General features: G+C 35.9%; 1 long non-coding RNA gene across 1 annotated transcript; it reads left to right on the top strand.

Annotated features, from left to right (window-relative positions):
* The first annotated feature begins 71463 nt into the window (after positions 1-71463).
* LOC140697677 (uncharacterized) lies at positions 71464-273278 on the top strand. Its single transcript, XR_012074883.1, has 5 exons — positions 71464-71704; positions 221425-221497; positions 249204-249338; positions 267693-267793; positions 272280-273278. It is a non-coding gene; the product is annotated as an uncharacterized lncRNA (long non-coding RNA).
* Positions 273279-288358: the final 15080 nt, after the last annotated feature.

Here is a 288358-nt window from a genome sequence, read left to right as displayed (position 1 = left end):
GTAGAAAAGTGCTAGTTAACTAAAATTGTGTTTCCTTTCTTAGACCATAAAACTTTCATTTATTTCATCTGTTAAACCCTTTTGTAAATACAGTGATTTTGAAGCCTTTCAGTATCGTGTGATACATATTTTGGCATTGTAGCTATTCGGGATTTCTTCCATGGTACTTTAATTTTGTGGTTCAGTGAGCAAAACTAAGAGTTCTCCAGGAGGAGTTGTACTTAAAACAGTCAGGGGTGTACTGCCTGATGAGACATTCAATCTTTTCCCTTGATGAGAGTGTCCGGTCAGAAAAGCCCTTTTATTTTTGAACTCAGAAAAGGTTTTAAAGAAAACTACCACCCAAACAGTAAAAGGCAACCAGCGTTTCCTCAGTGCTATACACGGTGCAGCATCACAGTCTAATACATGTTCAGTAAATGTTTTTAGAGGCTGTTGCTTGTGATAATGAAATATACCTCTCTGTTTTCTTCATTTAACCTCATCACCTCAAACAGAATAATGGTAGGGCATTCCATGTCAGACAGTAAGTCAATAATGACAAATTTTAAATGATTACATCTTTGAAACAATTGAATGAGGTAGGTCTTAGTAAATTTCATCTACAGAGGAGAAAATAGAGTCTTAGGAAAGTTAGCTAATATCCTTGGTGCCAAATCAGATGGTAAGTAGTGCATCTGGGATTCAAACTCATGCCTTTCTGATCCCCAAGCCTAAAATCAGCCAAATAGTCTCATAAAATAAGTCAAAATTTATAATTCAATTAATCAAAAATATTTATTGAGTGACTAATATTTTATATTGTCATCTATCCTGCAGTTTCTGGTCAATGACTTTACCAAACCTCACCTCCCTTCTGGTTTTATAGCATAGATTTTTACTTATTTCCTAGAAAGCCTGAAGTCAGGTTCCTGTGGGGCGTGGAGCACCCCACCTTCTCTTCCTAACTCTGGTCCGCTTAAGTACTGACTTCTCTTCTTGTTCCTCTCAGTTCCATTCAATTAAGAAGCTTCTTCTCAAATCCTTTAGTTCCTCCTGAAAGATTCTTCCCTTCCTAAGTATCTAGGAAACCTTCATGCTGAGGATTGCTGCCATCTAAGAGACAGTGTTGTGTGCCAGCCCTACATTTTGCCTTATATTTCCCCAGCATTGGGAGGAAGAAATTTTCCTTTGCCCTTCTTGGTCCTTCTGGATGGTTGAAGAATTAAATTAGCATGAGACAGATTAACAGGAGAAAATCACACAAACGTGCAATAACATGTATTCATGGGAAAGACCCAGGAAAATTGAGTAACTCACCAACATGGCTGAAACCTTCACCTTAATTACCATCTTCATCTAAAAACAGAAGAGGATGTTAGGGATAGTGGTTTGGGACTTCAAAGGGGAGGAAGGTAGTTGACATGGAGATGGAAAAGCAGGTGTTTTGTAAACAAGTGTTTGCTAGGCCAGGTAGGGTCAGTGGGACACAGAGTGGACCCTGATCTTTAGACTCTGCCTAGAACTTCCCCCACCACGCCTGGCCCTTATTCTCCAGATGTCTCTGGAGGTTTCTCTATTCTGGAAATAGGCTCTCTATATAGTTTCTTTTTAGGAAGTTAAGGGAAAGGTTAAAGCTTCTTTCTGAATCTTTTGGGCCTTAATTGTTTTCAGCTTGAAATAATCTGCATGCCAAGGAGATTTGGGAGTGGCAACTTTTGCTTCCCTAGATCACGAAAGTCCTGGCCTGGTTACAATTCATTTATGAACATTTCTAGGGAAGTACATATTTATTATCAGTTAAAATGTTAATGTGTAGATCAAAGAATCATTTCAAGAAAAAAAAAACTATAATATTCCTGAAACAATATGCTGATATAGCTGAAGGGAAGCAAGGACTTTGTGATTTGTCCTATCTACTTAATGAACCCCCAAATCTCCTGATTGGCTATGAGAAAAGCAGGAAGAAAACCAAGGAGGGAAATGTTTGTTTAGTGATAGCTAAAAAGCAAAGAGGAAACAACTTCCTGTTCATCTACCAGATTAGAGAGGAACATTCTAATTTGAGGAGCAAGCCTTAATTACCTAACTAACAGGTCCTCTCCTAAAAGGGTTTAGGCACAGAACAAATAGAAATACTTAACCGAGCAAAAATATATAGAAGCAGACTGGGAAGTCCTTTAATACTTCTGCACATCTGTTTCTTCATCTACAAAATGAATGGATTGGATAGTATCATCTGTAAAATATCTTTCCGCTTAAGTAATTTATAATCTCTACCCTGATCAGGGGAGTCTCTGACAGCTGGGCTTTCGGAGGCAGATCATTGTGAGGCCTTATATTTAAGAGAATGTGTTTATAAAGGTTAATAGTAGTTAACTGGCTAATTTGTATCTGTCTTTATGCCTGTGTCTATATTGTGGACAGAAAGAAAAACGCACAATATGAGAGCTGTGAGTTTCAGTTTTACTTGAGGACCTTCCTGAGGACTGTCGCCTGGGAGACATCTTCTTAGATAGCGCTGAGGAACTTCTCTCAAGAGGTAGAGGTAGAGTCCAATATACATAAAATTTTGCCTAAGAAATATGTGCAGTTAAGCACAGATCTATGTAGAAGGTTATTGCTAGTCATGAGGAACAGATATCTCAACTATGATTTTAGTGCTTTTCTAAGTATGGAAAGATGGAAAAAGCTGGGTTTATAAAATTTTTTCCTGAAATATATCTATCTAAGGGACTGTTTCATCTGTTTTTCCAAAGCACAGAGTGCCTCATCCTGTTTTTCATCATGAATTCCTTTCAGGGTGCACTGTAGGTCCCTGACTGCGGTGGCTAATGATTTGGTCATTATACTCCCACTGAGCAGTAGATTTTGTGTTATTTCAACATTTATCTGTTAGAAAATGTTTACTCTCTACTCCAAAAGACACTAAGTAAATAGAATTAACCCTTCATCTAATCCTTTCATGGGTACGTGTGTTGTGGGTGGAGGGGTGGGTATATTTACTCTATTGGTATTGTCTGAGAAGGTAGGCCACCAAAGGGATAAAATGCAGTATCAGTGTGTTCAGAAAAGAAAAAGATGTTTCCAGCTGCAGAAAAGAAGATGTTAAAATCAGAACATGGTTGTGTTTCCAAAGTTGGGCAGATGAGAAAAAATTCCAGAGGGACGTAAGGGCTGGAGCAAAGACCCAGAGGCTAGAAAGCAAGGGGTATATCCAGAGGAGGGTAAATAGATCAGTTTGACTGGAGTGAAAAATTAACAGCAGAATATGAGCCTGAATGCTGGATCATAGTGAAGGAACGATTAATTTTAGTTTGTTTTGGTTGTCATTGGGAAGAACTTGAAGGATTTTGAGGAAAGGATTTTTGTAGTTCACAAAAAAATGACTTAGATGAACTGGAGGAGCTGATTAGAAGAGTGAAAAGAAACTTCTAGAAACTATTGTTATCATTTAAGCAAGAGTCAAATCAGGTCTGAAAAGGGAAAGGGGGCATCACTGAGACCTAGTGACTAGTTGCAGAACAGAGCATAGAGAAAAGAAAACATGATTCCGAAATGGCTGTAAAAATAGTGAATCTTTGAATGAACTAGAGGAAACAGGAAATTCTGCAGTTTGACAAGCAGATTTGTTTTTCTTTTTTATTGAAGTGTAGTCAGTTTACACTGTTGTGCCAATTTCTACAGCATAACGTTTCAGTCATACAGATACATACATATATTCTTTTTCGTGTTCTTCTTCATTGTAAGTTACTACAAGATATTGAATATAGTTCCCTGTGGTATACAGTAGAACTTGTTATTTATTTTATATATAGTCATTAATATCTGCAAATCTCAAGACCAGCAGATTATTGAACATACAAAACTAAAGAGATTTTACTTAGGAATATTTTAGTTTCATTTGCAAAAACACAAATACTGAATAGGGTATTCCTTTTTTTTTTTAGTTTGCAACATTCTGTGAGGTAAGAATAATTTCATTTTGAATGAGGAAACTGAAACTCTGGTTACATGGTTCAAAGTCACACAGCCAGTCAGCAACCGTGCTGAGATAAATACCCTGTTTCAAAAAATAAGTATAACATCCGTTGTTTTCTGAGACTTCTGGTGAGAAAGATAAGGAAATTGAGAGAGTAGTGCTTTAATGATTTTGCTGGTTTGCATGTTTGTTTTGATATAGAAGTAGGAGAACGTGATGCTAAATGAGAGTAGTTTCGTCGATTGATGACACCAGGTTTGGGAAGAGACCAATGAGAAATGGAACCAAAGTACAAGCTAACTTAGGGAAGGAGAGAAACTATTTTTCCTTTAAGACAGGGGGTTGGAAATCAGACAGATGGAGTCATGGGGGTATGAGCCAAGAGACTGGGGTGCTTTGGAGATGAATGGAAAAATGTAAAATGCTTATGGAGTAATGAACTGAACATAGAGATTTCTAAGAAAAATTAGAAAACCAGATGAGAATAAATACTATTATTATATAGTGATATCAACCAATCAATTTCCATGACTTATTAAAACAATGATTAAAATCCAGGAGGCCCTATTTACTCAATGAGTATCCCATCAGTCAGGTAGTGTTTTGTTACCTATATATTAAAACTGGTTTATCCAGGTCAAACTTAGTTTTACTTTGTAGAGTAGTGGATTGTTTTCAGATGGCGAGTTAAAGCTGTCATTTCTCTGCAGCTTCTGTAAGAAGCTCTCTGCTTACAGCCTGTCAGCTCTGAAGCTTACCAGATGGAAGTGTTTTCCAAAGTGACCTCTCTGAATGAGCCAAGCATGTCTTACTTCTCTTTGTTAACAATATAACAGTAGAATAAGTAGACAAACAATGACCAATTTAAACACCTAAATGAACTATATTTTCCATAAAACGTGAGCTTTATTCATCACAACGTAGTAATTACATATACTGAACTGCTCAAGAACAAAGTATGGGCTAGAAGACTGACTGAATTATAAATCACAGAAAGGATAAATCATCTGAAGTTATGGTGGCCAGGGGAGGTTTAGAGGAGGATGTCAGATGACTGGACCTTTGAATTATCTGTTGAATTTAGAAATATAAAGCATTTGGAATAAGGAATTATGAACAAATTAGGAGTGGAGAGTTTTATTTCTGGAACAAAGAATAAACAAATTTGAAAATTATAAAACAAAATGGATATTGCTGGAAAAATAGGTTGGTGTTAGATTATCGAGGATGATATTATTTATACAATGAAGAAAATATATTATAAGCAACATTTAGTGTATTCCAAGTAGGTCTTTGGAAGATTACTTTGGAATGGGAAGAAAACAGAGAAAAAGAGAACAGGTGGAAAATGTGACAATCCAGATATACATTAAGTGCCAGTGACCTGACCAGGCCAAATGGAGATTTTTAAAATAGCAAAAAAAGGTAATCATGTAAAAGAGGTTTCAAAGAGGAAAAGATGTTCTATTCACAAAAAATATAATAAGCAATGGCATGGGAGATCCAATGGGATTGCTATATTCGTACAAGGATTCTGATCTAAATAGAGTACAGGGGAAGTGAGTGGAAATAAAGTTGGAAAAGGTAATCAGAGCTGAGATGCAAAAGGCCATCTTTTTGAACAATTGGAAGTTTATCTTGCATAAAATGGGGACTCAGCACAGTTGTTTTGAACAGGAGAAAAGACAGAGCTAAAATTACAGGAAAATTCTGTTTGGTGGTGGTTCTGTTGCTTGATGTTAAGGGGGCGATGGGTAAAACGTGACTTGAGCTTGTTTGGATGAAGAAGGAGTAGCAGGCAGTAGAGCAGAAAATGAAGGGCACAAAGCTCAGTCACTGTTTGGGAGAGCATTCTGGAGGGTGAAATCAAGAGCACAGCAGGATAAAGAGGTTGTGAGATAAAAGGATATAATAAGAGAGTGAAATATAAATGTTAAATTATTAGAGGGAGAATCAAGATCCAGATTATGGGATCTGAACAGTTACAAAAATGAATAGAATTGAAAGCCCCCGGTGCAGAATAAGTTAAAGAATTATGAAATCCAGCTGGTAAATAGCTCATCATTGTACCTAACTTTTGTCACCTACTATTATGGTGTGGATGACTGGGTATCCATAGATTGTGAACTAAATGGTTGAAAAAAAGGTAGCATAGACAACTGGATTTCACAGACCAAAAGATAAATTATTGAAGGAGTTTTGCAGTAGAATCAGCTGGAGCTGGCACCAGGGATCCAGAAAAATGTTGGACTTGATACCTGGAAGATGAGGGTCTTCCTTTATAGACGGCTTAGGAAAGTGATACTACTAGAAATACATTAGGAAGCAGAAGAGAATTCTAGCAGATGACTATACATGTAGAGGGATTTCTTGACAACACAACATACAAAAATACCGAAAGCTATGACTCCTTTACTGATTAAAAAAACATTAAAAAACAATTTCAGGGTGCTCATGGATCCTCTGAATGCCATCTACAGACTATAGAAGGAAGATTGGCAGGTGCAGGGCTGGGCTAATTCAGGGTGGTAGTACAGGAAAAGTAAGGCGACTGGAGGGTGTAAGGATAAAAGCCAGTTAAAAAGAAGAGGCTTAGTTCTCTCTGTGAAAATTAGGAGATTTCCTTCCCCTGCTTTTTCTCAGAATATTTCCTTTAGAAAATTTACAAATACTTTCTCCTCCTTTGGAATGTGTGTAAATCCTTTTGAAAACTTGGTAGGCCTTTTGTCAGGGAGTCTGGAATGTCTTTTCAGCAGGAATATCTTTCTCTGGGAGGTGGGAACCAACCAGCTCTTTGAAATGTGGACATCAAAGCGACAGCCCCTGACGTCTCCTCGTTTCTGTGGGAGGTGGGACACTTTGCTTACCTCACAAAATGATCTCCTGTCATAAAGATATGAGAAGTTTGTTTTCCCCTGGACAATACTGGTTAGCTAACACAGATGGTCACCCCAACTGCCAAGTGAAGTTAGGAAAAACTATGCATGACTAATGGTGTTGTCAAGTCCTGTTACTTGAGGCTCATTATTATCTTGAAATCTTGTATATAATGGGTTTGTAAAGGAGGAAAAATAATTTTCCCTCTATCCTTCTAGATTCGTAGTTGAGACCCCCCACCTTAATCAAAGACAGATTAATAGGAGAAAAACAAACAGAAGTTTAATAACATGTCTACCTCCTGTTTACATGGGAGATACCCAGGAAAATTAAGAAACTCCCTAAAATGGCCCAAGCCCACCTTAAATATCATCTCTAGCTAAAGAGAAAAGAAGATGTTGGGGGAAAGGGGAGGCCAGTTGTGGGATGTTACCAGGTAGAATATAGTAATCAAGGGTATGATTGTTAATGCAGATTTAATTCCATGCTTTCTCCATTGATGAGTTTCTAGAGGTTTACACATCCTTCTCTTCCTGGTACAGAGAGGGAGAGACACTTACAAACAAAGATTTCTCTTATAAATGTAGACATCTCTTGTAAAAGGCTAACTTCTACTTGGGTTTCAGAGCTTTTTCTATGTCTGCTCTTTCTTAAAAATAATCAGCCTAAAATAATCCTTATGCCAAAGAGACATGTTTTGGGGGCACATTCTGCCCCCCTTCAAGTTGAATCTGCTTGGCTGTATTAAAGGTCGAGGTTTCTTTCTGTCTTTGCAATCTCTTAGCAAATTGCCTGTGATGCACGTCACATTCTGGTTTCATGCTTATTCAATAATAAAAGTGTTTTTTCTCTCAACTACCTCTGTGGAGAGGGTTTCTGGGCTAGGAAAAGATTTTATTTTTAATTACATTTCCCCTTTAAGGATTGGGTAGGGATTGCATATTAAGGAATCTTAATCTAACTGACAAAAGTCAACTTTCTAATTACAATTTTGGGTAAATCTTCTACAGAAATTCTATCATTCTTCTCTTTAATGTCTTGTCAGCAATCGGCGATTTAAGCACAGGGAGCTGAACAAAGTGACTCAAATTCCTTCTAGCCCAGAGTCTATTTTCTTGGGAGTAGCCAAGAAAGCTACTCTAGCCCAGAGTAGCTTTCCTACTCCATGGTAGGAGAGCTTGACTCAGTCAGCTCTCAATTCATTCATTAATGTGCTGTATGAAAGTGTATTGATTCATTATTACCTTTATGTCAATACTTACTACCTTCCTGTAGTAGCAATTTTTGTCCCTGATATAAATTAGGTGATACATAGGTGATTTCTTTCTATATGTGTGCCAGACATTAAGAAATAGGAGGGATAGTTTTGAATTTTGAAATTTGGTTATGATTAAATCCTCTCCCAAATATTCCTCATTGCCTGTTTGTTACTGGAGAGTAGGTTCTTGTCTTGCACAGGAAAGATTTTGATGGCAAGCCATAGTAAAGTGAAATCAAGTTTACTTAGAGAGATACACGTTCCACAGATAGTGTGAACTGTCTCAGAAGAGAGATCAGCCCCAGGGTTTGGGGGTGGTTAGTTTTTATGGGCCAGGTAATTTCATATGCTAAATAGTGGGAAGATTATTCCAACAGTTTTGGGGAAAGAGTGAGGATTTCCAGGAATTGGGTTCCCATGTACTTTTTGGCCTTTTATGGTCAGCCTCTAACTGTCATGGTACCTGTGGGTGTGTCATGTAACAACTACTACATTATGAGAGTATAATGAGGCTCAAGATCTACTGGAAGTCAGATCTTCCACCATCTTGGTCCTAGTTAGTTCTAATCAGTTTACATCATATCCTCAACTGGCTGTCATTCTTTTTAATGGTTGTGCCCCTTTCCCTCCTGTCTCGTGTTGACTTAAAGAAAAACATGCAACATAAGAGTTGTGAGTTTAAATTTTATCTGGGGGTCTTACCGAGGGCTATAGCCTGAGAGAGAACCTCTCAGTAGCTCTGAGAAGACTGTTCTGTAGGGGAAGGGGAGAAGCCAGTGTATACATGATTTTTTGCTAAAGAGTATGTGCAGTCAAGTGTACATCTTGGTAAAAAAATCACTGCTTGTCACAAAGAACAGATATCTCAAGTTAATGTAAAATTTTAGTGCTTTCTATGGGAAAATGCACAAAGCTGGGTTTGTAACATCCTTCCTGAGATGTGCATCTAACTATGTAAGGAGCCTATTTTTCCAAAGCACAGGGTGCCTCATGCTGTTTTTCATCATCCCTCTTGGGGTCAATGTCAGTCCCTGACTGCAGTGTCTAATGACTTAACCCTTGTAGAACTGGTTGGTGAGCAACATTCTTCGTTTTTTACCTATTTTATCTTTCTTTGCAGTATTTCCTTCCTTTCCCCTTTTTCTTTTCTCTTGGAGTCTTCCATCCCCCACTCATTTGTTACCTATCAGAAGACTGCTTGCTTGCACATTTCTTATGTTCACATTTCCTTGGAAATTCGCACTGATGTTTTCATTTCCTTTTGGTTAGGGTTTCAGTTTCTGTCTAACCTCCATAGCCTCTTTGGCTGCATGCACTTTTCTTAGGAGCCCCTCAGTACACATGCCAAAGTAATGGCAAACACTGTCTTGACCTGCCATTTGTGTGTTTAAAATGTATTAACTCTTCTCCTTTTGCCCAAAAGTATAGTTTCTGTTTATCAGGGCTTCTTGGGTTCCCGTAGCTTCTGCAGCAATTCTTGACAAGCTGGGCACCAGGTTTCCCCAGCATCCTGCCCAGATGAACCAGTATTTAAACTTCATTTGTTATTGGGCTGACATCACTAAACAAAGGGCTCCTGCTTGATGAAGTAGCTTTTAAAAAATCATCTTAATTGACTCCTTTTCATTCTGCACAGTAGCTACATCCTCCACACAAACTACTGCAGGTTCAATGATTACAATGAGAACAGAACAAGAAATGTTTGCCACCAGAACAGCGAACATAATGAATGAGGTATGGGAGGGACCCTGAAAGGCTTTTAGGTCAGCACTTTCCTCTCTCAGAAAGATTTCTTGTTCATTTTCAACCTCCGCTTTAAGAAGGTAAAGAAACAATTGCCTCTTAACAGTATTTGTGAGATGACCTTTTCTGTCTTCAGTGTCTGAATAGAAAACTGTAACTCCCTGGAGCTAGAATTAAAGAAACCTTGTGGAAAAAAGCAGCAAACCCTTCAGGCAGATCAGGCCTTGGACCATTATTTCCAGAAAGAATATATATAAACAGAAGTTTCAGAAATAACATAAAGTCAGACTTCATGAACTGTTCATCATATCTGATTTAATGGGATCATTATAACTGGCATTCGGCATGTGTTAATAGCATCTGACACACAGATGTCTTCTTTTTTCTTTTTTCTTTTGACTGTTGAATGAATAATGATCCATGGTTTAGGTTTTCTTAATGACTCCTTAATATCAGCTCTTTGGGCAAGAAAAACTGGTAAAATGTATGACATTTATTTTCTATTAGCAGCATGGAAAATGCGGCTATTTGTACTCAAGGTAGATTTTTACACTGCAGCTCTAATGATTTCTCAGGAAAAGTGGATGGTTACAAAGAGTGCATCTGCAGCATGAGTATCAAATGGCAGCATGTTAGCCAGAAATGGGAGAAAAAGTACAGACATAGGGACACTACTGCTGATTTATAAAGCAAGCAACATCTTATACTTTTCAAAGAATTTATCACTTAATGGAAGCTTTCACAAGCTACAAATTGATGGGCTAGGATTTTCCTTCTGTATGTTAGAAATCATTTTCTGCAAAAAGAGCAGAGAGAAGACATTCTTTTTTCCCACTCTCACCTATGACTCTCACTAAAGGTACGTTCTCTGTACATTCTGGTGTGATGTAGGAAGAAGGCATTATTTCCTTTGGCACCTAGCCTTAAGGACATTTCTAGAAGAGCAATAATGTTGTTGTGTCCCAAGCCCTAAAGTTTTTTTTCTGAGCCTCTTAATCTTGGACCATATTAATTAGAAAACTAGATTTGTTGCTGACGTCAGAAGGAACTTCATGTGCAGGAAAGCTCAGAGTGTAATGACAAACTACCAACCAAATCCAATAGGAGGGCTGGCACTTTTGCTGACACAGTGTATAGTGCTGAAATAGGTTGGAGTTAGTGTGACAATGCAGAACACAGAAATCTATGTAATTGAGAAAGGACCTAATTTATACATCATGTTCCAATCCCCAGCTCAGATTTTAAAATATGGTAAACCTGGTTTTGAAGTCCTTTCAATGCCTTGGCCCCCCCGTTGCCTCTAGTAAGGATATTTTTTCCCATCATTCCTCTTATGACAATCTTTAGGGTGTTCACAACTGCCTTTGGATTCATTATGCAAATTTGCATACTCTTGCTCCCTAATACTTGTGATTCCATGTTTCAGTAGCTTCTTTCAGAGAAAAGACTAGTGCATCCAAGTTTCCATATTGGAAGGAACCAGCTCCTTTCCTCCATGTCTCTTTCCTCTCAAAATCTTCCACATGTTTCCTGCTGGCTCCTTTTTCCAGCTCTCATTTTTACTAACAGTAACCAGGGGACATATGTGCTTTTTAAAATGAAATCTCTTTCCCAGCCCTACAGTAAAACTAATTCCTTGATCACCAGGCCTTTCACATCCTGCCCACCTGCAATGACCGTGCTAATGTGCATGTAAGGAGCTGGGCTTTTGGTCAGCATTGCAGTTATGATCATTAACATTATTTTTAATCTCCCTTGATTTATTTCTATTATCTCTGAGGAAATATTAATGATCATTCACTTGAGCACTTTACAGATGAGCAAATAGAGGGAAGAAATGTTGAAATGTGCTCAATGGTGCTCAAAATTAGGAGAGCATTACAATTACCTGGGAGCTTTTTAAAAAGTACCGTGGGACACGTTTTAACAGAGGTGGCTCAGGAATTTGTGTTTTCAGCAAATGCTTTGGGGCGGTTCAGGTGCGCTGGTTACCAAACCTACGTTTGGGCACCTCTGTTACACAATACAGTTGGTTATAATCATGGAATCTCTGTTGCCCAGATTTGTTTTCTTTTTAATTCACTTTAGTGATTACTCTATTATAATTAAAATTAGCTTTAAATCATGAGCAACAGTTTTATTTTCTGAGCTGTTAAAATGAGAACTTTTTTTCCTTAAAGCAATTTTCTTTCATCTGAAGAATGAGTCTATCAGTACCCTTGTAGTTATGGTGGGGTTTTGGGTGGAAGGTTTGTTTTCTCATGCCAGGTTTCTTTTCATTTTTCAATTTTTGATACCATAGGCCAGGTGTCATATAATGCATGATTCTTTCCATGACTGAATTAAATTGCTGTTTTGACTTCAGGAGAATCAGTCAATGTTATCTCCGAACCTCAGCAGTAACACCAGTTCTCATCCAAATGGACATGTGGTTCAATATTAGGGTGAGAAGGGTTAATTATATTTTATACACTTATTTGAATATTTATTAATACTTAAAGAACAAATTTTAATCTGATTGAAAGCAATATTTTCTCCTTAAGAACCTGTGTGAAAGCTTGTTAATAAGAATATTAATTCATTTGAACAATCACATCACTCTATATACTTCTTTGAATTGGAAGTATACATATGTAGTCTGTGAAGCAAACACAGAAGAGTATTTTTACTATATGAATTATTTCTGAGACTTCGACAGTAAGCATGTTATCTGAAGGAGATTACTCAACGTTCTTCCTGTTTTCTTTTGTATCAAGTTGCTTCCCAAGGAGTAAAGCAAAAAACATCCCAGTGTTTCCTCAGCAGTTTTATTACCTGGATAAGCTATTAAAGAAAATTGGATGAGTTCTAAGAGCATTTGTTTACAAAGTTGAGTACAGTCTTCTGAAGAGATTAAATATACAGCAATATGGAGAGCAGCATAAATAGAACTGTTTTCTCTATACAAATTTTTGAAATGCTGAGTTTTGGCCTAATTCTTTTCATAGGTAATAGAACTGTGACATTCACAGATAGTGGTATTGTAGGTATTACCAGATTGAAATCAGATTGTCAGGGTCTGAATTCACTTATTTCTAGTTGTTTAACTTTGGGCAAATGACTTAACTTCCCTAAGCCCCACTTTTCGCATCTATAAAATAAGACTATTAATTGTATCTTCTTTATAGGAGTGTTTGTAAAGAGCTTGACAAAATACTAGGCCCAGAGGAAGTGTTCAATACATCATAGCTACTAGTATCATTTAAGGTGAATTATTTTACAAATGATGAATTTCATTTATTACATATTCACCTCCCCTAATTTAATCAAATTTTCAATGAATAAGCTTAACTTCAAATTTTCTGGATAATTTTCATCCCTACTCCAACTGCTACAAAGAACCACCTACAAGAAGCAAACTGAAAACCAACTAACTTGTTTGGAAATATTGGTCAAAATGAATTGGTTGTAAACCTTCAACAAAAGCTATCTAAAATCAAGACAGGCTAGTATTAAATGGTAAAATGCCTAGATGTAATTCATCTTAACAAACACTTACTAATAACCAACCAGATGCTGACTGGTGTGCTAGAAAAAGAAGGAAATAATTACATTTATTGATTGCCTACTCTAAGCCCCCTTGTGCTGGGTTCAACATACATCATCTTATTTACGTCTTCACAATTATGCTGTGGAGTAGGTATTCTTACATAAGTAACAGTCCCAGATCACTCTATGCTTTTTCCAAAGATAAACCTCATCGGTAGGCACTGTGGAGAAGATTTAATGAATGAAGGGAAGGGAGGGCTTTAAACAAAACTGTCTAATATGCACAGAATGTGCACCAGACTAGTTGTTTCCAAACATTTAACTCTAGCAGAGGGATGCTCCAGTGAAATGAAGTCCAGTATAGAAAAAGACGACAGTGAGCGCTGCTTTGGTTGATGCAGGGTTGGTGGACTTCAGGACCCCCTGATGCGTACTTCTCCTTCTCCTTCACTGTGTGAAGCCCCTAATTTCCCTCTGCACAAACTCCTGGGGATTTAGGCACTGGTTCCAAGATAATCCTCCCCAATTTACAGATTCAGACTAAGCTGAGCCCGAGAGATATTAAGTAAGTGGTTGCTCTGTTTCCTGATTAGTTATACTTTCCTAGGTAATTAGATGTCATGGTCAAGGAATTTTAATTCCATTCTGTGTCTAAGGTATGTTTCATAGCAGAAAGTAATGATGTTGGCCAAGTTTTTTGGATGAGGCATGTATAACATTTATATACTGAGCACGTCTTATTTGGATAAAAGAATGCACTGGAAAATTTTAGCTCATGAAGCCTATTAACTATTATATCATGATCAGTATCAATATATCACTTGGAATCGGGGCAGGGCTTACATGGCCTTTACAACCTCATTGAGATGACAGAATCAGGCAGATGTCAGTCAGAGAGGACTTGTCTGCATAGACAAATTCTGCAGAAAGTTTGAGACAGAGGTGTTGGCCAATCTGGTAAGGATATTGGTTATATACAGAGTACTGAGCAAATGTTTTAAACTATATTTACAAATTTTCATATCTAATCTATTTTTAAATATATTGACTAAGAATAAAACACTCTTTGTAAGTTTAATAAGATTTATTCATTTATTTATTTTTAAATGATCCAATATAACATATCTACTTGTTATAATTTCTACTTAAAATCACAAATCTGTATGTTAGTCAATTTCACATTTTATTTTCTTAATTACACATTGTAATTGGAACAAAGATAACTTAATTAGCTGAAAGCCCTTAAACATTAATAAAAGTTAAAATCTACACAAAATGCAGAATTATAAATACTATGGTTTGATTATCTTAGTAATTTTGCACTTAATTCCAGTCTTCCTAGGTCAAAAATGAGTACCTACAGAGAAAATAATATATGCCATCAGAAGCAATTTGGGGAAGTGACTTTTCTGTGGTAAATTGGTCTCTAAGATTTATAATTTTCCACATTGAACAGGATTGATCTGTTGTGATCAATAGATTACAGAAGAAGTGATGATTGTGTCACCCTCCAGATTAGGTTATAAAAGATACAGCAGGCTCCCCTAGATTGTTCTTCCCTTCTTGGATTGCTCACTGTGGGGAAGCTGGCTGTTCTGTGAAGAGGAAATTTAGTCAGCCCTGTGGTTCACATGGTGGAGGACTGAGACCTTCAGCTGTTAGCCAGCAAGGAACTGAGTTCTGCCTGAAACCATAGGAGTGAGCATAAAAGCTGATTTCCAGCACCAGGTAGGCTTCCAGATGACTGAATCCCAGCCAACAGCTTGGCAACACCTCATAAAAGTCTCTCAGCCACAACCATCCAGCTAAGCTATTCCTAGTTTCCTGTGCCTCACAAACTGGGTGAAATAATAGAAGTTATCTTTAGCTGCAAAATTTTGGAATAATTTTTTATGCAGCAATAGATAACTGATGTACTTTTCATGCAAATTTCCTGAGTTTGCCTTCTCATTTCCTGTGGTTTAATAAATGACCAAAACTTTTATTTGCCGCTTTGGGATTGAATTTTTATATTCAGTGCTGATGGAATACATTGAGCCCTATACACATTTGCTGTATCAGTGACTCCATAATTAAAGAATCTTGCATTTTCTTTTTCACTTTCTGCCTCATGGCACCATACAGCTATTGCATGCTTTAAATTATATTCAGTGGAATTTTGAATATCTCTCATTGACTTCCTCCACTTAGGCACAACATCTAGCATTACTGTGGTTATACTTTCCTGTACAATCTCTGTTGTCTTATCTCCATACCTTTATTAACGCTGTTCCTTCTGTCCAAAATGGTTTTCCCCTCTAGTTCTATCAGGTGATATCTTGCCTATCTTTCAAGACCTGCTTATATAGAACTTTCTTGTCAACCATCCTTTCTCAAGAGAAGACCTACCCATCTGTGTTTTTGTAATCTATTGCTTATAAATGAGAAAAAAGAGCACAGTATTTTGAAATTTCTTATTCTTATTGGCTTGTGTTCCAACATCAATGCATGCTTTAAGAGCAGAGTTCATATGAGTTCACGTTTGTCCTCCATAGCATCTAACGCTGTTTAGATACAAAGGAAATAATCCCATTGAGCCAGTTTAATGTGGTTAGAATTTGTTGGAGAATGACTATTTTCTGTAAAATCATGATTGCTATTAAGCCCCAAAGAAACATTACGTAATTCTGTACCAGAAATACTTAGGGCCCAGACAATGTGAGAATGAAGCTGTTCCACATGCTAGTTTTTGTTCAGTTATTTCTTAACACATTCTTTGCTAGATATTCTGTGGATAGCACTAAGTTGATTTGAGCACCCAGAATGTATAACATATAGTAAATGTGTGGTGAAAATATGTTGAATATATGACTTAATTAACAGTAGCTTAGAGAAGTGTGAAATGCTAAGACACACACACACATGGAAATAGTCACAAGACCAAAACTGCTCTGTATTAAGAGATTTAACATGCATTGCTTCATGAGGCTGCTGAGGAAGTGTCAATTAATTAGTTCTCTAGAGTAAAGCTAAGAATCCCGAATTGAAGAACTAATTTTTCTCTTTTCTTTAGCTGTAGATTTTCAGAATTGAAAATAGTAATACTGGGGGAAAAAATGTTCTTATCAGCCAGCCTGTAATAAGTCAACATAGTCTATTTTCATTTTAATATGAACATGCAAAACACTTTTTTTTGTTAAGAATTGAAACATTTCCTGAAATAGCTTAAAAGTAAAACAGCAAACGGACTTCATTCATTTCACCTTATTCCATGATTTGTATCTTTATTTTCAAAAAGAGAGAATTAAAATTTAACTGCATTTTAACTTCATCTTTGCCTTCAACAAAATTTTGCCATTTACTCAGATTTTTCTATTACATAAATGAAACCTTAGTGTATGATGTTGGAGTTATATTAGAAAAGAATTCATTTCAGTTGGGATATAGTGCCAAACAGAAAAAGAAAAGAAAAATTTCCAGGTCATTGTGTGCAACACAATAGTAAAACATTTGATTTACTGCATAACTCTCTCTGGGTTATTTTACACAATGGAAAACACAGTATAGTGTCTGTTTAGCTCTCTTGACTATATCATGTAATAAAAGGAGTATTTTTCTTTCGATACAGAAGTTAGAAGCTATGGGTTAAACCTCAGCAGACAAAATAAGGTGTTGTGTCTATTTACTCTGCTGAGGACAGTACTGAAAAATACTTTGTTTTTGTAGTGGAGGTGCTGTGACAGCCTAGGTCTTAGTGACTACTTACAGTGTCTTTGTGGTGTTCAATAAAGGAGAAATGAAGAAATAAAATTGTCATTTTCTTGGAATTCTATCTACGCTTTCATTCCCACAGCCAATATAAAGCATGTTTGTTGGGAACAGTCTTTGGAATGAGATTCTTGGTCTGGTCATAGAAAGATGGATGACCTAAAGAATTCTTGCTTTGCCAGCTTTCAGAAAGACACCAGTAGCATGTGTACCTGTTTGTCCTTTGTTGAAACTTCAAGAGATTTTCTTCTGGCAAAGTATGCTACTTTATGTTGAAAGGTTTTAACACAACCACAGTCCAGTAAATACACATCAGGACTTCCACCTGTTGTCTTTGAGCCTTGTATTCTTTTTCCAGTTATGGAAAATAGCTGTCACTGCAGGATATCTGGATGATCTGACAATCATTGTAACACAAAAAGAGGAGATACTGGCTAATCAACATTTAATTCATTGCTATGGCTGGGGTTTTGACATACATCTCAGTTTCCCTTCCAGTGGCCGACAAGGTGAGAACACATTCTCACCATATGTATCTTCCATCATCCTATTTCTTATGGCTCTACCAAATTATTAATTTTACTTTTTCTCCTTATCTTTTATTCTCCTAAAATTGGCGCTCTGTTTGTAAAGCCTTCAGAAGTTTCCTGTCTCTCATCGGATAAAGACCAAGTGACCATCCTTTCTGTCCTATGGCCCTTTGTGTCTCATGCATGGCACTCTATGATTTGGTTTCTATCTCTATTTTACCCTCACCTCTAATCACAGGTGATAAAGTCAAGCCATTGCCAGCTGCTCAGAATTGCCAGAACAGTTCCTACTTTTTGACATCTCTGACCCTTTATATATGCTGATCTCTCTCCCTGGATTGTCTGAATTTAGCTTTATATACTCAGGAAACTCCTATTCATCCTTGAACACACAGTTCTGGTACCATCCTCAGTGTTACCTTCTCTTCTCTGTCCAAAACTGATTTCTTATGCATACGTTTATTATTGTAGTTACTGAATTATTAGTCTTTCTGTCCATCTCTCTCCTCTTGTGTATTCGCTGTGAACAGGGATATTTTGCATCCTATGCACAGTACCTAAGCACAGCTCCTGGCATATACTAGGTGCTAATAAATGTGATCAAATTGAAAAGTATTAAGCATTTCACCACATCTCCTTAGTGGCCATGTCACTACCAGCTAGCAAGCTATGCTAAGAATCCACCTATAGAATTTTATTTTCTTTTATTTCCAATCTTTTAATGCATCACCATTTTATTTCCTTTTCTCCTAAATTATAAGAACTACATTACTTGCATAGCAATTTCTCCCTAGCATAAACTCAGATATTTTTCAAGATGCCCCACTGAAATGAATCTGAAGACCAGGAATGAATTTTAAAAATCCTTCAGCAAATGCCACCCCAACGCCCACTGCCACCCACATAAATGTTGGTTGTGAAATAGTTAAGGAGCAAAATATCTGAGCTATTGTGGACAGTATGTTGTCTCACTAAGAAAGTAGTATAGTGTCCATTTTTATATGTATTATTTTTAGCATTAATACAATTTCAAAGTGTCTTTTATTCTGTCTAGAAAGTAATAAAAAGTATGCTTCCCATTGGCACAATGTGATCAGAACACTGAGGCAATTTACTGGAAAACATATAGGATACAGAATAGAAAGGAAAAGAAACCCATAGGCCACCAAAATATAATGAGAACAAATTTCTTAGTGATAGGTAACCAGTAGCTTTGAGTATATAGCAGATTATAAAAAGCTACTTCTCTTGAGTGCAACTGATTAACAAAATGTATTTAAAATACACTTCATTCAAACTCAGGAGCCAAGATTCAGTATTTTCTCAAAAAATAATAAATAAGACCCACATGTAAGTAATTAATATTCTAGCAAAGAAAAAACATAGTATACAAAACATAGAAAAAGATAATCAAGACAAAACAAAAAGAAGATAAAATCAGAATTGCAGACAATATATTTGGCTGAAGGCTTTCAATCAGTCTTAAATTATGAACTGGAAATTTCTCTCAGAATTACCTTAGGCAGACTGCACAGTCTGCTATATGTATTTACACCCATGTTAACTATAGAGTATGAGTTTGAAGCACGCTCAAGCTTGTATGTCTGTTTTACTGATAGCAGTGTTCCACGAGTAACTCTTGTTAGTGTTCCACCAAGTTTTGTTCTTGGTTTACATGCTCACTAAATGGCATAGAATAAGTCCTAAAGTGAAATGCAGAAAAAATAAAAAGCAGACCCCAAAATCAATTTTTAAAAACCCCAACAACAAACAAATCAAAACATGCAGTTTACATAGACTTTGAGGGTGGGGGCAAGCATGTTGACATACCTGCACGTGTTCTGAAAGTACCACTGCATACCACGTGGGGTTTTCATTCACATGCCTCTCACTGAACCTGAGACACCAGGAAAGGGTTGATGTAGTTCAGCAAACAACAAAAGTAGTAATTTCAAAACAGGAAATATTATAACATTTATAAACAAGGAGATTAAAAGAAGACTGTTTTGGTGCTTAAATTATTAAGCCACAGGAATCTTTGAAAAATAATGTTTCTAAAAACATTTTCTGTAGAACATTATCCCGTTAGAATAGACTGACTGAAAAATTTAAAAATCCAATGGCTAAATATTACTGGAATTGTTTGCAAATTGTTCTAGTTTTGCTGGTGTTATCTAAAATACTAAACTTCATCCCTCATTCAAAAAGCGCTCCATGAAGAAAGTCAGGTTTCCTCCAAGCGATTTTTATTTCTGATAAAAACAGTTCTGCTTTTTTAAACAAGTTCTACTTTCTTGAATTCTCTCTTGCTATGGTTTGAGAGTTTTTGGTTTTAACAAACCGTCTGAAAACTTCAGTTAGTCATTTTTCCTCTTAGGTATGTTGATTATATTCACTGGCGTTAAGTATTATCATTTTTGTGCAAATGGCTACAAAATTAAAATTTTAGAAGCATCTTCTAGAATTTTAATGATATCAGTTTATTTCAGAAATAAATGGAGCACCAGCCAAGCTCTAATTTAACATCCCTGTCTATGCCCTAATTCACTCGTACTGTTTTCTTAGCCCCTGCATTGCTTGTGTGGTTTTACAGTCTGAGCAGAGATACACTTGGAGGAGCATTTGGACGAAACGTGGTAAGAAATAATTTGAAATATATTGAGGAGCCTCATCCCAGGACACTCATATGAAACTCTGGAATGTAACCTTTGGAAAACTCTGATGACCTTGTGAACTGATCAGAAACATCAGAATAAGATGTTATTTTGTGTACATTCAGAATCCAAAAGACAGAGCCATCTTATGTTGTGAAACAATGGCCTTTGTTCATCAATGTCTGTGTTATGGCGGATTCTTGAGTTTGATGAGGAGAGACTCTTTAATTTAATTCTGAGTACAGCACATTGGATCCTAATGAGCCGGGTTTTCCCTATTGTCTAATCCACTTTGTCTATCGTTAGATGCTTAGAGAGGCTACTAAAAGTCCATTAGATTGGAATGCAAAAAAATGGGCCCCAGATGACCTAAAAGAGAGAATCTGCTTCACTTGTGGAGTTATAACTAAGTTCTTGGCTTACTGAAAGTTAAAGTGATAAAGAAGCAATAAGTATTTAGTAGTTTTTAAAATTTAACTTCAGCTGTTTTTTTTTAAAACAATGAATATGGATAAAATGATAGTTCTGTCCATTTGCCTATCACTGCATCAAGCATGTATATTTAAATGGTTTTACCAAATTCAGAGGTTAGTTTTAGAGTGGCCTAATTTAAAATACATGCGGCCTGGTGTACTTAACACATGCACAAAGATGACAGAATAGCGCATCTTGCACAGGGCCTGGCGTAGAGTAGGTGCCCAGTTTCTGCTCAGTAAGTGCCAGCTATTTCATCATGTCCTTCATTGCTGTTACACACACTGTACTTACAGTTTACAAAGTCAAACTGGATTCTTACTCTTTCACTAATCACACATTGTCCCACACAATCTTTTTTTCTTTAGGTTATTATAAGATATTGAATGTAGTTCCCTGTGTGATAGAGTAGGACATTGTTGTTTATCTTTGGATATAGTAGTTAATGTCTACTAATCCCAAACTCCTAATTTGTCCCTCCCCTTCTTTCCCCTTTGGTAACCATAAGTTTGTTTTTTATGTCTGTTTCTGTTTTGTAAATAAGTTTGTGTCATTTTTTTAGATTCCACATATAAGTGGTATGATATTCATCTTTCTCTTTCTGACTTACTTCAATTAGTATAATCATCTCTAGGTCTATCCATGTTGCTGCAAATGGCATTATTTCATTCTTTTTTATGGCTGAGTAGTATTCCATGGTTTATAGATACCACAACTTCCTTATTCATTCGTCAATGGACATTTAGGTTGCTTCCCAATCTTTTTTTTTTTGAAGTTTTTCTAATGGGGAAAATGTCTGAGAAAAATCTTACTTAAATTTTATGAAATAACTGTCACTGTCATTTATATTTTCTGGATAAGAAGGGGGTCTCAGGGCAGCTTTAGTTTGAAAGGAAGAGGAGAAACCGGTAATCTTTCAAGTCTTACTGCCCACATCCTCATAGCCCTATGTGCATGCATCGTGCACCTTATTTTTCAGAAAAAGTAATTCTGATTTTGGTTTATTTCTTCTCACCATGTTTTAAAACAAATCTATTGTCCAGATTTGCAGTACACTTATTGTATAATTTTTACTTATATATGTTAACTTCGATCTCATAACGCACTCATGACACAGAGACATGAGACAATATGACTGTGGCTGATGAGAAAATTCATAACCTTTATCAGCATTTTAATTGTTTAACCATAGAATCAAAAGTTCCTCCTATGCCTTCAGGCTTTTCCAGGACTTCTCAGTCAGTACGCAGGTTATAACATTTGCTTATCCTGTGTTGGAACGTACAGTTTTCTCTAACCTGGACTTTTCAACCCCTCTTTAGATTTCTGAAATGTTCCCTGTTATCTTGTTGTGGTTTTATCTTTCCTTCTGCCATAATTTTCCCAATGCTTACAGTATTTATAAAAACTCTGATTTTATAACTATGTAAAATGACAGATTCTGCTTTCTGATGGCCGTGCTCCTTTCTGATGTTTAAATATACATAGTGAGAAGACATCCTTTCCACCTTCGCCTTGACTTTAGAATTAAGCCACGTATAATATACCTTACAAATTTACTGGAATTTTTCTTGTTGTAGTAATAATTTTTTATAGTAATTTCACAATATTTAAAGTTTCAGTGATGTTTGTAATACTAGTAGTTTATCACCCAGAAAATCCAACGCCTCCAATTCTAAAAACATGAAAAAATCATAACCACTCAGTCTCGTTCAAATTATCGTTAAGTTAATAAAGTCTACAGAACATAAATAGGGAGCAATGGAGAAAAGGGAGTCTGATGGAATGAAATTTACATGCCTGAAACAGTTCCAATTAAGAGCTACTTAAAAAACAGCTGATTAGGTAAGAGACCTTTCCATCTGAGAGTAGAAGCCAAAGCGTTTATAAACTTTATCATCAACTAAAAGTGGAAAGGCCATAATAGCAATAAGGAAGAAACACATTCGTGGAAGTGATTAAGGATTAGTATGTAGAAGACAGAAATGGTTAAGGTTTATTGCATTAATAATATCAAGAAATGGATCCAGAGATTTTTTTTTAACCCTTGTAGTAAATGCTACCTTTGAATTGCTTATAGTTCCAGTAACTCATAAATGAATTTGATGAATTCTGTCTTTTTCTTTTTCCCTCCCTTCCTCCCTCCCTCCTTCTTTCTTTCTTTCTCTTTTCTTTTGCTTGTTTGACAATAAACAAGCCCATTGGTATCCATTTACTGTTTGAGCACTTGGTATTTTATTTCTGCAATTTCATTTTAGATATAACTTTCAGGCATACCTATAAGAAAACACAGCGTGCTAAATTTGGCATCTAAGAGCTATTCGTATCCATCTGTTTGCTTTAAAGTTGTAGTCGTTTAAGAAACTGCAACTAATTTCTAACATTTTGAAAATGCAATCTTTTAGCTGTACTACTAGTTATGTTCGTATACCGCATATGCTTGTAGGGTGTTTTAGGAAAGTTTTCAAATTCATTGCCTCACTTGATCTTCACAGGATCCTGATGGGTAAGCAGAACAGGTGTTGTTATCACAGAAATAAGGTACAGAGAGGGAAAGTGTTTTGCGTGAGAATTCATAACAAATTATTTATTGGGAAGGCTATAATCAGAATCTCCATCTTCTCTGTTTTATTCAGTATCTTTAACATACCATTATTCTGTCATTTTTGCATGTTTTCTTATTAGTCTCGACCATTTATTTTATTCAGAATAACTTACAAAAAATTAAGCATGTGGACACATACTCTACTATCAAAGATTCACAATAAACTTTTGCAAATCACTTTACTACTGAAATGCATTTCCTTAAAACATTCTAGAAACTCAGCACGTGTGTGTTTTGGGCATGGTGCTATGCTTATTTTTATCGAGCTATCTTCCTAATGTATGAACTTCAAAAGAGCAAGGCCTCTGAGTTTTATGTCCTTTTACAGTATCTTGTATAGATATTTGTGACTTCTAACCCATGGAAGACTATGTTCTACTATAGTTTATTTTGTGTTTATTTTACTTTGAACTCATAAAATGCTTGAAGAACCTACAGTAAAGGACACATCAAATAGAGCAATAAAACCCAAGTCCAAAAAAGAAACATAAGTTCTAGGAATAAAAAAAGAAAATGTTAACAACACTTACTTAGCATTTACCGTGAGTCAGGCACTGTTTTAAAAGTCACTTGTGTAAGAGACTGCATAGTTGCTGTGTTAAGCACTGAATTTTCTTATATCCAAATGAAGAAAGAAGAGGGAAGGGGAGGAGTAAAGGAAGGGAGAGGGACAGAGAAGGAAAGAGAGAAGGAGAATGAAATGATACTATCATTTTTCAGAGCTTGCCAGGTGCCAGGCTTACCATGGATGAGCTCACCATATATCAAGATTCACAGGCAAGAATATTTGTATCGTCCCAATAGCCCTGCTGGCTGAGTTCTTTGATAACCTTATGTTAAGTAGGTGAAACAGAAAGAATGGGGAAGTAACTCACTCTAGAATACATAATCACTTATCACTGGGATTCTGATTCATGAATCCAGCTCCAGAAATGACAGGACTGACTATTTATTTAGGCAAGTTGTCTCTGCATGAAAAATTCTCCTTATCAGAAGGCAGAAAACCAACTAATTCCTCAGGGGACAATTTTTCCTGGCACTAAGTACTCACACATTTATTTAGTGGGTTGAACAAGAAAGTTCTCAGTAACAGTTTATATTAGTGCAGAAAGAATATTTCAGGACCGTTCATGAAAGTCATTAAAAGCCTTGAAAATCAAAATCCGAAAAAGTAAAATTTTTTAAAGGTTCTCTATGGTTAATCATAAAAAATAACAGGAATAATAACTTGGCTTCTAATGTCCCTGCTTTGAGCAGAGAGTTAGAACAAAACAAAATGTGTATTGATGGTTGGTGTGAGACAAGAACCGTCACACAGTCTTGATTTCCTGCCTCTGAGCAGTGTTATCCTCCATTATTGGTATTTTGTATAGACTGAGGTTAAATGTGACCCCCAATTTTTCTTCCTAGCAAATGTAGACAAGACTTCTGAAGGAGTTAAGCATCAGTGTACCACCCAGTACACATCACCTCTGCACTAGGTTGCCTGCCTTCTACTGGATAATTTCTCCCCCTCAATAAATTGGTCAGCTGAGCTTCTATTCTTTTGTTGTCTCTGGACAAATATAGGCAATAGAAGACAGTATCCCACAAGGGGGAGCAAGATGGTGTTAGTGCAGGAATAATTAGAAAGAGAGAATGGGGAGGACAGGTTATTGGGAAACAGAAAAAAAGGAGACATTCCCTAATGCCCCCAGCACCTCCTGATGGTCTAGTATCATCACATTTTCTTTCACCGATTTTATGGGCTACACAGACTTCCACTATAAAGGTAGTCCATCATTTATCCAAACTTTAGATTATTGTTGGCCTTTTAGACTTTTCCAATGTCTTATGTTTAAACATGGTATGGATGGAATCACTGTTAATAAATCTTAAGCTTTTCCTTAAAATATATAAAATATGGAATAAATGAGACCAACTGTTCACTATACCTGAGACTATTATTTTCATGCTTCCTAGAGAAATTTTGACCAACCTCTCACATGATTGTAATAGAATCAACTGTGTGAAATTCGTAATAGTCAGAAATATATTTGACCCTTAAAAATTGCAATTTTGTATGGTTCAATCTAAAGTGTATCACTATACACAAAATAACAGCAGGGAGTATGATGTCCATTTTTGTTTGGTGGTTTATACTTTTCTTATTTATTTGTAAAAGCTCTTTAGAAAGTCCATTCACACACCAAGTTAGATAAATATTTGACTATTTTTTAAATTAGTGATTCATATTTGTAAATTAAATTCTTTAGATTTTTTAAAAAAATGTATTCTGGACTATAGTGTGTGGTATTAGGAGGAGGAGGAGGAAGAGGATTAATAGTGAGTTACTCCAGCAAGGTTTATGTATCACTTATTCCCTTCCTCACTAATTTAAATGCCAGGTTTACTTTACATAAAGCCATTCAGTGTATTAGGGGTTTTCTACTGAATACAGCAACTTGAAGGATTCTGGGAAAAGGGTGAGGCCTCTCAACCTTAATTTCAAATTTTTGCTGAAAGTAAGAATCCCTGTGGCCAAAACAAGACACACAAGTCAGTTAAGTCTCTCTTTAAGTTGATTAATTTCTATCCAGGAAGTACCCTTCAAGTCCCTAAGGAATCTGAAAAAGAAGGAAAAGGACAAATAAAACCACTAGCAGTAGCAAGAGACAGCTGGACACATTTTTCTCTCTGCTTCTCTTTATTTAAGTCTTTGTGTTTTTCCGTATCTTTCTGATTCACTTTTCTTTTATACACTCTGTCTTCTAACACCAGTTAAGCTGCCTTGTTATTGTCCTGAAGTAGAAAACTGATAGGAATATTTTGCGGAAAAAAGTTAAAATATTTTCAAAAGTACTTTTATGAAAAATTTAGAGGTGGAGTGAGGCTCCCCTATTCCACGAGTTGTTTTATATTTTACTGACGTTTGAGGGAGAAAGTGAAAAGCATCCCATGGTGTTCAGGCAGGAAGGTTGGTCCAGAAAGTTCCTCTTCTCAACTGGGATGTTTGCACAACTGGACTTACGCTCTTTTTTACAGTTTGCAACCATGCAGTTCACCTGGCCAGTCCACTGAAAATTCTTTAATATTTAAATCAGTTATGACTTAATGTCCTAAAATACTTGACAGACTGCTATTGGGAAGATCAGTCAGCTAGAAATAGGCCCGATATTTGGTGGGATAGAAACTGGCCACTGAAAAGCGAGTGATGTTTGCTGAGAAAATTGTTCAGAAATTTTTTAAATGCTGAGATGCAAAAGTAGGAGAGTCATTGTGATTACAGCAGTGTAACCTGCCTTCTAATCTTGCTGGACACACCCCAAAATACATCAATTTGGAAAAAAAAAAAGCAAGTACTAAAGAGGGATCAAGAATGTCGTCAGAAAGAAAGCAGAGACAAATGTTCTGCACCGGGAGAGGGTAAATCTTTTCTGTAAAAGGCTTAATAGTCAAGAGTCCAGGCTTCATCAGCCATGTGGGCTCTGCAGAAACCATTCACCTCTTGTCACGGTTGTGTGAAGGCAGCTACAGACAGCACGTGAACAAATGAGTGACTCTGCGTTCCTGCCGAACTTTATTAATGGACACAAAAATCTGAATTTTCCATGATTTTCACTTGTCACGACCTTTGATTTTTTTTTCAACTATTTGAAAATGTGAAAAACAGTCTTAGTGTGTGAGCCACACAAAAATAGCTGCAGCCAGATTCGGCTGTGGACGGTACTGGATGACTCTTACTCTACATGATAAAATCAAATGAGAGTTTGATTCAATAGAAAGGAGTTCTCCAAATCAGAACCTTTGCAGCAGTTTCAGCCCACTATTTAACTCTAGAGAACAATCTCGAGTATTTAAATTTAGAATTTTTAACATCAAGTATCTGAAATAAATGGAAATTGCATTGAAAAGCAAAATAGGTGGAAAACACCCAATCGTATGAGTGATTTGTTGTAATTAAGAAATGACAAGAACAATTGTATCCTTTATCAAGCAAAACAGGAATCAATACACATGTCCCTAAATCTAAACTTATCCACTTACCTAAAGTCATGTGGTTAAATAAGTTAATTAGTTGGTTTATTCATGTAAATCTCACTTTATTGCCTTGATCTGGAGAATTTGGGCTGTGGGGTTTTTACCATTACTCCCTCTTTTCACTTTGCACATATTAAAAATTAATTACTTCTTTTGCCTCTATACCTAAAAAATGAAGCAGTGTCAGAGTTTCATTATAACTAGCCTTTAAAAAAAAGAAGGGAAGAAAAAGGTTGCAAAAAATTGATTCAACATATATTTATTGCCTGCTTTGTGCTGTGTGCCGTTCTAAGCAGTGGGATGAGAATGATAAACAACACCAGTGACAAGAATTTTTATTTGAATTGTGTCAAGACAGGCATTAACAGAAGCGATAATAACATCATTGTTTTGAACTTCAGAAAAGACTCACATTAATTAAAAGTCCGCTTGGACATCATTGTGTTGTTAGACTAGCTAATATGATGGACTTATGCAGATACACAACATGCATTTCACAGTACTTATATGACATTGATAAAATGACGAATTAAACTGAAAAATGCAAATAATTCTACATACTTGGAGCATGGGAACAATTTGCTTCCTGAGTTATAAATAGGAGGATGCTCCCCTAACATCCTTCTGGACAAATAAATGTTGTGTTGAAGGGCCTGAGACCGATTCCCATAAAAATGCATTAAAATTTTAGTGCCTGCTTGGGACATGTTTGAATCTGCCCTGCAATATTTCAGGAGGTCATAAAAAGAAACTTTTGAAATATGATATAGAAGGCAACAGACATAATCAAAAATAGGCTTAGGGCATTGGTCATCAAAATAAAAATGAGCAAGGAAGAGGATCAAAATTGAGAACTATCTTAAGGGCTTCTCTAGGAGGAAATGTGTTACATTTATGTTTTAAATCCATATTTAATTTTGAGATAATTTTCAAGGGGGAGAGAAAAGTCCTAGGATCTTAATTTTTAGTAAGTGTTCCAGGTAAAATTTAACATTAAAGAACGTTAGCTTATTTTTGCCCACTTGGTCTTTGTATGAAGGTCTTTAAGAGATGCTGGGGGGAAGAAAATCCAGATAGGAATTTTTGGAATAGACATAAATATGGTTATATGCCATACATCTCTTAGGTCCATTTGGAAAGCTTTTCTTTTAAGTAAAATTTCTGCATTTTTCAAAATTCACATCATTTAAAAATTACCCTAAGGGCTAAACTAGATAATAGGAAGAGAGATTAAATAAAAGCATGTAGAAAACATTTGGCTTTATACTGCACTTTAAAATTTCATTTTTTGTTTTTACGATTGCATCTAAGTTCACTTACTCAGAGTATCTCAATGACTCAAAAAGAGCATCTGGAAAAAATAACTCATACATGCACACGGCATAAATGCTGCTCACTCCTTTTTGCCTTATTGTATTCAATTTAACAGCACTTGTGAAATGATACTCTTGGAATTGATTATATGCCATATTTATTTTGAATTTGCAAATGGTCTTGCTATGAAAACATCAGTAGTCATTAAAGAATTTCATGCTCTAAGTAAATTCCCAGATAGAAGGGTATAGTGAGATTGAAAATATTTACCTATTCAAAAAAAATCATCTAAAATGCAAATTTGACAAATTCTACCTTTGCCTCCTCTCCCTACCTTTATTCACTGTGTAAGAGAAATGAAGAAGTGTGTATTTTCAAAAAATACTTTCGTTGAAATTTTCAGTTCAGGTGCAACCCCTGAATAAGTATCTCTTTTGAACGTTATATGTTTTTACGTTAATTAAGGATTATCCTGCCAAACAATGAAAATTATGGACTTTCTTTTTCAGAGATGAACTGCAGTAACTCTGTAACTTTTAGTTGATAAATCAACTGACTCAGGTGATTTTAAATAAAGAATATTATGTGCAAAGTAAAACTCACTCCTCCCTCCCCACAAAAAAAAAAAAACCCCTCAAATTACCGTACAAGTGAAGTAAGTGAAAGACAAATATCACATGATATTGCTTAGATGTGGAACCTAAAAGAATGAGACAAATGAACTTATTTACAAAACAGAAATAGAAAAAGACATAGAAAACAAACTTATGGAGAAGGGAGGTTGGGGGAGGAATAAATTGGGAGTTTGGCATTAGCAGATACAAACTACTCTATATAAAATAGATAAACAACAAAGTCCTACTGTAGGGCACAGGGAACTATATTCAGTATCTTGTAATAAATTAGAATGAAAAAGAATATGTGTGTGTGTGTATGACTGAATCACTATGTTGTACACCAGAAACTAACACATTGTAAATTGATGATACTTCAATTTAAAAAAAAAATCCGTAAACTGAAACCCCATTTCCTATCGGCTCCACGTGTTCACTCTCCCCTTCTTCACCCACTGCCTCCATACACAGCAGTAAACTGGGAACAAAAAGAGACATTTAAAATAGCAGAAAATTAATTGTATATGATTTAGGATTGAATAGGATGTTGAAGATTATCTTTTCAGGGTCTTACAAATTTGACCAATTATCAGAAACAGCTGTTGAGTTTGAAAGATATGTATTTTTCAGTCCTAGCTTGAATCTACTGAATCAAAGTATACACGCTTAAGAATTAAACTTTGTATTTTCTAGCCCAATTCCCTGGCTGTTATGAGGATTAACAAGGTTTGGAAATCACTGCTATGACAAAGCTGTATATAAAGTGTTGCTGACTGGTATAGATTGAACTGATTAGCTCAGACCTAGAGGGAAACGGTGAAAGCAGCTCTAAAGAAAAGCTGTCCTTTGATGGGACTTGAGTCCTAATGTTGCCGGGAACTAGGTTTTTGACCCATAGCAGAAAGAATTCAGAGAGGAGACGCAGAGGTTAAGAAAGTAAAGTGAGGGTTTATCAAGGAATGGATGGTACACTCCCAAGGGGAGAGCTGGCAGGCTCAGGTGAGCAGCTGCCCTGAGTTTATTTGACAAGTTGGTTACATAGGGTGTAAAAAATGAATGGGCAGAATATTCATTGAGGGGGACAGAGTTTGGGGTCATATTTCATCCCAACTCCACTTTCCCAAAGGAAGGAGGGATTTTTGCCCTTATTTAGTCTGGATCAGAAGTGTCATGGCGTCGGTGCATTATGGGTACTTCTAACCTGCAAGGCTAATTTTACTGAAATGAGGGCATAATGAGCAAAATGTTATATTTGGACACTGAAGATTCTTGCCTTCTCCCACCTTTCTTTGTCGGCCTCTGGGACACTTGTCACCCCAAGATGTATGACCACTTATCAGCCCAGGGTTCCCGCTTTTCTTTCTCTGTCCAAGGACCTCTGTTGTTTACATGATGTAGGATTACCTGCATTTGGCCCATGCCCCTCCTTTTTGCCCAATTCTTGCTATTTGGCCTGCATCTCCCTTTCTCTGCTCATATCTAGCCATCTGCCTGCTCTAATAGCAATTTGGATTTCAGTAGGTAGATGTGAGCACTGTAACTATCATTGGGACTGACTGAGCATCTGGAGTGTGCCAGGCATCCTGCAGAGCTTATGCAAATTCTAATTATGCAAGCTTCACCAAGAAATATTGAGATAATCACTATTGTTATGCATGTTGTTCCAATGGAATCTAGATGACAGAGCTTGTTGCTGTTAGTAATACAACCCAGGACTGGTTTGGCCAAGCAGTAAACTAGTTTGCTGATGGCAGACTCTAGACTTTAAGGGCAACCTAAGGCTTCCTTCACTTGTTCAGTCTCTCATTCTCCCAGGGGGAAGGGGACAAGGGCACAGAAGCCAATCCCAGGGACTGAGGGTAGCAGGAACAAATTGTGAAGTTCTTATTCTCCTGATCATCCTTGTCCCCACCCTTGTCCCACCCTTGTCTCCGATGAATATGCTGCCATGTGGATTTTACCTCTCTCTCATTGGAAGCAGCACACGACCAATAGAGCCAAGGGTGCCCCACAGCTGTGCTCATGTGAACAGACTTCCCCACCTTTAGGGCAGTTCTCTCCCTCTGTCCCAAGTTTACCCTTGAGAAGCCAGGCAAGACCATTGTGGATTCCACACAAAAAGTCACATAGGAAAGCAGTCAATTATGGTGGAATAAGCATGTGTGGTGTCACATGAAAACTTTCCAGGGGGTGACTGGGCTCAGATGGATTCAAGGATATCAGTTTCCAGATCCTCAGTGTCCACATGTTTTCTCTCCTAAAAGCCAACTACCTGATAAAATACCTGGGGTGGAGACATCATGCTAACTGCTTCCCTACCTCCCCTTTCTTCCGTTTTGTAAAAGAATAGTATACCTTTCTTCCAACCTGAAATACTGTGGATGCTAAACAAAGAAAAAATTAAAATATTGGTTCCAGAGAAGACTCCTTTAGTAAAGCACCATAAAGTTGCCCTTATCCATCTCCTTAAGGGACATACATATCTATGTATCCATGTCTATATTTGTATCTTTATCTATATATTTTGGCAAAACTTCTTAAGAGAAGTAGAATAATAGCATCATTTTAAAAAGAAAAAGGAGCAATGAAACATTTCTTTTAGGAGAGATTGTTCATATATTTTTTTAAAAATGAATGACTATATTACCACATATTTTGTTGGATATATTTAAAAGAGTTACATTAACAATTTGGTATAAAACGTTTTATAAATATAAAAAGTATTTTAAGGATGCTAGAAAGTACAACTTTTTAATTTAATGAGACAAGAAATTAGACGTCACCTTAAAAATTTGGGAGACAGGTTGTTTTTTAGCTTCTTTAACAGAGTCCTCACTACAGTTGGAGACCATCACTACAGTCTAGGCAAAGACGACTTTCCTGATTTACAGAGCAACCAACATGGAAGAAACTTGCATGGGGTTTGGAGGAAACCTAAATAATAAAAAGGGAGCAGTTGGCTTGAAAATCCCATCTACGTGCATTCCTTGGAGGTCTGTGACTGCAATAGACCCAAAATAAATAGCAAAAGTTGTGTTTAGTCTCAAGACTTCCACATTTATATTTAAACCTAAAAACAGAATGATAAAATGATATCAATAGTATAAGATAAATTGTAGGTAAATATAAAAAATAAAGCTAATCATTTTAAGAACGAGAGGTCAGTCACAATCCGTTACTTTATGGAAGTAGCAAGAAAAAGAGATGTCTAAAAAGACAACTCTCTTTACGATTGGTTTCCTAGAGTTAGGTTTTCCTATTTGGAAAGGGGCTTTCTTTTTCAGTAATAAAGCTTGATTAGCGTGTTTGTGAGGGAGGAACTTTGAGGGCATTTTTTTCTTGAGGAAAGAACTCTAATTTAATGTTGTTTTCTGCTCCCTTTGTTCATTTGTATTTGATGTTCAAAACTAATTTCTTCCTCAACAGGCAATCTGCAGTTGGAAATATCCCTGTTGACCTCTGTCTTCGGTTCTGTGTTAAAATGTTTGTGTGCCAATTTTTTTTTTAAGTTCACAAGTCTAATTTTCTCCCCAGAGGGTGTTCACAGTTTCTTCAAAGACTTCAGTGCTTATCTGTTGTTTGAGGTTTTCGTTAACAGAGCGCACACATTTTTCCTTCAAGATCTCCCCTGGTCAGCTCACTGAGGAAAAGGAGGTCCTGAATGAGGTTGCTCTGAGCTGCCCGCTGTTAATTAGGGAGTTTGGAACACAGGCCATCTCACTCTGCTGTTTTCACTTCCGATAGTTTACCCCAAATCTAAATTGGAAGCAGTAGGTGTCTGCTCTGAAAATAAATATTTTTCCTCTTTTTGATCTCAACCTTTTTCACAGAGCAATGATAGCACTAAAAATACAATTTATTTTTTAATGCAGATTCTTGAATGTTTATAGGCTGGGATAGGACTCTGCTGAATGAGATCACAGAAGCCCAGATCCTCATTAATAGGAGGCTTAATTTTGCAGATTTCCAATCCTGGAACAATTTTGGCTAAATTCTGTAGAGCTCAGATTCCAGTAATATTCTTTATAGTGTATGGATGATTAAAAGGTCAGTTTGAAAAAAGAAAAAAAAAATGACCAGGAGTTCCAATACTCTGCACACATGCGAGGCACGAACTCCCCAGCACACGCACCCTCACAGCTCAGACCTGCTCTGCCTTAGGATTTTCAGGACCGGCCTTCCTATGCCCATTATTCTTACTTGTGTTAAGCTACCGTATTATCTCTCATCCAGCAGACTCTACTCCCTGCAGAGCTCCCTGCAATCTCTTGAAACACTCTCACTGTGCCTGTGGAAGTCACTCTCCATATAATCTTTCTCTTCTGTGAAATTTCCCTTTACTTTCTTGCTCAGCTCTCTTGAAACCCATATCTCCTCGGAGGACCCTGCTTTCCTGCATCACTCTTAAGTGGTGGATATTTTTCTCTACCTTTCTTGTACCTCTGATTTTGGAAATGGAAAGGTTTTTTCTTGTTCCACTGCAGCTTCCCAAGATTATCCCTCCTTTAAAAGTCATTGGTATGAAGCTCACGTCATCAAACTGTACCACTATCTTGTCTTTTTACAAATCATCTACTTAACAATTTCCTGAGTCCCTCCCCATTTGTAGTCACTTTATTTTCATTTCTTAATGATTTTGGCTCATGACTCAGCATTACTCTTGCTAACACTACCCATACCATCACTCTTGAATATATCAAAATCAATGTGGATGGTCCTTCCAACGCCCTAGACCCCTGTTCCTTGATCTTCTCTGCCTCTATGACCCTGTCGTTGCCCCTTCCTTAGCCTCTCACTTTCTCACCTTATTCTAGATGTTTTCCTTAACAGCAACTGAACCCCTTCTATAATCCCATTATCAAGTTTCTCATTCTCTGACCACCATGTTCTATCTTTCCAGTTCATTATGTCTCATAGCCTCTGATGTAGGCACTCCTCTTTTTCTTGTTTATTCAGCATAAACTTCATGACTTAAACTTACTTCAGTTCCCTCCTTGCCAGCATCCTCAACAACCTTACTTCATGCTCTTTCCTTAACTAAACCACCAACCTTAGCTGATGTAAAATCTTCTCCTACCCTGTACGTGTATCCCTGCAACTGAACATGGCTGGAAAAAAGCAAAAATGAAAACTGAAAAAGAAACAAGGCAGACACACAAATACATATTCATTTTAGATTCACGGTCGATGCTGTTATGCTGTATTTCCCTAGTACAATTAATCTCTCTCTTTTTTTTGTTTATTTTTTTTAATTGAAGTGCAGTCAGTTACAATGTGTCAATTTCTGGTATACAGCACAATGTCCCAGGCATGCATATACATACATATATTCATTTTTATATGATCTCTCACTCTTAAGCGAGGTGATTTCTAACTTCCTTCTCTTGCAAGGACTTCTAAAGCCATTCCATCCATCCTTACCTTCACCTGATGAGCTTGGTCTCTATGTTATGCAAAAAATAGATGGTTAGAAGATAACTTTCATCCATCCTCACCACACTTACCCACCTATGCCCACCGACTCTGCCTTCCCTCCTATCACTATGGGAGAACCCTTCATGTGTGTCCCCCAGGTCCGCCCCCTACTTGTGCATGATGACACTCCACACCTCCAGTAACTCAAGGATGTTGCTCTAGCACTTTCTTTTTTTTTCTATCCTACAGCTTTCTTTTCTTTTCCTTTGTATGGGGCGTCTCCCACTGCCGTGCAAATGCCATTTTGTTCTTCAGTCTACAGCAACAACTCAACAAAGTAAAATACAAATCTTGCTTGAATGTTCTTTCCCCCCCATTTTTCTTTTTCTTTTAAGATACCAATTCCTTCAAAGAGTCTCCTGGAAATCTTCTCTAATTCTTCTTCTAGCACTGCTTCTTAAAGTACTCTAACCAGAATTTCTTCTCACATCTTCACTGAAACTAGCCTAACCAAGTTCACCAGGACCCTCTAACATCTAATTATGAATTCCAGTATCTAATTATGAATTCTCAGATCTCATCTTACTTGAAATATCTGAATATCTGCAACATTTGACCTGGTTGATCACTCTACCCCCTCTTGACTTCACTACATAATTCTTCTCATTTTCTTATGCTGATTCTAGTTCCTCTTCCTGATCATTTAACATGTCCAAGGGCTCAGTCATTGGACCACTTCTCTTTTCTATTTCCATTTACTCCCTTGATGATTCCATCCAATGTCAAAATTTTAAATACCACGTAGACATTGATCACTCCAAAATTTGTATCTCCAATTCAGGCCAAACCCTAAGTTAAGAATCATATATTTAGCTACCTTCTTGACATCTCAACTTATATCCTCAATTCTCTTATATATAATCGATATATCAAATTTATATCCTAAACTAAAATTTTGACACCACCAACTCTATCACCATTATCTAATTTTAGATTGTTTTTATCACCCAAAAAGGAACCCTTCAGCAGTAGAAACCCTGGAAACCACTAATCTACTTGTCTCTGTGGATTTCCCTTGGTTCTCAATTCCTACAATTCTCCTTTTCTCCCTCTATTCTAGGCACACTGGACATGACACAGAAATAACACAATATAAGTTTGATATCATTTGCATGACTTCATAGTGCACTTTATTTGATTTTTTTCTAAAGGAAATTTGCCTAAAATAGACCCAGCAGTCCCCTATTCTACCTGAGGAGCAGGTAGGTTTTAAGTAACTCTCATCATCCAACAAACATTTACTTAAATCTTCAGTTCTTGTATACATGTGTAATAGTATCAAAATTGTTAACCTGTACCCTGGTGGGAAGCAACTTTATCAACTAGACTACAGTTCTTATGTACATCCTCTTTTGTCATTAATTTTACAAACACCACTCATTCCCAGTTATGTAAGTCAGTAGCTCCCTACCATCTTCCGCCCCAATTCATTGAAGGGGTTCAGTGAAGTTCTGTCATATGGCTGCAATACACTCAGATTGTTTTGTCACATTCTGCAGCCCATCCTGGGATTCCTCCATCATCCTAGATGATTGTTTTTGATGTACATTGAGATTTATACTTTATGCTGTATAGTACAGTGGCTATTGAAAATTTTATAATGTCATGTATCCTCAAATACAGTGTTATATCAAATAATTTCACCACTTTAAAACAATCATCTGTGCCTCAGATATTGAAACCTTCCTCCACTCCCCTCTGTTCCCTGGCAACCACTGAATGTTTTTACTGTCTATAGTTTTACCTTTTCTATAACTAGTAATTGGAATGCTATTGCTATTTCAGACCAATTCTTTCATGTAATAATATGCATTCTTTGATACATCTATGTACTTTGGGGGCTTGATAGTTCATTTATTTTTGTCTTAAATTTTTCCATTAAAATGTGTAAAATTCACTGCTTAAACCGTTTGGGTCTAATAGTTTCTTTTCTGGAAGTTTATTGTTGATTCAGATTCTTCACTCAATATAGGGCTATTCAGGTTATCTATTTCTCCTTAAATGAGTTTCAGTGCTTTCTGTCTTTCAAGGAATTGGTCCATTTAATTAAATTATTAAACTCTTAGGAACAGAGTTGTTTATAGTAGTTTACTATTGTCCTTTTAATGGTTATGGGACCTCTCTCTCATTTCTGATATTGGAGATTTGTGTCTTCTTTATTTTTTTTTTCTTGTTTAGCCTGACTAGAGGTTTATCCATTTTATTGCTCTTTAAAAAAAAAGTTGTTTTTTTAAAATTTTTTCTAATGTTTTCTTGTTTATAATTTCATTGATTTTTGCTCTAATTTTTATTATATTGTCTTTCTGATTCCTTTAGCTTAAATTGTTTTTCTTGATATCTAATAATCTAAAGTAAAAGATTAGGTTATTGATTTTAGATCTTCTTTTCTAATATATGCATTCCTGCTATAAATTTGTCTTTAAGCACTGTTTAAAAGAGAAGCATCCCACATATTCTGAAGAGTTATATTTTCTTCTTATTTATTTCAAATATATTTTAATTTCTTGAGATTTTTCTTTGGCCAAGGTGATATTTAGAAGTGTGTTTTATTTTATTTCTAATTTTGTAAAAGCTGTTGTTCCATTAGTTTCTAGTTTACCTTAATTGGTTTTTAGTTTAATTCTATATAGTCTTAGAACATGCTTTGATCTACATTCTTTTAAATTTGTTAAAGGAATGACTTCTGAATTAGACTGTGGGTTATCATGGTGAAAGATCAATAGCAAGTTTGAGAGAAATGCATATTCTGTTGCTGATGGATGTAATAGTCTATGAAGGTCAGTTAGATCAAGTTGATTGATAGTGCTCTTTTGATGAACTATATCCTTATTGATTTTCTTCCTGTCTGCTCTTCACTTACTGTAAGAGAGGTGTTGAATGCTTCCATTTTAATAGTGTATTTGTCTATTTCTCCTTTCTGTTCTGTCTTTGCCTCGTATATTTTGATACTCTGCTTTTTGGTGCATACATGTTTAGGATTGTTTTATCTTATTAGAACATTGACCCATTCATCATTACATGGTGCCTGTCTTTATGTCTGATAATTTTGTTTTGAAGTCTTCTTGTCTAAAATTAATATAGCAACTCCATATTTCTTTGATTGGCATTATATGGTATAACTAAACATACTTTTGGCCTAGCTGAGCCCTTATGTTTAAAGTGAATTTCTTATAGCTAACTTCTTACAGTGGGGTCTTTCTTGGTTTGTTTTATTCACTCTGACAATCTCTGTCTTTTAATTGCATGTTTAGACCATTCACATTTAAAAGGATTCTTGATATATTTGGATTAATATCTACCATGTTTGTAACTGTTTCATATTTTTATCAGTGCTTCTTTTTCTGTTTCCTTTGGTTTTAGTTAAGAATTTCATATGACTCCATTTTTATCGCTTCTCTTATGGTATTAATTTCATTTCTTTAAGTAATTATTTTAGTTGTTTCTTTAGATTTCTTCTAGTCTGTTCTTTCTTCTCCTTCTGATATTCCAATTACCAAAAGATACACCTTGAAATTTTCTCACAGATGCTGGATCGTTTTCCCACTTTTTTCTCTTTGACTTTCAGTTTGGAAAGTTTCTGTTAACTCAACTTCAAGCTCACTGATTCTTTCCCAGCTTTGCTGAGGCTACTAATGACCCAATCAAAGACATTCCTTCCATTACAGTGTTTTTTATTTGTAGCATTTGATTTGATTCTTTCCTAGAATTTCCGTCTCTTTGCTTACATAGCCATCTGTCTTTGAGGGTTGTCCAAGTTTTCCATTAGAGCCTTTAGCACAATAGTCTTAGTTATTTTAAATTCCCTGTCTGTTAATCCTGACACCTGCATCTATCTTAGTCAGGTTCTGATGATTACTTTGTCTCTCCAGAATGTTTTTCTCACCTTTAATGTGTTTTGTGATTTTTTGTTAAAATCTGGACAAGATAGGATACGCTACAGATGTAGGCCTCTTCTGTGAGGATATATGTTGATCTGTCTGGAAGCTGAGCTTTGTTTAATATTTTCTGTAACTATAGGTGCATAGACTTCCTGTGCCTCTTAATTTCCTTGTTTTTGTTTCCCATCCTCACTTTGGGCTCTCTTCCTCAGAGACAGTTGCATTTTGTACATGTTTCAACTGTGATCCACTGTTGTTATATTAGATCCCTATTAGTGTAGTTAGAGGGTGGAGAGCTGTGAGCGGGGACCTTCACTGTGTAACTTCCCTCATTCCTACTGGCCTTAAGTGAGATAGAAAGACTGAAAGGGGTTGGAGAGGGAGGATTCCCTTCCCCTAGGTTGGATAAACCCCTGGCAAAGTGCTTTTTCTAGGGGAAGGTTGACCTTTATTATACAGAGAGTTCTGGGAATATTTCACAAGGATTACTCATTGCATCTTTTAGTCAGAGTCACATGGTCATCCATCTAGGATCTTCACTGTACGAACCTGGTAATGTTTCAGAAGGTAAAGCCTATGAAAGTGTGAGGCCCCACCTAGAACTATAGCCCTTAGATGTTTCTCATTCTCACACCAGCCCAACCCCCAGAAACTCATCAAAGTTACCATTTAAGCTTTTCTATCATTTTATGGCTTAGCCTCTGCTCCAGGTAAGCATATTTCTGCTACGACTCTCAGGATTTGCCTGTCTCTTCAGATTTTGGCTTAATAGTTAGCCCTGACAGACAATTCTCTGACAGGTCCAAGAAAATTTATTGATTGGGGTTTTCCAGCTTTTTCTTGTGGTAATGATGAGAGTGAAGACTTCCAAGCTATATACAGGAAGTCTGCTTGCACTACTATAGTTTTTACCATCTTGGGTGATAAATTTTATTTATTTTTTCTTGTCCCATGACTTTGCAGACAGGAATTTGTTAGAGGCCAAGCACATCATAAAATGGTGTGGTTCACAACCTCAGGAGCTTCCCAGGTGAAATCTGAAATTAGTCACTACACATGCAGGGCAAGGAGAGAACCAAGGAAGAGGCAGACCACTCCAGATCGGCAGGTGGCTGGTTTAATAAACAAAGGAACTTATCTTTGAAGCTTGTCTTATTTGGCCACAAGATGAGTAGGTTTCTGCACCAGAATCTTAAAAATTTATATAGAGACTTTAATTGGGTTGAGCCACAACACCACATTTTTATCTCAAAACCGTACCCTTGGAGCAGCTTCTGGAGCAGGGAGGGCAAGTAGAACACATACTCCAAGGAGCAGGGAGGGAATGAGGAAGCTTCCAGTTGCCCAGGTCCCGCTAGCAGGTCAGCTGGCTGTCACATCTTCTTGAAGATCTCCTGCAACAGCTGAATCCTGAACTCCTTTAGAAAATAAATTTTAATACTACCTCAGTGTTGAGGTCAATAGGAATTTTTATGATAACTTCATGAATTTCAAGTAATATTTCACAGTATGCTTTAGGCTCTTTTATTTTACATTGGATTTTAATATTTACAATATAAATAACGAATGTTTCTTGAATAAGCTACTGTGTGATTTGTACTATGCACAAAAAGTTTAGCTTAATCTGTCTAATTCATTTTACATAAAATTTCCATGAGATATATTTTTCCATCATCCCTACTTTACCCATAAAGGAGGAGTTGAAGAAAGATTATGTAACCCACTGAAGGTCACAAAGCTAATAAGAGGTAGCAGGATTTGCATTTGAACAGTCTGATTTCAGTCTTCATTCTACATACAGTCTTCAGTCTGCATAATATTAGCCCCCAAAGAGTCCTATAGGAGTAGCCATATGGATTATTCTCTCCAAAGGCAAAATGCCTTTGATAAAAGATTAAAAGTATCTAAAAAGATAGAAGATATAAATATCTTTTTCACATGCTGTGGATGTAAAGTAAACAGATGTTTAGTCCTGGTACCTAAAACCAAACCACCTCTTTCTCCCCAGGATGACAGATATTCCTCATATTAAAATCAAGACATATTTTCTAACCCTAAATAGCAGATTAATTCTGTTTCTTTATTCATATAGAAGAATATATTAACATCTAATTTATATTAAATGTGTCTTCAAGCCCTTTTAATTTAGATTTTTCTTAGGGGGGTTAACTCAAATTTTCCCATGGACATTGTAGAAAATTTAATTTTTTTTAATTTAATAATACAGCACATTACAAAAAGGGCAAGACTTTTCCACTTTGTGTCCCCATGCCTTTTGCAAGGTGACTTTGAAGCTCCTCCCATTAAGAGATGTGGTTTATTTCTTTACTCTTTGAACGTGGTTGCCCATCAAATGGGTATGAGTGGCATTGTACCCTTTTATTTCAAGCTTAGAATTTAAGAAGGCTTGTGTGTTTCTGTTCTTCCTTTTAAAAACTTTCTGGGCCACATATGAAAAAGTTAATCATTTGGATGGCAGGCTACTTATGGCTCAGTCAACAGCTAGGCAAGACACAGACATGTGGGTAAGGCTGTCTTAGATAAGCCAGCCTCAGCTGACTTACTACTGATCTCAGATACATGAGCAAATTCAGCCCAAGTCAGCCAAGCCTGGCCCAGATTGGAAGGACTACCTGACCAACTTGAAGACTAGTGGCAATATCAGTGGCTGTAGTTTGAAAGCACTAAAGTTGGAATGATTTAGTGTGCAGAAAAATTTCTTGATACAAATCATCTTCTACACCAACTATATATCAAGTGTACCATCTGATGTAGAATTACTTTATTCACTTGTTGCAGGTAAATAAGCTATTTTAAAGGGAATATCTCAGACTCCCCTACAGCTATTCAGTTTTTCCACATTGATGCTGACCTCATAATAGTAACAGTAGAAATAATAATAGCAATAATAATGATAAACACATTTATAGCACTTTATATAGAATAGCTATTTAGTTCTCGAAACAACCATAAGATAGGTGTATTACTTTCCCCATTAAACTGTATTCTCAGGCACAAATTAAGGACGTGGGTCTACCTCAACACTTTAAGATTTAGTTCTCTGAGTTTTCCGAACTATCTTGCTATTCAATCTCCTACTCAGGTTTTTTTTTTTTTCCCTTCAGAAGGTTTTAAAATTCTAAAATTATTCATATAATTAGCAATACAAACCTGTACTCCAGGCTCCTGCCAATCTATCTATCTATCTATCTATCTATCTATCTATCTATCTATCTATCTATCTATCTAGATATACATAACACTAGCCACTAATTTGCTGCCCCAAATACATCATAACCTGAGCTTAAATAAGTTAAAAAGTTGAGGGGGTCAACTGTGTGGTGATGGGCGGTAATTTAACTTGTGCTAGTGATCATTCTGTGGGGTATCCAGATGTCAAATTATAAAGCCATACACCTGAAACTTATACAATAAATAAATAAGTAAAAACAAAAAAAAAGTTTGAAAAATAATCCCAGTGAAATATTAACTGCAAGATAAATAGTTCACCAACTTTCTTTTCTACTTCAGAAGCAACTGAACTTTGGGGGTCGAGGAGACTTGAAAATATAATGGAAGTTATGAATTCTCCCTTCAAAAAATCTGCAAACACACACAAATTTACATTCAATTTTAGAATTCCTCTCCCATCCTCTGAAGCCCATCTTGGGACCTCAAAATAAGAAGTCCTAGATAGATAGAAAAATTTATTTTTGCATAAAACTAAAACAATCACAGAGCTTTTGAACTCTGTATTCCGAGGACAGCATTTATGTACCACCGTCACCTCCCATCGGAGCCTTTACACTGTCCCATTGCAGGGCTTGCAATAATTTTCGAAAGTGAGGTCTGCTATTATGACCTATAGGAAACTATCACAAAGTACTAGATATTGTGTATTGTCTAAGAACTTCTTGACATCAATCAATGCATAGACGTGATGTGAAACCAGGGAAAACATTTTCAACTCTCAATGTTAGATAAGGTTGTGTTTCTCCTAAGCAAATATTATACGTTTATACTGTGGAAGAAGTAATATTGTCATTGTTCATGGTTTCTTTTGTGCTTTATCAACACAAAGGGGGCACTGTAACCTACATTACCATGTACTAACTTTCTTCTATTTTATTTTACTATTTAACTACCATTTATCTTTCAATTTATTTGTGCTTTCCTCTCTTCCCACTCCTTTTTAGTATATGATTTTAGTTCTGTATGATATCTCAAATCCTTCTTGGAAAGAAGTGGCATATAAATTCACATGTAAAAAAATTAAGAGATAAATATCTCTTTTGAAATATTTAAGTCATCAATGTTCTTATAATTTCCAAAGAATGTGGGTTTCACAAAGGAGTCTGTCAACATTTTCTAGGTTTTAAGTTTCTCAGAAATAAATATCTTCACTATGGGACTTTACACTCAGATTGACATTTCTTTGTGCAACTTTATTTTAGAATCATACAATCTCTGTAATAGAATTTGGATTTTTTTTTATTCCTGACTCTGATGCTGGCCTGTTTTTGACAGGTCCCCAAATCCCTCTGTACCTGTGTAGCTCTGTGTCTGAAAGTGGAGTAATAAAATATGCTAACTCCCTTCCTCTTGAGGAGAGTCCCTTTATATATAAAAGATTTAAGAATCTTGAAACAAAATCTTTTGTGTCTAAAAGAACGGCATGGGTCGTTAATCCCACTTCACTGTCTGCCTCCTCAGTTTACTGACTTGAGTGTCCCTGAGTGGCATCCATGAACATTGTGCGGATGCACCAGGAAAAACGTTTAGATATTCATAATTCAATCAGTGGAAATGGTGTGGTTGTGATTTCTACAACCATAGCTCTTTAAAGTTACTAGGGCATCTGTGTGAACAGCGACATGTGGATCTGAGTCTGGTTAGGCCAGTTAATTAGAGTGTGGCACTGGTGAAGACTGCAGTCCCTCCAGGCTTACTCTGAGCCATGTTTTTAGATTGCTCTTAACATTGGCCAGCTGCCTCTTGGATCCTCATCTTTGTGTTCCAGAAGAGACCGTTTTCAACACCCCCAATAGCCTAAAAATCCCAAAGAGCAGTTGACGGATAGTCACAATTTACCTGGTGAAAATAAGGGGTGGATGGGGACCCTCAGAATAAACAGTCCAGAGCAGAGATTTAACCATGTGTGTGAAGCACAAGTACATATAACAGAACTTTATGTTACATAAGAAGGGGAAGAAAACTCACAGATCATTAGAATTTACCTTCCTCTCATAAACAAGAAATCTAATGCGCAATGATTCTTCTTGGATCATAAAGAAATAGTGGAAAACCAAGAAATAGAACTCAGGTCTCCTCATACCCAAATAAGTGCTATTTCTGTGTCTTAGAATTACCTGTTTCTCTTAAAAAAGCATCATTACATTCCAAGGTTTCATTGTCTGGCGTGTCCATTCCAACACCCTTTTCAATTCTTAGATTCTAGGAAGATGCAATTTTGCCCAGTGATAATACTTTGCTCGTGGAATCTAGTCGGAGAAGAAATGTTACTGATTTCTTTAAAAAAAAGAAAAAGCTTTTATTTTTGATTTCTGTTATATTGCTACTTTAATATATAATGTATTCATATTTAAATCAACACAATCAGCTCTGTGAGAACATTTTGAATACAATATATTGTGTCTTGCACAATATAGAGCTTTGCATATCATAAACAGTCAGTAATTATGTTTTTGAGTGAGTGGATGGCTGAATGAAGAAAATAAGATTAAATTATAAATTAGATGACTACTTTTATTGGCAGTTTGATAATAATAGTTTATATTGAGAATAAACTTAAGAATATTACAAAGGGTGATATTTGGAACATTTGATAGCTTTTGTGATTCACAGTGGCTTTGTATAATTTTAGATAGTGCTTATTTGCACAGACTGAAATTATTTTAGAGTTATTTATTACTTCAGAGAACCAACTTTTTAATGGAATTTGTATGCTGCCAAACTACATATTTGGATATGTTTAGTCACTTCTCTTAACTATTTGTGTGCTTTATAGATGCATCATTTTTCTGTATCTAATCATGACATTGATTATAGTATTTCAATTTTGGTTTAGAATGTGTAAAACTCTGAAAAGTAACCATTTCCATAACCTAATTATGCATACTAAAGAGCCAGTATATTTCTGCTATGTAATTTATTTCTGATCTTTCTCTGAATGTTGCTTAGAAATCAAACTTTTGCTGTTAAATATTTTAATATTACCTAGTTAGCCTAGATTTTATTGAAACTTAAAAATATTTTCTCATGATTGATAATATGTCCTGCCATTCTTTTGTTATTTCCTGATTATTATCTGTGAGAGGTGATACTAATTGTGTTAGTTTGATATTCAGAAACCATAAAGTAATTCAACTTTCACACTAAAGTTTTATTAGTTGGGTTCTTATATTCAGTAGAATACACATATTTGGCCACTGTAACACCACCACAAATAACAGTATCTCAAAAATATATATTTGTATATGTCAGGCAATAGGCCAAGTATAATCACTCCAGGGATGAGATGAAAAGTCCCTGGTGCCAAGGACCCAGGTTTTTATAAATTGTTGGTTTATAATCCTTAGTGGGATGCCTCTATTCAGACAGTAAGTATGGTAAAGGAAAGAGAAGAGTTTTCCCCTTTGTTTGAGAGCATGACCTAAAAATCACACACACAACCTCTTCTCAGATCCCACTGACCCTCATGTGGCTGCGTGGTTACTCTAGGTTCAGAGTAGGCTGGTAATTCAGACTTTATCCAAGTATCCATATGTCTCACTATAATTTCCACAATCATGTCAGAAGAGAAGAAGAGATACTCAAGGAAAACTAGCTATCTCTTTCTGGGTTTTAGATCCTTTGATATTGTACCACTTCTTAGATACAAAACTTCTGTTTTGTTTTTGTTTCCACTCATTTTTTTCCTCTATTTATTTCAATTTGTAAATTTTCTATTGACCTATTAAGTTGACCAGTTCCGACTTCTGCTGTGTCCTATGGACTGGTAAAGAATTATTCATCTCTGATAGGTTTTCAGTTTTGCCACCTTTTATAGTCTCCGTCTTTCTTCTGAAATTCTGTGATGACTCTTCAAGCACATTGCCCTTCTTTTCCACTAGATCCTTTAACATGTTAATAACTGTTAAAGTCTTTGATAGCTCCCTTATCTAAGTCATCTCAGTGTCTGGATTGTTGTCTGCTTTATCACTTGGCAAATACTCATTTTATTCCCCTGCTGTATTTGTGTATGTCTGTGTGTGATCATTTTTTTTTTAACTGAGCTCTGGAATGTGCAGAAGAACAGCAGATACTGAGGCAAACAGTACCTATGGCTGGAAAGCTGCATGCCTCTTCTTTTGTCAAGCTATTACTGGGAAGAGTTGAGTCAAATTAGATAGTAGTTGAGCTGAGTTTGATTTTACTATACATTTAGTGCATCATAGGTTTCAAATTCCCCAACAGTGGGCTGTTGCTACCTTTGGTTGAGCGTGGAGCCCAGGGTGTTGGGAAAATACTCTTGCATTCCTGTTCCATGCTGAGCTTTCAGCAGACCATGCACAACTGCGCTGTGGAGGGAATCTTTTCTGTGCTGTTCCCCTCCTCTGATGGTATATTGCTGTTGCTTGTTACCAGGTGTGAGGCATGCGGTGAAAACAAGGGATATTGCTAAGATTTTTATGATCCAGTCTTAGCCTGCTCAACCTGGGTCATAATAATGGATCTTTCTCCCCCATGACAGTCACAGTCTGTCTTGTATCCATGAGAGTCTTGATTAGGAGAGATTTTCTTGTTCCTCCAGCAACAGAAGCTGACCTCTTCCACTGGAGGGCAAATTTGCCCCTGTACCACCATCACTGTACTAGCAGTGAGCCTTGGCCTGGGACTGGGGGCAGAGGTGTTTCTCCGTTTATTTCAGTAGACTTCTGGTGCTCGTTCTTTGTGGCAAGGCTGGCTGTAGGGGGAGGAGAAGTCTCCTGACTCTTTCCCAGGGTCAGATGTGCTTCTACCATTTACATTTGCTGGAAGTAGAAGCTAGAGTTTTCCTATCCCTTATTCATTGGCTTACAGCTTTTGATTTATATAAGGAAAAGTTCTAGAAGTGAGTGTGGATTCGTGCCTGTACATCATGAAGGGAGAATTCCAGAGCTGGGTCTCCGGCTCTGCCCCAGGTCTTTCTCATGAGCACCTGATGGAGGCTCATGGTGAAGAACGCTAGGGTGATTACAGAGTCACCTTGTCCCAGTGTTCTAGACTTTCACCCTGGTCATCTCTTCATCTTTAAGAATACATTAATGTTTCAGTTGTTTTCTTTTACTTTATTCTTATGCTGGTCACTTCTTACTCTTGTGCTCTGTGAAGGTAAAACAGTTCATGTGTCCCCTCTGTCCTCAAAAGGCTTTTTCATCCTTTAGAACCTACTTCACCCTTCACCTCAGTTCTCAGATGGGCTTGAAATGTTATGATTTCAGAGTTTTTCAACTTTTTGTTGTTGTTGTTGTTGTTAAGGTAGAAGTGATATTCTCTTACAGATTTATACAACCTAAGTTGAATCAGAACCTGTCCTGGGGTTTAAATAGCTTCTGTTCAATATCATCTTTTACTAAAATAGTTTCTCGACATTCATAGACTTAGAATTTACAGTACCAGCTGTATGCAATCTGTTGCAAAACACATTCAGTAATTTTCAGTTGGAATCTTAGTGTTACAACTGTCTGACTTATGTAGTGAACCTAGCCCAATCTTAGCATGTGAACCTACATGAATCCCTCAATATTGGCATCTCAGCCAGTTCTTCACTGTCTTTCACAGATATAATTTACTGCAATTATGGGGGTGGAGTGGATTTTTCTGTAAAATTGAAAATTGTATACTCCAGTGTCATGCATAAATTTAGGTATTTGCAAGGATCATGGGTAATATTAACAAATGTCAAATGTCTATTCTGTTCTATATAGAATATGCTGTAGAATTATGAAAACAGACATATTAGTATAGGCAAATGGTTTCTTTTAAATCATATCTGGGATGAGAATCATGTATTTCATATAGATATCAAATGCAAGTTAACCTGTTGCCTAGGTAACCTAAGAAAGTTCTTTTTATCACTACAATAGAATTATTGTGTGTACAACACTAGATGGAAATGTGTGGGGAGTCGGTGCATGTCCTCATTAAGTGACATCCTTAAAGAGTCAGCTTTAAAGCTCACGTGATTCAAATTTACACTTAAAAAATAATAGATTAATCTGTGTCATGGATAATCACAATCAATAGCATATCATTGAAATAGTAAATATTAAATTTGTAGAGAACTGAGAGCTACTATACCGTTAGCAATTGCAATGCATAATCATTGTTGGCTTTTAGGCTAGAATTAATCAATGTTTTCATATGGGCCCAAGCTTAAGCTATTAACATCTTACAAGACAAATGCCAGTTTTTCTTTTTTCACTTTCCATTCTGAAAATTACTAAAATGCATACTTTACTTGAAGCCTAATAAATACATTCAGTTGTAGCTTAATAAATATCTTGCAGAAGAGATAAAATCAAGTTAATGATGTGTGTCCAGCAGAAACAGTCTTCTCATCATACTGTTAGAGCCGTCTCTTCTCTACAAGGAACCAATCTTCATAAGCTATAAGAACTACCCATTTGACACACTCTATTAATTGTAATTAAAACATGAACATTACTTTGCTATGTTGTCATGTAATAGATTTTGATCAGTTTTCATATTTATTTCCAGAGTGGTGGTTTATGTATTGTAATTAAGACTCAATTTGAGCCCCAATACTGTGTATCATTGGTTGTGACAATATAAACTATGAGAACAGTCATTTATACTGTTTTTCCTTATGCAATTAAAAAAAACTGTCAATATAATGGCATTCAAGTACTGAGATATATTTGGAAATCAATGCTCAGTTACTCTAGGCATTTCATGTTCACTGACATAATGTTAATCATAATGGGCTTTAGTGTTATTTAGATCTAATTTCATTGAAAGAGCCTACAAAATCCTCTATTTCTCGTCTGGATTTAGTCAAGTGTATCTTCCTTAGTGCATTTGTTTGGCAGCATTCCAGTTCCTGTGGTACTTTTGGTGGAGGGATATTTGAAAGGTGGACACCAGTGTGCAAGGAGGGACAAACCTGCCCATTCAGCACTTTATTTCAATGCCCTTGGTCTGGTTCAGGTTCAGTGGTTTGATTCTGAGACCGGGTTTTCCTCTAACTCTTCAACACTCCTTCTCCCGGAACTTGTGTAAGGTCAACTAGACCCAGAGAGGAAACTTTCACACGGAATGTGAACATGCAGATGATTGGCTTGTCGTTCTTGTGAAAATGCCAGAAAGTGCATGTGTTAGCATTATTTTATATTGTAGAAAAAGCCAGTTTGTTAATTACGAGCTCTTTTCTGCAGCTTTGAATTACCACCCTTTCCAACCAATAGAAAACAGCAGGGGACCCAACGGTGACCATTCTTTTGAAAATTCTATTTACAAATGTATCCATTAACAAACTACTCCACAGCTTCCTGGAAATTTAAAAATAATCAGTCTTCATAAAGAAACAGTGCTTCTAAATGCACCTTGTTCACATAGGGTCTCTTGTATTCAGGTCCCAGCAGAGCAGAATTGGTTGGTTTTCTTGGCAGTTTTATAATTTTTTTTCTATTTATATAGGTAAACAGTCTAGCCAGTATAATCACCGGAAGCCAAAAGTCTAAGTGGGTTTTATAAGAAATGTTTAAATAATACTACACCTTAAGGAAATACCTGTAATTTGTTTCCAAATTTTTCATGGGCTTATTCCAGTTCACTTGAAAGTTATTTTTATTGCCTTGTATTAGTTGTTTTTTCCATAATCATTTATTCTCCCCCTCAAATTATAAGCTTTTTGAGGGCAGAAATAATGCATTTTTTAACCCCATAGGCCTTACTACTCAGTGGGCTTGTCATAGATATGGGTTAATAGGTTGAATATACAAATATACCAACGTGAGAAAAAAATTGCTGAGATGTATTTGCACAAACCTAGCATTTAAAATCAAGTCCTTATTTCTCCTTTTGATAGAAATTTCACTCATTCAAGTTTGTGAATGTGAAGTCCACCAATAAAATATACTATGTATTTATGTTGTATTGTGTCCCCTAAAAACAAATTCAGACTTGGAGAGAGAGTTTTGGGAATACCAGAAAAGAGCAGTTTTACTGCTTTGCCAGGCAAAGTGAGTCACAAGAGGGTAATGCCTTAGAGACTGTGAATCTTTTACCTTGGAAGACAAGTTTGCATTCAGGAGATGGTGCATTGTGTAGCGAAAGTTTTAAAAGATTTATTTAGAAAAAAGGAAAAATATACCCTCAAGAAGGAGAGGCAGGCTGATCCAAGGGAGGAAAAAGCAGCGGCTTTTTGTCTCCCCTTTCTCTTATACCCTCACTTAGAGGTGGTCTCTTGATTGCTTGACAGCTCTTGTCCCTGGAATGCTTAGTCATGTTTGGCCCCTTTGCATATGTCCTTACTCATGGTGTAAGAAAAACCCATGGTGGTGGGGAAGCCTAAACTGCATATAATACAGTGAACACTGGTCATGTCCGGTTAAGTCCTTTCTGCTGCCTCGCAGTCATGGCTGTCAGGTTTTAACTAGTTTCTTGCTGGCACTCATTCAGAAGAAGTGAAGGCCCTTTATACTGGAGGCGAGCATAACACCGTCTTCCAAACCATCCTCGCTCTCCTCCACCTGTCTGCCTGGTGCCCCTACTTATCTAACTACCTAACAAATCCATCTTGGGGTTGGAGTCCTGAGGTTTTATAGGAAAACTGAGTGGAACAGAAGAGTGACAACAATCAGGGACAGTTTGTGGCACTGTATTCTTAATCTTGATAAGTCTATCTGATGTCAGGGACAACTCCTTAGGGTCTGTCCATTTTTCTGAGACTATCAACCCGTGACAGTCATACTGAAACACAGCCTCTGGGTAAAAAATGTATAGAGAAGGTTGGGGGCTAATTTAGCAAAGCACCTGAGCAAATAGACAAAGAGAAATACAAGATGTATCAGAGTGAATCAGCCAACAGGAGCAAACGGCCTTAGCATCAGGGAAGCCATTTTGTTAGTTATTCTAGTTTGGTTTCTACTCTTTCAGTATCATTCATTTTCCTTGATAAAATTAATAAAACATCAAACATATATCAAACTCTCTGTAAAAATTAGCCAAGTTGTATATCTTTTTTTTTTTAAATTCTTGTTTTTCTGAAATAAAGGTCAGCATTATGAGGCATTTAGAAAAGCTGTTAAAGAGTCTGGCTCCTTGGAATGACCCCAGCAAAAGTGCAACTAAATAATCTGATAGTTTTTCTTGAGGACTCCTAGTAACAGGGGGTATATTTTCTCTCTTTATAGCCTCTTTTAGTTCAGTGAGACTGAAATATACTTAAGAATTTTTTTCTTTTTTTTTAACTTTTTTATTGATTTATAATCATTTTACAATGTTGTGTCAAATTCCAGCGTTCAGCACAATTTTTCAGTCATACATGGACAAATACACACTCCTTGTCACATTTTTTTCTCTGTGAGCTACCATAACATTTTGTGTATAAGAATTTTGATGGAGTTTATTTTACCAGTTCAGGATGTGTGGGCCCTATTTCACAGTCAAAATCATTCCACAGATATCCAAAATTGCCCCATGTGTATAGATTCATCTCACATCCTATGCAATACAGTAGATAGAGAAAATTAAGCAGAAGAAACAGCAGAAGTACACATCGTCTTTAAGAAGGTGTTCCTGTCCACAGAAACAGAAAAAACTTAAATCTAGGTATCATCTGTGAACAACTGTTTTGAGTTTATTTCCCATCTCTTCAACATACAAAATATATACAAATAGTCAAAGCAACACCAAATTATGGGTATCCCTGGAGAAAAATAAAACAGAAGTACCAAAAATGAGTATTTTCAACAACACAAAATATATATTGACAGTGATTTTTTAAAAAATAGCAGACTAGTACTAGGTTTCTGGAAATAGTCCTTGTTGTAATACTTTGTTAAATTAACATTTGTCAAGTAGAGCCCTGGGGTGTCCGATGATGAGTCACAACACAACAAAGACTAAATGTTAAGGAAAAGTGAAATAGAGAAGTTTATTATTCACAGGTCCTGCAGTAGGTACATGGCCAGCCTTGAGTGGCCACCCTGGAAGGTCAAGGCAGAACGCAGGCAGAGAGCAGCAGGACCTGGGACACATGTCTTTATTATGGTTCATGGCGGGGTGCTTTGGAATTCTTGGACTAGGACTGGACTGGCGATTTCAAGCCAAAATAAGCAGGTTCTGGTAAGCTTCACAGGGGTCTTACTTAAGGGGCACAAAAGGGGAAGGCCCTGGGAGACGGGAGAAAATGTTTATCATACAGGTTGCTGGGAGAGTCATATCAGGAACTTACATTTCCTTGTGAGTCTACAGATTGTTGTCTAGAGTGTGTGCTCATGGGAGGGGCTGTAGTCTGTTCGAGGCCCCTGCAGGGCCACACAACATGTATGCTGGCGCAGCAACATTGTGGAGTAATTAAGCTACTTGTCCACAGGCCTTTACTGCAGCTAGCAATGCATGACCGCTTCCTAAGGAAAGTCTAGTCACTGGTAGGGCCTGTCTTTACTGAGTAAAGACCACCATCCTAGAAGATGAGGCAGCGTCATTTCTTGAAGCCATTTTTAGGTTAGACATTATCACCTGCTGTGATTTTCCTGGCATTTAATCCTGGAGAAGAATATTGTAGTAACTCAAACATTTGAAAGACAAAATTGGTCTAAATATCTATCCAGAAGGAAATTCCATTTCGCAGAAGAGATTCTCTAGGGAGCTTGAGAGGAAGAAGGTGTGTCAGGAAATTTAATTCATATGGTCCCAGATGAAAATGAGCTTTATTTAAGAGCCTTGTGTAATGGTGCTACTTCAACCTGGGGAAATGAATTGTCCAGTCTCTCAAGGTATCTAAAAATAACTCAGGAATTTATGAAACAGGGAACCTTGGTTAAGAGTCACTGAAAAGCTTTGAAATAAAAACTGTTATTTTTGTGATTTATTATTATGACGTGATGATGTACCCTTGGCATAGGTAGAAATCTCCATTCTTTTTTACCTAAAGCACAGAATAGGGTTTAAACCTCATCAGAACTTGCGCTTAGTAGACCTCAAAGGTCAATTGCTCCGTTCTGGCCTGGAATGTCTTCTTGTGCTTTATTCATTCGCACTTGTGGGTTCTGTATGGTCCCTGTTTCATACTGAACTCCCAGAACTGTGTTCTCCTTCAGTGATTAGTTCCCTAGTTAGTAGTTGCAGAATATGCGCAATATCTGCAGCTACGACTTTTCAAAGTTGACATCCGGGATTGAGTATCTGAATTTACTTTTCCTTGCCTTTGCTCTCCAAAATACAAATAGCTTTTAGGTAAAGTCATTTGACTCTAATATTTACCATATGTATTCTCTTCCTTTGTGTTGCATTACCCTCTCCTCCTCTCTTTGTGGTCAAGGAAGAAAACTTAAAAAAAAAAAGCCTTAAGGGTAAGAGTTTCTGATTGCATTGTATTACATCACTTCCTGTGCGATACCACTAAACAGCCCCATGACTTTGGTAGCTCAGAGTCATTATTTACAAATTACATTTCATTCTTCATAAGATGTGGATTATATTGGCACATGATTATATGGGATCCTTGTATTCCTTTTTTTTTTCTTTTCATGCATCACTCATTTTCCCACCCAATAGACAGATTATAAATGGGTAGAAATCATTTATGTATTGTTTTTCTGTTATGTATTCCACAGCTGAGGGCATTGTAAGCTATCAAAATGTACCTTATTGTTTAGCTGAAATAACTATGGGTCTATTTGAAAAAAGTTCTATTTCATCTGAGGAAATTACTAAAGGAAAAAGCAAATGGTGAATGATGTGGAAAATGTCCTATCAACCTGCATAATCCATTTATATAATGATGGCAGATTTCTCTCTTGAGGTCCCTTCTGCTTCTATCATTCCATAATTATGGATATTCAAATTGGAACAGTGCAATAATGATTGCTTTGAGCACTCTGAGATATTTGTGTCTTAATAGCAGGGCACCTTCCTCTCCAACTGCATTTCATGCTAATCTTTCCCTAGATCAGGAATTAGCAAACTTTTCTGTAAAATGCCAGATAGCTAATATTTTAGGTTTTTCAGGTCATATAGTCTCTGTTGCAAATATTCCAATAGTCTTTTTTAATGGCATCTGACATTTATTGAAAATAAGAATTAGAATTTGTCCAGGTAGCATTGAGGAGCTGGGCAAATGGTAGGAGTCGTTTTGTTGACCAACGGGTGCATGACTGAGAAAATGCTGCAAATTCAGAAGAGATCTGGAATCTGGATAAAACTAACTGATTCAAGGTGAGATGACTTGATTCGGCTGCTAGGCATCCTGGGAACTGGCAGCCTTCAGTCAAGGGTAGGAAAGACCTCCAGGAGTAGGGAGGGACTGGGCTTCACAGAAGGTGAAAGGCTGGCTCCTTCAGAGTGGTGGCGAGCTGTCTGAATCATTGTCCAGAGGCTTTGGCCAGTTCAGGTACTTCCTAGGTGAGTCTAGGTCACTGAGGTGACTGTCTCTTGGTGGGATGTGGTGGATGATGATGGCACTGACAGCTAATGACAGCGGACAGATGCAGGTCTGGTTGTCTCTTCTACCTGTGTTTTCACTCTTCTTTGCAACAACAAAGAGCCATAGATAGTAGTAAACAAACAAGTGTGACTGTGTTCTATTAAAGCTATCTAAAAAGCATAAATGAAATTTGGCCTGAGGACCATCGATTGCCAACCTTGCTGTAAGTTGTGATGCACTGGGCACACTGGCCATTTTTCATTTTTCAGTTCCTTGAACAGAGAAGGTTGCTCCCCACTTCAGCTATTGTTCCACCACTTAGAATATTCTTGTCCCTGCTCTTCTGCATTCTTGGCTTCTTTTCTTCCTTTTGATTTCAGGTTGAATGACATCAGTCTCAAAGATAGGGTGACATTCTGGTTTATCTGGAACAAACCTGATTTACATCTGTGTTCTTGGTATAGTTACTAATGTGTTTGTTACCTGTCACTTTTATATGTGACAAGGGTGGGACGATAAATTACTGGCCACCCTATTCAAAAAAGACTTCTCTGACCACCAGATCATCCATTATTTATATGAGAAACACTAGAATTAGCATTTATTTTGTGCATTTATATTGTTTACTGTATGTCTCTCCCTGGTGGAATGTAAACTGACTGGGAACAGAGTCAAGTCTGCTCTGGCCACGTTGCATTTCCACTTCAAGTACACAACATGCAAGATATACAGTATACTCAAAAAAGTAGGACAAATGAATATATAAGTGTTTGTTAAATGGTTTCGCATCTGGGCGTACTGAAATTCTCATTATTACATATTACCCACATTAACAAAGATTTTTTTCTTATATTTGTTGCCTAATATTAGAGATTTTCTTTCAGCCATATCAGAGAGGTGGAGGTGGGCTTCTGAACTGATTGACCTGACAAGAGTAGGGTCCAGATTTTTTTTAATGGCTCCTCCTCTACCTCTTTCAGTGGATTTCTGGCCAAAGGTGGTCTGGACATCTCTATACCAAGACCTACTTGGATAGTCAGAAGATGGCAGTGTTCTTTAAATGATCCTCATTTATTCACAGCAATCTTCCCTTTCTCCAAGAAAATGCTACCCATCATCCTGATGAGAATCTTTAAAAACTCCCCAATATCTGACCACCTTTTCCCTGGTATTTACTACTTCTTCAATAAAAACATTTTCTTAATATAAAGGGATATGATATTTTACTCTTTCAGGAATGGTTGATGGAAATCCCATCTGATCGATCTTATTAAACAGATGTAGTGATATTCATTGTGAATAAAGGAGTTTTGTGTAAGTATGCAAAATATAAAATATAAAAATTTTATACAGCCTCAAACTGTGGGAATGCATTTGTGTCTGTAGCTGAAAACGCAGTAATATCTTCCTGCTCATTAAAATGAATTTTTGTTACTGTTAGGCTGGCTGCAGCAAAAAAGTAAAAAAATGTTTTACTTTGGTGGGGGCCTAAGCAACTTGAAACAAAATTTAGTAGCAATCAAGATCTTTTATTTACTTCTAAATATGTGAATATATTAATATTTTATCTCAGCATCCTCATTTTATGCCTTGAGTATGTTAATTTTTGTTTAAAAATCTGTCTCCAAAGAAGCAAATACTGCCTCCATCTTCAAGTTTGGGAATTAATCAAGTTGCTGTGCCTTTTTTTATATAAGTTTTCCTTTTTGTTAAGAGAAGTGTTAAAGAAGGACTTTGTTAAATAGTAATTGATTTTATTAAACATTAATATAATTTGTTAAAATATAAATAGGATATGTCTATTTTGATAATACAGAATTCAATTTTGAATCATTGAAAGAAGTGAATGGGTTATTTTCAGTTATACACAAAACATTATGCAGAAACGAAGAGTGAGCATGTTTTCCTCAGTATTGTGACAAAGTAAAACTAACAACAACAAAAAGAAATTAGATAGTGTTAGGGGCTGAGTTGTGTTCTAAACTCGTATGTTGAAGTCTTAACCCCCAGTACCTCAGAATTTGACTGTATTTAAAAAAAATAGTCACTATTTAAAAATAGTGTCTTTAGAGATAATTAAGTTAAAATGAGGTCATTAGGGTGGGTCCTAATCCATTACTACTGATGTCTTTATAAGAAGAGGAGGTTAGGACACAGCAGAGGACCAGGAGAAGACAGAGGGAAGACAGCCATTTACAAGCCAACAAGAAAAGCCTTGAAAGAAACCAGTACTTCTGACTTCTAGGCTCCAGAAATGTAAAAAATATTAAAGTTTCTGGTGTTAAAGCTTCCTAGTCTGTGGAACTTCATTATGGCAGCCCTAACAGACTATTAGACATGGGACATTTTTACTGCATCTCCTGAGAACAGCACGGCCTCAGGCTTCTGTTCCAGACATCTACACTCTCATGTGTTTTCACTTAAGGAACCAACCTTTTCCCCTGGTCGCTGCAGATTATCTTCTTTACTAGAAAGATAAACTGAAAAATTTCTGTAAAAACACCCATGAGTCTCTAAAAACTTAGTATTGTGATCTGGTTTATTCCTAGCTATTTTAAACATTCAAATAAATTGGACTTTTTGTTACACACCAATTTACAAAATGCTTCCACATCCATGATCACTGTTTATTTTTGTAAGTGTCATATTCAGTGGGAGAGACAAAATTTTGTTTTGTTCTTATAGACGTGAAACTAAGGCTCTGAAGTTGATTAACTTAGAGTCCCTCATAAAGTCAATACTGTAGAAGTGCAATGTTAAGCAAGATCTTTGACTTGAAATTCAGTTATATTTCTTGTATACACCGTTGCCCAGTTCTTTATCTGACAATTTTTAGGTCCTTGATAAATTTCTCAGTACCGTATTCTTCAAATATCAGATTATGACCCATCGACGACTCATGTTATCAATTTAATGTTTGACGATTGTACCAAAAATGACATCAAGTCGAACAGATCTGAGTATATTACTAGAGCTAAAGATAAATACCTTTTCTTGACACTTTATTTCTTGACATTTTATTCGAGCAATATGTGTGTCTGTGTATGCATACCTGGTTGTAAAATAAAATATATTTCTTACAGTAGGTTATAGTAAGAAAATATTTGAAAACCATTGCCAGGGTATATTTCTCTAAGAGGCTATTTAAAAAATTTCTTAATAATGCTTTGGGGTTTTGTGCAAATGCTCATTTAGCTTTATCTCCTTAATTAGGAACAAAGCCCTTGAGCAGAAGGACCACTGCTTATTACCTCTTGGTCAGATAATGTTGCACTGATGGTAGACATATGACAAGTGAATGAATGACTTGGGTATAGGATTCTTAGCTCTGAAGGTCATGAAAATTATTCTGATGTGTTACCACTCTAGTTTTATTTATTGACATCCTTAAAGCTAGATGAACTTTTACAACAACATTCTCAGGTGGTACTTTGTATGTTGCTTTGAGAACTAGATCCTTTTTCCTTAGGCCATGTTTTCCCAGGTATATTTTCATATCTATCTAAAAATTCTATTAAATGATTAAGGCAAAGGATCTGAAGATTTGCCCTAATTATATCTTCAGAGAAGTATATTCTCATAAGCTGGTATGGACTTTGTGGCTTTTCTCAGATTTGAAATAAAATTTTCAAAGCCTACTGATGGCCTAAGAAACCTAGACCAACCCAAAAGTGGATTTTAAGAACAAACAAAAAAATCTTTCTGATTTTTAACCTGCACTTCTTTTAAATTTGTTAATATTATTTATAAATATTCTTATTGTATTTATATTGATAGCTGATTATTCCATATTTAAAACTGTAATATGTTTTAAACACAATCTTGCTTTTACACATACCGCACTCCATTCAGGACTCAGATTTAATCTGGGAGGCTAAATCCCTAAGGAGACACATGGAGAAAACTTGTCATTAGGAGAATGCCAACCCAGAACGATGAGCTTTAGATCATGATCCAAATATCAAATAAAGCATAGCTGTATTACAGAAGGAGAGGGAGCTTTTGCAATCAGTATCTGCCATTGGAGGAGCTAACTTAGGTATTTGATGATTCAAATATTAAAGAAGTTAACTCCCTTTCTGATTAATATTAAAAGCATATTGCACAGAGACAGGGTGAACTATACACACACACATATATACATACATGTAAGTATGTATGCACATGTACACACACACACACACATATGGGACCTAAATAATTTTGAGATGAGTAGAATCAATATTTTGAATTTATTTGAAAATATTAGGAAAACTAGAGGAAATTGCAGAACACCAGCCAAATATACATCCAAAGTTCTTCAAACAATGTCCTGCTAACATTTGTGTGTATTTTCTTTGTAATCCATTTGAATTCAATAATATAAAATTCAACTGATAAGGGCCTGAAACAGGAGCCAGCAAATTGTTTTATTTGTCGAGTGTCCAATAGTAAATTTTAGGCTTTGTAGGCCACAAGGTGTCCGTCACAACTACTCAGCTCCACAGTTGTAGGGTAAAAGCAGCCATAGACAATGCAGAGTGAAGAGCCTGGCTGTGTTGCAAAAAATATCATTTACGCAAATGAAAAGTGGACCATATTTGGCCTGTGGGCTATAATCTACCCATTCTGTTCCCAGTCATTTCTGTTTTTTGCTTTCAGTACAGTAGGCAATAAATTACATGAGATATTCAATAATATATTATAAAACAAGCTTTGTGTTAGATGATTTTGCCCCACTAGGCTAACGGAAGCATTCTGAACACATTTAAGGTAGGCTAGGCTAAGCTATGGTGGGTTAGGTATAGTAAATGAATTTTTTTTCCTTTTTATAAGTATTTTATATTTTTAAAAACTTACAGAGTAGAGTTGATGTGTGTGTGTACAGTTCTAGGAATTTTAACACATATATAGATCTGAGTAACCACCACCGACCAAAGTGCAAAACAATGTCACCATCCCTTTATCATGTAATAAATTATATATATGCACATATATACTTATATTCCAGTGTGTACAACTTGTAATGATGTTAATAAACTTTGTATGTGAGCATTTTGTCTTTAGTTCTTAAAATAAGATTTGTAAAGATTAAAATGAATTTGATAGGAAAACTTCTTTTAATTAACATAATAAATAATTTACACATGCAGATTAACTTACACACAGGGGCTAAATAAAGGTTTTTAGATTAAGCCTAACAGTTATATATTGGTAACATCTAATTTGATTACTGTATACTCATATGTGCATATTAATGTGCAAAATTAATTTAGGGATTTGTTTATTATGTTCAAAATCGAACTATATTTTTCTACCCACCTAAGTCATTTCATCAGAGATAAGACAAAACTAACATTTTCCTTCATGGAAAATGTACAAGTACATTTTTTTACCCTGAATATCAAAGATGAGAACATTATTTGCTCAGCTACTTTATTTATACTTTCCCATTAACTTAGCTGTGAAAGTCTCCTATTAAATATTTCTAGAAGGTTATGAGAGTGGTAGGTCTAAACCCTACACTATCTTGTGAAGTTACTACACACTAGGAGTTGGGCCCAGAGTATTTTCTTACTAATCACTTTATTCTTCATGGAAAAATGTGTCAAAACAAAAACACTTAATAGGGTAAAATTAAATATCTGATAATTATTCAGATATTCCTGGATGAAGAAGGACTGTATCTAATTAAGTGTATTAATGAATTACTTTCCCCATAAAATTTTCTTTCCTTCCTCCCTCCCTTCTTTCCAATTTTCCTTCCTTCCTTCCTTTCTTTTATCTCTCTCTCTTTTTTTTCCCTATAGTCACACTCAACCTTTCTATTATTAACTTCCAATGTCATGCTATATTCTTATCTCTTTAATTCTACTAGCATCTTTGGGTTACAAAAAAAAATAATTGTTTTACTCTGTGGAATTTTCCAATATCAGCTACAGATTTAGCTAGGTTCCTGGATGTTGAGGAGAGGCACTGGGAAGTGAAGGTGCAGAGGGCTGGCTTTGTTTTTCTCCGGTTTGGCTGATGGCAGGCTCTTAGTATGGCAGAGTCAGAACCTAATGTCTCAAGTCTGCAACCATGATTCTGGGGCTGAATAGTAGAAATGAAAAATTTAAATATTAGGTAGGTACCCTTGGTTCCTTTTTATTAGGGTATAACATGAATCATAACAAGGTGTAGTAAGAGCACAGGTTTGAAGTCCAGGTCCTGATGGAGTTTCATATTAGATGTGCAAAATTGGACATCGATTTTCAAGTTCCTTATCAGCAAAATGGGGCCAATGATAGCATCTACTTCATATTGTTACTGTAGCACCAATGGCTAGAGTTTTTAAATGACTGTTAAGTGAATTTCAGTTTCCTGTGTAAGATTCCTAGGAGTTGCTTTTGTATATAATTTTGGAATTTTGTATACTGACATTATAAATGAGAATTTAATTTAGACTATAACTGGAAGCTTAAAATTTTAAAAATTCATCCAAACAGTTTTAAAAATTTTTAAACTTTAAAAAATTATTTCAAATTTTTTAGTTTTAAAAATTAAAAGACAATATATGCATATACTAGTGTACATGCATAATTGTGGTATTAAGATTATATATTTACATTTATGTGCCTAGTTTAAAATATCACGTGCCATAATAGTGTTTCCTAAAAATATTTGCTAACATAAGGCCTGACTGAAAGTCTGTATTATATGGACTAAAATATGCTTGTCTTTCATGGTTAGCAAAGAATAGATTTTGCTCATGTATCTAACAGTTGAATAGACCCCTTTCCCTCAATGGCCTATTTGCTGGAAATAAGGTTTACCCTAATTAGAAAGTTCCTGGCTTTCTAATGATACTGCCCCAGATGTATTTTAGGGCAAAAATCTTATGTCCTTCAGAGTGGTTATCTCATCTTGCTCTGCTTCGTCTATTGTTGGAGAGCTCCACTGCTGGCCAGTGGTCTTCTGCCTTCTGCTAATGACCCATTAGGGGTCCTTGGGGGAAGCTGCCATCCTAAGGATTAGTCCTAGCTCTGCTCACGGGAGGGATAAGAAGGCAGATGTATTCCAGGGTGGGGACTGGAGGGTTGCTGAGCTTGATAACCATAGCCCATGACCACAGCCTAAGACTAATGACATAGCCCTGAAGTTGAGAGGCTGGAGTTTAAATCCTAGCTTAACCACTTACAGGGTTCTTTGACTTTGGGGAGATTACTTAAGCTTCTTAAAACAGAGATGTTAATCACATGTTTTCCCAGAGTTGTAATGAGGATTAAATGAATTCATATAAAATGCTCAGCATATGGTAATTGTTCAATGAATGATGATGACAATGATGATGATGATAATGATGATGGTAGCCTTCTACCTGCACTGCTGTTGCTCCTGGTTTTCCAGTACACGGCTACCAACATTACTTTCAGTTTTCTCCAGGGGAGTCCGAAGACCACCCAATTTTCTGCCTCTGATTAATCTCTTCCTTAAATTAGAGGTAGGAATGTTCATAATCTTCAGTCCAAAACCCCTATTCCTATCCACTGATACCTAGAGTCACTATAAAACTAGATGATGTTCTTAACTTTCTCAGGGTCTGAATTATTCAGTTGTTCTTCATCAATTTTTATAATATAATGGAAGATATTAACGTTAAATTTTACTCTTCTGTGATGCTATTGGTTCTTAAAAAATTAAGATGTACAGCTAAATGGTACAAAAATATCAAGAGACAGGTTTGAGGCCATGTTTTCCAAGTCCCAAATGTTTCCATTTTAGAAAGGAATAAGATTATTTCTGCCCAAATTATTCAGAGTTTCTCTATTTCCCAGCTTTTGTGCATACCTTAAGGTAATTTTTAAAATTAGACATGATTCTCCTGCGATTTTAGTACCTAGTTACATATATAAAGCCTTCTGTTTAGTGGAACAGGTATTTATTTAGACAAGTTTTTCAGTCTAAATTATCTTATCACATTTAAATTACCAGAAACCAAATTATTTTTTAAAGTGTAAGAATGTTAGAAAAAGGAGATGAGAGTGATAAAATGTAATTAGCCAAATATTCTTCCTTGAGTATTTGATTTTTAGCCTCCATCTTTTCCCTGTCATAACAGATCCAGAATCCAGCTCACACTCAGCAACTACATCAAAACGGAACTCCAGCTGCCTTCTGACCCTGTAGAGGGGCCATCTCTGAACATGCACAACAAGAGTAGGCAGGAAATAATCGACCCAGAAAGATACGCTTGTTTGAAATACACTTTTTATGATGTTGCTCATAAACCTTTAAAACACAGCTTCTGTGCTTATAACATGGATGCATGCTTTTTGAGGATTGTATTTATTTTGTGGACGAAATTGCTTATAGTCTTTTAAGTTCTTTTTGCTTATTCCCCACCTGTCTATAAGTTCCAAGTTACCTCATCACCACCACCATCGTTGTCATCACCATCCCAATCACATCATCATTAGTCATTCCCATTATCATAAAAAAGAGGAGAAAGACCATTTATTAAATGCTTATTATATGACAGGTACTGCATTAAATGTAATCAATATCTCATTTATTCCTTACAGTAACCCCAGTGGGGTGCAGGAGCCAGCTGGTACATTTGGAGGGTAGATTATGTACATCTTTCCCAACACCATATTTGGCAGTAACAAGGTTGAAGCTTGGATTTGGGCGTGGTGGGAATATTTATACCATGGAAATTGGTAGTGCTATAAACTGAGGCTTTTCCCTCCTGGAACTCCAGTTAAATATACACCAGCATGCTACATAGCACATGTCACTTTGTGATAAAGCATTATAATCCCTGTTATATGTTAAGATATATATGATATATAGATATATAAAATAGATACAGATAATATATGATAGATATAAATATGATGCATATATGCTTATTGTGTGTTTACCATTGCCCTAGCCAACACAATAATACTAAGGCATGCCTAGCACACAGTATGTTTGAAGGGGACAGACTTTAAAGTTACTTCTATGATCCTCACCATCCCGTTGGATCCCCTGCCCTTGGGTATGGGTAGGAACTGTAACTTCTGACCACCAGAGTATGGCAGTGGTGATGGGATATCACTCCTTTGATTATATTACATTATGTAGGACTCTACACTGCTAGTAAATTTAACTTGCTTTAAAGACTTTCTCCTTTGCTGGCTTTAAACAAGGAAACTGCCATGTTACCAGACCCACGAGGCAAGAAGCTCTGGGAAGTCTCTAGCCAACAGCCAGCAAGAAGCCGTGGTCCTTCATTTTACAGCCACAAGGAAAGCAATCTTGCCAACACCACCAGTGAGCTTGGAAGTGGGCCTTTCCCTAAATGAGTCTCTATATGAGAATGCAGCCTGGCAGGTACCCTGATGGAAGCCTTGCGGAGGGCCCAACTGAACTGTGCCCAGAAACTATGGGATAATACATGTATATATTGTTTTAAGCCACTAAATCCATGGGAATTTGTATGCAGAATAATATACTAATATAATATGTTAGGTAATTTTTAGGTTTTGTTTATTTTGTTTATTTTGTGCTCATCACTCAAGGTAGTTGCCAGGGCCCTAGTCAAAACCTTTGCTTAAGACAACAAGCACCAGTGAATTTTCTGCTGGAACAGGAATGAGCAGAAATACTCAGAGGAAGTATTCTTTCTCACCTCTTGGAAGGAATTCAAGCCTACAATCAGGCTGTATCTTTTCCCCTGCGGACCTCCTTAGACCTCACTCTTCTTTGCTAGAATGAGGAGTTGCAGGCTTTGAAAAATGCGAAGGAGTGAACAAGCTTTCGCAGAGAAACATTTAGCCCTGGGTCTCCTTTGACTTTTTCATGCTATTGAGAATGACCTTGACTTGGCCTTTGGCTGTGTTCTGTTTCACTTACTTCTGCAGGATCCCAAGGTCAAGCAAGTCTGAACAGATGTCTAAGTAAGAGAGTAAACAAGAATATATATCTTTTTTTTTTGTATCGAAGTATAGTCAGTTTACAATGCTGTGTCGATGTCTGGTGTACAGCATAATGTTTCAGTCATACATATACATACATATTTTTTTATATTCTTTTTCACCATAACTTACTACAAGATATTGAATATAATTCCCTGTGCTATACAGAAGAAATTTGTTGTTAATCTATTTTATACATAGTACTTAGTATCTCAAATCTCAAGCTCCCATTTTATCCCTTTCCACCCCCTTACCCCCTGGTAACCATAAGTTTGTTTTCTATGTCTGTGAGTCTGTTTCTGTTTTGAAAATAAGTTTATTTGTCTTGTTTTTTTAGATTACACATATGAGTGATATCATATAGTAATATATATCTTTTGATATCACTTGGTTTTCTTGGAATTTTTTTTTGAAATCCCAGTCTCATCTCAGAGAACTAGCAACAATAAGTGACCAAGGGTATTTCCTTAGTTTAGTTATAAGAGGCAAGGGTTTCAGCAGCTGTTCTAAATTATATATGGAAACCAAGAAGAAATAATTCTAGCCTATAAATCTTGGCTAAACTCTAGACCCTTCTGTGGATAAGCAGCAGAACATGCCAAAACATTTCAGGAAAAATGCTTTGATATTTCCAGGATATTCTCTTCCATAACTTTATGGCATTTGATTGACTTTATGTTTTGCTATTTGTTTTATAAAATCAATGTTATTAAAGGATAATTCATATACAATAAAACGTGCCCATTTAACGAGTACAGTTCTATTAGTTTAGCAAACATGTATACCGGGGTATCCACCATATCAACCAAGTTACAGAATATTCATTATCCCCCTAAGTTCTCTCATTTCTCTTTGCAGTAAGACCACCCACAATCAGCCAAATGCAAACGTATCTTCTTTCCGTGACTTCACACTACTTTTGCCTGTTTCTGTATTTCATAAATATAAAATCATTCAGTACATTATCTTTTGCATCTGGCTTCTTTTGCACAGAAAAATGTTCTTGAGGTTTATCTATGATGCACTTTTTTATTGTTAAATAAAATTCTTTTGTGGTGTTCTATCACATTGTTTAGTGATTTACTTGCTGAGGTATCTTGCTGTTTCCAGTAGTTTTAAGCTGTAATAATAAACTTGCTGTGAGTGATCATGTACAAGTCTTTTGTGGATGTATGTTTTCATTTCTATTTGGAAATACTTGGAGTGGAATTCCTAGGTCAAAGGCAAGTATATGGTTAATATTATAAGAAACTGCCTGTTTCACTAAAAATCTAAGAGAGTTCTAGTTGTTCTTCATATTTGTCACTGCTTAGTATTTGCCAGTTGTAATTTTAGCCATGCTAGTGACTAAGTAGTGACATCTTATTGTAGTTTTAATTTGCATTTTATTAATAACTAAAGATGCTAATATTTATATGCCTATTGGTCATACATGTATTTTTATCATAAGGCATCCATTGAAATATTTTATCCATTTTTAAATTGAATTACTTATCTTCTGATTATTAAAATTTTTTAAAAAATGTCTTGCATACAACTCCTCTGGCAGATTATGGCATTGAGAGCATTGTCTCCTTGCTTTTTCTCAATGACATCTCTCGAAGAGCAGATGTTCTTATTTTTAATAAAGTCCATTTTATCAATTAAAAAAATCTTTAGATATCCAAAGTTACATTTCCTTATATGATTTATTCTAGAAACTTTGATTGATCTTATATTCTTTGTTCTTTTTAATAGTTAAAGTATTCAAGGTCCTGTTTGTAAGCATTTACCATAGTTTATTCCTTCACAGTCAAAGAATGGTGATTTGACCAGATGATTAATCTTATTTATTGATAAATTCAATACTTTCCATTTCATTTTATAAAACTCATTTTATAAAACTCCTGTACAGATTTCTAATAATTCATGTTTTTTTCTTAAATGATACATGTGGTAAATATAAAAAATGATAAATGATGGTTTCTGTTGTAATTTATACTCCACCTCCAGACATACAACTTGTATCACCATGAGACATAAGAAAACAGTCCCTCAAATTGAAGCTGTATAATTACTCACTTCACTTATTGGTGAATAAAACTAAGCCTGATGAAAATTCTGTACCAAAACGTAACTTAACTTTCTAGAAATCTCTTTTAATGCTATATATGACATATAATGTTTCAAATCTACAGTACCATATAGAACAGAACACAATCATGTTCCAGTAATGAGTTATAAAATTATTCATTAATTTATTATTTTAGTATACTTTTGTTGACAACAATTGCAGGCCACATTTTATTAAGCATGAGGAGGTGGGTAGAAGAATTAAGAAGCTGCAAAAGATACAGTTTATTTTCAATCTATCTGAAAATACAGAGCATGTATAATCCTAATGCTCAAGAGGATATCTCGAAACTTTTGCCCAAGCACGTAGCAGAGGTCTGGGAAGTGAGGACTTAACCACTATTATTCAGAATGTATATCGTGTTTATCTGACATTTTCATAGGTATTTTCTCTCTTGATCCTGGTTAACAACCCTGTGAGATGATCAGTGCTCAAGACAAATTTTGTGAAATGAAGTAATTCTAGTGAATAATTTCAAGGCAATATTATGTAAATAGCTACTATTTTGATACTTGTGTTTAATGACAGAGAACACAAAGCAAAAAGAAGGTCTCTACAGAATGACATTAATCAGACTGAATACCTAGCATAATACACTTCCTTATTTAAACCTCTAGGTAATTCTGCTGTCATCTTGAGGAAAGTCATATTTTTAAACAAGCATATAATGATTAAATTCACTGTTTAATTAGTCACAATTACCTTTCATCTTGTCTACATGGAAAAAGACAAAGATTTTTTAAATCATTACAAATTTTCTTTGAAATATATTTACAATAATTTCTACTTGTAAATAAATAATAGCAGTTCATCTCAAAATAGGTTTTAATATCACAAGTTTCCATTTATTGTTACATAAAGTCATGGGATCTTTAATGTTTATATTTGAGGAATATACAATTATAAAACTCTGCTAAATACAGCTGTTTTGTGAGTAACTCTGGCCCCTGGGTCTCATAACCTTTCTGATCATCATTTTTATTTCATTCCACTGAATCCAGAACTGTGTACTAAGTCTCAAGGTGGTCTTATTAGGAAGGTAAATGAGTTAATATTATTTTTCCCACATTACACATGAAAAAGAAGTTTAGCAAAACGAAACGACTTATTCAAAGGCATAGACCTCGGTCCATATGAGAATTAGTGTTTAGGATTCTTTCTGTACTAGCTAATCTCCATCTCTTCTCTCATTCTCCTTGGTCAAATAAAATGATCATAGTGTTAATGGCAGTTTCCTGACATATATGACAGGTTATATTTTAGCTAAATGAGCACTTTTTAGCTCTAGTTATGTTTTCTACTCCACGTCCTTCTATGTTCATCTTCAGGAATGAGCACCAGCTAGAAATCTTATATGTACATTGTCTTAGTCACTGCTGTCCCTGCAGCACTACAACAGAGCTGAGTGCATAGTAACTAGTCAGTAAATATTTGTTGAGTAAATGCATTATTTACTAAATAAAAAGACATTTATGTCTTATCTTCTACCAGAGTCTCAACACTGCCCCCCCCCGTTGGCTGTTCTGTGTCTATTTCTCTGATGATTATATACTTTTCTCAACACGTATCAGAGCCTATTTCCCTAAAGATGTTGGGATGGAACTATAGGGCACAATTAGATGTTCAAGAAATTCATCAAATCAAACAAAACATTTAGATTTGTTAATAAAGTAAATTCACCACATTTATAGATAATTTGCAATTGAAGGTAAAACACCTTATTAAAATATAATAGAGTGGGAAACTTCAGCACAATTCCTAGAATTCAGTAGGTGCTTAATAAATTTTAGTTAACTTCTTATTTTTCCTATCCTCAATTTAGGATAATATCACCATATACAATATTATCCATTTATAATCTTTATGTACATTAGCCTAATCTTTACAGAAGTTCTGTTACATTTCAATATTCAAAGTGTGGCACCCCTGAAATTTTTTTCTTTAATGTAAAATAGTGTATATTGGATGGCAGTTTCCTCTATTTTAATTATCTTCATAACATAATTATTCATTCAAGCATAAAAGAATATTGATTCTGTAAATTAAATAGCAAACAAACAATAAACTATTAAAACCAAAAGCAACTTGAATTGTAAGCTTAGGTCCAGCTCTTCCTTTATTACTTTTTTATAATCTTTGGAGCAATTCAAAGGCCACTAGTATATTGGAAAAAAATCCTACTTTGAAGGTCATGTCAACTTTAATATACATCCTGGGGAGAAAATAGGTTCTCAGTCTTCATAATGTGGAATGAACACATCCACACCCACTCCAGCCTTGGTAGGACTGATATCATGAAAAGCTTTTTAATTTTTTTATGGCATTAGACTAATTTCCCCCATGGCTCTCCTTGTCATGACATGAATAATGCTTAGGACAATATCAGGAAAAAAACTATTTCTACAAGTATCAGCATGATAATTCATGATGACACAACTACAGAAGCAAGGGTTAAGCTCTACCCGTCTAGTTCATTCTTACCTTACAGAAGTCATGGATGGCCACCTCAGAGTCTAAATGTCTGTCGTCAGTGGATCCAATCATTATCCTTTGCCTAAACATGGTAATTCAGGTTGCAAAATTGTGGTCTATAAAGTTTCATGAAGGGAAGTTCTGTTATAATCCATAGCCCTCTATGGTGGCCAGAGACTAGTGTTAGCAGAATTCAATTTGTAGGTAGAAAAGATGGGAATGGGAAATAATGCTTTGTCTGCATCTAAACTTGTCACCTGTCCCCTGCTTTCTTTTTACTAATTTACTCATTGTTATCAACTTACACAGTTTTTTTTTCATGGTCATACTATGCTGTAAATGCCTAAAGGGGGTAAATGGAAACCCAGATGTGAAGAAACTAGGGCAGATCCATGATTTCCTCTAAGACACTAGGTAAATAATCTCTAACAAGATATCAACGTTTATCAGTACTTGGAAAATGAGAATAAAAAATAGTGAAGCTAAATAAATTTTCAAAGTTTCTTATACTCCTGAGATCCTGAAGATAAGAATGCTCTTTTTCCTCATTTTCTAGGGCTCTAATATGTGCAATGAGACACTAATGTATTTTATGTGTCTTTCATGCTGTTATAAATGGGCTCTCTTAAACTTATATTTTCCAGGTATTTGCTGTTTATAAGAATAAATTTTTATATGTATTACATTTGTAATTTATGATGCTTGCTAAATTATTTCTTCTAGTAATTGGTAGGTTCCTCTTATTCTTTTTTAAAATAAATAACTATACTCATGTCACCTAAAAATGGAGATAACTTTACTTTTCTGTCTTCCTTTCTTCTTTTTCTTCCCTTTTTTCTTTTCCTTCCTTCCGTCTTTCCTTCCTTCTTGTAATAATTAGAGCCTCTAGTGTAACATTAATAGAAATAATGAGATTAGATATCCTTCCTTTGTCCTTGATTTTAGGAGGAACATGGTCAGTTTTTCACCAGTAAGTGTAATGTTAGCTATTGGGTTTTTCTAGATGCACTTTATCAGATAGAGGAAGATTCCTTTTATTCCATTATGTGCTAATAGGTTTTAATTGTGTGCAGATTTTGAATTGAGATTGAATTCTCATTTTAATATATTTTAATTGTGAATTGGTGTTGAATTGAAAAGCTTCTCTGCAGCTACTGAAATGGCCAACTTTAGTCTATTAATAAGGTATATTAGATGGCCCCCACAGTTCCTGGCCCTTGGTATGTGCACACCTTCTACCAATTATTCAATTAAACACTAATATAGGTGTTATCATAAAAGGCTTCTGCAGATGTAACTGAGGCCCCAAATCATCTGACTGTAAAACAGGGAGATTATATGGGTGGGCCTGACCTAATCAAATCAGTCCTTTAAATCTGGGTCTTAAAGTCAGAGACAGAGGAAGTCAGAGCAATTCAAAGTGTGAATGGAATTTGATAAGAGAGAAATTCTGAGCGCTGGTGTGGAAGAAAGTGGGGGCCATGCAGTAAGAAACATGATGACCTAGAGCAGCTCATGGCTGCAAGTCAGCAAGCAAAGGGGACCTCAGCCCTGCAACTAAAAAGCATTGAATTCTGCCAACAACCTTAATGAGCTTGGAAGCAGAATCTTCCCCAGAACCTCCAGATGAAAACTCAGTCTGCCAACACCTTGATACCAGATTTTGAAGTTCTGAACCCACCCCCTCCCACCCCCATCTACAATCTAGAAATGGGTGAAGCACGGAACTTTGGTAGGAAATAGCTTCATGCCAACAATTGGCCTCACCTGCCCCACAACCACGTACTCCATTTGATTAAGGCTTGCCGAGACTTGAAGGACTGAACTTTCAGGATCTCAAGAACCAGCTGAAACACATCACTGTAGCATCAATCAAGTAAGCTGTGGATTTTTCTAGCAAGGAGAGATACATTGATTACATTGTGGATGATGATCATTTGAAATCCGCAGAGGCAGAAATGCTGGATCTAACTGGGGACCTGAGATATCTTACTTTTGGACTTATTTCCACAAGTCTCCAGCTGTGCATGTTTGACTAATTGACTTCAGGAAGTAGTTTTCATCCATAAAAGGTCTCAATTAACATCGTTTTGAAACTTAAATACACATATATTTGTAGCTGTGAGGCTTTGTGTGTGCGGGGGGTGGGGAGGGAGGAGTAATTGCTGGTTCTGATGGAGCAGCAGGGAGGAAACGGACTGAGATGCACTTACAGTCAGGTAGTTTAGAAAATGGTTGAATCGAGCCCAACATGCTGCTGCTGCTGCACCCACTTTCCCAGAGGAATCCCAGTCTGCGAGGATCTCAGGAATTCTATAGGAGTTCGCAGGGGAGTTCCGAGACTAGAAACACCTGAGTCCCCTGCGTGCAAGCTGACTCATCCTAGATTCCTCCATAAGGAGTATGGCTCATGCCACTAATCAAGTGGACCTCAATCTTCGTAAATTCCGTACCCCCAATCCACTCAGAGTCACGGTGAGGGAGCACCTTGTACCAAGCTCTGGCCCAATGGTGTGCAGCTGGGACCGCCTGAGGTCAGACGGGAAGTAAACTGCGCGTGCGTGCGCAGCCGCAATTGTCGGCAATTAACAAACAGGAAGCGGAGGCGCCGGAGCAGCAGCTTGGGCTTCAGCTTTGGAACCGTCGGTCTCCAGTCCTACCCGGAAGGTCCGGAACATGCCCGTTTATCCTAGGGGCCAGTTGTCTCTCCTGGCTGCTGTTAGGTGACTAGAATTCATCCCATTGCTGCCTCAAGCCTTGTCCCAGAAGGACCGCTTCAGGCCACTGCTCTCTCTGCTGAGCCAGCCCAGCTGTCGGAACTACAGTGGGAGACCTGGCTGTGTTACTCAAGCCCCTGCATCAGGTAGTGTTTTCCTCTTTTGAACATTCGTCTGTTGGTGGATGCTTTGGTTGGTTTCACGTCTTGGCTTCTGTAAATCATGCTGCAGTGAACATGGGGGTGCACTGGAAACACGCCAACCCCCCTAATACTTGTTAAAACCTCCTTGAGGTGATTTTACGTATAGTACGTTAACAAACAGACTTTCTGCAGTTTTTACCTTAGTTGTGGTACCATCATTTATGCATTTATTCAGTAAATACCTGCTAGGAATTGTGCTAGTGCTGGCCATTTGGTTGTCCAAGTTAAAATCTAGGATTAAAAAGAAAGAAAAAAACGGAAAGAAAACCCAGCTAGGCCTTTCCTGGACTGCTGACACACAGAACTGTGAACTAATAGTGGATACTGTTTTAAGGTGCGAAATTTGTTGTAATTGTTTATGGAGCAATAGGAAACTAATCTGGTCAACTATACTGTTTTTCTGACACTGAGCCAACCTTTCATTCTAGAAAAGCCCCACTCAGTCATAATTTATTGCCATTTTTATATGTTGTTGGATTTGATTTGCTAGATTTTAAGGTTTCTGTGGCTAGTAGTAGTCTATATAGTAAGATTTTTGTGGCTGTGTTAGTATGAAGTTGTCTTGTGATGCCTGTGTTTGAGTTTGAATGAAATATGATACTAAGATACTGGCGTCATAAAATGACCTGGGGAATAATGCCATTTTCTCTGTTTTCTGAAGGGATTTTATGGGTTCAGGTGTTATTTCTCTGTTAATTTTCATAGAATTCACCAGTGAACCGTGTGGGCCTGGATTTTTCTGGTTAGTAGCATTGAGTGTTTTTACTAGAGGTAGTGTTATTTAGGTTTTTGTCTCATCTTGGGTCAATTTTAGTAAATTGTATGTTTCAATAATTATTTTCCACTTCATTTTAGTTGTCAAATTTCTTGGCATAAAATTGTTCATAATATTTTCTTATTATGATTTTGATATCTCTAGGATTTGATATGTTTATTCATGCTCTCAATTTATATCTTGGTTAGTCTAAAGGTTAATTGGTTTTATAAATAATCTTAAGGCACCAGCTCTCATTACTGCTTTGTATTTCATTAATTTCATCTTTTCCATTTCTTAATTCCTGTCCTCTCCCATTCCCCTCTTTATCTTCAACTTCTTGCTATTATTATTATTATTATTATTATTTATTCCTTTTCTATTTTGTTGAGATGAAACCTTAGGTCATTAAGTTTAATACCTAAAGATATAATTTTTTCTTTAAGCACTGTTTTGACCTCCAAATGTCCAAACTGTTGTACTTCTATTATCCTTTAGTTCTAAAAATTTTATAATTTATCTTGAAATTATGTTTTTGTTCTCATGTTGATAATTGAATTCTTTGTTTTCTTTGGCGTTGAATTCTTTTGTTGACATGTTGATAACTGAGACTCTTAAAATTTTCCAATACTGATTAACCCAGTTATCTCATGATTATTGATTTTTAATTTAATTATCTTGTTATTAAAAAATCCTTTAAAATTTATTGTCTTATTTTATTTGTCTTATTTCAACATATTGTCTACCTTGGTGAGTATACCATGTGCTTATGAAAAAATTCTACCTTATTCACTTGTTTGGTGTAGTCTTGCATGGATATAAATTAAGTCAAAATGATTATTTTGTTTAGGTTGTTATATCCTTGCTAATTTTTGTTGTGTTGCTTTTATTCATTATTCTATCATCTAGTAAGAAGGGTATTTTAAAAAATCTCCATTATGGTCTGTTTTTTGTTTTTCCATTCCATTTTTCTTCTGGAATATTTGAATAATTTTTTAAATTCATTTTTAATTTATTGTATTTTACACTATATTCAGTTAATACTTCAATTTCAAAATTAATATTTTACCTCTATAATTAATAATTTACTTTACCTTTTAATATTTACTTCACAAAAGATGTAGAAATCTTCTACTATAAAGGTTAATTTACCACTCCCATCTCGTTGTTGTTTGAATTTACATTTCCCTGATGGCATATGAAGTGGGATACCTGTTCATACGCTTACTGGCCATTTATATATTATCATGTGTGAGATGTCTGTTAGCGTCTTTGGCCCATTGTTTAATCTAGCTCTTTCTATTGTCGAATTTGAGTTTTTTGTGTATTGTGGATAAAAGCCCTTTATTAGATCTTCACATTCTTTTTCTGTTCCATTCTCTTTTTCTCCTCTTCTTCTGGACTTTCCAGTGACACAGATGTTAGGCCATTTGATTTTGTGCCATGGTTACCTAAGGCTCTGTCCACTTACCCCCAGTTTTTTTTCTCTTATTCAGGCGAATGAATTCTACTGATCTGTCATCAAGTTCATTGACTCTTTTCTTTGTCATTGTCATTTCATTATTCTGCTATTATGCCCATCCAGTATTTTGGGTGTTTGATTTTGTTTGTTTTTGAGTGGAGTGCATCTTCAGTTCTAAATATACATTTGATTCTTTTTAATATTTTCTATTTCTTTGCTGGAATTTACTGTCTCATCATTCATTGTTAGTGTTGTTTCCTTTGCCTAATTAGTGTGATTATAATAGCCAGCCTGAAGTTTTTCTCTGAAAACTGCAATATCTACTGTCATCTTGGGATTAGCATCTGTTGATTTGCTTTCTCATGATGATGGGTCAGTTTTTCTAGTTCTTCACAGGCTGAGTAATTTCAGATTTTATCTTGTACATTGTGAATGTTTTGTTATGGAAACCCTGGATTCTGCTATAGTATTGAGGAGAACTGATATTTTTGGTCTAGTTTACAGTTAACACAAATCATAAACTTTTCTTCAATTTATTATTTGTGACAAATTCTCACTTCAGACTCTGTGAAGTCTGACCTTTGAGTGTATGGTTGAAGGGTCAACCAAAGACATGGGTCAAGTTCTGTATGTGGAATGTGGTGTTTCCCTTCATTGGCTTACTCCTTTCTGAGATTCCCCCTGGCCCCACCCCATTCTCTGGCAGCCCTATATGCTACAGGCTTCTTCCGCAGAAAGATGTCAGACTTTCTAAAGATGTTTTAGCTACCGGACTCAACCCTGCAACTGTTGCTGTCCTCAGAGCAAAGGTGCAAAATAGAAAACTTAACACTTTGCTGGCTGCTTCCTCCCAGTTTTGACTTGTTTCCAAAATCTGCCTGCTTTGTTCAAGATTGGTATCTTAGCTAGTGATATTAAAAATACATGATTAATTTTATGTATTTCAAAAAATAATTAAACTGTTTTTTCATATATATTGTATTTGATTTAGTAAAGCAGGAAACTAGAGTAGCAGAATAGTCATATGTACCTTACATGTGCTGTAAAGCATAAATAAGATAATGTATACAGAGGGCTTAATAGAATGTCTGATATAAAATAGGTGATCAATATATGGTAAATCCTTATCTTTGGCCATAAGTTAATGCCAAGAAAGTCACTACTTACTCATTTGGTTTCATAAATCCAAGACAGAAAATATTGTTAGACTACTAACATGGGGATATAAAGGAATGACTCAATATTAGGGAAATTCTCATTAACTTTCTCCTGGAGTGACGGCCTGAATATTGGACTGAATATTGGACTGAAATCATACCACTGAGTAGTCTCAGCAGGCCACTAGTTCTAGCATATTATTTGAACTTTACTAGAACACTAAGTTCAGATAAAGAAAATATTTCATTGACCTTTCATTTTTCTGAGTGTTTAACCTGAATCCCCAGCTTTGATTAATAAACATCATTCACTTGGTTGTATTATTAGCATACCCAAAAGCTTTCTGCCATTTTTCGTTTGTTTTGTTTTAAGTCAATAAAGTAAGATTGATTTGGTTACTTAACAAGAGATTATACTCTATTGCAAAATTCCCTGTATGTAAGCTGTGTTCCACTTAAAGCTTAGCAATATGAATAATTTGTGGACGTAAGTGTGTCTGTGTGTATGTGCGTGCATGCTAGCTAATACCTTTTTAGAGAATATTTGATCTGTGCTTTCCAAGTCCTTAATTTCAGCTCTAAGTCCCAAACTGTAAAGGAAATGTCTAATTACCTTTGGGTAACAAGAAATAACATTACATCATTTTATATTATTCTGAAGCATACTTGATACAAAGTTTTATCTAAGTTAATATATTCCAAAGCTAATGCATTGTAATCAAAGTAGAATTCTACATGGTAAAGATTATAGAAATGTCCTTGTTTCATAAAACCCTGAAATGGTCTTGGGACATGAAGCAGATTTGTTTTAGAAGCTGGCCAGGAAACATAAATTGCTAAGAGAGTGTAAAAGCACATTGGAGTTGAGCCAAATATTACCCCCTGAATTAAAAGAGTATTTTAAAAATCAGGACACTACTTAATTTTTTTAACCAGTAGCTAACACAGGGATTCCAGATAGGGAGAAATATATTTTGATTAATTTTGCCCTTTTCAGAAGGAACTTGGCAGCTTTGTCCTTCACCAGCTGGAGTTTATGTAGGCCTTATGGAGCTAGTCAGGCAACAGGGACTTACAATAATCTAATCTGCATGGCCTGGATACTGCCTTGTGTGAGCAGCTTGCTTAAGTAGTGTTTTTTTTTCCCCCCAATTCCCCACTAGGGGGCTGAAAATACAGACTGGTGTCCCTTGTGTGACCAGACTTCTTGGAGAGTATCAAGATCCTCATTTACTCCTTTCTGCTTGATTTCGTAAATTTTCTGGGTAGGGAGAAAAGTAACAGCAGCTGTTATGATTAATGGCCACTCTCTAGTCATACCATAAACAGCCATGGCCTTCTAATTTAGGAGAGAGTTAAGGTTGGCAATTTTCCGTTGACTTTGAATATTCCTGATTCGTACGATTTTTAGTTGAATGTAGATAACCACTGCTGTATGCCCAGGGTCATGCTGGTGCATAGGTTGGGATTTTGTTGTAATTGTTTTAAATTTTGTGCATCTGCAAGCAGCTTAGCCTCTTTACTTGGCTAAAAACTATTTAGACATGGGTAAGTATTGGTTTTTCTCTAAGATTAACACTCAAACATATTGCTTATTTCCTTTGGATTGCATTTAGAGTTGTGCCAGGGCTAAGTTTACCACCATTCACAACCGTCACCCGTGGCCAGTTTCTAGAATAGTACCTATCACGGTGCTTATTATCCAAAATATTTGTTGATTAGATGAAAATTTCCTTGCAAAGGAGAAATATATGGAACAAAAATATGACCTTATAAGTCCAACACATAGCATAGATCACTTGTTCCCCTGAAGAAATAAAGGTACCATTCTAACACGTATGCTCTTTGTGACCTTCCGTACCAAAGTGCAGTTGCACATCAAGGAGCAAAGCTATAGGGTCATCATTTTGACTAGAGTTTATATACTGCGACCACTTTTGCTCTCTGCCCTTTTATAGCAGAAGTTCCAGTTTTTCTTTAATTTGTAACATTCCCTAATTCACTCAAGACTTACTCTAATTATTATGTTTAATCATTATAAATTTAGATAATCCTGACTTTTATGGTCTTTATACCATTTAGTCAATCCAGTCATTTGTGTTTACCATTTAGAACTTTTTCCCTTGAATAAGAAAGAAGAATAAATCAGGCTTTTTGCTTTGGATTTTAAATATTTCCTTTTCTGTACAGCAATCTGGGATTTACTTGGGCTGAGCCAATGAGAAATTGATCCATTAGCTATATTACACTACCTGCATAAAATACTGAAAAAAAAACAGATGTTAGCAAGATCTCAATTTTAATCCAAGAGAACCTTTCCTCATTCCTAATACCTTCACTCCCTGGGTCCACTGATTGACTGCTCTGATTATCTTAAAAACACTTGATTAGCAAGTATTTGGGTTTTGTCCTTTGCTTAGTGTTGTAGAATAGGAAGCTTTTAAAATAAAATGGTGACGTGAGGGAGGGGACCCAGGAATATCCTGAATCTGCAGGAACATCTATCTCCTCCTTCCACAATTCTCAAGGAGAAGACATAATCTAGGAACAATAACACTTTATGGTTAATAACACTTTATTGTTAACTGGGGTTCTGACCCCAAATTGCCACATAGAACTAATAAGTGGGGTAGAACACAAGAAAAACATTTTGATTAGGGTAAGTGGCTAAGCACTCTTTCCCCTTTATGTGCAGATCTGAATTTGAGAGGCTTGCCATGATAAAGAACTAAAAACCAATCAACCAACAAAAACCAAACCAGAACGCCATATGGGGAAAATAGTCCACAAGAAATGATAACAAGATGCTCCATTAACTGCAGGCAACCTTATTATGATTACCTCAGCTCCTCTTCAAGTACTTGCTCCCATGAGCTACAACCCAGAGCTTCTGCCTGCCTGAACTAACTTCACCAAATTGTAGTTTTCATGGAGTTACTCTCTGTAGACAACTTCCTCTACATTCCACTGTTTCCCTCAGTTTTACTCTGTATACTCTTTACCCCATCAAATACTCCAGCCTTAAGTCTTTCATTTTCTTCCAGTGTTTCCCTTTATGACCTGTCATTTCAACAACCTTTGGAAATCATGTTTAATTTCTCAAATATAATGATGTGACTTTTTTGTTTTAAACAACATTATGAATTCCTCTTGCTTTAGGATTAAATATCAACAACACCTATGTAAGTTTCTTCTTACCTCCTACCTCATCTCTCATTATTCTGTTATCATACACACTGCTCTAGTCAAAATAATGCTTTTTTTCATTTTTGGAGATTAAAAAAAATTTTATTGAGGTAAAATTGGCTTATAACATTATGTAAGTTTCATCTGTACAGTATTGTAATGTGACTTCTGTATACACCACAGCGTGCTCACCACCAAAAGTCAAGTTTCCATCCAACAACATACAGTTGACCTCCTTTACCATTTTGCTCTCCCCATCCCCTTCCCCTCTGGTAACTACCAATCTGTTCTCTGTATCTGTGTTTTTGTTTTGTGTATTTATTTAGTTTTTTTCTAATATTACACATATGAGTGAATTCACAGTATTTGTCTCTCTGACTTACTTCGTTTAGCGTGATACCCCCAAGGTCCATCCATGTTGTTGCAAATAGGAAGATCTTATCTTTGCTGAGTAGTATTTCGTTATATAATATCATGTTGTCTTATCCATTCATCCATCAGTGGACCTTAGGTTATTTCCATATCTTGGCTACTGTAAATAATGCTGCAGTGAACATAGGAGCACATATATCTTTTTGAATCAGTGTTTTCATGTTATTTAGATGAATACCCAGAAGTGGAATAGTTGGGTATATGATATTTTTATTCTTAATTTTTTGAGGAATTTCCATATTGTTTTCCATAGTGGCTGTGCCAATTTACATTCCCACCAACAATGTGTTAGGGTTCCCTTTTTTCCACATCCTCTCCAGAATTTGTCTTTTGATAATAGCCATTCAGACAGGTGTAAGGTGATAAATCTGTGGTTTTGCTTTGCATTTCCTTAGTAATTAGTGATATTGAATATCTTTTCATGTATCTGTTGACCATCTATGTCTTCTTTGGAAAAATATTTATCCAAGTCCTCTGCCCATTTTTAATCAGATCATTTGCTTTTTGTTGCTTGAGTTGTATGAGTATATTTAGATATTAACCTTTTATTGGATACATGGCTGGCAAATACTCCTTCCTTTCCAATGTGGATACCTTTTATTTCTTTTTCTTGCCTAATTGCTCTAGCTAGGACTTTCAATACTAGGTTGAATAAAAGCCCCAAGAGTAAGCATCCTTGTTTTGTTTCTTAAAGGGATAGCTTTCAGATTTTCACTGTTGAGTATGATGTTAACTGTGGATTTGTCATATATGGCATTTATTATGTTGAGGTGCATTTTTATACCCATTTTATTAAGAGTTTTGAAAAAAATTATTGAAGTAAAATTTACAATGTTAGTTTCAGGTGTATAGCAAAGTGACTTACTTATACATATGCCTTCATATATATTTTTTCTGAAAAGAGGAAATATTGAGTTTTTATAATAAATGCATGTTCAATCTTGTCAAATGCTTTTCCTGCATCTATTGAGATGATCATATGATTTTTATCTGACATTTTGTTAATATGGTGCATCATGTTGATTGATTTATAGATCTTGAACAATCCTTATATCCTTAGAATAAAGTCCTCTGGATCATGTGTGACTCTTTAAATGTATTGTATGCAATTTGCTAATATTTTGTTGAGGAATTTTGCATCTATGTTTATCAGAGATATTTGCCTATAATGTTCTTTCTTGTTTGTGTTGTCCTTGTTTGGTTTTGTTATCAGGTTAATGTTAGCCTCATAAAATTAGGTAAGAAGCATTTTCTCCTCTTCAGATTTTTGAAAGAGTTTGCGAAGGTTAGGTATTAAATCTTTGAGAGTTTGGTAGAATTCACCAGTATAGCTGTCTGGTCCTAGACTTTTGATTTTTGAGAGGTTTTTGATTACTGTTTCAATCTTTTAACTAGTGATCAGTCTATACAGATTTTCTGTTTCTTCGTGATTCAGTCTTGGAAGGTTGTATAATTCTAAGAATGTGTCCATTTCTGCTAGGTTGTCTAATTTGTTGGCATATAGCTATTCATAATAGTCCTTCATAAACCTTTGTATTTCTGTGGTGTCCATTGTAACTTGTCCTCTTGTTTTTCATTTTGTTTATTTGAGACTTCTCTCTTTTCTAAGTGAGTCTAGATAAAGTTTTGTCAATTCTGTTAGTCTTTTTAAAAAACAGCTTTTAGTTTCATTGTTTTTTTTTCTATTCTTTTTAGTCTCTGTTTTACTTATTTCCACTCTGATCATTATTATTTCCTTCCTTTTTCTGTTATTGGCCTTTTTCTATTTCTAGTTCTCTAATGTGTAAGATTAGATTGTTTATTTGAGACTTTTCTTGTTTCTTGAGCTAGGCTTATGTTGCTATAAACTTCCCTCTTAATACTCTTTTTGCTGCATCTCATATATTTTGGTCATATTTTATTTTCATTTGTCTTCAAGTATTTTTTGATTTCTTCTTTGATTTTTTTTGTTGTTGTTGTTGACCCAATGATTGTTCAGTAGTATATTGTTTAGTCTTCATATATTGGTGATTTTTTGAGCTTTCTTCTTGTAGTTGATTTCTAGTTTCATACTGTTGTAGTCAAAAAAGATGTTTGTTATAATTTCAATCTTTTAAAATTTATCAGGACTTGTTTTGTGTCCTAACATATGGTCTGTTCTTGAGAATGTTACATGCACACTTGAGAATAATATTTTTTCTGCTCCTTTGGGGTGGAATGTTCAGTGAATATCTATTAAATCTATCTATCCTAATGTTTTTTTAAGCCCGATGTTTGCTTGTTGACCTTCTGTCTGAATGATCTTTTCATTGATATAAGTGGGTTGTTAAAGTCCCCTGCAGTTAACATGTTGCTATAAATTTCTTCCTTTTAATTTCTGTTAATAATTGCTTTATATATTTTGGTATTCCTGTGTTATGTGCATATATATATTAATAAATGTTTTGTCTTTTGATGGATTGTCGACTTTATCATTATATAATGTCCATCTTTGACTCTTGTTATCTTTTTTTGGCTTGAAGAGTACTTTGATATAAGTGTGTTTACAGCTGCTTTTTTTTTTGGCTGTAATGCTTGGACTGTCATCTTCCATCCCTTCACTTTTTGTTTTTTAACAGGAGAAAAGACATAGTTTATTTATATATGTATGACAGTGCACAGTTGAAGCAACTAGCTTAATAATTAGGGATAGAGGGTTATTTACCTAACTTAATAGGGAAAATAGAAGGGGGAGAAAAGACTTCGGTGGGAAATCATATTTCTTTTTCTACCCCCAGTTTTATTAAGATACAGTTATTATACAGTACCTATATAAATATAAAACAGCACTGTATAAGTTAAAGTTGTACAACATAATGATTTGACTTACATATGACAGAAGAAATTTTCATATATTAAGATACAGGGAAGTCATGCTGGCTTATACATGATTTAACTTGAATTTGAGGCTAACCAAAACAGCCTGTTTGTGGCCTGTTAAACATTCATTTAGCATCTGCTTTAACTATTAAAGAAAAAAATACATTTAAAAATCAAAATGGAGTAACTGTGGTTCAAGTATCTAAAATGAAGCTGGGTGGCCCCTGTAGTTTCAGACACATCTTGCATCCCTGAGAACTTGAATTTTCTGGACTGTATCAGGCACAACACACCACCAGCCATTCTCAAAACAGTTTCTGCTAGCAGCTGCCAGCTGCAACTTTATGGTTTCAAGGTCTCCCCTTGTAACTATGCAACCATTTTGGACCCCAACCAATCCTTGCTTAACAGGCAGCCTTACTTCTTGCCAGCTCCAATTGTAATTCTTGACAAACAACTTCTGTAATTTTTCAGTTTTTGCCTTTATAAGCCTTGCCTATTTTGTAGTCCAGCAGAACACAATTCGAATGTTTTTTAAATTTGTGGTTCCTGGGCTATTGTCCTAAATTTGGCTCAGATAAAACTCTTTTCTATTTTAATTATAGACTTGTTTATTGATTATTTCCATTGACATATATATTATGAAATGATTACTCTAATAATTTTAGTGAACACCCATCATCTCCTGTAGATACAAATTTAAAGAAATAAAAAAATTTTTTCCTCATGATCAGACTTCTTAAGATTTACTCTCTTAACAACTTTCATATATAACATACAGCAGTATTAATTATATTTATCATGTTGTACATTTTACATCCCTAGTAGTTATTTATCTTATAACTGGAAGTTATACCTTCTTCCATCCCTCCACTTCGTTCCTGTGTTTGTCTTTAGAGCTGGGTGAGTCTCCTGTAGGCAGTGTATAGTTGGGTTGTTTTTTAATCCACTGTGTCTTTTGATTGATGAATTCAACCCATATACCTTTACGGTGATTATTGATAGATAAGGACTTGGTACTGCCATTTTTTTTCTGTTTTTTGGTTGCTCTGTATCTCCATTGTTTCTTTCCCTTGTGTTTCTACCTGCCATTTTAGTTTGGTTTTTTTCTGTGATGTTTTCTGTTTCCTTTTTTTTTTTTTTTTAATGTTTCTTGTCTCTGCTGTAGATTTTTATTTTTTGGTTACCATGAGGTTTGTATAAAACCTCATAGCTAAAATAGTGTTTTATCTGCTGATAGCATCTTGTATCAGTTTGCCTATAGAGGTTCTGGCCTTATATCCCAGAAAATTTTCAGCTATTTCTTTTTGATTTACTATTATTTTTTATTGAAGTACAGTTAGTTACAATGTGTCAATTTCTGGTGTGCAGCACAATGCCCCAGTCATTCATCTAGTATTTCTTTAAGTAACCTCTCTGCTCCCTTCTCCCTCCCTTCTTCTTCTGGAATACCCATCATCCTTATATTCCCTTTTCTAATAGAGTAAGATAGTTCTTGTAGAGTATCTTAGTTTTTTAAAAAATCTTAATTTTCTCTCTTCTTCGACCTGAGTCATTTCTAGATTACTATACTTGTGCTTGCTAATTCTGTCTTCCATATGATTTGCTCTATTTCTAAGGCTTTCTAGCCCATTCCTCATCTCACTGAATTCTTTAGCTTCAAAATTTCTGTTTGGTTCTTTTTAAAGTTTGATCTCTTTGGTAATGTATTCCTTCTGTTCATTAATTTTATCCCTGAGCACATTGAACTATCTTTCTGAGTTTTCTTGTAGCTCGTTGAGTTTTTCATGACAGCCATTTCAAATTCTCTATCAGACCAACCTCAGTCACCCATGACTTTAAGTTTGGTTTCTGGAGAATTGGTATTTTTGTGTGTTTGATACCATAATACTATGGTTTCTCATGGTGCTTGATGGGTTGTTCCTCTATGCACACACTGGAAGTAGTGAACACCTTTCTTATTTTGATAAAACCTTACTTTAACAATTCAACAGACTTCCTTCTCTTTTTTAGTAGGTTGTACTATAGCACGAGTGTTTTTTTTTAAACCTGTACTGCCTCTCCCTATGTTTGAGATCCTACACTTTCCACCCTCCACCACCTCTGCCACCTCATCCTTGCTGCTTGTGCCTCTGGGGTGGCTGGTGCCTTGCTGCCGCTGGTGTCGCTGCAGTCACTGGCATTGCCTCTGGGTACACCAGGATGATGGGTGCCTTCGCTGCATCCAGGGTTATCGGATCTGTGAGCACTGCTGCCACAGGCAGGGGCCAGAGCCATGGGTGCCACCTCTACTTCTGCCCTGGGTTCTCTGGGGCCGAAGGCAGTGGGGCCAGGATTGCAGGCAGCAATGCTGTTTCCCCAGATTCTGGTTCCTTTTTCTGTTTCAGTCCATCTACCTTCAGATATACAGATGTGTGGTGCTCTCTGGTGTCCTGGTTTGTTGGACAGAGGAATCTTTGTTTTACTAGTTGTAGTTTGAAGGGAAAGACAGGGAGGGTCTCATGCTGCCATGATGCTGATATCACTCCCAAAATGATGCTTTTTTTTTTTTTTTTTCCAATTCCTCTATCATGTCCTCTCTCCCTAACCTCCCGGCTTTTGTAAAAGCTGTTTTCATCTGCCAGTGTCACTGTTCCTTTTGTCTCTTCACCATTTAGCTAATTTCTACACTCTATGTGTTCAGCTCTGGGAAACATTTTCTGACTTTCTCCTCTCCAGCACTGCTTAGGTGTTCTTCCATAGCACCCACTATTTATTTTATACTGTTACTCATTGAGCTGTAATGTAACTGATTCTTCAATTGGTTGTCTAGCTCAGTTGCTGTAAGCTCTGTGATACCTCTCTGTGTCCTCCAGCCCAGCACAATGGCTAGCACATAGCAGGCATTCAGTAAATATTGTTGAATATATCAACAATATTATATCAGGTCCAACATCAGGCATTTATGAAGGTGTGGAGCTCGAGATCTGGACTCAGGTTGACCAACTTCAGTGACTTTGAACATAATGGGCAAACTGTAGTACTTCATTTTGGAGTTAGCTCAGTATTAGGTGAACACTCCCACTTATAAAGCTCTAACTTTCATTATTTTTAAAGATGATGCGTGAACCCTGTATCATGGTAATCTTTGTCCTTTAGATATTCCTCTATACATAGTACCTAAAAATTCTTTAGTTTTATGCCTATAAGAAAATATTTTTCTGTATTCTCACAATTGACATCATGTTTTCCAAACTTGAAGGTTGCATATGCAATTATCACAGGGGCTGACAGTCTCAGGTAGTTAATGCATCCTATGAGACTTGCTCGTTTGCTTTTTTATAAGACCAATGGTCTCTGAATTACAGTACAAAATTTTTTATGGTTTAAGTAGGACTTTCACATGCTTATTTAATCTTCACAGCAACCCCATAGAAATCATTATTATCCCTATTGATGCCCATAGATGTTTGTAACAACCAACTAAGATAGACAGTATTCTATCTTCTGTTCTTTTGAATAATAAAATACAATGTAAGGTTTCATAATACTTTATATTATAACCATATTAGTTACAAATTAGATTTTTTTTATCATTTAGAAATTGTCCAAGAAGATACATTATTTATTATTGGAGATATAAGAATTTTTTGCCTTCCTATCTCTGTACAAAACAAAGATGAAAATGTAGCCTTTCCTTTTCATACTGTAACTTTGTAGTAATCACCTGACACAATTAATCTTGAGCAGCAGAAAAGCATGTGGTCCATTTTTATACTCGTAAGAGACTTACCAAACTTGTTTGGCACATTCAAGTTCAGAAAATATGATTTATTCTGTGTCTGTTTCTCATGCAGAAGAGAGAATTTGCTCCATTAATTTTAATGAAGGGGAAATCAGCATAAATTCTACAGATTAACCGTGGTCAGTAAATTTGCTCTGATGAACAGTGTACTTATTTTACAACATATTTTCCATGTATTTGTCTATATTTTTTATCTTACCTCAAATATATTGAGGAAAGATGTAACTTTTTCATAGAAATTTCATGAAATATCATTTCAGTAATCACGGGTGGCTGAGCCAATGTATGCCTATTAAATTGCTCACTAGAGAAGTCAAAGCTTCCTTCCTTTTATTTTAATAGGATTATTTCTAATAGCTAAGCAATACAAGCTAGTACTTCTATTAGACTGCTGACAAGGTATTTACCATATATATGTATTTTTTTTTCTCGTTTTACCTACCACCTTATTTTATAGGTAAGCTTCCAAGTAGGTACATATAACTCTGGTTATAGGAGTGAATTGCTTAGGTTGAGATAGAAGTTTCTGCATTTGGTGGAAAGTGTTGGTTCCTAAGCCATTTTCAGAAATGTTAGGATTATGCAGTAGCAGACACACCGTATCTTTCTATATCCATATCTGCTTGCATTTCATCCTCTATCTCTCCATCTCCATCTATATCTGACACCTTTCTTGCTGAGAACGGTAGATCTGGTAATGTTATGCCTCCATAGGGAGGAATATGTTCTTGTTTGTTCTGATGAGACCACTGTGTATTTTCAAGTCCTCTTTCTCCAGATACCAATTCCTTTCTGGTCAATGAGTCTTATAATTAAATCTCAAATTCTACCTCCAAAATATTTCTAGATTCCAGCTTCTACCCTCATCCTTCTAAACTTAGGTGAAACTTACTATCTTTCACCCAGGTTACTGCAATAGCCTTTTAAATAAATTCCCTGCTTTGAGTAACAGACCTACATAATCACATTTCTCTTTAAAAACCTTTGAAGTCTCCTCCTTGCCTCATGGATGCTGACCCATCCCATTAGCGGGGACCATAACAAGTTGGCCTAAGTCCAGCTCTTTAGCTGGAAGTGCAGCCTGCATTTCTTTAGTGGCGATGCACATTTTTGTGATTGGCACCTGTATTTGTGCAATTACCCCTCCTTCAAGCCCCAGTTCAGCTCTAACCTCTTATGTGATGTCTTCCTCAAACGCTCAAAGTAAGTTTAGCATTCCCTCTTCTTTGTGATAGCACCTTATTTGAAGTTTATTTATAAGTCATTCTATTGTAACAAGCATCTTAGTTTGCCTACTTTAGTCTACCTGTCTTTACAGCCAGATTGCAATTTCCTTGAGAGCATGAATTTTATGTCTTCCCATTTTCTAGTAAAGTCCACTTGTCATATGGTCCAAATATTGTACATATATAGTATGTGATCATGAGGAGCTGTCTGAATTAAACAGAATAAAACACTGTGTGCTTTTGTCTAAATCCTTAAAAAGGATTATGATGGGAAAAATAAATCCTATAATTAATAAATTAATAAAGCCTTTGTCTCATTTTGAAAGGAGAACCAACCACAGACCAGGAACAAGAAGAAGACATTCACTGAGAGAGCTGTCATAATTACATAATGATATCCAGTGGGCCATGCACACGTGGAGGGGGAACCTTAGGATGGAGTGGAGGGGCAAATAGGAGCAAGTAGGTGCATTAGTTGGGCATCTTACTATTTCAAGTAAATGTAATTTCTCATTTAAGTTAAAACTTGGAAGCGTCTCATGTAAACCAAGGGTAGGGATCCACTGTGGTCTCAGAAAAAATTAGAAAAGATATGGTATGATTTGTGCTTCTGTCACCTCTATCAGCTTTGTATTTGTACTTTATTCTTTTTCTTATTGCAGGTGAGGTTTCTTGGTTGTAATATAGCATCTAGCCTCTCTCATTCAAGATAATAACCAGATTAAGGCTGGCATCATAAAGTTTTAATCTCAGAATTTTATGGCGATCCCTGGGCCAGTGGTGTCCAGGAGTGACCAAAAATTGGTCACTTTTGGTTCAGAGGTGGCTGCTCCCACTTTGACACGTGGAATTGATAGAAGAGACAGACTTCTGCTACAAACTGAGTTTTGGGGAGATATGGATAAAATACTGTCTGTTTATCATTATGATATGTATTATTTTTTAAAAACCTGGATAAAATAAGTCCTATGTCTTCCTTTAGTGTTAAAGCAATAAACAAAACGTATGTCACTAAAATTGAATCAAACCGCTGGGACCTACTGTGGCTCTGGTTTAAAAATGCCCACGTTCCTCCAACTCTGTCTTGGCCCTTGACAAGTGTTAGGACTCTCCTACCCTCTTCTCCCATTTCCGTAAAGGAGCATTCACAGTACTCCATAGAAGAGGAACTACTGGGAAGATAATCTGACACCTTCACTCTGTCTTCTTCCTCATTCTTTCTAATTTGATCGATGATATTAGGAGGGAGGACGGGTCTTCCTTGTGTCTAAACTAAGTGTGCACAGGGCAGTGCCTTCTCTCTTGCTCCTTGACCCTAGGGCAGTGGTCCAGGGGCATCTAAGAGGCAGGGTAGGAATGTGGGGTTTTGTACATTTTTTTTTCCCTCAGCTCTTTGAGCTCAACAGATGTGAAGCAAATTCCCCCTTCAGTAGATTTGGGAAGAAGTATGCGTGTGCTAGAAATCCTATTTTCCTGTAGGTCCAGGTTGCGTTTTCTATTTCAACTTTGTCAGTATTAAAACTATTTTTCCCCTTGATCTTAAATCTTATCTGAATTGTGGTTTGATTTGTTAACATGAATAAACCCCAAAACGAGGTACCTGAGCTAGAAGACTTTTTGAAATGGACTCAGACATTCATTTTTGGAAACAAACTAACAAGCTTAACTTACTAGATTTATGTCAAGTTTTTCAAGTTGCAGAGGTGGAAGCCATCCGTTGTTCACTGGTGACAGATTTATTTTTCAGTCGGCACAGGTCTGAGTGCCAGGAACGAGGCTTTGCTGCTGATTTTGACCTAAGTGGCACAGCTGAGAAAGAAATCAGATCACCATGAAAAGAAAGGCTCTTAGTTTAAAGACATGCCTCCGTAAAGGCACAGCTTCTGTTTAAAAAAAAAAAAAAGTCTCTGTTTTTTGGAGAGTGAAACCAGGTTGACTTCTAATGTTTCTCAGAATGTGGTTCCCAGATATCAGCATCATCCAAGGACTCGTTTGAAATGCAAATTTTCTGGCTTTGTCCTCAGAGATTCTGACTAAGTGAGTCTAGCTAGAGTGGCCTCAAGAATTTAGGGGGAAGTGATTTGGATATTAACATTAGCTCTATAATTCTGGACTACTCTGGTCCTTAGTTTTTGGGGGGAAGGTAAGATAATGTTTGGATTTCACTTTCTCCCTGAAAGTGTAGGGGCATTAAGATTTGGGAATTTTGCTTTGTACTTCTTACTGTTTTCATGGTGTTATCTTTATGATGATATATGGACTAGATAAATTATCTTGGATGAACTTGTGTTTGAAAACTCCCCGGGTATAATTTAAGATGGGAAACAAGCTGGGGAGGAGGCTCTCAAACTCAGGCACAGCTGGATTGACTTAACTCATGTATTTTTCTGTCCATTCTAAAGACATGTTGAGGAAAAAGCCAGTGCTCACCAGCTGTCCCGGGGTACATAAAAGAGCAGTGGTTGTGTTACCGAATGTGGTCCGGCTGCTCACTACTCAAAACAGCAATACTTGCGAGAGGCGGTGTTGATAGAAAGGAAAGATGCTTTTGATCAGAATGCCAGCAATCTGGGGAGACGGTGGCCCAGTGTCCCCCGAAGACCATCTCCAAAGATTCTGCTCAGCCATGAGAGTTTTTAAAGGGAAAATAGGGAAGTAATCTCAGTTGATCATTTAAACAAGGGGTCAGAGACCTCACCATCCCCAACTGCGTTCAGGCTTGTCAATTCCTTGTGAATTTTCCTTAGATGCTATCTTGTTCACATAGTTTGTTCGTGAAATCTCTGAAGGGGAAACTAGGAGAGGTCTGTTCTTTTGATAATTACTCATTATCCATTTCTATTTCTTTGCCTTGCAGGAAAAAACCAACATCAAAAGATTTGAAAGGTGTGCTTAGGCTGGAGATGAGTAGGGCTTGGCTTAAAGTTAATTACAATATCGTTTTGCTAAAGTGACAAGAAAGGGGGTTTTCTGCTGGGACCATTCCCTGCGAAGAGCCGTGTACAGTTGTTGCTGGTATGGCAGCCTCAGGGTGGCAGCAGGACTGTACGTCTCACTGTTGGTCTTTTCGGGGCCTAGAACAGGCCACCCCACAATGTGTCTCCATGGCATAGTGATTATTTTGAATTAAAGTTGCTTAAGAAATAACCAGCACAAGAGGCACTCTCTAACTTGCTGTCTCCGTGAAAGCAGGAAATACACACCCTCATCCCCAAAGACAGGGATTCGGGTCAAGAAGCCTCTATAAAGTCTTACCACTTTGTAAATTTACTTCCCAACCCCAACTCTGTTTAGATTCTTCATTAATTAGGCACCCAAACCCTAAGTTTTTTGTCTTGTCAGTTCCTTACGAATTTATTGTTTCTTTAAAAAATTTTTTTTTAGTTAATTTAGTTTTTAATGGAGATACTGGGGATTGAACCCAGGACCTTGTGCATGTTAAGCAGGCACTCTACCACTGCACTGTACCCTCCCCCCAATTGTTCCTTTGTCTAAAGAGTATAAATGCTGCCTGCTTTGGCCACTTCTTAAGGAATTTCCAGGGGACTTCTATGTGCATGAATTAAAATTTGTTTCTGTATTTCCAGTTAATCTGTCTTGGGTCAGTTTTCTTACTGCAGTCACAAGAACTCAAGAGAGGTAAAGAAGAAAATGTCCCCTCCCTGACAGCGGCCTCCCCTGAGAGACCAGCAACATCTGGATTTTTGGGCCCACAGGCAGAGAGAACCTTGTTTTCCTAGACCTCATGTTTCTCAAACGAAATGGCTATTCTACTCCTCCAGTGGTAGCAGTGCTGGGAAGGTGCCTTCTGCCATCTTCCAAGTCCTCCTGATTTACTCGTCCACAGGACGAAGCACTTATTTGACAGGTGCTACGTTGCTCAGTTTATGTGGCTCTGTCTCGCCCCAGCTCTTTGGCTCTGCCTGCCCACGAACAGTAGAAGGTTTGTGGGGTTCCCGTTGCTGGGGAGGCAGCACCGCTTCTGGAGCCTTCCCGAGTAATTTGTGGTTTGTGGACCAGCAGTATAGCATTGTTACCTGGGAGCTTCTTAGAAGTCACAGTCTTGAGCCTCACCCTAGACCCACTGAATCAGAATCTACTTTTTAACAAAAGCCTCAATTAATATACCATTACTATTTTAGAAGCACTGGCTTATTTTTCTTCAAACTTCTCAGATAATAAGAATGATATGGGGTGATTTTTTAAAACTGTAGATTCCCAAGCTCCATCCTACTGCTTCAGAATCTTCAAAGGAGAGTCCTGGAGCAACATGAGAAACACTGGAAGCCCTTCTCCCAGTGTCTAGAATAGCATCTCATACTTTAACGTGTATTCATATTTCTGAGAAATCTTGCCAACTGACAGGCTTGGCTTTAGCAGGTCTTGGTTGGGGCCTGAATTCTGTTTCCAACAAGCTCCCAGGTGATGCCCGTACTGCTGAACCCCAGGCAGTGCTCAGTAGCACAGTCAGACCGTCAGGGCTGGTAGGTATGAAGCTGTGAATGAACTTGCACATGGGTCTGATGTTCTTTCTTTTGAACTCTCTTGGATATGATGTCCTAAGGTCTAGATTTATAGAGAGCATGTTAGTTAAGTCTGTTTTGGGGTCAGTTTCAGTCTTCTCCAACTCAAATTTATAAATAATAAAGCTGTTATTTTGATCTCCATATGTTTGACTCCTATGTCCATTCCTAATAGGGTTGAATATGTGTGTGTGTGTGTGTGTGTGTGTGTGTGTGTGTGTGTCTGTCTGTCTGTCTGTCTGTGTTTGTTTAAACCCAAGCAAGGTTTAACAGATATAATGACTCGGTCTGAGACTCGTTTCCAAATCCCCAATTCTCTGCAGATAGTGGAACCAGTTCTAAACTTCTACCCCGTCATCTCTTCCCAATACATTGTTTAGTTTTTCCATAAAGGTACCTCCACAGGAGCTCAGATTTTTGCTTGCCGCTTCTGAGGCCAGTTTTAGTGTGGTCAGTGTCTGTCTCTGCTTGAATCTCAAGAGAGAAGTAAACCTCTGATAGCATTTTGCAGTTCCTTTAAGGAGTGAAATACTCCTCCAAGAGAAAAATTCTGAGAGACCTTGCAGGAGGAGGAATGTGAAGTCACTAAGCCTTGAGTCCCCAGGCGGGGTTGGTGGCACAGATTTGTTGAATCTAAAATAGAAGAAAAAGCAGGAGAATTCAAATAAGTATTTGCTGGGCACTGTGTAATAGGCGCCTGAATCCTCGAGGAAAGCAAATGCTTTGGAGAAATATAAACATTTTGTGGAACAAAGGGAAAGTGCTCTCCCGTATTTGCGTGTGTGTGTGTGTGTGTGTGTGTGTGTGTATGCATATACATGTATTTTGGTAGAGAGAAACTTAATTGAAATAAACACTTGGATTTGGGTTGGAGGGGCTTTCTATGATAGGCTTCATCCTTTGAAAAAGCAATGAGGGGAAAGGCTTTAGAGAGAAAATTAGCCATAACCCAGGGTATTGAAATTGTACAATAGAAACTTTATTTATTTTTTTAAGCAGGATCCATGTTTTGTTTTGGAAATTTGTCAAAGATATTCTTCAGTAATTTTCTAAACCAGTTTGTGTTGTTACCGCTATATTTAGGTTTTTTTTTTTTTTTGTATTGAAAATTAGGAGACTTACAGAGACTGAAAGCTCAAAAACAATCAGTGAAGTGTGTCCTTTACTGAAAAAAAATTTCTAAGCGAAATATGGGAAGGAGAAGGCTCAAAATTGACAGGAGGGGTTAAAGAGTAGTAGGCAGCCAGTAGTAGAGTGAGGTAGAGGATAACTGACCAAGAGAGCAGAAATAAGGGAGCCAAGAACTGAGAAACTTTTTGAGCTAGTTCCTTGTATGAAATGAAGTCAGTGTTTACACCTTTGGACTTGTTTGATTTTCATGACAAAGGTTTACATTTTGTACTATTAAAAACAACAACAACAACAACAACAACAACAACAACAAAACCCTTCAGATGGAGTTGGGAGACCAGAAGGTGGAACTCTCACACCCTGGGATGATTGTAGAACCAGACAGGAGAAAGACTTCTCATCTTTTCTGGCAAGGGCTCAGCCGATGAGAGGCCACACTCTTACTACAGCCCTCCCATCTTCCTTTTCCTTCCAATAAAATTGCTCTTCTTTTGTTGCTATGCAGGGACTCACAAATGACTTGAAATGGTTGCAGACCCAAATTGCGATTCTTTGATGATCCCAAATAAACCCATTTTTGCTGGAGAACTGTCTAGTAGTCTTACTTGTTTCAAGTCAACAGTCCCTAGGAGTTTATTTTTATTTTTTATTTCTCTTGAGTGTCATATCATTTACATTAAAATTCAATGTTACTAAAATTATTAAATGATTTCTTGTGAGTTAACAAAAAAAGATATATGGAACATTTTAGGCACTGTCAAGGTAATTTGACATTTTTTTAGTTGCACAGAATTCATTATCCCTTCCTGACTGTATCTTGTTTCCTAACTGGGCAAATCATTCTTCCTGACTGTATGCAGACTTTCTAAGATGGCAGTTCCATAAGCAGTCTTCTATCTTGGAAGATTAATCAGAAACTCTCCCAGGAATTTGAATCTCCAGCGATTGATGCAAGGCTGAGAATGAATGTTTGGAAGTTACTCCCCCCCACCTCCCCGTCTCCTGCCTAGGCTTTGAGGCAGGGAGACTTTTCTGTGATTGTTACTTCCTTCGTGTTTCTTTGCTTTCTGAGCTTCCATTGTTTCTGCTTAGTTTCAAATCTGATCCTTTCAGTCTTCTGTCAATTCAGTATCTCTACCTTGCCACCCCTGTGCCCCAAATATTCTTCCAATAAATTCCCTTTTGCATAAATCAGCCATTGAAAGGGGAGCAAAACTTGTCACCCCAAAATATGCTTCTTTGGCTTAAAGGTTACTTTATGCTGATTGTATTTTAAAAACAGCAGATAGGAGAGAAGCTCTGAAAACCAAGTAGAAGTCATTCTTTTGTAAGAGCAATTTACATTTGTAAGGGAAATCTCTGTAAGGGTGTCTCCCTCCCTGTACCAGGAGCAGGATTTCTAACCCTGTAGCCACTCTTATCACTGGAGAAGGCCTGGACTTAAATCTGCATAACAACCATATCCTTGTTAACTGCGCTTTGCCTGAAAACCTGGATCCCTCCCTGCAAAATTTTCTTTAGTCTTTAATAGAGATGGTGTTTAGGGTGATGGCCTGGGCCATTTCAGGAAGTCACTCAGTTTTCCTGGGTATAAATGTTATTCAACTTCTGTTTGTTTTTCTCCTTTTAACATGTCTTTTATTACTGGGGTGGGAGGAGCCTCAGCAAAAAAATCTAGAAGGATATAGAAAAAATTATTTTTTCTCCCACACCATTTTATACTGCTTGTCAACAACCTTTTTTTGTGCAGCACAGACAAAATAGGCACCTCCATTTATTGTGTCCAATGAAAATTTGGTTTAGAGTCCAAAAGATTAAATTATAATCTATAGAAATTGTATACTGATTCATTTTTGGAACATCTAATGTTGCCGAGTCCAAAGTCATTCTGCTCGCCACGTGGCAGGCCAGTAAATCAGAAGATGAGGTGTTGGGGTGTGGAATAGCGACTTTATTCAGAAAGCTGGCATACTGAGAGGATGGTAGACTCATGTCTTGGAGAACCATCCTGCTCTAGTCAGAATACAGGCTCCTTTTATACAAAAAACAATGGAGGGGGTGTGGTTGATTGTTGCAAACTTCTTGCTGCAGGCATTCTTTGTTCTTGCAGCTGTCCACGTGGGCCAGGTCATGGTGTCCCCATAAACTTCCAACAAAACAAAGATTATTCTCTGTTACACTAGTGTTACATATATTTTGCCATGTGTTCATCACACTTTGCATTGTCTCCTAAAAGGAAAAATCCAGAACACACAATCAATTCCAATTTATAAAATATGGGCAACAAAAAATAATGGTATTTAACTCAGTGGAAATACGAGATATCAGATGAATCATACTTTCTTCCTAACATTTATATATACTATTTGCAATTTAACAATGCTTAGGTATTATTTACATAACCAGAAATATAAGCTATTTTTTTGAAATAATTAGGAAAAAAATCATCAAAAGCCATCTTATTACTAGACATACGAGCTTCTTGACATTTAACTATATATCTAGCAAGATTTATTCTACATTCCTTAAACAAGGAGTGGAATTTTACCTCTATTTTTCTTTAGTTTTTACCTCTATTTCTTGTTCTCTTAGTTTGCTCAGAGCATACTTTAACAAACTACCTGGTAGTTAAGGACTAAACTTAACAGAAAGTAAATGCCAGTAAATTTGTTAGTGATAGGAAGTCAAAAATGTGTATAGCTAGAGATGTTAAAGTAAATTGAATGTTGCTAAGTTTTTAAGGATTTGCTACATTTAGGATGGAATCATGTGTATTCTAAGGGCAAATACAAATTAAAAATAAGAGGCTCAATTCTCCCTAGAAGGGAAGAAGAAAGTTCTACCTTGCCTTGTCTTCAGGTATTTACTTTAGAATACTTGTAAATTCTTTCTATGTCTCTTTGAAATGTATCTAAATCTTTTTAAAAGCTAAATAAACCTCTTGAAAACTTTAAGAGCTGAAAATGTCTTTCTCAAGGACCTGGGAACCGTCTCTTTGATATGTTATCCCCAAGGAGGCTAGAACCCCATGTCCCATTTTCTGTGGGTGGGTAGCAGCTGCCTCACTGAGTGCCTTGTTGGCCTTACCAGGCGACCTCCTATCACAAAGATACGAGTGACTTATTTTTCCTTCTGGAGAACGCTAATTAGCAAACCCAGATGGTCACCTCAACTATCAAGTGAATTTAGAATGGACTATGTATGACAAATGGTGCTTCATGTCCTCTTATGTGAGGACTAGTTATTGTTTATCTTGAAAACATGTATGTTATGGGTTGTATTTGCTTTGCTGTATAAAAGGGTAAGGTTTTTTTTTTTTTCCTGTCTATTTCAGTTCTTTGCAGATAGCCTCTGATGCACATCACATTTTGATTGAATGCTTATTGAATAATAGAATTGTTTTTTTTCCCTTCTCCCATTGTGGAAAGGGAGGTTTTTTGGGTTGGGAGAAGATTTTATTTTTAGTTATGTTTCTCTACAATTATATGAAATAGATAATGATATTTCTAGTGTTTTAGAACTTTGTTAGTCATTGTACGATATTGAGAAAAGAAAAAGAGGCATGTAAAAGATTTCAGAACAACAAATTTTTGTCAATTTTCTAAAATAATTTGGATTAAAAAGATGGTCCTTTAATAAACCCTTTTAAAAATTAAATAATTAAAAATTAAATGTATGTAAATGTAACATACATGTTTTTGGTGTGTCCTAGTAATTATGTGTTCTCGGAGAAGAGGATCTTTGTTTATTCTGCAGTAAATAGCTCAAGTACCGACAAGCTTAGTCATTCCTTTTGAGTACCCTGCTTCTTTCACTTGTGTATTGGATAATTTATTACCTAAAAATTACAAGAAATATTTTTAATTGTCTAATATTCTGATATTTATTGCCTGCTTACTTACCTTGTTTGTATCCTTCTGGGATAAATTTATTTAAAAAAAATCTTTGCAATAAATGCCGTCACTTAACTCCAGGAACTGATATGATTTCTAAATTTGGAATGCGAAGATCATCAGACTCCTCCTAACCTGTGGTCTGGGAGGTTTCAGTAGTAGCAGTCATACTAATTCCTTTGATTCTGATAGTTTTTGTGTTTTTAGATAGTCCCAAATGTGCTTTATATGACCCATCTGACAGATGGTTTATTTTCTTCTTACTGATGTGGAGCTGAAAGGACAACACAAAAAAAATGAAAAAAAAAAATCAACAGGAGCTAATTTTCACAGTAAAGAAGAAAAATTAAAGTAAGTGGGATGTTAATCTACTAAAGTTTTGTATTTATTGTTATTCCGAAAGGACAAAACATTATTTTCTAAAAGAGAAATGAGTAGTCAAAGCACTTTGAGTTAATACTGTTACTTTGTGAAAATGTTGACTAAGATTGGATTAATTTGAAACTGTTGTGAAATTACGTGTAGTAGCCATGTTAAAAAAATTGTGCAAATTCCTGTTTTTATAAAGGATCCAAATTAAATGAAACTGTTCTAAGATTATCATCTAATGTTTAATCCTGATAATAAATAATAGTGAATACTTACAAGTTGAAAGGAAATAAAAGTTAAGAAATTTAAACAACATAAGGTAACACATCTTAATGCAGTAGGGAGGTGAGATCTCTGGTTGTATTCATTTAGATTAATTTCAGAAGTTTTAGTGGCCTGTGTGCTCTGTCTATGGGGAGTGATGTTTGGATTCCTCAGGAAAAATTTCATGAAAACAAAGACATCTCTAAACAGCTGCCTGATTTTGGACTGCAGCTGACCAATAGGAGGAAAGAGCTGTTGTTCCTAACTGGAACAGACATTGGTCTCTTTCTCATGCAAATGATTACTTCTAACAGCACTTTGAGTAATAATTCAGCCAAGAATTGATTCTGATTGTATGGAGTTGCTAGGAAACACCCTTCTCTGAATGTGGGTGAAAAGATATTTCTTTACAGTGCAGAGTTTGTAGAAGGATGGATATTAAATTTTAAGATGATATGTGAATGAAAGATTTTTGTAAAATTGGACATTAAAGATTTTTAGTTCCTTAGAAAGATGTAGATATATAAAAAATTGTTGGCTTCTAATCTAAAATTTCTACATTTCAGTATTGAAATTTCAATATGAAATTTGCTCTGCATGGCAGTGCTTTTCTGTGCATCCACAAACGTGAGAGCATATTAATTAGCATGTTGTTAGAGTGTAAGGGATTTTAATAGCCTAACTGGAAGGGCGCCCACATGTCCCTGGAAAATTATAAGCAGCAATTCATGAGCTATAACTGATAACCAGATGGTTAAGTATGGAGTTAATGTTATTTCTTCTGGGACCAGAATGTCAAAGTGAATATCTGATTAGGCTACTGAACCACTTTTAGGAACGCAAAGCAAAAAATAAATCAAGAAGCAGTTTTAAGAACAATAAAATGGAATAAAGCCATCTTAATATTAAAGTCAAGAGAAGTGAAGCTTTGGAATTACTGAATATAGTACAAATATAAAATGTGACTACTATACCTGTATAAATAGAATGTGTGAAATTTATTTAACTGTCATCAAGTATTTTAAGCTGATTTATAAATTGGTAAAGTAGGTACCATGGCTACAAATTAAAGAATGCAAAAATTATCTTTGTAGCAGCTACAATAATTGGCTAAGCAGTAATTGCTGTTTTTGCTTGAGAAAATATACTCTTGATGTTTCTTTGAATCCTATAAAGGAGAAGCATTTATTTGGAATTTATATTAATAAATATATATTACTTTCTCTGAAGATAGATGTTATTGAAACCTCTGTATGCTCAAAGATAATAAAATTTACTGGAGTTGGTAGTGATCTCCAAGAATGTCCAAGACGAGAAAGAGAATAATATATTTTTTTTGAGACATCCAAAAGAGATGGTCAGAACATTTGGTTGAAAGTTAGTATAGGATTGTGGCTAAAGGCTTGGGCTGTAGGGTCATTCAAACTGGGTTTAAATCTAAGATCTACCAATTAATGTTGTTAAGCCTTCGGGGAAATACCTCTTAAATAATCAGGTTCCTTATCTGCAAATTGGATAAACAGTAGCTTGGCTATGGAGGGTCCATAAAAGTTAAGAGGAAAATGAATGTAAACCACTTAGGAAATTGTTTACCACATGGTGAGCATGCAGTAACTGCTAATTGTTATACATAAGCATCAGCTAAATATGAAAACAGTTGGGAAACTGGAGACGTTGCATGTCTGTCACGGCATGCTTTCTTCAGAGCATCATTATTTTTTCCTTAATCTTCATCTTTTACATCTATGTCGTAGTACTTTTTAGGTCTGTTACTTTTCAAATCATCAGTTCCTTGTTCACATTCTTACATTTTTAGTTGCCCTTACTATGGAAAACAAAAGACTAGCTGCAGAAACTGAGCGTTGCTGCCTTTACATCCGTACTTGAGGCAGGCCAGAGTCTTTGGCAACATCAGCCTCTTCCATATGGGTTGATGGGGTCACAACCTAACCTCTCCCCCTCCTCCTTGCCCCAGCACAGCCCGCTCAATAATACTTTCCTTTAAATCAATAGTACTTCCCTCTTAAATGTCATCAGTGTTGTCCATTTCTGCTTTTGAGAAAACTGTCCACATTAGAAATCAGCTGTTTAAGATATGAATTTCAGTCCTTGGAAACTCATCTTGTAGAGGTTTAGACTAAACACTGGTCAGTTACTAACACTGTAAGCTTTAGAAAACAAACATGGTTAGCTAAACTAAACATCTTGAATTTGTTTAAACTTTCCAGAATTGGTTCAGATTTCTGGTGTTTCTGTGGATACTGTAAGATAGTGTGTAAGAATTAAATGTTGAAATGGGTTTTTTTACATGAAAATGCTTATTCAGATCCAGTGGTGACATAGAATAGATTCTTGGTATTTTTACAGTAATCATGGAGTCACATTAATAATCCACATTTACTACCATTCTTTTGAATGGCATTCGTGGGAACCTAAAAAGAGAGAGAAAGATATAAAAGAGGAAGAGATCCACCACTCTTCAGAGCTTGATGAATGCTCAGGTTCTCCAAGAAGATGCTGAATGGGATGAGACATGCCAGAGATTTATTTGGGGTATATCTTTGCGAAGGAGAATGGAGAAGGAGCAGGAGAAAGCAAGGGATGCCTTCAGACCGTGGTACGAGACTGAGCCCTGTGAAAAGAAAGAGCGGGAACAGCTTCGGACAGCAGTGCCATTCTCGGAAAGATTCAGCCAGGCTGAGGAGAAGTTCCAGCAAAAAAGTACTGGTAGGGGAGGCCCATGTTGGGCAGGAACAGTCTGATTCTAAAAGCTTCTTCATGCTAGGTCATTGGTTGGGAGCAACTCAGAGAAAGTGTGGCCTGGCAAAACATGTGACAGCTGGAGGCTGTCAGCCAGCTATGCTGTCTGCAGCAGGTCGCTTGAAGTGTGATCTGAGCGTTTGGTAAGCCACCATAGTAATGTATATACACACACACACACGTACATGTACATCCCAAAAGTCCACAAGTGTATTTGGTTCATGCCAAGTGGCAAGTGGTTTTGGACAGGACCAGATATCAAGGACCTTTTGACATGAACCAAATGCCTTATGGACATTTTGGATAGAAGCACATGGTCTTGGAAATATCGAGGACCTTTTGATGTGGACCAGGTATCCTATGGAGCAGTGTCTTGTGGACATTTTGTACTGGACCAAATGTCTGCTAACCATATTGCATATCTAAAAGTTGCTTAGAGAGTACATTTTAAAAGTTCTTAATCACATGAAAAAGGGAACAGTAACTGTGTGAAGTGAATGCTAACTAAACTTGTGGTCATTTCACAATATGTACATCTATCAAATCATTTTGTTGTACCCCTTAAACCTGTCAGTGTAATCCATGTCAATGCAGTCTCAATAAAACTGAAAATAATAAACATTAAATTAAAAAATAAAAAAATATAAAATATATACCTTTGAGCTTGCAACCCCCCTTGGTATCTTTTTTTTAAATTGAAGTATAGTCGATTTACAATTTTGTGTTAAGTTCTGGTGTACAGCATAGTGACTGTTTTATATATATATATATATATATATATATATATACACACACACACACACATATATATTTATATATATATGTATATATATATAGTCCTTTTCATATTCGTTTTCATTATAGGCCATTTAAAGGTATTGAATATAGTTCCCTGTGCTATACAGTAGGACCTTGTTGTTTCTTTTATATACAGTAATTAGTATTACTTATATGTGGAATCTAAAAAAAATGGACACAAGTGAACTTATTTATAAAACAGAGACAGACTCACAAATATAGAAAACAAACTTATGGTCACCAGCGGGGAAAGAGGGTAGGAAGGGATAGATTGAGAGTTCAGGATTTGCAGATATTAACCCCTTGATATCTCAAATGATCATTTTGTTTTCTCTTGGTAAACCTAGTTAAATGCTTCTCAATATAGAAATCAATTTGATAACACCAATTACATTTGGTATATGAGAAAAAAATCTATTAGCTGTTGTAACACTAGACACTCTTTAAATATATTCCTTAATTTAAAAGTCAGACAAGCAGAGAACCCTATGTGTGACCCTTACATTTCCTGCCTTATTTATTGATTGATACATGGATGGATGGATAGATAGTAGATTAATTAATTTATTAATTGATTCAAGCTTTTAAGGATATAGTAATTAGTAGGTAAACAAAAACTGCCTTCAGAGAACCTGCAGTCTAGAAGAGAATAAAGACCAGCCAGTTGGCCATGACAGTACAGGCTGAATGCTACAGTACTATGGGAGTACAGGAGAATCCACAAATACATGAAAGAGGCAAGGATCTTAAAGTATGGCACCTGGAAGGAGGTCCAGGAGGCAGTGACATCAGAAATGAATATTAAAGTAAGGTTCAGTCAGGCAGAGGCAGGCAGGGTCAGGCTCATTTTAGGCAGAGGAATCTCCAAGAGTGAGTAGCTCAAAATGAAAATGAATAAGCACACTGCTGCTTGTTTATTGGGAGATTTGTTTTAAAGGCTGCTTATATTCTGCTTACGCAGATAGCATGCATATAACCGAATGATTACCACAAGAAAACCACCATACAGCAACAAGAACAGGAATTTTTTTACTCAAATATTCTAAAATTCATAGGATGACTGATAAAATGTCAGAAATACCACAGTGGGACTGGAGTCCTCTGCAGAACTCCACGGTATGTTAACAGAACCAGAGTTGAAGTGAAACCCTGGATTTGCCTCTCAGCTCTACTGCTTACTGAGTATCAGATCACTTACATCCCCGAGCTTCGGGTCCCTCTGTACCTCAGTTTACTAAGAAAACTGAAAGTTTATGTAAAATGCGTTGTGAGTTCTCAGCCTTTTACACATATGCATTTTCTTTTCATAATCATTTTGATAAGTATTCCTTGCTGCATATTTTCCAGAACATGCAAACTATGGGATGCTCAAAGTAAGGTTGTCATATTTAGCAAATTAATACAGGATGTTGTGCAATATTTAGAAACATACTAATGCTAAAATATCAATCATTGTTTATTTGAAATTCCAATTTAACTAGAAATTTGTTTTATCTGGAAATCTTGGTTAGAATGGAAATAATAGTGGGGAGGGGAAATGATAAGGCAATGGTAAAGATGTGTATTATATATGTAATACATTTATTTATTTCTACATGTTATGTATAAAATACCAATATATAGATAAAATCACTGTGTATTCCAAATGAAGCAGTGATAGAGTGTAGTTATAGAAATTGTTTGAATTTCCCTATCGTCTTGCCAGAATCCCAATGAATTCGTTAATTATCTGAGCTAATTTTTCAAAATACCTAATTTCATAACCAAAATATTACATCAGAGTGTTTTGAAAAGTAGTTACTTGGATACATTTTGTGAAGCTTAACAATTTCAAGAAATAACTTGCATAGAATTGCATCTTCAGAGACTTAGGCTTAGTTAACAAAACGAGAAAATATCGGTAAGAAAATGCATAAAATCCTTTTCATAAATCAGCAAGTATTTGAAATGGAAGCAGACAATATGGAATTACAGTTTTGATGATGAGTATTTCTGAGGGTCACGTGTCATACACGTGACAAATGGTGGTGTACTCACTTCATTAAATGATGTTTTGGATTCTGAAAGGGAGGAAATTAACACATCTTGTTTCCAGCTCCAATTTAAAAAATTCACCCTTTGTCATCAGAACTATAATATTAACCTTATGAATATAATTTTACTGTGTTTGCTTTGAGAACTGGTTAAGCAATTTTATTTCTCCCTCTTTACTTTCTCCTAACATGGCCATTCCTTGAGAGGAAGAAATTTTTTTTCAATAAGTGTTTATTCAGCTGTTGATTAAAAACACAATGAGACTCTGCTTTCAATAGAGGGTATACATCCTCACTTACTGTGATTTTTAAAAATTTATCAACTTCCATGTCAGCCAGCGGTCCTGATTAATCAACTCCAACCTCTATGCTATTATGTTTTATTTCATCTCTTACTTCTTTTGTTCTTTGGTATTTAATTCCAGTTTTTTTTTTTGGTTGGTTTAATTTGGTAATTTTTCCTACTGAGTTTATATGGCTATGAATAAAGGGAGTGGCTGGAGTAGATCTTGGTTCTTCTTTTGACAGCCGATTTTCAGAGATGCTGCCCTCTCTCAGGTCGTTGATTTAGCTGTCACAATTGTACACGCAAACGGACTGCTGGGATATGTGTTTAATCTGTTGTATTTTGCTGCACAGTGATCAATTGCCTGTCCAACTTGACTCTGCACTTATTATTTTCATGGAAATCTCTTTCTTGGCTTTTCCTAGCCATGCTCTACTTCCTCCGGCCTCCACCCATCCAGACTCTGTGCATCTTAGGAGTTTCATAAATTAAACTCCAGCATACACATTAGCTGAGGAAAACATTAATATACTAAGAGTTACCCATCAAAACCATTCCTGGAAACCTGTATTAGGAACTGCTGATTGCAGGGAACTTAATGCAAGTGTCCTGCTTTCTGGAGTCATTTGTTTTGATGAGAGCCTGAGTGTAAATTCTGTGCAAAACATAGACAGCTATTATGCAGTTAATTATGCACAAAGTAAATATGTACAACTGCAAACAGCAAAATGCCACCCAATAATGGATAGCTCCAGATTTATGGTATGCATGCCCAATCTGTAAGGGGCTTCTATTCATGAATCTAAAATGAATGGAACATTACCTAAATGATCCAGAATGAAGGATTTAATACATTGCTCTACCCTATCGCTGCTTATTTCTTGTCAGCAGATTTTTCATTTTGCCTTAATTTATTGGACATAAGCACTATGCAAATGTTTGGGTCATATTTAAAAACATATGGCTTGTGCTTATGATTGCTGGTTAGACATTTTATTACACATTGCTTGTTAAGCAAATCACTTTCTTAATTATACAGGTCAACATGTAATCACCATGCCCACGTGTACTTGTTATACAAAGCTCCTCTCAGTAAACATGATATGCATAATTTACAGAATACATTTGTGTATTGTCCCCAATATGTGTGTCAGTGTTGCCTCCTGATTATTTTCATCCATGCAAATGAAATGTCTTGTGATGAGCATTTCCCATTTTGTATCTTCTGCTAGTTTGGAGATTGTTCTGAAATTTGATAACAAATAAAATGTATCATTTGATAGTTTCATCTCTCCCCCAAATGAAAATGATAATTGAAAAATCACTAAATGAATTTAAATAATATGAAAATAATTTGTTTTTATTCCTCTTTGTTCCAAGAAGTTAATATGGCTTACTAATGCCAAAATTGAAACATTTAAAGAATATCTAAAGGAAAATCTCAGTGTTAAGAGAAAATAAAGGTTGGGGGAAGTAAAATGTAGTAGGATTAAGATTAATTTACAAAACACATGCTGAGAGACTTTTGAGAGTTGGACAAATTGGCATCAACCACTGTATTAGTTAAAACCGATACACAAAAGAAATGGTTAGTGATATGTCAAACCAATCCACTGCTTCAGAGAAATACACTTATTCTTTGTTCTGAAACTACAGAAATGTATCCTGTTCATCCTTTTGGAGAAAACACTCTTTTAAAAGATCCCAAATGTGTCAAAGTAGATTCATCAATTGTAACAAATGCACCAAGCTGATGGGCATGTTGCTAGTGGGGGGAGGTTGTGGGTATGGTTGAGGGGACCTAGGGTAAAGGGGAACTCTACTTTCTACTCAATTTTTCTGTAAACCAAAAGCTGCTCTAAAACGTTTATTAAAGTCCCAAACAACATTCTCGTAATTAATTCTCGTGACAAGTTGTAGGCTGATCCTTTTTCAAACCTTCAGTGTAAAAGGATAGCTTAATTCTAAGCACGGTTGAGTGAAAGCTGCCTCCTGGGGGTGATGGGGAAGTAATGGGTAGGAAGGTCAAAAAATGTAGTTTTATTTTGCAGCATTAGAGAATGCCTCTTTTAAGTTATTTCTGTAAACTGAGATATATTCCAGACTCTAGTGGAGTATTATATGGGTCCTAATTCATTAGGCCACCCACATATAAGAAATGGTTTTGTAATAGAAAAAATGGCTTGATAATCTCTATCCTTGAGGAAAGGTTAGGAAGGCACCTATAGACAAGATAAAAAATAAATAAAGTAGTTGGGAATGGTTGGAGAGGGGTCCTTTTGATAATGGAAAGCAGATGGCTTCACTTGGCTAGCATACATCCTTTTGCACCAGGGTATTTGTGGAATTTCAGTACGCCAAGGACTGAGTGCCTTGTTTACTTTGAGAAAAATGATTTGGTACTTGGATATTTTAGCTATGTCTTAGAATAAATTCTGTAAGTTGTAGCTACATGTCATCTTTTTTTTTTCTTTTTGAAAAGTTTATATGATCATTTGATAAGGAGGAAAAAGGGGTAATAGCAGATCTAAGTTCTTGCTTCAATTACTATTGTTATTTTGTTATTTGATGTTATGGGACGGGAATAGATGAATCCCAGTGCATGGGAGGGGGTCAAAATATGAAATCAGTTACCTTATTTGTACAGTTCCAGATTCTATGCAAAGCATATGGCTTTTCTTTCTTGCTTGGATACAGTCACTCAATTGCTATTTCCCACTGCTATATGATTTTCAGCTTTCTCTTCATGTGATTTCCTCTTATGGAGTGTAGGGGGATATGACATAGTTATGCACTCAAGACAGTCTTCTGGCTTGATTGCACTGTGGGTCTGTTTATTCTAAAAATCAACAGCTGTTTTCAAAAAATGAATGAGATCAGAGTGAAAAACATCAGAAATGTGTCAGAGCCTTAATGCAAAGGTGACTAAACAGACTACATACTATATTCAATTAATTAAAACTCATTATTGGTTAGAATTACGGAATTGGGGTATAGAAGAGAACAAAGGACAAGGGAATTAGTAGTGACTAAAATTAAATTACAAACATTTTTTTTTTACTTTATTTTTTTTTCTTTTATTTTTAATTCCTTATTTTTACAAACCCTTGTGTCGAGGGCTGACTTTCAATAGATCGCAGCGAGGGAGCTGCTCTGCTACGTACGAAACCCCGACCCAGAAGCAGGTCGTCTACGAATGGTTTAGCACCAGGTTCCCCACGAACGTGCGGTGCGTGACGGGCGAGGGGGCGGCCGCCTTTCCGGCCGCGCCCCGTGTCCCAGGACGAAGGGCTCTCCGCACCGGACCCGGTCCCGACGCGCGGTGGGGGCGCGTACAAACATTTTAATAGCTAGAAAATATCAGTAAGTGTGTAAATCAAGATTATCTCTTCAGATTACTTATATTGCAGACAATGATGAACAATTTCATCACTTTAAATTTTCTGTGCTGATTATTTGTGTTTTGGAAAGTCCTACTAAATTTTACCATGAGTGTTACTTAGCAGTTAATACTGCACTATTTAGCTAAAACGCATTTACCTGTGCTTTTCCCCCACATGCTTCATCATGTTGGTCATTGGAAGGACAGATACTCATATTTTTTAGTAATTGTCTTAATAGTGTGAAGGTTATTTGCAGTGTAACTTACACACATGTGCACACACACAAATGATTTTTTTTGTTTTTGTGATCATCTTATCCTTCGGACTAACTTTTCTGAAACCTAGAGGATTTATAAAATGCTGCTGTCAGTGTCTTCTTTGTAGTTGCCTTAAATGTTAATATAAACCTTAGCCTACTCCTTCATAAAGGCACACTGAATGTGACAGTGCTCATCTAAGATCTCTTCTGTGTCTTTATGTAGGAGGTGTTTTACTCTAACCAAGGGGTTGCAAAGAAAACTTGTTTTGTTTTTCTGACAGGAAATAACCACTTTCCGTTCAATATGGTTATTCTCATATTTCCAAATGTATCTTAAGTGCCTTGCGTCTGATTTTTATTTCAAAGAGGAATGACTGAAGTGTTGCAGAAATATGTAGGTAACTTAAAAATTATAGAGATCTATAGGAATATTATTTATAACATCCTCCTCCTGGCCTAGCAATTCTAATGGTAACTAATAAAGGAGCCAAATGTTTATATTTCAGAATCTTTCCTCTCCTTACCACAAATCAATGGGAAGCAGCTTTCAGGAAAAAAACTGAAACTGGTAGGAACAGAAGAAAACAAAACAAATAGTAAACTAGAGTATTAGTGACAGAATCAACTTCCCAAAACCCTAGGAAAAGGAAGAAAGAAGTAAATGGGTGATAAGGGAGGCAAGAAGAATATGAGGGACAGAATTAGAAAGGAAATCTAGATGTTGAATGAAGAGATTTAAATAAGAAAAATTATTTATTTAATTGGAACAAATCTATGATACTTATCCATGTATGTGCCACTTCTCTGCAATATTATGTAGTGCTATGTAAATCCATTTCCAGTTCTCTACATTTCTTTCTCTAGATATGTATTTCCATCTGATATCATTTTTCTTCTGCCTGAAGGAGTTCCTGTATCATTTCTTGTAGTGTGTGTCTGCTGGTGATGAAACCTTTCAGTTCTGAAAGGTTTGAGAATTTCAGTATGTATGAAAATGTGATTTAGCTTTCGGTTTTATGAGATATTTCACTAGGTATAGAATTCTAGGTTGGCAGTTTTTCTTTCCATACTTTATAAAGATTGTATTCCACTCTCGTATTGCTTTCCTGATGAGAAATCCATTATCATTATTACTTCTCTTCTTGTGGATGCAATGTGTCTTTTTCTGTTTGTTTTTCAGATTTTTCTCTTTATCATTGATTTTGATGTGCCTAAGTATAATTTTTTTTTTTCACGATACTTGTGTTTGGGGAACCTCGAATGTTTTGGATCTGTGAGCTTAGAGTTTTCATCATATTTGAAACTTTCAGGTATTATTTCTTCAGTTATATTTTCTGTGTCTCTCTTCTATCACATTAAATGGGAAATTCAATTAAACGTGTATTGGCCAATTGAAGTTGTGTCATAGCTCACTGTTGTTTTCTTAAAATTTTTAAAATTCTCTTTTCCTGTTTAATTTTTTTCTGTTTCTTTTTTCATTGAAGTATAGTCAGTTTACAGTGTGTCAATTTTTGGTATACAGCATAATGTGTCAGTCATACATTTACATACACATACTCATTTTCATCTTCTTTTTCATGATAGGTTACTATGAGATATTGAACATATTTCCCTGTGCTATATGGAAGAAGCTTGTTGTTTATCTATTTTACATATAGTAGTTAGTATCTGCAAATCTTGAACTCCCAGTTTATCCCTTCCCACCCCCTTTCCCCCTGATAACCATTAAGTGTTTTCTGTGTCTGTCAGTCTGTTTCTGTTTTGTAAGTAAATTCATTTGTGTTTTTTATATAAGTGGTACCATATGTATTTTTCTTTATCTTTCTGGCTTACTTCACTTAGAATGATCTCCAGGTCCATCCATCTATGTTTTATTTTATATAGTTTCTATTGCTATAGATTCAAGTTTACTTATCTTTTATTTTTCAATATCTAATGTGCCATTAATCCCACTAAGTACATTTTCTTCTCAGACAATGTAATTTTTATCTCTAGAAATTTCATTTGGTCTTTTCTGTAATGTAAGTGTCTCTACATAACATTTAGAATATATGGATTACATAGCTATGATTACTATTTTAGTGTCCTTGTCTGCTAATTCCAACATCTGTATAAGTTCTTGGTCAGTTTTGGTCAGTTATTTTTCTCCTTATTATGGGTCATATTTTCATGCTTCTTTGCATGCTTGGTAATTTTTATTGAATACCAGGCAATATGATTTTATCTTCTTGGGTGCTTTGTTTTGGGACACAGTTGTGTAACTTAAAAATAGTTTAATTTTTTCCATTTTTCTTTTTTCATTTTTAAGATTTTTTTATGCAAGATCCTTCTGAGAACTATACCCTGTGCCCCATGAATTATGAAGTTGTCCAGTCTTAACTGGATTGAACAGCTCCTGTTCCATGTCCTATATGAATGTTCCCAGTAGTCCTTTTGAATAATTATTTTCCTGGTCTTGGGTATTTTCGTTAATAATTGTGCTGATCAAAAATCTACTGATAATTAAAAAAAAATCTCTGCAGATAATCTGGGCTTCTCTATGTAGCTTCCTTCTCCCAGCCTTGCCCTGCCTTGGTCTCCATGGATACTCAGCTCCGTCCTCTCTATCAGGGTGTGTGACTGGATTCCAGCTCCTTGCACTGTGTCTTGTGCATTTTCTCAAGGCAATAAGCTGTGAAAATAATTGGATTTCTCTTGTTTTCTTCTCTTTTCTCTCAAGGATCACTGCCCTTAATTGTGTTGTGTTCAGTGCTTTGAAAAGGTTGTTTCATAATTTTTTCTGCTAGATTTTTTTTTTTTTACTGTTTATGTGTCTACTGGTGAGAAAAAGAAGTTAAATCCAATCCCTGTTACTCAGTCATTGTCAGAGCAGAAATCAGTATATATAGTTCTATTTTATGTAATAGGTTCTCACAGTGGGTTTACTGGCTTTACAGATAAGTGTATTTTTATTTTTAAAAGATATTTTCATATTTATTTTAAAATGTAACAAGTTACACTTCTGCCAGCAATATATAAAAACACATTTTCCTGCATAACCTCAAAAATTGGTTCCTTTTAAATGTTCTCCATCTGGTAAGAAGTTACTTGATCATTATTAATTTAATAATTTGCATTTCCTATTATTGAATTTAAGCTTGAGTATGATTTCATATGCCTATTGGTCATCTGAATGTGCTCATCTGTGAATTGCTAAGTTGTGTGTCTTGCTCATTTTCCTCTTGTGTGGGTGGCCATTTTCTTACTGGTTTGTAAAAAGCACATTGTGCCTTCTAAAAAATTGTCTGTGTAACTTGCATTGTAAACATTTTTCTCTAACATTATTTACTGATATTTGTCTATTGGTTTTGTCTTAAAACTGATTTTTAATTAAAAAATCATTTTAATTAGTTGATTGAAAATAGCATATTGTTTCTTTTAAATAACATCAAGGTTTTATAGTATCTTGGTTAAGAAAGAAATCCTTTTCCCTAATTGCACAGGTAGTGTTCTAGTATTCCTTACAATGTCTAGGGTTATCTAGGCAGTAAACAGGGAAACTGAAACAAGAATGTGTGTTTCTGTGTCCTTTATATTTTGCCAGAGATATATTACTTGAATAATCTAGACTTTCAATTTCTGGGGAAGGAAGGAATGGAGAGAAGAGAGGGATGGAAAGAAAATAGAGAACTTTAAACCATGACTTTTAAAAAATTTAAAACATTTGTGTCTGTTACATCTAGATTACAACTTACATCGTTAACTGCTGTCAGCAGACCCATCAAACAAGAGTCAACACGTTTCATAAAGTTTTATTTTATCCGTCAAAATTGCTAAAGCAGCTAGTAATAATTTAACTTGAGAGTTGAATTCAAGTAGTTGAATCTACTTGAGAAATTTGAGTGTCTATTTCAGTACATACAATAGTGATGAATGAAAATATAAGAGCATATAGTATTAATGTCATAAACTCTTTTAGTAGCATTCTCTTGAAGACCTCATGGATGATACAAGATGGTGCCAGGCTGACGTGAAACAGGTTCTGAGATCATAATGTCTACTTGCAGGTTAGTTCACTTTCAGCTGAGTGCTAGTATGCCTTTCAGGAATGAATCTTATAATCATAGCTTTCTGGCATCTCTGAGCAGTCATACATCAGTACATAAGAAGACCTTGTCTTTTAGTTTTAATTCCAAAAGACTTTGAAACTTCAAATTGTTCATTTTTTCTATTGTACTTTTGAAGCTGTCCACATTTCACTCAGGGGTATTCTCTCCTTTCCATCATAAATAATCTATTGAAGAAAGTAGGCATCCAATGAACCACTCACCTGACACCACAGCTCCCTCTTCAGAATGATATTGTAGCTTTGAGATATACTGAGGCTTGACTCTCATGACATTTCACTATTGAATAGTCAGGTGGATTGGACTGAGGACATCAGTTTCCTTGCTAGTCTCTCAAAGCAGTGTTTCAGAAATGTCCAATAATACAGCAAGTATTATAAGACCTGAACTCATTTTCATAACTATGAATGTTGTTATTCAGTCTGCTCTAGTGTCTTAACCTACAGCCCTATATAGTAGTGACATTTATACGTGGCATCTCTTTGTAAATTATCACATTATGCCATATTAAGAAAGGGGGAAGAAAGTGCAGTTAGAAGCTATAAGACGCAAGTAGTGTTTTCAGGTTTCACCAAGTAAAATATTTTTTCCAAGATAAACATTATAATGTTCAGTATTTACTTTAAAAAAAAACAATTTTTACAAATATGGTTATTATTCCTTAGACCCCATGCATTGTCTATCCTTATTAGAACTTTACTAATAGTCGTATCAATTTTGTAGGTTGACTCTTATTTCTTCAAGTATACTATCAGTTTTTCAAGCCTTCCTTGTGATTTTTATGACTTTGTATCCCCGATGACTTGGGTACAGCTGCATATGTAGCGGATAGTCAAAAACACTTACTGATTTTTCTTCAACAGTTTAGAAGTATATATTGAATAGCCTACAGGTGACACAAATATTTGTGAAATTAATTAGTATCTATCCTCAAAGAACGTATATTCAAAAGGAGAGTAAGACAGAAGCATACAGCACATCCACACTTACATTGATGCACATGAAAACCAAGCAGAAATAGGAAGAAACCATCTGTAAAGATCTAATAAACAAATTGTTGTGAGAGTTTAGAAAAGGGCTTGGAAACTTGATTGAATAGAATTAAGAAAAACTCCATGAGGAACTATAACTTCATTTGGCTTATGAAGAAGTTTTATAAATGGATGGAGAAGGAGGCCCTTCCATACTGAGAAAACACACATCTGAAAGTTTGAAGGCGTAGGTTGTTTTCTTGGGGGAAAAAAAAAGTACTCAGTTTGATCAAAACACAGGGAATATTCACAGGAATAGAGTAAGGTATAATATCCTTACTGAAGACTGGTTACAAAGATATGACTGTTGGTGAACAAAAGAATTTATGCTTAAAAGTTGTTTTTAAGGAGGTAGATAGAGTGACAAAGTAACAACCATAAAAGGGCCAGAAGACATTTTCAGCAAAATTGGAAGATCAAGAAAATCCCCAGATCTCATATTGTTAATATTTCCAGAGGCAGCAGATCTGGACAAAGAGGGCATACTATTAGAAGATCTCAGACATCTCCAGGAGCTAGTCATTATCTTAAGGAAGAACCTTGAGGGCAACTCTCACACTGAGCCTGCTTGACCAAGGGATGAATGCCTGGTAAGCAAATAGATGATACCCAGAGATCAGAGTGACCCAGAAATGGAAACTGAGAAAGAAAAATCAGAAGTGTCTTTTCTAATCATTAAGTAAATTGCTATGAAGTCCAGGCTGTGTTCCATGCCAGCCAATAGCTTGTGAAGAAACGTGAAACTCACAGATGATGTCAAAACTGCTCTCGAGCCAGGTTTAGGAAAAGTAGTCATGGTTACAATCTCTGGTTGTAGTCACAGAAGAGGGAGTTCACGATCAGGGAAGTCTGAAAATCAACCCTGGCCCACTGATCCCATCCACAGAAAATGCTTATGAAGAGTTGTTTAGAAAAATGCACCAATCCAAATGGGACCAACAAAATGAAAATATACAAGATTCATACAAAAATATTGTGGAACATGTGAGAAAAATAGCAGTACAAGTTTGGTTGGTTGGTTTGTTTTTACAGATTAGCAAAACTCATTAAAAAGATGTTGTCACAAAGTAGAGACATTCCAAAATGAATTTTTATAAACTGAAAGAAGCACTTCTCTGAAGGAAAATCAGAAAACACACATACAAAAATTCTCAAATAGTATGGCCAAACTACGATGGTAGACAGAAACATGCAGAACTCAGGAAATAAAAAGAAGAAAAAGACAAAATCATTTGAGAAATGAAGACTAATTTACAAGGAGCGTAAAGGAGAATAGATCTCATATAAAACCAGTAACAGAAATAAATGACAGAATTGAAAAAAAAAATAAAGGTGTTATTTAAAGAAGTTGATGGGGAAAAACATACAAGACAATCAAGGGGGATTCAATATGTGCACACTTTTCTGATGCCAATAACAGAATAATAAAATGCAACAAAAAAGAGTTTACATGGAAATGAAAACGTAATAGTATATTATATTAAATGCCATTGCATTTAGATTGCCCATTTTAATTTAATCTTTGACCATTAACATCAATTCAGTTGATCAATGTCCAGCTAGGTTTTATATCTATTCTCTTCACATTCATTTCTCAAAATTGTGCTAATCTTGGATACATGAATGCCTAGTCAAATAGTACACTTCTCAGTAATTTCCAGTATCCCTAACAATTGTCTGCTGAATAAGATGTGATCACTTGCTTATTTATTTTCAGAGAACGTTGAGTCTTATGACAGTCCCTATAGCTTCAATTTGCTTTATATTTTATTTTAATCTAACTTAATTTTTGGTTTTCATGTGTTTTATTAACATACAGATTTTATATGATTTTTCTGAAGGGGACATGATAATCAGCGGCATATACTTTTTTCAGTATTCAATACTGGGAATGTGCTGTTGAGTGTTATAAGTGGTCAATTAATATTTGATGATTTAATGAATAATGTACAAGTATTGATGACTAGGTTAAATCATTTTTTTATGGATTCAGTCCAGCTTAAGACTTTTGTCATGTACCCATGAGCTCTGTACACTGTCCTTCTCACTTGCAAGCTTCAGTAACTTGAACCACAGTAAACAAACAAACAAAATATGTGTGTGGTTTTGATAAAACATGTGATTTAGAATGTTCACTCCAATCTGATTTAAGACTTGACCTTTCTAGCATCTCCGTATCAAATGTTGTAGGAATTCAGGCTGTAAATGTTTATGTACTTCAGAGATTTCTCTCCACTGCATACCTGTGTCATTAATGCTTTTTCTTTCCAAAGTTTGTTCATTAACAGATTCTAATTAAAATCTTGCACTTTCTGGCTTTGTCTGTCTTTGATTAGCTAGATTGAATGAAAGAGTTTAGAGATTGTAGTTTTTGTATTAACCAGTAGGGGCTTATTGTTTTCTGCCTCCAGACAGAAAACAATTTACTAATGTTTATTAATAAATTTATTCTGTTTCTCTGTAACTTTTAAATTGCTTTACACTTTACCTATCCAGCAGCGTCTTCTACAACTTCCACACTTTATAAGAAGTCTTGACTGATACTGAAATATATCTAATTCTTTGAATATGCCCTCTCACTCCCCATTGCCCATTCTCATGGTGTCCTTTCTGCTTACAGTATCTTGCACCATCACTCACTCGCAAAGCTGATGTTTAAGCCAGTAGCTCTAAATGTCTTTCCTTCATGGGAAGAGTATATTGGGTCATTTTCTCTCAGCTCCTCTCGTGCTTTTTGTATTCATCCATCAGATTAATTGTCATGTTGAGTTATAATTGTTTCCTTATAGGCTTCTTTCCCACCAAATTTTAAACTCTTCCATAAAGGGAATGTTTATTCATAATGTGAATGTCATAATCTTTATAAGCTCATTATTTTAGACAGTGCTTGCAACCTAGTGCTCAATAAATGGCTGATATTTATTTATTGGTAACTTACTTTACATGAAACTATATTTTCTCACCAATGAAGTCCTGGTAAAGTTGTATTCTTAAAATTTTTTTTACCTTTTTAACAATTTTCAAGTCTTTTGGAGATGTTGCATTATATTCTACTCTCCTCTGAGAACCCTTATCTCAGTGGTCTTTCTGTTACGATGAATCTATGAGTAATGTGCTTTATCTAAATTTCCTCTCTTTATTTCTGGACAGCCTGAGCAAGCTAACTTATCTCTCTGTGCTTCACTTTTGTGCTCTGCAAAACAGGGACAATGATAACATCTGCCATGTAAAGCTGTTGTGAAGATTAAATAACTTTATACTTGTAGAGTACTTAAAACTGTGTGTTCATATATAGACATAAATATATATATTCCTACAATGGTTCCTATCATTATTATTGCTGTTTCTAGCTACTTCTATTTCCTTTGCTCATTTTTGATTTTGTACAGTGCTTACATTGGAAAAGTCCTTGCAATATCTCTTTGAAATGCTCTCCCACCCCGACTGTGGCAGTTCCTGAAACTGCTTCCCAGGTGCTAGGAATTTTTTGGCCTGCCTGCAACAGGCCTGGGGTTTTTTTCAAAGCCTTGGTGCCAAGGATTAGGGCCATTCCTCAGAAACAAAACTGATTCCATAGGTTCCAGAAGCAATTCCTAGGGAACGACAGTTTATACCTAATCGTACTTAATATGAAAAGTTCCATTTAAAAAGGGAAATAAATCAGGAATTATTAAATTATTACCAATATTATTACTTGCTAGTCCACACCTGTGCTCTGGGCATGTCGGTGATCTAGGAACCAAAAATTTTATGTTAAATTACTATTATCATTGCAAGTCCTTCTGAGGAAATAAACAGCTCTGATTCTGCTAAGAAATACATATTTATAGTCAGGCAGGCAAAGTTGAGGTGAAGAGGAGTCATCTGGCTCATCTATGAAATATGTGTGATAATACATGTCTGTCAGCATCAAATATAATTTATAAATACCTAATAGGATGTGTGACACTTAAACCACAGTCTGAAATACATATATAATTAGAAATTTATCTTTAACCAGTGTTTTTGTGACTAAGTTCTATGTGTTAGGCCTATATAGAGAAATGAAATTTGTCTAATGTGGTTCACTTGCATTTGCCCCCTTGATTCATTGCAGGGCTAGTAATTATGTTGTATCTTTTTCTCCTAGTGCTCGTCTTTTCAGTCTTTAATTACAAATAGATCTGAATGATTTTGTGACTTGGAGAGTGAGAACCCTAGGACATTCTTTCAATTTGGTGGTTTATTAGAAATTCAAAAAGAATCACATTTTATCAATAATTATTGAAGTGTTTACTCCCTAAACTTCTACTGGGATGTAAAAATCTCAGACATGAACATTTTATCATTTGATTCAATCAAATGCATCTTTTGATAACAGAGAATATATCTACACTTAGCAATAAGTTGACTAGGTAATTGAATAGTGTGTATTATGGTAATGAATGCTATTAAAAGAAATTAGGAAGAACTGTATTTACATTTAGTATTTATATGAAAATAAGTATTTTGGGAAAAATAACCAATGCACAGTGATTTCTTACTCTACTTAACATATTTATTGATTATTTACAATGTAACAGTCAGCATTTGAAACACTAGAATCCTTGTCAACAAAACGAAGATCACAGAATCTTTGCCCTCACAGAGCTGACATTCTAGTGCAAACATGATTATGTAAAGGACGTATATCATCACTTGACATTAAAATTAGACATGAAAGACTGTTAATTTTATTTTCAAAAGAAGTATTTTGGCAGATAAAGAGAGTCTGTTTGCCTTATACCTACTTCTGCAGATATTTAACAGTTCTCCACCAAACTGTCAACCATTTTGCCAACTAAATTCTTACAATGGGGACTGTCATCCTAAAGGGGCTTTGTATTGTGAGCCTCTGCCTTTGCTTTTGCCTTTGCCTGTAATACTATCCTTAAACATTATAATAGACTAATTTCTCATTTCTGCCAAGTTTTTGTTGAAATTCTCTCTGAGGGAATGTCTGTCACCCTTTCTAACAGAGTACCTCCATACTGTCTGTCTTTACCTGCTTTATTTATTTATCTTCTTTACACTTATCACCACCCAATTTAGTATATACGTTTTTTGCTTACAGTCTCTTTTACCTTGTATAGAAGGAATGCTTCATGATAATGGTGAGTGTATTCAATCACTGCCATATCCCCGTCTCTGTAATAGCGATGGGAACATGGTAAGCTTTCGATGCATGTTTGTTCACAATGCATTTAGTAATGACATATATTGATGAAATCTCAAAATAATTATGTATACAAGGAATTTGGACCAGTTATCTGAAATTGGGAAGATTCTGTTCTGTTTTTTTCTGACATAGCAGTGATTTGTTTACTATGAAAGAAGATTGTGTGGCTTTTCAGTTATAACTTTTATTATAAATGCTAAGTTTAATTGCTTCCAATCATTTCAGTTTGTTTTTTTAACCCTTTTCTAAATTGACATATAGTCAGTTTACAACGTTGTGTCAATTTCTGGTGTATAGCATCATGTTTCAGTCATACATATACATACATATATTCGTTTTCATATTCTTTTTCATTATAGGTTACTACAAAATATTAAATATAATTCCCTGTGCTATACAGTATGAACTTGTTTATCTATTTTATATACATATATATATATATATATTAGTATCTGCAAATCTCGGACTCCCAGTTTATCCCTTCCTACCCTCTTTCTTCCCTGATAAGCGTAAGTTTGTATTCTATGTCTGTGAGTCTATTTCTGTTTTGTAAATAAGTTCATTTGTGTCTTTTTTTTTTTTAGATTGCACATATAAGTGATATCATGCGGTATTTTTCTTTCTCTTTCTGGCTTACTTCACTTAGAATGCAATCTCCAGGTCCATCCATGTTGCTGAAAATGGCACTATTTTATTCTTTTTTATGGCTGAGTAGTATTCCATTGTATAAATATACCACAACTTCTTTATACTTTTAGACATTATACACAAACAGCCTTATCAGAACAAGCAGTCTACTTTTAAGACAAATTTTTATAAAGCATTAATTTTCCTTCACCATGCAGTTTTACCAAGAATTTAATCAATTTGAGAATATAATAGTGTACTTTATGAAAGAGTTTTTACTGTATTATAAAACTAATTACTAGAACAATTTTTAAAAATACAGTCCTTCTTGGGAGCTGAATAATCTCATTATCTTAAGGAAACTTTATTTTACCAGGGAAATTGTGTAAATAATGTAGTTTAATTGAAATGCTGCCTTGCCAATGAATTGTTTTCACAATATGGATCCACTTCAGCATGGCAAAACAAGTGGAAACAACAGCATATATCTGATAAAAACTGAAAGAAAATACATGGAAACTTTCATGTGGAGACTGAGCCCTGCAGGTGGTCTTGGTTAGTATTGTATTGAGGCCAGTGTGTTTCACATAATTATTACTCAATGAATCTTTATTTGATAAATAAAATGTATATCCTAAGTAGTATATTATATGATAGCATTTTAGGTTTAGTTAGGCAATCAAATCTTCAGATAGAAGTTTCTAGAAAAAGATTCTTGCTTTACTTTCTACTGTTAATTTTCTAGTGATAAAATCAGATCATTGTGTATGAGAGACATTATGTGACAGGCTAAGACTGGATAGCTGAACCCTATTATTTTATGGCTGAGAAGCTACATGTAGAGGGAAAATAGTTCAACAGAAATGAATTTTTAAAACCACAAATACATGCATTTGAGTATTGTTTGGTATTTTATAGCCTCCTTAATCAACTGATAGTCTTAGCTGAATTTATATTTCATGAGAAAGGAAAGTGCTAATCTAAATAGTGAAATCGTTTAAGCTAAGTCTCACAAAAACACTGTTTACATTTCAGCATATTTTGTAGAGGTGTAAATATTAAACCACAAAAACTTACTATAAAAAGAACCATCTGAATCACATTGATTCTATGGATATCTAAACTTAATGGCACACTCAAAGTACAATTGTCCCAGATAATTGATGTTTTCTCCTTTGCTGTTCTTTTCCAAACATCTCTTTCTGTTTTTATTTTTCACTTAAGTTTCTGAATTTCTAAACATCAACCTATTGACAATATAAGATTTTTCGTATCTATTGTCAAGCATTATGACAATTTTCCTGTATGTAATTTCCAGTAATAGAGCGTTTTTTTCCCCTCATTTTGAATCCTTCACAGAAGTGATCCTCCAACTAAGTCAAATGCTGATTCAGTGGACTTGAAATGTCAGTCCCAAAGTGACATGTCTGTCACATTAGCACAAGCAATGGCTAATAGGAGGCAGGGAGTGGTTTATAGAAAGAATTGTTTCCAGATTTTTAATTACTCTGTACTGTCAAATTACTACTGCTAGAAGAAAAAATTAACAGAGAGTGCTCTGTTAACTAAAACGTTACAGAGAGATAAAATAAGATGGAGAGGAGGGATATTCAAGTTTTAATTGGTTTCTAGAGCAAGATTTTTTTTCTTTTTAGAAAACTGTCAAATAAAAAAAAATGGCCACACTGACAGATTTTATTATAGTATATAACAGTGCCAATCACATGTAATGGAGAATAACATTATATATCTGCTAAAATAGGATGCGTAGCAGTTTATATCCTTGGAAACTTTAGTAAAATAGAAGTGTCTTTTCCTGCAGATTGATTATTTTATTTAAAATTTTATGTTTGTAGACACACATTAAGTTTCCATTACAAGAATGGGTTTGGAATATTCCAAATGTTTTAAAATACATAATTTTTATTGTCATTTGTAAATACTCAAGGGAAGGAAACCATTCCTTTTGATTTTAGGCATATGGTGAACAAGAATATCCATAAGAGATGCCCAACTGTTTCTAAAGAGTAACACTTTTCACTTAGAGAATAATCATTGAGGTAGAGAGAGAATAATCATTGAGGTAGAGAAACGTGTTGGAAATAATAGTAGATTGGAATCAGAGCAGGTTTCTAATTTATCGTCTGTGTGGTTAAGGACTAATAACTTATATGAGTGTTAAAAAGGGCATTGGACTAGATAAATTGCTAAAATCCTTTATGTCTTTAAAATTCCGTGATTCTCAAAGAATCAAAGCATAAATTGAGGCACCTGTATAACCATTTGTTTCCTCAAATTAATCTGTTCCTGTGGTATCAGATTATTCCTAGAGACTCTCAGTTGGCATAAGTGGTATTGTGAAGTTGCACAAGAACTGCTAAAATTATTATCTTCTGTTTATTGGTAGATGGAAAGTCATATCTCTGCTTCTAATTAGAAAAGCAAGAAATTATTTCCTTCTTTTTGTGATTATTAAAACATAAATTTCCATACGCTGTAGATTTTTGGTTTGATCTCTCTCCATTTCTAACTCCCTCACTTCCTCTCTCACCCTAAGCTAACTTCCTCCCCTCCCTCCCTTCTTCCCTCCTTAATTTCTTCCTTTTTTTCTTATACTTTTCATTTCTCTCTGTGCTCTCTGCCTTCTTTGTCTCCAGTTCACTCCTTTTGTCCTTTATTCCTCTTTTCTTTCCCAAACACTCATTGGATGGGTGATGTCCTAGACACTGTACTGGACATCATGGTACGTGAGGAAGAAGACATGCTGCAGACGTGTATTTGACTTAGATGGGATAACTTTGTTATTTTAAGATACATGTTAATTGTACAACAAAAATCCTTGCTATTTTCAATAAAATAATAGTTTTCTTAAAAATGTGTGACAGTTAAAATTTAGTTTTCAAGTGACTTTTCTGCATCACTAAATGATATTTTTAACTTTCTGAACAATTGCTGAGGCAGATAAGCATAATCTGTTTTTCTAATATTAAACCTTTTCCTTCATGAAATATAATATCTGGTAATAGTATATCACTAGATTTTTTTCTTGGAGTTAACTTGGCAGTTACTCAGAAGATTTTTACATTTTAAAATCATATTCTTTTTTTGGCGTTGTATACTCTGCCAAATTTCAGTAGTGCATCAGTATATTTATTACATTATTATTTTATATTATTGCTTATGTTAATATGATATGTTAATGATATCAGTATTATTTATGCTATTACTTAATTTTATACTATTGTGATTATACTATTATATAATTAATGACTATTATTCATTAACTCACTCTGCAAATAAAAATACATGTATTTAAAAGGGGGATTTTGTTTCACTTTCATAAACATGTAATTACCTGGCATCACTCTTTTACAGAGAATATTAACAATAAAAATAAGTGCAATGGGATTAAAACAGTGATATACATTTGTAAGAATAAAATATCAACAATAAATAACATGAAATTCATACTAAAATTATTTAAGAGAAGGGTAGAACCACTTATAGAAAATACTGGATTCAGGGTTGCGTAGTTGAAGGACAAGGTTCAGCATAAATGTCAATTCTAGTTTAACTTGGTGACTATGTTAAGAATCACTGAGAATTCTCAGTTGAAAAGAATAAAATACATTTAAAAGTTTCTTCGTCAAAGAGGGATGTTAAGTTGATTTTTGTTATAAAAATCATACATACCTGAAGAAAAAAGAGTATATAAAATGCAGGCATCTGAAGGAATCTCCAGAATCTGTTGTTAACAATTTGGCAAGATATTTGGTAATACCTGCGGGGGGATGTTTATCTTTTTGTTGCTTGATCCTATTATCCTTGCCATTTGTTTTGTGAAACTACCTATTAAGACCTTTTATAAAGTCTTTCAATTACTTTTTATGATGTTTAATAGTTTAAAGGATTTTTTTTTCCAGGTTAATACATAATCACTATTTGAACATAAAGAAATTCAATATTTGTTAGTGGTTGAAAAAGTTAATGAGGTCACTGGAATCCTGCCCAGAGCCCTGGGCATACTCTCAGATTTATATCATTTGTTCAGAGTTTATTTTGTTCCAGACTCTGTACTAAGAGCTTTACATCCGTTATTTTTCTCACAATTACTGTGGTTAGTCGGTATTGGTACAAACACATCTTTCACAGTGGAGGATACAGAGTCTCAGAGATGTTGAGAGAGATCACTGCGTGGCACTAATGAGTGGGGAGTCAGACGGCATCCTCATCCGGATCCAGGCTAGCACATGCCCTTCTCCACTGACTGCTTCGTTGGGGGCTCCAGGGGGACCATGAGCTATAAAGACTCTCTGTCTTCTGAGAACCCCGAGCTCCTTGCCCTGTATCGCAGGCTGCCCCCAGGTACCTGTGATTACTTGTCTCAGAGGTGCACCCAGTGCTGCCTGTCATCCTCTGGAAAGCTCTCATATAAGCAGATATTATTTTAGTACATCAGCATTCTTTATTATGAATTGAAGTACTTATCAATCCTGAAAACATTTTGGATTTGTGATGCTTTTTTTCTTTAAAAATAAATGCTTTCCCATTTTCTCTGATATTCCACTTGCTCTTAGCTAAAAGGTCAGGATTCTATGAAGATTGATGCTGATATTGCTGTCCTGGGTGCAGTGTTCTATCTGTGTAGTGGAGAAAATGGATAATAAATACTCTGAAGCCGTAATTATATTGGAGAGTATTTCTGATAGATCAGTAGGTTAAAAAGTATAAAACTGTACACAAAGTATGAATTTCTTTAAAAATACATATTTATGAACATATACATAGAAAATATTCCAAGTCTTTAAAGTGTTAGCCATGGTTATTAAGAAATAGAGGTAAAATTATTGTATTTTCTTACTGTGCAATACATTTTCCCCACCATTAATACTGCCTAATGAGGAAAAAATAAATTTTACCTTCTGATGTGTTTTTTCTTCTTTATTTCTCTGATTCTTTATTATAGTAAGCCATTTAATCTGATTGTGCAGATTTTTCCTTTTTATTTTGAACTATGAAATAGTTTCATATCAGGGTGTAATGTTTCATTTTGATTTTTTCTTGCAGTTAGAAATTTATACTTTTACTTTTTAGAGAGAAGAAATTACATATGACCCTATCTAAATATTTTGAACTGAGATAAAAGAGAAGTTTAAAACTTCAGGGTCACTGTCATTTTATTTATTTTTATTAAAGTATAATTGATATACAATGTATTAGTTTCTAGTGTACAGCATAGTGAGTCGGATATATATACATATATTCTTTTTCAGATTCTTTTCCATTATAGGTTATTACAAAGTATTGAGTAAAGTTCCCTGTAAGTCCTTGTTTATCTATTCTGTAATAATTGTTCGTAGCTACTAATATGAAGTTCCAATTTATCCCTCTCCCCTCTTTCCCCTGTGGTAACCACAAATTTATTTCTGTGTCCACCTATAAGTGGTATGACGTGATACTTGTCTTTCTCTGTCTGACTTAACTTCACATAGTATGATAACCTCTGGGTCCATCCATGTTGCTGCAAATAGCTGTCATTTTATTTTTTAATTCAGAGATGTACCTAAGAAGGAAAAGAAGGAAAGTGTAGCTGGTGGTATTTTTGGAAGAAGCTGGTTCTGCTGGGAAGTATTCCTTCTACTTTACCCCACCACCTCAAAGAACGTGCGCTACCTTTATTGGTCCTATTCTAGGATGTTCGTTGAACTAAGTTCACAGATTAAGGTGTCTTTGTGCATGAAAAGTTCAGCATAATGTGTACTGTGTGTTATTCATGTCTTCCATAGAACAACCACCCTTTGCAAATTCATGAGTAAACATTAGAGGAAAATGTTTTAATCTTGTACAGCTCTATCTGTGGTTCTACTTTTTCTAATGCAGGTAGATGTTGAATCTGCCTTTTCAGCTTAGCGTCCACATGCTGAAACTCAGATATAGGTTAAAAAAAAAAAAGGTAAAAAATACAGAAGGCCTCATTGTGTGCTTTCTCTGAAATTATTTAGTTCTTGGATTAGTTACCAGTTTGGTTCCTCTCAGCTCCAAATTTGTCTTTCATTGCCTTCTCTGTGAAAAGGGAGCAACCCCTCTGTTTCTTCTTTGTCAGCTGGAACAACTTCACTCGTAGTCACTAGGGGATGCTATAGTGAAGAAAGTTGCTTTCATTTTGTTTCTATTTTTATTTTATTGAAGTATGGTGATTTACAATGTTGTATTAGGTTTTGGTGTACAGCATAGTGATTCAGTTTTGAGATATATATATATATATATATATATATATATATATATCTCAATATATATATATATATATATATATATATATATATATATTCTTTTTCATACCATTTTTTATTACAGGTTACTACAGGCCATTGCGTATAGTTCCCTGTGCTCTACAGTAGGACCTTGTTTATCTATTCTTTACATAGTAGTTTGTATCTGCCAATCCCAAACTACCAATTTCCAATAAATTCCAATATCTCCAATAAACTTCCAGTAAATTGAGAGTTTGGAAGGTGCTTACGTTTTGAATTGAGATTGCTCTTCTTGCGGACTCCTGAATCTCTGGCTTCTCTTGCTTCTAGTTCTTGCAGCAAACCTCTGGTGGGTGGCGGCACCCAGGAAATGGAACCCTTCTGGTCGCGCCCTCTGGTGGCCTTATAGCGAATGCTGCCGTGAGGCCCTTCCTGGTGATAACTTCAGTGGCCCTCCTTGGGCAGGTTTATAGTGCATTGTGAGCTGTGGCATCTCCTTGTGAATGGCTTTTCCTGGAACTCCAGAGGACAATTTCCAGCAACCTCTGCTAGCCAAATGCCCCATCCAGAGAGCCACAGCCGTTCACTCCAACAAAGTCTGAATTTCAGCACTAGGAGGAGGGCAATGCTCCCTTCCCCTGGTGCCCTATCCCAGCCCTACGGGTGATAGCTGCTCCCAATATTTGCTCCTTCTGTATTCTTTAAAGTTCTCTTTACTTTTAATAGCCCATACTTTGTTTCTTCAATCTGCTGTTATAGTTAATCACCCTTAATGTTAAACTTTCCTGTTCAAATCACTGTGTGTTTTCTGCCTCCTGAGGGGGATCCAGACTGGTACAGGCCTTATTAGTTTTAGAATGATTAATGTGGCTCAAAATGGATTAACATTCCCTATATTGCTATATATGGCAAAATGCATAGATATTTAAAATGTGTGTATTTTACTCTCACTTATTATTGTTTTGTCTTTCCCCAGATCTCCTGAGAGAGGAGCCTGACAAAGAGACTGTTAGTTGCCTTTGTAGTGGTCATTCTAATTTCTTTCTGCTTAAGAGAATACTTTTCTTAGGTAGGAATATTGCCTGCTAGAAGAAAAAGTTTCTATGTCTACCCTTTTCATTAGCAAGTGACTATGTAAATAAATTCTGGCCATTGCTTGTGTAGGACAGAACATTGCTTAAAGGGAACTAACCTGAGAGGGACTGTTTTTGTACCTGTCTGCTTTTCCTTTGTCTCTTGGTCTGCAACTTGATGTGATGGCTGGAGCTGGAGTAGTCATCTTGAATCATGAGGTCCTTCACTAGGGTCATGGCGCAGAAAGATACAAGCCTGTTCCTTAATGATAATGTAGAACAATTAAACAAGTCCTTACATTCAACTTTTAACTTGTATAAGCCACTATTTTGGGGGTTTTTGTTCATTTTTCTTTTTTTTGTCATATGCATTTGAATCTAAAGTTAAGTAATGCACACCGATTATATTTCATCTTTGTTCAGGCATTTTTCATTTGTCTGGTCTCATACCATACTAGTGAATCAATATTGTGATAAAATCAAATGGAAGAAAATTGTGCACCCACGTCAGATTTCATTTCCCATATTTGTTGTTGTAGTCAGTAATTTTCTGAGGCTTGTTAGGCACTCTGAAAGTCCTGCCAATACAGAAAGAGCTGCTGTGGAGGCATCTCTCAGGATACCTTAGGAAGGAGGCATTGTTACAATTTGTTTGTGTTTCCACCATCTCATAACTCCATTCTTTTACACTCTCATTTTCAGCATTTCTTCTCTGCATGACAGAAAAGTCTTGTATTTATGTTGGGGCTTATTCTGGTTATTTTTCAGGGAGGTGATTTCTTACACTTGAAGAGCTACAAACGCATCTGAAACATCAGAATGACATATCACTCGTTTAAAATCTTGAAGGGACCCCTTAAGGTTTGGGAGATTGTAATGTCACCCTTTCCTAATCCTTACCATCGAGATGTATTTTGTCCCTTTTTTTTTGGTTTTACTAATTTCAAAGAGAAGTGGGAGGGATTTCACTTCAAGTTAGGCTGTAGAAAGAGTATGACAGACTTGTTTCCATGGTAACAGTAGCAAAAGAAAATGGATGAAATAAAAATCATACTTTTCTGTGAATCTGTGAAAGTCCTGAACTTAAGGAAAGTGTGTTGAACTAAATTCCAGAGATAAACAAGTATTTATAGGTGACTTGTGGGAACTTCCACTCTGGAGGCTGTGCCTGATTTGAGCATGTAGGTAGAATGGCAGACCTGCCGTACGTGAAGAGATGTGAGAGCTCATTCAAGAAGAAATACGCAGATTCTTTAGCAACACTGTGGATTGGAAGGATCAGTTAGAGTCTGGAGGACCCCAAATGTAAATATTAATCACTCACTTTGACAATTAACAATCCTCCCTCTTCCAAACCCCATATTTTTGCCAAGAAAATGACCATGGAGGGTGGATTAGAAAACACATAAAATTCATGCAGTCCTAAACAATCTTACAGTGTTTGGAGTTTAAGGCCATGCTGGAATGGAGTTCAAAGGAGAAGCAAATCTATTGCAAACTGTAACCCATCCTTTACTTGGTTCAAATATGGACAGATATTTGATACGCAGCCATATTTGGGTACTTGGCATTGGCAGTATAGGAGACGGTGTGTTTGGTTAACCAGAGGCAAAGTTTACTTAATTAAAACACCAGCCTACCCCAGTTCAATCTGACTCTTGGAGAGATCTGAAGATCAGCCTCATATACTAGCTGCCAGACCTAGGGAAGTCTTGTGCTCTGTGAAGAAAAAAATAAAAAAAGGCAAGAAATACATTCTTAATTTTCCATTGTTCTTTTAAATGTAGCGTCCCAAGTAGAAATAAAATTAACATGAGAAATGCAACGAAGTGGGACAATCTGACTCAAAATCAAAGGAAAAAATTAAGTACCAGGAAGAGACCCCCTAGTGGTCCAGAGGGCTTTATAGCAACTATTATGAATATGTTAAAGAATTTTGTCAAAACAAAAAAAAAATCAAAGTTAAAAGATGGAATATTTTAGGAGAGAAATGGATACATTGAGAGAAATTGGCAGAATAGAAAACATAACATTTGAAGCTAAATATTCATTGAATAATTTTAATTGCATAGGAAATAATTAGTGATTTGAAGACAGTTTAAGAGAAATTAACCAAATTAAGACAAGAAATTTAAAACATTAAACATCAGTGACTTGTGGGGAAATGTCAAGGGATACATAGATATAATTGAGGTCTCAGAAGAAATGATAGAGAAAAAATGGAGTGGAAAAAGTTTCAAGATATAATGCCTTCATATGTTTTAAGTTTAATAAGGAACATAGCCTATAGATTCAGAAATTTCCGTAAGCTCAAGTGGAATAATATGAGGAATGCAAACTGGGGCAGCACAGTCATGTTGCTGAAAACAAAATGAAAGATGAGAGACAGCCTGAAAGAAACCTGGGGAAAAGACACATCTCCTACAATTAAAAAAAAAAATTGACACAAGAATGGTGACAAATTATTTATCAGAATAAATGGGGGTTAGAAGACAATGGAATGAAAGAAAAAAATTCACTCTAGATTCTTTATCCAGCACACAACAACTGGTATTTTGACAGAGAGTAACATGTTGGTCATTAATGGTCAAGAAACTTAATTCTATTTGGATTCCACAGGTAGTTTTAACTTTATTTTTGTATTCATGTAAGTGAGAAGAGAATCTCCCTATGCCTTTAGTTCCCTCTTTTCCCTTGCATTTCTTCCAAGAGAGAGAGAACTAGTCTGGTTGAGCCTGACCCTGTGACATGAATCGGTCCGTGCTGACTGTGGGGCGGGCTGGACACGGTGCATCCTCTCTGTCAGGTTTCTCCATCCATGAGACCAGAATGGTACCCAGCAGGTACCCTGACCGTTTCACTTCCCCTCTCTTTAGCTTCTTTCCTATTTGTATCCATTCAAGCCGGGTTTCATGTTCATGGTGTGTTACAGTCTTTACAAGACTTACTTTCAAAATAATACAGGATTTTAGAGCATTCCACCCAGTAATGAATGTCCCTGGTTAAGTATGTTACCCTGGAAGTATATTCAGAAGATAATAGAATATGAAAGAAAGACTCATGCACGGTGACGAGGCTGAATTATAGCTCAGCGTGTAAAACTACTCTTTCTGTATTTTAATGGCATATGTTAAACCATAATAATCATAGAAGAGATCACAGACGGCCTTTCTTTCTAAGCATTCGAAGGACATGGCTATGGGGAATTTTGAGGTTCATGCGGATGCTATGTTTGTAGAGAGTAAAATAAGTGGAGATCAGGGTGTGTGTGTGTGTTTATGTGTGTGTTTGTGCTCATGTGCTAAACGTTTATAAAATAATTATACAGTAATGATGTACCTCTCTGTACAGACCTATACGTTTAGATTTTCATGTGCTATGTTTGATCAAAGGGAATGTAAAACAGCTTTTGGAAATGGAATTATTAAAATTTTATGCAAAAAATACTTTAAATATTTTGCAGTTAGAAGACCTTTGAGAGAATGAACATGCATTTTGAGATTTATTGAGCTTCCACATTGTATCTTTAGCTTCTGCTTTAGACAGTGTTCTTTCCTCCAGGGTCCCAGGTAACACAGCATTATTTATTGTGTTTTACCTATTCTCGGAGGGTCACAGTTGGGTCAAATAAGAATTCCCAAGTCTAAAGAAAGCGTTATTATTAAAGGTGCTGGTCTTTAAAAGGAGATGGTACTTGGCCCTTTGGAAGGTACAAAATTTTACCCTTTTGTGAATAGCGTGGATGTTAAGAACTGATTCATGTTTTACTTTCTTCTATGTAAACTCTCTCAACAAAGGGTAAGTATAATTTTGTTGTTTTTGTTACTGCCATGTGGTTTATTTGGAGATACTGGCTACACTCACCTGGCCCCCTAGCTTGTGTCCCTAGTGCAGGTGTAAATGGGTGACATAATCCTGACTCAGGCACATGACATACAATGCAGAAGCCCCTGGGGAGGGTATAGCTCAGTGGTAGAGAGCATGTTATCATGCATGAGGTCCTGGGTTCAATCCCCAGCACCTCCTCTAAAAATAAGTAAATAAACCTAATTACCCCACCCCCAAAAAACCCAAAACCAAAATCAGAACACTGCAGAGGCATCTAGAGGCCATAATTCTGTTATAGTCCTGTGTAGGTAATGACCTCCAGTCAACCCCATGTTTTATGTGACTACAACTCTGATTTTCATCATTCCATTGGGAACACTCAGAGAGACTCTGAGACTTTTCCTATTATGGACAAAGACAACTGGAAACTTTTTGTCTCTAAAAGGTCTACCACATTTCTCCTCCCTGGAAACCCATCCCTGAGGGTCTGTCTACCCGACCCTCTGCAGATGGGGTTCCCCACTTGCTAGTAAAATATCTGCACAGAGTGCTCCATTTTTTCGTTTCTAAGTAGAGACAGAGAGAAACAGCTATAAAGACTGCAAGTGGGAAAAGAATTCATCAGCGATTCGCACTGGTGGCTGGAAGTCACCGCCTGGGGACGTGCAGGTGCGGGTGCGCGTCCTCGCAGGCTGGGAGGTGGGAATGCGGCCCACGTTCTCTTTTCCTGAGATGCAGTGTTACCGTGGCTGACGCCTAGAATTGAGATGAGCAGTGACTTCCCAACATAGGAAAATTTGCCTTTTTCAACCATTAGTGTTTACCTTTCTGCAGTTTAAATTTCAGATCATTTGAAAAAATTGAATTGACAGAGGAAAGAAAGACAGGCTTCTGCAGGAAAGAAATGGCTTCACTGCCAAGACTGTGAAGTATCTCAGGAAACCAGGAGCCCCTCCTGACACTTTCCCCTCCACATTATTTAGGGATTTAAGGAAATGTTGAGTGATAGATATACTTACCACAGAAGTAAATAATGCGAAGAATGTTAGAAAATAGGGCACTTTCTCAGAAATCTCAGAGTTCTAAAGTTCAAGTTCAGTGATGTCGCTAACACCGTTACTTTATTTTGGGAGAGCTTCAGTTCATGAGAAATTTGTAACATGTCATTCTTCGCAACGTCGTGTAGCTGTTAGGGTCCCGTCAGGGTGATGCAGGGGAAGGCTTTGCAGAGTTTCTCTGCGTTGTACACCAGTGGTCCTCTCCCCTCGTCTGTCTTCCTCTCAGTGAGGAGGACCCAGATAAGAATCAACTACAAAGGGAATCTGATCATGAATTTTGAGTTGATGACATCCAGGCAACACCGATGCTCTTTATAAAGCATGTGGGTACAATGCATAGCTCATAGTCTCCCTTTGGTTTAAAGCGAGAAGCAATAAATCTATTTAATATCTTTGATTTTTATGGATTTCTCTGGAAGAATTTCTCCTCTACAAATGATGCTCTGAATGTGTGCTATGCTTTCTTACCTCAGACTCATTTAAGCTTTAAATTTCAATAGTGCCTATCTTTTATGACTCAATAATGGATGAAAGCAGTAGTTAGAAATGTGTTTTGTGAAATGTGTATTTTTGTACTGAGAAATGCCTAACAGTTTTCTCTTCCATAACTGAGTCAAGCAGATAGCATTCTGTATTTCTGCTTAGCTGGCGGGAAGATTCAGAGCCCTGTCCACTTTCTCCTTCAAATGCTGATTTGGAAAAACTAAAGGTAGTTCCTCAGGGCTTGCATCCTTTAGAAGTTGTCAGGGACAAATCTGCACCTTGGATACAAACCTATCACCAAAACTGTTACTAAAATTTATATAGGATTTGAATATTCCTCTCTAGTGCCCAGCGACGAATTGGGATGAAATTTGAGTGCCTCTCCAGCTTCTATAAAACACGGTATCCTTTTTGTTAGGAGGGTTCTCTAAGTCACTTCTGGGGAAGTTGGAAGGACATCTGAGGGTGTTTGAAGTTTGTCTTCTGGGGAAAAATAGGTAGTGCTCCTGGCTTTCACTAGTGTAAATGTGCAACTATTTTCCAGGGGGGGGAGGGAGTTAGGATTGGGCAGTCTGTCCGGAAAGCAGCGGTTGAATTTATATGGAAGGAGGCATCTTAAAACTTACGTAAATCTGGCAAAGCACCTAAATGCTAGAGCTCTGGAATCTCCTTGAAAAGTTAAGTTGTTGGCCAGAGCAAGAGGAAAACTCAGACTTTCCTGCGAATATCCAGGAGGTCCAGGGAAATTTGCCTCCTGTGGCTGAAAATAGAGAATGACTGGTGCTCAGCCTTTTAAAGTGTGAAGGACACTTTGTCAGCATGCCAGAAATTTGATCATCTGCGTTAGATTGTTATGGTTAGTATCTGCAGATACAAAAGATGTTGCTATGAAGTCAGTAACACTTTTAAATAAAATTTTTTTATTCATTACAATATTATTTATACACATTCACAAAATAGTGGTGTGACCTTACAATCTAAATCCCCCCAAGTCTCCTCAGTCTGTAGTTACAGTTAAGTTCATATTCACAATATAAAATCGTGCTACTTTGACTTGTTCCCTTTGACCTATGCTGCATACTTCACAATCTTGTTGCCTTCTCTGACTCCATCCGTTTATCTCTAGTACTCTCTGGTACTTCCGAGAATGTCTGATTTTCTCACATGCAGGCACGAAGAGCACCTCCCACACCCTTCGGCTTTAGGGCCCCTCATTAATCATGTCTGTTTTTACTCAAGAAGCCACCTAGTGGTGACTTTGCCTGGTACAATCCCTGCAGTGACTTCCAGGCACAGAGGGATCAGTAGCCTGTCAGTTGAGGGCCAGCAAGAATGATAGATGCACTCTCCCCAGGGCAGCTCAGCTGCCATCAGTGGTCAGCAGAGAGCTGAGCAGAGAGCACTGCCCAGGCTTGCCTCCAGTTCTGAGGGAAACCTGGTCATCGTTGATGGGCCCCTGGCTCTGGTAGCCCTTTCAAGTGAGCAAAGATTATTCTCTCTTGTCTCAGGTATGACATCCTCCTTCATTTCCAGTAGCACCTTCTATAAGGCTAACCAAATAGTTGTCCTCATCTTCAGAAGCTGTGTATATGTGTAAATTATATGGTTTAAACAAATAACCATTGCTGTGTTAGCATAATGAATAAAATTTTTGTCAGTTTTTTGGTTTCTTGTCTACAATAAGTCTGATGATCCAGTTATATAGCTTAGGTTTTAGTTTCAGTATGTGGCTTAATGCTACTTTCTCTTGATTTCCCATATTGTCAAACTTTATATGCTATAAATCATATAGTCCCTGGGAAAATAATGTCATGAGAATTATTTGCAAGATAAGACTGACAGGAAGCCAGAAGGTAAAAACTCAAATGTTCATCAGTGACTGAATAAACTGATGTGGTCTATCTATAAAACGAAGTATTATTCAGCCATAAAAAGGAATGAAGTCCTGATACATGCTACAAGGTAGATAAGCCTTGAAAACATAATACTAAGTGAAAAAAATCAGACTCAAAAAGTAACACGTGTCTGATTCCCTCATTTATATGAAATATCCAGAATAGGTAAATCCATAGAAACTGAAAGCAGATTAATGGTGGCCAGGGGCTGGGGAGAGGAAGGCCTGGAAGGCGACTGCTTCATGGGTGTGGAGTTTGCCTTTGGGGTCATGAACATTTTTTGAAACTTGATAGAGGTGATAGAGGGGCACAAAATTTGACTTTACCGAGAGCTACTGAATGAAATACTATACAATGTTAGTTTTATTGTCTAAGTTTCACCTAAATTTTTTTAAAAAGTATTGATAGGATATTTCCTTTTGTTTTTAAGGTAATTGGTTAATTTTTTAATAATAATTAATCCTTTAATAATTTTTACACTATATTGTTTAGGTCGTAAAAATCTCAGCTACATTGCAGAGAGCAGTGCAGCTGACAGAGAGAAGGTTATGGAGAATTCTCTAGTGAAAGGGAACTGAAATTGATTCTGGGGATTACTCATCATGAAATTTGGAGGCTAGTGTATTTTTGTAAAACAGATTATATATGATTTAGCTCTTGTAGAAAAACATTTATTTTTCTATAAGATTACTTCTTATGATATACTCGGGCTTGGGAGTCAAGTATTGTCATTGGACTTAGTAGTGAGTCCAGCAAAGTCCAGCAGAGAGACTTTTTTTGATCTTAAACCAAGTATAAAAACACTGAAGCAAAACTTATCTTTTGTGCCAATGTCTCTGTTATGACAGAAACACTAGAGCAAGGTCAGTGTAAAGTGAACACTGAAGACCACCAAAAGAACACTGAATTTAGAGTGAGAGGAGCTGGGTTCTGTTATTAGTTTTCCATTTTCCAGCCAAAGACCTTGGGTAATCCTTCAGACTTTCTGAAATTTCTTGATTCTTTTTTTTTTTTTCCTAAAATGGTCATAACGATGAACAGCATCAGTGTACCTCACAAGATGTTACTATCTAGTTGGACAAATTATGTGGAAGTACTATGAATGATACGAGAGATTAAAAGGTTAAATCATGTAAAATTACCTTTAATATTATTGTTACATGAATATAGAAATTTAGAATGCCTCCTGTGTAATCCCATTGACAGTTGAGCTTCCATGGGGCTTGTAGAATCTCATACACAGTTCTAATAAGAAGTTAAGACAAAAATAAGCCCGCTCTGTAATAGATACCAGCAAGGAATCTTTTCTACGCTTGGGTGGGGAAAGTAGACATTGTGAAATGTTGATATGATTTTCCTAATATTGCCTTCAAAAATGGGAAACTGAAAACAATCTGAAATGAAAAAAAGGAGCAAAGTTAAATATCAAACTGAGCAATACCTCATCAAATCATGTTCTTCAATTGGGGGTGTGTGTTTTAAGTGTGAGTATCTGTAATCATAAGCTTTGGCTACAGATCTCTGAGTTACGATACTCATAGGTAATTTAAAAATGTGAGTTTCATAACCTTTAGCATAACTTTATTAGTCTCTTTTCTGTACTCCTGAATATGTCTCACTTTTCAGCTGCTCTTAAGCCTCTTGCTTATCAAAACCTCAAAGTTTTCCCAAAACTCCAGCCAGTAGAACCTTTGGGTTCCTGAGCTCTGTCCCCCTCTCTGCCTGTTAGTAGGTAGATTAGGGTAATAAGTAGATTTAGGCAACGTCTCTCCTTAAGCCCACTACTTTCTTTTGTTTCTGTATAGTTCAATTTCCCATTGCAGATCACTAGATTATTGAGTGACAGAGAAGAATGAGAAAATAAAGAGAAGAAATAAAACGTTTACATGTTAGTTAATTGTGTTGTAGTCAGACTTAACACCATACAAAATATGAAGTGGTAATAATTATCAAGACAATTCAAAAAACTAAAAAGACAGTAACTGTATTGATTAGATCTCTTGGTTAAAGGTACCAGAAATTCAGTACTATGTATACTCGGCAGAATCGGAGCACTATGGAATGAATACTAAGATGCCTCATTTTATACCTGGAAGGGTAAAGTCACGTGGAGAGCCAAGATTTAACAGGATTCCACTACAGAGTTGGTTCCTCATTCATCCTCTGTCACCCTCTTCCTCTCCCTGTGTCCCTGTCTCCTCTCTCTCTCACATTCTCTCCGGCTCCTCACCTATGCTTTTTCCTATCTGTGTGTTGGTTATATTTTCTGGATGCAGGTAGAATGTCTTTCTCTACCTGCCAAAGAATATGACTGTCATCAGCTCCCACGTTTCAAGTTTTGCACATCCTAATACAGAATAGGAGAAACTTAGTTGTGTATATATATGTGTGATATTTCCAGTTTCTGAAATTAAAAAGTAGAGAGCAGAGATGAGCTCAGATTAGCCATACCCCTTGCTGTATCAATATTGGTAAGAGAGGAAGAGAACCGAAAAATCACGGTATTCCTGTGCAAACTCATACATAGGGTAAAGAGAGAAACAGTTCCCAGATGAAGGGAAGATATTTCTGCTATTATCATCCTAACCAAATCAAAATTTAAAAAAAAAAACACACAGCTATTAAAATGCAATTTTTTTAGTTGCTCTTTTATAGTTTCAAAAGTGTCATTTATATGAACGGCATGTTGTATTCTTAGATTGTAATTGATAGCTGGAATTCTCATTCCTCCAAAGTACTGAAAGAAATCAAATCAGATTAAAGAAATGTATCATGGCCAATTATTTGTTTGCTAATTGTACTTTAGGGCATAAATTATAGTAGAGGGTTCAGGACAGTGATTATTCCTCAGACAAATAAAAGCACACTAAGCATAATTTCTTTGGGAAGTTTATCATATTTTAGTTTATACCTTTTTTTTGTTACTTAAATCATGTAATGAAGGATTTTTTTTTTCAATGGAATAATGATCCTGTGCTGGCATATAAAACTATAGCAGATTCTGTTTATTTGATTTAAGAGTCTGTGTTATAATTATTGCTACGTTGGTAGTATAGACATATTTAAACATTCACATAGGATTCATATTACATAAACATAAAAACTTATTTCTCATTAACTTTATTCTAAAATTGGATATATTCCAGTAGGGAAATTTTTGCTAATTATTAAAAATATCCTTGAAGTTAGGACAGAAAAGTAACATTAGAAAGGAAAGATGCCACTGCAATACTTTGAAAATATTTTCTCTAACAACAACAGCTAAGCACGTGGAGTTCTATTTGACCTCCAGTGAGTATCCAATGGTTATTTTTAGCTGATTATGTGCTTTAGATAGAGAATAGGTCGATATGATGCCAGAGAAGACAAAAACACTAACTTGAAAAGATACATGTACCCCCATGTTCATTGCAACATTATTTACAATAGCAAAGAATTTATAATTTTTACTGTCCAAATAATCATTCATAGTGTGCTTCTTCTTTTAAGTTAGTGGGTTTTCACATCTTGGGGGATAACGCTGAGTTAATGAGTCTTTTTGAAGATAAATATTAAAGGATTCCCACTGGCAGTCTGATATCATTATCAATAGGATACGTTTCACAGTGTTAGCCAGTATTTTGAAAAATAGATCAAGTTTAGTGGAGTAAAATCTTGTCTGATTTTAATTTTAACCATTGCATTAGCCAACACTTCTGAACATCTACAGCTCAATAACTGCATTCAAAATCGTGTTACCCAGGGATTCCAGGCGTCTGAGGTGCAATGTGATTAACAATTAAGGCATATTTGGTATAGATGTAGAATAAACTGTTTTACTGATTTTTAACTTTTCTTTTCCCCTCCCCCTTTCCTCTCCTCTGCTTCTCCTCCTCCTCCTTTTTTCTTCTTCCCTCCCTCCTTTCTCCCTCTTCTGTTTATCTCTTTCTCTCTCTTTTCAAGTCAGTCCATGCATGTGTGGGCGGGTAGCCTCTAGTAATGAGAATATGAAATCAGAAGCTCTTTTCTCTGATTCAGCGGGTAAACGGAAGTTTAATAGGGCACCATTCCACGCTTCATTATCTGTAAAAAGAAATCTTGAGTATTCATTGTGGATCTGTGTCACATTTTCTAGGGAAATACAAGGGTTTCTTTATTTAAAACAAATCAGATATAATTTTGACTAGAGAAGGACAGACAACAGAGGGAGAGATATTGATGAGTCTTGGGAATTGCAGAGACCAGTATTTTTTTAACTTTTCTAAAGCTGGAGAGAAGAATCAGGCAAGAACTGTGTTTAATCTGACATAGAGCAGATTTTCAGAAGGATGTAATCACTTCTCAAGACTTCATATATATTTAAGAATTGCTACATTAGCTTTACTAACATCGACATCACAAATTTTCATGCCAAAATCTACTTAATGACGTTTGTTACTTACTTATTTTTAAGTAGACTTTCTGCTTTAGAGCAGTTTTTGGTTCGCAGCAAATTTGAATGGAAAGTACAGAGATTTCCAGTGTACCCCCTGCCCAACACACACTGCCTCCCCCATTATCAACGTTACCCATGTTGGGCGGCACCTCCCAGGCCTGCAAGCCCTGTGATTGCCCAGCTTCAAGACTGAGAAAAAGCCTGGATGGGCGAGAGACGTTAATGGTTAATGGATGGGGGATCTACATGTCTGAAGTAAAGTCCCAAAGCAACACCCCACCGTGTGCAGTGGACAGCCAGCGGGATGTAGTGGCAGTCTTTCCTCCTGGGGGAAGGAGAGGTTGCCAGTTATGGGGGGGTTGACTTCAGGATGGCTCATTAGTTATCAGGGAAACCAGCAGAGGTCACGCCCCTCACTGCCCCTTTACTAACCTATCATGGAGGCTAAAGTTAGACAGGTCATCAGCTGGGGCCTGGGGCAAGCATGTAGGAAGATCTGTTAGGTGAGTAAGAGTGTAGGTGAAGCAGGCACTGGTCAAGCAGAGGGTGTACAGATGGCAAGAGAACAACATCTTGGGTGGCCTGACCATAGACCCCACCAGAGGGGTAGATTCGTTGCAATTCATGATCCTACACTGATGCATCATAATCACCCAAAGTCCATAGTTTGTTAGTGTTCACTCTTGGTGTTTTACATTTTATGAGTTTTTAACAAATATAGAATGACACATACCTATTGCCCTAAAAATACTGTATGCTCCACCTATTCATTCTTCCTTCCTTTCTAACCTTTGGCAACCACTGATTTTTTTTTATTATTTCCAAAATTTTGCCTTTTCCAGAGTGTCACACAGTTGGACTTATCCAGTATATAGCCTTTCCAGATTGGCTTCTTTCACTTAGTAATATGCATTTCAGTTTCTTCCATGTATTTTCATAGCTTGATAGCTCACTTAATTTTCAGTGCTGAATACCATTCCATTGTCTGGATATATCAAAGTTTATTTATCCATCCATCTGCTGAAGGACATCTTGGTTGCTTCCACATTTTGTCAGTTATGAATAAAGCTGCTGTAAACATCTGTGTGCATGTTTTTCTATGGACATATTTTCACCTCTTTTGGGTAAATACTACAGAGTGCAATTACTAGATACATGTTTAGTTTTATAAGAAACCACCGGACTGTCTTCCAAAGTGACTGTACCATTTTGCATCCCCATTGGTAATAAATAAGAGTTTCTGTTGATTCACATTCTTGCCAGAATTTGGTGGTGTTAGTGTTCAGGATTTTGGCAATTCTAAAGGTGTATAGTGGTACCTCTGTAACTTTTCATATTACTGTTACTGAGCCCGAAGAATTAAACAGCTTTCAAGAGTGAATATAAACCAAGACATAGTCAGAACAGAGACCCACAAAATTGAAGGAAAGATATTAAGATAAGCTTAGTTACTTTCTGTATGCATCAACTATTCACAAGGATTTAGGAATAGCCAAAATGAAATGAGCTCTAAAACCAAGGATATAAGTTTGCAAATGAATGCTGAGGGCTGTGGGTACTGGAAGGTGTATGAATTGCTTCAAGGCATTTTAATTCAGTATCTCCCCCAAACATTCTATCAGACAAATAAAACACTTCAACATAATTTCAACAACAACAACAACAACAACAAAACGTAGGCAACCCGTGTTGATGCTATACCTGCCAGGGAAGGAAACTGTGAGAACTTAACAAAAATTAGTGCTTTACACAAAAGGGATGTCTTCATAGGGCTTGCTTTTTTGTTGTTGTTATTGGACATCCTCAAAGGAAACATCACATTTACATGCACCCATGTGTCCTGTATTCTTTTAAAAATCCCTATTTTACACTGTAAGGCTGTATGTGATAAAACCTTTATCTAAATGATAAAATGCTTTCTAAGCATTAATATATGAATTTTAGGTCTTGACAGCCTGGTTTCCCTCCCCCATCTCTATATTGTTGATGTTACTATCTCCATTCATGTTTAATTACTTGTCTATTTTCTCTATGTTGCTTTGGCTTTTTATTATGTATAAACTTATGTTTTAGATAAAGAATTGCCTACGCTCCATTATCAATATCAGAAACCTCATCTTGAGTAAACAGATTCAGATTCTCTGGAGACAGCTCAAATAAATTTTGTGGATAAGTTTCAAAATGATGTCAAGAATAGGGATTATGTAACTTTTAGATTCACATAGTTTATAGGAGATTATATTTAGCCATTTTGACTTGCTATTTCATGGTCACATTCAAAGAACATATGACAAACACTCAGAAATACTTAAACTTATAAATGGTATACTAATACTTAAGCAAGTAAAAAAAAATGATACTAATATCGGTGTACCAAGAATTTATGTGTAATTGCATTAAAATAAGTTAATATTAACAGTAACTTTGTGAAAAAGGCATCAGCATTCCCATTTTTAATAGGAAGGACTTAGCAACAGACAATAAATTGGAAGTTTATATATTCAAGAATTGAGTGACAATCAGCTAACATACAATTACTTAGCAATGATATGCTCAAATGTCTTATTATAAACATTAGTTATAAATTTTACATTTTTGAATTAAAAATAACAGAAGTAATGATTAAGACTTTTCATACAGACGGTATTACTGAGAGTCACTGAATAACCCCAAATTATTTTTATTAAATAAATGTTTCCCTAATGGACACACTTTCTCCTTAAACATAGTTGAGATCTCCCTTCTCTTCCAAAAAGAGAATTTTCAAATTACCTCTCAGTGTCCTCTATTAAAACAGATATCCTTTAAAACAGACAAATCAAGCTTTTCTCAATTTGTCAGCCGTAGGGGAGTTACATTGTTCAGAAGGAAATAAGATGGATATTCTAATAGAATGTTTTTAGATGCCTTTCATGAGACATCAGTGGGTCTTTAAAGAGAGTTTATTGATTCTTCAGGCAGCACCCGAGGCAGCCCAAGATCTATGGCTCTGTCACTTTAAAGGCGGCAGTAGATGTGCCACTTTTCCTCGGAGATCTTTCTCTTAAGACTTGAAAATTTCTACAGACCAGTTGCATCTGTCATCTCCTGCTTGATCCACTGAGTCCCACAGGCCATGTCTGAATGGTTAAAAGCTATATTTTTGCCCAAAATGCTTGTTGGAACAAATACATTTTAGGGCAGAGACTCTGTAAATGAAAACGATGCATTCCAGCCTGTGAGCATGAATGAGAAGAGCTATGTGTAGGAAGGGCACACTCAGTGGGACTCTGTGAAAGACAGCCAGACGTAGGGCCCTTTGTCCCCTGGTATAGCATCTCAGACACATGACTTCCAGGGAGGGAAAGCTGATTATTAAGGAAGTCCATTTCATTTGGGGATCAAACAAACTTCTGAAAAATGATATTTGCATTATTCCAGAATCCAGCTTCTTCCAGCTTTAATTTTATTGTCACTAAGTCACTACTTTGAAGATTGCTGTTAGGATGACATAGACTAAACGTATTTCTTTCATCTTTGTATTTACAACATGGTCAGTCACTCTCCTTGTCCTCTCCTTGGGATGTGCTGGATTTTGTCATGTTCCTTAAAGTGTTCAATTGAAAATATATATAAAAAAAGTATAAAGAGCGAGTAAAAATTTTAAGTAGTTTTGGATCCATGTCCAAATTAACCAGAGCTCGCAGATCCTTCTTCTAGGTTCTGGCTTGAGTTTTTGTTGATCATTGTATTAAGAATTTCTGAAAAATTAGATTTACCTTTCTCAAGAGAAAAGCATGATGAATATATTAGGGGTGTAAATTCTAAATACATTTTGAATTATCATATGCTTTTTAAAGTATATATTAGAGATAAGCTTGTGCTTATTAGCAATGGTAATCTGAAAAATTATTATGTATTACAGTTACTTTACAAGTCAGCTTTACTCACTAATATGGTTTTATTAATTAAATATGAGCTTCTGCTCTTAATGAGTAGGTGTTCATAGACCTATGAGTGCACCAATTTGGAATCAAGTTCCATTCCTGAAGCAGCAGTTTTGGAGAATTACAGTGCAGTGATAAGAGCGAGCTCTAAACGCAAATTATTTCATTTGCTCTTTTCTTTATCGATTCAACTCAAACAGATAAGCTTTTCTCTCCTGGGTCTGATTGTCATGCCTGCTTAATTTGATTTGCTCAAATGCTTGGATTAATGAGGATAGACAAGCAAACTGCCTCCACTGCTGAGGCAGTTGTCCTTCCTGTGTGCCTGCTACCAGGTATGATACCCAGTAATACACTGCGGGGAAAGCAGATAAACAGAGGGGAATGAAATGATACCCAAGAGCCAATATTCCTACATAAGCCATGGTACCTAAATTGGGAGTGTGTCTTAGAAATGTGGCCTGCTCAAAGATACCCCGTGTACCTGCTGTGGTGTGAACGCAGCCTTAGGAGATACATCTCTCCGACTTAATTCAACTTTACGTGTCCTATACTGAGGACTCCATCTTTCAGTCTGCCGGTTAAATGATTACTTAAAGTGCAAAAGACAGTGTGGTATTCCCTCAACCTTCCTGGTACAAAACCGCTTAAAATTAAAATTAATCTTTCAATAGCAAAATAGTAAGGGAATCCATAGAAGAACGCTTAAATATAGAAAAATCAGCAAGGATTGAAGATAGATGTTGCCTTGGAGGCTCTGCCAATTGACTCCTGCCCAAGAGCTTCAGTTTTAAGGGCCGTATGTGAGTGACAAATATTAGGATACAGATAGTGGAGAGGTGAATGAGAGATTCAGAATTAACCCAGAGCCCTCAAAGGGTGGTGCACTCTGTGGCTGAAATAGGAAAAACCTTTGTTTGGGTGTGAAATATTAAGAAATCATTTCCTCTGGGTGACTTCAGAAAAAAGCAAAAGAAAACAACAACAATAAAAAATTTTTATAAATCTCCTGAGAATTCATAACCATCTATCCTGAGTTAGAGAGTAGAAACAACACTAATTGGTCCTGAAACCCACAACCTGAAAATTTATTGTCAGTTAATCCTCAGGTGCCTGGTAGAAGCATATGCCGATCTTTTCTGGAGGAAAAAAAAAACACATTCAACACAAGTTTCAAGATAATCCCACAATAAACTTCTGGGGAGCATGAGTCTCAAAAACAAAAGCAAAAAAAAAAAGTTCATAAGACAGCTGAGAGAAGTAAGACCATTAGAGTCAACAAAAGCACAGACTACAGAATGAGATAGTCATACTCTATGACTATTGAAGTTGTCATCACAGAATGTTAAAATAGTATGCTAAATGTGTTTAGATGAAAAATGTCTCAGATTATGACTAAGACATAAGTCTTTAAAAGTGATTAAGTGGAACTGAAAAAATTAGCATTTCTAAAAAAATATGTGAAACACAAAGTCACGCTAAACCAAAAATTGGATACAGTGAAGAGATTAATGCAATAAAAAAAAAATAAATCAGAAGAGACGTATCCAGAAATCAGCACAGAAAAATAAGAGCTAAAACTCTGGAAGACAGTTTAGGAGACCTGGAAAGTGGTAAGTTCCAACATTTATGCCTTCATCTAATTGAAGTCCAAAACAGAAATTAGAATAAGATTAAGTAGCAGAGGTAATATCCAGAATTTTTCAGAATGAAAATGAATGAAAACCCCAAAGTAGGATAAATGAATCTTAAAAATCCCAGAGCAGGGCAAATTAACAAATAATGCACATCTATATATATGAAACGGGAGAACACAAAGAGCAGTTTGTAAACACTGCTAGGGTAAGAGACAGCTTACCTTTATAAGGAGAGAAACTAAAACTAACAAGTGGCTTAAGGGCAATAATAAAACAAAGAGATAATTAAATAATACTTTCAGGGTACTGAGAATGCTTAGCAACGCAGGATTAAATATACAATGAAATTATCTTTGCAAGTAAGAGTGACAAAAAGATGTTACTTGACTCATTATCATAAGCATTTCTGTTTTCCCCAAATTGATATTTATTCTAACAACATCCCAATAGTTTGTCTTAATATATTGAAGATTACTTGGAAAGTTATGTGGAAGAACAAAAGTTTAAAGAAAGCTGAATAAACTTGCAATTAAAGAAATGGAAAACAGAGAAATGAAGCAAGGTATGATGACTTCATCAGATAACAGAACATATTAAGATATTCACATTTAAAACAGGAAAATGATACCAGGAAAATAAGTTACCTCTATGGGAAAAAATTGATACCTACTGCATAATATACACAAAATAAACTCAAATAAATAAAGGACAAAATTGTATAAGGCAATACTTTTATGGTTTTTGAAAAAAATAAGAAAATGTCTTTAACATCAGAGTAGCTATTAACTTGGTCAGCAAAGCAGAGAAGAGCAGTGATTATGGGAAAGACATAGCCATGATTTTTAAATGGGAAATTAAATACTACAAATGTATGAGTAGCCCACTTCTACGAGAAAGTAGTGTCTCCCTGAACAGAACTTATATCAAGGCAGAATTTAATGGAAAGATCACAAGGGTAAAAACAATCTTGCAAAATGAAATAAAGAGAATTTAGAGATATTTGGAAGACATTGAAGGGAAGGAAGTAAACTCAAGGAATCCCGGGGACAAATTGAAAGTATTTGGATTTGCTGTTTCAGGTGGCACTTCTCAAAGGATGGGGAGGTATTCCACACAGGTAATGAATTTTCACCTCTTACCTTCATCTACAGTATATGGCATTCTTACCATTTACAACTGTAACTCTCTGAAGACAGGGATTTTTGCTATTTTGTTGACTTTTGTGTCTCAAGTAATGCCTGGTATTTAGTAGGCACTCAGGAATCTCTGTTGAATGAAGGATTGAATAGAATACTACCAATTTTTACCAGTTTCCACTCTAGTCCTTGGTAAGTTCAAATAATGCATCTTTAAAATAATGTGGCTTTTTAAAGTAAACTAGTTTTCCAGTGAATTTCCAAAATTGAATTCAAGGTGTTCCTAAATACTGGAAATCTGTATAGAGATAGGTATCAATGACTTTGGTGGAAGGAGAGGGGAGTAGGTGGCAAAAGGCAACCAAATAAATTGAAATTTTAAGCTATTTTTAGTGAGAATGTATGCTTATTGACTTTTTGAGGGACAAACTTAACTCATGAAAATATAGCTTTTTATTAGACTAAAGAAGAGTAAATCCTTTTTTTAGACTACATTGCCATGTGAAACCAAGTCATCCAAATTAGCTTACACTCATTTAAATAGAAGACCAGAAAAAGGAGGCCAAATTTTAATTCAAAAAGATTATTATCATCTTGTTTTTCACCATGTTGGGGCTATAGGTTTTTCAAAATACTTGAGCTTGTATTGATTTTGTGTATCTGAGTCCATGGTTTTAGCCATAGAGAAAAATGACAGAGAGGAAATGCAAATTAAAACAATGAGATACCACTACACACTTATTAAAGTGGCCAAAATCCTGAACATTCACAGCACCAAATGCTGGCGAGGATGTAGAGCAACTGAACTTTTTATTCATTACTGGTAGAAATGCAAAATCGTACAGTCACTTTGGAAGACAATTTGGCAGTTTCTTACAAAACTAAACATACTCTTACCGGAAGATCTATCAGTTGCACTCTTTGATATTTACCTAAAGAAGTTGAAAACTTATGTCCACAGAAAAACCTGCACACAGATGTTTATAGCAGCTTTATTCATAATTGCTAAAACTTGGAAGCCACCAAGATGTCCTTTGGCAGATGAATGGATAAATAAACTTTGGTATGTTTAGGCAATAGAATATTACTCATCACTGAAAATAAGTGATCTATTATGCCATGAAAGAACATGGAAGAAACTTAAATGCATATTACTAAGTGAAAGAAGCCAATCTGAAAAGGCTATAGACTAGGTAAGTCCAACTGTATGACATTCTGGAAAAGGCAGAATTTTGGAGATTATGAAAAGATCAATGGTTTCCAGGGGCTAGAGAGGAGGGAAAGATAAATAGGCAGAGCACTGAGGCTTTTTTAAGGCAGTGAAACTCTTTTTTATGATACTGTAATGATGGATATGTTATTATATATTTGTTAAAACCCATAAAATATAAAACACCAAGAGTGAACCCTAATATAAACTATGGACTTTGAGTGATAATGATGCCTCAGTGTAGAATCATCAGTTGTAATAAATGCATCATTCTGGTGGGGGATGTTGACAATGGGGAAAGCAATGTGTTTGTTGAGGCACAGGTTATATGAAAAGTTTCTGTACTTCCCATTCAATTTTACTGTGAGCCCAAAAACTGCTCTAAAAAGTCTTTTTTAAAAAAGGTAATTCATCAAAAATTTAATCTAGTATTTTCATTTTTTTCTACAAAGTGACAAGGAATGTAAGGGTAGACTGTAGTAGAAGTTCAAAGGGTAAGATGGGCTCACTTAACTGGAAAAACAAAGTAATGATAAAATATCAAACAAGAATCAAAGCTGCTTCTCAGAACAGACCTTGGATAGATCACTGTGATCTACTGAAACAGAATATACTGAAAGTATTTCATTAAAATAATTGTGACATACAACCCAAAATATATTCACAACCAAAGAAACACATCGTCAGTGTATGTAATTAATGGTTATAATTAAAATTACAATCTCAAGTAGCATAACATCTCGGCAGCATATTCTCGGGTGAATCAGCTACCTCTCATGGAGCTCTTGGAGATACTGATGGCAGAGTGAAAAACACGGTGGAACTAATGGAACTGACCCTCTGTGGGCATTGAACCCTGCATGCCAGCTGGGCCTTTTCTAGTAGGAGGCCAACAGATGGAATTTTACCTGTTTGGATTAAATTATATAACACTCCCCCCCCCCCGCCTTTTTAAAGTTAGAAGTATAGAAGTGGAGGGATGAGAGAAGTTGGCACGATCAAACTTTCAGAGATGAGAGGATGTTGGGGGAAACTAAAAAGAATGACAGTAAATATAAGCATAGTTATTTTAAAGTAAAACACAGCTCTACAAGGTAACAGTTCCACAGCCCAGTAAAGTCCTGGGTTTATTACCAACCTGCTGCAGCTTCTCATTTTCTTGAGTCATCTTCCTTAATTATCCAGAACCCCCTGATGGACTTGGCTGTCTTTCCTACCAGTTTTGTGCAGCTAGTGCTTCTTTGAACATTTTTAGAAACAGTCCTCATTGGTTGATATTTTATGCCTGTTATGTGTGTTTTCTTGTTGAAAGTCTCAGCAAACATCATGTGTAACCCACCTACCCTTTTCATGTATTACTGTACTACTGGATCATGTCTCGTTGAAGCAGGAGTTGATTTTGAATTTTAGCGCTTAAGTTCAAATCAAAATCAACGCTTGGCAGGAGCTTAAAAAATTATTTTTACAGAATAACAATGATTCAATAGAATTCCGCTGCATAGATTATCATAATGTTTTTAATGAAACATACATTGTATTCTCAACATTATTCCTACTTGTATACGAACTTCAAACTAATACTATGATTAATTTTAGTGTTTCCCTGAATTATCTTAGAAGATAGTCTAGACTATCTCTTGTCTTTTGGATAACATTTTAGTTAAGTTTGTATGTTTTTACATTACTCCAGCTGTATGCATCCATGTCCTTCTACACCTACTTGGTTTAGTTATTTACTAAAAACAAACAACCTGATCCTCCAAAAAATTATTTGATGACTGTGTAGATAAAATATATTTTGTTGATTACATTTGTGTTTCTTTGAGAACAATGGAGATTGAATTCATTTATCAGATATTTACTTTTTATGATTTATGCATATTCTAATTTCAACATTTGACTCTCTAGTAGGACAACCATTTTTATTGATTTGTAACTTTTAAGAAATTATGATTTGAACCTTTTTCATTTTTTTTTACCATTTTTCTTTTAATATTGTTTACACTTGAAATTAGAAGTATATTTATGAGATTAAATTAAACTTTTTTTAATATCTTTCTGTTTACTTATGTGCCTTTCTACATACAAAATTCTATAAATGTCAATTTTATTTTTATACTAATAGTACTATGATTTCTTTCTTTTTTTCTTTTATTTCTTTTTCCTTGTTTTTAAAGATAGTGATTTACATCAAATCATTGACAACTCTTAGACTCAAATTTCTGACGGGGTATGTTAGACCTGAGGAAATGGCTGGGGAAAGTTGACTTTTCATTCATTTGTAAGAACTAAGGAAGAACTTAGTAGGAACTAAGAGCTGTTTGGGGTTGTTACCAGTTATCTTCAGTTCTTGGGCTGATGGATTCCTGTTTCTAGAATGTTCAGAAAGGAGGGTATTAAAAGTCGTTGTGAATGGCAAAGGGACATGCTCAAGGGATTAGTGGAAACCTCACCTTTGTCTGGGGTATCACTGGGTGTGTTAAACAAGTGGCCACTAGTCAGATATGGAGCAAAAAAATCAGTTGTTGTTTTTGTCTTTCTCCCCAAAACACTCAGATGAATTATTAGCTGAAAGTTATTTAGTCACTACCATTTAACATACTTAAACAGATCTTGGAGGACGTCAATGAGTTCATGGACTATAATTAAAATATTCTCTTATGAATTAAAATATTCTTTTATGAAATACATGCATAATGTGTCTTGATAATATTTATGTTTGTTCTTTTAAAATTAGGAGTATCATGCATGGTTCAGATTCCATTCTTAGATTGCTCTATTTAAGTATTTTCACAGTTCAAAAATTTTAAGAGATACCATTCAATAAGTCCCCAAAGTATATAAAATTTAACCATGACTCTATAAAATATATGAAGATGTAGCAATAAAAAATGTATCAGTAATAATAAATATGCCTAGATCCCAAGAGATATGTGATTTTTGACCTTAAGAACAACTTTCAAATAGTTTTTTATATTTATTGATTTTGGCAGTTTTTCTTTTTCTTTTATACTGTTTTTGATGTGTAACTATTCTGAATTATTGCTTTATAATAGTCTACATTTATAGAGCTACAAAATGAGTTTTCTTTGGTAATAACTTTTTCTACTGTTTTTACTTAGCTAATACTTTAAGAGAATCTATCCAGTTGTTTTTTTCTATGAGAATTTCTTGAATTAAAATTGGTAACCTCATTAGTTTTCTAACTGTACTTTTGACTTAATCTGTTTACATTGTACATTTCATTCATTTGCACAATTTCAGATCTTAATTATGTATTAACTATATGAAGGGAAGGAAGTTCAAATTATAAACAAAGAAAATTGTCATTTTTTTGTAATGCTATTACATGATTTGGTATGAAGAGGTTTGAAACTTTGGATAAATTCTTCCTTTCTTTTTATTCTCCTAGAAGAACTATCTATAGTGGGTTTTATAGCGCCTGGAGTGGATTTATGTAATTAGCTTGGTTGCAAGCCATTCTTCCCATAGGTCAAACCAATTAAAGGATAACAGAGGGGGACATGGCTCCAAACAGTGGCATATGGCGCAGTGGCACTAGTGCTCACCAGAGAGGGAAAACAAAGTCACATGGATTATAACTTTGAAATAAAATGAAATTGGATGTTGAACACTTTGAACTCAAAGTCCCCCTCCCTTTTTTGTTTTCAGTCTGTGTACTTTTCCCACACACTCTTCTTATGTTGAGCGTATCCTGTGAAGGGTGGGAGGGAGGAGTAAGAGGTTCTAACACTGGTTTCAGTCACCTGGTTATTTGCCCTGTTAGATCCAGATCTTCCTAACTCCCTGGGCTTGGTGGTGGTGCTCACAAAGAATTCAGTTTTGAAGGTATTACGTATGCCCAGTGTACTAAGCTGTCAGCTTCCTATCTCACAGATCCAGGAATCGAGCCTCAGGATATAGGCAGACATTCAATTGGGATCATCTGAAAATTAGGCAAAAACTTTGAATAAACTATAAAAATAATACATGAAAAAATCAGTCTGAATGAATGTTAGACTTTATTCCATTATTTTCCAAAATTTCCTCTACAAATTTACGGTAAAGAGGAGAGAACTTTAGCAATAAGAAAAACAAATGGGAATGTGGAATTACTCATAATATAACCGAACCCCTAGACTGTGTCAACTAATGGCTTTCAAATGAGAAGTTTCAGAGTGTACACTGACAGACTCACATCGGTATAGATGTTTGTTGTTTAATTAAAAATCCATCAACTACTACCTCAGGATTAATAGACTGTGGAACAGTTTGCCATCAACTGTGATGAGATTTCCGTCCATTCTGCAAGTTGTTCTCTGGGCTCTGTCCTTGTGCCCAGATGAAGAATTAAGTTGTTGAAACTTAAGCTAAAAAAGGTAGAAAATGGAAATCTTTTAAGACTTTTTTAAAAAAGGCTTTGCATTGCATCAAAAATAGCTAGTTGATAAACTGTGGCTAGAACGCTGGAGGCTTCTTTTACTTCTGGCCCTGCTGCTAACTTGCTGTGCCATGTTAAACATATCCGATTTTTCACGTCTTTGTGTGTCAGTTTCCTCATTTGCTAACTGATGGGGTCTGAGGGTAGGTGAACTGGATGATCTCTGAGGTTCCCTTTCACTTTGAAAATTTTCTGAGTCTCATCCAAATATTTTTATTAATCAGATTTTACTCTGCAAAACAGAAAAGAAAGAGTCAAGGTTGGTATAAAGTGAAATTGCTTAACAAAGAGCAAACAACTGGAAAGTATAAATATGTTTTTTAAACTACAAATAATTGCTGTTCTGATTTTGCATAATCAAAGTAGACTGCTGAGCATCACGCCATGCTGTGTGTTACCTCTTCCTCCTTGAGAGGTAAACTGGAAATCTCCAAATCCTTGTTCATCGTTCCTTCTTTCTCAGAATGACTTTATTTTCTCGTTTGCTTGAATTATTTGCATCATGTGGCCATTGTTCTTTAGGAACCTAGATTCAGAAAACTGTTGTGTGGAATTACATTTGATTTGATTTCACCATGGACATTTATTATTAATGCCTTAAAATATTAGTGTATACACACACATGCACAAATGCTTCATTTAAGTACCCCTCTTCTATGCTGACAAAGTTCCACTTGGAGCATTTTGCACTGAAGGATACATAGAAATGTGAAATAATTTTCATTTTCAAATATGCTGTGGTTGAATTTATAAATATGGCCAGCCCTCCTTACCTGCAGACCGGGGACCCGCGGATAGAGAGGGCCAACTGGACCATACCATTTTGTATCAGGGACTGAGTGTGTGTGGGTTTGGTATCTGAAGGGGTCCTGGAACCAGATGCCCTCAGATATCGAGAGACGACTATACTCGAAGTAACATATATCTTTTACTATCCTAATTTATTGACATCTTGAAGATTTTTAATGGAGAGATAGTCACGAACTGGCTATTTTATTCCCTTCTAAAAATCCATAAGCAAGCATCATATTCTTCCTGAGTCTGCATCTGGCTATGGGCAAAAAGTTTTACCTTGTCTATAAATGCCGTGTACGGAGTCTGAATGATACCCCTACACTTATTTTCTTTAAGATGCTACCAACTAAACTAGAACTGGTAACTGAAATATTGTAATAGAAATTGTCATTTCATTAAAAAAAAAAGGTGGGTGTATGAGGCTTCTGTCACGTCTCTCTATATTTACAGTGAAAAGTCAATTCTAGGCAGTTTGTGTCGAAAATGACAGCATTTCTATCAAGCTCTACATAAGCTGCTGCTAGCTACAGTCAGAATTATCATCTTTCACTGAGCTGTCTTGCTTTATGATATCAATTAGCAAACAATCTGTTTTGTTGGCACATGATACAATTAGATGCAAAACACAGTGACTATAAAGCAAAACATTTAGTAGGGAGAAGGCTGCTTTGCCCAAGCATGGGGTGAGGGGAACGATGTCATTCGCTGTCTGTCAGTCTTTCTTTGCTACTGATGTCAGTTTATAGACATTAATACAATGTCATCATATTACTGGGTTGGCTGTCCTTTGCATTTTTTTTCTTGAGAATATTAATACTTGATTTGTAAGGATTTACAGCTTTTAACTATTTCTTTTGAGTTTTCAGTTGTTCTAGAATTTATATTTAAAACTCTACTTATGATAGTGTAGAAAAAATAAGATTTAAAAAATCGTACTTCACAGAAAATGGGAGAGATGGTGCACTAGAGGGCACTAGTAAGCTATACTTTTGTTTATTTATTTATTTTCATTTACCATTATCATTTGCATGTCTTTAGGGATGCTTTCTCTGCTTAATCTGTTCTCTTTGAGACTACTCATTTTTCTTTCTTTGTTGTTCTTTTTCTTTAAGACCAGTAAGTTCATTTGGTAGTTTTCATTGACCAGGAAAGTTCATTATTTTTATAAGCTTTATACCATATAGATTGTCTGGTTGGCCTTTATACTTTACTGAAGCTCTACTATCTTGTCCTATGACATTTCTGATGTTTTTGAAAGAGGTACTCCACAGCTGCAAGTAATTGCTACTTAAAACCCAATTGTATGGGCTTCAAGATATACACAAATCACTCCTGGGTATTTCTTTTAAGCCACGTTTAAACCCCAATCTCCAGAGGTGAAAGACGAGATATTTAAGTAATCTGCCACCTGGCTCATTCTAATGTGATTGGTAGAGACAGATTTTCATCTTCTGAAGACTATACAGGAACAATTTTTCTTAAAAGGTCAAATGGAATTTATTCTTCATGCTCAAAACTTTGGCATTTCAGTTAACTTTTGAAAGTCACAAACAATACAGTGAGTTCTAAAATATGCTTCAAGAGAAAATACGTTGTATTTATTAAACAAATTTAATAACTTCCTTAATATATGTTGCTCTTGTCTCTTTAACAAGATTTAAAGAAAAAAAAAAGAAGTTCTGTGATACTAGGAACATTCATTAGTCTGTTGTGTTACCAGGGTACTTTTATTCTTTCAGTTGCCTTCTCTTTTCAAACATTATTTTTTAAAATCATGAGTAAAAAGATGAAACAGTTACTTCAAAAGTACACGTTATAAAGAATGTAGGAAATTTATAATGACAGTAATTACAATGTTAATAGAAATAGTAATATTCTTTCCAAGGGATACAATTAAAACCTTGATCATAGTCCCAATCCAATCTATTGAGATCTTATTTTACAGTAAAATATTTCTTAGGATTTCTGCTCTCAAAGACTCAAGTATCATTTCTTAAGTACAAAAATACAAAAATTCCAGTGTATATCTCATGTAGTGTGTTTTTATTGTAATGTACAATGTGCTGTCTTTCTCAAAACATAACACAGATCGGGGCCACCTCAAAGTAGGCCCAAAGAAGTTCATCTTGATTATCATGCCATCCTGAAATGTTATTTGTAAAATATTAAATCGATCTCTCCACCTTATCCCCAACCCCACATGCTAAATACCATTACCGTTGCCATCTTGTCTGTTGTTGAAATTATTTTTGATTGGAAGATTTTCTTCCAGTTTGAGGATGGGAAGGATGCTACAAACTAAAACAACTTTCCAAAGGACGCAAGTTTAGTGAAACATCCTGTTTTAAATAACAGATTGCTTATTTTCCTGTCTGTTGTCTTTCCCGTCTGTTGTCTTTATGGCCATCAGGTTAAAAACTTGTTAAAACCATAGACTCCTCATGGATTCAATCAGGTGAGATCAAAATGAATAACTAATTTGATCAAGGTTATGTTACCGAAAAATCGGCCTCTGTACCCCAAACTTGGAGGCAGAGTTTTGGAAGCACAGAGCAGCGTTACTGCTTTGCCAGGCAAAGGGAGGCACAGCAGGCTCATGCCTTAAAGACTGTGAGCCCGTCTTGGGGTTGCCATCTTGAGGTTTTATAGAAAAACTGAGTGAAACAGAAAGGGTGAGAACAATCAGGGCATTTTACTGGGTGCTACATTCCTCTTAACCTCAATGAATCTTCAGGAGGACTCCAGAGGGTCTGTCCATTCCTCTGAGATTATCAGCCTTTTATCTCCTTCCTGAAGCATAGCCTCTGGGTTAAAGTTATTCTCTGGAAAGAATGAATCACAAACAGTTTTGCATCAGGGAAGTCAGTTTGTTAGTTTGCTTTATACTCCTTCAGTTATGTTGGCAGGCAAACAGAGGAGCCAGTCCAGGACTGAAAAGTAAATCTGTTGAGGCTTCAAATCCAAGTCTCTTTCTGCCACACAAACCTCTTGCTATGGGGAAGTCAAAACCTCCACTCAGATGTAGACCTACAAATGTTTGTTAATTTCTTCTCTCACTTTTGAGTAATTATTGCAGTGATTATTTTAAAGAGTATTAAAGGAAGTCAGTTTTTATTTAATGGAAGATGAGTAAAAATTACTTTCAAATAAAAATATGTAAAGAAGCTTTTAACGTCTGACTAAGAGAACACCTACCCATTTCAACATGTAGATTTCGAGGGAGTATCTCCTTTCCCTGTAGGGCCTTTTGAAAATTAGCAACACAATGGTAAGAGGTGAGTGTTACATTTGCAAATACAAACAAAACACTCTTGATGGCTAGAAGAACAAGATGTCCTGAGCTGTTTTGTTGTCCTAGTAGGAAGGATTTCATTTAAAACATTGCATGGGGTCATATGCTTTGCTTTAAAATTAATTTGTGGCACTTCCAACTGAAGAACAAATACTACACTTAAAAGTAAGGCAAGCATGACTTCCACAAATCTATTTTTTTGTAAGATCAAAAACTAATTGTTTGGCGTTTTGAGTATACTGTCATGATCAATTCTATTTACCTAAGGAAAATCTCATAATTCATATTAAATGCATGCATTTATTAATATCATTTTGATAATTTGTTTTCAGTATTATAGCCATACTTCATGCTGTCTCAATTTTTTTTTTTTGGTAAAATGTTATTTGCAGAAAGATTGTATCGCTATTACACTATAGCAAGTAGAAATACTGAAGAAATAGTTGTAGTCTTCATATAATATAGACCAGAATATTTATAGGGATCCCTGATGATATTTGCACTGCAGGTATACATTTGGAAGCTAAGATCTCATTCAGAAGGCTGTATTAACTCAACCAATGGAAAACCTTGGGTTTATGGCATTTTTAAACTATAAAGTAAAACACATTTCCAAAGGACACAAGTTTGGTCTGCTTATTTCTTTGGGAAACATTCTGTTTCAAATAAACGATTGCTAAATTTTTACAGAAAACATGATCCTGCGAAACATAAATAGACTTCATGTAGATATTTATATATGAGAAGAACAAAGACCTTTCTTTTATTGCAAGGTAAATAATCTCTCTGTCCAATTTGGAGATTGTATGCATCGTCCATTTAACTTGGTTGTAGTTCTACAAGATGATCTAAAACTGCTCTGTAAAGTCATGCTCTGGGAACATGCTGCTGTGACTCGTGACAAGGGTAAGGAGAAGGTGAATTCTGCATTACCTCTTGAATTCTCCAAGAGCATATCACCATGACATTATGACTCCAATTCAACAGATTAAAACTTCAGACACATTTTTAGATTAAACATGGTTTCCAGAGATTATAACAGCAAGAGGTTTGTGAAGCAGAAAGAGTCTTGAAGCCACAACAGATTTGGTTTAGTCCTGGACCTGTATGCTCTATAAGAGGAAATTTCCCCTAGTCCTGGTAGAAAGAAGAGAGGAAGGAAAAAAGGAAGAAAGAATGGGAGGGAAGAAAGGGAGGGAAGAAGACTTAATGAGTATCCCTCTGACAGTCACTTTTACATGTTAGCTCATTTCATATTCAAAGTACTTGAAAGGAGATAATGCAGACATACACACGTCCACCAAAGGAAGAGAAAGAAGTGCTTGCCTAGGAAATGTTCTAATAGAGTAGGTTGTGTGTGGTTGACTAGATTAACTGTCCATTGGGGAAAAGACATAGCAGAGTAGAATAATAGTCTTCCTTTCAAGGCATTATGTGTGTATGTGTGTGTGCTCACACATGCAGTTGTACATAAGTGTGTGTGTAGGAATTGGTAAGGCAGGATTGGAGATAAAATTATTTGATCATGAAATTCTAAAATAATTTAGCAAGTTTGTGAATAGCCAGTTTTATTCATCTGTCAGATCATTTTGCTTTAAGGAAAATCTATGATCTTGTGTTGGAGGACTCAAAAGACCACCCTCAGGTTTGATAATTTGCTGGAAGGACTTCCAGAATTCAGATAAGCTGCTGTACTCGTGATTATCATTTATTATGGCAGAAGGAAACAGATTAAAATTAGCAAGGAAGAGGTTGCATAGGGCAGAGTCCAGGAGAGACTGGGTACCAGCTTCTGGTTGTCCTCTCCCAGTGGAAAACGCAGGGACAGTGTTTAATTCTACCAGCCATAACGTGTGACAACACAGGCCGAGAGCTGCCAGCCAAGGAAGCTCATCTAAGCCTTGATATCCTTGGTTTTTATTGGAGGTCAGTCACATAGACCTGGACCCCCTGCATGACTGATCTTAGCTGCTAACTCTCCAGTGCTCCTTCCCCAGAGGTCAAACCGATGGTCTCAGTGAACAAAAACAGGTATTTATCATAAATCACATCGTTAGCATAAACTATCTGGGGTGATCCAAGGTATACAAAGTTACTCTTACCATGCAGGTTGTTCATAGGTCTTAGAGGTTATCTCCCAGGAGTCGCTCAGGTCCAGCCCTGAAAACCTCTGGAATGTGCAGGTTTTGAGCAGCCTAGCCCTGCTGAGTTAATCCTTTACTGCACAATGTAAAGGCCACAGATATTTCCTGATTTTTGTCACCTGCTGCAGGAAAGTCAATGTTGTACATTATATTTTATATGTTAAAGACAATTCCTTATTTTAAAAACTAAAGAGCATGGCCTTTGGTCAGTTTCTTTAAAAAGGGCGTATGTACATAGAATAAGCTCTGATACAAAACTGAAGTCAAAATTTAGCTTGCTAGGCAAATTTTAGCTTGTCAGACTGATTTTGAGTTTGGGTAAGATTTAGGGTACATATCACCATTTGGAAGGTGCCTAGAGCTGAACACCATATGATTGCACCTCAGAAATTAAGCAGAGAAACTGGTGGTGGTGTGTTTGTTGTAAGCATTGCTGGGGCCAAGGAAAATTCTGATGAGCATATACTTGAGCTTGGAGCTGGACTTTGACAGGACTTGGCCACACCCAGGGGATAAGGTATGTTTGGTAGACACAATGGATTAAGGCCCAGTAAATGGTTAAAATAGGGAGAGAACGGGTCATTAATTTCCTCATACTGCTGTAGCAAATTACACAGACTTAGTGGCTTGAAATAACACAAATGTATTATCTGGTAGTTCTGGAGGTCGTAAGTCCAACATGAGTCTTAGAGGGCTAAAATTAAGGTGGAGGCCAACATACATTTCTTCTGGGGGCTCCAGGGAAAAATTTTTTTCCTTGCCTTTAACTTCTTCCAGAGGCAACCTGCATTCCTTGGCTCACAGCTCTTTCTTCTACATTTCAGTCCATCCTCTGCTTCTGCCATCACATCTTTGCCAGTTTCTGACTCCCATGCCTCCCTCTTTCCCTCTTTAGAACCCTTATAATTACATCGGACCCACCTGGACTACCCAGGATACCCACACCACTCCCTGCATCTCAAGATCTGTAACATAATCACATCTGAGAGGTCCCTTTGCCATGCCAGATTCCAGGGAATAGGATGTGAGCATCTTTGGGGCCCCATTACTCTGTTCACCACAGCAGGAGATTGGGTGATCCACAGGAACAGCTGGAGTTGAAAGAACCTACTAGCAAATGCTACTTTTCAATGCTGAGGGTCCTAGTCAGGTCTAGAAGAAGGTGCCTGCAACCTCATTCACCCAAGGGGTTGACATCAATCAATGAGTGGAGTGTTACTGTCAGAGGCCCAGCTACATTTAACAAGGGTTTGTCCTTAGTTTTGAGGGTCCAGTTGGGGAGGGTCCAGGAAAAATCAATAGTCAGTAATTCAAGAGATATTCCTTATGTTAAGGACTGGCTCAAACTAATAAGGATGAAAAATGATTGATTTAATAACTACCATTTAGTTAGTATCTATTACCTGTTGAGTTTACCAAACCTAGTATGTACGATGTCGCATGCAGCTCTCCCTGCAGCATTTAAAAGTAGGTTTTGTTGGTCCTCACTGCAGGGAATGGATTTGAGTGTTAACCTGCCCAGGGTGGCTTATGAAGCAACTTAGCAGAGACAGAATGTGAATCTGAATGATTTCAAGGCCTACCGTTTCTCTGCTGCAAAATGCCAGTGTGCTGATTTATAGTGTTAGATCCCCTCTTATGTTGACCACATTGTTATATTCACAATTCATGATATCTTCTTTTCCAGTTGCCAGAACAAACATAAAGTTAATAACCAGGATTTCCTAGTTGAGTATGGCATTAGATCATTGGGTGGAAAACAGTGGGATCCTATCAAAGCTAATATGAAGGCTGTTGAAACATTTCTTGCCTACAACAGAAAACATGCCTTAAGTGTCAGAAATCCTTGGTCCTGTGTAGGAATTGCTAATGCCATCTGCACAGGGATGATCTACTTTGATAAACATAACTACCTCATGCCCTTTTTAAATACTGTTTGAGATTTTGAAATGAATTAAATAAAACTACAAATAAATCAAAACAATGGTAATTTTAGAAAGTAAGTCATTTTGATTTGAGACAGCCTTCTCACATGTTGGATTTTTCTGATTATCAGTGTGATTATTGACTCTTCGTATAAGATTTTTTCTGTGTGGTATGAAGACAGAGCACTTTGAATACCAAACTTCTGCACTAGCTTTCATAGTGGAAATCAAGAGGAAAAAGATGAAAACAACAACAAATAAAAAAAGGAATAGTGACTGACTTGTGGGAAAACAGAGAAATATTTCCCCGTCCCTCCAGCTCAGATTTTTCCAAAGAGGTTTCCTCAGTTATTCAGTAATCAGGTTGACCTTGAGTTCCAAATATATGTATATATTTTTGGGGAGGAGCTACCTTGAGGTGATGATGAGATAGATTCTAGGAGGAAACTTTCTCTTCGCAGGTCTCTAAGTGAGATTTTTAGCTATCACATAAGGAATCTATCACATGAATTTGTCCCGTGGAACAAACAAGATGCAATTTTAGATATTTTTTGAAATCATTTCCACAAATCTTTTCTTTGAGAGCATCACCATGTCAGAAATTAAGGAGATATTTTTAGTACCAGTTCACTCTACTCATAACTATATTTTAGCTCTAAGTTCCTGAAGTACAATATAATAAAAATGATGTTGCTCTCTTGGTCCTTGAAGTTTTGGATTCATTGTATTCAAAGTTTTAACTGTATCTGCCAGATATGCCAAGCTCCCCTGAAATTTATCTTTAAAAAACTCTGAAGCAGTTGGTCTTTTCTCTGGTGTTCCAAAAATAGGGCAAAAGTATCTTTCAGGCTCATAAATCTGTGGATACATATTTCTCTCTGTCAAGGAACAAACTGCCATGTGCAAGAGAGGATGTTGTCACCACAAGTTTGGTGATGTAAGTATCTGCACAACAATGAGAGTGATTTGATTTTGACTCAGTTTTTTATGTAATTGACCATCTTATGGTTGGAATTGAAGTATTCTATGAGATCACCAAGCAGGGACTTAGAATCTGGTCCTTAATGATGCAGAGTATCCCAGTGAATGTGTAGTTTTCCTTTGTTTAAATAGTCAAAGTTTTTTATTTTGAACCCAGATTTTTGAGAATATAATCAATGTTTTCTCTAATATATGTATGCATTTATATGTGTATGTGTGTGTACATACGTGGATGTGACACAGCTTTAAATAATCATCAGCATCACTAGTAATCTCCAAATTTGATCAGTATTTCTTCCACATAAGCAGAATATACACATTATTGAATATAATTCCTTTCATGAGTAGTGTATTCAAAACCATACTAAAGAAGACAATGGACCTGTTATTGCTTTGTGACGATGGTTTCATGGTTGTATGCATGTATCATACTCATGAAATTGTGTATGTTAAGTATATATAGTTTTTTGTTTATCAGTTATCTGTGAATAAATCTGCTAAAAAATAAAATTATCACACTAAAAAACAAAATAAAATAAAACGTAATATTAAAAAAGGGCAATCATTTGATTTCTTTTATAAGACCATGATTTTTTTTTTTGCTAAGTCATTAATCCAGTGTTTAATTATAGAATCAGAGAAAAATATACATTCTGGTCATTCTTTGTCATGTTTTGATATTGTCCAGGAGAAATGATTTTATGACAGTTTTTTTCCCAGTGGTATAAAGTTTATTTTTGTTTGGTAATTAAAAAAGCAGTATCACATGAAACTTTAATAGCCTTTAATGTGCTCGATAATATTTTTCAATAATGTCAAGCTGTGTATGCTATACAGTATTATACCAGGCGGAAAAATACTATTCACAAAAATTAACGTGTGCATGTATTTTAACGCAAATGCTGAGGTTGGGAGGGTTCCACTGTGATGACATGGCTCGGCCTTTTTATACAAACCCAGATGATTGGATATCTACAAAGAGAATGATACTGCCTGATCATCAATTTCATTTTTTCTGTCTGGAAATTTACCTAGACTACATTTCCCAGCCTCCTTTGCAGGCCTAGCCTTGAAGTGGACTCCTAGCCCACAGCATGGCTCACTTTGTGGCTTGGCTTATGTAACATCTTCCACAGGTGATCCTTTATGATCTTTTCTTGCCTTTCTGATGAGCAGATAATACACTGCTGCTCAGATTATGTAAGCACTTATTATTACAAACAAGGGCAGGATAGTAAAATTTGTCTTGGAGTTTCAAAAGAGCTACGTAGAATCAGAATTCTATCCTTCTATGCTCTGATTAGGCATCTCTGGGATCACAGTCTGAGGACATTATTTCTACTTTTTGATGGTTAACACTGTAAAGAAAATGTATTTGAAACCATGTAGACCACTGGTTTGCAAATTGATCTACAGATTAGAATCACCTGGGGATCTTTTAAACCTTCCAAAAGCACAGGTCTCAGCCCAGGGGAAATAAATCACTCTCTCTGGGGCTAGGGTACAGCCTTCAGTGTTGGTGGACTCTCTGAGGTGAATCTAATCTGCAGACAAATTTAGGGACCATGCACTATTATTTAAAGTTTTTGCTAATGATTATAGTTACCATGCTAATTTCTCAATAGAGGTTCTCTCCAACTTGGATATATATTAGAGGATGTTCAGTAAAACAAATAGCATGGTTTTAATTCAAAGGTGATAGAGTTGTTGTTATTTAACATAGCAAACACAGAGAACATAAAAAGCACTGAAATTCAGTTCATTACAATCTCAGCAACCACAAATATTCACTGTAAATAGTTAGATTTCCTTTTAGATATTTTCAACCAATCTAAATTCTAGTAAGGGTGTGTGTATATGCATGCATTTGTGTGTATGTGTGTGGGTATAACAGAAACTCATACTATCCATTCTACTTCGTAGCTTTTTCTTTAATAGTATGTGGAATCAGGAAATTTTGCTTTCAAATGTTGCTTTCTGTGATCTTATTCTACTGTCCTTTTCAAAAGCACTCCTGGACCATGACTCCATTTCCTTTTTAGTAATTACTTCTCTTTTATCTGTGCTTAAGTAACTTTGTCTTTGACGGGAAAAAAAAAAAGTGACACCATTTCAGGTGAATCTTCACATGTTTCTATAAGTGAAAACTGGATATTTTCTCCTTAGATCATATCAGAAATTTAGCAAAGATGTGTTTCTAAACTTAGCTGCATTGGAATCACTGAGGGGATAGTTAAAATACCTATCCATGGCCCCATCCCAGAGTTTCTGCATTACTAGGTTTAAGAGACTAGGGATGGGGCCTGAGAATTAGCATTTCAACAAGCTGCCAGGTGATGCTTGTGCTGCTGGTTAGGGAACCTCACTTTGAGAATGGTTTTAGGAACACTCTTCTTTTTCTTCTTCAGGTTTTCTCTGTTCCATCCCATCACGTAAAAGTAGTTTCCACTGGCTGCCAGTTTCATAAATACCCATTTTTGAATCGAAATTTCCAAGCACTTCCTGGAAATATTCAACTTCATCAAAATTGACTAAGACTGGGAGCTCAAGTTCTGAATAATAGTTCAAAGTTGCTGATACTTTATCTAAAAATTGATAAACTAAATCCTTCTCCTCTGTCTAATGGGTAAGTTAGAGTAACTCAATTCTGCTCATCATTGAAAAAAAAATATATATATATTCCTACTATCCAAATCCCGAGGGATGCTTTTTACCATAACTTCGAAATCTCAAGAAAAAAGCAGCTCTTGTAACTGGTATGGCAAAATATTTGTGTTGTCACAGTGTTTTTGTGTACCCCCTGGCTGGGAAAAACAAATTCCTGCCAACTTGCAGACGCAGGATGTGTTGTGTTTGCCTCTGATGCATTTTTTTTTTAAATCTGTTTTTCTTTTCAAGTGTTAATTCTTCCAGTAGAGATAATCTGTTCTCTTTCATGTCTCCTCCTTGGGCAATACATTTCGAAGATTAATATAATTTAGATAACATGCCTGTGCGTCTTGCTTAATTCAGAATGCTGAGGCTATTATTTCTGGTCTAGGGAGTTGGGAGAAATTTGTATCTAGGAGGTTTGGAATGCTCAGTTATCACAGAAGCACTGCTGCATGCCTGACCCTGGCGGTTTGCCCACGTTCCTTAGCAGGTCACGAACAAAGGTACAATTACTCCTGCATCTGGATTTTCTCCTACACTGACTCAGCAGTGGCAGCTGTCATTTTACACTGTCGTGGGTCGTTAAGGAGTTTCTCCTGGCATACTTTTAAAAGATGCTCTATTCCTCTTTAGATGAGAGCTGGTTTTTTACCTTACTCACTCACCTTTCAAAACTGGATTTTTTTCTTTTTAAACGGATATCTGGGGGCAAAAAATGTTTTAATAAACAACTCAGAATATAGTAACTAATGGCTTCAGCTTCAGTTCCTTTGTGACTTAAAAATCAAGTGTTTATTTAGAACATACCTTTAGCGAGAGTACAGTTTGGGATTTATTTCATGTCACAGATTAAATTATTGCTTGCTCACTTCCTCACTTGAAATGCATAATTAATATTTCACAGCAAGTTAAGATCCGTCGTTACATTTTCTTCTTTACTTAATTTTCAAAGTCACTTAAAGCCATCTGAGCCCTAGTATTTTTACGTCACAAACCATAAATCAAGTTAAATGTTGGAGTCAGGGAGCCCTAATGCTACATTTAAATCCAAAGCACTGGTAAAACTACAGTTTATCTAGCTATGTTACAGGCTGTCACCCAATAATAAATAACCTCAGATGTTTCACAGCTTTTTTGTTAGAACAGCCACAGTTCAAGAATTGGTAAGTACTGCAACAAATTAATGATACAATTATAAAGAATATGAAAAATCTCTTGCCACTTCCATTGTGAGATGTTGTGGCTTGGGGTTTTATAGTAGAATTGTCAGACTATAAATTGTTCAAAAAAATCATCTTATAAACATCACCTTGAAGAAAAATTCATTTTAAAGAGTTAAAAAATGCACAAAATATCTCTTTATGAGGAGGGACAGTTACAATGCTTCCATCTGAGACCAGAGAAAGCACATGATCTGAAAAACGTTAATCTGTTTCCTTATGGATGATTGATGTGGGGAAGAGTAAAACCTAATATTGAAACAGAGTCCATTGCAAGATACCCTGAACCATGAGAAAAACAAACAAGGTATAGGTAATAATTATATAATTGCATTTTAAAGAAGTAGTTTTCTCTTTGTTCATTTCATTTAAAAGTAGCAGAGCAAAAATAAGTAAATAAAATAATACAATAAAATAATAAAATTAATATCCAAACCATAACTGGGGAGGTGCTGGGTTTGCATTTTTAAAGAAAGTACAGTCGGACAGATAAGCATTTTCTAGCTCTGGCATCACACAGATGCTCTGACCCTTGACTCAGACACTTAATTGCTGTGTTACAACAGGCAACTTACTTAACCTCCGTAAAGCCTCCATTTCCTCAGCTTTGAACCACAATAATAATGAGGTTAGTAAGACCTAATTCTTATTATTTGTAAGATTTCTCTTTAAGTAATATATGTAAGTAATAATAGGAATTCTGTTGCAATTAAATGAAATGATGTATGTACAGCACCTCCCCTGGCTGTTGATACGTGGTAGGTTTTGGTGTGTTTGATGTGTGTCATGTCAGTGTATGCACAAGGCAAGAAATTTGCCTGTCTTACTTAAGTGAGCACCCCAGCTGCTTAGAACCCCTGAGACCTATATGCATTGCTCCGTAACTTGTAAATGGCGGTGTGTGTGTTCTGTGCCTCGGTGTGTTTGACGGAAGCACTTCTAAGACGTGTTTAGCCAGTGAGTGTCCCAAGCTATTGCTGAGAAGCAGCTAATTGGAAATTCGGAAAAGATTCGCATGTACGGTTGCCAAGGACAAGTACAGGACGAATATAGGTAAAAAGGAACAGACTTCCAGTTGCAAGATAAATACTAGGGATGTACTGTGCAAGATGATTAATGTAATTGACCCTGTTGTCTGCTGTGTGCCATGTGTGCTGTGTGCCGTGTCTGCTGTGTGCTGTGTGCTGTGTGCTGTGTCTGCTGTGTGCCATGTATGCTGTATGCCATGTATGAAAGTTGTTAAAAAAGTAAAATCTCAAGAGTTCTCATCTCAAGGAATTTTTCTTCCTTTTTTCTTATTTTTAATTTTAGTTTGTATCTCTGTGAGATGATGGATGTTCACTAAACTTACGGTGGTAACCATTTCAGGATGTAACGTCAAATCCTTATGCTGTACCACTCCAACTTTCACAGTGCTGTATGTCAATTCTATCTTAATAAAACTGGAAGAACAATACAGGACACTCAGCTAAATTTTAATTTCAGATAAACAGTAAACATTTTTAACTGTGTGTGTCCAAATAACGCATATTCACACTAAAAAATTATTTTTTGTTTCTCTGAAATTAAAATTTAACTGCATGTCCTATATTTTATTTGGCAACCCTAGCATGAAGATAAGGAAGGTAAAAACCCTCGTTGTGAAGGATAAAGTTATTTACAGGTAATCAAATAGTAATTATGACAATAATGAAAATAATACCACACTCAGCATAACTTTCAGGCCTTTCTCTGGCTTTTTGCAGTAGAGCCATGGTGGTCTTGTTTCAGTTTCTGGAAAATACTAGATTTTTTTCTTATGGAAGGGTATTTGTGATTTCATCTTTCTGGAAAGAACCACACCTTCATCTCCACGCATCGTCCTTACACTGTTAGTTCAGACATCTCAAGCTCCGGGACGCTTTCCCTGAGACAGAGCCCCCTTTTCTCCTCCCCACCCTAAGCTATTCTTCTGTTCTCACAAACAGTGGTGCTTGTTTCTTTCAGAGCACCTACCTCATTCTGCAATTTTTGTTGTGGGACACAATGTGGCGATGGGCCAGTGAGGAGTTGTTAGTAAAAGAACTTACCAGAGACCTAGGAAAGTTTAATAGGTACGCTGCTATAGGCAACGGTGGGCCACACAGAGGAGAGGTTCCTGTGTGTGCGCCCAGGGCGGGCGTGCAGGGTCTTTTACTGGGAGCAGAGGGCTGTGCACACCAGGAGTAGGGGCTGCAGGATCAATTCATGCACAGGTCCCTGACTACTTGTAAGATCTGTCAGGGACTTCTCAGGACAACAGGTTTTATGACTTCGATAAGGGCAGGATATGAGACTTATCCATATCTGCCTGGGTGTTATGAGCAGAGGGGTGGGTGGCTATCTCCCAGGGCGATGAGTCCTTCCAGGGTGAACACACATCAAAGAGATGTTTTTATCCTGCCAAAATGCAGGTATGCAGAGTGGTCCTGCAGTGGGGAGTGGGGGTTAAGGTGTCTGGCTCCAGGCGCACAGAGAACCCAGGAGTGGGTTTTTTTTTATGAACTTTAGAGAGTGCCAGCAGACTCCACAATTATGAATTAATTAATGCAACTGTATGATCACTATCTGTCTCCTTTACTAGATTGTAAACTCTGTGACAACTCTGTGTGTCAATTGTAACCTCAGCATTCAGCATATGGGGTCATGTTTTTAATATGAAACTGTATTTCATGTCAAAGGAAGGGTGCTCACCTTTGCGATTCAAGGCACAGTTGTGATTCCAGGGTCTTCTAGGATCTAATCAGCACCCCTGCCCCCTCACATTCTAATTTTGTGTCCTTAGGGCACGCATTTAAATTCTTGAGCCTCTCTTTCTCTTTTTAAATTGGGGCTAACAGCATTTTATCCCAGTATCTTTCTGAGGATTAAGCATTGTTTGCAAAGCATTTTGTGTTGTCCCTTAATCTAGCAAATGTTCAACAAAAGGTGTCAAGAACAATAAAACAAAAATAAGTAAGAGGCAAAGCCAATCAGTAGCCGTTCCAGTTTAAAAGAAAATTACTTTTGTTGCTCATGGAAGGCTTTATACAGGAGGTGAAACTTCAGCTGGGTCTCGAAACAGGTAGGGGTTTTGGAAAACATTGGAGGAGGGTTTGGTGTGGTTATTCCAGGCATTGTCCTGGAAGCTCAAAGGTAATACCTGAGTGTTCAGAGTCTCTTTAACGTCATAAATCTAAATATAGCCTATTTATGTCACCTGGGAGCTTGGTAGAAATGCAAAATCTTGGGCCCCACCCTCAAACTACTGGATCCAAATCTGGACTTCAGCAAGATCCCCAGAAGCCTTCTATTTATATTAAATTTGGGGGCAGTTCTCCATAGAACTCCAAGTTTGGTTGTCAGACCAACAGCATCAGCATCGCTTGGGAACTTGCAAGAAAGGTAAATTTTCAAGCCTCCTGTATCAGTCTTCTTAGACTGCCATGGCAGAGACGGAGTGGCTTAAGAAACAGGGATTTATTTCTCACAGTTCTGAAGGCTGGGAAGTCCAAGATCAAGGTCAGCAAACAGATACCATGCTGAGGCCTCTCCTCTTGGCTTGTAAGGCCCCAGTGCCAACTGCCATCCCGTTATGGGTTAGGGCTTCAATTCCTTGATACGAATTTGGAGGGGGACACACACACTCAGTCTGTAACATCCGCTTAATCAAAACCCTGAAGCTGGCCTCAGAGCACAGCCCAGCAACCTGTGTTTTAACGGTCACCTCCTGGTGATTCTGACCCACTCTAAAGACTGAACCACTGCCTGAAGATAGAAATCACTTTGGTGCTTCCCTGCTGCTAATGCCGGGGTCTGTTTGGAGGCTGGTGACTTTAAAGTACAGCCAAGTTTGAGAGCCATCAATAAGAGGTATTTTCTGCCCAAATGTAAGAAATAGATCCCAACTGTTCCACGGCTTTGTCTTGGGGCAATAATAGAGACTTTCCCAGGTAGCGCCACTCAGTGGCCAGTCATCAGGTGTTGACTGAGGAGGTCGTATGTGTGCTGTACGTGCAGGTAGTGACTGCGACCGCTGCCTCACGTGTCCTCACAGCAGGAGGCACTTCAGATGTTGAGGACACGCTCCATATTTACATTCATGCTGCATGATTAATTTTTTTATGTCTGAGTGAGAAATTCTGTCATCCTTGTATTTGAGAGACTTGTTTTGACCCGTGGTGTAATTGATTCCTTTCAAAAGCTATGCATTTTATAAGCCAGTCCTGCTGAGTTTAAAGAAAAATGCACCTGGGATTACAATTGCCTGAGGTAATTTCCACCTTAGATATAGTTTCATCCAGCATTTTAAGGATATAAAAAGAAAAAGATCAAAAACTGACTTATACTTTTTTAATTGAAAATAAACTTCCAGGGGTGGTCTTTCCTGTACGCTTAGACTGCTTGGAGGCACTCATCTTTCTAATGTCAGCACTTAAAATCATTAACATCACATAGATGTCTTTGAAATAGGCACAGAATAGCAGGAGATGTATTAAAAACTGAGAAGTGGTCTGTAGTCTATATTCATGCTTTCATATGTCTCTCCTTCTCTCTGAATTCTCAGAAAACAGTAGGAAGAAATATCTACACATCCCCCTTTCTTGATAAGAAAGCAAAGCAAAGCTCGGGTAATGTTACAGAAATCTTTTTGTTGTGAAGGTAACCCCTGCTTTAAGAACCAGAGACTCTGTAAGGTTCTGTTTTAGGAGCAAACTTCTCCTCCCTCCTCTTCCATCCCTTCCCTCCGTGTGGGCTTTTGGCACGTGTGATGGATAGCTGGGTTGTACGGTGTTTTGGGGAACTCTGCTTGATGTAGACCAGTGTCATATAACCAGTATGACTCCTGCTGTGAGTGAATTGTCGGTCCGCAAAGACCTCTTACTTTGTGGCGCCCGTTTCATTTCGGATTTCCACTTGTGTTTGTTTAAAGCTCCTGCCACCCCTGTGATCGTGTGTACATGTCATCCAGTCACCTGTAGCCCAGCTAAAAGAAATACAGTGCCATTCCTGTACTTTGGTGACGATCTGTGTTCTTACAAGTAGAACTGAGAATTTTCTAGCTACAAAAAAAGACATGATTGGAAACTATTTGATGATGCAGAAACAACGAGAAAAGGTTAGATGACATCCATTAAATATAAACCCATTAATTTTTATTGATCCCTCACTAGGTACAACTACTATATTGACTTTTATTTTTACCTCTTCTTGATATCAGATTCAAAGTTAGATAAGAAGTTGGCCCAGGAATTGGTCCAGCTGTCGCTGAAGCAAAGCAGGAGAATTAATGTCAAAACCCTGACCCTGGCAGAACAGTAAGGTTGAGCAAGATTAGTTCATCCAAGCTGGCACAGAAGTGAGCCTAGGGCAAGATTCAGAAGCCAGAGCATGGAGAAGGATGAGCAGAGTGGATGGACTGGATTCTATGGCAAGCCGTCAGCCTCTGGGGCTGAAACATGTGTGCACTTTGAGAAGGAGGACTTTGTTCATGATGTCCTCTGGCTGGACTACTTTCTCCTAATTCCTACCCTCAGACTTCTGAAGCTGGAGTCGAGGTCCTATTCTTCATCTTTGTTCTGAGATGCAATTGTTTTATCTGGAAACAGTTTGTTCCTTTTGGATTATGGTTTTATCATTTGTTAGGAGGACTTGGAACAGTGCTCAGTCTGGGGCTAATTATTTCCCTCTACTCAGGCAAGACCTTTCTAAGTACTGTATCTAACACCACATGCAATATGAGTCTTGCCCGTGGGAACACGCACCATTCCTGCCTCTGTGTGTCTGTTGGACACCGTTCTCTCTAATCATTTGAGATGGTTCTTTCTGTGGCCTCAGACTGATTGCTCTCACATACGTGGGATTGGCCCTCGGATGATACTTCAGAGGACACTGTAGACTTCAGGGAGTCTCTTCCTGTGCAGGTCTCACTTTTCTGTACTCTGCTCTCTGAACTCTGATCACCTTGGTCTCCCCAGATTCTCAGAGAGCCTGCCGGGCCCCCCACCCCAGCGCCTCCTCCTAGTGCCGCGCACGCCCTGTAAACTGTCTCACGGCAGCCAGCTGGGACTGCTGTGGTGTGTGCTTCACTTGTACCGTCTGAGGTGGTTCATTTTATGAATCAATTTGACTGGGTCACAGGCTGCCCAGATATCTAGTTTAAACATTATTTCTGTATGTCTGTGAGGTGGTTTTCAGAAAAGATTAGCACTTGAATTGATAAGTAACGCATTTTGCTCTCCCCGGTGTGACTGGGCATCATCCAGTTCCCTGGGGGCGTGGAGAGGCTCACGGGGCGGAGGCAGGATGAATGCGCTCTCTGCCTGACTGCTGAGCTGGGACGTCGGCCTTCTGCCCTTTGTGCTCCTGGTTCTCGGGCCCTTCAGACTCAGACTGCAGTCCACGCTCCACGTTGTTGGCTCTGGAGCTCTGAGCCTTTAGAACTACGACACCAACTTCCCTGGTCTCTGGCTTTCAAACAGCAGATTGTGAGACTTCTCTGTCTCTGTAATCACACGGGCCAATACCTTATAATTAATCTGTTTGTGTATATATGACCACTCTCAGGGCAGAGACTAGCCAGTGTTCTCCAGAGAGAATAGAACTAATAGATATATACAGTGATTTCTCTGTTAATTTTATTACCTGCAGCTGTAATGAATTTGTTGCTTAGTTCCAACATGTTTTGATTGAGTGTAGGATTTTCTATGAATGAGATCAGGTCACCTGCAAATACTGACAACTTTACTTCTTCCTTTTGTGTTTGGATGCCTTTTATTTCCTTGTCCGGCCCACTTGCTCTAGCTAGGACTTCCAGTGCTGTGTTGACTAGGAGTGGTGAGACCTAGGTGGGCACCTGGGTCTTGTTCCTGCTCTCAGAGGAAAGGCTTTCAGTATGTCACCAGTGCATGTGATGTTGCTGTGAGTCTGCTGTATATGTTCTTGAATATGTTGAGGTTTTTGTATATGGCCTGTATTATGTTGAGGTATGTTCCCTCTCTACCCAGTATGTTTAGGATTTTCTCTTGAAATACCTTGCGTGAACTTGGTTCATTTTTAAGGCACTGATAAGCATACAAAATGAAAAGTTAAAAAAAAAATCTTCGCCTCACTCACCTTGATATTTCATTGTATTTGTGTATTTTTTCTGAAACATAATTATACATTTTAATTTTTGTCAAATTCTGACCTTTTACTGCGCATATAGACAGAGCTGTTTATCCACCTACATTTTTATGCAGTGAGGAACTGGGGTAACCTCCGTATAATTTAGCAGTGATTCCAATGACTACACAAATGTCAAACATAAGAAAACCTTGTGAGTAAAGTGCTGAATTTCTTTTAGTGTTTAAAACAAATGGGCTTTATTGCCTGTTGTTTTACTGACCTCATGCTCCTGAAGTAATGCACTGTGTTGAGAAGTATCTAAGAAACTTGTTTACTAAAAAAGAAAATAGTTTCAGGTCATTAATATTGTAGAAGACTCAGGCACAAAAGCATTCATAAAGTAGTGTTTTCTTGTTGGCATTTTTGCATTTTTGAAGTTGGAATGGTGGTTAAGCTGACTTGACATTCTCAAGGTAGATGTATAAGTTCTAATACAGTTGTCATTACTTGTACTTGTGAGAATTAAGCCAAAGCTTTGATTTTACCTTGACATCATACTGTTTTACTGAAGAGTGCTAGGAAGATCCAGCTTGAGAACTTGGGTTATGAAAACAGTATCATTCTGGTGTTGGGAGTAACTGCAGAACCCACAAATCAAGTGGGACTCGGAGTGGGGACAGGGCTTATTTTTTTGTAAGATCATACTTATACTTTCTTACAGGGAACATACGTCCATATAGGGATAAATTATGCCCATTGAACTAGATTTTTTTTTCTTTTTTTAAAAGTATTTTGTGTTAAATGGGATCCTGGATTCAAGAAAATATGCTGCATAATTCACATAATATTTCTAGAACACTTTCTAATGTCAGGCATTGACTGAACTACCACTCCAATAGACTCTGTCTATACGTGCAGTGAGAAGTCAGAATATAACAAATTTGTAATATGTAATTGTGCCCAAGGAAAAAAAAAACATAGATACACTAAAGTATTCAGGTAAGTAAGGCAGAGACTTTCTTCAAAACTGTCTGAGATTTGTGTGTTTATTAATACCTTAAAAATAAATCAAGTTCTTACAAGATACTCAAGAAAAGAATATAATTCTAAAATTCTCACAAATGTGAAATAATGTGAAGTAGGGCTCATATCTTTTCCAGTCAATGCTAGCTCCCACTGGTAGGTTAAGTTTTCTACCATGAGGCCTGCAAGGGTAGAGGGGTGAGGGAGAATTGGAGGAAATAGCAGATCCATAGGTGAAACCAGGACAGAAATGACTATCCTGGTGAGGGGTGGTTAACAAACGAATCATGTCCAAACGGGAGCCTAGAAAGCCAAGGTATTTCTGTGCAGGGTTTTGAGAATGAAAAGGGTCCCATGGGAGGAAAATAGAGCAGGGTCCAGTTTAAAAGCACACTGTGGAAAGAGGGGCTGTGTTGGAGGCCAGGCCGTGGAATCCATCCAAATTTCTATCTAAAATATGACAATGAGAACAGGGCTCAGCCAGGAAGTAAAGCTAGAAGGAACTGGGAGCCCTCATCTGAGATATGTGGGGAGAGTCAGTGCCCTGGGCAGCATGGAGAACCTAACTGCACAGAAAGTCTAAGTTGACATGGACCAGGTAAGCAGATTTGCTGTCTCACAAGAGCATTTGGGGACCTGTCCATGTTGCAAGAGGGTCAGGCACTTTCAGACTTAGTCTTAGAGCAGTAAAGACTATTTCAAACCCTCTTGGTAAATATAATTCCCAAACTATCTCTCAGTGAAGCTCAGCTAAAGGAGGGATTCCAGGAGAGAAAAAAACGAGTAATTCTGATAAGTAGGGGTAGCATTTGAGCAAATATCCATGGGGATAAACTAATCTATTTATCAAGAAGCAGCAGTATTTTAAATAGCAGAACTAAGGTTTTTAGTAATATCTTCATTAGCGTTTTTAAAAGCTCTTCACGTTGTGAATACCAGGTAATAATTATAAGAAGGTAGAAAAGACTGAACAGCACACCCTTTGTCATCTTTACTTCATAATATTTATATTATAGAAAGTGGATTGGATTTAAGAATATTTAGAGGGTGGACCTAGTTCTATACAAGTACTGATATTACAGAATACCTTAAGCATATCAATTATTATATTCCTAGAACATTTTTCCGTAAAAACACACTTCAAAAAGTGTTCAGGAACGTCTTTCACTTTAATCAGGAGACACAGACATCTGTTCTTTGTGGACCTCTCTGCTTCTGGGTGAAAAAGAAAAAGAAATTTTACATACAGTTCAGTTATTGTACATTACGAGTCCCTTACCTTTAAAAAAAGATCTGACCATCTGTCACAAGATCTATTTTAACTTGGGAGCCATATTCTTTTTTTAGTACATTATTGGTGTCATTACAAATGCCAACTCTTTCAGGTTGTTATGGAATAATCAGATATTCCAAAATACAGTTATTCTTTCAAGTTGATTTTGAAAGACTGTTATTGATTCTCATTTTGGATTATAATTTTAAGAAATAAGAAGCTTGATCTTTGTACCAATTCATTAAGAACAATTTTTGCAGGGGAGGAAAATTCTTTTAGTTTATATGTTAAAAAAATAAAAGGCTTGTATAGTTTGGATTCCAGCACAAGAGATGTTACTAATTCTATAAAATTATTTATGGCTTAGTTTTATTCATAGGGTATGAAAACACCAGAATTTTGTAATTTAGTCTTCTTCTTCAGTAATCTCATGTGGAGACAATCTGTCTAAATCAAATTCAATGCAGTTCAACTATTTGATTAATTTAACTCAATAAGCATATTGCAAACTTATTCCGTGCAAAGCACTGTGCTGAAAGTCAAATAACTGATTGCATTCAATCAATGAATTATAGTGATACAAATAATCAGGAGACTTTCAATTTTTGGAAGCCTGTTTGTTAGTGGACAGTAAAATGGTCACCTACCTACCCTTGAAGTAGATGTATTTAAAAATAAAAACAACCAAACTTGTTGAGACTTTTTAAAATGTTCATATGATTTGATTTAGAAATTTGTTTCTTCATTCATATGTTCATTGAGTGCTCCATTCAAAATTCAGCATGGATTCATTGACCGTCTACTGTTGTCTAGAAACCATACCAGGCACTGTGCATTCAAGTTAAAATCTATTCTTTTAAACTGCTCATGACCTAGAAATGGATAAAAACACTGAAAATATCTATGAGAATTATCTTCTTTCATTCTGGGGAGTGTAAATCAAGAACCAGTTATTAGAAAAAATAGACTTCTGAGGGGAGGCTGAATAATAATGCATTTGACAGACTGAGAGTCATTGGCATTGGCGTCTTTTAAGAAGCTTGGATGTGAGTGAAATCTAGGCCCATCATTTCCTTCCAGTGACTCTTTGTGCATAATTTGCCTGCTTGTGCCACATGATCCCATTACTTTGGACACAGATGGTTAGACAGGACATGGATGGCTGAACCAAAATCAGCCCTCTATCAACAGGACTGCCGCCTATCAAGAGCTCTCTGTCCGCAGAGATCATCTGCTGGATTATGCTGTGCCAAACAATTAGATCTGTCTTTTGAGATATTTAATTCATCACTCATTCATTCATGCTTTTACAAATAATAATTTATCATATGTGCTAATTACTGGCATATGGAGATGAATATGGCAGACGGATGAAGTCCCTGCCTTTTAGGAACCTGTGATTTTATCAGGTGACTCAGAAAAACAAACAAGCATGGGGAATGCACAGTGGAGTGAATCAGTTACAGAGTGTATCCCTGGAGCACGTGGGGCTAATGCTTCAGTTCACTAATCTGGATTTAGGTGTCCATGAAGATGGGCAAGGATGCGTTCTGGTGGGACTATTATCTAATCCAAGCTTAAGGAGGTGAGAAGCAGGTAATAAGCAGATATTCCATTCCAGGAATCTTTTGTGGAAGCAGGAGAGGGTGGGGTGGAATAGCGGTGGGAACTTGTGCTATAATCTGAGAAAAGAGACTAGTGTGTCCTTGCTGAGGCATAGCATAGCAATAGAGTGGTAGAGGAAGAGATAAGAAATAATTTTTAAATGTTAGGAGTTTAATGCCATTTAAAGAAGAGCTATGAGTAGTAGTATGGTGTTTGGGTGTTAGCTGGAGGATGATGGGAAGCATTTTAGCATTTTAAGAAAAAAGAGTGATGGAACCAGATTTTCATTTTTGAAATAGTGTTTAGGTTGTGTCTCAGGATCTCGATTGAAGAGAGCCTCAGTTAAGGGTATAGTCACATGCCAGTAATGGAGGGTAGACGTCATGGTGGCCTGAATCAGGAGGTTCAGTACAAAGAAATCATCACAGTGATATTCGGGAAATAGAACCAGTGGTGGCTGATTAGATGGGGGTTAAGAATGAGACAGCAAAGCCAAGGATTATGAGTAAGTTTTGAGACTGAGCAATTTGGTAGTTAGTAGGAATTACAGAAAATGAGATGCAAATGGGAAAGGAGGTGCTCAGTTTTGAACTTACTGTGTTTGGTGTGTTGAAGAATGGCCCAGTGGAGCTGTCTTGAACAAAGTTGGATGTACAGCTAAGGAGCTCTGTAAGGAGATCAGGTCTCAGAATTTCTCTTTGGGAGTCATCAATATATAATTAATCAAAGCTATGGATTTGGATAAAATAACTCTGAGGTTGGAAAAGAAAACTGTAATGTGAGAAGCAGGCATAGAACAAAGATATATTTGAAGGGCATCAAAAATGAACAAAGTCAGAAAGATCTAATAAATACTCAGGAGCATAAAAAAAAAACAAAACAGGAGGACACTAAAATGGAAGAGTGTCTTATCCTACAAATAGAGACTAGACTGAAGAAGAAATGAATGGTCAAAAGTGCTAACAGCTACTAAGAGGTTTAGAATGAAACGGGGACTTCTAATAGCCGTAGAGCCATCCACGCGCAGGAGCCACTTCACATTCAGCAGAGTGGTGTGTACGTTTGTGTTTGGCAGCCCGATGAGGAATACAAGGGAAGTGAGCAAGTGAAGACTGAAAGTATAGATCTATTTTCTGAGTATTTTGAGGTTTTGCTTTGATTTTGAAAAATAAAAATGGGGTCATGAATGGAAATTGGTATATGAAGGTATAGACCCCCCCCACATTTATGGAGCAACTTTGATTAGGTCTTAATAAAGGGGGAAGGTAGAGCAGGAGAAACTGAGGATGCACAGGAAGAAGGACTCATCTCAGGTAGAAGGACCAGTTATTAAATGTAAATGTAAGAAAGGAAACAAGAATGTGTGGGCGTCTCTTTACTCTGCAGTGGAAGCAAGGCCAGACGCTGAACTGTGAAGGAAAATGGTCAGAATCACATTTTTAGGACAAGAAGAAGTTTGGAGAGTAAATGTGAGGGAGTATTAATTAGGAAAACATAGACGAATGTTGAGGCTAGACACAATGAATTAGTGGCATTAGTTTTCATGACAATGTTTTTCTGCTGGCTTGATTCCAGTTTTCAGTGTTTCTGGCTTAGAACAGCAGAAGGAAGTTGGATTTTGGAAAGAGCATTCTGAAGGGCATGTAAGGGTATGCAAGCATTCAAACTGGGTATGTAAGGAAGGGAAGCAGCCAAGTTATTGGTAGATTAGAGAGAAGTAAAAGGAATACTGTCTTGAGTCAGTTGTTTGAAGAACAGATACAGTGGCAAACTGTGTGAGAGTCCCATTATGTGACAGAATAGGGTGCTAGGGTTTAATAATATTAGGGATAAAGGAGTCCTAGATTTTAATCAGGTTTTGCTGTGGCAACGTGTGGGCAGTTGAAGTGAACTAGATATTATGTTCTTTAGAGGTAAGGAAATCAAGAAGGAACTTGGTGAGACTGGCAGTTCCCATGGGCATTGGAGTCATCCAGCATGGTTGCAGGTACAAGCATTATGAGAAGGACAGTTGCTCTGGTCTGTAAATCTTCCTTAGGGAGGGGAGGCAGTATGGTACAGGTGAAAGGCAAGAGCTTCTGGGTATCTGTTGTTTTATAGGAATGTGGAGGAGTAATGGTTAGAGATAGTACTGGAAAAGAAAAGTGAAGCTAATCTCACCTTATCATTCTGAAAATAATGAGCTGCAGGACTTTCTGTTCTGCGACTGGAGGAGCGGGAGTAAGTTAGGGCATGGTGATGAAACAAATATTTGGTGAAGACCGTGGGAACAAGAGAGTTTTATACTGTGACATAAAACTTAAGTGGATTTAGTAGAACATCTGGAGGGTAAAATAAACAAACAAACAAACAAATTTTTCAGAGCAGTGCAGGAAGTAAGCGGGTATATGTGTGTATAATAATGACAGAGAACAGAGAGCATCAGAATTGCTTATCTCTCGGTGCTGACGGGTGATGAGAGCAGTGACGGACAGCATGCCGTGTCATGCTGGTCTGAAGGTTGCCCAGGGAGTCGGTGTGGCTACTGCCAAGGTGGCTTACGTGTTCACTCCATCTACTTAGGAGTTGCCTGTGGCTTTGGTTGATCAGCCTGGTGAGGGATTGCTCCTCTCGGGTGGGTGAGGTAACTGCAGCTCTCTGAAAAGAGTTCTGTGTAATTAGAGTCCCTCATTAGAAGAGAGAGTCGAGGCCTGATGTGTGTGTTCTGAGCCCAGGAGACAGAGCTGATGTTTTCGGGACCCGTGTCTGGGCATTGTGATGGGGTGCTGCCCTGGGACAGATAAAGAGTAGCCACAGGTGTTATTTCTGGTCAGAGATTTTGGTGAACTCTGAAGCTGTGAGCTGCTCAACTGTTTTTTCATTGGCCTCTGGCATATCTATTCTGATGCTCATAAAATCTGGGTGTAATCTGGGTAAAAACAAATTTTCCTATCAGAGCATTCATAGAACTTTCTCTATGATACTTTCATAGAGATTTGAGACATAAAGATTGAGTCAACTTATTAAATCCCCATGTGATGCTTAGCTAGGTATTGGAACCATGGGGTAAAATTTAATGATAAATATTCTAACTGAAGCCTGTTTAGTGACATGCAAGGGAACTAGAACATGTGAATAGTAGGGGTTAGAGGAAAGATAATCTCTATATTTTTTGTGGGGTCCTTACAGAACTCTCTGTCTTGTTTACTCTTGCTCTAGTTACTGGATATTATTTAGGGTTGAGGTTAGGGTTAGGGCTTTCTAATCTTGTGTTTCTAGCCTCACTGGGATTCCTCACTGGGATTCCAAGGCTTTCTCTGCACCATGCAGTAGCCAAAGCCACCATGATTTTTTTTAAACATTTTTTTATTGAGTTATAGTCGTTTTACAATGTTGTGTCAAATTCCAGGGTAGAGCACAATTTTTCAGTTATACATGAGCATACTTATATTCATTGTCACATTCTTTTTCACTGTGAGCTACCACAAGATCTTGTATGTATTTCCCTGTGCTATACCGTATAATCTTCTTTACCTATTCTGCATATGCCTGTCAGTATCTACAAATTTTGAACTCCCAGTCTATCCCTTCCCACCCCCCACCCCCCGGCAACCACAGGTTTGTATTTTGTATCTGTGAGTCTGTTTCTGTTTTGTATCAAAGCCACCATGATTGTTCAAGACTACTTTTATACAACAATTGCTTAACCAAGTAATACCTCTCCAAAATACTAACTCATCTATCGTGGTGTCTATTGTGTGTTCTTTCACGCTTTGCTTTGCATACTTTTTCATGTATTTTGCTTAACAAAATCCCAGTCTGGAACTACCTCTGATTAATTGTGAATTTTGATTCTGCCAGTGTGTCTAAAAAGGTCAAATTCTGACATGTTTGCTCTTACTTCTCACCATTTCCTACTATCTAGAAATACAGTTCGCCTGCTAAGTGATCTGAATTGTATTTGAGTGAATTATTTTAGAAGGCAGATGGGAAGGTTTACTCTTCTTCAGTCTGGGTTGTCTTTGGCCAAGAATTCATAGCACATCCAGCTAGAGGCTATTTTTTGTTTTCATTTGTTTGTTTGATTTTTGTCTTTTGTGGGAGGAAGGCAGAGCCAAATTCCCCCCCTCCCCACCCTTGTCCTTAGTATTCAAAAAGAAGCTTATTCTCATTCTTCTATGTCTTGGAACCACTGGACTGAAATGGTGATTCACTCTTTTGTTTCTTGACTTTGCTGTGCTGTTTTATGGTTTTGTAAACATTCAGCTTTCAATATGACATGTATTATGTACATAAGATTATATATAAGATCTAAATAATATGTAAGAACAGCTTTTTATGAAAACTTATTCAGTTAAATAGCATTCATTTCTCCCAAATTCATTATAAGGTATTTATAAACTTAAGAATTCTTTCATCATCATCAAAGAATAATTTTATCAATTATTGTAAAAGTTAATAACAAGAATCTGTTCCATAAATAACATCCTATTTGGAAAGAACAAGGAATGCATTTTTCTTAACAACACAGCAATTATCTTCTAATTTTTAAAAATTTGTTTCAGCTATAAAGAAAAATATTTTTGGTTATAGCCTTTCTTTGATTTACCAGAATGTGACTTCCCTGAATGTGACTTCCCCCGCAGTGTTACGTTTTGGTGTAATCCAACATTAAATAGTACATTTTGACTAAATGGAAATAGAAAAGAAGACTGGTCGTATCCAAAACAATTATTCAAGTATCATTTCACTGTGGTTGTAGATAGCTATCTGCAGAGCCCATGTTCAAAGTCAGTTTATAATATGCATATTTATATTTGCCTGATTTTTAATTAGATCACTGAAATAGTAATGAAATTAGCCAAATAGGTATTTTCTCAAGCTCCAATAAGAAGTGTAATTTAAAGCCATATTTTTTCTTGACTAGAAGAGGATTAAAACATTTAAAGTGTGAAAATATAAGTACCTCATTTTACTAATATTAATTATTTATAATTCAGTTATAAACAATTTTGTAAAGCATACTTTGTTCAAATTTCTTCATCTTTTTTTCTTCCCTTTCCATCTTTCATTGCTAATATTATATTTCTGGTGCCTGTCTCTGAGCTTTCTATTCATAGCAAGGCTCGGATTATAACATGGTAAAGGAGGAGCCTTCCATACTCAGCCATAATATTTATAATCAAAGTGGTGTAATTCTGACATGTAATATATCTTGTATACATTGAGAAATTACACTCACATTCAGGATGGTTACTACTTAAATTCTGTTTTTTTTAAAAAAACATTGCACTTGAAAAAATACTCAAAAATCTTAAGTAATCCCACTAGTTAATAAATACATAAATAGTACAAAGAAATCATCTTAGTCCCTACCCAGACAATCCCCCTGACACCCACCCATGCTACCAGAGTAAACACAGTTGAAAGTTGGGAGTAGGCATATCCTAGACTAAAATTTTGTTGGAACCAGTTACCTTCTGTGTATGAGAATATATAACTGAGGTCCAAAGAGCCTTGAAAGTAGCAGCTGCTGAAATCACACTGTCACGTTTACATTCCACTGATGAGTGACTAAATAAATTTAGAATCAGGTGTTTTGGAACTTTCTGCACTGAATACATTAAGAAGCCCGTAATATACAGATAAATGAAGTAGGCAGCTGGAGCCCAGTGCTGGGAGAGTCACACCAATTAGCCTTTTCCACCTGTGGTGCTTATTTCTGTCTCTACTTTTTTCCCCTTTTTTTCAGTTGACCTTTGATGTTTTAAATTCCTATCTGTTTTATTCCTCCAGCTCCTTCATTGTGCTGGAGAATAAATGCTGATTTATTGGCTGCTCTGGCTGTCAAGTCCTTTCTATTTTCACCATGTTATCTTTCCTAATTGGACATCTCCCCAGTGTGTACCAGACACAATACCTGCCACTATCCCATGTTCTTTTCCCAACAGTTCCCACCCAGAATCCTCTTTAAAGGATTTCTTCTACATAACTAAGCGCACATTTCTGATTCCTAACTTTTGATTCAGGGATTGGCACTTGCCCCTAGGTAACCCGTCTATTGGACAGAACCATAGACGGTGGTCTTTCAAGGCACTGCCTCCTGTGGAATGATGAGGATTTACTGGACCATCAGACCCTCTCTCCCATAAAGCTGAGCTAGAGAAACAAGGTGGTCGTGTCATAAATGAGAAAGCAGAAAAAAGAAAAGCACACGTTCCAAAATAGCGGAAGTGTATAAAGATAGAGTTCTAGAGTGAAGTTCGTCACACTGCTGTTGCTGAGGGATTACAAGGTGATCTAAATATCAGACGTCTTTGCCTGTCTGTAATCTTACACCAGGCTCCCAGTAAGTACTTGATGTAACCTCGGTGAGTCTTGTCTACTGAAACCAAAAAAGAATATAGTGCTCCTAACTCACCTGGTAATTGGCCTTTTCAGCTATGTGCCTTGTATGGGTAACTTGTATGGGGTAGAAAAAGTGAATAAATTAACTCTGCCATTCAACACTCTGTGATCTGTACCCTCCTACCATCTCTACTTTAGGATCTAATCAAGAAGAAAGTCTTCAGGGCATTGATAGATTATAGTATGCATACACTTACAATGTGTTATATTTGGTTAACAGGTACCTGCCACATTGAATGTCCCCAAGGTGTACAAGAGAAAGGCTGACAATTGCACTTGTGTACAGCATTCAGATTTGTGGTGTGGTATTGCTGCTTCTGAATTTTAGTTTTTTCTTGCAAGTTAAGCTTGGGAATCAAGAGCTTAATGGTGTGTTATAATGATCTTGAACTAATAGAAAATGTGAAGTAAATTTTGGCTGTCAGATGAGTAACCTAAACTCTCTAGCTACGGAGGGATTTCAGATTCTGAGTAATCTGTTTAGACGAGGGTAATTGTAGGAAGTGAATGCTAACTTTTCTAATGTTTAGTTTGAAATTTGATAACTTAAAGTGAATATTATTGAATATACTCCACCAAGAGGCATGGTTTCACACTCATATATCCAACTGCCTGGTAAATATTTTCTTTTTCTTTCTTGTGATGAGAACTTTTAAGATCTACTCTCTTAACGACTTTCAAATATGCAGTGCAGTATTATTAAGTATAGTTGCCATGGACATCACATCCCCATGACTTATTTATTTTATAAATGGAAGTTTGTTCCTTTTGACCCCCTTCACCCATTTCTCTATCCATTCATCTGTCACTTAGATTGACAATTAGATTGTGTATCTATATCTTGTCTATTGTAAATGGTGCTGCCATAAACATGGGGGTGCATATATCTTTTCAAGTTAGTGTTTTTGTTTTATTTGTTTAAAATACCCAGAAGTGGAATTGCTGGGTCATATGGTAGTTCTATTAAATTGCTATATTTTTGAGAAGCCTCCATACTGTATTCCATAGTGTCTGCACCAGTGTACATTCCAAACAGTGCACAATGGTTTCCTTTTCTCCACATCCTTGCCAACACTTGCTATCTTTTGTCATTTTGAGAATAGCTACTCTAACAGGTGTGAAGTGATATCTCATTGTGATTTTTATTTGCATTTCCCTGATGATTAGCGATATTGAGTACTTTTTAATCTACCTATTGACCATGGTATGTTCTCTTTGGAAAAATGTCTATTCAGATTCTTTCCCTGTTTTTAATCAGATTGTTTGTTGTTTTGCTATTGAATTCTGTGAGTTCTTTATATATTTTGGATATTAACCGCTTTCAGATGTATGATTTGTAAATATTTTCTCCCAGTAAGTAGATTGCCTTTTCATTTTGCTGATGATTTCCTTTGCTGTGCTGGAGCTTTTTAGTTTAATATAGTCCCACTTGTTTATTTTTTCTTTTATTGCCTTTGCTTTTGGTGTCAAATCCAAAAAAATCATCTTATGCATATGTTTTTTTCTTGGAGTTTCTTGGAGTTTCAGGTCTTACATTCCAAGCTTTAATCCATTTTGAGTTAATTTTTGTGTATGGTATAAGATAGTTGTCTAGTTTCATCCTTTTGTCTATTTTTGACCAGTGTTCCCAACACCATTTATTGGCTGTTGTATATTCTTGGCTCTCCATTGTATATTCTTGACTCCTTTGTTGTAAATTATTGGGACATATATGCATGGGTTTATTTTTGGCCAACTCTCTGCTTCTGTAATGACTTCCCACCATACAAGCCAGCAGCACTGGCTGTATCTCTCTGGTCTGTGGGTGAGACATTTACTGAAGCTGGCACAATCTTAGCACTTCTTTAGAAGTTGGGGTAAGAGGTTGGCTGGGCTCAGTGGGCAAAGCTATAGAACATGAGATGTAAGATTATAGAAGCCATGTTTCCAGTCCTACGGAAGAAATTAGCCTGGACAATTCAAGCAAACATTCCGAGACTGTGTGAAATAAGTAGAAATTCAGTCCTGTTGGCATTAGAATTCTTGGTCTCTGTTGCTCCTGTGGCTTGGCTAATATCATGCTATAGTTTGGTTTCCTGAGTTGATACATTTGCCTTTTCCTTAAGGTAATTCAAGTTAGATTTTTGTTACCCTTAACTAAAAATCTAATTAATATAGATCAAAATTAAAGGGGTTATTAACCCAAAGCAGGGTTTCACAACATGAGTATTATGACATGAGATTTGAAATAAACGTCTGGCCCACTCACAGAGACTTTGTTCTTCCCCATTCTGGCAGGAATATACTAGATTAAGCTTTTTTAAAAAAATTATGAAATTTTGTTGAGGCTTTTATTTTAAGGCTGATTAAAATAAACAGGACAAGAAAGAAATGATCATCTGTAAACTGAACCAGAGAGTGATTTGCAAGTGTGGGACCATCACAGGGACGCCCCTAAGCCTGAACTACAGCAAGTCAATCTTGTTAAAACATCAGAACCACGTTGAGAATTTGATGGCATTAATACAGTATTAAATCAAGATGACACAAGCATGCTTTCCTTTCATCTCTCAGAATTTCTGTGTGCTTACTGTGGATGTTCTGTCCGAAGAATGGAGATGAATTGTAAGTCAAAATGCCACTCTGTTATTAACTAGGTTGATTCTTAGCTGTTATGAGTCTTTCTGGTAAGCAGAGTCTCTCCAATCCCTGGAACCAAATCCAAATGGTGGTACGTTAGCCCTAGCAGTGCTGCAAGAGTGAGTCACTGGGTTCATGAATAAAGAATGGGTTTGAAATGAATAATGAAAAAAGAATATGAAAATGAATATATGTATGTATATGTATGACTGAAACATTATGCTGTACACTAGAAATTGGCACATTGTGACAGACTATACTTCAGTTAAAGGAAATAAATGAAATAAACGCTATATAGATTACTCATGTATCTTGTAAAGTACCCTGCCTCTGGTCCATCATCTGTATTTCAGCTTGAGGGATTTTTAAGAAATATAAATCTTATTTTTAACACTGCCCTGCTTAAACATAGTCAGTGAATATCATTAGTTCTCAAGAAAAAGTACAAAGCATTAGTAGAAATTGCAGCATTTCTGCTTTCCCCTTGGATATGGCTGTCTTTAGGGGACTTTCCTTAGCTCCCAGTGCTGAACTGGATACTGTCTCCCTTCATTGTGAGCCTATATCTCCAGATGAATACTCTGATTGTCATACTTCCTGTATTCAATTATGACTCCTTAGTAGCTCCATGTAACCCTAGTAAAACAGAGATCTTTGAAACTGGAGACTTAGCTTTTTATTACTGTATTCACCTTTGTGTAGAATAGTACCTGAAACAAATTTAATACATACAAAAAGTATTTCTTTAATAATTGATAGTTTAAAATCACATTTTTAACTTAAATATAAAAAACTTGGTTAGGTTACCAAGTGATATATTCAGGTTTTCCCTTGTTTTCAAGCCTAATGACGTCTAATTAATGTAACTCTCCTATATTGTGTAAGGAATAGATAGTCATCTGGTGAAAATATCAGAAAACTGATTAAGGAAATTAAAATTCTCTGTGGCTCTTGTCTTGAAATTTGAATCTTTTCTGAAGTGATGCAACTATTTTGTTGGCAGTGAATTCAAGAGAAGAGATCATTCTGTAATCTTAAGGTTACTGCCTAATGCGTAGTTTAATTTTTTTACTTCCTTAAGTGAGGGCAAAATGATGTGATTACATTATATCTGAAATTTAAAATTAGCTCAGACCAATGTGTTCTTTTTAAAACAGTAAAAGGAAAATGATGTAATGTTTTGTATGTCGCATTTAATTCTGCCATAGTCTTTATAATGACCTATCTTGTGATTTTGTGTTTGAACTTTTACAAGAGGAAATGGAGCATCAAATGGGCTATATCTAGTTAATTTTGTTAATCAAATGAGTGAAAAGAATTTAAACCTAAGAGAAATTATATATTCTTCATATTTCACTATAAAATGGAATAATGAAACTCTCAAAAATATGCATGATTATTTTTGGTGATTTGAAATGATGTGTGAAATAACCTGATTTTCTGCTTTGATGATGCACCTGAAATAATAAATGCAAAAAAAAAAAGGTGAATAACAAGATAATTCAACTGTTTACACTCAATTTGGGAAATTGATATCTTTTCATGACACTAATATGTCCAAGGATCTGCTAATAACAGGATTTTTTAAAAATTATAATATAGAAGCCAAATCAAGTAAGGTTAGAATTGTCTTTTCCCTTAATTTGACTCATTAAATTCAAGTCAAATTAAGAACTATACAGTTTTTAGTATTATTCTCAACTTGATATAGGAAGCACCATATGTCACATTTATAACTTACTTATTTAGCAATTTTTGATTCTCAAGAATTAATTTATTGATCAATAAAAATGATTTTATGCAATATGAAATCTAGAGAGTGGAATTTCTGAGAAAATTCTGACCTTAGGCAGGTATTATCTTCTATGGGAGCAGTAGGGTTAATTAATGGATTTTCCTGAGCAATTTCTATCAGAAAAAAATTTTAGATGCATTTCACTTTCTTTCGATAGGGCGGTAGGAAGAGGAAGAGGGACTAGGAGGGCTTGAAATACGGTGAAAATGCAGAATACAGAACGATGAGTGAGAGCAGTGCCTTGAGCACCAAAGAGGCCATTTCATTCCAAATTCACCCGTGCGTTATTTTAATTATATTTTTTAACTAGCAAATTTCATTTGTTTAATGGAGATAACTATAGAGTCTCATGTTGTTATAAGAAATAATTACAGAGAGAGTTCCCTAGAACACTTTGCCCAGTTTCCCCCAGTGGTAACATTTTGAACAATTAAAGTACGATGTCACAACCAGAATATTGAAATATATGCAGGTCCTTGAATTTTTATGAAAGCCTGAAATGCAATGATTTTATTTGGCAATTTATTTCCCCTTTCATATAGTTTCTTGCTATGGGACCAGTATTATAACTGAATGTAAATCTTGTTTATAAAAATCAGTATAATTGATAATCATTTTGTTCATTTGAAGACTGTTACTTATAGTCCCAACTATATACCAACCACAAAAAGCAACATTATTTTTCTTCTCTCTCTCTGTGTGTGTGTGTGTGTGTGTGTGTGTGTGTGTGTGTGTAGTTAGTTTCTAATACCACATGATAATTAAACATACAGAGTGGTGACAGCCAGACATGTCATTCATGCTGAAGATGACAAATGGCATACACAGAGCAGTGTCCAAGATACAGAGGAAGGAATATTTGAAAGAGATGATAATCAACTCTACCTGTCTGCCGGCCATCAGTCACAACCTGGGTGTAGATGGACCCAAAATACCTCCTTTGATAATTGTGCCAGCTGGGGTATTTCTTCACATTTATGAGGATCATTTTGGACTTAGAACCCAGCCAGAAGCAGCCCACAGGCACCTTTGTATTTGTTGAGTTGGAGCCTGTTTTATCCTTGTCCAAGTTCTTGCCTCATAGTGCAGTGCCAATCTCTTTTTATTTAAAATATTTTCATTGACTTATTTTGTTTTTCCTTTTTTCTTTTACATTATAAGTTTAAATGTATGTATGTGTATATGATTTACTATCTTCTATTGCAATCATTGTATAACTTTTATGCCGGTGATAATTACATTTTCAATTTTCACAATTGGTCTTCTGTGGATTTTCTTTCAGAATGAATTACTTTGTCAGGACTGTTCTTGACCAGAGTGAAAGGGCCCAAAAAGAAGTGCTCAGGATAGTTCTTGCGACAACTTAGGCAGTGGGTTTGGGTAACTATTCCAGTAGACTTTCCACATAAATCTAATATTTAATGAATAATTTCCTTTACTCTTATCTAGGAAATATTGCTGCCACTCTGGGCTTCATCGTTTCCTCAGTGAGGTAAGGAAGAAGCTGGTGACATGGCACATGGATTTTGAAGGGTTATCAATCCTTAAAATAATATTTACCTTTCAGCAACATTGTCAATATTGAAAATAGAGCAGCTACAGGTCCTAGCATCCTCTCAAAACTTTGCTGCATTTTATTACAAGAAGTAGGGTGAAAGAGCGTGTATAATTATAGGTTTACATTCTCCAAGTACAGAGTTGAACCCATGAAAACTATCAAAACATATTTTATGCATCATTTCTTTTACATAAAATTATGCCAAGTAGCAAACTGTTACACAGACATTTTTGGATAACACTAATTTACAATGTAATGTTAATGTTCTCTAGTTATTTCTAAGAGAGTAGAGAATTAGGATTACTCAGGTCCAGTATTGGAATATTTTATACTATCTAGGATCTAGGACATTCCTGAAAAAATGGAAAGCAGATGGAAATTGGTTAAAAGAGCAAAGCCATAGACCAAAATGTGGACTAGTGCTGTTGCTAACTCTTACTGTACAGACTTCAGCGGAGGAGTCGGATGCTTCCAGGACACCTAACTCCTTCAAACACCGTAACAGGGTGGAGGATGGAATGCCTCAGCAGAATCAGCCAAATGGATGGAAACTTCCACACTGTGCATTCTCCCCACACCCACATCCTGGACCAGCAAGAGGCAACTATATTTTCTTTCTCCAGAAGTGAGTAGTAAGTTTGAGCACGTGGGCACAGAGATAGGGCAGAACCTTTGGTAACTGGAAATATCCTGGAACAACGCTACCCTCAGACCTAACAGGTACAGCAACTATTAACAAATAACAATAAATACAAAGGTGAATACACAACACAAAATCTATAAATATTTGCAGAAATTCAATAACAAAGAAGCATGGAAAAAAGAACATCAGACTACCGAACTTACAACAGAGGGAACCACAGTTGATGGAGAGAAAAAAGTAAAATTTAGAATAAGTATTGTCTGTACATACTGTAATACACATGAGAGTGTACTGTACCCACACAAAAATAAAGCAACATAGGTAATGTAAATGAAACACTTGGACAATGAGATTAAATGAACAAGCAAATGCAAGAGCTCAAAATATGAGCTCAAAATCAAACAGGAATAAGAGGAAGAATGAATTCATGAGGCTGCATGATCAAACCAAAGAATATTTCCACAATGCAGAAAGTGTGTTTCAAAGTACAGAAGGGAGAGAGCTAAAAAATGGATACGAAATTTGTAAGCTCTGTCTACTGGAACAGAAAAAGAACATGAGAATAAAACACAGACATGTGTACACACGTAATGAAATTTCAAGACACTCAAAATACAGAGAAAACCCCAAAACATTCATTAGAAGAAATATCAGATCCTCTACAAAAGAGAAAGAATCACCATAACCTCAAACATTTTTTGACAATACTATCCTGAAAGAGGTAATAGGAAATTACATAAAATTTCTGGCTGTCTGGAATCTAGGACTATATACTTAGCCAAATTATATTCACTTTGTAGGAAAAATAGAAATACTTTCACATATGAAAGTTTATATATCGTTGGACTCTGGAAATTTATTCTGGAAACAACCTCTGGAATAATGTATGGAGGATATGTACACTAAAGGGGGAGACAATATAAATCTAAGAAATAATTGAGAGTCAATAATAAGTATTTTCAAAATATTGACAAACTTATCATGAATCTGGAATATTTAGCAGTATTGAAGTATAGTGGTAAAAACCGTGGATTCTGAGCCAAACTGAATGTTGGAATCCTAGTTATACCACTAATTAGCTGCATTACCTTGGACTTCTTTCTGGTTCAATGTCTTTAATTGTAAAATGGAGAAAATTAATATATATTAACCTCATTAGAGCATCATGAGTATTATATAAATGAGTGCTTGTTAAGTGTTGAAAACAATGCCTGGCAAATGACAAAGCACTTGATAAATGTTAATTATGGTTATTTTTTAGTGTAAAAATTAATAATTTTGAACGAGAATTGCTGGTATTATGGAGTTTATTTGGGACACAGAATAAGTTTAAGTAAAACTTTTTGAATGTTTTTGTCTTGTTATAATGGGTGACATGGATGCCACTTGATGTTCGTCATTTCTAGAAATATATCCACTTAGGAATGTGTGTTCAGAATTTAGTCAGAGTTAGTTTCTGCTTTTTGCAACCAAAGAACCTGTTGTAATTTTCCTCCTTGTCTGTCCCCAGAATTACCCTCTTTATTGTCCATTCCTCAGTCAATTGTAAGTTATTTGAGGAAAATAAGTGCCTTCCTGGGAAGCATATCATATTTGTGTGTGTGTGGGAAAAAAATCATATTCTTTTGGGAAAGTTAATTTAGTATTTTCTTCTTTTATGAGTCACAATATTCAATTTATTAAAATAAATAAAAATATTAAGGGAGATGTGACATTTATTTTTTCATAAGAAAACATGGTTTTAAAAGACTGAAACTACTAGAATTTTACTTTATGTCTTTAAAAATATATTTTCCTGTAAGCTGAAATGCAAATCCTTAGCACAGCACATAAAATCCTTCATTTACCTGATTTCACTTACCTTCATTTTACCTTCGTTACCTGATTTCCTAGCATTCCCTACTGCCACTCTCTTGTAAACTTCAGTAAGAAATTACATTAACTTGCCTACTCCTTTCGAAATAAAAATGAAAAATGTGTGTGTGTGTGCATATTTCTGCATCTGTACATCTATAGACAGTTGTAGGAAGTGAAGCTTGCAGGAATAAAGGAATGAAGCTGCCGTCTTCTTTCAGAAGGCTCACTAGTTTCCCCACTATCAAGAATCAGAAATAAATACACAGACTTTTGTGGTGGGAGGAGGGAAGGGATCAGGATTTATAAACAGAACATTATGTACCTTCTCAAGCTAATTAACTTGTTCCCAGGCACAGTGTATGGGTTTAAGACTTCACTGACCAGATCTGGGGGTGTCCTACATATAGATGGTCTCTTAGAGTCTGGGCAGTGGCCCAAAAGACTATTTTTCTTTCACTTCTCTATTCCAGGTGAGGGGCTTCCCCTAGAAATTGATACTTACCTAGCCTATTCTTAGGACTTAAGGACGTTTATGGACTCAAGCATGGGTTGTGAGTATGGCCATTCTCAAGTTCTGCTTTTCAAGTTCCAGTTTCTGCTTGTTCCCAGGGTCTTAATGATGCATCTAACAATGAAAGAGTTAGGACCATATATGAAATATAGTATTTCCCTACATGTGTGAGATTCAATACTTCAGATTTTTAAAAAGCATCTCACTCGTTTCTGATTTTGAGTTCCCTTATAAATTCTTCTTGCTTAGCTTCCAGTTAAGAAATGCTATCTTTAATCATTTCTCCCTCCCCCCTTTCCAAGCTTCATGCCACATAAGCTTTTGCTTCAGAACTGGACAATGCCTTTTTTTGTGTGTTCTTCTTTAATTATTTTTCTCCATCTGGAGTTATGAATTTCCTTTATTTTCTTCTTTCATTTTTCCTTTAACTTATGCTTATTTTCAATTCAACTTAATTATATTATGTATTAAAGTTCTGGATTTCACAAAAGTACACTGGAGTGACTTGTTAAAAATATGTGTTCAATCTGCTCTATTGGCTTCAAAGCTTGTTTAGTATATTTTTAATGTTTTTATAACAGCTCTTCCTTTCTAACATAATGAAAAGAAAAGAGGAGACCTTAATATCCTCCTTTAATTTAAGAAGGCAAAACAATCTGCCTTCTTGATACTGTGTGCCAACGGTTTCTGTGGCGATTGGGAGGGGAGAACTCCTTACCAACTGTCTCTGGGAATGCGGGCATCCTCAGAGAATCATGAGGATGCTGCCACAGCCGTTCTCCAAGCTGAATGGCGGTTGAGGAAGGATTTCCTATAACTCCAGCTACAGCATAGAAAAATCAGCCCCAGGGTTGAGTGGTGTGAGGGCAGATCAGGTGGAGCACCATGCTACCAGCTCTGTCTCTCTTTGGCTCCTCCTGGCTGAGCTGCATTTCCAGGGGGCAAGGCAGGCAGCAGTGGCCTCATGCTACAGGCAAGCTATGTCCTCTGAAACAGAAACCATGTCAGAGAGGTTTGGATTTATCCGAATGGACATTCAAACTGAAGAACTGACTTAGAACATGATACCTTCTTCACGCAGAAAAAAGTTTTGGTAGATGTTTCTGCTTTAATAAAAAATGAAAAGCAAGCTCAGAAGAGAAGCCCGTAATTGCACATCTATTGCGTCCATTAAAACTGGAAACACTGGCTGACTCATGAAGTGATTATTTTATGCTGGCGGTGGATCTGAAGTTGTCGTATACATTTCAGACATTTGTCATGCTCTTCAGTTATTACCCTGTCAACGTACTCAGCACATTATAAACAAATGAGTGTCAGGAAAGCAATTAGAAATTTTCATGTGTATTACTCTGTACTGTGCTTTGTTTTCATTTTTCTCTTGTTTATACGGTAAAATAAGTGCATAGCCTCTCAAACGCTGATCTACTCATAAATAATGTGAGTGGTTGATTTTTCTTTGAGGCAGTACAACTGTTACTGATGTTTTGATTTTAGCACATGTTTTCTGATCTCTTTGACTTTTACACTGACAGATATGTCTCTGGGCAAGTGCTCACACTCCCTAACTCATCGGCTGGGCAAATGGAGGTGGAGATCTAACATCAGGGTCTTTTTTTTTTTTTAATTGAACTATGGTTGATTTACAGTGCTGTGTTAGTTTCTGATGTACAGCATAGTGATTTATACATATATGTATTTTATATTCCTTTTCATTGTAGGTTAGTACAGATTAGTGAATGTAGTTCTCTGTGCTATGTCTGTGAGTCTCTTTCTGTTTTGGAAATAAGTTTATTTGTGTCATTTTTTAGATTCCACATATAAGTGATAGCATATGATATCTGTCTTCCTCTGACTTACTTCACTTAGAATGATAATCTGTAGGTCCATCCATGTTGCTGCAAATGGCATTATTTCATTCTTTTTTATGGCTGAACAGTATTCCATTTTATATATACACACATACATACATACATACATACACACACACACATATATATATATATACACTACGTCGTCTTTATCCAGTCACATGTTGATGGATATTTTGGATGTTTCCATGTCTTGGCTATTGTAAATAGAGCTGCTATGAACATTGGGGTGCATGTATCTTTTCAAATTAGAGTTTTCTCTGGATATATGCCCAGGAATGGGATTGATGGATCATATGGTAACTCTATTCTTAATTTTTTAAGGAATCTCCATACTGTTCTTCATAGTGGCTGCACCAAATTACATTCCCACCAACAGTGTAGCAGGGTTCCCTTTTCTACACACCCTCTCTAGCATTTATCGTTTGTGGACTTCTTAACTATGGCCATTCTGATTGGTGTGTGATGATACCTCATTGCAGTTTTGATTTGTATTTGTCTGATAATACATTTGCATTTCTTTAGCAATGTTGAGCATCTTTTCACGTGCCTCTTGGCCATCCATTAACATCAGGGTCTTAAATAAAGAAAAGTGTATTTTTTAATGGGAAAGGTAGACAAAGAAAAGACATTCTTTTAAAAAGTGGCAGAACTCTCTCCCCCCATTTCCTTATTTCTTATTGTTGGCTTCAAGACAGGATGTTTTTGGATTGCAATTGCTTTCAAAAGGGACACACTGAAGGATTTTTAAAGTCCATTTAGTGGTCTCCTAGTTCTAGGCCCTGAGGTTGAGCGTGGGTTGGGGGCGCTGCATAGAATGGTCTCCAGGCAGCATCTGACCGAGTCCAGTGTCAGTGCAGCGGCGCAGCCTACACACTGGGAGTGGGCTCTTGGGGTAGTGCTCCTGGCTCCCCGTTCCTGTCACTCTGAGCGGCTCCCAGTCCTCTCCTTCCCCCAGGCTGATGAATCAGAACCAGAGTCTTGTTTCTCTTTGTAGTATTTTTCTTCAAGAAATTTTTAGAGAAGTGAGCTTAACTGTCATATTTTACTTAGGATAGACAGGTTTTAACATCGAAGCCCCAAATAATCTGATAGCCCCGTCTTTATGATCAATTCAGTGTACTTATTCAACAATATATGCTAAATGAACAGAGACCAGATATTAGTCGGTAATGGGGCTGCAGGTGAATTTTTATTCTTTTGATTTTCTCTTATGTGATAGGGTCATATTAAATATATAGAGCAGAGTCACAATTGGAGAAATTAACCAGAATCGTCTACTCCTTCCCTCACCCTGATCAACCACCCTTTCTTGCTATTGTTATTTTTAGGAAGATGCTAAGAAAAGAGCTGGAGAAAATAACACAAAATCTTTTACTTATAAAATGAAGAGCCTAGGTTTTAGGGTACAAGGTCCAAAACTTTCACTGGTAGCCAGAGAACCAGTTGTTTTTGACCATCTGCTTTTCCAACCCCTCCCCACCTCTACACACACGTGGTAACTGTAGTTCTGTGTTACCGGGAGAAATGGGAGAATAAGCCAAGCCAGCGAGATGTGATCAGCTTGCCACCCCACACCTCACAGACCACGTGACCAGCGAGGCTTCTCAGAGTAGGTAACCCACTAAAATTTGCGATCTGAGGGAGAAGAGGCCTCATTCTCTCTCCTGAGGAAACTCATGACCTCCGAGATCAGATCCCTGAGACAGGAATGCATATCGGGTTAGAGCCACAGTTTAAATAGGCTGTTTAAATATACAAAGGCCAGAGGCTGCCTGTGTAGCTGCCGTTTTCTCTGAAGGGAAATGGGAAGCCATTCAGAATTTTATGTGGCTCCTGAGCAGGGTCTGTAGGTTAACTGAGCAAGCAAGCCACAGGTGGTAGGCGTGGCCAGAGACCGTGTCATAGGCTGCAGCCTTCATCAGGTGTGTTTCAGCAGACCCCACAAGTCACTCTCCTTCACTCCCATAACGTAGTTTTTCTACGTCTTTTGGACGACTTCTATACTCTGCCTTTTATTATAGTTTAATTCATTTTGATACCTGAAGTAGATATGCAGGGATCATAGCAGGGGCACAATCAATGTGTTTAGTTCAGTGGCTTGGCTTTATGATTGAGTCTCTTTCTTATAGAGGTTATGAATGGTCATGCAGACAACTACCATATTTTATGTGTCTGTGTCCATCAAAGAGTTTCACACACACATGAAACACTGAAGATAGAGAAAGGCAGAGAGTGGGTTGGGGAGGGAGGGAAGGGAGGAGAGGGAGTGAGAGAGGGGACAGGGAGAGGGAAACTTATGACTCATAGGAGCTTATTTGATTATGATTTTGATAAAACACATAACTGCATTAGAATAGTGTTGGCGATTATAAGCACCAGCTATGGTGTAGACTGTCTGGGAGTAACAAGTTATATAATCGTTGTGCCCCAATTTACTCATTTGTTATGATGTTGAAAATAATAGTATATGGCTCGTGATTGTTTTGAGAATTAAATGAGTTACTATTTGCTACAGAAAGTAGCATGGTATCTAATGTACAGTAAGCACAGAAATATTTGCTGGATAAACAAATTATTGGTAACTTGGATTACCAACTTTCATTTAAAGGACACGGGAGTGTCCTGAGTGGACAGTTACGAGTTGAAGTCCACAGAAAATAATCATATTTCCTGTTTCAGTGGCTAATTCATAGAAAGGGGGAAGGGCTGACAAGCACAGATTATTTATTGCCTCTCTGTTTTGGAACCATTTCACAGAAGAGATGAAATAGAGTTCAATTGGTTTTGATGCTTTAAAAAAGAAGCTAGATTTCTTTTACTTCTTAATACAATACACAGTATTTGAAAGAGAAAACACCTGAGTTTTCAAACTACAATTTTTCCTTGCCTTCTTTTGCCTTCCCTTCTCCTCTTCCTTTTTATTTCTTTTTCTTGTCTTTTTTTTCCCCCCTTCTATGACATACATGCTTATGGATGTCTAATCCTCTGACAGGTGATGGTGTAGAATGATACCAGAGGTACATCTGAAGTCTAGCAGGGAGACAGACATGTACTTTAGCATTCAGTGTGTCTGGTAAGTGATGAGAGAAGGATACAGAAACTCACAGGAGAAGTACTAAACTCAGACTTTGGAACTTATGAGAGATTTCCTAGGGGAAGCAACATTTAAGGTGAGACCTATAGAATAAATGGAGGTTAGCCAGGAAAAGAGACATATTTAGTTAAGATTGTTTTGCTATGAAAACATATGTGAAGCCTGGGCAGTAAGAGAAGGCTGAGAATAACAAATAAGAACAGTTTAAGGTGGCTGGTGCCTAGAGTATGATTAAAAAAAAGAAAAAAGAAAAATCCATCTGGGATAACCTCATGTGAGCTAGTCAACAATGTAGAAAGTTTAGACTTCGTCCAGAAGAGAGGCTAGATGCTTTGATGGGCTCACACATTCAGGACAGCATGGATGTTAAGGATATCCTTGACAAGGACAAAAAGAATGTGGTGCCAATCAGATTTAGAGGATCACTAAGGTTTCAAAGGGGGATTCTCAGCAGTCCCTGGTCCTGGAGGAGTCGTCTGGATAGTTTAGCCATCATTGCTATATAGTTGTATACAAGTCGAACAAATTTGTAAGGAATTTCAAAATAGCCATTTGCTTGTGGATAATGAAGGAAGTCTACTGACCTGAACAAAGAAAGTTATGAAACACCAGTCAAAGCAATTCTTTTTATTGTTCTTTAACTATTTAAAAATTGAATTATGCTCTACTTTTAACTCTTTAGTTAGAAGTCTCTGATAAAGTCCATTCACCTCTTTCAAATTTGAGAGAAATATCTCATGAAATCAAACTGAAAATGATCTATTGTTTACCTGGTATATAAACATACCATTGGGTAAATATTTTAATATTTTATTTCATAAATGAGGTTTTTGACTAATGAATTGCCTAATTAAAAAGAAAAAGTAAATCTATTGTAGGAAAACCACTATGCTTTATACCCTCCATTTCATTTTGATTAAAAATACTGTTAAAATTTTTTAAATGGAAATTTTATCAGTGTCTTGGCATGATAAAGAGTTCTTTAGAAGCATACTTTAAAACTTCTCTGAAAATTTGTACATTCTTATTTTTTATAAATATTAATTTCCTATCTGCTAAACTGCTTTTTAATTACCGCAGAAAAGACTGATTCCTTAGGCATTCAGACCCCATCATGTCTTAGAAAGTACAATTAGAGAACTGGGCTGATTAATAATTTAAATAATAGAAATGAAACCATTTCATATGGTGATCTGACGTGGCTCTTTTCCATTACTGTTTTACTTTTCTGATTGTTTCGTTTATATTCTCATTTTTAACTTCTAAACAAGCATTACATTTGTGCCTTGTGCAAGTTGTTTGTTTTGGCTGTTTCTATATCATGAGGCAAAGCTGGAATAAACCCTTACTGAAACTTGAATAAGTTGATTTTTGGGGGCCCATTTAACCTTACCTTTCTTACAGTTATTGTCAACATCTTGGATGATTTGATGACTCTCATTACTGTTATGCTTCAATCCATTTCTCTTTTGTTGTTATTTATCGTCATTTTTTGGTTTGTGCTTACCATGAGGTTCATATATGAAAAGCTGTGTATGTAGGTATCTGTTTTAAGCTGATGATTTCTTAAGCTCAGACACACTTTTACAGCCCTACATGTTTACCACCCACGCCATGTTTTATGTTTCTGATGTCATGCTTTGCATGCTTTTATTTTGTGTATCCCTGAGCTGCTTTTGTAGATGTAGATGGTTTTATTGCTTTTGTCTTTTAACCTTCCTGCTAGCTTCATAAATGGTTGATCCACTACCTTCAATATATGTTTGCCTTTACTGGTGAGATTTTTTTCCTTTCATAATTTTCATGTTTCTAGCTGTGGCTTTTTCTTTTTCACTTAGGAAAAGTGCCTTTAATATTTCTTGTAAAGCCAGTTTTGTGGTTCGAAACTCTTAGCTTTTGCTTGTCTGTAAAACTCTTTACCTCTCCTTCAGTTCTGAATGATAACCCTGCTGAGCAGAGTAATCCTAGGTGTAGGTTTTTTCCTTTCATCACTTAAATACATCATGCTACTCCCTCTGGCCTTCAGAGTTTCTGCGGAAAAGTCAGCTGACAGTCTCATGGAGTTCCCCTAGGCGTAATTCACTGCTTTTCTCTTGCTGCTGCTTTTAAGAGTCTTTAATTTTTGCCCCCTTACTTACAATGTGTCAAACTCTTTGGGTTGATCTTGTTTTGGCCTCTGGGTTTCCTGTGCCTGTATGTCTGTTTCCTTCCCCAGGTTAGGAAAGTTTTCAGCTAGTATTGCTTCAGTTCTCTGCCCCTTTCCCTTTGCCTTCTCTTTCTGGGACCCCTTATCATGTGACGGTAGTACACTTAATGTTCAAGAGGTCTCTTAAACTGTCTTCATTTTTTAAAATTCTTTTTCTTTTTTCTATTCAGTTTCAGTGATTTCCACTACTTTGTGTTCCAGTTTGATGATACATTCCTCTGTATCATTTCGTCTACTGTTGATTCCTTCCAGTGTATTTTTTGTCTCAGTGATTGTATTCTTCAGCTGTTGGTTCTTCTTTATAACATCTAACTCTGTTAAACATCTCACTGTGTTCTTCCACTCTTCTCCCAAGGTAGTAGAGCATCATTACTTGTTTCTATTGAAGTATAGTTGATTTAAGTAGAGCATCATTATGGTTATTACTTTGAATTCTTTATTGGGCAGATTTCTTATCTCCACTGCACTTAGTTCTTCTTCTGAAGGTTTGTCCTGTTCCTCCATTTGGAACCTACTCCTCTGTCTAATTTTGTGTAATTCTTTATGCTTATTTCTACATATTGTGGTATGTGGGAGATGTCTGAGGAGGCTCAACAGCACACTCCCCTCTGGTCATATGTTCTAGGAGCGCCCCTCTGTGGGTTGCCTGTGACCTTCCTGCACGTAGTGGGGTCAGATACTGTGGTCATGCTAGCAGGCAGGGCTTGCCCCTGGTCTGGTTGGCTGCCAGTGTCTGATCTTATGTGGTGACCTGCTGGTGGGCAGGACTGGATCCCAGTGCAGCTGGTTGAATGGCCCAGGAGGTTCTGGGGCTTGTCCTACTGGTGAGCAGGCTTGGGTTCTGGTATGATATGGCTCATGGTCGAGGGATTCTCAGGACTGTTGCAGCCCCCGTGGTGGGCAGGGTGGGGTTCTGGCATGGCCTGCTGCATGTCCCAGGGAACCCCAGGGCTAGTGCTAGCCCGTTGGTGGGTTGGGCCATGTCCGAGAGTGGCCTGCTGTGGGCCTGGGGGGGTCAGGGCTGGCTTGCTAGTAGGTTGGTAAGCCCCAGGCGCTGATAAACTAGAGGGAGGACTCCATAATTGTACTTGCCAGCACCAGTGTCCTTGTGGTGGAACAAGTTCCCAGAAATGGCTGCTGCCAGTTCTGTTTCCCTGGGGGATTCCCAGTTTCCTCCTCCTGTCTCAGGAGGCGCTTTAAAATTAGCAAATGGTTCTGACCCAGTCTCCATTCAAATTACAGTCTCTGGGCTGGAACTGGAACATGTGAGATTTTGCGTGGACCCTTTGAGAGTGAAATCTGTTTCCTTTAGCCCTTTGACTCCCCCACAAACAAGCTCTGCTGGCCTTCAAAGCCAGACATTCTGGGGGCTCATCTTTTTGGTACAGGACCTCCTCTGCCCCAACGCAAGGCTGGGGAGCCTGATGTAGGACTCAGAACTCTTGCTCCTTTGAGAGAACCCCTGCCATTGTAACTACCCTCCAGTTTTTGGGTCATCTACCCAGAGTATGGGTCTTGACTTAGCTGCATCTCTGTCCATCTTGTTGTGGTTCCTTCTCTGTATCTTTAGTTGTGGAAAATCTTTTCTGCTCGACTTTAGGTCATCCTCACAGATAGTTGCTGCATAAGTAATTGTAATTTTGCTGTGCCCATGGGAGGAGCTGAGCTCAGGGCCTTCCTACTTTGACACTTGGTGACACCTCTTACCAGTTATAGTTTTTAATATTGTATGCTGTTAATTATTATTTTCCTGAAAATTTTCAAGAGAGGTTATAGGCTGCTAGCCAAAAGCTATTGGAAATTCTATGCCTTGTTTTTATGTTTATTTAAAAAAAAATCTGCTTTCTAAAGTATTGTTTTCAGTGCTAAATCTTTCAGTAAAATGTGTTCTTCTGTAGTTTCAACACATTATCTCCCTCTTTTGTTTTTTGGAATTTTTCTGTGGACCCCATGCTGTTTTTCTCTCTTCACTCATCTTCTAATGAGAGGAAGTCAATCCAGGTCTTACACTTCCCCGGGAGCAGTGCTGCTGTGTTCTCCTGCCCCTTGCTCTGCTTCTGCCTCTTTCTGAGTCCTTTTCTCAGATCTTATGCTGACACCCACTGATGTGCACAGAGTGAATCTACAAGGCTTGAGGACAGTGTTTCTGTTCTTGCTGTTTGGTTATACTGAGGTGAGTGGATCTCTGGAATATTTGATGCAAGCTGTGCTGATTCTGTCGACAGAAGGTGTGCACAACCCCTGAGAGTTCACCACACCTGATGCCCTTGCATTCTCTAGCCTTCCCTAATTATTTAGCTCACCTTTCAGTATGCAGCGTGCATGTTTTCTGTCTGATGCAGCTTCTTAATCCATAACATTACTGAGAAATAAAGTCTTTGAGTTGTCATAGATAAAAAGATAACTAATTAGAAAGAGGGTCTTGAAACAGCTCTGATCACCCCACAAAGCAGCTCCTCTTTGCAGTAAACCCTGAGTGAAGCTAAATAGCCCAGGATGGGAGAAATCACTGACAGGTTTTCATCATGTCTGGATTCATGAATCTGCCTCATAATCCATTCGTATGCACTAGTATCCACAGAAGATCTTTGCTACTTCAAGGCATTTTGAACTTATTCATTTGTTTCTATCTTTGTATTAGATTTTTCAACCAGAAAACAGGGATGGGATGAGGAGCAAGTCAGGCAGATTAGATATCACCATCTTGACCCAAAAATCTTGACCCAAATGTCACTGTATCTTCATATTGTTAAGTCACTGTAGAAAAAAATTTTTTTGACTCTTTCAGATTGAATTACTGGTCATTTCAGTCACCCTTATGGTGATGACATTTCCTCGGAAATAACTCCTTAAATATACATACAAGACTATTTGTATGAGGTTTTAGAGTTGGAGGCTGTCTCTGTGATGGCCATGCTGTAGTTAGGGGTGACTCTAGATGTCCCTACCCTCTGTGCAGGTGCTCCCACTGTGGCTGAATGGCGTTATCTCCATCTGCTTAGCCCAGTAACCTTGAGCAACTTCCTTAGACTTGATGTGTTTTGGGTTGTTTGTTGTTTGATGGTTTACTAGTGTTTTCCCATCTGTACTATGGAAATGGTGATGAGACCTTCTGATAAGCTTGTCTTGAGCATTCAGTGCGTTAACTGTTAGGACATGTGTCATACAGAATAAACGTGCAATAAATAGTAGTTTATGTTAGTTAATATGCTTCCTGAACATCTATTCTGTTTGGTCATATATCAGACTTTTTTTCCTAAAAGTGTGCTAAGCATATATTTGACTAATTTTTATTGGTTAAACATATTTGTTAGATGGTTTGATCATGTATACATGGCAGCATTAGGTAAATGCTAACCAAAGTGGGCGGGTACAGCTCAGTGATAGAGTGTGTGCTTAGCATGCATGAGGTACTGGGTTCAATCCCCAGTACCTCCATATAAATATATAAATAAACCTAATTACCCCTTAAACAAATAAAAAATATATATTTAAAACAAAAAAGAGCTAACCACGTAGATCTATTTGAAAATTTATCAGTGTGGTGGGACTAATGAATTTCTTTTCGACTACTCTCTCACTGTCATTGTGCATTTTGCATACATTTTAATATTAAAATGCTTCTTTATTTTACTTGTAAGCTCTCTAAAAGTCAGTATACTTGCATTATGGAAAATTATACAGAAGAATGAGTATTAGAAGTTTACCTGCAACACTACCTAGTCAAGCCAACAGCCCCCTTATACTATTGTCCTTGAGTGACACAAAACTCTGAGTAGAGAAATTTACTTTGTTCGGATTCACAAAAATAATAAGTGATCAAGTCAGGATTTGGATGCATATGAGTTTGTCTGTAAAGCTAGTATCATTTTTATTATGTCATGATATCTTCCCTTTGATTTAAAAGTATAGGTTGAACTTCAGGGCTATATCATACTTAAAACAATTGACAATGAATAAATGAACCTTACATATAACCTAATTTGTGTGCAAATCTTTGTGGGAGTATCTGTCTTCATTCAGCTTGGATACTTACCTAGGAATAAAATTTCTAGGATTGTATGTTAGTTTCATGTTGAACTTTCTGAGAACTCCCAGACTGTTTTCCAAGGTGACTGCACCATTTTACATTCCTACCAACAACTTATGAGTAGTCCATTACACCACATGCTTGTCAGCATTTGGTATTGTCTGTCTTATTTATGGCTTCTAGGAGGCATGAAATGCTATCCTATTTTGGTTTTAATTGGCATTTCCCTGATGATGAATGATGTTGAGCATCTTGTCATGTGCTTGTTAGCCATTTTTATATCTTCTTTTGTAAATGATCATATTTTTGCCAGTTTTCTTTTTTTGTAACTTGTGGGACCTGCTATAGTATATATTGTATACTTGAAGACCTTTTTAAAAAAGCGAACCTTCTATCTGTGTGTACTGAACAATTACTATAGCTGTGGAAGGTTTCACAATACAAATACAAACATTTGTGCATTGGTCTCCTGTCATGCTTACCTATTTTATTTTACTCTAAACATATGTGAGTTCACATATGCAGTTGCAAACTGAGGAGTATTTCATAGGGGAGTGTTTGACATTTAGAGCCTCAAAACTTATTATTTGAATGTGAATAGACTTGTTTGCTTCTTAGTTCGTCAGCATGAGGTGTGCAATTATGGCTTAGAAAATGAAATTTGAAAAGTTGCTTTCTTGTTTCATGTTGTTTAACAGGAATATAGTTTAACGTTCCACCAGATGTTTGCTCCATTGTTCTCTCTTTAAGGGTACCCCTAAACAAGCAGTATGGAGGAGTAAGAAAATCGTTCAGATGTCCATTAAGTGTTTACTGTGACTGCAACTGCTTACCTATTTTTCCTAAAGTATATGCTTGTAATGTGGTAATCTTCCTCTTAATACAAAATGCATCAATTGTTTTTCTTTTTGTGCACTGTATTTGGAATTTTTGTAGTGTTCAATGTGCATGCATTTTAATTTTTATTTTTAAGGTGACAAAAAATATAAAACACCAAATGTGACTTATTTTAAAATTAGCTTTAATGTGTTAAATACAACCTAATTAAAGTTACCCTTAGCATTGAATATCAGATACAGATTATTTGGTATTGAGTAAGATGCCAGAAATAAACTTAGGCTGGTATAATGTTACCTTTAATTTAACATTTTCCCACTCTGTTTAGAAATATATATGCATACTATTAAAGTGAACTACAGTAATATCATAGCCTTTCACAACACCAACAAAAATAATTTCCCATCAAAGTAGAAGATAGCTCTTCTATAAACAGTGTGTTATAACTACAATTCCCAGAACAAGAGTCTATTTATGAAAACAGACAGTTAGTTCTCATTGTTTTTATGGTGACAGAGACTCTCCTTGACAGTCTAGTCAGGCCTCTCCTCTTTAGTGAGCTCTCTTCTCTGCTAGGCCTCAACCTTGGCCTATAAGGATAGCAAACTTGGTATAAGCAATTTCATATACTCCCCCCTATGCTGAGAATTAGAACAAACATTAGCATTGTTTCTTTCAGCTCAAGATCATGTCTCTAGGATGAGAATCCCAGCCCTGTTAAAATGCCTGCCTGAGAAAGCTCAGTGCTGCTGGAAGAATTTACTGTTTGTTCCAGCCAAACCTGACTAAAAGCCTTTGCCGTCCTCTTTCTTAGAAGCATTAATTTAGAAAATGTGCAAATGTAAATCCTTTCTTTGTCCCTTTGAGATGTATCTTCTACAACCTAGGAATGTCTTTCTCATAGACCTGGGTGCCACACATCACGAAGGTCAGGGCCCCTTCTCCCAGTCTCTATGGGAGGGTAGGCATCTAACTTCCATAAGCACCAGTTAGCAAACATGGGTGGTCTAACTCTCCCCACTCCAAATGTCCTTCAGTTCTTTTCCTTTAGAACACTTTAGTATTCAAAAGCTTCCCACGTTTTGTTTCAACAGAGTTGAGCTCAGTTCATACTGAAATTTCTCTCTCACTGCACAAGTTTGAATCATATCTGTCTCACAATTTTTAACAGGAGTCCAGTGAATAATTTCTCTTTGATGATGGCAGCTCCATCCTTGCAGTCACTGGATTAAAACTCTGGAAATCACCCTTGATTCCCCTCTGTGTTCCATTTCAATCCACCAGAAGATCGTGTCAGCTTTACTGCTTTGGATCACCCTTCACTCTGTCTGGCCAAGCCACCAAGAACTGCTCCCTGGATCACTGCAGTAGCCTCTTAGTTGTTTTCCTTGCACAGTGGCCCCTTTGGTGAACTTGGGAAACGTTAGCCAGAGTCATAAGTCACACTGTGTCTCTTTTTGGCTTAAAACCCACCAGCAACTCCCTATCTTATAAGTAAAATCCAAAGTCCTTGAAATTGTGTGTTGATTCATCTCCATATTTTGGGTTTTTTTCCCCCAGTTTTCTTTCTACACTTCAAAAGTATTTAATTCCATTTTGATCTTAGAATGAGTATTATATGATTTCTATTCTTTTTCACTTGTTTTATGACCCAGAGTGTAGTCTGTCTTGGTAAATGTTCCATATAAACTTGAGAAGGATATATATTATGCTGTTGTTAGGTAAGGTAGTCCATAGCTGTCAATAATATCCAGTTGATTGATGGTGTTGTTGAGTTCAGTTATGTCCTTACAGATTTTTTGCCTGCTTGATCTGTTCATTTCAATAGAAGTGTGTTGAATCCTCAAGTATGATAATGGACTCATCAGTTTCTCTTTGTAATTCTATTAGTTTTTGCCACATATAGTTTGCCTCACCTAGAGCTATTGTTAACGTATATATAAGGATTGTTATGTGTTCTTGGAGAACTGACCTCCTTATCACTATGTCCTTCTTTATCCTTGATAACTTTGCTTTATCCCTAATAATTTGCTTTGAGGTCTGGTCTCTCTGATATTAATATAGCTTCTTCAGCTTCTTTTGATTGACGTTAGAAGGCTATAGTTTTCTCTACCCATATACTTTAAATTTATATGTTTCTATATGCTTAGAGTGAGTTTCTTGTAGAAATATAGTTGGATTGTGTTTTTTGATCCATTCTGATGATCTCTGCCTTTTAATTGATGCATGTAGACCATTGATACTCATAGTGTTCATTGGTATAAATGGACTAATATCCACAGTGTTTGCTACTGCTTTCTATTTAGTGCCCTTGCTTATTGTTCTTATTTTTGTCTTCCATTCTTTTTCTACTTTTTATTGTTTTAATTGAGCACTTTTTATTAAAAAATAATTGGTGTATTACATTCTGTTAGTTTCAGCGATCACCAATTTATAGTGTTTTGATGATCGCCAATTTATAATCCCAACAATAGTTCATAAGGGTTCCCTTTTTTCCGCATCCTCACCAATGTGGTGGAAGTCCCCCTGTGACTGGGTCAATTTGGAGTTCTTAACTCTCAGACTTGTCCACACTGAGCCTCCTCTAACTCCTTAGTTACAGTTCAGATTTTCCTATCCTACCCTGCCACAGGCTCCCAAGGTGGTTTTGGCTCTCTAGTGAGTCTCTACTCTATTAAGTCAAGACTTGGATCTTTTCAGCTTTTCACTTGTTGTTAGGATGGGGTGGCCACTTTAAAGTTCCTTACTTGAAGAACTGGAAGTTATCTCGCTGTATAAACACAAAGCACACCAAGCATATTCCTGCCTTAATAGCTTTATGCTTTGAAGCTCTTCCACCTTCTGGAATGTACTTTCTCCAAAAATCTAAATGGTGTTTCAGATCTTTGGGGAAATAACCTCCTAGGTGAGATCTTCCTTGATCATCTAGGTTTAAAATCAATTCCTTCTCACTACCCTGCAAATTTAAAGCAAGAATTGTTACTTGCTTTATTTTTCTCCCAATCACGTATGCCCCTTCTATGCTATTTAGTTACTGTGACACTCACGAGGCTCTACTTGGATCAGTGGTCTTTGGATTGGATTGATAATCAAACTCATAACACAACAGGCTTCTCCAGCACCACGATTATTTAGCTTTTAGAAAGTATCAAGGACAGAGAACAATATAGCACGCACAGCAATAGCCTAGCAAATTTCTCATGATTCTCAGACGCAGCTTTCTGTATCTATTTTCAGAGCACATATAGTCACAGGAGAAGGGACTGAGTGGGCATGGGTCAGGGAAGCCATCAGTTTCTGAATTCTTTTAAATCTAGCTAGTGGCATATGCCCTCAAGGGTAGGTGACTAGTTCCCCTTCTCCACTGTTGCAGCATCTCAATAGTACTGGCAACTCATTTCTCAAATGACATTCTCAACAACAAATTGCAAGTGGTTGTTCTTATGTACAGTCTTTGGTTGTGTTGTCAGTTGTCTTGGATTTGATATCGTGTCCACCTATGCATTATTTGAGTTAATATTGCAAATAAAATTAATTAAATGTCAAATCTTTAAGTATCCCTGAAGCCATAAAAACAGAAGGGCCAAAGAAACAGTACTTAAACCTTTCCTTCCACTTTATTTAGGTTTATTGCTATTTGGTTTATATTCTGTCTCCCCGACATTTCCAGAGTAGCAGTAATGATACCGTATGACATTAGCAGTGTATGACATTTATACAAGTTCTACTGACAAAGAACTTTGAATTTAAAACATGCATTCAAACTTTGAAGTTGAATCTTGAGTTTAATGTTGTAATGATTTAGATGTTGGTTATAATGTAGAAATTAGATTCTAATTTCTGTCTTCTCATTTGCTTAGTTTTTTCAGTATGAGAGCTGAGCCACTTATATTCCTTTTATTTATATTCTGGATATCATAAGGCCCATCATTATACTTGGAAGTCTGTGAAAAACATGGGCTAGGCCTTTTGGTTATCAGATTTTCTTTTTCCTATTGCAATTAAAAACCATATTTTAATGTCTTTCATTTTAAGTGACCTCACACCATTTGTTAATTATCCAGCATGTAAGTATGACATAAAAAATAAAAATAAGCAAGACTTATGGATTTGATTTTTGTTTTTAAAAGTCAGTGTATTGTTAAGCAGGCTTCCACTGAACTAGAAATCTTTAAAACCTCACTTGCAATAAAAGCCTTTGAGTTTGCACATGTGTTTTAAATACATACATAGATATAAATACTCAAAACAATACTGAATAATGTGTGAATAGCTGAAGAGAATCAGTCCTTTTGACAAAATATTAATAGCTAAGGTGGTCTTAGAAAATAGTGGTGATTATAGACTATTTTAAATGAAGGGTGAAATACTGATAAGAGTTTTTTCCCAAAGGTGTATTTACAGTTTAGGGGAAATAAATATTTTATTTGCTATAAGGTAAATATAAATGATAATAATAATATTTATATACATATTTTTTCATTCAAGTGGTAATCTTAACAGAAATGGCTGGATAAGTTGAGATATGATGTATAATGAATATTAAATTGCTTAAAAGTAACAAGAGGGAGTTGTGGCAAATCCAAAACTCTGGCCTACTGTAAAGTCAGTTTCTGTTTCAAAAGATTTGGATGATACATCTTGAGATGATTTTGGTTTCTTTGAGGGTATTTTTCCTGGGCAGTGAAAAATCACAGAGTAGACCTGTGTTAAATAGTTTAGAGAAACTGGCCTGTGATTAAACTTACTGTAGGTTTACAAGGCACATAATTTGTAGACAATCGACAGTCTTTATTATTTAATTCATTATACTCTTGAAATACAGAGCTGAAACAAAAAGTTATTTGTTGTTTCTTCTGAGAAGCTTTAGGGAAATGAGAGTATTCCAAGTACATATGATTAAGAATATTCTAAAACAAAAGAGAGAAAACAGGGCCAATATTTGCCATTTATGATCTTGAAACCTTATTTCCAACCCACTAATATGCACTCATTGAAATAAATAATTACAGTCTTGTAGGAGATGTCCTCAATCAGTTTCATTTATCATAACATAGGTACATTTGTAAAGACTGCCAGAACATGAGCTAAATCCCAACGTTACAGTATTTGTCCTGGAGACTTGAAGAAAAAGTAAAAGACTAACGGGGGAGAGATGTTTTCATCATATTAATTAAACGTAAAAGCCAAGGGTTAGTTACAGAGCCTGATCAGAGGCAATGAGAAAGTCAGAGCCTCTGTCTAACTTCACGTAATTAATATTTGTCAGGAGTTAAAAAGGATTTGAAGTAAAAAAGTTCAGATTTAAGTTAAACAGTTTGGTCTCAGCATCATTAAAAATAAGCTCCCACCTGCTTCTAATTTTCTTGTTGATTACAAAGGTCATTGGCTGTTTGAATAGTGAGGGGAAAAGGAGCTTTTACAAGAGCATGCAAATGAAGGCTCAAGCAAGGAGTTGTGTATGTTAATGAGTGTGGGGCGTTGATCAGTATGCAGTTGCATACTCGGACTATGATAAACATGCTTGAATATCTTTCAGCTCACAAGGGCACTCATTTATGTGTGCAAGTCAGCAGCGTCAATCCATTATTTGAAATTGTACTGAGACCTTCAATTACCTTTGCGAGAATCGGTGGTATTTTTGTAGTTTATAGGATTTGGTCTAATGGCCCTAAAAGTAGAATTGAAAATTCTACCAAAATTAGAGATCTTGTTAAAATATGATACTAAATTATTTCACAGCAATCTCTTATAAATATACCATTTCTTCTTTTTATGTATTTTTTCAACCTTCAATGAACTAGGTTTTGTCTATAGATTATCTCCATTAACCGTCACACCAATCCTGCTTGTGAGGAATCATTATTTTAATTTTACAGAAGAATAATTTTATAGAAGAATCGAGGCTCAGTTTTCTGAGATATTAGAATTATTTCCTTCCAACTATAATGGTCCCTTAATATCCCTATCACATGGTTTTTTAACAAGAAGTTCTCATCAATATCACCTAAGACATTTTTGAACTTTTATAGACTTTGGCCCGATGTTTAACACTTCTATTCAGTTGGGTTTTCATGCTGCTAAGTCTCTGTTTTTTCTTTATGTACAATTTTAAAGAGATCAACAGTGATGCTGATGTGTACCCCTGGTTGAGAATCACTGTTATTTGCCATTATAGAATTTAGTTAGCGAAATACTGCTTTCAGCTATCACTAATGTTTAGGTACAAATTGGTGGTCCTAGACTCTGGGTACTAGAGAAATAGCTTCCATCCTATTATTACTGACTAATATCTATTGATCTCTTATTATGTACTTGATTCTATCCTAAGCGGTTTATATCTAATAGCCATTTAATCCTCACAGTGGCATTACTGGGTGGATACTGTATAAACTCATTTCATAGATAAGGGCCTAAGGCATAGAATGTTAAGGAATTTGCACAAGATGAAAGAATTTGAATGGATGCTATGTGACTATAGAGCTCACATTCTTAAAATATTCCCTGAATGCTTTGTAGGGTCTCTGTGGCAGTCAAAGAATTTCTTTTTTAGATCATGAAACATTTCATGTATCCAAATTAATATGCATATCATCCATGATAGATATATGGAATAATAATAACAAAATACGTATTTCACTGTTAAGACATAAAACATAATGAAAATGATATTTTTACTTTTTATGTGGTTTTATTTTGTTTTTTTATGAGGGGGAGATATTTTTTGTTTGGAGGAGGTACTGGGGATTGAACCCAGGACCTTGTGCATGCTAAGCATGAACTCTACCACTTGAGCTATAACCTCTCCCTACTTATTGTGGTTTTGTAATGTATTTTAAATAAAGTTTGGTTGACTTGTGTCTACTTATATATTAACATTTAAAATTTTCCCCGTCTTTGTTGATTTACTTTAAATTTGTTTTATGATAAATATGTGTGTATATAGATAGGTGTACCCACACATATATGTCATTTCTCTGCTTTTCCTTATGCATAAGTGGAGTTTTTTTTTGTGCTTTGCTTGTATCACTAACAATATATTCTAGAAATCACTTAATATCTATTTAAAATATCCTTTTCATTCCTTTTTTTTTACAGTTTTATAGTCTTCCATTCTGTTAAATACCATAATTTATTCAACCTATCTCCTGTGAATGTGTATTCACATTGTTTCGAATATGTTGTAATTGCAACTAATGCTGCAATTAGTAGACTTTTGCATATGTAGTTTTAATTATTTGAGGTGTAATTTAAGGATAAATTCATAAAAGTAGGATTGCTGTGTCAAAGTGTAAATGAATATGCAGTTTTATAATATATTACCAAATTCTCTTCGACAAGTCTGCACCATTGTGTATTTCTGTGCTCATTATATGAATTCCTATTTCTCCACAGTTTATCAATAGAACTATTTTGACAACTTTGAATTTTTTCCAGTTTGTTAGATGATATATAATATTTTAATATTTCAGTGTAATTTTCATTTGCACATATTTTTTAAGGGAGATTAAACATGTTTTCATATATTTAAGAACTATTTTATACCATAATTTTGGGAATTATATATTCATATTTTTGCCTGTTTTTATTTTGTAGTTTTTAGTCTTTTTTAAATTCATCATTTATTATGGAAATTTGCCCTCCATCTTGAATGTTAGTTTAAAGTATTTTTTCTATTTTATCATTCATCTTGTGACATTTTCCCTATGACATCTTCTTCCAAGTACTTTTTAAAAGTATGTAATTGATTTTTTTAATTGCATATGTGTTTTTGAATCCGTTAGTATCCCGTCTTGCCCAGTGTTAAAACTCTCAAGAGGATAATGCCACATCTCCTCCCACCCCTCCAAGGAAGAGACATACACATGACCTTATTGTTGCCACCGTGGAATGGAAACACTCCTGGCTCTCTCTTTCAATCTGGGTCATCCTTCAGAGGGCACAGCTTTGTGTGTGAGTCTCTGAATTAATCCCCTACCATACAGATTTTAAAACTGAAACTCCGTAACACACAGATTTCTGGATTGTCAATTTCTCCCCAGATTAATTACCTCTTTGTTTTAATACTCGTTTCTTTCCTCCTCCCCTCCTCTCCTGGCACTTTCTTCTCCTCCTGCACTTCCTCCTCCCCCTTCTTCTTCTTTGTCTCTCTCTCCTTTGAGGGATTTATCTAAATTCCTTATCATTTTTATCAATAATATCAAATAACTGTACTTTAATATATACATCAGCTTGTTTTAAATGTTTTATTTTGTTGTTATTTTAGGATACCTAGTTTGCCATATTATAGAAAACAGAAGTATTAGACATTGCTTTTCAATACCATAAGAAGACACTTTCATAACATTGATGCATTTGGAAAAAAAATTCCATCTGAGGCATTCCTCTAATCTTACTCTGCATTTTCATTAAATGAGGATGTATGAGAGAAAAAGTTAAACAAATATCTTATACACTAGATATTTGACCTCAAGCTAAAAAAAAGTAGACATTACCAAAAATCACAAAGAAAAGAAGATCCAAATGTGAAGACAAAATATAGAAAATCCCCAGAGAGTAACTTTGAATAGGTAAGCTGTGCTCCAAAGACAGATTAAAATAATTTACTCTTCTTGGGTATTTGTTTTTATGTAGGGTTTTTCTCTGTCCAAATATTTTCAATGACATTATTTAATATTTAATTTTATAATCAATGGATTAACTTTATATAAAAATCTGATGAAATGGTCAGCTTTAGACAATAGTTTCCAGCACCTATTTATGGATACAATTCAGGATAGTTGCAGAGAAAATACTCAAAGTTGCAGAGAAAATACTCAAATGTGTATTAAAAATACAGATTCCTAGGACTTACCCATTGTTAATACAGATAAACGACAGTACATCAACTTTACAGATAAGGAAATGGAATTTCCTTATGGAAATAGGATTTTTATATACAAAAACAAATTGCTTAAAGTCTACAGCTACTGTCTGACAAGAATATCAGTTGACAAATATTTATGTCTGAACATGCCAATGTTGGACATTTTCTCTATGACATTTGTGTCAGCTTTCTCAGTTTTTTCCAATTATCTATTTGTCCATCATGAGGACAATACCCAAATAGTGTGTACTATTTGGAAATAGTCCTAATTTATTACAAAATGATAACATTTCTTTAGTTGTTAGTTAGAATTTTCCAAACTAAATACAAAAGTAAAGCTAAAAGGAGTTGGTTAGGATCAATAGTTTAGTGTGATGTATGTTTACTCCTGAAATTGGTGTCATAGTATATATTGTGGTACAGACATTGTATGAGATGAAATAAAAGGAAATTCAAATGCAAATTTATTTATTTAGAAACTAAAAGTATATAAACAATTTCCTTACGATTGATGTTAAACAGTTCTGTTGATAACACATTTATTGTTGTGAATATAAAACATAGGAGAGAACATGTTATCAGTCTCTTTTTTCTGAAGGTTGTTGTTAAACCCAGCAAAGTGGAACTTTGGTGAAGCTTAAAGGGTGCACAAATATGCTTTAGGATTTGTTAAAGAGTTAGAAAGGACTTTGTCTCATATTTATCTCTAATTTGGAATGGCAGTCTGTATATATAAATAACTTTTCTAGTTTTTAAACTGCTCTTTTATTTTCTGGAGACATACTATAAAAGAAAATATATAGAGAAGATTAAGAATGTTTAAGGAGAAGAGATATATTTTACTGACTCAGCCTCAACATTATATATTATATATAATATATATATATATATATATAATAATCCCATAGAATATTCCAGATAGAAGCCCCAAATTCACTATCAACAAGTATTTTTTACGTGCTATCATTAGTAATAAAACATATACCTCATTGAAAAAACTGTTTGCTCAGTGTACCAGATGCAGGGAGTATGTGTTGGTAGAAGCAATCAAATATAAAAAATTGAGGAAATATAATACCATAAAAAATGATAAGAATAGATTCAGGAGAAAAGAAATAAGGAAGCATGACTCACCCCATCCCCCCACCAAAAAAAAAAAAATCTAGGAGTTGGACTAGAACTGCTAACAGCTTAAAATGCAGCCAACCTAAAGTTGAGTTGATATGGCTGGTATCGCAAACAAACCTAAGCTGTTGTAGCCTTGAAACCAAGAAACTTCACACTCCAGAATGTCAGGAAATGCTGTGAACGTGTTGTTAATGGTATGTGGTGTTCTTCTCATGAATTACAGAGTATGTTTGGGGACTTTATCAATCTCTTAACCAGTCTTCTCAAAAATTTCTCCAAAGTACCTAGAAGATGTTGGGGCATTCTTGGGGTTTTGAAAATGAACTGCAATTAAGTAAAATTTGGGAGCCTCCCAGGAGCAGGTACACTAAATGAGGTGGGGAGAGATGAGTGAATTTTTTTTTTAATATTTTAGCCAGATATGTGAGAAGGATTTATTTATGTTTAGACATGCATTATGGTATTTGATAGAGGAGAATGAGATGAAACCTTGATAGTCACTAGAAATTACAACTTCAGGGGATATCATGTATCACACATTAGCAGTGCATCACATGGATGTCAGTAAGTTTCAAAGCAGTTCTTTCAAGAAGTGCAAAGAGCAAATAAGTAATTTACAAGAGTAGTCACAATTGTCTGAAATTTGCCTTAATAATGCAGAACTACAGACACCCGAGATCTGTTTTTATGAGCAACAGTGAATAGGTTGACTTTATCTTTTGCCTCAGGTTGTCATCAAGTATGTGGTCTATAAATAAAAGATTATCCATCCTCCCATTACTACCACAAAACCAAAATGTGAAAATTCTTGAGATATTCCCCAGTAGGACATATTATTCAAGAAAAATCATGTTCACAAGGATAAGCATATCTTTTTAAACCATTCAAAATATTTAAAACATAATGAAAATTAAAAATTACATCATTTTTAGAAGGAACAAAAACTTTTCCTATGTTTTCAGCTTTGAGAAAACCCAGGCGCAAATCTTTCAGTTTCTACTTGAAGGTGAATTATTGAAAAATCTTGTGTAAAGAGAAGTTTTAGGCCAGATCAGGTACAGAATGCAGCCAAAGCTGTTTTTCATCACAGAGGTGATAACAGGTCAGCTATTCTCTCTGTTAATGGCTCTCTGATCCACCTTTTTTCTTGCAGCATTTTAGGGGAAAATGAACTGTTTGATGAAATCTTGAGAGGCCATGTTGCATCTTAAAAATCCTTTTTTTCTTTCTTTCTTGTTTTTTAGCTGCTTTACTTTGACTTTAATGTTAAAGAAACTACAGTTTTTTACTTCCATCCTAGACTTTCGGATATCCTCACTTTGAAGCTACTGATACTGGGTAAACAAGACCCCTACCCACCTTGGAGATAAATTCAGCCTAAAAGCCTCTGTAAAGGCAAGAGTTACATTACGACTTCAACCAGACTTTCTCTGCCCCTGAAGAGGAGGCTTGCATTCTATTACGATACTGGCCGAAGGAGGCCGTTTTGGCTGCACAGCTGGAATGGACCCTGCCTTTGACAGAGTGTCAGACTGGCAGGAACAGGAACACAAAACATCTGCTGAGGCCACAAAGCCCTCACAATGTCTTTCGTTTTATTGAGTTGTCATTGGAATTACAGTGCAGAAAGATGTGCCCGAGTTGATTGGACTTTGATAGGCAAGAAAGGCTTCTGAGTTGAGTAGGGTCAAGGTATCTATCCCCAGCTTCCCACTGCCCCTGGCAGCTGGGGACCACAGCCCAAATCAGAAATCAGATAAATCAAACCTCCTAACTCTTAGCTTCAATTATATTCTTATTTTAGTTTAGATTTAGTGTGTATGCCTTGATTAAGGATGTCTGTGCCCGATTTCTCTAATTCATCTTCAATATGCTGTACTCTAGATAATTTGACTGTAGGTTTAAAAAATAGCCCATTATGATTTGAGCCTTTGAGTGACTTACCATCAATAGAGACACATAATATGAAGAAGAAATTTGAAGTATATCTTGGATTAAAACTTGATTTAGATCCCATAAAGTTGTCTCCTATCTTGGCAGTCACCCACACCCCAGAAATCATGGCTAGTGTCATCATTTATGTCAGCATCTGAATAGGAAGATAATATCCTATGAGTAGTCAATATGAAAATTAAAGTCTCCCTTTATCAGTAACAGGATAATCCTATCATGGTCAAGTCTTTCAAAATATTTATAAATATCTTTTTGTCACACTAACTGGATCACTTGATATCAAGACCCTTGGTTCACATTATGATTCAGAAACATTTCTTTCATGCACTCCAAGTTAACTTATTGTCTCTAAATTGATCTGTTGATTGACGACTACATAAAATCATGGGAGGCGATGATTCTGGCATATGATTTACCACATAGATAATTGAATATTCATTCTTACACCTCAGTAAATTTGAATGTGCTGTTTTATGATAATCATAGCCGTAGGGTTATCAAAATCCATAGCTCTCATATTACTCTGCCTGTGGTGATTGCTTACTGAGATGATCTCTTAATTAAATTATTATAAGAAATAGAATAGGAGTAGATATGTCTCTGTGTCAGTTAGCTTTGATCTGGCTGATAGTCAATAATAGTGGATAACTCGTAGTTCTCTTTTTAAGGTGGTAACTGTGGATCATATCTTTCTCATTTCCTACTTTCTATCCCACTTTAGGGATCATTCTGACATCATCAGTTACTTTCTCCATCTTGACAAACATTGCCCAGTATTTCATGCACTACTGTCAGCGGATGGAAGTCAGAGAGAATTAAGATTTGGTCTTTATAGGTTTCTCTTACTCAGTAGAGTGATACATTTCTGACGATCAGATTTTGGACTCCTCCAGAGAAGTTTACCCCATTGTAATCACCAGGTGGTCAAAATGCTGAGGAACATGATGGCAAGGAAGATAGGTGAACGTGCAGGGAAAAGTGTCATGTGGAAAGCTATGAAAAAATTCTGAGCAAGTTTAGTTTGTAAAACTACAGATTTGTGAGTATTATAGGCAAAGAACACAAGGGAAGTTCTGTCAAAAGGGAAAATAATCACTTCGATCTTTTTTGTTCTTGATTGCAAATGTATGATTACTTCCAGAATAAAGCAGTGATTCCCGAATTACTAGATGTGTCCAAGAAGAACACTGGAATCTGAAGAGTGATTTCATTATTGGGATGTGCTCTGAGGTTCCTTTGAAACTGTGGATTGAAATGTTAGATTTCTTTTCTGTCTGCCTGTAATATTCTCCTAATTTGCCTCTGCATTAGGCAAACGAAAAAAAAATCCTGAAGTTTCATCACCACCGTGTTGCCTGACTGAAGCTACTCTAAATGAGTCTCTTTTCTTCTCAGCTCCTCTAGGGGCATCTCCTAAAAATGTGTTGGGAATAAGAAGCACTTACACAAAAGATTTACGGATGTCAGGTGTTTCATCATCAAATCAGTGTGAAAAATGTTCTGTTAAAATTAAACAGGCTAGGTTAACATGAGTTTTGAGGTGAAGAAATGTAGCAGGTTAATGTGAATTATGAGCTCTAAGAGTGAAGTATGACAAAGTTCACAGGTAATAGCAAAACGGTTTTTCCAGCGCAATGCAGGACTAGTAAGGATTCTGTGGATCACTTTAGAAACACTCTATCCTATGTTATCTAAGTCATTTATTCTATGTTTAATTATGTGTTAATCTTTAATTGTTCAACTTTCCATATATGTATGTTTTTTCTTGTGGTCAAGGCACATGAAATAAAACTTTGGTATATATGTACTCTCTTCTCTGATAGCCATGGTGCCTAATGGTGGCACTGAGTAGCACTAAATACTTTTTTTTAAATTAACCTTTGTGTGTTTTCAGTACAGAGAGTCTCCTACCATCTTGTGCACACATTTACCCTACTATCAATGGCTATTTTTCTGGATACAAGAGTCTGTTTTTACATTGGACCATATATATACCTTATTCTAATAGAGCATAAATGTCACCTGTGTCAATCTACAGCTATGCAAACATGTCATAAATATTCTAGCAAATGATACTTAGATTTTTTTCTTAAAAAAGGGGAAGAATCACAGTTTTCCACAAAAATTCTCGATCTCCATTTTTATCAACTAAATGTATTCTTACTTTCTTAAGAATATTGCCCTCAAACAAAAATTGTCTCATGTGAATTCTCTTTTATTTGTTTTAATCTACAAAATAGATTACTTGTAGAAGGGGAGTGTTTTTATAATCAAAAAAAAAAATCTTCCATTAAACTCACCTGAAAAATGTCTTAAGTTAGAGTGATATCCAGTACTAGATTTTTCTTTGCATTGAAGGGCACATTCTTATAAAGCCGGTGACTGTATTTCCTACCCAGTAATTCCCTTTTCGTTCAGATCATTTCATTAAGACTTTCCCTGAATTGGTGCCCTTCCTCCTTCCTCTCTTTCCTCAATGCTCCGTACTATTTTTAGTGACATGTAGCCCTATGAATTAGCTCCTCCTTACCTTAAATATGAATATTATTTTTTAATTAATCTCAACAATTCTGCGCTATGAGATGTGTATACCTCCTTGCTATTTTGTCAGTATGTGTCATTTGACCTATAATCATGTCAATCTGCAAATTCCTTAAGCATGATTTCAGATTGAAGAAAAAAAAACTAAGAATATAGCAAGGAAGGAAGTATATTTTGCCAAAAATTGGTTTTGTTGAGATAACCATTCAAATAAATGTTCTTGTAATTCAAATAATGCTTTTGTTAAACTCTTAACACACTTAGAAACTGATATTGTAAAACAGCATATTTTCCATAGAAGTGAAAAACAAAATATGCCATAAACCTAGGTAATAATCAGTAGCTCACAATGTAAAATTTTCTGATTGAAACTAGTGTTATCTTTTATCTCAGACCTACCGATGCAAAGACAGTGTGACTTTTACATAGTTATAATTTCCAAAGTTTAATGAAGAAAAACTGTGAAGTTGGCTTTTTTTTTCCAAAGTGGCTCATATGGTTTACATGTAAAAACCATCACCTATCCAACGAGAAAAAAATATGAAGGGATCATAATACCATTTATTTCACTGTCATGTAAAATGCTATATATTCTGCTGTCCCTGACATGAGCAATTTTGGGATCTGAACCCAGTCTTGAGCAAACCATGTGACTTTGTGCAGAATCTATGGCTTTCTTTTTGCCTCACCTTTTCCTTTTCCAAACTAAGAAAATAAAATCATATCAAGTTAGGTGATGCATATGAAATTTTAATGTAGGAATAAACTTGCTCTCTCAATAAAGCCTGACTCTTCACTTGGGAAGGAAGATACAGTACCTACAGACCCAGTGCTTTGGTGATTTGGGAAAAATGGCAGCAATATGGTATCTTTCTGTCTGGAGATGATTCCATTTATCTTCAAGGATTTGCTTAACCCTAAAATCCCACTGGTACTTTACTTTCTTTTGGACATGTAAGAGACTGTCTTGGAACATTTTTGTTTATTTGATTCGGATTTCTGGTTGTTCTGACATGGTTAGGAAGCTTAATAAGATTCTAGAGTGAGTTTCACAGCATCCTTCTACTTGTGAGCATAACCACGCCTAGATCTCTATGTCCTTTTGGAGACTGCCTCCTGGTTTAGCTGTGAGCTATTCATCTGGGCCATATGTTTGACATAATTAATAAATGTGTTCCTGAACTTCTCAGTGCTCTGGGGTTCAGAGAGTGAGGCAAATTAGATTATTTTATAAGGAATATAGCTATTCTTAATTAATAGACATGGGAAAATGAGAGTTTTTAGCACTGTTTATGAGGAGATGCAGGGATTACATAAAAATAGGGGAAAATACTGAAAAAATTTGGAGGAAAAAAACTTGTAAATGAAATGAGCCTCTCAGGGACACACAGGTTCTCTTGTGTCTCTAATAGAGATTTCCTATTTCCTTGCTAATAGAACCTGGTTTTGTTGAAGAACTGACATGGATGTACAAAGAGAAGGTGGGCCCCACCACAAACTCTAGGATTTTTCTGTCCTTAAATTAACTGTGGAAATCTCTTTCTCCTTTTTCAGGGAGTGGTTTAAAGTTAGAAATCTGATCCAGTTCAGAATACTTAAAAGTCAGGGAATTCTGCTAAAAAACTGATAAGAGATTGAAAGAAATCCTCCCCTCTTGTCCCTTTTTACTTTGGAAATGGTTCTGCCTGTGGTAGTTTGGTGCACTTTGCAAACATATCGGGAAACGGAGAGTGGTGCAGAGCAGCTGGTCTACATCCCCGATGCTGGTGAGCATCTGAAGTAATGAGCCCCAGATTACTGCTGTCTGGATTTTTATCATGTGAAAGAAAAAAAAACACGTAGTTCAAGCCACTTTTAGTTTTAAAATTTTGTGGTGTGTGTGTCAGGTCAAAGAATTTGAAACTGCGAGAATAAGGTAAGGTTATGTCCCTGCTGTCACTAAAGGGCCTTTTCACCTAACTAGGTGTATCGACATTACTGAATGACACTTCATTGTTTTCAGACTGTCCTCAGTAGAAGCCATAAGTTGGTGGCCCACTGGCCCTCAGTTACACCTCATTGCTCTGCATACTGCATCACTCTTGTTAATTTTGCCACATACCTGTTACATACTCACCCACTTTACATATTTCAATAACCTGATGATCATATGACTTGAGCTTCCTGGTCAAAAGTGTACAAAATTATTCTTTGAAACACTTATGTAACCATGAGAGGTTTGAAAAGGAACATTTGGGATATTCTAAAATATTTTTATATCAATTAACGACTAAATATTTATTCTAAGGTAATAAATAACCCATGCCAAACTGTAGATATTTAGTCTTTACAGTGGTGCTAATTTTAGTGATGAAATCATGAAACAGTTCTTAACTAATAATATTGTGGAATTTGCTCATTAAAATATGCTATATACAGTCATGAAAAAAAGTTATTTTTCTTCATTTGTTTTTCATACTTGTCCCAGTTTGATCTATTATGATAAGCAAAAGACAAAGTAAAATAACTGATCCCTGGGAAGGAACACTTATGAATTATGTAAGACAATTTTATATAGATATAAAGCAGATGTATTTTATAAATTTTGGTCAACATCCATAAGCCTCTCATGGCTATTTATATACAGAATAAGCACTTGATCTCAATTTTGGGTGTACTTAACTGTATTTTTGGAAAATTTCTGTGAAAATCTGCATATTTAACTTGCCAGCCAGATAAGGGAAGAACTATATTGACATGACTGAGGATGGTGAGGGAAATCGTGAGACACTCAAAAATGTGCAATAATTCTGTGAAACTATCCATCACTGACTTATCAGTTTAGAGTAACTTCTTACAAAGATGGCATAGCAGTCTCTGTTCTTGGCTCTCCCACTTTGAGGCACTGGGAAAATATGATTTCTTTAAATTTACATTACCTTTTGATGATGATTATATCTGCCTCTAGTTACCTTCAAGTATTTGAAGATAAATGGTAAGAATCTACATGAATGCTCTTTGAAGAAAATATGACACTTGGTAAAATACCTTAAAATATATTGAAAAATGTGCTGTTTTGGCCAAATGCTATTGATAGTTAGGATATTTATTGGTACAGTAGAGTATGCAAATAAATGAAAAATCTTTTGAAAATGCAATATTACATAAATTGAATTCAAATTTGTGTTTTTATATTAATTTTGCCACTGTTACATTTATCTTTAACCTCAGCCAAATGTCACATTGATAATGTTTTGCAAGTGAATTTTAATGAACTTCATAAATTTTAGATTAGAAATTGCTTATGATATTCCAATAAGGCAATAAAATATGACTTGTAGGATGGAAGAGCAGGTAACCACTAAGCCTTTCATTTATATTTCCTTTAACCTTAAATCATACTTATGTATCCTAATCTTTAGTAGACAATGTTCCAACCAAGAAAAGCAGGAACTCTCTAAAAGTTTATGCTTTTCAAAATAAAAAATGGTAGCAGGTGGAATACTAGACTATAAACCTACCCACTCATGCCAAAGAAGTATGCAACCAAATAAGCAAGACTCTGTCATGGATACTTGCATTCATGTTTCAGCTTTGTATGGTGTTTAGGAATGTAAGGATTGCTTAATGCTGTTGGTGGCTGGATGCCTTGGATTGAGGACTGAAAAGACATACAAAGTTTGGAATCAGGAACAAAAAAAAAGTAGAGAAAGAAAAGTTTATGTTGGTTGAGGGGAGAGTTTCCACAATTCATGATACTTGAGTGATATTGTAGTACAAGAAAAATGGAACTTCGTATGTTTTTGGTTATGGCAACCTGATAAAAATGACAGAAACATCTTGCTTCCTACTAATGTCTTAGTGACCAAATGATGATAAGTTCTGGAAATCAGCCACTGTCAAGTAAGTTTAGGTAACTGAGTATGGATTAGAGAAGAAAATACAGTTTAGACAAAAAGAGCTTATTAGTTAAGGACAAATTATTTAACTATCCAGATCTTGGTTGCTTCATCTATAAAATGGACAGAGGAATATTGACCAAAAGATAATAAAATATGTCAAGTTAGCTTAGGCAGCCCTGTGTAGAGCAACTGGAAGGTGGCCAGTGTGCTGTGGTGGTAATAGAAGTGGGGAGGAGCTAGAGAAGGGGAGCGCTGAGGTAGAGGAAGAGAAGAAGGGTACTGAGCAAGGACAAGAGGAAGAGGTCATGGGTTGCTGTCTTTATTGTCATGTGAACCACAAGAGCACATACTTTTAAGAAAGGGAAGCCATTAAGGTGTCCACTACAGAAAGTAGGAAAATTGAGCAATGCATGGTATTTGATGTAAAAGGAATGTGATTCTCTTGAGAAAGAAGCAGGAGTATTGAAAAGAACGGTCATATTGGCTACCTTAAACTAAGTAGTGATAAAAATAAGAACCCTTGGGTGTGGTAATTGGTGAGAGACTTGGAGCAGCCCCCTGTAATGATGGGGTCATGTCAGCAGACCACACAGAGGCTAAACGTGTGACTCTGATTGTTCTCAAATAACAGGGCGTTTCATTTTTCAAGGGACAATATAATGCCATTTTGTGTTCTCAGAGCTGGCCTCTGTGATGTCACAGGTCCTCCCTAAGTATCTGCCTTACATCACAGGACCCCTCACCATTTATTCATTTATTTAGCAGTGTGGAATAAAACCCACACAGTAAGATTCCTTCAAATGATTCCTTATGAGAAAATACTAATTTTATGGTGGCTATATGGTATGATTTCCATGAAAACACTGAAGTATCCATGGTCAAATTAAAATAAATCACTAAAATTAACAAAGCTTAATATCTACTCCTAGAGTTGGACAGAAAATGCTAAACTTCACCTGCTTGAAAATCAAATTTAATAAGACTAAGATATTGAAGAAAAATTTAGAGAAATAGAAATGGTTTTGGATTGCCTTAGAAACAAAATTCAGAACTTAGTTGTTCTTAGAAGTAGCTGTTAAACAGAAACATTGTGTATTTTTTATATTTAGCTCTATAAAGGCTAAGCTTTAGCTGCTTTATTTGATGTTGTATCTAGATTCCAATCAGGAACTTTAAAAATTGACAGCTTATATACTTATTATTTTCCTCTAATGTAAAATAAATCTTAAATCTGTAGCCCACTGTATATTTTAAAAGGAAGTGAACAGCTGCTACTTATTCAGTACGGATTTATGGAATGTTAATATGTAAAGCTTCATTAAATCCTATTGGCAAGTCACTTTCAGGTGACTGAAATGATTAGCCAGTCTTCAAAGTGGCAAAATCTCTCTCTGTGCTCTCTAATATTTGGTTATTAAGTAGCTCTTCTTCTAAAAGAATACATACATAGACTGTATTTTGAAACAAGTATGACATTTTATAAACCATTAAAATCTTTTAAGGTAAGAGTTAAATTCACAAATATTTTACTCATTCTGTAGAACACAGGACACAGTTCAGTTTATCCTCAACATACTTACCTCATCTAAAAATAACAGTTGGAAAAGTTGCTCCATAATTTTTTCTAAGGACTTAAGAATCTCACAACCCAGAGATTCACGCTAAATCGTTTTGTTCCAAGGAATGAGAGAACATTTCCAGAAATTTCAGGCTTGTCAAAAACATTAGTCACCTATTTAAAAATCCATTACCATGAAATCTAACTTTTAAGGAAGAAACACATTTGTCAGCACCACTCGTACACATTAAATATTCACCTAAAAATGCTGTTGTCTTGTTCCAACGGCACAAACTCAAAATATCATTCCTGTTTTATTTTTAAAGTTTTGAATTTATTATAATAAATTCAGTTAAATGTACTTATAAAGCATTTTTTAGGAAAGGAAAATATTTGCTTATGAACCCAACTTTGATTGTGAAACAAAAGTCTTTATCTTTTAAACAATTTTTCTGACAGCAAGAGCAAGTATGGTGGTACTGAGGGATCCAGTGTTGCCTCAGTGGGCTCCCACTCGAGCAGGACCTAGTTGTCGTTCCTAAAACTGAAGGCTTTGTTTCTAAGGGCTGTTACTAACCTGATTAACAACTTGTTAACTAAACAATCATGTTGATAAAGGAGACATGATTATCTGTTCTCCTTAAATGTATTTGTATTTACTCTGAGTTCTCCTGGAAAATTCTGTACTGTAGCATAAATAGGAGTTCTAAAATGTTCATCTTAGAGGATTTATTCTGGTTCGTGCTATGTGCTTAAAGAATCCTTTCTATACCTCCAGCATTATAAAGTTTCAATTAACACAGTCAACAGCATAATGAAAAGGTATAATGAAATAGGTCATAGTAACTTTTCACAGACATGCCAAATAGATGGATAATGATTGCGTTTTCTATACACGTCTTAGTTTTAAATCACATGTCTATCTCAATAAATATTGAGTAATAGTCTCAGACCTGCAGACCTCATTTCTGTGTGAAATTTGAAAGGCTTGTGTATTTTATGTGTAGAATTTTTTTTTTAAGTTTTGTACTGGCACAAATTTAGTTTGTATAATAGCGTAGGCTGCTGAATTTATTTAAAAAGGGAAGGAACAGAATATATTTAGGAAGTGTTGATGGTTCACCTGCAGGGTAAGACTGGGCAGTATCAGTCACATTACCACATTACCAGGAGGTGGCAGCTCACTAAATTTTTTCACTATTAGTGATTTTCAGATTTTTTAAAAATTTTCTTTAGCCCCTCGCTATTTACAGATTTCCCCCCAAATATTCTCTTAGGTGACTCTTACAACAGTGTGTAAAAAAGACAGGACACATGCCTTTATTCCTTAATTTCCATGTGAGGAAATTAAAGGAGAGAGGAGTCACGTGACATACCCCTAAACTAGGCAGAGAAAACAATGTCTTCCACTGCTGGTTCAATGGTCTCCTCATTGCATTACTGCTTTCTTGATTTTCTAGGAAAGAGTGTTTCCTGATACAGTATTTTGGATACATCCTGTGCTGATCTGGAGCTGGCAAAAGAATAGAGAAGGTAAGGCAGGCTTACTGGATGTATAATTCTGAAAATAAACTGTGCATTATTTATCTCTATCATGTAATGCTATGTTCCTGGTTCTTCTAAAATAATTTGAATAAGAAAGAAAAGATCTCACTGGAATCTCTGCAGACTCCTTTGAAATGTTTAGAAGGCACTAGAGAAAAGGTGTTTTGTTTTGTTTTTTTTTAAATACTTTGAAAAATTCTATTTGGTCTTGGAATCTACATAGTCCTGAAAACTTGTGAGTACTTATATTCTATCCAGGTCAGTGGAGAGTTAGGGACATGTCACTTTAGCAAGAATGTACACTCTAGTAATAGTTACCAAAAAATTATGTAAAACACAAGGCAGAAAAAAAATTAAATAAAATGACAAATAGAACAAAGTATTATTTTAATAGATTCTACTTCTGTAAATTAAATTTTACTTTGAAAAGTTATGTGTCATAAAAAGGAGATACTTTGTTTTAAATATTTTTATTTTATTCAAACAAATTAAGAAAAGCATATTCTGCAAGTGCCCTGTATGTCCACAAATGATAGAACTAACATTAAATTTTGGCAGATTCAACATTTACCCTTATTTAGTTCACAATGAAGATAGCGGGTTGAAATCTATATATTAACATTTTATGTATTCCTCTTAAAGACCACTGCAGTGCTGGGGAGAGTTTTTGTTCCATATGTAGATAATTCACTTGGTTTTAAATATTGCTGAGATTGTAAAAACAAAATGTGGAAGAAAATGTTGGATCATGTAATTAACTATGTGTACAATTTCTAGCAAATTGAAGTTTAAAGTTTTATACTAGAATCATCATTCTTAAAATAGACATTTCTATATGAAAGTTTTCTGCTGTGTCTGTGAGTTCATGGAGATACTGGATGTAGGAAAAATGTATATATGACTTTTAAGATAAACAATGCAAAGCATCTACAATTGATTGGCTGGAGGGGGCCAGGCAGGATAAAACTCACTTCCTCTTCCATCTTTAAAAAAAAAGAAAAGTTAATTAAAATACAAGCTTGCACTTTGGTAAAAATCCAAACATGAGAACTTCTTATTTATATAGCTTTATAAGGTATGTCAGTATTCGTGAATTCTGGAATTTATCATATGATTCATTGCTTTCATTGCAGATGGTGGATTTTTGTTCTAGTATAGAAATAGATTATTCTTGTGGTTTTATGAATTATCCAATAGGCAACCTTATTTATTTACTTTTGTTTATTTTTCTGATTTCCTTGATTTTTGATTGGTGCTAATAGTCATTTTTTTTTTAAATTATCCATTTAGACTTTGAGATAATGAAAAAAATTTCCTTCACTTTCATTCTCCTTTCCACTGGCAACATGTGTTTAGTCTTCTGAAATCTAATCTTTCCTTCATCATTGTAAACTGCAGTAATTTTCCTCAAAGAAATTACGCTAAATTTAGATTTACCATAATCTGTCCTCTTCTTAATTTAGCAGATTTATCATTTATAAGCCATTTATTTAGCACTTAATTTGAATATATTTTATCTAATATTGTTGTTTAATTTTCATTTAAAAGTTGCATGTAGGCTTATGGCTCATTGCATAACCAGATAACAAGCAAGAACAATATTTCATGCTTTTCTGTATTATCTTTTGTTAACTTACTTTCTTTAGACACAATATGTATAGATTCTAAAGGTGAACTCACATGCCCTGCATGGGCCAGTTGCTTTGGATGAAACCAGCTTTGTCCACTCACCCATGGACCAAACATATACTACCATTTTCTTTTTGTGCCATTACGTAAGTGGGGTTGCGGTGTGTGATATATTTCTTTGACCGATTCATTTATCCTGGCAACAGTCCATATCCATCATTCACTGTGTTGTAGAGACCATGCCTTTGGTAAAATGCCCTATGCTTTTTTCAGGCACAGTTCAACTGTAACTTCCATAAGGGTAATTTTTTCCCAGTTTTTTTCCTTGTTCTTCTGTTTTAGTTCTTTTACTTAAAACGTTTCTGTAGTCTTAGACGAATCTGCAATTTTTTAATTTGTAGAAAAGCATAATTTTAACTATAATTAATTATATTTTATAACTATTCCACATCATTTAGGTGTGAATATTTTGCTCTTTCATAGACTGGTTGTAACCTGCTCTGTAGTTTACCCAAATTTATGTTTACTCAAAGTGTGTGCATTTTTCTTTAGCGTTGCAATCACTTTTACAGTATTTTATTCTACGCTAGTCATCACATAAATATTTACAACTGGCATTTAAAAAACGTTTTCTTTTAGTTTAAGATATGTAAAATGAAAAGGCAAAACTCTAGAGATGACTAAAAGACCAGTGGTTGCCAGGGGCGGCGGGTGGGGTAGGGATGAATAGGCAAAGCGCAGGGAATTTTTAGGGCAGTGAAAAATACTCTATTTGATATTATAATGGTGGATCTATGTCATTATACATTTGTCCAAAACCATTAGAATGTACAACACCAAGAGTGAACCCTTAGGTAAACCGTGGACTTTGGGTGATTATGTATATGTCAGTGTAGGTTCATCTTTGGTAACAAATGCACCATTTTCACGAGTAATGCTGATAATAGGGGAGACTTTGCACGTATTGGGGTAGAGGGTATGTGGGAAGTCTCTGTTTTTTCCTCTAGATTTTGTTGTGAACCTTAAACTGCTCTAAAAATTATAAAAATTTTAAAATATTTGTAAAATATAAAATAAATCATATGAACTGTGCCTCTCAGAAAAATGATATTTTAAGAGCACATTTATAATTCTTATTCTTAAATGCATTTGGAAATGAACAAATGAAAATGGAATAATTTTTAAACCTATTTTTATTAAATCTATATGCCACAGATTTATTTCAAAGCCTTGAGCCAAAAAGAATACAAATTATTCCCAAATTAAAGAAAGACAAAGAAAATACATGTATCATTACCCTCCGAGCAGCAGTGTGGTGAAAAATAATTCTAAAAATGGAACCCACAACACACACACACACACACACACACGGCACCTCAACACTGAGTGGCAAAAACTGGCTGTAAGGGGAAAGCTGGAGCCTAGTTCTTTGGAGCTTCTTTTCCCAACAGGGATAATTAGCACTCTGTGACCTCATGATGGGGTTAGACCAGCATCTAAGCAGAGTCTTATGAGTAAAAATCAAGTAATATGAGAGTATGGCCCCAAATCTGGTGTTAGTTAGCCCCTCATCACAAGAACACTAGCAAGATACGCAATTTTGCCCAAGGACTATTTCCAGTCACCTCAGTTAACTGGTAATAATTCAGAGCCAGCATTCATTGACCCAGCAGGGCTTGGTTTATGCACAGGATAGAGATGCCATCACCTTCTCACTTCCGCTTCCTCACTTCCAACTCCATCCCTGGTGTTTCTTCTTTCGGTTTCTATGTCCATCCGTTCTTGGTCACAGGATGCCCAGTCTTCATTTTCTATTAATGTTAATTTCAATTTGATACACTGTTACCATTTTTAGGGCAATCCAGAGACTTAATTTTTCAGAAGATGGAGAATCAAGCCAATTAAAGAAATTCTCCTGAGGTACTTGGTAAAACTTTTATCTTGCAGCACATTCTTAGGCCTCTCTTTATAACTGCTCTGTCTCATGTTCTGTACTAGTCAGTCCTTCCAATTCCTTGCAAAATTCCTACTTTGTGTGGAATTGTTAGGCTTTCTTGTGCTCCCCTATGTCCTTATACAGATAGAAAAATATTATTTATTCATTTTATAATATGTGCTTTTAATAGGAGAAATATATAACCTGAAAATAAAAGCATACCTATATTTATATTTATTTATAAATATACACATATATAATTGTATTTTGAAATACAAATTATGCTCAAATAAAAAATATAAATATGAACAAACTACTTTTTGAAGGGATTTAGACATTTTATTTCCATTTATTCTTTCTTATTTATAACATCTTTATGGTCTTAATCTTTAAAGTATGGCCTTATTATAAGAAAGACCACCAACATTAAATAATACAGAATTTAAAATGAAAGTTGTCACTACTGTTCTTTCCCAAGAGAAAAGTCACTCAGGTAGCTAACAAGTGTGCTCCCCAGAAAGTAACTGTTTGCCCCTCTCTCTCTCCCTCTCTCACCCTCTTTCCCTCTCAAACTCCACCAGCTAGCCAGTTTTCTGCTTAGGATCTAAACATCTAATATTTACAGACATGATATTATGTTATATCTTTGAGTATAAGCTTACAGTGAAGTCTACAGTAATATATACAGTAATCAAATTTGGATATACTACAGTTGGCAGTTAGCTTCCATCTTCTACCTGGCTTTAGTTCTCAGCTGGAGAAAAGCTAGTATTTTCATCTTTTGGAGATGGACACAGAAATAGGAAGTAACTCAGACTTGGAAGGCAGGGAGGCAAATAATGAGTAGTTGATTTCCCAGTATTCTTGTGGTCCAGTATTCCTGTATTAAGCCAATAAAACTTGCTATAAGCAGAAAGAGAGTTCTCAGTTAGCCACAAAGCCATTTGGTATTTGGTCTGGAGAGGACAACTACCTGTACGAGCTGCTACCAGAGGACTTGGTCATGCGGTAGGACTCTAAACTCTTGTGGAGGTGTAAGGTAGGCTCTTCCTGGTCATTTCACTAACTTGAAATAATGTGACTCAGTGTTTTGTATGCTTAAATGTTATGGATTCTATTTACTGTATCAGGGCAGGGCCTTACCTTATTATATGCCATGTTTATGTCAATAATAGAGCTCTAATCCATTATTTTAACATATCCTTTTGATTCAGTAAACATTTGTTGATTTGGGGTGGCAAATATATTGATAAACACAAATATTTGGTAATTGTGTGTGTGTGTGTGTGTGTGTGTGTTATTCTTCTCTATCTTTGGCACCCAATTTACGAGAGCTCATACAAAAATGAAGATTTCCATCTTTCTTTTGGCTTTGGGTGAGTGTAAAAAATAAAAATAATCATCATTTTTCCCACTCTAGTATTTCCTAAATCAATATGCCTCCTATAGGTGTGTTCATTTAATGCATGGTTTCTTTATTTTTTCTGTCTTTCAAAAGAATTTAATCAAATAACTACTACTTCCTAAAATCGCTGACTTCTTAGAATTAAGGAAATAGGTATCACTTCTTGAAGCTCTGGTGTAAGTGCATATAAAATCTAGCACATTTTGTCAGATAGATCTTTAATCACATTTTCAATTTCTCTTACAGATAACAGTCTATTAAAATTTTTCCTTTCTGCTTGGGTTACATTTGCTCATTTTTATGTTCTTAGATATTGATACATTTTGTCAAATATTTTAAAGTTTATGGGTATAATTTGTCTACAATAATATTTTTAAAAATTCTCTTTATCTGCCTCAAATTTTTCTGTATCTTTACTGGTTTTTCATTTGATTTTTAGAAGTTTCTTCATCTTATTAATCTTTTTAAAAAGCCAAAGTAGTAGTTCTCCAAGATAAATTGTTTTAATTAAATCTATACCTGAATGCATACATGCATAGCCAATTCAAGGATAATTTGACTAAGCATAATTTCTATGTTTAAAATGATCTTCCTTCAGAATGCTTAGAAATAGTCCATGATTCTCTAATATGTAATACTGAGAATTCTGTTGGTAGTCTGACTCTTTGCTTTATAAGACTCCCTTTTTTTTCTCTTTGGAAGCTTGTAAAGTCTTCATTCTTCAGTTTAGAAGTTTTACCAGTACATATCTAATTTTGTTTTTTCTTTTAGTATCCTTGTCTGACAATTAGTGGGTCCTTCTGATCTAAAATTTAAAACTCTGAACAATACATATGGCACATTGGTTATTAGGATCATGGTTTCTCTGAGCTTGGAGTTTCTTCCAAAACAACTCTGTTGACAATACCTGTCTATCCAATTATCTTACAATTCCCTCCTTCCCACAGATGTAGGCATTTCTAAGCGCTGTGTAATTTTTCCTTCACTCAGAAATTGTCAAAATTGGTACAACCATTGTTGAAAACAGCATGGAAGTTCCCCCAAAAAAATTAAAAAATAGGATAATCATATGATCCAGAAATCTCACTTTTAGGTATATATCCAAAGGAAATTCAGTATCTTTAAAAAAAAAATCTGCACTCCCATGTTCATTGCCACATTATTCACAGTAGCCAAGATATGGAAACAATGTAAGTGTCCATCGGTGAATGAATGGGTAAAGAAAACGTGGTGTGTATATACACAGTGGAATATCATTCAGCCTTGAGAAAATCCTGTCATTTGTGACAACATGGATAAACCTGTTGTGCTAGGTGAAATAAACCAGACACAGAAAGACAAATACTACATGTTTCACTTATATGTGGAATTTAAAACAGTCAAACTCATAGAAACAGAGTAGAATGGTGGTTGCCAGACCTAGAGGTGGAATAATTGGACAGATGGTCAAAGGATACAAAGTTTCAGTTATGCATGATGAATAATTTCTGATGATCTAATGTACCACATGGTGACCATAGTTAATAATGTTGTGTTGTGTACTTGAAATTTGCTGAAAGACTAGATCTTAAGTGTTTTTTCACGACACACAAAAAAAGTGGTCACTGTGTGTAGTGATGGGTATGTTAATTAGCTTGACTATGATAATCACTTCACAACGTATATGTATGTCAAAACATCAACACTGTGCACCTTAAATATATAAAATTTTATTTGTAAATTATACCTCAATAAATCTGGAAAAAAAAACCCCAACATTTTCTAGAAAGTGTGTAGGTCTCAGCCCAAAAGGAACTTAAAGTGTAAAATGGTACATCAGCAAATGTAGAAAGAGGTGTTACCAGGTGAACCATCAGTAGATTGTTTTCCCAATTCCTATGTGCATCCTTCGTTGAATTTATTGTACTTGCCTTCCCACTAGGCTAAGACAGTGACTTTCCTAAGAGAAGTTGTAAAGATGGAACTATAAAGCAAAAATGTCCAATTTTAAAATATACCATGAAGAATTTTCCAAGTTGAAGATAGGAGTTTTAGGAAGATTTCTGAGTCCACATAATTTCTCAGACTAGATTTAGAGCTTCCCAACAGGAGGCAGAAAACATAGATATGGGAAGAAATAAAAGTTAGGCTGGTAGGACTCCCTGAAGAGCCTTATTTCCTAAATTGCTAAAATTCCTAAATGGCCTTTCTGCTTCTTGACTAATCCCATCACTCATATTGCTGTATGGGAGCTTTTTCTTGAAAGCGCACACGCAAGCACACACACACACACATACACCCACATGCAATCTTTAGAGTGCCTGTTTATTTAATTTTTATGACATTTTCCAAAAACTATTAGAATTAAGATTCTACTTCTTAGACTGAAAGTCTTTGCTTTTGCCATTTACTGTTTATCTTTGATTTTTCAACTATTTCCTTTAATAACTTGAGCTTTCGTGCTGCTCATCTCCTCTTCGTGCTATTTCCTCTGTCCAGAAGGTGCTTTCCTACTTCCTTCATCCTCATTGCCTCATCATCATTTACTCTCTTCTTTTTAAAAAAATTATTGAATTGTAGTCAGTTTATAATGTTGTGTTAATCTCTGGTGTACAGCATAGTGATTCAGTTTTACGTATGTATATATATATATGCCTTTTCTTATCTTTTTCATTATAGATTATTACAAGGTTTCGAGGCATCATTTACTCTTAACGGTTTTGCTCAGGCATTAGCTTCATAGAGAAATGTTCCTGATTTCCTTCTACCTCATTGTTTACCAGTTGAGCTCTGTACATGCTCCACTGCATCCTAGCACCTGCCACTAAGTACTTACTGTGTTAATGTTATAAACAGTTTAATTGTGTCTATCTTCTACTAATCTGAATCCACAAACAATATTACTCATATTCACTTCAAAAGAAGTGTTTAGTAGGTAAGCATTTATTGAAAGAATAAATGATTTATTTCCTTTCTGGATTTTTAAACTTTGGACATATTTGATATTTGTTACCACTGAGAAGGTATAGAATCTTGACCTCTCGAGGAATCATAGTTATTGGTGAAATTCCTTCTATGTGATCAGAAATCTGCCTCAGTGACTAGAAATAAGTATCAATATTGTAAAAATGATTATAATTTATGAAAAAATTTGATGTAGTGTCATCCCTAGAAAGGGAAGTTCACTGTTACCTAGACAGCAGCCTTGTCAACTTTTTGTGCTTATAAGTAAAGAAATTGTCTAAAGATGACTTTTTTAAGGACTCAGGCCTAAGGTTGAAATTGGGGAAGAAAAAACTGTTTTTTTCTTGTCCTCCTTTCTGTCATCTCAGGAAGGATACCTAAGTACCTTGCCAACATCCGTTAGATACTTGACCTTTTTTCTCTGCAAGTTCCTCTGAACACACAGAAATAGAAATCACAGTAGCAGAAAAAGTAACCCATTTTTATAATCATCTATTTGACATCACTTTATTCCCATGTTCATTTTGTTCTGAAGACTTCTTCTTGCCCAGCTGCCTCCTTACCCTAGTCTGGCTCCTGCCTCCGTGGATCAGTTAGATTGAGGGGTGATTAGACTGCGTTGTTATATCTCTACAGTGTTGGTTTTGTCCTCTGTAGCCAGCAAATACAAAATATCTGAATACAACCCTTTTCTAAAGAGCAGTTCTGTACTGACTCGAAGATCATGAATGATTCTGTTATTCGGCCTCTGTTGGTGCCCAAAGCCTTCCCCACCCACGCAGGGTACTTGTTTGATTTTATAACAACTTTAAGGGTGAATGGCGTGAAGTGGAAAGCAAGCACATGGTTTGCACAGGTGTGCTTGTCTTTCAGCTCAGAGCTTTTTATTGGGACTATTTGATAGCCAGGTTAATAGGCTTAAAATCAAACAATCAAATAAGAGGATTTTCTAGAAGGGTACTCAGTTAACAAAGAACGTGAAAATACAAGGAGCTTAAGTACAGACGGAAGACATGAAATCGTCTAGATGTAAGGATAAGTCTAAAGTAACCCTTATTTTTCCTACTCCCTCTCATTTCCTATCCTGTTCTTTCTGTCCTCCTTCTGTTTTAGTAGCCTAGACAGTCTTTCTTGAAAGAATAATGTTTACCAGTGTCCCTCGAACTTCAAATGGTTCACTAAATAGATCAGCCTGAAACATTCCTTTGTAAGAATTATACTGAAATGCTCAAACTGCAAATATTTACCTGAATATAAATTCTAGGAATTCTGGTATCAACATTAAGAAAGCTCTCTTCTGACCCCAGTTTTTTCTTTGGACATTATCTTTGCATAAAGACAATGAAGCTGTGTACTTAATTAGATCTAGATCTCTAGATGGTGACAGTACTGCAACTTCTTCATCTATTTTTGTTGTTGTTAAATGGCATGAAATATTTCCAGAAATCAGAGCAAGACCATGACAGTTCCAGCTGTAGTTATCTTTAAATTATACTGATTTTTTTTATTCTTAGCCTCTTGAAATGATACTTATGTGTCAAGACCCAACTCAGATGTCACTATTTGTGAAAATGTATATTGCTTTCCTAGGCAGAGTTGACCAATTCCCTCTGTATTTCCAAAACACTTGTATGGTAAACACCCTCTAGCAATAACTGTTATTTATTTGTGTCTATCACACATCAGAAATCTCCTTGAAAGTAGAGACTGGTTTATAGTTCTTCATTTCCCCAATGTCTAGTTCAATGTGTGACACATAGTGAATATTTTTTAAATAAATATAGAATGAAGGGATAAATGAATTAATTATAACAAAATTTGGTGTTACGTTAAATGCATTTTAAAAATGAAACCCATTTATCTATTGAACAAATATTTATCCAGATTCTACTGAGAACCAGGCCTTATTTTTAGCCCCAGAGGATATAGCAGAGAACAAAATAGACTAAAAGCCCCGCCCTAATGGAATTTATAAAGTTGAACAATATGAAACTATAGAAATTGGACTACTTTTATCTACAAAAATGGCAATTGTATATCATTCAAATGAATATATTTTAGTGAGGAAACAAATAAGCTGGATTCAAAATTTCTTGAAGTAGTAACGGTGCTTCCTTTACTTGTTAAATTCCCTGTAGTGGTTAACATCAGGATGCTGTCAGCATTCATGACACCAACCTAATCTGAGCCCCCGTCTTCTCTGAACTGGATCACAGAAATAGCCTCCTAAGTGGTCTCCCTGATGCCGTCTTCTTACTGTCTGTTCTTATCACAGCAGCCCAAGTGACTCTTAAAATGTGTAGCAATCACATCATGACACACCTCTGCACAAAACCCTACATTGGCTCTGCTTTCCACTAAGAGAAAACACTAACTCATGCAATGACCTCCAAAGACCTTGTATGTTCCAGTATCCCATTTCTCTTTCTCTTTGGCATCCCTGTTTCCTGTTGCACACACACTTGCCCCAGCTGTTTCAGCCACACTGGCTTCTTGAATATTCCAGTTATGTTTCTGCCTTAGGGCCTTTGCACTACCTCTTTCTTCAACCTGGAAAGCTCTTCCCTCAGATACCTACATGGCCAATTCCTGACATTTTTCAGATTCTAGCTCTAATGTCACTTTCTCAGTGGGTCTATCCTAATGACATCTGCAAATATCTTACCTATCATTTTGTATCATTATCTTTTCCTATTTTTCCATTTCCCATAGCCCGGGGGATGTTCCATCCTACCACACAAGTAACTTATTTACAATGGCTGTTATTGACTGATGGCTGTTGTCCCTCTGCCCAACTAGGTGGTAAGCACTGTGACAGCACTGACTGTTTTTTTTAATATTGTTCATCAGTACCTCAAGACCCTAGAACAGAGCTGGGCTATTACAGTAGGAACTCAAAAAATATACATATATGTATTTTTTTAATAACAGGATAAATCTGAGTCATTCTGAATTATACTAGATTGTCCCATATCATTTGAAAAATAGAATATGCTAATATCGCTCATACCTTAATATTCTGACTTATAGTCCATTTATAAAAAATAATTGTTATATTTTCCAAAATGAGTGCCAGTAAGTTATGTAAATCCTCTGAAAATCAGAAAGGACAACTTCCATCACTAGTGTATATTGGCTTGCAAGGTGGGGGAGTGAGGGTTGGGGAGAGGAAACCCATTTGCCTATTGATTAGAAAGTCACTGCTGATGTTTCTGACTGTTACGTTAGTGCTAATATATTTTCACTAGAGAGAAAAAATATTCTAAAGTTTCTATTAAAAAATCCTGCTGTGTCCATTTGCTTAAATAAGAAATACATGTTTCTTGTAAAAGATTTAAACAATTTTAATTTGGTTTAGTTCACCAGTACTCCTGGAAGAGGAGGTAGGGTCAGCCTAACTTAAGCCAAATGATTCTCAAATTTTGTTCCACTCTGAATTTATTCACTTACCAAACAGTAACCCTGGTACATGCATGCGCACGTTAACACAGCCATTTATTCATTTACATCTTGACTCAGAGTTCCTAAAGATGCAGTAATCAAGGAGGAGAAAACTTACAGGTGGAAGAAATTCACGTATGTTCCCTTTCCTAATGATTTTAAAGATGAAGTCAGTTAACACAGCTAGCGATTTTAACCAAGTTCCGAGAGGACTACTTTTAACGTATAGGGGTGTATGTTAGTGTGCTTGTGTGTGTGTGTGTGTGTGTGTGTGCATGTGTGTGCATGTGTGTATGTACCTATACAACTATTAAGTGGTGGGACCAGAATATGAACCTGAGACTGATGAGAGCCTGTACTAGAGCTATTGCACAATACTTTCTATACAGACTCATTGGAAGTTGTTTGGAAGTTGTTCAAAAAATACTGAGTTACTTCACTGAAAAATCAAGGCTCAGTGGCATGTAAGAGCTAGTGCATCAGCTTCACATATCTGATCAATGGAAGTAAGTGAAGCTTTCTTTCCAAGTTTGAATCCCAGGGCTAAAGCAGCTCTTGTTGGGTAGCAGGTCATGCAGCACTATACAGATCTCAGCAGTGGTGGGCTCACCATTTCCAGAGAGGGCTGTGAAGAAGTGGAAACAGAGCCGAGCAGGTGCTCTGCCTGATGTCTACCACAGCATAGTGTCGCAGGATCCGTCCTCTTACGCTCCCCAGTGAGGACCAAAACTATGCAGGAAACCAGAACTACAGATAGTCATGCCTGAAGCTTCACTTCTGTGCCCCTTTCCCATGTTTAGTGTGGCAGTTACAAAACAAGCTCTCCTCAGGTGGCCCTTGTGGAGAATAAAACATTTGAAATTATTCTAACATGATTTATTATATGGCTCTAATATGATGAGCTCATGCTTAAGAACTATTTGAACTGCCACGAATCTGTGTTGCTGAGCCAACCTCTCTGATGACTGCTGTGTTTTTATCAATTTCTCTTTTCATTTCTAATGGATTTTGCTTTATACATTTTTCATGAAATGTAATATGTCAGCTAAAGATTCATGATTGTTGCAGGCTTTTGTGGATTTGTATCTTTTCATCAATATAAAATGACTTTTTTTTTAATCCCAGTGCCTTCTCTTTGCTCTTTCCTCTGTTCTGTCTGGTGCTAATTTTTACCACATCAGTTTTCTTTTTAATGTTGGCTTGATAAATCTTTGCTTGTCATCTAACTTTTAGTCTTTCTTTGAAATTTTGTTTTTATTCAGATTCTTTTCAATAGAGTATACCTGGGAGTTATTGTACACTATGTGGTAAACTTGCCTTTAAAAGGAAGATTTTTCTTTTACATTTTGACATATATTTTATGTTGTTTATTGTTTCTATAATCTTCTATTGTGTTTTGTAGGCAAACTAGCAATTTATTGCTACTTCTCCATTTTATTGTAAATGCATGTTTTTGTTTTCAGTTACTTTCTGCCATGATTAGACTTTAGAGGTACTGCTGTTAACTATTTTCATTTTTACCTTAAGGTTTTAAAAATGTGATCTTAAAATTATATTTAATAACTATGACAATGACAGGAAGTTATTTATTAGAATGTTGTTTTTGTAAATGTATGTTTAGGCATTCTTCTACTCTTTAAATAACTTCACTAATTCTTGTAAATCTGGACTGAGTTTGCAAATATAGTACTTTATTCATCCATTCTTTTCTTTTTATTTTCTCTCAGCCCTCTTCTCTCCTCCCTTCTCTCACTCTTCAGACTTCTTCCATAAAGGTAAAAATCTATAAAGTTGAAAATAGTTTCCTTGGTGAACCATTTTGAATAATACTTAAACAGATGCTAAGATCATTCATAAGATAATTAATTTTGAAAGTTCATCCCCAGTTATTTGTGGTTTCAATTATTTGATGCATATTGGATTTTTCTTTTATTGTTTTGGCAAAGGTCTTCAAGTAATTTACCTAAAAATGATACTTGTGTCTTTAGTCCATGCTGATTCTTTTTTATATTTTCACGCCCTAGCATTAAATTCCTGTGTATATAACTTCAGAATGTGTGTGTATATACTTCAGAGATACTCAAATTCTGTATAATAGTATATAATTCCAAATCCTAACATTTTCTTAAACCTGTTCAACTATATACTGTGCTTATAAATATTTGAGATCTTAGAGAAGCCTGAGATGAATTAGATTTTGGCTTTATTGTTAATATTCTAATTTTTTTCTTGGATGGCTGTATTTTTAACATTTGAAAATCTCTTCAAGTTTTTCATAGTTATGATTTGATTTTCAATTATTTTTCATAAATTTAACATATAATTTCAGTGTTAAGGCCAATACTTTCCATATATCAGGATTTTTAAAAATATTTGCTTTAGACAATTTGCTTCAGCTACATTGACATGCCCTCTTTTAGAAATTTCTTTTTATTCATAGGCTCATCAGTTGAATATTTCCTGTCTTTAAACTATTTTTTTTTCATTCTTATATCATCTGCATATGGTTTTCAGCTGAGAACGCTTGTCCCTGCAGATGTCTTCTCTCAAGTGTCTTCAGTAGTTCTTCAGATATGGAAGTTGGGTTTTCTTTCTTCCTGTGGTCTGTCCACATTTTAAACAGCTGCTTCTTCCTGATTGAGGCTATACTTTAAATTTTAACAGGAATGTGGGTTACTATTTTCTAACATTTTATCTTTTTATTATTGTTCATTGGTCTCAGGAGGAAGCAGCTCACAAGATTACTCAGGGTTGGAACTTTAATTATTTTCCTATATGTTCTGTTAGACTTTCTGAATCTATCTAGGGAATGAGGAAGGACTTTCACTTATGATACTGGATTAGATTTAGCCTACTGGACTAACCCTTCTCACACTCAAAACTAGGTATTTTTAAATATTCTAAAAGGCTCTGAAATACAAGCTGGTAACCTACCATCAGGCAAAAATGTCAGTGAAGGGAAGGAACGATGGGAAAATCAGAGCTGAAGTAGCTTTTACTCCAAACATATTTGCAGAATCTGTGAAAACTAGAGGATATTTTCACATGGTCTTAAGGGATGTGGTGGAAAGAGTATAAAGCAGATGCAATTTGGGATGTAAGATAATCCAGAAATAAATATGACTTTTCCTAGACACATGCAGGATTATACAAAGAAAAGTGCCTTGGTGCTGAGTTATGCAGGAGGTAAAAAAGAAAAAAGTCCCTGAAGAGTTGTACCTCTGGGACGGCCCTCCTACTAATTTGTGCACGTAATTTACATCAGCTGTTGATCAGTAAAACCACATGCCTTGAAGTTAATTTAGAGTGGTCCTGGGCCAATGGTTTCCTTACAGCCATACTGGTGACAAACAGAAATCCTGTCTGGAGAATTGCACCTACATCCTAGGCCACAAAAATTCGTGGAAATTATGCTGCACGTGAAATAAGCAGGACATAGTCAGAAATCACTAATTCTGCAAGGATATAAAGCACCATAAACAAGAAGAAAGTGTACTCTATCATTTCATAATTGGCAATTCACAAAAAAGACTTACATAGATAGTATCACAAATTATAAACTAACATGGATCAATATATTTGAAAATATGAAACTTTGAAAATCTCTATGGAGAAAAACAAAAAATACAATTGACTTTACAAAGTTGAATTTTTTAGGAATATAAACAAATATAAGAATTAAAAATTCAATGGAGAAACTTCTGCTTCCTATGATAGTTGGTACTTGACATGACTTTTGAAAATTAATAACTAGAAAAATGAGCAAAATTATTTTCAGATATCAAACTTTAAACAGCACAAGACTGAGTTTTCAAAGAGAAAGGAATTAAGTGACACTTTCCAGCCTGGGGGTCAGGGAAGGTATCACAAGCAGAAAAACACCGCTGTATCACTAATAAAAGGAGACTGAAATCGGAGGTATGAGTGGCAGAGGCTCCCGAAATTCGTGGGAAAGAGTATCAGAGAGGACGGAGTTACACAAAGAGCTCTGTAAATCTACAAAATGATTAAATTGAATGTTTGCGTAAACAATCATCTGAAAATATATACGGTGAGATTGCACAAAGTCAGGCAAAAAACATATATTATGGAAAAACAGCTACTGGGGAGCTGTCAGCTGAAAAGTTCCAGGGCTCACTCAGGGCCAAGAGATCTGTCAGTTTTACCTTTGCAGATTGGAGAGACCTTGTTGATCACGTGATTAATTCAGGAACAACCTCAGAAGTGCTATCTTGAATTCATAGCCCTAGAGTAAAGTCTAAGCATGCTCTAACAAAGCTTAAAAATAAGCCTCTACTGGATCAAATTTATCTTTTCAAGGCACTTGAATACCTGACAAAACATACTCTTCAATCTTTAAATGAAGACAACAAAATCCAGGCAATCAGTAATATAATATACTCAATGTTCAGTATCAAATAAAAAGTGGTAGGCATGCAAAGAAGCAGGGAATGTGACTCACAGACAAGAGAAACATCAAGTCATAGAGAAAAAAAGAGGTAATGAAATTAGGATGAAATAATTTAAAACAACTGTTGAAAGTGTGCTCAGTGATTAAAGGATAATGGAAAAATGGTGAGAAAGGAAATGGAAAATATAAAGATAATTACATGGGAATGATAGAGGTAAAAAATAACCTGAAATGAAGAACTCATTGTAGACACTTAGCAGAAGGTAAAAGGTAGTATTTTAACAAACAATGAAGACATTGGGATATAAATTATCCTAACTAAAACATGGAGAGAAAAAACCACCGAAGAAAGAAGTAGAGACTTGGCAGCTTGCTGGAATATATCAAGCAATATAGCATAGACTTCATTGAATTTCAAGAATGGAGGAGGTACAGGAAAAAAATTTGAAAATACAACAGTTGAAATATTTCTGAATTTGAAGAAAAGTCTGTCATTGATCCAGGAAACTCAGTGAGACCCCAAAACTGTGAATGTAATGAAATCTGCACTAACATAGATCATACACCTATTATAATTATATTGCTAAAAACCAATCATAAAGAGAAACCCTGAGAGCTATCAGAGAGAAGAAAAGACACTTTTTCTTCCCCTGAAAGCTGGACTTGCTTAAGACAGCAGAGACTGAGATAAATGATACTTATGTTTGCTCATGAGCACACCTTTCCTTTCTAGGCTTTTATTGTAGGGGTTTGGGTTGAGCTAATTGAGTTGAGTTGGGTTTGAAGTTGTTGTGACTGTGATCGCCCTCAGAGTGCCAGAGGTTTCAGATTCTTCTAGCGATGCCTTGTGTTGATTGTGAGGGCAAAATCTCCAGAGGTTTTGTTTAATGCCTGCTCCCTGCTTGGCTGTGCGCTTTTCACTTGTGCTCTTCCCAGATAGCAGCTCTCCATTTGTAGCCCACTGTTAATTTGTACTCGATGCTTATTTGCTTGGTGTTGGTGGTGACTGGACTGGGGGCATTCTTTGACGTTCTGTTTAAGTCCCATTTTTAAGTAGGTACTGTGAACCTGGGTGGGATTGTGACCCTTACAAGTCTTTCTCTTTTCCATCCACACGTAATACTGGACTTGGCATTTTTCCTGCCTCAGCCCTCAGGGTTGATGATTTTTGCTGTGTTCCTTCCCCAACTCCAGTGGATTCTCGTTCCTTTAGGTGAATAGGTTTTCCTGCCTCCATCCCTCTATATTAATCAGACCTTTTGCCTAAGAGGATATGGGGAAGGTGAGTCTTGGTAGAGTTTCAGTGCCTGTGGAATACCGCCTCCCCATACTCAGTGGGGTTCCACCAGTATTCCCACCTACAGTTTGTGTTGCACAGAACAAGGCTATTGGAGACAGGGGAGAGGGTTCTAAGTGGAGTTTCAGCAGTACCGTCTGTTCTTTTTCTACAGCCAGCACCACCAGGAAGCTTTCTTGGTGCTCACATACCTACCCTGTGAGAGCCCGGTGGCATTTCTATAGCAAAAAATGGAAAATGTGGGGCATTAATTTTCAAAATATGTTTTCTGTTTAACCTCTTTGTATCCCTGTCCCCAAATTTTAATTACATATGTATTAGACCAATTTAGTTATGTCTCACAAGTCACCAATGTTCTGTTTATTTTTTTCAGTCTATTTAAAAAAAATTACTCGTGTATTTTTTAGCTCTAGATGTTCTATTTTGTCCATTTTTTCATATCTTCCATTTGTGTGATCTTCAAATGATTTTCTTTAAAACAAGTTTCCTTTAATACATAAGCAGCCCTTATCTGCTAAGTCCATAATTTCTTTCATCTCATGGTCTTCTTCTCTTTACTGATATTCCTTCTAATTATTGATCATATGTACCTTGCTTCTTTGTATGTCTAGCAATTTGACATGTGGACATTATGAGTTTTACATTATTCAGTGCTGGATTTTGTTTTCCTTCTTCAAAGAATGTTTCCCTTTTTTTCTTTCAGGCTGTTGTTGTCAATTAGCCTGATCGTTTTCTTTTGTTAAGTTTTGTTAGAGCTGCTCTATTTATAATTTCCCACACTATTATGGTGTGTCCCTGTTGAGGTCTCTTATGTCGAAGTCGTCTCAGGTTATTGTAAGCTGTCGTTGAAAGATGTTGACAGTTCTTCAGCCCTAGATGAGCGGTTCCCTTGTTCATCTTGCAGCTCCTCAATTGTGCTTTACTCAGCTTTATGGGGTTTCGGTTTAAACAAGTTAAACTTGCTATTCATTGACAGAACCAGTGGAAACCCTATGCATATTTTTGCAGTACTTTTTCTGTGAAGCATCCTTCTCTCCTGCCCTCTGCTGTGCGAGCTGTGTATCCCTCATCTCCTCGAGCTCCTCTCCCGGTTTTCTCAGCTCTCTGAGGTGCCGTGCTCTGCCAGGGTTCTTCTCTCCACCACAGTCCAGGACGTTTCTTCAGGCCTAAAACTGGGGAAATTTTAGGGCTCTCCTCATTCGTCAAAGTATACAGTTTTATTGGTTCTCTGAAAACAAGTATTACTGTAACTGAGCAGGACCCTGTGGGGGCTTCCCATGTCAGACCCCTCCCCCTGTCCTCTGCTGCAGCTCCTCTCTGCAGGACCCAGATAATAGTCTCTCATGCATGTTTCCTGAATTTTTCAGATGCTAACAACTACCACTAAAAGGGAGAAATTACTACTTGATGATCAAAGCAAGTCGCCCCCAGACCTTCTGGCACCTAAGGGTTGATGGTGTTTACTGCCTTGTTCCCTCAGTATCAACCAATCAGAGAATTGCACACGAGCTGCTCTTGTACCCTGCGATACCCGCCCTCCCTTACCTGGCCTTTAAATATGCTTTGCTGAAGCCCTTTGGGGAGTTTGGGGTTTTCTTGGGTATGAGCAACCCTGTCCTCCTTTCTCGGCCCTGAAATAAACCTTTCTCTGCTACAAACTCAGACATTTCAGTTCTTTGGCCTCATGGTGTGTCGGGTGCATGAACCTGCCTTCGGTAACATCACGTATATTTTCCCCTAGGTTCTACTCTTTAATCTTGCACTTCATCCGTTATAACTGACACTGTGTTGAATTTAGTTCACCTGATTCTTACACTGTAATGAGTATAATTTTTTAGCCAGTAGTTTTATCCCACACATCCTAAGTTTCAGTGAGTCCACATTTCTTGGCCTAATGCTCTGTGTTTAGAGTAGCTACTGGGATACACTTGTTGTGAATATAGATTATTTGTTTGCACTGAGACAAGAGACGTTCATAGGTTTTTAATCCTGTGTACACCGTGTAGTATAAAAATTGCTCATAGATTTTGGCTTATTGAAAGTACCCTTCCCTGTTTCCTAGCACTATGAAATGTGTAAAAGCTCATTTTTATGTTCTTATTTGCAGTGAGGATTTTGGAGGTGATTTAGATGCTTAGGCTCATGCTTCTACCCTGAAATAAACGTCTTCTACAGATTTATTAATGGATAGAGTCAATAAATACTCATAAAATATAAGCATCAAGGAATAAAAATAGTAGCAATTCCATGTAACAATCTAACTCTGTATTTAGTACCCATAATTTATGACATTATATAAAGAATAGGCAGTATGGCATTTTGTAGAAAAAAGTATCATCTCAGGAGCAATTAAATAGATGCAAATTAAAATCATTTTAAGATACGATTATAATTGTATTAAGCTAGCAAAGTAGAATAAAATATAGATACTACATATTGGTTTTGGGGGTTCATGCACTTTATATGCCTCTTATGATAATTAAAATTTGGCATGCTTTTCTTTCTAGAGTTAAATTTCACACACACACACACAATCCTAAAACTATCTACATACTTTCAAACTGCATTTTGCCTTTAGGAATACTAATCCAGGAAAGTATTCCTCAAGAAGAAATTTTAAAGTAAATGAGACAAAGTGTTTATTGTCTCGGTATCACTCGAGAAAAAGTTGGAAACAAACTAAATGTCCAACAAAAATATCATTTCTATGCAAAGTATGTAAGATTAACATAATAGAATGCTATGTGTATTTAAAATGTTGAATGTGTACCCCATCTCAAAAGATGGAAATGTTTACAAGAAATGCTAATTAGTTGTGAAACACAGAGTATTATAGACTTAATGGTGTTAAATCAGTTCTATATCAGTATTATAATGCTTGCAGTATATTTTGGAGACAATCAAATAATCCATGATTAATATTCAAAAGGTCTACCATTTTACATAATTTCCTAATATTAAAGCTTGATATTATTTTCTTCTAATTTTAATATGAGAAACATACATGAAAACTTGAACTTCCTTTTAAACATATTTTGCTCAAATCATCTTACATATATTTTAAGCAAAATGACCTCAATACTTAATTAAACCATAGTTACCTTTTTTGAATTTATCATTTTGAAATTTTAAAAAATATTTCCAGAAAAAAATAATTGCATAAAATGTCATGGAAAGAGGCAGGAGTAGAGATCTTAGTAAATCTCGAGAATTCATCACATTTTGCTGCTGTGTAAGGGAATCACTGTGGGGCTTTAAAAGGCAATAGACTTTCTCTTGTAATTACCATCATTTTCCCCAGTTTCTGATTATTTGCAAAACAATAACCATTTGGGCAGTGGTTAATTGTTTCTCTTCAAACATTTGACACATTCTTCATTACTTTTAGTGGATGTGAGTCTTTTACTAAACCACAATTATAATTAAGACTGATGAAATCATTAGGCTTGTTGTAAACATTCAGTTTATCCAGATAGAGTTTGGCAACATTTTAAAGGTCTTCTGTCAGGTTCATTCAATGTGTAATTATTTGTTGTTGATGTTGAACTCTCCAGCATGACTATCGTCATTTGTCAATATGCTCTATCGGAGTAAGTCAGCTCATTTTGTTTATATTATTTCTGATCCACCTACATTTAAAATAACAAATACCACTTCTAAAAAATACTCATTCATCTCTTCTGTTCTTAATATAGTGGATGCCAAGAAGTGCTGTCATTCTGTTTACTCGCTGGTGAAGTAAATTTGTTATGGGCCAAGCCCCATTGAGGTAAAAAATTAAAAAATCATTCCTGACCTCAAGGCTCTTATATTCTTGTAGACTGACAGTCATACAAAGCGCTATGAAAAATCTATAAAATGCTATGTAAATTCCAACCAGGCTAAGCGTTTCTGAGACAAGTCTTGCTTCTCTAATTTTGTATAGTATGTGTTGTGAATATACATCAGATGTTTTTTACATGATTAAACTGTGTTTGGAAGATCCTCTTGCTTTTTGTCTGAGATCTGTTCCTTGTGAATCTTTAGGGATTCCCCAAAGGATATGGAAACTTGCAAGGAAATTGCCCTTCTTTCTTACACATTTGTGGTCAGCAATCTGTGGCAGCTTTAACTTTACAAGATTTTGCCTTAAAATACTTTGACAGAATCAGAAACAGACTCTCAGACATAGAGAACAAACTTGTGGTTACCAGGGTGGAAGGGGGGTGGGAGGGGATAAATTGGGAGTTAGAGATTTGCTGATACTAACTGCAAATGGATGAACAAGTTCATGCTGTATAGTGTAAGGAACTATATTCGATACCTTGTAGTAACTTATGGTGAAAAAGAATATGAAAACGAATATGTCTATGTTCACGTGTGACTGAAGCATTATGCTGTACACCAGAAATTGACACAACATTGTAAACTGACGATACATCAATGAAATAAATAAATAAATAAACACACACACACACACACACACACACACACACACACACACACACACACAAATTAACAGGCCAACTGGGGGGTTTTATTTCTACCAGCCAGTTTCTGAGATTTAAATACTAAAAGACTTTGTTCTATTTAATTTGAAGTAAGAACAAGAAAAGAAATGATGGTAAACACACTAACAAACATTCTGCTTCAAGCAAAGCCTAGGGTATTTGGTGAATTCGAATGATTATTGAAGGTGACACTTCTCACTAGCACTCTTAGCCAATGTTTGGATCTTTAAACTTCACCAAGGGGATTATAGCCTGTGGTGACATTCCTTAGTTTTATTTCAGTGAGTGTATGATCAATTTTAAAAGTGAAATTAGAGACATTATTCAAAATAGTTTAAAGGATAACTCTTCCAAAGTACCCCTTGATTGAAATAATTTTGCTATTTTACAGTTGCTCAAGACTTTTTTTAAAAGCCTTTGTACAGAAAAACCAAATTATTCTGTTACTAAATTTACAGGGGCAGCATAAAATAAGTATTTTACATAACCTACTGGCAAATATTTCTTTTTAAACTTAAAAATTAAACATAAAACTTACCCTAGATCAGGTAAAATGTTGGTGTCCAATTATGGCTACCTCTTAAGAGCACCTGGAGAAGTTTTGAAAACATGTTAATGCATATACACAACCATGGAGCAGTTAATCCAAATTTCTAGGGGTGAGGCCCTGGCAAGAGTATCTTAAATTCCTCAAATGGTTTAATATGCTATCAGGTATGGTAACCTCTTTGTAAGAGGTCTCAGCCCTAGTGAGGCTACAGATGGCCCTACCAAGTCCTGGGTTTGCAGACTGAATTGGGAAAAGTACAGCATCTGTGAGGGTAAAGTGCCGTTTTAGGAGAGAACTCCAATCAGAAGTATTAAATCAAGTCCAGAAATGCACATCATTGGTCACTGTATCATCCTGATCACTTCTCAAAGTGAGAAAATCAGTAGTTTGGGTTTTGGTAAAGAACCAAGAAAAGACTGTTTTAGTTCAATCACATTAAGGGAAATTAAGGGGCTTATTCAAATAAAAAGTTGACCATAATATATATGTACTGGGCTCCTGAAAATGAGCTCAGTGAAGACTAAAAACACATGCTTTGACTATTTGTAGTCATTTTCCTGACAAATTTTTTTTCAGATGCTGGAGACTTATGTCTAAGCTCTTTGAAGTAGAAATTACATGGTATGTGCATTTGTGGAGGGAGTGGTCCAGTAAGAAACTCTTTTATTTATATCTACTACTAAGTACAAAAATTTTAGGACTGTTCAAGTTGTCAGGCAGTTAGTAATAAATATCTTTTATATAGGAGTGATTCTTTTAGCAGTTGAATTATTTTTATATGGTCTTGGGCAAGATTAATGCCCTGTACTATTTTCCCCAGTATTTTAAATAGTCGTAAGTGAAGGTGAAAGCACAAACTCTCTATACAAATGGCCATAAAGCTTTCTTTCATTTTCTTGTTCTGTAGAAGACATGATTCATAAATAAAGTCCACACTGTGGTTTGTAAAGATCATGGGCTTTGGGAGCAGTCAGGCCTGTATTTTAACCATCCCCCGATTTACTAGTTGTGTGATACATGGCAAGGTCCACATGTTGTGGTTTAACTTCAGAGATTGTAGTTGCTTTTTTATAGCTGCCATTATTATTCCTTTCTTCTTTCCCGAACCTTTGAATATCAGCCGACTTCAAAGTTTGTTAGCTTTTTCTCTCTATGTATTTTGCCCATTAAATTCACCTGATTTCCTGGTTCCAAAAGGCATCTCTAAACTGGAGATATGGTCATAGCCTGGTTATAGCCCCGATGTCTTCACTGATTGGATACCTGATTATATCCTAGACACATTTACCTAAGTCTTTTGCAGGCATCTTCTAGTTCAACATATCCAATATTAAATTTGTCACTCTTCCCCCGAAAGACTGCTTCTCACGCATCCCTGACTCAGTGAGCAGAACTTCTAATTTGATTCAAGTTAAAAATTTGAAAAAGAAAAATCTGCACATTCAGCCTCATCCACATCCTCATCCATTAGTTCATGTCAGTCTTGCACCCAGCACGTCTTTGATTATAAGCACTCGGACTTCATTCATACTGCTCCTTTCTTGGTTTAGGTTAATCGTCTAAACCTTAGTTTAGGTTAATTATTACCAAAGCTGCCTTCATGCCTTTGCTGCCTCTTGACTTGCAGATCTTCATGGATTTTTGCTCTGTAACTGTAAATACCTTCTTAAACACAGTTCTTTTCATGTTATTTTTGTGATCAACACCTTACAGTGACTTTCTATGCAACTTCTTCTCAAGGCCTTTTGATCTAGTAATCTAGTACTTTCTTTCATTTCTTACCATTTTCCCCTTATGTGATTCTGGCACGTTAAACTCTCACCCCCAGCATTTTTCATTTGCTTCTCCCTCTCCGCAAAGCTCCTTATCTACCCCCACCCCAGATTCATTCATTCACATATATATGTATTTATACACACACATACATACATCTCCACATATACCTATGTATCCAACTTAGACTCATTCTTCATTCTCTATTGAACTTTCAGTTTAAATTAAGTAAAAATTGATGGAATACCTATTGCACTTACCCTTCCTTGTATTAGCATTATATTTAGATGTGTGGGAGGCAGATTTTTTTTTTTTTTTTTTTTTTAGTTTATATGTTTCTAGATAAAGAGGAGACAATGCTGCAGCTGGTTCTGACTTAGATCACAGGATCCTGGGTTTCAAGCTTGATGCCATAATTAAATGAGGCTTTCAGAGTCTTGAAAAAGAAGTATGTTTGTTTTGCATGTGGGAGGATTGTTAGTAGTTGTGGTCAGAAGACTTAATGTTAGGTTACAAATGTTATCACAACAGTTTGAACCCCATCTCAACAGAAGGCAGAGTCACCCCCTGTAGTTGGGGTTGGCACAGCCCTGATGTGGTTTGACCAACAGAATGTGGTAGAAATGAAGTTATATGAGGTCTGGACCTGGGTCTTAAGAGCCCTTGGATCTTCCTCTTGCTGCTTCTTGGGACCATAGGAGGATATGTGAGCAAATAGGACAGCCTGCTGGATGGTTTGGAGGCATACAAATAAGCTATTTAAGCTGAGCAATGTCACCACCTCCACCACCCCAGCTGGGCTAGGAGCTGACCGCAGACTGATGAATGGAGCCACTCAGGTCCAGTTTAGCCTGACCAAGTTCAAAAGATAAGATCAAATCACTCCTCAGTCCCAACCTTTGGAAACGCTCTCCATCTTACTCAGAATAGAAGCCAGCTCATCTAGGATCAGAGACTGATATGATCTGGTCCCTTGCTATCTCTCTGATTATCTTTTTCTACTGATATTCCGGCCCCTTTACTGTTTGCTTTGGCATCATTGATTATTCCTCACACAGGCCAGACAAGCAAACCTTTGCTATAGCTGTTACCTCTACCCCTAATACATTTCCCAGTAAACCACTTACCCTCACCAGATAAAGGCACTGCTTTAATATCACTGTCTCACTATATACTACAGTGATAACTTTTACTTAAATCTGCAGCCTTTTCTGTGTCCCTTCCATACTCTAATTTTCCTTTTACTGCCCCACAGCACTTACGACTTTCTAACACAATATATAATTATATATTTTTGTTATTTATATATGTATTTTAAACACTATACCATTTTATTATCTATTTATTTATTTCTTAATGGAGGTACTGGGGATTGGACCCAGGACCTCACACACTCTACCACTGAGCTATGCCTACCCTGCTGTTATTTATATTTTCCCATCTACTGGAATATGAATTCCACAAGGACAGAGATCTTTGTTTGGTTCATGAAGGCATTTCAGGCAATCAGGATTATGTAAAGTGCTTGGTATATGTTTGTGGAGAACATTTATATAAAAGGGTACCATTTTATTTTATATATATAAATAAAATATATATTTGTATTATTTTTTCATTTAGTATTATAGTCTAGAGATTTTGCTATGCTTTAAGATACTTTTAAAGTATTTTAATGCATACAACACTAATTTAACCATTCAGTGGTTGTCGGAGTTAAGCTTTATATTATTAGATATAATGCATGAATGAAAATCTTTTAAATGAGTTTGTGTTTTAGAATAAATTCAGTAAGGAAATGTGATGGATCAGAGGATGTGAACACTTTAAAGTCACTTTTTTTTTCTAAATAAAAATATAATTAATACTCTCAATACTAATCTCTTTTTAAAATGTGAAAGTTGGCAGATATGTGACAAATGGCAAGTGACTCTGTGACTCGTTTTATAATTTCTCTACCAAGTAATAAAACAAATATAATCCTCCATATATATTTATGACATTATACACACACACACACACACACACACACACACACACACACACACACACACGACATCAAAATACAGGAAAACATCTTTATGTAAACTTATGTATGTTTTAGGGCAGAATTTTTATTAAATTCTGACATCTCCATTATACTGTGGCAGTTATGCCTGTATGTAACTTAATATGTTCCATTAAATAAGGAGTTGGTTTACAGTTGGGATTCTGAATTTCAGTAATAATTTATATGAATATATTTAAGATAAAAATAGGCCCAGAGGTTAAAATTAATATTATGATTAAGTAACCTTTAAAAATATTATATAATTATATAGTAAATATGTCTTTCTCTATGAATTACTTTGGTTACTTTTTTCTCTAGGAATAAATGATGGGCTGAATAATGAATATTTTTCTTTGGCTTATTAATCAAAATATTAAAATATATTACTGCCTAGAATATTTATCTGACCATCCAAAAAATATAGTCATAACTGATCATGTCAAGCCTTTTCCTTAATTGCAAAATGGACACTATTAAAGGATAAACATGAAAATGTATTCATGCTTTTCATACAATAGGATAAACATGACAATTATTTTATTGCTCTTATCCATAGTTTTCGATGATGTACATTTTCTAGAGATTTTCCTTTTTACAGAAATCAAAACAGTTTTGTTCATCTTGACCTGTCTCGTAACTTTTGAGGCAATGCTGGAAGGTGTTTATGTAAAAGAGCTAATTTTTCCCTGATGATTTGATTCACATTGATTTCCTCCTTCAAAAGCTCGTTTTGTAACTTCTGCCTGAAACATAAAATTAGTAACTCATTACATGTTTTCTTGTTCAATGCTGGCTCCAGGCAAAACTGTTAGTTCCCAGAGGTTGTCTGAGATCCTCTTCACCTCTCCTTTCTATATACTTTTCCTTTTTGTAGGAAGCCTCTGCCTCAGATACTCTAAAGTCTTTCTAAAAAATTTGAAACAAGTCAGCATAAGTGTGAATTATTATAAAACAATTATTTTCCTCCTTCAGAATTCACCGTTTTAGCTTTTTTTCTTTTTCTTGATTTAGGGATACGAGATTCTATGGCCCAGAACAAACAAACAAAAAACCCACTCTACATTTTTAAAGTGGGAAACATTCAGTGATCCTAAAATCATCAGATAGAATTTATCTGTTATTCCTTCTCCATAATCCTGGACTTGCAGATCAAATTTTTTCAGATAGGAGTAGTTTGCATAAATCACTTATAAGTAAGCTCATAAAGAAAAAGAAAGCCTTTCTGCCTTTGTATGCCCGGTAGCACCTAGCACAGTGTAGATGCATACTAGGAGCCTAACAGACACATACGGGTGGCTGGAGAAGATATTGATGTATATTATTTTATTTCAATGGATTAGGCTTCTCTGCAGGAGTATATCTTCTGGTTTGGGTAAATTTAATTCTGGACATCACTCTATGTTCATATGTCAATAAAAGATCAATATTTGGATGAAATATTTTTACAGAATTGTGACAGTAATGCACAGAGATTGAGTTTCTAGAAAATATAAAGTATTCATTTTATTTGTATTCAATTTGAACAGGAAAAAGAATCTGAATTGAGAAAAATTGTTGAACTTCATGTAATTTTTATCAAAACAAAAATTCTTTAAAAGAATTTCTGCCATTCTTCTCGTTGATTTATAAGGTCTAGATCTTTTCTCAAAGCTGGGAGAGTTTATGAATGCTTCAGCCAAGAGAATAGGGCAGTTTACTGTTTGTTATTTCTGGGATCAGATTGTAAAAGGCCACACAGCTTCCACTTGATTTACTTGGGACTCTCACTCTAGGGAAAGTCAGCTTCCATGTACAAACTGCTTAATCCTAAAACAGCAGGCTATTCAGCAGACCAGTGAAGCACAGCCTCCTGTCCGTCTCCAGACACGTGATCCCTCTTGGATTGTTCAAACCAGCCTGTCCACCAGGTGAGTACCAGGAGTGATCTCAGCCCCTGTCATAAGGAGCAGAAGAACTGTACAGCTCCGCCCTGTCCGAGTTCATGACCTACCAAATCTGTGACATAAATTTGAATGGCTGTGGTTTTCAGCCATAAAGTTTGTAGTAGCTTTTCTTTTTTTTTTTTCAAGACAATAATATATATTTACTTCGTACATTATGGAACAGCTTTCAAAAGCAAAACACTCAGTGAGTTTCAAAGAATTGGGATGTAAAAATCTCTGTGCCAAACCAAGAAAAGAAATATAAGCATAGGTAAAGTGGACCCAGGTAATATGAAGTCCAAAACAAAAGGTAAGCCAAGGACTCTGAGAAGAATATTTTAAAGTAAAAAACAAAATAAATTCTTTGTTATAGATGATATGACAAACATGCTGGATAATTTTAACAAGAATAAGAAGGGGTATTATAACACTACATATTTATAAAGTGACTACAGTCTGCTGCCTTCCTTAGCTAATTCCCCTTCTCCTCTCAGCTTTTCGTAGGTATATTTATTCTGTCATAGGTAAATATCTAATAACGATGGATTATATTACTTTCTTCACAGGCAAAAATCTAATGTCCCGTTTCATGCGTTCCTGAAGTAATAAATGTATTCACAAACACATTTACGCAATCTATGTACTATTTAATAAAATGAATGCTAATTTTGTTTTTAAGTCTTTTGTTTAGAAGCACATCGTTTTATCCCCAATATCTACAGAAAAGTTTGAAAAATTAAAATAATTACAATACATCATGAGAATGCAGTCATTTATGAGAGACTGTTTATCATTATCAACTGCTTTAATACATTTTTGTGAGAACTTTGAAGCTGTAAATTTCATTCATTCAGTTCATGGGACATGACTAGAAAAGGTCAGTCCTTATTGTCAAATCTATCAGTCAGATCTTTCTATGAGGAATAAAAAAGTCTGTTTTTCAATTCAAATTAGTCTGTTAATATGCATTCCAGACACCCCCCACCTCTAACTTTTGAACTTTAAGATAAAAAGGAATATATACATGTATAACTGAATCACTATGCTATGCATCAGAAATTAGCACAACATTGTAAACCAACTATACTTCAATTAAAAAAAAAAGCTGAGGCACAGAGGCACCTCTCCCTTCACTGTTTCTTAGGATGTTCTGTTTGTTTTTGCTTCAAGTGACTCACCCTTAGATGTCACTCATTCTTTGATGAGGAAAGGATGGAAAAGTTAAATTTTTCAAAATATTCCTCTGATAAGCACCCAGTTGTTCTCACACTTTGAGGCAACGCATTAATCTAAGATTTAGAAATGTTCTTGTAACTACCTTCTTTTGTGGGGGTTGAAGAAGGCAGCTTGTGAAAAGTGAGGTGGAAAAGAGAGTCCACGAAATGGTGGCACATTCTCAAGTAGATCAGTTTAAAAACTTGGGTACATTTGAAGGTGAAAATCTGTAAGGTGATTGGCTTAGAAGTCCCTCCCCTTTCCTATCTGTTCCTGTGCAAATCCAGATGTAAGTTCAGGCTTAAAAACTATCTTACTTACAGAACATTGATTTAGAAAACAAGAAACACTCCAGGTTTTATATTGATTTAATATAGCACTTTAATGACATGTAGTTAGTAAACTTTACTATTATTATTTTCTTTTTATCAATATTTATAATTACATTATTAGTAGTATTTACTATTTGCAGTTGACTTCAAAGTCCACTAAGTCTACTGCTATTTTTAAAGTCTGTTTGTTGGGTTTTTTTTTTCTTTTTTGAGGGGAAGGTAATTAGGTTTTATTTATTTATTTTAATGGAAGTACTGGGGATTGAACCCAGGACCTTGTGCATGTTAGGCATGCACTCTAGCACTGAACTGTATACCCTCCCCCTAATCTATTGTTATTTATTCGTTACTAACTCCATCAGTGTGGGAATGAGTCTTGAATAATGTGAAAACGCCCATGATGAATTTCTAGACCACAGAGGATTAACTCTCCTCAGTTGGCCTATAATGACATAATGTATCGATAACATCTTTCATGCTTTATCTGTATTACTAATTTGTTGATACAAATTAATAAAAATGAAGGTTATATAATTTTACTTAAAATAATTCCATCATTTTTTAAAGTGTATAATATCAATTTCTTCATAATACCTTTTCACTTCCTTAAGGTCACAAGACCAGTCTCAACTTCATTATGCAGGAAGAGCTCAGTCATTGACTCATTGTATTTTCACTGTTACTTTCTGTACTTGCCCATATGCATCTGATTATTTGGGACACCCTCATTACTATTTTAGTCCAGCATTTACTTATGTACCTTATGACCCTGTCTGTTTCCTTCATTACTATATCCCCAGCAAAAACTTAGTGTCTGATTTTTAGATGTTTTTCAAAAAAAAAATTAGATGAATTAACTAATTCTGTTAATGAGTTAACAGAAGATTGGCAGAATTTGTCTTTTAATAATATTACTGAGCTAACCATTTGTTGTCCACATTTATTTGATTTTTCTTTGGAAGAATATAAATTTACAGTTCTATTTTATTTTATTGAATTACAGTCAGTTTACAGTGTTCTGTCAATTTCTGTTGTAGAACACAATTTTTCACTTGTACAGGAACATACATATATTCATTGTCGCATTATTTTCTCTGTGAACTACCACGAGATCTTGTATACATTTCCTTGTGCTATACCATATAAAGTTGCAGTTCTAAAAAAGTAAACACATTACCTTGATATGGGAAGCAAAGTATATGATGGCATATTGGCTGGGCTAAAGTTAAAGGATTTGCATCAATATCAAAATTTCAGAACATTTAAAAAGAGTAATAATAACCATAATCTTAATAATAATTGTAAAATAAACTCTAATCTACACAATAGTTGTGATACTTAATCTTTATATACATCTGTCAAAATTCATCAAATTGTACATCTGAAATATGTGTAGTTTACTGTATAGGAGCCATACCAAAATAAAGGTGTTAAAAAAAAAAGTTCCACTTATTTCACAAATTCATCCTCTTAATGATTCTGATCAAACTTATGCAGACTTTTTTCTCAGTTTAAGCACTCCTTTGATATATGTTATTTTATATTTTAAGAGATACTATCTCTCAGTGTCTTTTCTTTTTACATTATTTTTTAAATAATTTTGTCACTGAGTGGATCCCTGTTTATTTTGAAAACTATCACAAAAATTTAATACAATGAGATATGAATTTAATATAGTTGACTTATTTGTCTTTTGAAGATTTACTGTTCATTCTATTCTATCATTTGACCACCTTTTGTTTGTTAATTCTATTTATCCTGTTAAGACTAAGTTCTAAAGTATTGCTTAATTTCACATGTATGCATATTTTTCTCTTATATTCTTAAATGATTTCATTTGGAATTCTTTTCATATAGCTTCTCATTTCTGAGAGATTTTATTTCCATTGAATAATTGGGTTATATTTATGAGCTTCTATCTGATTTTATAACCTGCCTTATTAGAATAATCACTGGGAACATTTTAATTGGCCATTAGTAAATATATTTCATTATTATTTTAATATTGCTGACCTATAGTTAATGTACTTGAAAAGACAATTCCCTGTTCATTTGATACATCTTCTATAATACACTCTAAAAAGTAATTGTCAGGACAATCATGTTGATTTCTATCCAACTTGTTTAGAAGACCAGTAAACAAATTCTTTGTCATGTGTTCCCTGAATGTACTTTTTTGTCCAGCATCTTGAAAATTGCTCCGTCTCCTTTGACGTGGGTTGATCCAGACTGACTTTCTAATAACGACCTGATAATTTACGACGAGCTGTCTCCAGGTTAGAGGACTATAATTCTATTTCACAGGCACTTCTATATAGTTCAAGGAGACGACAATGCCAGAGGGTAAGAAGAAAAGAGCACCTTCTCTGATGCTGCGGTCATAAAAGCTATCGATTCCACTGTAGTCTGAGCTTTTTATCGGAAAACTGAGATAAAACCTTGAAAATAAAACATCTAATCTATTGCTAGGTTACTGAACTGATAGGCTTTTGGTCAAACTTCCCTGTAAAACACCTAAGCAACTGTTTCCTGCACAGATATTTAAGTGTACTTAAGTTTATTAAATTGTATTTATGATCTATTGAAGGCACATGAAGAAGTCACCTAAACTCCAACACTTTTCTTGGATTAGAAGAGTCATGTGAAGTTGAGACAACAATCTCCGTTCCTTAGTGCAATTCTTTCATGCAGATCAGACCCTAAAGAGCAATATAAAAAGATGATCTCATTATAAGTCAAACAAATGAAACAATAATTGCCTAATTTTCAAGATTAGGTTCCATTGTTTGCTTCCCCAATTATTATGTTTTCAATTTTGGATAAATATTCTAAAGAGCAACTAAAGAAAAGAAAATAGAATGTTTAGCATTTCCTGATTGCTCTGTGTGTGTATGTTTTCCTGATACCCTGAGAAGAACAGCTAAAAGATTCTACAAACATTGTCTTCACAATTTACCCAGTTATGTTTGTCCCATGTAAGATTATAATTATATGATCTGATCTGTTGTCTTCCTTTTGCTCCTAAATAGCCATTATTTTTGTCCTGTTCACCCTTTGCTTTCTTGAGTAAAATCCAGTCCTCATTGTTATGAACAGGGACAGAAACTGCTGATGATCTTTTCAACATTAATCTCACTCATATTGATGATAACATTGTGTCCTTTTCAATTTTCTTGGCTCTCCTGCCTTTCTCTCTAGAAACTTATAAATGACCCGAGTAAAAATTTCCAATCTGAACCTGAATTGGTAGTGAGCATCTCTGGATTTCAAGTTCATTATTCTTTCTGGACACACTGTCTGCACCTTTTTTGAATGACTTTTGGGCAAAGTTTTTATTACTCATGGTTAATTGCTATTAGGAAAAAAAAGCAATGTCTTTTTTTTTTTTCTTAAGGATATTGATAGCAGTCGGCCCATATTTATTAATAAAAACTCTATTTCCTGTTTCAGAGACACTGAATGGTACACTGCATTAAGATATAGGTAGTTTCTTTATGAAAATTAATTTTAAAGCCTTTGTTAAGTAGTATTCTGTTCATAAACAACTTATTAAATTACTTTTCTATTACACTAATTATTATACACATCAAAGATTTTCAAGCTATATTTGTTCTGTCACTGTTCCAATTTTTCAAGTTTTGCTTAGCTGAATTTTACATAGCAATGCCAACTTAACTGATCTATTCAATGAAATAGCCAACAGAAATCCATTTTTAAAATCTTATTATATTACTACTTTACTACAAATTAATCAGCAGCTTTCCTTTTACCTTTTAGTCCTTTATGTACCACAAAAGTGTTGCTTACTAAATGTATTATAGATATATTTATTAGCAGTAGTTGATTTGCTTTTCTGAAAATGTAATATTCAAATTTTTATGAACTATATATTAATTGTAATTTGTATTCTAAAAAAAGTTCTTTTTTAGGAAATACAAGTTATCTTAATTAGAGAGTAGTCAGTACTTTTGTTGAAATGATTTATTTATTCATAAATATATATTGATCATCTACTATATGGCTGTCATTAGTGGTGAATAAGATACAGGATTAACTTTACATCCTCTGAAAACATACTTCTGAATGTCAATCATTCCCAGACTCTTAATTAGTAAAGTATCTGTCATACCCTGGGTAAGTTACTTAAAAGAGGTGCTTTAGTTTCCTCATCAGTAAATGGGGATAAAAATAATAACTTCTTCATTGCATTGTTGGAGTAAATGGCCTAGAATAATTCCTCACGTGTAAGTTTTATTATTACATTTGCCAGTAATAGAATGCTAAAACGTTAGAAGAGGTTCTTGATGTCACAAAGTTTACAGTTTATTTCAGGACATACATAAAAAGTTATTCAAACATTGAATTAGTAAATATGAGGAGGATAGAGAATAAAAAGAATAAGGAGCTGTAAGGAAAATATAATATAATGCATAGGTACCTGGATAAGATGCAGACCTCCCCTGAGTGGAAGAGGTTTTTGGAAGTAAAATGTATCACACACTTGACTCAATTCTAAGTTGTATACCATAAAGACAGACTGAGGAAGGAGCTTTGGAAGCAGAGAAAGATTACTTCCAGCTGTTGAGATCTGGGATGATTTATGAAGACGTTAGCAATTGAACCTCATTTTATAAGACTGTCAGATTAGATGTGCTATGTGAGTTGAGGAAAAGAAACTCCAGGAAGAGGGCCCAGAGTGAAGCAAAAAGACATATATATATTATAAATAACATTATACAAATAAGTTATAAATAACATTATACAAATAAGTAAAATCTCATATAATGAGCCTGTTTTCAATTTACTTAATTCCAAATATAAGAATGAATTCCTTTATTAAATGGTCTTCATTTCCCATATAAAATAAGTCCCAATAGGTCCAAGAAAATGAGATAAAAACTGTCTAGCAAAATAAAATAATATATACTAATTTTTTAAACTACTGTGAATATATAACATTATAGTTCTTCAATGTTGTGCTTAGGAGTTGTCCTCACCTCCCTAAATTTACTTCTAAGCATCCTTTGTTAGAATACTATTCATAGTGTGGTCTGAGGACCAATATTGATCTAAAAACTGCTGTCAATCTGCAACAAGTATAGATATTGAAAAAGAGCATGTTAAACTTGTATACAATTTGGCGGAGTAATTTTAGGTAAACAAATTTTGACCCTTGTGCCCTTTTTAATTTAATTTTTATAATCACCTTTACTGTTTGCAATAGATTAGAAATTAAAACAAAACAAAATGGACAAAAAAATCCTCTTGTATCTTCACGACTCAGAGTTTGAAAACACTACATTAGTAAATTGTTTTAGAGAGTCTTCATGGTACAGTAGAGGAACTGGTTATCTTTATAGTTATTATTTATGCTGACAAACTGAGCTGACTCTTGGCTGAAATTTTGAGCTAGAGATGGTGCTTAAAATATGAAATGGAATTCTAGGAGAGTCATGGTCACTAGATGCCATGTTAGAGGTTAATTCTAAATTTAATTTCCTACAGAAAGCAGTAAAATACCATCCAATACAGGATGCATAAGTAACAATTGGGTAGCATATATTAAGTTTATTTTATATATTATTAATATTTTAGAGTCTTCTGTTTCAAATTAGCTTCTCATGGAGAATAATAATTCTCAAAAATATATAAAATTTGTTCCTGGATGAGTTCTGGACATGCAAGGCTGAGGACAGATCCTGAATCCATCCAGCTGCACTAAGTATAAAAATGACTCTGTTCTATTAAAAGTCCTTCCAGCTGTTAAAGAGTAGAATTTTCTTTTAGACTGTAGTTTGAGGATAAAATTAACCAATCCTCTTCTCCTGGGAGTTTATGCACTATGCACTAATTTGCCTGTGAATTTTCAGGAGACACAGAGAAGAACTCTTAAATTTCTTGCCAAAAATAATTTGAATGCCAGAGTCTTACTTTTAGAAGCTGGTGAGCTGAAACTTGCCTCACTTTTCTGTGATCTTTGAAGTGAAGCAGGAGATCCATTGGAAGATTCCTGAAAAAGTTTAAACTGAGAAACCAGCCAACAGTTTAGAGATATTAATGATTAATCCCTAAGTTGGTCTCCAGTTAAAAGCTTTACAGGTACAACAGAGGCGTCCCAGAAAACGCATTTATCTCATGTTAGGATTCAAGAACTGGCTTCTCAGTAACAAATGTTCACCAGCTTAAATGAAACGTGAAATACTATTATCTTCAGAAAATATACTATAAGGTAACATTCTTGAGACCCATGCTTCAGATCATATTACACTGGAGTATATTATGAACCTTGATTTTTTAAAAATATGACTGTATAGTTCATAGTGATTGGTGAAATTGTGATAAAACTGCATTATACACCTTACTTAAAAAGAGAAACATGCCTTCTTTTAGCCTGCCTGTTCAGCAAGAATCCTTTCAGACCCTTTGGCAAAGCAGAAAGGTTTAGGACACAACCTATGTCTTAGGACACAGATTCTGCCTAGGAATGTGCTTAACAATCAGGGATGACTTCCCAAGGGAACTGATGTGCTTTATCAGGGAGGCACAAGGAGGAAACTGATCATGCAAAACTCTAGAAAGGAAGGGAGAAGATAGATGTATTTGTCTCTCAAGAGCAGTCAGTTCGAAAGGAGGAATATTGGGAAATATGTAGGTAGTGAAAGAACCACAGCTCATCATTAGAACCCCTGAACTAGAATCTTAATTTGCTTTCATTTTTAACAGTTTATCCGGATTAATTTTGTTACACATTAATTAAACCTTCAATAATCTGAAAATTTTAGCATGCTTGATGTTTTTCTCAGAGTTGATTTAAAATTAAAAGAATATTTCTGTTGGGTATAAACATTTTCCTGTACAAGAGAAGCAGAGAAACACTCATGGGAAGCAATATTAAATTGATTTTAATATGGGTGATATTTTTATATGAGCCAATTAAATAATGATGGTAACAATTTTTCTATTCAGTCTATCATATATTGGTTGACTACATAGAGAAAAGAAGAGTTCTTGTCTGGAGTACAAATCCTTTGATTGCAAGTAACCTATTTAACCTGAGCTAACATAAACAAATGAGGGAATTTATTGGAGAGCCAGAGCATCTTGTCTTCCAGAGAAGCAGATGTGAAAGAGATTAGATGTTAAGCAAAAGCCATCGGGAGGGTTCCCTCCCCCCTGCCCCCCAAGTTTCACTTTCTGCTCAAAGTCTTTATTTGATACCCAAATTGTGAACTCTTTTCTCAAGGAGAAAATGAGCTTCCCTCGAAGTATGTGTCAGTTACATTGGAAGTATTAAATGGAAACCTAAGGCTTCATCACCAGCCAGCCATGACCACCACCATGCTTTGGCCCTCTTGCTCTAGCTTCTTGGATCCCATGCAGGAGGAGAGCTGCCACTGCCTGCGTCCTGTGCAGCTCCTTGGGTGGATGCATGGCAGTTTTGCTTGTGCTCAGAGTCTTACAGGACCTCTTAGGAATAATTCCTTAGCATAAATACCCAGAATTTTATGTTTCTTGAGGAAATCTTACTTCATTGTTTGGCTCTCATCTTGAAATCAAATAAGCTCAAAATAAGTCCAAACCAAAAAAAAAAAAAAGTCCAAACCAATCAGAAGCCATCTCATCCCTTTAGGAGTGAGACTCCTTTCACTTCTCTAGGCTCTACACACTCCGCCTATCAAACGCCTGCAACTTTTCTCATTTATAAAAGAAAGATCTGGTGAGCAGAAACTAGAGGAGGCAGGTGCATAAAAGCTCATAAGGTGCAGATCCTTGCTTGACCAACCAAAATGCATGGTTAGGATGTGAAAAAAAAAAAATCTGTTAACCTCTTGCAACACTTTATTTTTACATAATGATCACAGTAGATTTGTCTTCCAGTTTAGGTGATGTGATGCGTTAGCTGTATGTCTCCTCTCCTAGACAGGAGTGTCCTTGCCCTCAGCCAGCATCGCTTGCTCCTTAAACTCAATTTGGCAGGATGGGCAGTGGTGTGAGTCCTGGCTTCGCTGACTCTCAGGATGGGACTGATAGTTGCCTCAAGCAGAGTGCCTTATTTGTATGTTTCCATTAGTGCTAGGATATGCTCTGTAGATTAATTCTAATCAGTGATCTAGATAAGAGAGTATATTTGATCATTAATTTGCTCTTCCTCTAGCTGATAGGTTCTTAAATTGTTTGACTATGATGACGTAGATTTCTGACCCCTAGAAATTCAGGTCGGACAGAACTTGGACTTCTTGCGAACGTTTACCAAGGCCTCTGACTCACTACCCTAATCATTCTGTGGCCTACTTTGAATAAGAAACGGAAGGAGATTTTAAAAAATTGACAATTTTAATGGCCTGAGCTGAGCTAAATTATGTTCAAAAAAACAAAAAAACATACTATTATTCCTTTCCACTTTCTCTTTAAAACTGCTTTGTAAACTACTCTTTTTCTCTTCCCTTGAATAAAATGTTAGGCAGGTACCACAGCTTTTCTCACCATTTGTACATAATAAAAAGTCCTCCAGGCACTTTCCTTCCAAGAGTGCTCTTTCTGCCCGGGGTCAATATCAAAATGCAAAACATGTTTGTTGCAAGTTACATCTTTTCTCTGTCTCTCTAATTTACTCTAGGAAGTCTGCAGTGGGGTAAGTGAGCGTGGGAGACTTCTGCTCTACTTCTCAGTCGTGGTTTTGTATTTCTTCTTCTGTAGCTCACTGTGGTTTCTGGCCTCTCTAGGGTTGGAAGAATAAGGGAAAGGACATATGGCCACATATATGCAGCCATGTTCAGGTGCCAGTGCTTGACAGACGTTTAAAGTTCAGCCTTTTGCAGAACATTTGTGATATTTTCTTAGAGATTTCCCCAGGGGCTATTCAATTGAGAAATGCTTGTGGTATGGGCCAGGAACCTGTGAGGCCAGCTCTCAGGTTCTGAGAGCTGTGACTTCCAAGATAGAACACCACACTGTTGTTCTTGTTTGTACTTCACTATGTGAAGCTCTCTCTGTTGGAGCGTCTTACCTCCCCACCCCCAGGTGGGGATCTTTGGCAAAGTCTTTTATGAATTGGCTTTTAGCATGGGTTCTTGCCCTTGTTATCTGAGGAAGAGCAGGGTGTTCCCGATGTATCTGTTTCTCTTGGATTGGCTGTCACAGGTAAGTGGTCACTGTCTCCCAGACTTGAGTCATACTTCAGTCAGTTGTAGCTTCAGACTTGGGGGGACACATAACAAACTCTCCAAGTGGTGCTCTGACACCACTTTCTGATGAAGAAGGAAGCAACTGTTTTTTCTGTTATAGGGGAGAAGGCAAATATTAGTAATTCTATATATTTTTAAGAGGAACCATACATATACATACATACAGTCTTTAACCATAAGCCACAAATGCTTAGGCTGTTTAGATAGGCCATGGGCTGATGACAGCGAAGTCAGTTTTAGGCAGCTCTTTGTGAAAGTCCTGTATCAGTGGTGTAGCAGGTCTAGTGGCCTCACTAAGGGGATGTGAGGTCAACCTGGCATCCTTAGTATTCTGCTCAACCTCTGAATTATCAGCTGAAACTGATCGAGTTTCATTTTAGCAAGCAGTCATATATTATCATTACACGTAAGAAGCAAATAATGGAAGAAAATACAATAATATCAGTGAGAGGAAATTAAAAAATGAGATTTTAGATGATGCAATAAAAAGAAAGACGAGGTACAGGAAAGAGATCATAGGGAGATGGCCTAAATAACAAAAAAATTCTGTAGCATAAAGGCAAAAAGTATGGTTGGTTAAGTCAAACCCATCATTATTAATTATTTACAAGGTATAGGAGATAGTACAAATGAAATTGTTCAATTTTAATATTTTACTACGATTATATTTTTAATGTTTTGAAATTCTAAAGCAAAGGAGTGAAAGCTGAAATATAATTTAAAATGTTTTTAAGAAAGTTAAAGATGATTACAATATAAAAAAAGATTTCTTCAAAAAAAGAGGCTAGCACGTTTTTAAAGAGAAATTGTCAAAGCATTTTTGGATCTCTTCTGATGTCTAAATGCAGTTAGATGTGACTTGAGTCTGATAAAAGTAGAGGATAAACAAGTACGATGTTGTGGTTTCCTATCTTCCAAGTTACAACATTCTTGAAAAATTGTTTTGGTAAAACATTATTTTCAATGACTGAAATATTACAAACCATTATTATCAACATGTTTATTAGCACCTTTCATCAACTGTTGAAAGCTTGAACACATTTTTTGAAAATGAAATAATCCACATAATAGGTAATTTTTGGTTGTCTCAACACAAATATCAAGGCTTATGGATCAGCAATCTGATACAACAAATGGATCGTGGAGGAGAAACTGTGTTAATAAATAGGAAGTAATGATGTAGCTTCATGTTGAAGGATTAAGCAGATAGAAATACCCCATTGCTGTGTGTTTATATTTTGACATCAGTAGGTCTAATCATGTTCTTTAATTGAAAAGACAGACTTATTTCCATTAATTCTTTCAAATTTGCATACGTGCTTAGAGTCAGTCGTCCTCAATATGAAGGAGTGATGATCACCAAAATGCACAGCTCAAGCTCGACAATTATTTCAGTAAGTGAAATTTGCAGTAAGTGAAATTTGTACAATTTGAAGCATCTGGCACTGGTATTGTTTTGTTTTGGAAATTGTGGAAAAGACCTTTGTTAAAAATGCAGTTGAATACTGTATAGCACAGGGAAATATACATAAAATCTTATGGTAGCTCACAGAGAAAAAAATGTGACAATGAGTATGTATATGTCCATGTATGACTGAAAAATTGTGCTGACCACTGGAATTTGACACAACATTGTAAAGTGATTATAAATCAATAAAAAATGTTAAAAAATGCAATTGAACCCAAGGGCAGGTGTTTTTAAAATTAAAAGTGTGTAGTCCACTTGAATAATCTGAATAATAAAGTATCAAAGTGTTAAATACTATAAAATATAATTATTGGAAAATTACTATGGAAGAACTTTGAAGAATGGCAAAAAAATATAGAAGACAGTTGACATTCAAATAACCCTTAATTTTCATAATTGAAGAAGATGGAGGCTGCAAAGTTGTAAGGGTAATATAAATTTTGAGAAACCCAAATGAAGAATTATAAATAGAAAGATCACAAACACCCAGAAATACAAGCTAGAGTAGTAGTCGGGTAGTAGAAGACAACACTCAAGAAAAAGCTGCCCTGTGGGGAAAGGATGTTGCTCAATTGTAAGAGCACATGCTTAGCACGCATGAGGTCCTGTGTTCAATCCCCAGTATCTCCTCTGAAAATAAAAAGATACATGAACGTAATTACATTCCCTCCCCCCAAAATAAATAAAAATAAAATATTAAAAGCCCCCTCAGTATAAATTCATTTGTTTTTCTGATAAGGTTGCTAATATTATATATTACTGCAAGCAATTTGTGTCTGTATTTTACTAAGCTATTTTCCAAAGGCTTACACAATATTCTTGAAGACAAGATGAAAAAGAATAATTTAGAGTTTCTTTCTTTATATTCAGAAGTAGCTGGCATATTGTGTTTATCAATCTCTAGTTATCTAATGGTGTTATTTGGGAATTGCAATGTATCTGTCCTGTTGTTTCAATCTTAAAACAACAATTGATACAAACACATGACTTTGTGAATAAACAAAAGTTCAAAGAATTGGAATTTGATGAAAGAATGAGAAATACAAAATTTCTGACAATTTTGAACAATGGTCAGACACAACTAGAAGCAATTTAATAATTTCCCTTATATTAGAAGATAATAATCAAAATCAAAACTGGAGATTAGGAATCTCAACACTGTAGGTGATTTTTCTTTAATTTTGCCCTAAAATTCCAAAGTTAATAAAGTAGATGTTGCAGTATATAAAATGAAAGAGCCACATGTAGATTATTTTAAGAGTCCCTTTTTAAAAAATGTACTTTTTACAAATCTTTTTTGAGTATACTTATTTTATAATGTTCTGCATTTTAATGAAGGATGAGACATAAGTAATAAGGAAATCAAATGATTTTAAATGAAGAATTGTTATTAAGTCCAATTTAAATTATTTTAAAAGATATAAGCAAATGCCTTTTAGACTTGTAGAGTTTCTTAGGCCATTCAGAATATTTACAAGAGAATAAAAGAATATGTGGATCATTCTGATATTTAAAGGAGACTATGAAAAGAAAAACATAATTATCCTTGTGGGTTGAAAAGATTATCAGAAATGCTAAAGTGCTGATATTGTAAAACTCATTTAACCAATATATGCTCTCTTTCTTTTATCATAATGAAGCTATCTAACTACCTGCAGGGGATGTTATAAAGATTAATTACTTCATTTTTGCAAGAGTTCATAAAGTTTAATAATATTAAATAAAAGGACAAATGAAAATTGAGGTAGGAGCTATTAAACACTGTTACCAACCCACTCATTATTATTACTTATAAGGGTGAATGTCAGCATTTCATTTGCAACATCTCTTAAAGAATGTACAGTCAGAAAACATGGTGACATTTTATTAAAATGTTTAAGAAACTACTATATACTTTCTATGTACAAAAAGTTTATAAAGCTTTTACTTAAACCTTGACAAACTCCACTTTTTTTTTTTTGAACACTGACCTTTCTTCTTATTCATAATGATGTACTCTCTATCTTTTTCTGGCTCTATGACCCTTTTTCGTTATCTCTCCTTCATTGATTTCCTTAAAACAAAAATATTTCTCAGGGTTCTAACATTGTAAATTTATCATAGAATGTATGCATTCTTTACGATCTGTCAGCTATCATCCTTATTTGACTGATTTCAAAATCTCTATTGTAGGCCTTAAATATCTTTTTCATTTCAGATACAAAATCCCAAATAAGTAAACAGTTCCAAACAGACTTAACTCTATGGGGACCTCAAAATCAACATATTCCCAATAGAACTGCTTATTTTACATCTAGAATCTGTCCTTTCTAAGGACTGAATCCATACATCCATTAGAGCACCGCTCTATGTGGAGCCATAGTACGGGGTTGTAGCACTCATTCTTCAGTGACTGTATGATATTTATAAGTCACTTATTTCTTCTGGGCTTTAGTCTCCTTAACTGAAAATAGGGCATGATTAAAAGTTGTTCTAAGAATCAAATGAGTAATATGTGTGAAGTGTTTTGAATGATGCATAAATCATAGTAAGCATTTTAACGTGTTCATTATATTATTGCTTCTCTTCTTTGATAAGAAATCAAATACTTGCCTCTTGAGTCACTAAGACCCGAAAACATCCTAGCCAACTTGACTTCTCAATTCACTAAGTTACTTAAAACAAAACAAAATGACAACAGAAACCCTTTATTTCCATATTACTTGTTAGCCAAGACAATGACAGTCTCCAGCTCATCTCATGCTTTTATCGTGTTCTTACATCAGGAATTCTCTTCATACTCTTAATTCTGCTGGTAAACCCTGGTTATCCTTTAAACCAAGAAGTCAATTACTTTGTAAATACTTTATCTTCTATCCTGCACCCCTGACACACAAGATTTATTGCTCCCCTTCATGCATTACTGCTTGCTTGCTTGCTTGCCTTATTTATTTATTTATTTATTTATTTATTTATTTATTTATATCAGTTAATGCATGATTTATTCATCTATTTTCTACTATATTTGATGACATGCTCTAGAAGGACATAGACCAAAAACTTATCATTGAATATACAGAATAGTGTTCAGTACATATTGTTTAGGAAATATTGTTAAATTTCAATACTTAAACTCTTCACAATGCTATTTTTGACTTTTCATAATATCACCTTAACAGATCATTCTAGCTTTATCTTCTATTACCTCTTCTTAACTGAGAAAAACAAAACAAAACAAAACAGAAAGAGACAGTCTATTTATTGTTCCTATGAAACATTTTTAGCATATTAGCATAAGTTGTTACATAATATACATTGTTGTTCCCATATTGGGACATCTGTCACAATCTGCCTGAGTTGGACTTGCTAATTTGGAGTAGACAGACAGATAAATTGTGGCTTTAAAAGGACCAAAGATGCGTCCTTCTTTGGCTGAAAAATGTTATTCGCATTGAGTTAATCAGTGTAAACTACTAAAAATAGCTTTAATCTGAGGTTTATAGCATTCCATTTCCTATAAATAAGCATTCAAAGCTAAGGACAATCCCATGTTAGAAGTATGTGTGTGTGTGTGTTTGTACACACATGTGCACATACGTGTGCAAGCTTCCTCAGTAAGAAACATAGAAAGGCTTTGAAATTAAGTAACTTTACTGAATGATAATTGATATGCTCAACAAAGGACGTATTTTTGTTAAAGACACTTCTTTTATAGTCAAAGGCAGCCCTGGTATAATCTTGGTGAAACCTGAACTCTGTGTATACAACTATAAAATACCTTTCTTCAGTCTGCTCAGCTCTAGAAGGATGCTGATGTTTCCCTTCAGGCTTCTCTGAATCATTAAACTGAATCATTCATGAAATATAACTGGCAAACTTGAATTAAAATCTTGAGCCTGAAGAGACAACCAGGTTTATTATCTTAGTTTCTTCCTCCTACCTACTAGCCTCTCAGTACATCTGATTCAGGACTGTGCTTCAGAAATATTGCAAATTATTCCCATTTTCAGTAAATGTAAGTGAATGGGTATTTTGTTCTAAGCCAAGAGATATCCCAGAGAAAATAGCTGTGAATGGGAAAGCTAAGTTCCTGCTGCAATGAATGTGTGTGTTAGCTGGAGGAAATAGGAATTGAACACATAAACACACAAAAAACTTTGTGATTACATTGTGATAAATGTTATAAAGGAACAGATGGAGTGGTACAAGACTATAACAAGTGGCTCTGATACCTAATGAGAAGTGATATTTACAGTGATGAGTATCATGGAGAAATTGAGGCTTATGCTGTAACCTGAAAAATTAGTAAGAGTTGGCCATGCGAAGTGGGCAGTATACTCCAAGCAGGAAAATCAGCATGTTTACAAACTTTCTGCAGTGCCAGGTGATACTAAATATAGTTCACCTCTATTTTATTGTTATAGTTTAATGTACATAATAGGATCTATTCTCCATTATTTATGGAAGTGGTAAATATACAAAATAAGTAACAGCCCAGTACATGAAGGTCCTAGGGTTTCTTTTCAATGTTTGTATGGTTTGCTAGAGTTCAGATGGAAGAATCTAAAAATCTTATTTGAGTAGCTAGCATAAGATAGAAAGTCCCTGGTAAGAACTTACCAGTAAACTAGTAGAATAGAATATTTGGCTCATGTTGATTTGAAATATGGTGAATCACTAAGCACAAGTGTATTAACAATGATTCACTCCTACAAGTTTTTCTGGACTCGGAATCAATCTCTCAGATTGATTTACTCATAACAACTTGCATATATCTGTGGAAACAGTGATAACAATTGTGAAGCTGCAGATTCTGCCCTGGTTGGCATAGGTCTGTCCTTATTTTTCTACCCCAAGACATCTCAAAATGTAACTCACTAAGGCAAGGAGTACGTATTGTGGGGAGGAATATCGGGAGGGTGTGTAAAGAAAGAACCTTTGAATCAGACATTTCTGGTTCATATCACATCTTCATTTCTATAAATTATGGCAAATCATTTAATTCCTGTGTGTTTCATTTCCCTTTTATTTAAAAAGCAGCTGATAATATCTCTGGCAGCTCCTAGATGTAATACTGTTATGGCCTTTGACAAGTTAGTTGTTTTTGACTATTAGGACCCATTGTCTCAGTGATCATAGTGCTTCTGGTGTCCTGAAGTAATAAACACATACTGCAAGGACAGAATTTCATATTTTATTAGTTAAAATATGGTCTGGGAATCTGTTCAGTGCTGGTAATAGCACAAATTTTAAAAATTCACAAGTCTATTACAAGCCCAAATTTTCCACTTCTCGTCCTAAATTTTTCTACCTCTAGATAAAACCATAATTACCAGTATTAATTCTCTGATTGGGTAAAAGAAAGCTGAAATGGGCAGTGTATTTACTTGCATCCTTTCCCTTTGTCTTGGGAGGCATTCTCTTACAGTATCTTCCTAAAAATAAAAACAACAACAACAAAAAATAACACCTTTGATATATATTATATTTGTCATTTAAAACTTAATGAAACAACTCTTATGAAAGAATCAAGAGTAGTTTAGATATCTTCATTTACTTTTTTCCCTAGATCCAGCATTAATAAGTGATTAAGCCAAGACCCCAAATTATTTAGATTCTGTAGAATCAAGAGAAAGTGCAAACTAGTGGTTGTCATCACTGAATCTTCTCAATAAGTAAATAAATACAAAGATAAGTATAAGATTACATATTGTAGAATGGGATGGAACTAAACTGTTGCTAAATCCTGAAGACCTATGACTTTTAATCCAAGAATTTAAATTAGAAGTGCAGATTACTTTTTCAGTTCAGATGAAGCAATTCTGGTACAAGTAACCTGAGCATTTGAACTTAGTTTTCTCATCTGCAACATGTGAGATACAATCTATATCTATATACCTCTATAACTGTATTTATATCTGTATCTGTATCATCTCTATATACCTAATAGGGTTTGGGCATTTATGTATGTGTAGACTCAGAAATGGAATAATGGATATAAACGTATATACTGGAATACAATGAAGATTTTCTCTTGGTCATTTTCAGTTCTTGCTTATTTAAAGTGTCCTGAAATATAAATATATTCTCTCTGGTATTTGTTCAGTTATCATCTTGAGGTTCAACTGCATTGAAGTTCTACTAACTTTCTCTATTTTAGGTCATTCATAGTTGAGCTAATACACAAGTAATACTGTCAAATCGGACTCACATGGATCAGAGATTTCACCTAATATCAGGCTTCAATCATTACTGTCAAGGGTAAGAAAAATCAAAAGTTCTAAAGTAGAGAGTTCTGGGACATCAAGGGTGGCTCCTTGGAGCCTGGCTTTCTGACTGTATATGTACTTCTACTCCAGAGTAATAGACGTGAGCCACAGGTAAGGCTCATACTGTCGTCTCCCACTGTGGGAGCATTTCCATTTTGAACCATCTCCATTTTTAACCCTAGAATCGTACAGCTCTCCGGGGAAACCTGCTTCATTGATCCTGAGTACTATCTACTATAGCGAAGTCTTAGAGATATATCTTACTAATGGCAATTCAGAGGTAGGGTCTCTCCCTCCTAGCAAATAGCCCTGGTCTATTTTCCCAGAGGTCCAGTTGACAAAAAGATTGTACCAAGTTACCTGCTTATTTTCTCCCTCCTGGGGACATTCCCATAAAAGTAGTGACTGAATCCCAGATAAGAAACTTTTAACTTCTTCCTGGCAGTAGTTAACAATCATTTTTCATTCTCATTCTGTTTCTTATTTTTCTCTGAATTTTGTATAAATTGACCATGACTGTTATGCAGCTGAATGTTTCTACTTATTGCAATACTATATCTGCTTCTGATATAAATTAAATATTGCTATTTTAGTTTTCTCTTCAAGTTTTTTTCAGGTATCATTCTCTTTACTTCTATGAAGGAACCATCTTTTTTTTCTCCCACTTTCTTGAAGAGTCTTATATAGTCTATATTAAATTTCCTAGAACTTATAAAACAGGTGTTACTTTCTCCTTTTTTCCACCCTTCTCTTCCTTGAATATGTCCTCTTCCAAGCAAATATTTCATCCTCTTCCGTGTTGCATTATTGCTTTTTAATTGTTTTCAGAATTTTTATACAGGCTCCATAATATTTTATTTTCTTGTTAATTATATTTTATACTTTATTATTTTCCACATTAGTTGATACATATAGTTTTAAGCGGCAAACAATTCACTGGTATCTCTCTTTCTATGCCCAGTTCTATCCAAAAAGGTAAAAACTTGTCACTGATTTTGATATTTATCCTCCAGCTTTTTAAATTATATACTTGTTCATCTATCTAAATATATATTTGCTATCTTACTATGTTTCATTTTATATTCATTATTTCTATTTTAATTATTCTTCTATTTATTATTACTTTGGTTTATTAATTCAGTTAGTCTGTCCAATATAATGTCTCTTTTAGGGAGACCTTTCTTAGATAGATTGTGTAGCCTGAGTATCTAAACTCATGCCTATCATATTTTCTACCTGAATTTAAAAGCTTTTATCTGTCTTTTGAGCTTGAAGTGAACTTTCTTGTACTTCTCAAGTTTTAGTAACCCCCATCAACACCTTTATTGTGATGTTCTAAAATGTCTCTGGTTTATGGTAAATAAATGTTTCCTAGAGTGGCAGCTACTGAGATTCTGCAGGCTAGCTGTTTTCTTGGGCATCTACTCCAGGAGAATATTTACTAAGATGGAATTGCTTATTGCAGGTTCTGATTGTCAGATGAAGCTCAGAGCTGCAGGCTCCTTGTCACGGTTCCTTTCTAGTTGTGGGCTCTCCCTCTGAGTATAAGACCTTCTCCATTGACTTCCTCTGTCTTGAGGAGGCTAACTCAGTGAGGAAGCTCTGCTACTGCATCCATGTTTCTTGTGACTGTGGCTCTACTTTCTAGGATATAAAAAGGACTAATTGCTTTACCTGCATTATTGTGCTTATTCCACCAACCTGTCCATAAGGTGGATACTTTTCTGGTGATCTGAATTTATAGATAAGAAAACTTGAGTTTAAAAAGTTGAACTGCCTAATTCATTCTGCAAGCAGCAGAGCCTCCCCTTGAGTCTCAAACTGCCTCCTTACAGCGGTCTGAAATGCGGGTGTTCTCATGGTTTGGTGGTGGGGTCATAGGCCTGACTCTATGTGCTGGGATGGGGGTGTGGGAGTGCGTTTCTATGACTTAGATGTTGGTTTATTCCTCATCTACTCTGACAGCAAACCTTGCTCTGCAGGCTTTCTGCTTATTGTCGTCACTTTCTTTTATTTTTTTTTTACTTTATTATTTATTTTATTGTTATAGTCATTTTACAATGTTGTGTCAATTTCCAGTGTAGAGCACAATTTTTCAGTTATACATGAACATACTTATATTCATTGTCACATTCTTTTTCGCTGTGAGCTACCACAAGATCTTGTATATATTTCCCTGTTCTATACAGTATAATCTTGTTTATTCTGCATATGCCTGTCAGTATCTACAAATTTCAAACTCTCAGTCTGTCCCTTCCCACCCTTCTCCCCCTTTGCAACCACAAGTTTGTATTCTATGTCTATGAGTCTGTTTCTGTTTTGTATTTATGTTCACTTTCTTTTTTTTAGAGTCCCTATATGAGCGATCTCATATGGTATTTTTCTTTCTCTTTCTGGCTTACTTCACTTAGAATGACATTCACCAGGGACATCCATGTTGTTGCAAATGGCATGTTGTCATTTTTATGGCTGAATAGTATTCCATTGTATAAATATACCACTTCTTCTTTATCCAGTCATCTGTTGATGGACATTTAGGCTGTTTCCATGTCCTGGCTATTGTAAATAGTGCTGCTGTGAACATCAGGGTGCAGGTGTCTTTTTGAACTAGGGTTCCTTCTGGATATATGCCCAGGAGCGGGATTCCTGGGTCATATGGTAAGTCTATTCCTAGTCTTGAGAAATCTCCATACTGTTTTCCACAGTGTCTGCACCAACCTGCATTCCCACCAGCAGTGTAGGAGGGTTCCCTTTTCTCCACAGCCTCTCCAGCTTTTATCATTTGTGGACTTTTGAATGATGGCCATTCTGATTGGTGTAGTTTTGATTTGCATTTCGTCGTCACTTTCTTAATGAAAACATCTTCACAACACTTGCTGTTTGCTGCTTCTTATCCTACATACCTGGGGTGATATTCACACTTGCAAATGTGGGCTCAGAATATGATTTTCCTAAGGTGCTTTAGCCTTACTTCCCAGGCACTTTTTCACTGGAGTGAAAACTAATAGTTCATCCCATGTCTCTTCCAATCTGGCCCTCTATGCATTCTAACAACCAAATAATGAGTGTTTCTGTCAGATGAGAATATTCCTATAAAAAATATTCCTAGTTCTCTATGTTATTGAAGATGTGTTCCTATTTGGATGCATCATTGATCATGTCATGGGTATCTTCCAATGGTTGAAGCAGACAAGTTTGCATACCACTCTTTTTAATCCATTGACTACCTGATACTTGTTCACTAGGACTGATCACAGTGGAGCAAAAGGGCAAATAGACTTGTCTGATTTTGCCACCATACTTACCTCTTTTCCTCATAATTTTCAAACAAACATACTTTAGTCAAACTGGCTACTTTTTTCCTGTTATGGTGAATATGACTCAGTGCTTTTGTCATTTGTCATTATTGTTCCCCTAGTTTTTAACATCTTCATCTTTGAATTTATCCTAACTCATCCACAGCCTCCAGTTTGTCACATATATATATTTTTATAAAGACTTCACTAGTTACTCTTATTTACACAGACCTTTTCTTTCTGATAATAACTGTCATTTTAATTTTTTTTCACCCTCTAGGTTTTTGTAGGAACTTCAAAACAATAGACATTTAATTGTGCCTTTTTGTGTTTGTTAGTTGGGTCTCTCTATATTATATGATCACTAAGAAGGAACCATACCTCTCACAGTTTGTCTCTATCTGACATGATCTTGCTTTCCTCCCTGACTGCACATTAGAATCATCAGAGGGCTGTGGGAGAGCAGGCATGGAGGGTTAAAATCACTTATACCTGGGGTCTACCCAAGATTTGTTAAATTAAAATCAGGAATAAAAATTGTCTTCCATTCTCAATTGATTCTAACGTGTAGCCAAGTGTGAGAACCCCTGCCCTAGTGTTATATTGAGAATTTGACAGTGTTTAGTATACACGTGACTAAACATGCATCAAAGAACATCCAAGGAAATTTCCAAAGAAGAAAGTTTTAGACTTCCATGTGGATAAATGAGGCATAAACTGTGAATTGTAAAGGGTAGTTGATTGAAGCAGAAGTAATGGTTTAGAGATAACTGATAGAAGAGGGGTAATCCTGGAGACATTCAAGTTTTTCAAGTTAAAGAACTAAAATTGAATCGGGTTCTATAAGCATATGTAAGCAGGTACAAAACCATAGATGCAAAAAAAAAATTCAGACTGTCAATTTGGACTCATCTGAGAAAGGAAAAAGGAAATACAGCAAGTTGAAGAGTAAAAGGTGGAAGTGTCACAGTAGGGGAAAAGCTCTTTGATAATGATTATATGAAAATAATAAAATGAAATGAAGGTTGTAAAATGAAAAGTCTATTTAAGATAGCCGCAGGCATCTTCCCCTTCTTGGAGGATGGGGTGTTTAGGATGTTGGAGGGAGTTAAATGTAGCTTAAATAATTGTAGCTGAAGGAAGAATTGTAGCCTGATCTTACTCTCTTTGATGAGTTGACAGGTCCGGCCCCTGGTAAGCAACAGCATAAAGAATTTAAAAAGCAAACTTGCCCAAGAGGATCAGGAAATCAAGAAGGAGACTTGCTCTGACTTCATGCATGTAGGATACCAGACTAAAGTGAAAGATTAATTTGAGATTTCCACCAGAAAGATGCAACAGGACTTTTTATATCCTTCCTGAGTTGTTCAGGACTAGTTCAGGCCCTGCTGGAGTTGTGCCTGGCCTGCCTGCTCAGGGAGAGAGAAAAATAAAAGTGCGTATTTGTTTAAAGTTAGTGTACTTGCTGGTAAGCACGTCAAAGTACAGTGCATGTGAAGGGGCCATGATACAGCAAACTTAAATAAGAAAAGGCCTTGGAAAACAATATAGGTTAAAGAGTAATACATTATCCTTTCCCTCACTGCAGCCAATTCTGTTTCATAGTTACATCTCACTTGTAGACCTAGGGATAAGCAAGTGTGATTCTATATGTTTAGTGATATTCGGAGTTTGCACAGATAAGAAAGGAAGACTTAAGCTGTCAGAGATTGATAAAGATGTGCGATAATGTATGTAGTTACTGAGTAAATGTGAATAAATATTTATATGTCTTAATTTGCACCCATACAAACCTTGAGAAGTTTTAGGTAAATTTTGAAATCTGATTACAGCAACTGAAAACTAGCATTCTCATTTTATATGTGAAGACTCTTGAGTATATTGACTTACAAGAAAACAGGACCTAAAGCTGCTTAGAGAAATCTTACAACAATCTCCAGTTTTCAGAACATTTTTTGGTTTGGAGTATCAGAAAACAAAGCTATAAATTAGTAAGTAAAATTTTTAAGCGCCCTTGTTTTAAACGTCTTAACAAAGACTGAAATATGAGTTGCCTAGTCCCCTGGTAACTTAAGCATTATTCTTTGACTTCAGTGGCATATTAGTAGTTGCCAAATTTTAAAACTCTGATAGAGGAAATGCATATATATAAAATATATAAAATATACAAACATACTTACTTTTCACTTTTCCTGTTCCTGGGCAACCATCCATTTCTGGAAGAATAAAAAGATTTTTTTCCCTTGTCAATGTAATCTGTTGTTGATATTCATTTTCATTACATCTGCAACACACTGATCGTCTCCACTGCGTAGCCTTAACTAAGGAACACACCTTAGGGAAGGAAAAAGGCATTAAAAATATCTACACATCTGCTTTCAGCCTCTCCATTATTACCAAGAATGTTCTAAATCACCTTGTGTCTGATGGCATTAAATCAGGGACAAGAGGCAAAGGAGGCCGTGTCAGCCGGCTGAGAATGCATCCACTGTACTGTCTGGTCGGTTTATACTCTGTCACTTCCCATTTAAAGGGCACTAAATGGAACAGTTTTTATCTAGGACAAGTTTGTAAAAGTAATTCCACTTTTTTTGTTTTCTTGTCTGCAACAGCAATTAGTTTATAATAACAAGCGGTATCATTTTTTTTAAGTGTCTGACTTTTTGTTGTTGAATTCATTTCATTGTATTTACTCCATTCTCACTTCATTTTCAGCCTTTTAGAAAACACAATATAAAGCTGAGAAGATTAAAAAATCTCTCAGCCTAAGGTTTTTAGACTTTAGATTCCTAATATGGTTTCAAAGTACCGGAGATATATATATAGAGAGATACACACACACACACACACACACACACACACACACACACACACACACACACACACACACACACACACACACACACACACACACAGACACACACACACACACACACACACACACACACACTTAAGCTTAGGAGAGTTTACTAATGTTTTCTGAAATTTTTATGTGTTCATATTTCAAAAGGAATGCATGTTTGTTGTAGAGAATGTAGACAATACATAAAATATATGGAAGAAAAAGAGCACCCCAAAGCCAAGCATCCTGAAATAATCACTGCTCATTGTTTCAAGTATAGCTTTTCAGTGTTCTGTGTGTGTGCACGTGTACATGCATGTGCATGTGTGTACGTGTGTGTGTGTGTATGTGTGTGTGTGTGTGTGTGTGTGTGTGTGTGTGTGTGTGTGTGTGTGTGAATAATGGGCTAGCCAGGAGAGGGTGACCACACAGAAATCTGAACAGGGAAGGCTTACTATAAAGACTCGTTACCTATTTATAGGAAATTATCTACTAAGGGGTAATAAAAGAGAACTCCAAAGGACAGGCTAGAGCTGAGGGAGAGTAATGAGGGGAACCATAAACTTGCAAGTGGGCCCCCTTTTCCAAAGATGGGATTCAAATTCCATTGGAAAAGGCAGGGCGGCCATCTACTAGATGGTGAAGAAGCTGTTTGGGCTACCCTGGAATGGAGCTGGTCCCCAGATAGTCTTGCCACCAAGACTAGGGTCGTACTAAAAGGTGAGCACCACTGAGTGGCCTGGGATTTCTGGCTACTGAGTCTTACAGGGGGAAAACAAAACAAAACAAAACAAAAAACAACTGAGAAAAAACACACTGGAATCAGCAAGAGAAACAAACCCCTTTCATCACGCAGTGTCCCTCCAGCACCTCTACTGACAATGGAAAGATTCTTATAACACCAGCTCCCCCGTGACAGGTAGGGCAGTGATGGGTAGCTCTGGAGCTGAGAGGCAGTGAATTGTGATACCTGACACAGTATGTAACCTTGTCTTGTTTTTTTAAGTATTATACTATATATTTTTTCCCTGAAATTTGCTTTGTCTCACTTATCAAATTACTGATATTTTTCTCTACAACAAAACGTTAAAGGCCATATAGCCTTTCGTAACAGGCATGTTCCATGGAAGTTTTGTGCAATCGGTGTCTGTAGTATGGAGAGGGCACACTTCAGTGCTTCATTTAAGTCATCTCTGGGGAGAAACACTGTCTTATTTCCCCCTTTCATTGTTACTTCGGCAGTTTCAGTTCGTCCTTTAGTCTGATGGGCTTTTTGCCATTGCTCATCAAGATTGTCCTTATATTTTTGCCCTTGTACTCCTGGGAAAGAAATTCATTCACTAAAAATTCTTAATTATGAGGAAAATAAAGGCTAACACTTGATGTTTTCTTGGATTTTAGATCACAAAGTCACAATTTTACAGCATTCTACTTCCATAATTAATAGAAATTTCTGTTGACCCTTGAACAGCAGAGGTTTGAGCTGTGCAGGTCCACTTATACACAGATTTTTTTCCCCAGTAAATACTACTGTAGTATTATACCTCACATGACTGGTTGAACCTGTGGATGTGGAACTGTGGAGACTGAGGGCCAACTGTAAAGTTATCCATGGATTTTCCACTGCACTGGAGTCAGTGCCCCAAAACCCTGTGTTGTTCAAGGGTCAACTGTATAACCTTCCTATAATAACAGGCTTTGTACCATGCACATTTTTTCAGATAGGAATTGCTGAAAGCTTGAATTGGAAATATTCCAAGGTGGTACTCACCTCCCAGTAGATCACTGTAAATTGATGTCCTTTCCAAAAAAATGATAAATGCAGATAAGAAGTCCATCAATACCCCACCTGCAAATCTCCCTGTCTGTACACATTCTTTCACTTTTCTTTTCCTTCTCCTCTAATAATGGACAAAATATCCTTACACTTATGACAGCAAAACCTCTCCTCTTTTTTTACGAGGTACAACTGACAAAACATTATATTAGTGTCAGGTGTACAAAGTAACCACTGGATATTTTTATAATTTGTATAAATTATAAATTGATTGCCACAATAAATCCAGTTAACACCTGTCACCATACATATTTACAACATTTTTTTCTTTTGATAAGAACTTTCAAAATCCACTGTCCTAGCTGCTTTCAAATATGCAATACAGTATTATTAAATATAGTCACTATGCTGTACATTAGATCCCCATGAGTTATTCATTTTATAACTGGAAATTTGTACCTTTTCAGCCTCCCCCTTCATATTTGCTTTGTAATTTTACCTTCTCATATATTTACTCCAGTATTTCCTTCTTTCCTAAATCACCAGTTTTCGTTATAGTAGATATTCCTATTAGTTTAAAAGCATGCTTAGCATTTGCTATACTTCATAAATCTCCTCCCTTGAACTGTTATTGTTCTCAATTACTGTTCTATTTTTCTGTTCCTCATAGAAGCAAAATTTTTGAGTGAGTAGTTTTTAGTTGTTTTTCAAACTCCTCACTTCCTACTTTTTTTTTTTTTTAAGCAGTGCTTCCATCCCATATCTCCATTGAGAAACTCTTTGTTACAATCACTGATGGTATTCATATTTTCAAATCTAATAGGCCAGTCTTTGGTCTTACTGAACTTTTCTGCAGCATAAGCAGTTGCTGACTTTTCTTTTGCTTCCATAATAGCACAGATGTTCCTTGTTTTTAATTCTACATCATTGGCTATTGTTCATTAATATACTTTATTCTCCTTCCTTAAATGCACTTCAGAACTTACTCATTCTCTAAGCATTTATTAAGAAATTTATGGCATAAGTGGTACTTAAAATATTTCAGTGAACTAAATAGATAAAACATCTGGGCATACAATATAGTACATAAGCTACACAAGAAAAAATAAGTTTACAAATTACATAGTGTGTTAAAAGTCATAAATGTTATATCAGATAAATCTACATGATAAATGTATGAAAAGTTGCTCAACATCATTTGTCTAAGAAATTTCAAATCCAAACAACAATGAGAAATCATTATACACATGTTAGGGTAGATAAAATGCAAAAATCTAACAGTATCAATTCCTGGTGAATATGTGGAGCAACAGGGACTACTATTCATTGCTTCTGGGGATGAAAAAATGGTACAATCAATTTGGAAGTCAGTGTGGTAGCTTTTCACAGAGCTAAACAAAGCATAATCCTACCATGTTGTGCAGCGATCATGCTCCTAGCTGTTTATTCAAATGATTTGAAAAGCATGTCCCCACCGACACCTGCACATGAAAGTCTGTAGTACCTTTTTATCATCATTAAAAACTGGAAAAATCCAAGATGTCCTTTAATAGATGAATAGATAAATAAACTGGGATACATCCACACACTGGAATATTATTCAGTGATAAAAAGAAATGACTAGCAAGACACACAAAGACATGGAAGAAATTTAAATGCATATTGCTAAGTAAAAGAATTCAACCTGAAAAGGCTGCAAATTGTATAATTCTGGTTATGTGAAATCTCAGAAAGGCAAACTTACAGAGATAGTTAAAAGATCAGTGGTTGTCTGTGGTTTGTGCTAAATGGATTAGCACAATGGCTGTTCTAGTGTGGTGAAAATATTTTATATAATGATGTAATGGTAGATACATGACAATATTAATTTTTTAAAACTGTAGAACTCTACAGAAGAAAGACTGAACCTTAATGTATGCAAATAAGAAAAAATCAGAGGCCAAGGGATCCCAGAATGGGATAAGGACAAAAGAAACTGTACATAAGTTCTGTACTCGAGTTCATAAAGTTGTTTTCCATGGGAATATGGGTTAACATTATGAATGGTGCTTGAAATGTGGACTGCAATTAAAGAAATTAAGTAAATGTGTGGCTGATGGTGGGAGCCACATTTTTCACTATTGAAATGAGTTTGCAAATAAGCATGGAAAGGAGCCTTGAATGATCCATGTGGTAATGGATTAGAGTTGGGGACATCAACATGAACTCAGGATTAGCTTAATGTAAATACAGGTGGCTACATATAGAAATACTTATAGTTGTGTATATATACATGGCTTAGTATACACACATATATTTTCTTGCTCTGTTAGCTAAGAGGGCTTAGAAGTAACAACATTCCAGTAACAGAGTATATCTAGCATACAGATTTTGGTTGCTAATACCATTCTGCAATAATATCTCTCCTTGGAGAAATGGATGATTCTCAGACTGGGGCAGGAAATACATATTATGAGCTGGTGCATCTTTGAGTGCTAGAAAGTAAGGAAGTGCTCCCCAGAAAGAAAGGAGGGAAGGAATCAAGGAAGGAATGGAAGGGGAAAGAAAGGAAAAAGAGAGAAAGAAAAAAAGAAAACTCGATGGGGATTTGTCAAAGGAAGGAAAAAACGAAGCTAACTAAAAGAGTTCCTAATGGCCAAAGCTGGAACAACTTGAACAAAAAGTAAATAAACTAGTATTGAGATATAACCCCAAGTATAAATTATCCATACTACATACTGGTATAAATAAATGATGACATACTTAAATAAGTAAATATGGGAGAAAGGACAAATCTTCTGTACGGAAGTCCAAACATTTTATGTAGACACTCCACACTTAAGAAAGTGAAACGTAACTCCACACACCTTAAGTGTGGGTTGAACACAGTGATGACCCTCTAATGAGTACAGAATGGAAAAGGGACAAAATAATTTTATAGTCAAGAATCGTCACAAACACTGCCTTAGCCAGGTGAACAAGGTAACATCAACAGTGATAAGTCAGGCTGATAACATACACCTTTGATATGATATGATAAAATGACATTTACCTCTATGATCTTTCCCACAAACCCAGTTTAATAATGAGGGAAAAAATCAAGCAAATCCTAATTGAGAGGCATTCTACAAAACACATGACTAGTTATCTATAAAACTGTCAGGGTCAACAAAATCAAGGGACATTTGAGAATCTGTCATAGCCAAGGGGAGCCTAAGGAAACATGGCAAGTAAATGCAATGTGGTATCCTGAATAGGTCCTGAATAGAAAGAGGAGGTTAGGTAAAAAACTAAAGAAATATGACTAAGTTATAGACATTAATTCATAATGATGTACCAATATTGGGCCATTAATTTTAGCAATAGCATGATATTATGTGAGGGAAGTCAAGTCTATAAATTTTTAAAAATGAATAGTGTAATTTATATTTAATGATAATTATTTAATAAAATGATAAAAATTATAATGTGGGAAGGAGGATAATTAATGAAGTGATGTCAAAAACAGAAGTGTGTATACGGACACTAAACACTTGAAAGGATTGGCTTTAAATATGATCATGGAAGGCAGACTGAGTGTGGATAATGATAGCAGAAGAGAAGTGTGATTAGGAATGTGTGGAAGCTCTTTTCAGATTACTTCAATTATATTTCGTGAAGTAAAAAAGGTCATCATGAGAATGAAAATAGAGCAGATGGTCTTGAAAGTCTGAGGAGAGATTAGAAGCTATGAAATTGTATCTTAGAAGGCAGGGTAGTAAATGCACGTAGGGAAATAAGATGGCATTAATGGGAAACGTTAAGGACTATTTTAGGTTTATGATTGTGAATTTATACTGAAGCAGTCAATGTAGTTGGATATTGTTCTATTATATTAATGTTGCACAAGTTTTAGCTGTACAGAAGACAGAACTTGGATTAAACAGGTTTATGATTTTACAACAAAATTAGAGGTGGGCCAGAGAACCAAATATGTGTGAAAAAGGATTATAAAAATTTACCCTGGTATTCAATCTAATTTAGGAGCAGAGAGAGAATACCAGAGATCTGAGTGATAGGGGAAAATTAATAGTATAAATAGAATGGAAGAGTGGACTTAGAGAAAGTTAGTGGAAAATATAGAGTAGGATCAAGAAAAAGACAAGGATGCCCACATTTGCCACTCTTATTCAAGATAGTATTAGAAGTCCCAGTCATAGAAATTAGGCAGAAAAATAAACAAGACATCCAACCAGAAAGGAAGAAATAAAACTGTCACTACGTGCAGATGGCATGATACAATATATAAAAAACCCTAAGACTCCACCAAAAAAACTGTTAAAACTAATAAATGAATTCAGTAAAGTGACAGGATATAAAATCAATATACATATCTGTGGCATTTCTATACACTAATAATGAACTATCAGAAAGAGAAAATAAGAAAACGCCCTACTTACAATTGTATCAAAATAGAATAAAATTCCTAGGAATAAATTTAACTGAGGAGGTAGAAGACCTGTACACTGAAAACTGTGAGACAGTAATGAAAGAAATTGAAGATACCAAAAAAGGAAAGATATTTTGTGCTCATGGGTTGGAAGCATTAATATCATTAAAATGTCCATACTACCCAAAACAGCCTACAGATTCAATGCAATCTCTACCAAAATGCCAATGGCATATTCCACAGAACTAGAATAAGTAATTCTAAACTGTGTATGGAAATATTAAAGACCCCAAATAGACAAAACAATCTGGAGAAAGGAGAACAAAGCTGGAGGCATCACACGCCCTCATTTAAAACTATACTACAAAACAACAGTAATCAAACAGTATGGTACTGGCACAGAAGCAGAAATGTGGATCAATGCAACAGAAAGGAGAGCTCAGAAATAAATCCACACATATACAGATAATTAATATACAGCAAAGGAGCAAAGAACATATAATAGAGAAAAGAGTGGTGTTTAATAAATGGTGTTGGGAAAAATAGACAGTCACATGCAAAAGAATGAAACTAGAGCACTATCTTACACTAGACACAAAAATTAACTTTAAAATGGATTAAAACTTTAAATATAAGACCTGAAACCATAAATATCCTGGGAAAAAAAAATAGGTGGTAGCCTCATTGACATTGGTCTTAGTGATGTTTTTGTGGGTATGACTCCAAAGGCAAGGGAAACAAACAGATGGGACTACATCAAACTAAAATGCTTCTGCACAAAGGAAGTCATCATCAAAATGAAATGGCTGCCTACTGAATGGGAGAAGATATTTGCAAATCATATATCTGATAACAGGCTAATATCTAAATACATAAAGAACTCATACAGCTCAACAATTTAAAAAATCTGAATTAAAAATGAGTAGATGATATGAATAGACATTTTTCCAAAGAAGACATACAGATGGCCAATAGGTATATAGGAAAATATTCAACATCACTAATTATCAGGAAAGTGCAAAATTAAAACCAGAATAAGATACCACCTCACACCTTTCAGAATGGCTAATATTAAAAAGACAGGTAATACAAATGTTGGACAGGGTGTGAAGAAAAGGGAACCCTAGTACACTATTGGTGGGACTATAAATTGGTGAAGCCACTATGGGAAACAGCTTGAAGTTTCCTCAAAAAATTAATAGAACTACCATATGATCCAGCTATTCTATTTCTGGCTATTTATCATAAGAATATGAAAACAAACACTAATTCAAATATATATATATGTGTATATATATTCAAATATAAATATATATATTTTATATATATAATATGTAAATTTATATATTTATATATATATAATATGTAAATATATATATTTTTATATATATTTATATATATATTTATATTTATATATAATATGTAAATATATATATATATTTACATATTTATATGTACATAAATATATATAAATTCATTTATATATATTTATGTATATATAAATATGTAAATATATATATATTTTTACATATTTATATATATATAAATATATATAAATTCAAGTGTAAATAATGCTGCAATCAACATACACCCCTATGTTGATTGCAGCATTATTTACAATACCCAAGATTTGGAAGTAATCTAGGTGTCCATTAATACATGAATGGATAAAGGTGTGGTATATATGTGTATGTATGTATATATAATGGAATACAAATCAGCTATAAAAAAGAAAGACACCCTATCATTTGTGACAACATGGATGGACCTTGAGGTATTATGGTAAGTGAAATAAGTCAGATGTAGTCAGACAAATATAATGATTTCATTTATATGTGGAATAAAAAAAATGAAAACAAAAAGAAATTGAACAAAATACAATGAAAATAAACTCACAGGCACTCACCGATACAGAAAACAGTTTAGTGGTTACCAGAGTGGAAAAGGGTTGGGTCGTGGGTGAAATAGGTGAAGGGGATCAACTGTATAGTGATGGATGGTAACTATACTTGATTTGTGGTGGTGATCACTCTGTAGTGTATAAAGATATTTAACTATAATGCTGTACCCCCCAAATTTATAATAAAAAAGGAAAAATGAACAAAAAAGATAGTGATGTTCAAAGAGTGAAATGCATATAATTGTCATTATAGGGCACTGCCTTTATTATAATAATGAGCCCAATGGTAAGATTATATGAGTTTGTGGCTAAGGCCAAGATCATTGGAAGGTAAGTTAAGGAAATGAGGAGCCTAGCAGTTATCTGAGTCATGTACATGTATACTGAAGTCACCAAGAATTAAGAATGAAGTAGTGTGGAAAGGGACAGTGAGCCAAGAACAGACATCTTTGGAACACACAGGTTGATTAACTGGGACCTGAAAATGATAGTAACAAATGAAAAGTAGTGACATCAATTGATGTGAGAGTCAAAGCTGGGTGTTTTAAGAAGACAGATTGTAGAATTTTATAAAAACAGCAAAGAGGGGTAAAAGGATCACTACCACATCCCCAGTCCAACAGTCACAACAGTGCCTCCTACCTACCTAGAGGATGATGGGGGAAACAGTGTCCTTAGGGAAAAGCCAGGTTTTTGTTTTTGTTTTTGTTTTAACATTTTTTTATTGAGTAATAGTTGTTTTACAATGTTGTGTCAAATTCCAGTGAAGAGCACAATTTTTCAGTTATACATGAACATACATATATTCATTGTCACATTCTTTTTCTCTGTGAGCTACCACAAGATCTTGTATATATTCCCTGTGCTATACAGTATAATCTTGTTTATCTATTCTACATTTTGAAATCCCAGTCTGTCCCTTCCCACCTCCCCGCCCCCTTGGCAACCACTAGTTTGTATTCTATGTCTATGAGTCTGTTTCTGTTTTGTATTTGGGGTTTTTTTGTATTTGTTAATGTTTGTTTCTAGATTTCACATGAGTGATCTTATATGGTATTTTTCTTTCTCTTTCTGGCTTACTTCACTTAAAATGACATTCTCCAGGAAAATCCATGTTGCTGCAAATGGCATTATGTTGTCATTTTTTATGGTTGAATAGTATTCCATTGTATAAATATACCACTTCTATATCCAGTCATCTGCTGATGGACATCTAGGCTGTTTCCATGTCTTGGCTATTGTAAATAGTGCTGCTGTGAACATCAGGGTGCAGGTGTCTTTTTGAACTAGGGTACTTTCTGGATATATGCCCAGGAATGGGATTCCTGGGTCATACGGTAAGTCTATTCCTAGTCTTTTGAGGAATCTCCATACTGTTTTCCACAGTGGCTGCACCAAACTGCATTCTCACCAGCAGTGTAGGAGGGTTCCCTTTTCTCCACAGCCTCTCCAGCAGTTGTCATTTCTGGACTTTTGAATGATGGCCATTCTGACTGGTGTTAGGTGATACCTCATTGTAGTTTTGATTTGCATTTCTCTGATAATTAGTGATGTTGAGCATTTTTCCATGTGCCTATTGATCATTTGTATTTCTTCCTTGGAGAATTGCTTATTTAGGTCTTTTGCTCATTTTTGGATTGGGTTTTTTTTTTTTTCTTAAGTCGTATAAGCTGCTTATATATTCTGGAGATCAAGCCTTTGTTGGTTTCACTTGCAAAAATTTTCTCCCATTCCGTAGGTTGTTGTTTTGTTTTACTTATGGTTTCCTTTGCTGTGCAGAAGCTTGTAAGTTTAGTTAGGTCCTATTTGTTTATTCTTTCTTTTATTTCTATTGCTTGGGTAGACTGTCCTAGGAGAACATTTTGAGGTGTATGTCAGATAATGTTTTGCCTATATTTTCTTCTAGGAGGTTTACTGTATCTTGTCTTATGTTTAAGTCTTTGATCCATTTTGAGTTGATTTTTGTGTATGGTGTAAGGGAGTGTTCTAGCTTCAATGATTTACATGCTGCTGTCCAGTTTTCCCAACACCATTTGCTGAAGAGACTGTCTTTATTCCATTGTATATTCTTGCCTCCTTTGTCGAAGATTAGTTGACCAAAAGTTTGTGGGTTCATTTTTGGGCTCTCTGTTCTGTTCCCAATATCACTGATGAATACAGATGCAAAAATCCTCACCAAAATATTGGCAAATAGAATCCAACAGCACATAAAAAAGATTATACATCATGATGAAGTGGGGTTCATCCTAGGGACACAAGGTTGGTTCAATATATGCAAATCAATCATCACATCAAGAAGAGAAAGGACAAAAACCACATGATCATCTCAATAGATGCAGAAGAAGCATTTGATAAAATTCAACACCCATTTATGATAAAAACTCTCACCAAAGTGGGTATAGAGGGAACATATCTCAACATAAAAGCTATATATGACAGACCTACAGCCAGCATAGTACTCAATGGTGAAAAACTCAAAAGTTTCCCACTAAAATCTGGGACAAGACAAGGATGCCCACTATCACCACTCTATTCAACATAATCTTGGAAGTCCTAGCCTCAGCAGTCAGGCAAGAGAGAGAAATAAAAGGATCCAAATTGGAAAATAAGAGGTAAAAGTATCACTATATGCTGACGACATGTTGCTATATATAGAAAACCCTAAAAGGTCGACACAAAAACTGCTAGTGCTGATCAAACAATTTAGCAAGGTAGCAGGTTACAAGATTAATGTTCAAAAATCAGTTGCATTTCTTTACACTAACGATAAATCAACAGAAAAAGAAAGTAAAGAAACAATCCCCTTTAAAATAGCACCCAAATAAAATACCTAGGAATAAATCTAACCAAGGAGGTGGAAGTTTATAGTTTTCTGTGTATAAATCTATTGATGAAGGAAATTAAAGAAGACTTTTTTTTTAGCACAAGAAAATGATAGAAACTTTCAAAGAAGAGGTTGAGAAAATATAATGTTTTTCTGCTGATGGTCTTTGAATTCCATAGGGCATAGCTGAATAATTTCTAGAATTGAGCAGAGGTGTGATAAAGATATAAAATAGGACATGTTCAGAGCATTGTGTCGATTAGGTTATCTGGGTGTCTGCGGTTTCTAAGGGTGAATGCATAACAGGAAAAAAAGGAATCATGAGTTTTTTTTTCTCTTTTCCTAGTAGATTCAAGGCAGAAAATGGTACTCAGATTGATGGTTGAGGGGTAGGATTAATGGGTGTCTAGGTTCCCTTTCGTTCCTGTTAATGGAAACCAGGCAGTCTGGGGAAAGCTGTATGTGGATACCCTGCTTGACCCCGTATGATTCACATAAAAGGACTGGGGGAGGTGAAATCCTGTTTCTAGAGTGTGAAGCCTAAATTTGACCGAGGCCAGCCCAAGGCCTGATTCTTCATCCTCTTGCCTTAAATAGCTCCATTTCATACTCAGGACTCTTATCTTGGACCATTTACGCTGATGACTTTTAGGTTCAGATGCTCAGCCCTGACCTGTTCCTGGCTCTTCAGATTGTTTGTTAAGCTACATGCTGGACATCTCTGCTTGAATGTTTAAGGGGTATTTCAGACTTTTAATTGTTTAAAACAGAACTTCAGATGTGTTCTTCAAATACTTCTTTTTCATCTTCTACATCTCCATCAAGAGCACTACCATCCACGCCACATTTTAAGACTTAAAACTGGAATCATCCTTGTTTCGTCTTGCATTTCAGCACATCCTCTTGAATACCAATCAACATGAGATCAGTCTCCTTGTGTTCATTTAAACTATAGTCTAAGTGATCATTATTTCCCACACAGGCTGATTTAGCAACCTTATGACTAATCTGATCTTGCCCCAACAGACAGGATCCATTCTATATCAGGAAGCCAGGCTGATGTTTTAAAAATTAAATGAGGTAATTCACTGCTCTATTTCCTGTGCCCACCCCAACTCGCACCATCAGCACACACTCTTCAAAGGCCGAAGATCACTTTGAGAATACGACTGAGTTCCTTACCCCCGTCTATGCATCCCTGTGTGATCTAGCTCCTGTGTCTTTCTCCAGGGTCACATCCTGCTACTTTCTCTCTTGCTCATTATGTTTCAGCCTCATTGATCTTTTCTCTATTCTTTGTAACTTAAGCTTGTTACTTTCCTGAGGTCATTCACAAGCTGTCTCTCTGCATGAAATGCTCTTCCCCTTGTTCTCACCATGAATAGCTCTTTCTTACTTTCCTTTCCTTTTTCCACTAAATATCACTTCTTCAGGAAAGCTTTTTTTTTTCTTGAATAGTCAGTTTCACTGAAAACTTCCATAGCCATTATTTCAGCCTGTTTTAAACCTCTGAAAGGAGTTTGTATTATCTGACATTGTCTTACTCAGAGACATTTCTCGTTACGTTCATTGATCTTAGTCCCAACGTGGGAAAAGCAACCTAGTTAGTGCTCAGTATATATTCATTGAACAAATAAGCAAATGAATGAATGACTGATGAATGGCAGTCTGGCCCGACTACCTCTCTCCTCACATTTTTAACCCACCCCCCCTGCAGCTGCAGTGGGCACCCTTTAAGTAGGTGTTAGCTCTCTTCTGCATCAGGGTCTTTGACATGTTGTTCTCTCTCTGCATGTAACACTTTCCTGTGTACTCCCTCCTCACCTAGTGAATCTGCACTTATACTTCAGATTCTAGCTCAAATATCTTTTCTTTCAGGAAATCTTCTCTGTACTTTATAAGAAGGGGAAGGTTTCCTCATGAAGATTCACAACATCATACACCACTGTTTTGAAGGACTTAGCTGTAGTTTCTTTTTTCAGTTTTTTATTCTCATATTTCTCCGCAACAAAACTGGGAGCGCCTCAGAGTCAGGACTGTATGTTTCTGCACTTTCTTGTATCGCCATCAGCTAGGTAGCTATGTGGTCTGGTTTAAAAAGATGACTTTAGTTCCTTACTCTCATTTAATTGTCTAAATAAAAATGAAAATGTTAAATCCCATAAAGGCAATCAATAAGTACTTTCTCAGCCAGAGCCTACCTGTCTCCCTCCCCAACCAGTGACTGAGCTAAGTCAACAATTAAGGCATTTCAGGCTCTAATGGACCATGGATAACAACCACTTGGTTTAGCTATCAGCTACTGAAAAGACAAGTGGAGGGCAAACAGTAATTAAATGGCATAGCTATACCAACAGTCCAGTAATCCTTGACCACAGCTGGCTGCCTCCTATAATAGCTAACGGTAAAATGCTGGAGGTAATCAGACTGAGCTGCCTTGCATGGTGGGGGCCCTGTGTTCACTCTGGTGGCAGCCCGAGAATTTCCAAGGCTTGAGAATTTTATTCCTTATGCTGTATCTTTAGCTGCCTACAGGGTAGGTCAAATATTTGTCTATCCCTTATCCTATCCTTTGTTTCTGGATCAAGCTGTGTGCTAAGGAAAACCCGGATAACAGTGGAGACGGGAGCTCTACCTATTTTCTAGAACACACCTAGCAGCTTCTAGTCCTACTCCATTCTGATGGATTTTGTTACTTTTAATGAAATGTGATAAATAATAACTAATCTGTCTTTATAAAAGATCAATAGAAATACATAATGTTTGGCCTCGTATTTTCCGCCCCTTTGATTTTCTTTAAATCATTGTAGACCAGGAGAATAAAAAATGAAGGCAAGATGCTATATCCACTGAAGAGTTCTGGAGACCTGTTTAGGAATTCTGAGTTGCTGGAGCTCTGTTGGCAGCTGGAAATGAGTTTGGAATGGATCAGTAACTATTTTATTCTGAAAAAAAAATTTTTTTTGGCTTTGTCTCACCTCCAAACAAAATAATATCTATAAAATAAGACCTCCACCAGGTGCCAACATTTTGGTGCACCCAGTTCATGCCAGCCGCTCCAGGCACTTGCCATATGTTACTTCAGTTAATCTTCACAACTTTGTATATTTGTATTTCTCTTGTAACAAATTTGTAGCTCAGAGAAAAATAAATCTCTTGCCAAAGTAAGTGCCAAAAGTGAAAGTTGAACTCCATATTGGTTTTTCTGCATGAACAGAATGTCAAGAGAAAAACAAGTTAAAAACACTAAGACTAAACAATAACCTTTGCTAACATAATTAACATCTGTTGAACAAGAACAAACAGGCACTATGATAAGCAAATGGGAGGATTAGGGGATTTATTTCCAAGACACTGTTGGTATAGCTGAGCCAGATAATTCCAATTTAGCAGTTACAATGGCCAGAGAAGAGTTACTGCTTTCTTGATTTTTGCAATTCAAGAATATTTGTGAAATAAAATATTAGATGTTCTAACTGTGAAGTTTATAAACATTCTGCTGTTGTCAAT

The sequence above is a fragment of the Vicugna pacos genome, chromosome 8 (assembly GCF_048564905.1).
Source record: "Vicugna pacos chromosome 8, VicPac4, whole genome shotgun sequence".
Taxonomy (NCBI): Eukaryota; Metazoa; Chordata; class Mammalia; order Artiodactyla; family Camelidae; genus Vicugna; species Vicugna pacos.
The sequence above is the reverse complement of the archived record's forward strand: the minus strand, read 5'-3'. Positions and strand labels throughout refer to the sequence as shown.